The sequence below is a fragment of the Stegostoma tigrinum genome, chromosome 4, assembly GCF_030684315.1.
Source record: "Stegostoma tigrinum isolate sSteTig4 chromosome 4, sSteTig4.hap1, whole genome shotgun sequence".
Lineage (NCBI taxonomy): Eukaryota > Metazoa > Chordata > Chondrichthyes > Orectolobiformes > Stegostomatidae > Stegostoma > Stegostoma tigrinum.
In genome coordinates, this window is record NC_081357.1 from 42,787,601 (window position 1) to 43,041,016 (window position 253,416).

The 253,416-nt window shown below is 41.5% G+C and overlaps 1 protein-coding gene across 5 annotated transcripts; it reads right to left on the bottom strand.

Moving 5' to 3' along the window:
* Positions 1-26,788: 26,788 nt before the first annotated feature.
* sgk1 (serum/glucocorticoid regulated kinase 1) lies at positions 26,789-127,170 on the bottom strand. Of its 5 annotated transcripts, XM_048531261.2 has the most exons (16): positions 126,634-127,170; positions 116,931-117,134; positions 79,753-79,953; positions 55,911-55,983; positions 31,912-31,990; positions 31,485-31,557; positions 31,342-31,391; positions 31,166-31,223; positions 30,976-31,059; positions 30,665-30,796; positions 30,261-30,373; positions 29,931-30,054; positions 28,891-28,986; positions 28,628-28,783; positions 28,136-28,225; positions 26,789-27,977 (listed from the first exon to the last, which is right to left on the bottom strand). In XM_048531261.2, exons 1-16 carry the CDS (start codon positions 126,700-126,702, stop codon positions 27,810-27,812), a joined length of 1,770 nt encoding a protein of 589 aa, XP_048387218.1. In that variant the 5' UTR covers positions 126,703-127,170; the 3' UTR covers positions 26,789-27,809. The 5 variants fall into 5 exon arrangements, with proteins under 5 accessions (XP_048387218.1, XP_048387220.1, XP_048387219.1 ...); XM_048531263.2 differs by lacking the exon at positions 116,931-117,134 and having other exon boundaries at positions 126,634-127,168; XM_048531262.2 differs by lacking the exon at positions 79,753-79,953 and having other exon boundaries at positions 126,634-127,168.
* Positions 127,171-253,416: the final 126,246 nt, after the last annotated feature.

Below are 253,416 nucleotides of genomic sequence, written 5' to 3' on the forward strand. Positions count from 1 at the left end.
GGCCAATTCATTTCAATTCTAAATGCAGCAGGGAAAAGCTGAAGCATGGGTCAGGGTAGCACAACTTTAACTGCGCAGAAAATAGGACTCCACTTCGAGAGACTCCATTGTGCCCTTTGGAGGTATGCCATCACCCAAGATCATAGCAACCTCACCCCCCTCCCAACCCACGCAGCACCCAAACCACCTCCAAACCCAGCACAGTTATTAGGGACTGCCAGCTATGTCTGTCCAAAATTTCAGACTTAGCGTTAAGTCTAGGGTCCTTCAGGGACTGCACGTGTTGTCGGCAGTGACCATTTTTCAAACCTGCCACAGCTAGCATGGGTGTCCAACACACTTGGCCAATAGATTATGGAGCACGGTGACATCAGAGTGGGTTGACTTGAGGGAATATTTGCTGCTGAAACTTTAAGAGAAGGGGTATTTGGCTCTGCTCCTTTCAGAACAGCTGGCCAGGAAGAGTGCATAAAGAAATACTACACAATATAAGAATCAAAGCAAGAAATTATGGAGCAATGAGTGCCCCAGCAGGAGATGATGTGCAGTGTAACAGCTTGGTGTTGGAAAATCCAGGACAGTTGATACCTTGGCATTAGTATCAATATGATTCAATTAAAGCTGCTCCTAGTATGATTTTGCTGTGTAACAGTTAAGGCTTGTGTGTCAGGGCAGCTGACAGGCTTTACGATTAGGGAGCAGGGAATATAACATCTCACAAAGTCCAGGCCATCGTTTGTGCAAATGTGGATCAAAGTAGACAGATGTACAGAAAAATTTAATGTAACTATTATAAAAGCACAAAGGCATTGCCTCAAAGATAAGTGCATAAAATTGAGGAAGGAAGGGCTGGAGGTAGAATGAGGCCAACTATTTGTAAAATTAGGATAGAAATGATGGAATGTGTGCTTTTATCGAGTCATAGTCATAGAGTTGTACAGCATGGAAATAGACCCTTCAGTCCAACTTGTCATTGCCAACTAGATAGCCGAAATATATCCAGTCCCATTTGCCAACATTTGTCCCATATCACACATGCCTTTTAATTGTTGTAATTGTACTAGCCTGCACCACTTCCTCTGGCAGCTGATTCCATACACACACCACCTTCTGCGAGAAAATATTGCCCCTTAATTCCCTTTTAAATTTTTCCCCTCTCACCGTAAACCTATGCCCCCTAGTTTTGGCCTCCTCTACCCTGGGGAAAAGACCTTGGCTATTCACTCCATCCATGCACCCCATGATTTTATAAGTCCCTATAAGCTTACCTCTCAGCCTCGGATGCTCTAAGGAAAATAGTCCCAACATATTCAGCCTCTTCCTTTAGCTCAACTCATCCAACCATGTAAATCTTTCCTGAACCCTTCCAAGTTTCACAACATCCTTCCTAAATCAGAGAGACCAGAATTAAAAGCAATATTCTAAAATTAGCCTAACCAATGTTCTGTAAAGCCAAAACATGATCTCTCAACTCCTTTTCTCAATGCACTGAACAATAAAAGCAAGCATACCAAATGTCTTCTTCACTATCCTATCTATCTGTGACTCCACTTTCAAGGAATCATGAACCTGCACTCCAAGTTCTCTTTGGTCAGCATTGCTCCCCAGGACCTTGCCATTAAGCATACAAGTCCTGCCCTGATTTGCCTTCCTGAAATGCAACACCTCGCATTTATCTAAATTAAACTCCATCTGCCACTCCTTGGCCCACTGTCCATCTGATCAAGATCCCATTGTATACTGAAGTAACTTTCTTGACCGTCCTATTTATTTACAATCATCACTAATTGCTTAACAACCCTGGAGAAGGTGGCGGTGCTTTCATGAACTGCTATAGCCCATGTGGTATAAGTATACCTACTGTGCTGTTAGAAAGGGAGTTCAGCGTTTTTCAATTCCCAACAGAGAAGGACCAACAATGGCATTCCAAGTACAAGAAAATTTTCTGTTCAGTATGGGAATATACCTACTATTGAAGGTGCAAATTTTGCCCCACTCTTGGGAAATAAGGCAGGCCAGGTGACTGAGATGTCAGTGGGAGAGTGACCATAATTCTGTTGGTTCCAAAATGGTGATGGAAAAAGATAGACCGGATCCAAAAGTCAAAGTTCTAAACTGGAAGAAAGCCAATTTTGATGGTATTAGGCAAGAACTTTCAAAAGTTGACTGGAGATGGATGATTACAGTCAAAGGTACAGTTGGAAAATGGGAAGCCTTCAAAAATGAGATAACTAGAGTCCAGAGACAGCATGTTCCTGTTAGGGTGAAGGGCAGGGTTGGTAGGAGTAGAGAATGCTGGATGACTAGACAAATTGAGATTTAGGTCAAGAAAAAGAAGGAAGTGTATGTCAGGTGTCGACAACAGAGATTGAGTGAATCCCTAGAAGTGTATAAATGCAGTAGGAATATACTTGAGAGGGGAATCAGGAGGGCAAAAAGCGACATGAGATAGCTTTGCCAAATAGGGTTAAGGAGAATTCAAAGGCATTCTACAAATACGTTAAGGACAAAATGGTAACTAGGGAAAGAATACGGCCCTTTAGAGATCAACAATACCACCTATGTATGTATCTCCAGGAGATGGGGGAGATATTAAACAACTATTTTCCATCAGTATTTATTGTGGAGAAGGATATGGAAGATAGAGATCATGGGGTAATAAATGGTGCGTGTACGGAAAGAGCTGCCATTTGAAGTGGTACAGCCTGGTACAATTACAACTTTAAAAAGGAATCTGGATGGTTATATGAATAAGAAAGATTCAGAGGGATGTGGCCAAATGCTGGCAAATAAAACTAGATTTATTTAAAATGTCTGGTCAGCATGGATAAGTTACATCAAAGAGTCTGTTTCTGTGCTGTATACTTCTAAGACTAATTCTGGATGATGTTTGACTGGGAGGGATCTTAAAGGTTGTGATATTCCCATGCATCTGCTGCCATTGTCCATCCAGATCGTAGAGGTCATTGGATTAGAAGGTGCTTTGGAAGGAAACTTGTTGAATTATTCCAGTAAATCTTGATTACAGTACATGCTAATACAACTGTGTATTGATGTTGGAGACTGTGAATATTGAAGGTGTTAGATAGAAGGAAAATCAAGCAGACTGCTTTGTATTTAATGCTGCTAAATGTCTTAAGTATTACTCTAGCTGCACTACTCCAAGTGTGTGTCCTTTTCACATTTATTCATTCGTGTGACAGTCATGGCTGGCTGCGCAGCATATATTGCCTACACCTAGTTGCCCTTGAGAAGTGGGTGGGGAGGTGCCTTCTTGACCTGCTACATTCCATATGCAGTAGGTTGACAGATAATGCCATTAGGGAGGGAATTCCAGGGTTTTGACGCAGCTAAAGTGAAGGAACAGCGATATATTTCAAAGTCGCGATGGTGAGTGACTTGGAGGGGAACTTGTAGTTGTGGTGTTCCCTTGTATATGTTGTCCTTTCCATCAACATGTATATGGTCATGGGCTTGGAAGGCGCTGGGAAAGTCTAAGGATTTTTGGTGAATTTCTGCAATGCATCTTTTGATAGTATGTGCTGCTGCTATTCAGCATCCTTGGTGGAGGCAGTGCTTATTTGTGGATAGAGTGCCAATTAAGTGGGCTGCTTTGCTGTGGATGGTGTCAAGCTTTATGAGTGTTGTTGGATCTGCACCTATCTCGGCAAGTGGGGAGTATTCCATTACAGGGTCACCGGGCCCAAAATGTTAATTCTGTTTTCTCCTTCATAGATGCTGCTAGACCTGCTGAGCTTTTCCAGCAAATTTGTTTTTGTTAGTATTCCATTGCACCCCAACTTGTGCCTGTAAATGACAGTCGGGCTTTTGAGGAGTCAGGAAGTGAATTAATCACTGCAGTTTTTCTAGCCTCTTACCTGCTCTTGTAGCCAAAGTGTTTAAACGGTGAATAAAAACCGAAATAACTTTTTCCTCAACCAAGGAATCCCCAGCTCCATTGTCGACAGGGCCCTCACTCGGGTCTGACCCATCTCCTGCACTTCTGCCCTCACCCCTTCTCTTCCCTCCCACAAAAGTGATAAGGTTCCCCTTGTCCTCACCTACCATCCCACCAGCATCCACATCCAGAAGATCATCAGACGCCACTTCCACCCCTCTAGCAAGATGCCACCACCAGACACATATTCCCCTCCCCTCCCTTGTCCGCCTTCCACAGGGACCATTCCCTCCGAGGCATCCTGGTCCACACTTCCTTCACCCCCAACACCTCCCCACAGCCCTGTAACCGGTGAAGGTGCACAACCTACCCATTTACCTCCTCCCTCCGCACTATCCAAGGACCCAAATATACCTTCCAGGTGAAGCAACACTTCACCTGTATTTCCCAGAATCTAGTCGACTGCATTCGCTGCTCACAATGTGGTCTCCTCTTCACTGGGGGAAAAGAAGTGTAGACTTGGCGACTGCTTTGCAGAGCATTTGTGCTCTGCTCACAAAAAAGACACTGAAATACGTGTTGCCTGCCACTTCAACTCACAACCCTGCTCTCTGATCAACATCTCTGTCTCTGCCTTGCTGCAGTGTTTCATTGAAGCCCACCACAAGCTGGAGGAACAACACCTCATTTTCCACTTGGGGACCCTACAGCCCTCTGGACTCAATATTGAGTTCAATAATTTTAGGGCCTAAACTCTCCCATGTCCCAGCCCCCCACCACACACACTAAACCTTGTTACCGCATGGCCTGCCACTGCACACTCCCTGTTGTTAGTCACTAACATCCCCATTAACAACTATTCACCCTCCCAGCCTGATTATTAGCAACTCCTTTGTCTGTCCAACTGACTTTCTCTCTCTTTGGGCTCTATCCTATCGTTTACTCCCTACTCCACCCACCTCCCTACTTTCTGCATATAAACAGATGTTTTCCCAGCCACCATCAGTTCTGAGGAAGGGTCACTGGACCCAAAACGTTACCTCTGTTTTCTCCTCCACAGATACTGCCAGACTTGCTGAACTTTTCCAGCAACTTTGTTTTTGTTCCATGTTTAAATGGTGAGTCCAGTTAAGTTACTAGTTAATGGTAACCCCAAGGATTATGATAATGGGGGGTTTGGTGATGATAACACTATTGAAAGTCAAGGAGACAATGGTAAGATTATCCCTTATTGGAGATGGTCATTGTCTGGTATTTGTGTGGCGTGAATGTCATTTGCCACTTGTCAGCCCAAGCCTGGACATTGTCCAGACCTTGTTGCATTTGAGCTTCTTCCATTGTTATAAGTATGACACCCACCAATGGACAGTTTTCCCCCAATTCCCACTGACTTCAGTTTCGCTCGGGTTCCTTGGTGTCACCCTCGGTCGTAAGCTACCTTGATGTCTTGGGCAGTCTGTCTTAATCATCTCTGGAATTCAATTCCTTTGTCCGTGTTTGAACCAAGGCCAGAATGAAGTCTGGAGCTGAATGGGCTTTGGTGAAACTCAAACTCCGAGTGCCAGTGAGAAAGTCACTGCTGAGCAAGTGAAACTTGACAACACTGTCATTCATCCCTTCGATCACTTTGCTGAGAATCTTATGTCTAATATTTTAGAACAGGGCAAACCTGGGCAATTTTTTGCACTATTGGATATGTACTGCTTGGCCAGAGGTATGGCCAGTTCTGAAACATTAATCTTCAATGCTAGCACCAGAATGTTTTAGGTCCCATTGTCTTGGTTGTTTCCTATGCCTTTAGCTATTTCTTGCTTTCATGTGGGTAAATTGAAGACTGGCATCTGTAATGTTGAGGACCTCACAAAGAGGCCAAGATGAATTATCCACGACCTGAGCATTGAGGATTGATATATTTGTGGATCATTTTGCATTTGTTAATTGTTTAATTGTCCTCCACCATTCATAGGTATCTATGAAAGAATGACAGAACTTAGATCTGATCGATCTTTTGAGGAAGTAATGAGCAAGTACAGGGAAAGGAGAGCTGTCGATGTGATCTATTTGGATTTCCAAGCCTTTCACAAAATGCTGCACAGGAAGCTGCGAAATAATATAAGAGCCCATGGTGTTAGAGGCAAGTTACTGGCACAGAGAGAAGATTGGCTGATTGGCAGAAGATCAAAATTGGGGATAAAGGGGTCTTTTTCAGGATGGCAGCTGATAACTAGTAGAGTTCCGCAAGGGTCAGTGTTGGGACCACAACTATTCAAGTTATACATTAACGTTCTAGATGAAGGAACTAAGTGCATAGTCATTAAGTTCACAGATGACACAACGATAAGTGGAAGGACAGATAATGTTGTGGAACTGGGGAGGCTGCAGAAAGACTTCAACATGCTAGGAGAGTGGGTGAAGAAGTAGCAGATGGAATACAATGAGAGCCTGACAGATTTAGAGAAAGACTTCAATCCTCACTAAAGGTCCATGAAGAAGAAGTACAACAACTTCAATCAGCTAACAAAATGCTACCAAAGGGGAAAGAGATTTTTAAGTCCAAGATGGGTCATTTTGCAATTCAATGTTTTGAAACTGTTCATGAGCAAAGCTGGCAGCAAGACAGGTCAATCAGCAAGTCATGGAAACCTGAAAGAGGTTTACACAAGATCACTCGACTGAGCTCGTGGAGACATAGATTGCCTTCACTAAAATTAAAACTGAATGTCAGAACCTTCAGTAACTCAAAATAAATTGGCAGCCTAACTAGGTCAGAGAAACTACCAAACTAAAATTCCAGTTGTTTACACTGAGTCCAATCTCGTAGGCTGACAAGAAAAGCTTGTAGAACATTTCCAAAAATCTGGCTCTCAGACTCCCAATTCACACAACAGAGAGGTAATTTGATGGTCCAAAATGGTTCTTTATTCCAGAGATATTCAGCACTCCAAGTAGGAAAAATTCCTTTCCTCGAAGTAACGAAGAAATCTTTCACTCTTGCCTGTTGCATAATCATCAAATGCTTATTGTTGTTTGTCTCACATATTACAATTATTCCTACATCAGCAAACAAAACAGGTTGAAAGGAGTGTTAGAACTTCACTTCCTTATCTTCCTTTCCAAGAGGCTACGATCGCATAAATCCTGGTGTCTTCCCCTGTGGATCAGTTTTTCCATGATCGGCCTTCAGTTGCTACATTTAAGGCTTCATTCAATCACAACTCAAAGACAAAACGTCGCCAGAAACTGTCATTCCACTTCATTAAAGTGTTAGCCCTTCCAGAAAACAAGAGGAGAGCACATACATCCCACACATCTTCTGGGACAGCAGGGAATGCTATTGGAGATTTGTCCCTCAAACATAAAACGCGTGTGGGAGTTTGGGAAGAGAAGTAAAAGTGTTGATTGTTCCTGGTTAATTGTCAGTGCAAAAAGTGATAATATGAAAGAATCTGGTTGCAGATGTCCCGTAAAGAAAACAGTATTTGTATTCTAGGTATAGCTACTGATCAAGTGTAAAAGGAGCTCTGCCATGATGACATTAGAAGTGAAACTAGACCCAACTGTAAAGGACTCCAGATAATATGTTCTCTGTGCATTGTTATACTCAATAAAGCCTGTGGCTGTCCACTTACAAGAGTAGAGATCTCACATTACTAATTCGTTGCTTGCAGGGCAAATTTACTCATCGATAAAGTAAATTAGCCTGCGAGGAGAGTCCAGGAACCTTAGGTCACTAAATTGATTACGAATTATTGAGTGATTGTAGAAAAGGTGAAATCAAACTTCCAATCCAATCCAAAACCTTTACTTTCTTTCCTTGTTCATTCATTCACAATGTGCAAGCCTGCTACTGGGCTGAATTAGGCAGGGCACCATAATTCGACAACCCAGACTAACCCAGTTAAAAGCAAGGTGATGGACGCCTTGTGTTTTAAGGGGTTGTCTCCTATTTTAAATAACAAGGTGTAGAGCTGGATGAACACAGCAGGCCAAGCAGCATCAGAGGAGCAGGAAGGCTGACGTTTCGGGCCTAGACCCTAGCCTTCCTGCTCCTCTGATGCTGCTTGGCCTGCTGTGTTCATCCAGCGCTGCACCTTGTTATCTCAGATTTTCCAGCATCTGCAGTTCCTACTATCTCTGTCTCTTATTATGATTGTTTATCCTGCATTCATTACAACTCTCCTTTCGTCCGCAAGTTCAAGGTCAGCCTGTCAGTGACTAATAGTGGATGCCCCAGCTGAATGAGTTGAACGAGACTGAAGTTTGTGGGTCAGCCAGCAGAGATGTGATGGGCTGAACATTACATGCCCCCAACTGTGTGTGAGGAGTATGTAATGGGTGGATGGGTCACTAACCCATGGCCACCCCATCAGCCCTAAACAAAGCTCAGCAGCATAATGCAGTGTGTGGGAGGCGCTGAAACTGGCAGCCCATAAACCGTATGGAAATCAATAGTTAAGGGTCAATTCAGCTAGTCTAGACCATAAAATAGATGAGAACGGCGGGGGTGTAAGATTGGGATCCTGGTTTTAAAATGCGGAAAAAGCAACAGGTACAAAAGAGGCTACTATCTTGAGGCAATAGGTGCCACCAGTCCGTCTATGGCTGGCATTGGGACTACGAGAAGTGCCCGGGTCAGTGAGGGTTCTGTATCTCACAGAAGCAAAGGTAGTGAGGTCTGGTGGGAAAGAGTAGGGAGGGATGGGTGTGGAGTATTACCGAGAGATACGTAAGATGTAGTAGAGAGCAGCCAGGGGGAATAGACTTTGGTTGGGGTTTGGGGGTTTGGGTTGTGCATCTGATGTGGAATGGTAGATATCATGAGAAGTTGTCCAAGCCACTCCCTCCTTCCCAGCTGAGGTCTGAGCTATCTGACCTTTGAGGCATTCACCCCTGCCCCTGAAATCCTACTTGGTGTGAGGCTCTGTTTTCTTAACGGAATGATACCAATTACACAGCAGCGCACTGGTAAACCAAATCTAGGTTCAGTTTTTTTGAGGACTTCAAGCTGATATACTATAAAAGGGCACTTGTGACTGTCACACCAAAGCATGCCTGCAACTGCCGCAAACTATGTGATGCAAGCTGGACTGTGCAACGGTGGCAGATCATATGCTCTAGGCTGTCATTATATGCTCATTAGCATGGTGCCTCTTAATCACATCACCCTCCAGCCACAAAACCAAGGCAAGGTGACCCTTAAGTGGCTAACGATTAGTCCTTGCCCAAAAAGGTGGCCACTTATGGGCTTCAATCGTGAACAGGTTGCGTGCAGTGGAAGGGAAGCAGGAATGCCACCCAGGAACCTTATGGGCCACCCCATCTGCAAACCCACCAACATGGTGTTGTGAAATTCTTCCCAAGGATAGTTACAGTGATTTTCTGCTTCCAGAAAGAAAGGTTCACATTTTGGGAGTAAAACTGGAGCCCCAAACCATGTTCTCTGAGCAGCTTATTATTGGATGCACTGGAAATTGGATTTACTCCTTAATGTATTGAAATGTAGGCTTGGTTTGAATCAATGCACTTTAATTTGTGCAGACAACTCACAAACCCCTGACAAAAGTCAGTCTAATACAAAAGGATTAATCAGCTCACAGTCTTTCATGTCACATAACAGCCATTTAACAATTACTAAAGGTGTTAAGCAGTGCCTATTTCATTTCAACCACTTAATAGTATATTTTAAAGCTGGAATTGAATCTTAATATAATTCTGGTTTCTTTTTTTTATTTTGCCATAGTTCATCTTGAAGCTGCTTCAGGATCTGAAGGTAATTATTTTTTATAAATATTTCAGAATGTCTCACTCCTAAGAGAATGGAGATTTCACAGTTATACTCGTGCATGAGATATCTAACTCCTCCAAGCTAATCCTTCAATCTAATCTTCCAAATTCACTAGAGATAATGGGAGCTGCAGATGCTGGAGAATTCCAAGATAATAAAATGTGAGGCTGGATGAACACAGCAGGCCAAGCAGCATCTCAGGAGCACAAAAGCTGACGTTTCGGGCCTAGACCCTTCATCAGAGAGGGTCTCTCTGATGAAGGGTCTAGGCCTGAAACGTCAGCTTTTGTGCTCCTGAGATGCTGCTTGGCCTGCTGTGTTCATCCAGCCTCACATTTTATTATCTTCCAAATTCACTATTTTGTTTTCCATGCTCACCATATTTTATCTAAATGCATGCATTGTTAACTAAATAACATACAGCAGCTATCAGAGATAATGGGAACTGCAGATGCTGGAGAATCCAAGATAATAAAGTGTGAAGCTGGATGAACACAGCAGGCCAAGCAGCATCTCAGGAGCACAAAAGCTTGAAGCTGGATGTTGTGCTCCTGAGATGCTGCTTGGCCTGCTGTGTTCATCCAGCTTCAGATTTTGTTATCTTACAGCAGCTATTCCTGCCTCTTTGAAATGCAGAAAATGTCATTGATCAGCTAATGGGAAAAAATAGTTGGAGGAAAGGACTTTTATGTCGCACCATTTTTTGGGGCATCAGAAAATCATATAAGTCTGAAAACCATTTCGTCCTTTTGCTTATGTTGGCTCTTTGTAAAAAGTGATCTTGCACTCCTCTGCATACTTATTTCCCCAGTGATCTATGTAAGGAGACTAACTACAACATTATCTTCGTGAAGCCACATTGACATTGCTTGATCAAATTTAGGTTTTCTTAATGCTTTGCTAAAAATCTCTTCTTATCTCAATAGGCTAAAGGTCCTTTTTCCGTATTATAGACCTCTATGCCTCTATGATAGCCTCTAGTATTTTCCAATTGACAGATGTTTAACTAACTAGCCTATTTTCTTGTCACCTTTCCTTTTTGAATGAAGGTGTTTCATAGAAAAACATTAAATTAAATGGCACCAATACAGACATTTAGCTAATAATTGAGATAAGTGCACTTAGTTTATCCTTGTAAAGACAGCAGGCCCAGGCACCGCCAGGCAGCTCAGTGCACCTAAAGATTGATTTCAGAAATCTATCGTATCCTTAATGAGTAATCATACAATTCCCTAATAGCCTGAACAAACACTGTGCATTGTCAGCATTTATCAGAATTTTAATAAGTATGATGCAGTGAGGTAGCAAGTCTGTAATGAGATGATAAGGTGCTGCCGTTGCCATATTACTGAAGAACTATAGAACATACCCACACCCATGCGCACAACAACATACAACGTGCCAGAAGGTTTTTTAAAAGGTACTTTTCTATCCTTGATGTGGGAATTTCTGGCGTCCCTAATTGCCCTTGAGGCTTTGGTGAGTTTCCTTGGAAATCCACGTAGTTTAGGGACACCCATTGTGCTCTTAGGAAAGGCATGTTCCAGGGTTTGGACGCAGCAGCAATGAAACAATGGAGATGTACTCCCCAGTCAGGATGGACTGTAGCCTTGAGGGGAACTAGCAACTGCTTTCTTTCTTGTGTTCATCCATTCCCAGTCTACTTGTCCTCTTTTCCAAATCATCTTTGTTATTTAATTTCTCCCACCCTTGATCTTCTCCCAAACTTCCATTTTGTTCTTCCTCGTCCCCTTCCATAAACTGTAACTTCTACTTTCTTTCGATTCTGAAGAGTCATAACCAACATAAAACCTGATCACAGTTCCATTATTTTCAGACGTTGCCAGACCTGTTCGGGATTTTCAGAACTTTCTGGATTTTTTTTTTCCTATTTTATGCTCCCAGCATCCACAGAATTTTGTTTTAACATAAATGCCTCAGCCAGAAAATAGGAGCAGAATCTTACAGAAGACCGATTAAATGTGGGCTATTGTGAAAACATGTGGCAGAATCAAATGAGATGTCTGGCGAGGCCCAGATAAATGATGGGAGCATTTCACTGTGTCTTTTATGTTGCTGTTTTAGTGGTGTAGTGAGCTTTTTATTAGTTGTGCCTTGGTAATTAAGGGGAATTATTACTTGTTACACATCTTGTTGGCAGCTCAATTCACCCTATTAATGTTCAGATTCCTATTTTTCTGAACGCACAAAGCAAGCTAGAAATCACGGAATCTCTACAGTGTGGAAGCAGACCATTCAGCCCACCAAGTCTTCCAAACAACATTCCACACAGAACCACTCCATTCCTGTAAGCCTGCAATTCCCATGGCCAATCCACCTAATCTGGACGCTATGGATAATTTAGGATGGCCAATCCAACTAATCCGCACGTCTTTAGATTGCGGGAGGAAACTGGAGCAGAAAGACATTCAGACACGGGGAGAATGTACAAACTCCACATAGACAGCTGCCGGAGGGTGGAATCGATCCCGGGACCCTGTTGCTATGAGGTGGCAGTGCTATCCACTGTGACATGGAAATCAGAGCATGTGTCTGGTGACTTCAGAGGACTTCCATGTTTCTTAGGACCAAATTGGGCCTCAGAATACAATACATGGGGACCAGCCCCTCATCCATGGACACTGGCATTCAGCATTTGCCAGCTCCTCATGATCATCCTGACATCTCTCCAATATATTAGAAGACTGCTCAGGAAGCGCAGACTTGCATTGCAGATACACCAGCTACCAATGTTCCCTCCAGTGTGCCCAGCTACTACGAGGGCGTGTGCACAGCCGAAGCTTTTTTCCACATTGACTTCTGGGTCTGTAAATATGTATTGCAGAGGTACATCTGGTGAGATGAGTGAATGGTAGGAATGAGGAGTTGTTAAGGACTCTTGGTCTGTACATGACGAAGTTTACAAAGATGAGGGGGTGTCTGGTGGTAACTGTAAGCTATGAGAGAGAAGTTGTCATGGCCAATGGATAGAAGAGATGTGCAATGAATGACACTGATGGCAGGGTTACTATGAGAGTTACAGCAGAATGAAGAGAGATGCATTTACCGATTTGATGGAATGTGGATCTGCAGGAATAGCCCCTATCTTCTCCTGCGAGGGCTAGGATTCTCTCCTCCAAGGGGCTAGGGAGCCTAATGTCACACACCCCTCCACTCATAAATGCTCTGTCTGCAATGTTTTTGGCTGTTTTCTCCCCTAATTAGAGAAAAAGAGGGGCTGAGTGAGGTGAAATTGGGTGACACAGTACAGCGATGAAATTTCTGAGGGAATGAGGAGACATCCCAGAGAGAAAGTGGGGTAAGTGATGTCATCTTTCCCTTATCAGATATCTTCAGAAAATGTCCTTGACCAAGCAGGGGAGCTTCAAAATGCCAGTGCAACTTTTGATATACAGTGGTCTTAAAGAAGATATGGGTGCAGACTTTCTGGGGATTTTTTTGGGAGATATTGACTAAGTGGTCAGTTGTTCTGGGAATGGCGTTGAATAAAATGAGAATAGAATTGGGTAAGATGGATGCCACAGAAGTGGGGTATGTAGATAATGAGGAACATTTGGTAAGACATAACAAGACCTCTTCCAAAAACTCAACACAAACAGTACTTAGGCAAACAAACGTAAGATTCAATCTAGGATATTTGAGGCAAGTGAATCAATTGTTGACTCTTCGAATGCCCTCACTCTGTACATGGTCGTGGGTGTACTGCAACACCAGTCAAGATCCAGGACACCACCCTAGACAGAAAATATCACATGTGATCGGCTAATCCCTTCCAACAATGTACTTTGGATGCAGTGTTTAATTACAGGATGCAATGTAGCAATTCCCAAAGGCTTCTTCTGTAACACCTTTATAACTGGTGACATTCTCCACTTCGGATACAAGGGGAGCAATTGCTTGAGAACATCATCAGTTCCAAATCCACGCACCACTGAGGCCTGTAAACATATTGATAGTTGGCTAAGACTGTGAACCCAAGCAATTTAAATGCTGGAATAATTGTTCAATCTCATATGTGTTCTTACTTTCTAACTGTAATGATTGGAACAAGGTTAGCCTGGTGGATCTCATTGAGTATGAGTTCCTTGATTGGGGCTGGTAACCTGGGCCAATCAGGGAGCCCTGGCTGACAGATAAGAATGGGCATCTCAGAGATTCCACTGACTCTAGGGACTGGCTCATCAGAGGCATGTGTAGAACATAGAACATAGAAAAGTACAGCACAGTACAGACCCTTTGGCCCACAATGTTGTGCCGTGGAATAATCCTAATCCAAAAATAAAATAATCTAACCTACATTCCCCTCAATTCACTGCTGTCCATGTGCATGTCCAGCAGTCGCTTAAATGTCATTAATGAGTCCGCTTCCACGACTACCACGGGTAAACTATTCCATGCGCTCACAACTCTCTGGGTGAAGAACCTCCCTCTGACGTCTCCTCTATACCTTCCTCCTAACACCTTAAAACTATGACCCCTCGTGGCAGTCAATCCAGCCCTGGGGAAAAGTCTTTGGCTATCGACTCTATCCGTGCCTCTCATTACCTTGTACACCTCGATAAGGTCACCTATCTTCCTCCTTCTCTCCAGAGAGAAAAGTCCGAGCTCAGTCAACCTCTGCTCGTAAGACAAGCCCTCCAGTCCAGGCAACATCCTGGTAAACCTCCTTTGCACCCTCTCCAAAGCCTCCACATCTTTCCTATAATAAGGCGACCAGAACTGGGCACAATATTCCAAGTGTGGCCTCGCCAGGGTTTTGTAAAGCTGCAGCATAACCTCGCGGCTCTTAAACTTGATCCCCCTCTTAATAAAAGCCAAAAAACCATATGCTTTCTTAACAACCTTATCCACCTGGGTGGCAACTTTGAGGGAGCTATGCACTTGCATACCAAAATCCCGCTGTTCCTCCACACTGCCGAGAATCCTGCCTTTAATCCTATATTCAGCATTTAAGTTTGACCTTCCAAAATGCATCACTTCACATTTATCCAGGTTGAACTCCATCTGCCATTTCTCAGCCCAGCTTTGCATTCTGTCAATGTCTCGCTGAAGCCTGCAATAGTCCTCGATACTATCAACAGCACCTCCAACTTTTGTGTCATCAGCAAACATACTAACCCACCCCTCAACCTCCTTATCCAAGTCATTTATAAAAGCTACAAGGAGAAAAGGCCCAAGAACAGAGCCCTGCAGGACACCACTCAGCACTGACCTCCAGGCAGAATACTTACCATCTACAACCACTCTCTGCCTCCTGTCAGCCAACCAATTCTGAATCCAGGCAGCCAAATCACCTTGTATCCCGTACCTCCTGACTTTATGAATGAGTCTGCCGTGGGGAACCTTATCAAATGCCTTGCTGAAGTCCATGTACACCACATCCAATGCTCCACCCTCGTCAACCTGTCTCATGACTTCCTCAAAGAACTCAATAAGATTTGTAAGGCATGACCTGCCCCTCGCAAAGCCATGCTGACTCCCTTTAATCACGCTATACTTTTCCAAATAGTCATAAATCCTATTCATCAGAATTCTTTCCAAAACCTTGTTGACTACAGACGTAAGACTGACTGGTCTGTAATTTCCAGGGATTTCCCTATTCCCTTTCTTGAAAAGAGGAACAACATTTGCCTCCCTCCAATCCTCCAGTACGACTCCCGTGGAGAGTGAGGAAGCAAAGATCTTCGCCAGCGGCTTAGCAACCTCCTTTCTCGCTTCCCGGAGCAATCTGGTCTAGCCCTGGGGACTAATCAATCTTAATGTTTTCCAAAATTTCCAGCACATCAACTTCCTCAATCTTGATCTGTTCAAGCCTGTTTCCCTGCTCCTCAAAGCTCTCATTCACAACAAGGTCCCTTTCCTTCGTGAAAACCGAAGGAAAAAACTCATTTAGGGCTTCCCCTATCTGCTCAGACTTCACGCACAAGTTCCCTACGCTATCCCTGATCGGCCCTACCTTCTCCCTGATCATTCTCTTATTCCTCGCGTATGAGTAAAATGCCTTCAGGTTCTCCCTAATCCTTCCTGCCAACCCTTTATCGTGCCCCGTCCTGGCCCTCCTCAGTCCACTTTTGAGCTCCTTCTGAGCAAGCCTGTAATCCTCTAAAGCTGTGCTAGACCCTTGCTTCCTCCACCTTACGTACGCTGCCTTTTTCTTTTTGACAAGCAGAACCTCAGTACCCGTCATCTAAGGTTCTTTAATCTTACCCCTTCTTACCTGTCTCAGAGGAACAAATTTATACATCACTCGCAACAACTGCTCCCTAAACAGCCTCCACATGCCTGCTGTGCCCTTTCTGTGGAACAATTGCTCCCAACCTGTACTTCCCAACTCCTGCCTGATAGCGTCATAGTTTCCTTTTCCCCAGTTAAATATCTTCCCCTGGTAACTGCTCCTTTCCCTTTTCATGGCTATGGTAAATGTGAGGCTGTTGTGGTCACTGTCGCCAAAGTGTTCTCCCACCACGAGATCTGACGCCTGTCCTGGCTCATTGCCGAGCACCAAATCCAAAATGGCCTCTCCCCTCGTCGGCCTGTCCACATACTGAGTAAGGAAACCGTCCTGAACACACCTGACAAAAACGCCTCCATCCAAACCATCTGCACTAAGTAGGTTCCAATCAATATTGGGAAAGTTGAAGTCACCCATAACAACAGCCCCGCTACGTTTGAACTTTTCGACAATGTGTACATGTAAATAAATGGTGACTTGGTGATGGGATATCAGCCTCTGTGGAGTTATTTCACTTCTAGCTTCCTCAAAATCAAGAAATTTAAGTGACTTTCAAATCTTAGTTCTTTCATAGTGGAGAACAGAACACATGCTTTATCCAGGACAGAGATAATGGGAACTGCAGATGCTGGAGATTCCAAGATAATAAAATGTGAGGCTGGATGAACACAGCAGGCCAAGCAGCATCTCAGGAGCACAAAAGCTGACGTTTCGGGCCTAGACCCTTCATGAAGGGTCTAGGCCCGAAATGTCAGCTTTTGTGCTCCTGAGATGCTGCTTGGCCTGCTTTATCCAGGACACCCTATGCATTGATTGAAATGATATAATACTATTGCATTCAGCTTTACTTTTAAACAGAAATTTCAGATTTACAGAAGCCATGAATACAGTTATTACTTATAAACATCCAACAGTTGAGTAACTGTTGAAAGAGATCTTTCCCTGTGAACTAGTAGCATTCATGCTGATACTTGTAAGTGCATTTTTAACTATGCCCAGCCCTGCTATAAAATCACAATGTCAGAACAATGCTTCTGCTGTCAATTTAATGAAAGGAATTAAATAATGAAAACTCAGATGATGACATGAATTCCAATGTCTGCTTGGTTCCTGACAAACTCAAGTTCCGTGCCATACATTTTAAGAAACTGTGGTCCAATAATTCAAGTCAGCAAATTGAAAGGACAATTAGAATCAGTGCAGAAATAGACAGTTCTAGGATATCAGTAGACATTCAGCTGGAACTGCCTCCAGCGCCAGCAAAGGTATAATGGCCTTCATCACCCTGGCAAGGAGAATGCAAGGCCAGATCCCGGTGATAGGACTCTGGGTATTCAACCTCCAGCAAACACACCAGCCAAGGAGCCTGAGCACTGGTCATATTTCAAAAGAGGGGAGCAATGTATGCCCCAGGTAATTACTGAACTCTTTGCAAGTTTCAGAGTCCGGATGCAGCTAAGGACCTGGTGGAAGTGATTCATGCAATGCTCTAAGACAACAAGCCTATGGAATTGGCCCTACAGACCAGCTATGCCTTATCTCCCATTTGTCTTTTCAGACAAGAGGACCAATAACTCCCAAGAATTGGCACTTCCTGCTATGGAGATTGTAGCCATGGAGATTGCCAGAGTAACACCTAGAAGCCACTCAGTTAATGTGAGATGGACATCCCCCGTGGAGAGGGTGAAAATATATTACAATCTGAAAAAATAATCCACAAGGGACTGCAGTATTCTCCTCCCACAAGTGCACCAACAGCTGACCTGCATTGTGAAGCCTCTGCATTACCAAAGCCTCTGCTCAAAATCTGCGACTTTGCCTTTCCCACAAGTTTGGATGAGGATTGAGAAGACTGTGTCTGATTCTACCACTGTTTTCCAAGTGCTCTGTTATACAATCCCTGATAAAGGACTCTGGCATCCATCCAACCCCTGGTGTAAACTTCCCTGTTTTCTCTCTATCTTCCTTTTCTTTTAAATAGTGGGGTTACATTAGCTACCCTGAAATCTATAGGAACTGTTCTAGACTCTAAGGAATCTTGAAAAGTGACCGCCAATGCATCCATTATTTCTAGGGCTATTTCTTTAAGTACTCCGGCATGTAAATTATCAGGCCCTGGATAGTTAACAGCCTTCAATCTCATCAATTTCCCCAATACCATTTTCCTACTAATACAGATATGCGTCAGTTCCTCCCTCTCACTAAACCCTGCGTTTCCCATCATTTCTGCTGTGTTATTTGTGTCCTTCTTTGTGAAGACAGAAGCAGGGTGTGAATTTAGTTCATCAGCTATGACTTGCCTCCCTATTATGAATTCCCCCATTTCTGATTGTAACGCACCTGCATTAATTTTCACCAGCATTTTTCTCTTTGTATACCGGTAGAAGCCTTTCAGTTCTTATATTCCCTGTAAGCTTACCCTCAAATTTCTTCCCCCTTCATAACTAATCTCTTGGTCCTCCTTTACTGACTTTGAGACAGTTCCCTACTGTCAGGTCTATTGTTTTATCCTACCGATTTGTTTGCCCCTTTTTCTAACTTCCCTCATACATCAGGGCTTGTCCACTGTTCCCTTTATGCTCTTGCACCAGACAGATGTAAAAATAAATGTAGTTCATCCATTTGTTCTTTAAATGTTTGCCATTGCCTATCCACTGTCATACCTTTCAGTAACATTTCCCATTTTTGTGAAGTCCCCCCCATTCTACAAATAACTACCTTATACAGTCCCCTCACTGTTCACTGTCTAAACCCAACAACCTAGTTAAATCTATGAAATTCTGTGCATTTTCAGATATTTACCAATATGTTTATCATATCACATCAACTTTAAAGCAGTGCAGGATAGAAGCACATTCAGAACATGTTAATGCTGAAATAGTTTTCAACCAGCAGAGGGATCTGCTGACCTTACACAAACCATTCATTGCATCCCCTAGTGGAGGGATCCAGAAGCTCAATTTAAAGAGCAAAAAGCCTTAGAAGCTCATGGTTTGCCAAACATTAGACGAGATAATGGATATTAGGCATCATCAAGACTACTATTTTGTTGCACTGCACACATCTGACAAATTGACACCCAGAGGCAACCTCAGTGTGCTGAAGGTGAAACCCTTCATCTGTAAGAGAGCCAGCTAAGAGAGCTGCTAACATTGAAATACTCACTCTAAAGGGAATTGATACATATCACTTGACTTGAAAGTTGCACTTAGTCATTGTTTGTCAACAATACAGCAGGGACCAGCTTAAGATGGCAATAGATGATTCTTCAACAACTGAGCCTGTAAGGTTGGGCCAAGTTAATTTTGAAACATTGTGATGAGTTGTCATTTTGCAGTCTGTGCCAATTGTTCTACACTGTCCACATTGAGATAAAAATACAATCATAAACAAATGATATCAAGCGCCAAAGTGAAGTTCTGGACTCAGAGACAGCAATTTAACAGTGTTCTGTCACTATCTCATGTAATTGTTATTGATAAGCGACAAGAGATTGACCCTACTAAATAATGCATCCATGACCTTCTGGATAAACCTATCGGCAGCAAGCAAGCTGGCATTACAAAATTCCTCAATGCTAATGTATAAGGAGCCTGATTAAAATAATTAGGATCATTGACTTTGATGCCAGTCCTCTTGAGATATTTTTATTCTTTCAGAGAATGAGGTCATTGCTGGCTTGGCTAGCATTTGCTGCAGATCCTCTGCGTAATCTGTGACCTTCCTGAAAATGATGGCATGCCTTTCTACAGTCATCACCCAGGTATCTTTACTACTACAGTAGTTTTGATCTGTAGTAGGCTTCAGGATTTGACAATATAACCGATTAAACAGTCAGCTCTTTCCTGTTCTGCCACTTTTGGAGCTAGTAAGTCACCAATTGCACAAAAAATATGAGATCTGATAAGAATCATAGAATCACTACAGTGTGGAAGCAGGCTATACAGCCCATTGAGTCCATACCAACCCTCCCACCCAGACCTACACCATCCCCACATTTTCCATGGCCAATCCACCTAGCCTGCAAATCTTTGGACTACAGGAGGAAACCAGAGCATCTGGAGGAAACCCACGCAGATACAGGGACAATATACAAACTCCACAGGGACAGTCACTCAATGGTGAAATCAAACCCAAGTCCCTGGTGCTGTGAGACAACAGTGCTAACCACTGAGCCACTTGCCGTCCCACGAAAATTTGTAGCAATTCACCTTTAAATGAAAAAAACCACTATCCTCACTTTGGTCTCTCTGTTAATGAGCAACTAAGAGAAATAATTGCATTACACATGATTTTTATTATTCCAGGGCACAAGATTATTAAATGCCTCATATGCCAATTAATTGTTTTACTGCACATATCAACGTTCAAAAATAAAAATATTCATCTTATGTTGGTGCTTATCAAGTGTGATAGTTGACTTTTGTAATTTCAAAAGTATGCTTTATTCATTAAAACATCCTTATATGCACACATAGAGTGGTTTGATTCTATACGCAGTCTTAATATGCAGAACAAGCAGACCCAAGGCACTTCTTACCTATATGATATTGTATTTACATACATTTGAGGTGTTGGGAGGGTTGGATAACTGAATGGATCCCACTGTACTTTAGCAGAAAGACCTTAGAAAATTGTCTTTCGCCACAGCGCTTTGGCAACGCTCAGTCGAAGTCAACTCCTTGCTCTGGAAGGCCAACAAGTTACAAGCATATCAAAGAGCATCTTCAACAAGTTGATAGTCCTCCAGCTATTGTCTTGTTGTGAGTCCCAGGGAACTGCCCAGAAAGCACAGAGCCCTGTGTCATGGAGCTGCTCGACAAAAACCAGTGCACCTCTCTCCAGGCGTCCTTTGCAAGGCACATTCCGGAAGGAGATGTGTGACAGTCTCTGCACCCCACTGCCAACAGCCACTTCAAAGGCAATGTGCCATGGCATAGAGCATCTGGGCATATATGAACGATCTCACAAGTATTGCCCTTCTCACCACCAGCCAAAATAATGTCTGGTGCATGTTGGAAAGTTCCAGTGATGAAAGTTCTGGTCATTTCTGCTAAATGACTTTGACAGTCTGCAGAGGGAACCACCTGACAAGATCTACCCTCTCCTTTTCCCTCAGGGCCTCAAGGACACGACATGCTGACCACTTCCGGATGGGCTTGTGGTCAAAATTGTTTTTCTTTGCAAATTTCTGTACGATGGACAGGTGTTACAGAGCAGCCCGACTACTCAGAGCCTTCTGCAGTGCCGAAGCTAGTCCCATCCTTTACGAAACCTGGGATAGGTAGAAACTCAGTACCTAGTGACTCTTAGCCTTTGTGTACTGAGGGTCTATGCACACCTTGATGCTGCCATGTACAAAGGTGGCGTCAGGATAAGGTTCAGTACATTCTTCATCCCCTTACTTAGTCTTTGTGTGCCGTTGCAGATATAGTCCATCTTAGACCTCCAGGTGAAGTGGAATATGGCCCGGATGACTACAACGGTGCAGGTTCTGGGAATGGGCCAGATCTGCTCCACAGGCAATAAGAGAGAGAGTACCTCACACCTGATGATCAGGTTTTTAGTTGTAACAGGGAGGGAGCAGTGCTCCTAAAAGGCCACTTGCTGCCTCACCTTGGTGAAGCACTTGTCCCAACTTTGCTCGCATGCCCCAACCCTTCTGAACCGTATTCCCAGCATCTCCAAGTAACTTGTCCTGGTGGTGAAGGGGGTAAACAATAAGTTGGCCAAGTTCCCAAAAACCATGGCCTTGCTCTTGCCTTGATTTACTTTGGCTCTCTGGGCCAAACTAGTCACAGAGATCATGAATCTGCATACTGACAGTGGATCTGAACAGAAAATGGTGATGACATCCATCCACGAGAAGACTTTGACCTGCATGCCTCCACTGCCAGGAATAGACACCCCTCTCAGGCTCACATCCTTCTTGGTGGACTCAGCACAAGGCCCTGTACAACAGACAAACAAGGCAGGAGAGAGTGGACAGCCCTGCCTGACTTTGGATCTGATCCAGAAGCTTTCTGATTCCCTCCCATTGATTAAGACTGCACTAATGATGTTGGTGTAGAGCAGTTGGATCCTATTACAGAGTCGCTTCCCAAAGCCCATTTTGGACAGCAGGCCGCACATGTAAGTGTGCTATATTGTGTCAAAGGCCTCCTCCTGGTCCAGGCTGATGAGGTCAGTGTCCAGCCATCTGTCCTGCGCATAGACGATCATATCCCTGAGGAACGCAATGTTCTCAGAGATCATCCTGCCTGGTATGGCACAGGTTTGGTTGGGATAAATCAACAATGCTAGAGCAGACTTGACTCGGTTAGCAATGACCATAGAGAGGCTTTTGTAATGTACATTCGGCAGTGAAATTGGTCGCCAAATTCTAGCATCCTCCCTCTCTCCCTTCTGCTTGTGATGGTGCCTTTCCTCATGGATTTGCACATGTTACTTGCAAGAAACATACTTTTGCACGCCTCCAGCAGTCCTGGCCAACAAGTTCCACAGAACATAACACAATTTGGCCAGTACGCCATCACTCCAGGAGTTTTCAGAGATAATGGGAACTGCAGATGCTGGAGAATCCAAGATAACAAAGATAAAAAGACCCAAGGGTCTAGGCCTGAAATGTCAGCTTTTGTGCTCCTAAGATGCTGCTTGGCATGCTGTGTTCATCCAGCTCCACACTTTGTTATTTCAGGAGTTTTATTCTTTTCTAAGGACTTAAGGGCCGTGTTCAGCTCATCTAGAGATACAGCAGGTTCAGCCTCTCAGCTTGTCTAAGCCCTACATGATAGAGGGCAGGAACGATTGGGAGGCCATACTGGCTTCATGTCATATGGTCTGGCATAAAAGGATTTGCTGATCCCCAGGGTGTCAGACTGGGATGACAGTACTGAGCCAGCTTCTTCCTCTAGGCTGCTGATCATAGAGCTCTCCCTGTGCACCTTTTGGAAGAAGAAATGTAAGCATGTCGCATCCTGCTCTACGGTGCAGACCCTGGACTGGAAAATTATCTTGGGGGCCTCCGAGGTGAGGAACGAGGCTTGTTGCATGTTCAGCTCATGGGGATCCTCCGTGACATCAAATGCCATCATCTGCAGCAGGAATAGGTTCTGCATTCTTTTCTTCCATTTGGACAGATGTCACCATCTCTCTCACTTGCTTCTGCACACCTTTGGAGATGAAGAACCTGTTGATGTTGGCTTGACTGTTTCCCACCAGTCTGCTGGACATCCAAAGAGGAGCTTATGGTTCTCCAACCTGTGTAATTCCTTTTGAGTTCCTCAATGTTTTCTGGGGTTAACAGTTTCACATGCAGCTTCCACATCTCCTTGCTGGCCCACTGGTCATCCTGCATGTGACAGTTGGCCAGCAGGAGGCAGTGGCCAGAGAAAAACATTGGCTTGATGTTGGTGGTTCTGACTGAAAATGTTCAGAACACACAGGAAGTCTATCCTTGAGTGGATAGACATACCTGCCTGTGACCAGGTATATCTATGCTACATTCTGACTGCAAGGGTGCTAAGAATGCCATGCAGCTTGGTGACTTTAACTATTTTCAGGTAGCTGGCATTGCTAGTCACTGCCACAATCTTACTACTGGTGTTCAACTTAATAACATCAGTGAAGCTCTAAATCAGCTTTTCAAGTCCACTGCAAACTACATAGGGCTACTTTTGGTTAATTCAGTTGGCTGGATTGCTAGTTTGAAATGTAGAATAATACCACAGCACAGGTTCGCTTCCCACAAAGGCTGGGTTTACCAGGAAGACGTCTCCTTCTCAACCTCTCTCCTTACCTGAGGCGTGGTCTCTCTCTCTAATGAGAGCATGGGACTATGGTGGCTTTACCTTACTTACTTTGATTGATGTTTTATGGTACAAAAACAGTTAGCCACAGGGTGGCACCAATACCACAGCAAACGTACTATTTGTTACTAACTAACACGCAATCTGCCTTTACCCAGTTTATAATTACAAAGGGAAAATGCTTATCGAACATTTGTACACTTTTAATTTTAAGAATTATTTCCAGGACCTTATAATTAGTTTAAAGTTATAATAAGTTCGTAATGATAATATTTACAGTGGAGTTTATGAACTCTAATCAAAGGACAACCTTCAAATCCCTAATCATATATGTGAATACGTCTGAATCAGAGAACTCAGGGCCATTGTCCAAAGATAAGAGGTCAGCCATTTAGGACTGAACTGGAAAGAAATGTCTTTACTCAGACATGTGAATCTTTGGCATTCTCTAAGGGGCTGTAAGTGCTCAGGCTCTGAGATTATGCAAGTATGATTGATAAAATTTGTGGACAATATGGAAATCAAGGGCTATTGAGATAGAAAAGTGCAGCTGAGTGGAATATCAGCCTTTGTGAAGAAGGGAGCAGGTTCAGCATTGAACTACTCCTGCTTTCTTTTCTTCTGTTCCTGTTATAATGTCAATGATTAGCTCAGCAGTCCAACCTTGCATTCTTACATCTCCACACTAATTGCAAAGGAAAGAGACTATCTGTTGCCTGATTGGCTGACTGAATGACTGCCAGTCTGGTCTTCATTACTATTATCAATGTATTGTTAATACCTTAATAATTTTTACTCAGACTTGTGTCTAAGTCATTAATTCTTTTATTTCTGAAGGATCCAGGACAGCCCTGGAGTGGAGGCAACCCATCTGCTGTGGGAGGTAAGTTTCTTGGAATCTGGTCTTTCCTCTGCCTCACACGTCCTCATTCTGCCTCACATGTCCTCATTCTGCCTCACACAGCCTCACTCTGCCTTTTGTCATCAATGGTTGGGGTACTTTTCCCATTGCGTGTTCAGTCACTTGGCTCGATGGCTGGTTTATGATGGACGGTGACATCAGCAAAGGTCAATTGCTACCCTGGTTGAGGTTACCGTGAGACACCCATGGTCTCCTCCTTAACCTTGCCCCTCACCTGAAGCATGGTAACTCTCAGGTTAACCAGCAATCTCTTGCATGTGTTCATATGCTACTTGTATTTTTAGTTGATACTTTTTATTTAATGTGTTTGTTAAAATGTATTATTAAAATATACAAACGAATCATTATACTAAATATCTATATAAAAATTAATATAATCAAATGCATATTTTAGAGGCATCCATATACATGTTCCCAGAATTACATTATATAACAGTCCATTCGGGCCAACAGTGATTATGCTCCACATGAGACTCATCTCACCTTATTTTCTCTCACCCTATTAGCATATCCTTCTATTTCTTTCTCATTCACACATTTACTCGATTCCCCTTAAACGTAACCACACTGTTCGCCTCAAGCTCTCAACTGGACAATGATATATATGTTGCACATTTGTAGCTTTCAGTGTGCACATGTATTCACTGAGCATGCATGTGTTGTAGATTTGAATACTTAATTATATAGCAGCAAATGCAGCTATTTTATCCTTTTTAAAAACTGGGTACCAGTCATTATATGGACATTTATGAGTATGATTAGCTATTCCAATGAACTAGACAATATACTTGAGTGGAGAACCCATAATAGATGTTATAAGAGGTTTTGCATAAGCCAGTTCAATAATTTAAGTGAGGCTATATTAGTAGAAGTAAAAAAGAAAAATGGGCAACACACCATTCAGTACATACAATGGGCTGCCAAAAAGTCAGGGAGAGATGGTGGATCAAATTTCAGAGAAATGTTAAAATAATAAAGCACTAATCATAATTTTACCTACTCAAATATCACTTGGGATAATTTTAATCTGCAAAATAGGTAAAGTTCTTTAACTGCATCCAAAAGAACTTATGTTGAGCCAGTCACTAGAAAACCCAATGAAGAATAGGGCAGTTTTGCACCTTACATTCAGAAATGAAACTGGGCAGCTGGAAGACATAACAGTAGGGCAGCATTTTGGAGATAGTGACCATAACTCAATTAGATTTAATTTTTTAATGGAAAAGGTTAAGGATGGTCTGGAAACAATAAGTGTAAACTGGGCAAAGGCTAATTTTATTAAGAGATGATTTGGCCCAAGTGAGTTGGGTGAAGCTTTTTCTTGAGTCAGAGGAATGGGAGGCATCTAAACAGGAGCTAGCAGAAGTACATGACAAATACTTTCCCATAAATGATGGGGCGAAGACTGAAAAACCCTGAATGTTAAGTGACATAAATATTAGGATTAAGATAATATCAGGATTAAGACCCTCATGACAGACATCAAGGAGCAGAGTCTCTAGAGGAATATAAAAAGTGCAGGGGAGATCGTTAAAAAAAGTTAAGAAAGCAAGCAAGCACTTTCTGTTAGAAAAAAATCCAAAGAGTTTTTAAAATATAAATATATGAAGAGCAAGAGAATAACTACAGAAAGAGTAAAGCCCATTAGAGATCATTCTATGTGTGGATCCAGAAGACATGGGCACAGTCCTTAATGAATAGTTTTGTGTTGGTCTTCGCAACTTAAGTGGACAACGCAGGTGTAGGCTTCAGGATGATGAACGGTGAAATATTGGATTTCAAGAGCAGGGAGAGAGAAATGGTATTTACTTCTCACTGGAAGCCACAGAGCCTATAAGCACTAGTAGTTCATTAAGAGACGTGAAAAAAAAGGGAGGAAAAGTGACACTCAGAAATCATGGGACTCTATTTTCTAGAAATTCAAGGAAAATTGAGAAGTACCTTTGAAAGGTTTGGTGTTTAACAGCCTCTTCTGTTGACCCAGGAGCAAATGTAAATTTATTGTTTGAGAGCATGTCCAATGAATGTGCTATTGATGACGTGTTTAATGCAAGATTGCTTCCTCAATGAAATTTGAAACTGTGGTGGATCAGTTTAACTTAGTACGAAATTGTGTAAAATGTATTTTTAAAATAGTTTCACATTTATTGCAAACTCAACTTTAGTTCAGGAATGTGTACATTTCAAAACAAATTAAAAGTACAATCTATTTTACAGAAAAATCATTTACATTACTGGTAATGTCTTAAATATACACATTAAAACTAGTGCAGCAACAAATCACAATGTATAGATTTCCTTACATATGCACAGTTGAAATTGAATAACCACTAAAATCTGGAATGTTAGAGACAAAAATGAAGTTACTTTGCACATACAGGATTACTAGCACATAGAAGCCAGTTGGAAGTTTTAAGACAGACAACACAATGGGGCATTTTGGTCCTAGAAACAAATTATAGTTCTACCTATAGCAGCAATGCTTCAAGCATATTTTAGTAAACTATTTTAGAGATTAATTGTTTGTATTTGTGTGGGAGGAGAAGTGTTAAATTATATAGAGACAGCATTGTGATACATCATTTCATCTTCCGGGTTTGGATGTGATGAATATACACCAATGTTCAGGATTTGCTGCAATGATGAAAATATCTCAAGTCAATGTTTAAACCATAGAAATCATTAGGGCCATGGCCCAGACTGAACTACACTTGCACCATTGTTCACATTTCTATATACTGTGACACAACCCTTGAACATGACCACTCCAATGCCTTCAAACTTGCTGAGCTCTAAAGGCACATGTACTGAAACAGTCTTCAGGCAATCATTGTTTTCAAGTCAGGTTTAAATAAAAAGATCTTGAAATGATAGATGGGTGACAAAGTTCTTTCTCTATCCCATTGATTAATGGACTTTTTTCCAGTGTGTAGCCACGCAGCATGTTGCAGCCATCTTCCAAGACCCACACGGCAACAAGTGCTCGTTGAACATTTCAGAATCATCTCAGAAATGGAATAAAAGGCCAGGCAGCTGCCAATGAGATGCATAACTTTCCTTCCAAGCTAAGTCCCATTTCTTGGTAACTGAACTTAGAGCTCAGTTAAGGTGAACCCCATCAGACAATTCAGTGTGATGATTCACTACAGGAAGGAGTCGGGCGGTGGAGCATATGAAAATCCCAGGAAAGCTTCAGATGCTTCCTTAACACTGGCAGTAATCAGAGCATTATCAGGTGATCTACCAATGGAGTTTGGAACAGGTTCCTCTGTGAACTCTGGATCAAAGTGTTGCAGGTCAGAAGGTCCGCTCTGGAATAGTTGAAAAGAGAATTATTATTGCAGGTTATTTTATTACTGTAATTTTAGATGTGATTCATCAATTTAAGTGAACAATCAAATTTGAGTTGCTTTCTTTGTATTCATCACACATCTACAATAGTGAAGCAATTCTGTAAATAATTACTTACCACATTAGGATTAAATGGAGGTATTAGCTTCTTGGCATTTAAATCAACCCAGTTTATTGGAGAAAAGAAAATGTGAGCCTTGATATCCAGCTGTAGAGAGAGAACATATCACTTAAATGAAGAAAAAAAAATCTTTAACAGAAAATAGATTGATTTTGTAAATTAACTTAGTTGGCTCCTCAGTTAGGTTTCAAAACAAAGGAGCACATAATTGACTAGGTTTATGTAGCCCGTACACTCTTTTAAAAGAACATGCTTTATTCAAATGGCTCACTGCATTTACTCAGATAGTGACAGAATGTGACAGATCAGGTAACTCTGAATAGATAGAACTTTTTCAAAGCATTCAAGATCTCAGAAACCACACTTCAGAAATACAAAGTGCAAGCTTTATAGGTTTTTTTTTAAAAGAACACTAAACAGGTAGCTTCTTTATAAAGTCAAAAAGAATAAGGAAATAGTTTAATCAAAAGAAACTAAGTATTTACTTACAAAGTCTGCCTTTGCACCCAGGCGTTTTGTTCGCTCTTTTTGCAGCAAGCCCTCTAGCAGGTCTCTAGCAGCATTGGAAATATTCGGTTTCAAAAGTAGTGGCTTGTTCAGAATATTATCATACATCTCAGCTGTGTTTCTGCTATAGAATGGCGGCTATATCAAAACATACAGAAAGGATGGATAATTTACAATATACTCTAATGTTGTGAATTAAAGAAACATCTTGACCCAATGCGTAGTGATGCATAGATGATGCTTACCAAGCCATACAACATCTCGTAGAGAACTGCACCTAGGCACCACCAGTCAACTGTTCGGTCGTAGGGTTGCTTGTGTAAAACCTCAGGGGCCAAGTACTGTAATAGAAAAAAATCAAAAGGCTATTCAAACCAATTTGTTTTTCATAAAATTCTGCTACAATACAGACAGAACAGATAAGATCCATTACAGAGATTTGTTATTAATACCTTTACAATCCATTAAAAAGTGCAGCTTCATGTTGCACATATATAGCTAGAGTTGATTCTAAAGGTTTTGTGCTGGTTATACTACTGGGCATGTTCTACAGCACAAACAGAACAAAACCAACTATTATCTCCACTCAGAATTACATAAATGCAGCTGTTGAGTGTTTACCAGATCTTTACCATTGGTTGGTACCTGGTTTCATAAGCATTGGCTTGTTCAGAATATTACTACTGTACATGGCAGTAATAGGAAAAGCACATTGCTAACTTGATCAAGATTCCCTACAGTGTGGAAACAGGCCCTTTGGCCCAACAAGTCCACACCACCCCTTGAAGCATCCCACCCAGACCCATCCCCCTATAACCCACACACTCCTGAACACCACGGGCAATTTAGCATGGCCAATCCACCTAGCCTCCACATCTTTGGACTGTGGGAGGAAACCGGAGCACCTGGAGGAAATGCACCAAGCCTGGGGAGAATGTGCAAACTCAGCACAGACAGTTACCTGAGGCTGGAATTGAACCTGGGTCCCTAGCACTGTGAGGCTGCAGTGCAAACCACTGAGCCACCGTGCTGCCCCAAAGGCAGACTTAACAGTCCCTGCTGCTTCAAGAAGCACTGAGGGGAAAGAATAGTTCTTCCTTAGTGTATCTTTGTGTCTCCAAGGGTGTTAACATCTTCTGATTTACCTTACAGTACATGCATGCTGTATGCATTATTGGTTTAAAACCTTTTCTAAAGGAGATAATAGTTGGACGAGCAATGGGATACACATAGGAACAGTTTACACAATGGCCTCTGAGACCCACAGGATACATGTGTTATTTACCTCAGGTGTGCCACAGAAAGTGCATGTTGTGCCATTTGATTCAATGTTCTCTTTGCATAGGCCAAAATCAGTCAAAACAATGTGTCCTTGGCGATCAAGTAGGATATTCTCAGGCTTTAAATCTCTACAAGATATAAAGGAGAAGAAAGCTACTTTCAATTTACTCAAGTGCACATTCAACACAACAGCAAACGGCAGTGGTTTGGTGACTTGAATAATGTGTGGGACAATTAGCAAATTTGCAGTTCAGTTTCATTCCTTCAAGATATTAACATAGCATTTTACAATTTAATCAGAAGTTTGCTTTTTTTTCCACTCAAATCCACTAACCTGTAAACAATGTTAAGAGAATGGAGGTAGCCCAGAGCACTTGCAATCTCAGCAGCATAAAACCTGGCTCGTGGTTCCAGGAAGCATCGCTCACGTTGGAGGTGATAAAACAACTGCAGAAGAAAACAAACCAACATAAAAATTAAAATTCAAAAAATGATCAGATTGGGTACAATTTAGACTGCAACAGTAGAGGAAAGTGGCCTGTTATAGCCCATCATCAAACCAATTCACCTTCCCCCTTCCCACCACCACGTTATAGTTCCCACTCAGCAGCTAATTACAATCCCAAGGACTGCCTTTTACATCCACTGCTAAATTTTCCCTTTAAAAATAAACGTCTTTCACATGCTTGCCATTTGGGACAGGGAATCTCATCCTGCAGTTAGTCTCCCGTGGCTCACCTCGCCTCCATTTATGTAGTCCAGGACAAAGTAGAGTTTATCAGTTGTCTGGAATGAATAGTATAGTCCCACCAAGAAGGGGTGTTTCACATTCTTCAGCAAAACATTGCGCTCTGACATAATGTGCTTCTCCTAAGTGGAAAAGCAAGAGAAGTTAGTCACAAACTCAAGTAAATAGCTGCTCACTTTTGGTTTCTTTAAAATGGCAAGCTTGACAGTTTGTGGCTGAGAACTCCCCCTACAGGAGGAGAAAATCCTTTTCAACATCCCCATTTCAGTAAGAATAGTTAAATAGGGTCAATTATTTGTACCTCTTTCTTCTTCAAAATGGCCTTTTTCTGCAAGACTTTCACAGCATAGAACTGATCATCAGACTTGTGTTTTGCTAGGAGGACCTGTTATTTAAAAAAAGCCATATAGTTATTGAGAGAAATAAGTAATAAAAAAGATCATTTTTACACTGTCTGCACTTAATGGCATTTTACAAGAAGTGTTACAAACCTTTCCAAAGCTTCCTTTTCCAATCACCTTTAGAAAGTTGAAGTCACTTGGCTTTGCTCTGAAGGAGAGAGAATACAGAACATCATGAAAAGTTGCATCCAACAGTGAAATCTAATTCACAGAAAAACAGAAATAATTGTTTCAACCGTAACGAGACTAGGTCTATTGATACTCACTGGGGGTTAGAGGAAGGACCGAGGTTGATCTGGGCTGATGTTGGGCTGGGCTGCAGGAGAAGTCACAGAGAAAGCAAGTTAACACGGTTGGCGAGGAGTTCACAGAAAGAACAAGCAAATCCTTAGAAGATCTTCATACTCACCGGAGGAGACTCGCTGTCCCCATTCGCTTCGGTTTCTTTAGGACTGACGTGCAACATAGCTGGCACTTCTGTGCTGTTTAAAGATACAATTTACAAACCCCCGTTAGACACCGATTCAGGACCTCAGCATGGTTTCAGAGCCTGTCCACAAACCGGCACTCCCGTATGAATCAGTGTGATCTTCATGAGCACAAAGCTTCATTTGAACGGGTGAAAACTAGCCAGCGACATCTCGGTGCAGACAGGGACACTATTGTACACAGGGTTAGCCAAGGCAGCAGACTCTTGGGCAAATTACTCCCACCCCCTCTCCACAATCCCCTCAAAACTCTCACATCCAGCTGACGTTACTGACAGCTCCTGTCTATACTGGGGTCCAGGGCCCATCCAACAAGTACTCAATGATAGGAAGACACGGCATACTTACTGTTTACAGGCGTAGGACTGCGAGGCTGCTATTTTCTGGATGAGATCGTTCAGTCCCATTCGCCTTTGTTTCATAAAAGCTGTAAATAAAACAATACAGTGGCTTACAATGGGAAGCTCAAGAAATAAAGGGAGATCGGTGCAGTCCAATCATGTCAGTCTTTCTTTGCTGCTGCTTTGTATGCAGATTTAAAATGCCATTTGTCATCTGCACTTAAGGGATCTCCCAAAAAACATTTTAAAAATTCATAATTTGGGAATACTAAAATACAAATATACACAATTGCAACATGCAATCATTTAATATATTAACAAATTAAAATCTTGTGACAGAAAAAAACAAAATTACCAGTTAGCATTGCGACCACCTCTCTCATTTTGGAATAAGTGAGAGTAGATCCCGAGGAGCTGGATTTAACAGTCATGGTTACAAGCTGATGGCCTTATTGGGGAAGTTTGTGCCTGATAGTATTCCCAGTACGATCCGTGCCCAGGAAGAGTTAGCAGATTGTGAGAAGTGGCGAGCGCGTTCTGGGTTTGGATATATATACACGGTGCACACAGGAGACGAGCGTGGGGGCGGTGGTATGTGAGCAATGTAGCGGAGCCGGGCGGTCCTGACCTCTCTCTCTCTCTCTCTGAGTCAGCCTGTCACTATCACTCCTACTACGCTTCCTCCCGGAACGCGAGCGTCACACACCAGCCAGCAAAAAAATTCGCAATTTTTCCAGAACTGTCACTAACGGCCGTGAACATTCCCCTCTGCTCCATCGCCACCTGCTTTCTATCAGCTCAGCTCTCACCACCCAAATAACAGCGCAAACTTTCACTTGCTTGAGGAGAACAGCCCCGCGGGTCATGTTTGTGGGAAATTTGTAGAGTGTACGTGCACACGCGCGAACTGTACAACAGCATTAGCCGTAGAATCAAAGTTTGCTGGGTCATTTTTCTCTCTCTGCGCTTTCAGAGATTAGTTCAATCTTCTTAACGTCGACAGAATGAAGCAGAACTTGGCGGGGGGGGGGGGGTGTTGGTGGGAGGTGTGAATTTGTCATCATATGGCCAGTAATGATGGAGGAATGCTCAATTTCACAAGAGGAAACAATTCTGCCTTTCAACCAACTTGTAACGTTACAATTGCTGGCTAATTCGGGTCCTCCCAGAATCTGTGAGGGACGCTTCACAAGCTGGAATTGCAGTTTGGACTGAACAGCATCATACAAAACCACTGGCCTCAGAAATTAATTCACAAGGCAGGCAGATTGGCAGATACAGCAGTCTTTTTTATAATGGGTGTACACTTCAGAGGCAGAGAGAACCTCTGCATGGAATCTGTCTCGTAAAACAGGTAAAGGCCGGGTTATGTTTGCAGTTCAGATCAAATTGAAAAAAGATCAATTCGGCCTGTCAAACATTTACAAATCACAGATTCCAAGCAGGCGTTTCCTTCCACAACGTTTAGATTTCGCCCCAGCTGACTTTCGACGTGGCAAATCTGGAAGCTTTACTATCCATCCCTCTCTCGCAGCCTCTTCCCCCCGCCCCCCCGCGGAACCACCACTAGCGGCTCGACAGCACTGGGCCGGGTTTGTGGTGGGGGATCGGGATCGCATCCAGCTAGGGGAGAGAGTTTACGGGCGGCCGGGGTGGGGGCGGTGGCAAACAACTGGAAAAATGGGTCAGGATGTACAACGCGAGACTTTCTCCCCTTTCCTATCGACCGTCGGCACCACGCCTGGGCACCGTTAACTACAGTCAAACTCACCCCCAGCTGGGAAAGAAACATCTAACCTGCGAAAGAAATCTTCTCTGTTAAAGTTTTCATGCTTGTCCCGGCTGCTTAAGGCTCCCCACACAATCCAATGGTAATTGAAGGCAAGCTGGCTGGCAGAGGGCGGTTTAATATAGAGGCGAGGTGCCTACAATTAAATTTTCATTTACATAGATAACTTATCACGGTGCTTGGCTTTTAAATTCCACAACGTGAGGCTTGATTGCTTTGCAAATGATTAAGTATGACAAGCACTGGACTTTTGGCGATTTTTGGAACACTGCATTTGGGTAGCTTCAGCGCTGTTCGCAGACCGTGTTTTCACTCCGATTCGGTTTTACATTGAAGCGGGGAGGGTGGCTGGCATATGAACTAAATTCTGATTGAGGTGTATTTGCGGCACTGGGGTGTCACCAGCAGTCAGTACAGACAGGGGGCCGTGGTGGCGCCAATGCTCTCTCCACTCCCAGGACATTGGGCACCGTGGCAGTTGTGTGGAAGGGACTTGTTGAGACTGCTTCCTATGGACCGGATACCTTTAGGGTGGAGGAGGCGCCCCCTGCTAATTCCTGGCATCCACCGCAGGTTTCCTTCAAGGAAAACCGTGGGACAGAGCGACCGTTTTGTGATTTGCAGTAATCTTGTCTCTGGTGCCCCTTCTTAGGGCTAAGGGTCCTTTTGATTTAAACGAACGCAGTCTTTTCCTGTAATTAATTGCCCTGTGCAAAAGAACGTGAATTATACATGCGGGTTCTTCATTGTGCCACAGCAGTTAATCACAGGAAATACTTTAACTCTGCATGACAGTATAACATGTATTAGTCAACCGGTTCGTCAGTAATAACGTGGAAATAATTTCTTGATCACTTTGCAGCAGAAAGATCACCTCTCCTGTAAACATCAGCACTTACAGTTGACCTTACTCCTAACATGAAATAAAATCTTCATACAAAATTAAATATACTTATAAAATAAAGAGATGATAACTTTAGAGATAGCAATCTGTCCTCCAGCAAACAAACAAAATTAAAATATAAATTATCTGGGTTAGAGTTCAGGATTTGTTAAAATCATGTGAGTCCATGGGGCAATTACCTTGTAATTACTTGTGGATTTCTGCCTTCTGCACTTTTGTGGAAAACCTCCACTAATACATTTCCTGAACAACATTTCATTCAAATAGTTAAATGTGGAAATGAACAGTAAAATTTGAGGGTGAAGGATCCTAATGCCTTTAAGTTTTTCTTTCAGTGCTCATGTAGAATCCATCCTTTGAGGATTAACATGTGGGAACTTTGGAATAGACCATTTAGCCTCTTGGAAATTGCTACATTATTAAATGAGGTTGGTATTGCCAGCCAATCTGACTCAAATTTATATGCCTGCCTTTGCCTCGTTTCACGTAACATATTTGGTTAACAAATATCTATCAAGCTCAGTTTTAAGATTAACAATTCAGCATCAGCCTTTGCCTGAAGAAGCTTTCAAATTTCTATGACCATTCGTATCAAGTTGTTCACTGACTTCACGCCTGAAAGGCATGATACTCATTTTTAGTCAATGCCCTACGGCCCCTACACCTCCCAACCACTGTAAATTGTTACTATCTATCTTACTTATTCCCAAATCTGTTCAAAATTTCAATCAAATCATCCCTTAAACTTCTAAATTCCAGTGAAGCCCTTATTTAATATTCTCTCCTTGTAATTCAAATCCTGGAGTCCAAGTGTCATTCTGGTAACTCCATGCTCCTGTGCCTCCAAGGCCAATTCATGATTCCTAAACAGTGAGATGCAGAACGGTTCACAATATTCCAGGTGTTTTCTAACCAGGGCTTTGTGGAACTGATACATGACTTCCACTGACTTGTATTTTAATTCCTTAAATACAATGGCCAGTGTTCCCTGAATCTTTTTGATTAATGTTTGCACCTGTTCAAGAAATTTTAATAATCTAAGTACTTAGCTCTTCAATTGTCTTTAAACTTCTACAGTTTTAGCCTTTCACTCTATTGTATTCTGCACGTTTGTACAAATGTTTGATTGATTTTAGTCACACCACAGAAACTGAATCTCCTCAATAGAATGTTTTGTATTTTTGCATGCAAGATATTTTGGACAGTGTTCTCTTGCTACATACATGCACAGTTTCATTTTGATACTGGAATTGGTTGGAAATATAAAAGATGTTACATTGCTGTAATGTATCACAGGGTGGTGATGTTCTTATAACCAGGAAACATTTGAGTAATTCATTTACCCAGTGATGTGTTGCAACATTGAAAGACATTCTCTTCTGCATTACTTGTTGTGATTCTATAGAAGGAGTGAGTAGGAAGGGGAAGTTATTCACAGCAATGCATTTCTTCCATTTTCAGCAGATCATATTGTCAGCAACCGATGTCCTTCAGTGATTTCACAATGAAGTAATGTGAATTTTGCATTGTCACTTGAATTGATATGTTTTATTTTGCTGTGTTTCACAACGAAATTATAGACCTTGGTTCCATTGTTGTCATAACAAGAATAAGGCTGCCTAAAATTGGGGAGGCAATGGCCTAGTGGTGTTATTGCTGGACTGTTAATCCAGAAACCAAGATAACATTATGCGTTTGAATCCTGCCAGGGCAGATGGTGCAGAGATAATGAGAACTGCAGATGCTGGAGAATCCAAGATAACAAGGTGTAGAGCTGGATGAACACAGCAGGCCAAGCAGCATCTTAGAAGGAGGAAAGCTGACATTTTGGGCCTAGACCCTTCATCTATACCCGAAATGTCAGCTTTCCTGCTCCTAAGATGCTGCTTAGTCTGCTATGTTCATCCAGCTCCACACCTTGTTATCTTTTTTAGTGGTGTTGAGTCGAGGAAACCATTGGTTTTCACCAGGGAGAACTTGTTTTTGCTCTCCTTCAATAGTGCTATGGGATCTTTTACCTTGTCCACCTGAGCTGGCAGAAAAGATTTTAGATTCATGTTTTTGATCTGAAAGGCAGCATGCTCCACAATGTCATGCTTATCATGGGAGTGTCAAATTGGATCATGTAGTTCAGTCCATAATACATTTAAACCAACACCTCTGGGTCAGAAGTAAGACTGTGCTAACTGAGTCAAACTGAGACTCCATGACTTAAACCATTTAGATTGAAAAGGTTGATTTGTGCTGAGTTAGCTAACTTCAGCTGGACCTGTAGGGTGGGCACTACAATTGGCTGGAGCAGGGCAGCATTGTGGCTCAGTGGTTAGCACTGCTGCCTCACAGCGCTAGGGACCTGGGTTCGATTCCACCCTCGGGCAACTGTCTATGTGGAGTTTGCACATTCTCCCTGTGTCTGTATGCATTTCCTCCCATAGTGCAAAATGGCACATGTTAGGTGGATTGGCCACGCTAAATTGCCCATAGTGTCCAGGGATATGAAGGCTAGATGGGTTAGCCATGGGATATGTGGCGTTAGAGGGATAAAGTATGGGGTTGGGTCTGGATGACATACTCTTTGGAGGGTCAGTGTGGACTAGATGGGCTGAATGGTCTGTTTCCACTCTGTAGGGATTGTATGATTCTGGGCATGGGCAGAGAAAATAATCCAGATATTGGTGATGGGGAATAATGTTCAAGTCCATTATACAAGATGCGATAGGAGAACACTTGGAAAATAGTGACAGGATTATACAGAGCCAGCAAAGATTTATAAAAGGGACGTGGTACTTAACAAATCTGTGACAATTTTTTGGCAATAGACTAATAGAATAGATAAGAGGAAACCAATAGCTGTGGTTTAATTGGATTTTACCAGGCTTTTGCTAAGGTTCCACGTAAGAGATTAGCATGTAAAGTTCAAGTGCATGGGCTTGGAGGCCAAATACTGAAATGGACTGAGAATTGGTTGGCGGAGAGGATGCAAAGATTATGAATAAACAAGTATTTTTTCTGAGTAGCAGGCCATGATTAGTGGGGTACTGCAAGGATCAGTGCTTGAACCCCAGCTATTCTCAATATGTATTAATGGTTTAGATGAGGCAATCAGGGCTATATCTCCAAGGCTGCAGAAGAAACAAAGCTGGGTGAAGTTATGCTGTGAGGAGGATGCAGAGAAGCTTCTCTGTGATTTGGACAAGTTAAGTAAGTGGGCAAATAGGTGGCAGGTGCAGCATAATGTGGACAGATGTGAGATTATCTATATTGGTAGCAAATACAGGCAAGCAGATTATTATCTGAGCGGTGACAAACTGGGGAAGGGGAAGGTGCAAAGAGACTGAGGCATCTTTGTGCTCCACTCATCGAAAATAAGCAGGCAGGTGCAGCAGGCAGTGAGAAAGGCAAGTGAGAAAGCCAAATGATATGTTGGCCTTCATAGCAAGAGGCTTCAAGTACAGGGATAGCGATGTCTTGCTGCAACTGGCAGGGCATTGCTTAGACCACACCTGAATTATAGTATCCAGCTTTGGCCTCTTTGTCTGATGAATGATGTTCTGGCTATTGAGTGAGAGCAAAGTGGGTTTACCAGACTGATTCCTGGGATGGTAGCACTGCCAAGTGGGGAGGACTGGATCACTATAGTTTAGACGTCTGAGGAGCAATCTCTTAGAAACCCTGTAAAATTGTAGAAAGACTGGACAGGGTAGATGTAAGAATGATGTTCTCGGTGACTGGGAAGTCTGGAACCAGGGGTCACAGTCAAAGGATAAGGGGTAGGCTTTTTAGGTCAGAGATGAGGAGAAATTTCTTTACCCAGCAAGTGGGGAGCCTGTGGAAATCTCTGCTACAGAAAACTGTTGAGGCCAAAACATGGAAGATTTTCAAGACATTCTTAGGATTGAAGGGTTCAGAAGATGTGGGGAGATAACATGAACAGGATATTGAATTAAATGATCAGATATGATCATATTGAATGGTGATCTGGCTCTAAGTGCCAAATAGCCTACTCCTGTTCCTATATTCTGTGTCTTTATATCTTTGTTCTTGATCATGATCCTGCGGTTTGGTGTTGGAACTAAAGGCACGTAGATTTAGAGTGGGAACAAGATCGAACCTGTTTTTGACAACTGACAATGTTCATTTTCCACACTGTAAAAAGAAGGGCCATTTAATGAAGCTGTGGCATGGGTTTTGCTTTACCAAAACTTTACCCGAAGGTGAACTATCATTTTCAGGAGAAAAAGCAAGAGGAGAAAAGATACCGAGAAATTTGAAGAAAAGAAAGATAATCTCTGAAACCCAAAATGAAATTACAACTTTGTAACATCTCATTTAGTAGTTAATCTTTTTACAATATATGCCATGGCATGTTTGATTTATTTACACTAGCATTGGGTGCCATGGGTACAGACTGTCATACTATTCCATGTAATTGATGTGTGCTGACATTGACTATCCCCCGAAGGTTCATTGTCTACTCTTCACTAAATTGTGATGCACGCAAAGAAAATACAGAGCAGAAACTTTTATTATGAAATGCTATTTCATTCAAGAAACTCTTTTGAATTTCTCTATATGATGGAGATGTCTATCTGCTAGTAAATCAAGATTAATTTCCAGAAAATAGCTCAGTACTAATCTTTCTAGTAACATTTTGTGGATTTTTCATTATCATCGTTAAGATCTCGACTACTGAGTTTTTGTTTCAAACTTGTTTTGTCCTCATTTTGATTTTAGCTTTTCACCAATTATTCTGTGCAAAATCTTTTGCTCCAATTTCAATTTTCTTGCATCAGATTCCAGCAACAGAAATCTCTTTGGATGACTATTGATAATTCTTTATAATAATTCTTTACCTGTTCTGACATGTTTCCTTTAAAACAACTTTTATTAGGGAATGACAATAAATGCCAATGATGCTCACATCCCCAGAGCATTTATATATTATATATAGTTTTTTTTTAAATGTCACATAATAAGCACATTAGAGAAAAGTAGTCATTAAAAATGAAACAAACTGCCCCTGATAAACTTCTCGGTTTTCCCTATGCACTAAAAGTATAATGCACCTACAACTGCTCCCTTTATTTTATTGTGTAACAGTCCAAACTGAAACAAGCTAATACAGTAATGAATTAAAATAATTTTCTTTGAGAATTATCAAATTATACAGCATAGACTGACACCATAAATAGCCAACATATGTTTAACTGCTAAATACTGTTTTTATTGTCCATCATCACTGAGTGGAATCCAAACTCACCTGTATTTATCATACAGTGCTCACCTGCCTAGTTGCAATTCTACATTCAACAGTTTTCTGTGAAGTGTCCTTCATATAATACAGATTCTGCAACGTTTATATAGTTTCTTACTCTACATGCCAGATGTCCCTAGTAAGGATGCAACAAAATGACTCTGGGGTACTTGCTGTGTTTTATTAACAGTTCAGGATAAATTGAACTTTTTTAAAAAATGAACTAAACCCAGGAGAGGCTGTGGGCACAATTCTCTGGTCTACAACAAAAAAAAAGTGTATTTAGATAGCACCTTTTGCATTAAAAAATTCCTGGCATGCTGCAGGGTTATAATTTTAAAAAGGTGCTATTCTGCCAATGTGTCATACCATCAGAAAATATTTCTGGAATAGCCTTGAAGGACGACCCCTGTTGACCCCCTGTAAACCCAGTTCATATAGGTGAACTCAGGGTGAACTAATCCATCAGTGAGGGCCTTAAACCATAGTTAGGTTCCTATTTGTGAGAGTATAGAGTGTGTTACTTATTTTGGGCATAGGCACTGGATACCAGTCTTCTTGCTTTCTTTAACGTGGTGGAGGGAGGACCTCTGGCATATCCACTAATGTGGAAACTTAGAGTGTGATCCAGAAATGGACATTATAAGAGAGGATGAGAGATAATGGGAACTGCAGATGCTGGAGAATTCCAAGATAATAAAATGTGAGGCTGGATGAACACAGCAGGCCAAGCAGCATCTCAGGAGCACAAAAGCTGACGTTTCGGGCCTAGACCCTTCATCAGAGAGGGGGATGGGGAGAACCCTCACCCCATCCCCCTCTCTGATGAAGGGTCTAGGCCTGAAACGTCGGCTTTTGTGCTCCTGAGATGCTGCTTGGCCTGCTGTGTTCATCCAGCTCCACACTTTGTTATCTTACATTATAAGAGAGGATTACTGGATGCAAAAGTTTGGGGTTTTTTTTGGTAGAAACTTATCTTCCAGTCCACTTCTGCATCTTATGACCAGCTGCTATAATTCCTGACATTTTTAATTAACCCCTACTGGCAGGAAGTTAAACATGAGAACTCAAACTGTAAACTAACTCCTTGGTCTACCTACCTTATCCTCCAGTTGTAATTTGGAATTACTATATTTGTATCCAGATAACAGGGAAGATGTGACTTGGCCACAAATAGTAATGGCTTAGCTGATGTACTTGCCTTGTTTTGTGCATAATAACGTCCATTCTTTTAGGGCACCTGATTTAGTACATAACCTACATTGACCCTTCAGTGCAGTTCTGAGAGAGTGCTGCTTAATTGAAGGTGCTGACTTTTGAATGAGATGTAAAACTGAGACCCCTGTCCATCCTTTCAGAGGTTCTAAATCCCAGGGCTTGATCACAGCAGAGTTAAGAGTTCTCCATGGTGGCCAGGATAACATTCTTCCCCCAACTAACACTGAAAAAGAGTAATTAAAAGAGATTTTGGGTCATTGACTTCATTGTTATTTGTGGGAGCTTGCCGTGCACAATGTAAGCTGCCATGTTTCCAAAATTACAGCTTGTACGGAAGTACAAAATTACAGAACCTCTTCAAAAACTACTCCATTGTCTGCAAAGATCTTGGACATATCCTGCAATTCTGAAAAACACTCTGTAAATAACTTTTTCTCTCTCTAATTCAGTAAACAGAGGAGAACATCAGGAAATTTATACAGGAGGGAGAAGGAAATAGATAATGTTTATTGACTGCAAATTTATTTTCGTTTTGAACTTAGATATGCAACGAAATATATCCCTGGCTCAGAGGGAATTCCATTATCTTGGCTGAGTCCATGTGGAGAAGGGATACTGGGATTTGCTTCCAGTGGGGAATGTTACTTAGGGGGACACCCCAATCCACTTAGCTGCTGCTTTCATAACTTGCCCCAAATATTGAGTTCTGTGGATGAACACATCTTTATACATGCCTCTGGAACTTTGAAAACCAACATTGGGCCAGGGTTGTTAATGTGGCATTTCTGGGCTGATTTAGCAACTGTGAGATGCCTGAATAACTTGCTTGGGGCTAAAACACATGTGAGCTCTGTTGTAAGTCTAGTTAAAATTCAAAAAACTAATAAACTGATCTTCAATCCTCTGATAAATTCCTTTATTGCCTTGAAGTGGTATCATAACTGACAAGGGCGTCTTTTTCTTCAACACTATCTGGGTGTCCATTGCCTTTCAGGAGGTTCAGGAGTGGCTAAACTATCCACCTCCTCAGTTAAAGTAATCAGCCCTGTTACGCGGTTACAAGGACCAAGATTTAAATCTAATATTCTGATAACCCTATCCCTAGGGTTTGAGATGACCAGCTGTAAGTCAAAGCTACAGATGGAAGTCATGCCCACGGCTTCTCTTCAACCCTTTCAAGAGAGACAAAATTTTACCCTGAAGTATTTAAGTGACCAATATGTCGGCATGATCCAATTTCTTCAGCAATCTTATATGAGCTTATGATATAATGAGAACAATTTTATCAGGCGCATATCCATTTGATATGGGAAAGTTTTAATGTGTCCATCAGACGTGAGAAAGTTTCTGACCTGTCCAGAAAGTGTGGGAAAGTGACGTATTGGTGAAGTGTGAGAAACTGTCCAACAAAACTAGGAGGTGTGGGAAAGTAATTGTGTGACGTCTGTGTTGACTACAAAGCATGCTGGCTGATTCAAATTTCACATTCTCAATAAGACAACTAGCCAAGCTCACCAACTGGAAACAAAAAGCTATCATCTCCTAATTTGCGAAAACAAGAAAACAAGGCCTAGCATTAAGACCACCAATCAGATATCTAAAAAGAAATTCAAATTCCTTTGAACAGGAACGCTGTTTTACCATTCTTCACGCTAAAGTTTGCAATGATATCAATATATTTAATACATAAAATATTCAGCAGGTAAATGTAATCATTTAAAGCATTTGCAAAATGAGCCTCTAAATTACCTGGTTCTTTTTTTTCAATATGTCCCGTGTCTTCCTCTGAGGTATGCCTCCCTTTTCTGAATGGATCAGTTTTAGCTGAAGCACTGATTCTGGAACTGGGCTTTTGTTCCCAATGTTCTTTGTGTTTCAATCTCAGTGTCACATTTGTTCAAACTTTTCGAGGTGAACCCTAGCTCTCCTGGGCATCCTGTCATCATTTTCATACACATTCTCTCCATTACCAGAATGACCACCATCACCCTGTGGAATGGCTCATTCTCCTGTTTGTTTAACAACCTTCTCTCATGTCAGAGTAGCTACATAATCCATTGTCCTGAAAAGATGCTAATAGTAAAGGAGCTATAATATCCATGTAAAATGTTGATTTCTAGCCAGTCTGTCTCTATATTGCTCACTCTAGCTAAATGTTCTCTTTCCCTACACCAATGCTCATGCACTCCAATAACCTCTGTTCCCAATTTCAGCTCCCCTAGTTATCCCATTGCGCCAAATGTTTATAGATTCCAGTCACCCACATATTTGTAAGCAGCAGTTCCCTCCATTTCACAGACTCTGACCTTGTTTATGCAAAATAACCCAAGCCATTTCTTCAGTCTACCAAATCACAAATAACAACAAAAGGTGCTTGAGAAGTGCTCGTTCTGGCAGCACATGTGGAGGGAGAAGGAGAATTAATGTTTTGAGTCCATATATAATTTTTCTTGGGGCTTTAAAAAGGGGCTTGAAAAGCAATGGTTGTTATGCTGTTGATAATGGGACAGATCTGGACAGATCCTAAGCTATGGAATTTTCATATCCAACATCAACGTTCTCAACCCTTCCCCTGAATAATTAGTGATTTCACATTCCAAAAACTCAGTCTAGCGATTTAGGGATATGGGTTCAAATCCCAGCACAACAGCCAGTAGAATTTACTTTCTGGTTTACTAATCTGCAATATAAAGCTAGTCTCAGTAACTGTCATCGTGACAACTATCATCAATTGCCAAAAAGAAAACATTTGGCTCATTAATATCTTTTAAAAAATGACATCTACTGTCCTTGGAGATAGTGAGAACTGCCGATGCTAGAGTCAGAGATAACCCAGTGTGGAGCTGGAGGAACACAGCGGGCCAGTCAGCATCAGAGGAGCAGGAAAGCTGATGTTTCAGGTCAGAACCCATTTCTAAAGAAGGGTCCCGACCCAAAAGGTCAACTGATCTACAGCCCTTGCTTGGTCTGGCCTACATGAAACTGCAGCTCCAGAGAGATGTGGTTGATTTTTAATTGCCCCCTGAATGGCCCTAGCAAGCTACTCAGTTCAAGGGAAATTAGGAATAAGCAACCTATGCAATATCTGTAAACTAGAAAGTAATCAGGGAAATAAAATGTTTTCCCTCCCCAATATCTCATGACTGCTTTCTCCACCCTTCCCAGTGCTGAAGCTGAGATTTGTCATGCGCTTCCAAATGTCAGAGCCCAGTTTTCCCTGACTCCACCTCTTCCATGAGTCTGTCAAATTCCCAAGTCTGCACAGAGATTGCATTAGAACCACCCTACATGTCATCCTATGTCTCATCTTCCTGATTTTCGAGCAGCAGCTGCATCCCCAACTCAATCGCAACTCTGCCTTCGTTTTGTATCTCAGCTTCACCTCCACCGGTGCCAAAATCCCATTCCCCACACAATATTCCTACCAGCTGTGAATACTTCTAACTTTCTCAGACATGCTGCTATTACAGATTTCCAAGGGCAGGTGAGACTCAAATCTTCCAGCCTGGAGGTAGAGACACCACCACTGAACCACAAGGTCCCCTTTCCAAACAGGTGTTGACCTCTATCTTGTACCAATTGCTGAGCTTTCAAGAGAAAGGCAAGAAATAGTTAAACAGCTGGAATTAGAGATGATGAGATATGTGGAATGGTGCGGACTCATAGGAAATGACAGGCCTAGATAAAGCGTGGAATAAAGAATGCATAATAAATAGGGAGATAGATACATACACAATGTGTGACAATGCCAGCAGAAAGACAAAAGAATGGAAAATAAACACTGAACCTATTTAAAAACCAGAGTGAAAAGATAAACAAAAGTCTTCCTCCTTGGCTGCAAGCAGAAGTATAAATGATCCAATTTTCCTGTTGCAATGTTTGCATTTTTTTCAGGATCTAGTTAAAAAATCATTCACTTGATGGGCATTGTTGTTTGCATGCTACAATGCTGCATATATTGTCCATCATAGTGGTGGGCCTTCTTGACTAACCAGCATAAAGTACAGTGGCAGACTGGTCATATTACTGGACTAGTCATCCAGAGATCGAAATAATGCTTATCAAAATGGATCAATGGTTCAATTAAAATAAACTCTGGAATAAAAGTGTAGCAATAGGTAACCATGAAATTATAGGACTGCCTTTACAACCTATCTGGTTCACTGATGTCCGTTTAGCAAAGTAAATCAGACATAGATGATATGTGACTCATGATACTTAGGAGAAAGGCCCTAGGAATGGATGTTACATTCAAATGGCTACACCAACTGGTGGCACAATATTATGTGCAATTCTGCCCCTGCACTGGTGAGAACATTGCACCCCGGGTTAGCAACTTTCTTTGCTAAAGGACACAAATGACCAAGTTGATTCTATACTGCGCCCCTGTTTTGCAACACACTTCATGGTCCTTTTTACTGATACCAGAATTTTGTAAACTGAATGCAAACTGCCATGGTACGTTCTGAACATATGCCATCCACCCCAACAGTCCAAGCAGTTGGCAGTGTTGCAGCAGAAGCTGTGTTTTCTTCTTGCAGACACCTGGGCAGGGAACACAACTCAAATCAGATAAGGTGGGTGTTTCCCTTAAATATTAATGTGGGCAGTGCCTGGGCAAGGGTTGAAGATTAGGGGCAGCTGGTGGGTCCTGAACACAGTGGCAATCCAAGTTAAAGCACTTCCATTTGAAATGAGGGTCCGAGGTTTCTATGCTGAAAAACGTGTAATGGAAATCACAGAAATAATGCAGCAACTTAAAGGTAAGTTTACTTTCGTCATTTCTGAACTTTATTTTCACCTTCATATCATGTGAACCTTTGTGCTAGCTGTTACACGTTATTTATTTTACCCCGCAGCACAGTTTCTCGCACCAATGGGTTTCCCAGTGTTTGGAAGAAGTAGAGTATGGAATCGTGCCAGACATGTTTGGCTGCACAACAGATACCCTCTCTGCCTGCTGGCACCCACAGCTCCCATTACCAGACACTGAGTGCAGGCAGAGAGTCCTTTGCTCAAATCCCTGGCACATCAAACATAATGACGTCACTAAGATATGTGATATCAAGCTAGACACAATAGTAGATACTTGCTGACAAGCACCAAAACACTGTTTTCCACTGCTTCACGGACAATGTCTTGCCAGGGTACTTATGGACTAACACAGCTCGACTAGCCACACCCACCACAGTGCCAGCAGCCTGCGGAAATTGTGCATCTACTTGACAGGAGCTGCAGATTTATGCCATCTGCTGTAAAGTCCCCTGTAGCTACCATCTAACAAAGGAATTGGTACATCCAATAAAAGCAGCCATCTGCAGCAATCTCTTGCTTGCCCTCACTTTCTTCCAGGCAAGCTTCCTGCTAACTTTTAAACCAAGCGGAGGCTCGGGGACCACTTTGCAGAACATCTCCGCTCGGTTCGCAATAAACAACTGCACCTCCCAGTCGCAAACCATTTCCACTCCCCCTCCCATTCTTTAGATGACATGTCCATCATGGGCCTCCTGCACTGCCACAATGATGCCACCCGAAGGTTGCAGGAACAGCAACTCATATTCCGCCTGGGAACCCTGCAGCCCAATAGTATCAATGTGGACTTCACCAGCTTCACAATCTCCCCTTCCTCCACCGCATCCCAAAACCAGCCCAGTTCGCCCCCTGCCCCCACTGCACCACACAACCAGCCCAGCTCTTCCCCTCCACCCACTGCATCCCATAACCAGTCCAACCTGTCTATGCCTCCCTAACCTGTTCTTCCTCTCACTCATCCCTTCCTCCCACCCCAAGCCGCACCTTGACCTGTCCGTCTTCCCTGGACTGACCTATCCCCTCCCTACCTCCCCACCTATACTCTCCTCTCCACCTATCTTCTTTTCTCTCCATCTTCGGTCCGCCTCCCCCTCTCTCCCTATTTATTCCAGAACCCTCACCCCATCCCCCTCTCTGATGAAGGGTCTAGGCCCGAAACGTCAGCTTTTGTGCTCCTGAGATGCTGCTGGGCCTGCTGTGTTCATCCAGCCTCACATTTCATTATCTTGGATTCTCCAGCATCTGCAGTTCCCATTATCACTGCTAACTTTTAAAGATGGCTCCATGTAGAGGTATAGGGAACTATTCAAGGCCATCTTTGAAGCATCGCCTAGACATCAGCAGCTAACAAGACAGGATGGCAGGTATTCAACAGCATCATTGCTTGCTTGCAGATTTGTCCTGTGCATTAGATTTCTCCTGATTTTTGATTTTTTATCGTTGCCAGTCACTTCAACCTCAGCATTGATTGTTAATGTAAATCTTTACAGTTTCTCCCAAGTCTTTGAACACGTTTATTATCATATTGCAACATTCTTTAAAGCTTGTTTATAAACTCTTTCTCTGACACTTCAGTGGTTCCTACCCCTTTCGGGCACTGCACCTGACCAGAACGCAGGTAGTAGAATGACTTAAACAAACATGGCTCAAAGTAAATCCAAATGGGAAGAACGAAAGTTTTCTGTGTAAATTGGCATGGTTAAATGGGATGGATAGTATTATCGAAGTTTCTGTTGTGCATCAGACTGTATCACAACGTGTCTAATTGACAAATTGGAATTCTCACTTAGAGAGGCCAAGGGTTGGCGTTGAAGGAATGACATCATAATCTCAGGTCAGTATGATATATAATTTAAAAGGGAATTTGCAGGTGGTGGTGTTTCCTGGCATCTAGTGCTGTTGTCCTTTCAAGTGGAAAAAAGTCCCAATTTTACTGTTGAAGGTGCTATTGAAGAAGCATTAGCAAGATCCTGCAACACATGACAGGGAAAGTGAATCAGTGATGGAGGAAGTGACGTTAAAAGTAATGGATGGTATGTTGACCAATGGACTAATGTGGTTAGGTAGCACCAGCAAGATCATGGGGCTGACTCGGAAAAAGGACAGTGGAAAAGAGAAACACATGTGTAAAGAAACATTGGAGCCACCAAGCAGCTTTACTCTGAGGATTCAAAAATTAGACACTTATCTACAGGATGATGGTGTAGGTGGTAAAAAGGCTTTGGGGTGTAAGGAGGAGTCACTGCCAGCAATGACTGCTTTTTTCTCCATCACCAGCAACTTACTAAATTTCTTTTGACAGCACCTTCCAAATCCATGGCCACTACCACCTAGAAAGACAAGGTTGGTAGATGCAAGGGAACACCATACCTGCAAGTTCCCCACCAAGTCATATGCCACCTGGACTTGAAAATGTACCATTTGTCCAATGTCATTGATCAATGTCCGTGAATTCTCTTCCAATCACCATTGAGGGTGTCCTTGTATCATGTGGAGAGCATCAATTCAAGATGATAACTCACTACCAGCATCTTAGGTGAAATTAGGGATAAGTGATAAATGTTATCTGGCCAGTAACTTCCATTTCCTAAGAAGGAGTAAAGTAAAACATGTGTGTGGTACAAATGTTTCTTGCCACCTAAGAGCCCGAGCCTGAATATTGTCAAGGTCTTGTTGCATGAGGCCATATTTAGCCATTCCTGAATTCATGCCAGGTCAAAATCCTGAAACTCACTTGCCAGCTGAATTTCACCACAGGCAATGAAGTGGCTTAGGACTCACTGCCACCTACTCAAGAGTAGTTAGGGATGAGCAATACAGGCTGGCCTTGCCAGCAATGCCCACATCCTATGAATGAGTAAAAAAAAGTAAACAAACACTGTAACTGGATTAAACATGCATCTGTGGCAGTTTGGGCAAGTTCCCTTTCCCTGGAACTGCATTTCAGTTCAAATCAGAGAAAATTGGAATTAGCAGAGATAAACGGGATTACTCACATCTTTTCAGAGGTTTCTTTTCTGCACAGCTCTAGTGTTCAAAACAAAATCATCTCAGTATGTGACAGGCATGAGTAACAGTCATGATCATTTACTAAGAGCCTGTTATTAAATTCACACCCACTAATTTACCAATAAAGGAAGAAAAGTACCTCGTTTTAGCATGACAAATATTAAATCCAGCTGTACAAACTACAGAGATCTTTGATACAGATTGTCCTACTTTGCTGTCTCCAACCTGATGTTTACGATTGCGAATACATGTGATCTTTCAGATAAAATTATGTAATTGTGAGCCGGATAACTGCGCTACCATAGCAACTAACAAGCTGGTAAACAAGCTTGCTGAAAATCATATAAGTATCATTATATAACGCAATCAATGAATTATAAAACGGATCCAATTTCATAAATGTTAGCAGAATATATGAGCATGCTACATCAAAACTGCAGGGTTTTTTTCTATCAATTGTGCTCACCTGTGGATTTTCTTTTCTGAACTACACCCCTAAATAACTGAGTATGTTTCAAACTGTCTGGAAATTTATTAGTGGTCACACTAGGAAGAAATTTATGGTTCAATCAGTGGAAACAGGTCATTTCAAAAGTCATGAGATAACAAAATGTAGAGTTGGATGAACACAGCAGGCCAAACAGCATCAGAGGAGCAGGAAAGTTAATGTTTCTGGTCTGGACCCTTCTTCAGAAATGGGACCATTCAGAAATGTGGATTTGGAAGGATCTCAATGTCTGAATGTAGACATTGTCATGGTTTGGGCCAAATTGGGAAGGATGGCCCATTTCTGAAGAAGGGTCCAGGCCTGAAATGTCAGCTTTTCTGCTCCTCTGATGCTGCTTGGCCTGCTGTGTTCATCCAGCTCTACACTGTGTTATCTCAGATTCTCCAGCATTGGTAGTTCCTACTATCTCTGAATCCATTTCAAAAGTCATGACTGGGGAACCAAAACAGGGAGAAGATGCCTTGCATAACATCAGGATATCTTAAAGCACATCACAACCAATGAAGGACTTTTGAAGGAGAGTTACGATTTTCCACTGCTTTCTAATCATGCCTGTAACATCAAACTTGTGAAGTAATTCATTTTGGTGAGAACAACATGTAAGTAATATAAAAATAAAGCAGTCAGCAAGAGCTGTGGGACCTGGTTGTATATCTGCAGATACAATGTGTTTATGAGGCAGTTAATAATGTATATGGTATGCTGGGCTTTGCTAATAGAGGCACAGAATTCATGAACAAGTTTATGTAAAACTTGTCAAGGATGGTAGTCCTGCTTCAGTTGCAGTATTGCATCACATTCTGGATGCTGCATTTCAGGAAGGATGTGAAGGCACTGAAGAGAAGGTAGAATAGATAAATGAAAATGCTTCCAAGGATGAGAAATTTCAGTTAACAAGATAGTTTGGAGAAGTTAGCACTGTTTTCCTTGAAGCCAGTGAGATTTGATGGAGTTATTCAAAACTATGAGACATCTGGCTACGGTGATGAAGGAGAAGTCAGAAGGAAAGGTTCGGAGTGGCTCTCAGCAGAACTTTCACATTCGCACTGCCAGGCCCTTTGATCAGGGACTGAATTATTTTGAACAAAGGACGCCACTAGAAGCCTGCAAGCAAGCTTGACATGGTTTGCTAGTAAGACTTTCTGCATGGAGACTCTCCAGCACCAAAAGAATGAAGAACCTAAGTATTATTAATTGACTGCTTAAAGTCTTCAATTAGGGTTAGAGTGGAAGGGCATTCACTTCAGTGGGTAGAGCCAGGAAGGAGGCCAGATTGCCATTTCATGCCCTGATAGCCGACTAAATGCCCTTGCCTCCAAATCCATCCCAGGGAACCATTAAATTCCACACAAGGGTTTTAAATAGCATCTGGGCAAGAAAGCAATCCACAAACATTTGCTCTGGCTTAATCTTTGAGTCATGAATTCCAGTTTCTTTCTTGACTCATTGAAAAATATTCTTGCCAACCAAGTTGTATATGAGTCAAAAGAGGTGTATTTTCTAAGTTCCTTCTCTATGAGTTACCTGAATCAGAACAGAAAATCTCTCCTAACACGCGCATGTACATGAAGAAAGAACTGATGTGCATTGTACCAGCCTTTGTGCCTAAAATGGTGCAAAGCATTCCAATTTGTGGTCCTGCCTTTGGAATCAATCTACATGCCTTGACCTGAATGGCCATCAATATACCTGAATTAATGAAGGGATAAAGATCAGAGTTCCAGCTAGTTATCATGTGACTTTTATTGAAGTGCATGTGTGTGTTTGTCAGGTGTAGCCCAATTTGTGAAACCTTTAGTCAAATAGCTTGCAAAGAAGCAGTGCCTTGGCTCTGGTGTGAGGTACAATTGAGTAGCTGAACCACCAAAACCATGTACCATCGCAAGGAAGAAAGAGGGGAGGTTAACTGGAGAGAAGTGAAAAGAACATAATCATGTATATAAAAATGTGTATACATGCATACTAACGCTTTGATGTTCGAGCTGGTGGGGTTGGTTGCATTGACTTGGTTCGCTGGCTCGGTGAGCATGTCTACAACCCCATCCACAACCCAAGCTACAAATCATCTCGAAAACTTTATACTATTCCTTTAAAAATTTAGTTTAGCTTGGATCAGATTCATCACACGTATTCAATAGCAATATAATTTGTTGAACTGACATAATCTTTGAGCCTCCTCAAGCTGCGTAAAGCTGTGCAGCAGCTTTTAACCTTTGGACTCTGAGTAGAATGGAAACAGGTAGAATGCGTCATTGTATGATTAGGAGGCTAATCTGTCACTAACCAATTCATCATCAAAGCACAGGATCTAATAAGTGAAGGTTGTTCACAAACTTGGTAAATATGATGAGTGCTAACTTACGGAGGGCACAATGTGGACCATGTCTTATTAACATATTACACAAAGAATACCAGCAAAACATTTTTTTTGGCACATTGCTGTACATAAAATGTCTGGAATGTCACAGTGGCTCTGTCACAAATACATTAGTTCTGAAGAATCATGGGATTAGAAAATTGCTGCAAACATTAAACTAAATTAATTGATTAAAATCAAAAATGAGCACAGTGATTGTAATATTAATTAATTTACACTGTTGTGCCCGATAGGGATAATGTGGCAGCGTCGTTCGGTTTTAGACTTAAGAAGGGGTGGCGAGGGGTTTCTTGACAAAATCATGAGTAACCAGTTAAAGCTGACATGCACTATTAAAGCTAGATTGCACCTCTTAGATGGAAGGTGCATTGTGACTATATCAGTGATCACTGCAGCTCTCATTATAATGTGGAAAAACTGCAATACTGATAATAATTGTACCTAATATTTATTGTGCTTAATTATAAAAAGTGATGGGCACTAAGTGGGAATCACTTGTGCCTGTTGATAAGTTTAAACTGCGGTTGTTGAGCAAGGAGGTGACATGCTTATCATATGTAACTTCAAATATAGGCTTGTAAAAGTGTGTACAGCTTGGCTGAAGTTATACTCTTGAGGCAACAGAGTCCAGGATTTTCAATGCCACGCTGAGGGTGTTGATTCAGGAGATGAAGTAGGGAAAAGATGTGCCCTCTCTGCAGGAGGCCAGCATTCCTCCATACAAGCCCTTAGAGGGAGTACAGCCAGGCAATCATGGTGACCAAAGCCTTCGAACTCCAAGGATCCACACGCAGTGCTGCAGAAAGTTTAATGACCTCAAATGCATTGCAATCCCATTGACCCATTTGTTGGCATCAACATGATTCAAAATCTAATGTCTCAGCTTCAATGGAAGCCACAAAAAGTCAATTTTCTGCCAGGTACACTCAAACTACCAGCATCATGGTTACAGATAGCAATGTTCAAAGGGGTTTGCAGGCTGTTATCACAGTCCAAACATCTTTTATCTATCAGATTCCTGGGATTCTGATGCACTGTCTTGGGAGAGTGACTGTGCTTTGGTGGAACATTAGCCTGATGTTCACTCTCAGGATGACAGAATTTGTCCTCCCACATCTATCACTTCCCAGTGACTTTGCGACTGTTGGAAGAGATAGTAGTTCTGAATGGGTTAATGTTCATCTACCACTAATCAACAGAGGAGCCAAAGATAAAGAGAAGACAAAGCAGGAATGGTAGCAATGACTACCTCAAGCAACTGTTACATAGTACCACATACTGGTAGGTGGCAAATACCACGAGTAACTCAGGTTGGCCATCTGAAAGCATGACAGTTGTTGGCTACCAGTCAGCCATCTCGGACTGGCACATTCCATGCTGAGATGATGCAGTATGAAGACTAGTCCTCCAAGGCCATCTGCAGTCTCCTCCACTGAAAGGCAGTAACCTTCCAGCAGCCATACAGCAACCACAGGAGCATTAGCACAGGCAAAAGCACATGGCAAATAGGCACTTCAAAGAAATGCATAAAGATGACAAGTTGACAATATGGGAAACTTCAATTCATAAATTTAACTTTTCATGATTATTTTGCATTGATTTGTTTTGGTCCTGCAGCAAAGTAGATCTTGTGATGGTTAGTAACAGAAGAAACGGAAGGCTTGGGAGATGACATTTGTGTTCACTGGCACCGCGGTCTGATTAGCTATCCATAAGCAGCCCATTCCTCTCATGCAATTGCTCTGTAATTAGTGACAATGTCTGTGACTTTATAATGGCGCAGTTGTGCTGCATGCAGTGGACCATCATGAATCTTTCCACTCTCAGTTGAATACATCAGGGCTCCTCAAAACAGTTCAGGCAGAGAAAGCTTCGTTGTGGCATACTGATAGTCCTCTGTATAACATCTTGTATGGCAGCTTTGTTTCCAATGTTTACATTTTGCCAGATGTATAAATATTATGGATTAGAATTATGCCATCTACGAGTAGTCTGTATCACTCAATCACCACCCTTTGGTTTGCCATGGTTAGTTCATTTGCCAATGGCACAGTCAATTTCCATTGAATAAAGACATTGTGACTGCAGCCAGATTCTGCCAAGTGAGTGGCATCTGATGAAACATTCATTTGTGGATCATAGGTGAAGACATTATTGGGATTAGCTGGAAGCTGTCATCTCAGATCAAACGACCTCCTGGCACTCACAATCCCAGTGCACCCATGAAGAAATCACTTGAATGGGGTGTCTATTACGAGACAATTTTCAGTAGGAGTATGTGCAGATGGATGAAAAATTATGAACAAAAAGAAGCATTTTTTATTTCAGTTGTACTGACATTCAAGTAGAACTGAAGGAAAGAGTAATGTGTAATATATTTATTAGTTTGGATGATTCATGGAAACACTTTCACTAAACTATTAGTCACATTATTGGTTCTGTGTATCTTCTTATTGCTTAACCATGCCTTAGATTATTGGATTTTCAGCAGGTCTGAATCCTACCAGGAATAAATTATTCAGGGTCTTACTCTAAACAAAAAGAATAACAATTGAGGGGTGGTGGAAAGAGGAAGGGGGTGCAGCAGTGAACAAAAGGAATAGAAAGATTGTTGAACAGCCAAAGGCCTGACAAGACCAGTAATGAGGTAAGAGGTTTCAGTGTGTGTAGCTGTTGTGAAAGAATAAGCTACCTCAAGATACTTACACAATCTCTCACTGCAAAGATTGATGGGACATAATGCTCTGAGTTTACAGTTGTTTTGACAAGTTACTCAATGTTAACTTGTTTACAATGGCTGGGCAACCATCAAAGGAAGTTGTATTTTTTTCAAAAGGGAATTATTTTAGCATTTCCATTCTGGCTGAAGTAAGAGAAGGAAGAAGATGAGCTAATGCAGTTTTAGCTTCTGGATGACCAACTAAAAGGAGCCGAGCTTACAAGAATCCTTACCATCTATAAGCAAATCACAAGCACTCTCTGAGGAGCAGTGTAAAAGAAGGCTACATTTCTTTCAGAAACAAGTCACAAGTTAATAGTCTCTGCTGCACCATTTCCACCATATTGGAATGACTTCTTGACAATCTAACACATCTAGCAATTGGTGGTGTGTAAAAAATACTTTCCTTTGCAGGATAGATCCCTCACATCGGAAGCTGTTCTCAACAGCAAGTCAGAGGCTGAAGGCTAATTTCAGGAAGATACCATATCAAGCATCTTGTGCTATTTATGTTGGAGCACACCGTGGCAGAGCTGCTTAAAGCTGGAATGGCACACAAAGAGTAAAAAGCAGATGTCAAACCATCCAAGATAACATATACCTTGTATGCATATGCCATATACATCAGTATACCCGATTGGGGCTACCAACAGAAGGACAAAAGAAGTCTGTGTACTCACAAAGGACTGGAGCTTTATTTACATCTAACTCTGGGCTTCATCTTCCAGGAACTGACTCTCACTCCTTATGATGTTAAATCTATTTCTGTCACCTGGAGGTAGACATGTGGGACACAATATCTTCCACAGATACGTTCATCTTTTGCACTAGTTCTTCAAAAGCCACATTGTTTGAAAAAACTGGGTTTTTTTGTGTGCGTTTAAGCATATGTTCCCTGGAACTAAAGTGTAAGGATGGAAATTGCATGGCGTTGTGCTTTAAAAAAGTATGAGATGCACTTAATGTACCATCACACTAATTCTCTGTCACTTACTTACATCCAGCAAGTCTTTCTGCTTCTCCCCCTGTGCAAACTTTTAATACATGTAAATGGACTTTTTTGACAATCTTTTAGACCCTCTTCGACCCTCCTCATACTCATATGGCTTCAACAAAAATCTGGATTCATTTCTAAAAATGTTTTTGGCTTAGTTCATAATTCTTGCTCTGTTTGAATTTTGGATCTGCCTTTTCAACATCCCTTATTTTGTTAACTTGAGTTGTCTCTTGGTTTTCTTTACCATCCCATTCTTTCTTGTTAAAATATTAACAATATCGATAATAATTAATGCTTTGGCTGGAGGTAATGAACCAAGTGTTAAAGTAAAACAATCCTTCAGTGACATTGATTTTTTAAAAAATACTTGTTGATTCCAGGTTTGAGAGGAGGTCTATATATTTTCAGTCAAATAGTACCTGGATTACAGTTGCTTGTGTAGAATTTCTCTGAGGGATGTTTCTGAAGTTCATCTGGACACTGCTTCTTTGTCTGTTGAAATATTAAAATTAATATCATTAGTTCTTGTTTTCTGCCATTTACCCTTCCAGTTCATGTGACATTGTAAGCTATCAAGCAAACAGTTAAGAGCGCCTCCTTACAGTTTACTACTTCCCTGCTCAGGGCACATGTCCCACAATCGATTGTTTATTTCACACTCCTGTTTGAAAGGGCTGATAAATGATAGGCATATGAGCCCTTTTGAAATATGTAACAAAGACCATTAAAGAATACGCAGAGTCACAAAGACATTAGAAATAGACAAGGTGGCTCATTCCCTTTAAATCAGGGTGACGTTCGACCTAATTCAGACATTGTAACCCATTAAATGAATTACTTGGCAATGACCAGTATCTGTACAATGATACCTTAGAATATATTAAACAGTTTCATGAGACGAAAGGGGAGAAAAAAATTAGTGATGTAAAACACCTTCACAGATTTGGTTCTCATGCAGTCACTTTCTCTCACATGGAGAGGAATGCAGAAATTTATCACAGTTCGCCTACCATCCACCTTCAGGATGTTACGATCTGGCCCCAGATTTTTATGAGGACTCAGGAAAATCCGACCCACGCATCTTTCAAAACGCTTGCCCATCTTCATGTGTGATTTTGCCCAGCACTTGTGTGTGAGGAGTGTGGATGCATAGTGACTCAGTCAGAAGTCACATCTCATATAATCCAACAGAATAACAGAGCTCCTAACATTACTTAGAGTCCCTGAAACCTCACAGCTCACTGAAATTAAGTCCCTTCATGCTTGCACTGTCACTATTGATAATGACCTAGTAACAGACATGGAACATGCCAAGAGGGAAATCCAAAAAAGCTAAACCATGACAGTTGCTTGTGGACTCTGGGGAGGTTGGGTGGATGGGGAATTGGGGTGGGGGCTCGGGGCCTAAGGGGCTTATTCAAGGCACTCAGCGCACCTCACAGAGGATCTGCCATCTGCCGCCTTGCACTTGCTGCCAATCTCTGACTGACTGTCAGCTTTCAAGGGACCTGGGAATGGGAAGGCCCACCATTACCCAAATGCCTTGTTGTTGCCGACATTAAAAACTGCCCATGGATATATTCTTGTATGGCACTCCGCAGGTATCTATTAAAAATTCATATGTCCCAATATACTGACTATATGAACACTATACAAATTATTATGCATTTGACGGTAGGTATTGTCTGAATATGCCAAATGATATGTGCCTCTGGCATCACTTTGTGCATAGTCAGGTGCACAGATCTATAAAAGAAATAGGAGATATTATTTCAAAGAACCATGAAGCTAAACAGATCTATTTAAGCAGGTGCTTCCTGCACTGAAAGACCTGATTTGACCCAGGTTTGTCCCTGCGTTCTATTTAGCTGACGCATAGCTCTGGGATATAATACCACAGAAATCAAAAATAATCACTCTGGTACTTCTATCAAATAGATTGTGTGTTCTCTGGTAGTCCAGAGATAACTGATTACATTCTGCAGACTGTTCCCTCATTAGATACATTAAGTAACAACCTCCTCTACCTGCAGTTATGGCTAGAAACTTATCACTTTTCAACACCTCAATTTGCAGACTCTTGTTATTTGTCTTATGATGAAAATGTCCTGATCTAGCAATATAGATAACATTGAGGATTAGACAAATACCTATATGTGTGCATACATATTTTATTGAAACATGGTAACAGAGATAATACTGGAGCTGAGATTTGTAAATATATTACTTTATGCTGTCCTGCCTTCATTGTACAACCTTAACAGCTAAATGAAGGCAATAAACTATGTATATACAACCACTAATGTCAATAATATAGTTGATTGGCTGTAAAGAACTTGAGTATTGCTGAAAAATGACACATTTTATTCAAATAACACAGTGTGGAGCTGGAGGAACACAGCAGGCCTGGCAGCATCAGAGGATCAGGAAAGCTGACGTTTTAGGATAGGATCCTTCTTCAAAAGGGGCCATTTTCTGAAGAAGGGTGCCAACCTGAAATGTCAGCTTTTCTGATCCTCTGATGCAGCCTGGGCTGCTATGTTCCTCCAGCTCCACACTGTGTTATCTCAGACTCCAGCATCAGCAGTTCCTACTAAACCCACATTTTATTGAAGCTATTCGTCTTGCATTCATTCGGACAATTTTCAAGAATAACAATTCAAAGACAAAATAAAAATTAACACTTGCATGTGATGGAAGATTGGTTGGGAAGTAGACTCTGGTCGGGCCATTTCCATAAATAATGCACAAATTAGTAATGAGTGATAATTAACTTTCAGGCTTTGTTTACATTTTAAACAGGGAGGGTGATACTGGCAATTAACTGCCAGTTATCATTAATTGGTGCATGAAATGGTTTCTTGGCAACACCTCTACCAATTAGCACTTTCTGTTCATGTAGCGAAAATGCTGGCTTTCTCTTCGAATTGTTATTCTTGTGAACCATCCTGATGAGTTCAGGATGAAAAATTTTGACAATATGCTCTTTTTTTAAGGAACATTACTAATATGTTAAGCTTTAAGTACTATACTTCTATTTCTGGAGACTGTGCCCAGCCTAGAATGAGGGATAGAAGTAAATTCTGATCGATGATGAAGCCAGAATTTGTGAGTAATGGTGGGTGGCTTGAATACAGAATTATTCCTGACACATGCTAATTCCCAATCGCTATTCTGGTATGTTTCAGCTCAGAATTCATACAGATGTACTTAAGGAAGTGTTGCCGATTGTAAGCCTTCCCTAGTGTGTCAATTTATTGAATTGTACAGACTAACGGGAATGCAGAAACTGTGTGTCATTGCAATACAATGTCCACGTGATGCCATCAGATGCTTCTAAATTAGTCTGGAAACTTTATATAGCCTGCATTTTAAGGTTTGACATCTAAATCTTTGAATAAATGTTTAACTTGGCAAAATCAACTTTGTGATTGGAAGTCTCAATATGTTACAGACAAAGATAACCAGAAACAATGTGGTTTCTGCACTTCTTTTTCCTGGAAACAAGCAAATGTATAAAATGAGTTATGAAGCAGCTTCATGAACCATCGCCGTTACAATTTGCAGTTCCTTTTCAGGAACAGACAATGCGAGCAGAGCTGTAACCTTCCCAGAATTCAGTGGTGGTGCTCTCAAAACAGCCCAGTGATCACATGTGATCCAGGGTGACCTCTACATCAAGTGTGGCCCTCAGCAATTTTGCTTTTATTTGCACCAGCAGGCCTCAATTCACTTCTGAAGGAATAAAAAGATATATCGGACTCTCTCCACAGATTTTGTCAGACCTGCTGAGTTTCTGTTTTTATTTGAGGCCTTCATTTGGATCTTGCTCGACTGTCAGATGGTGGCTAAGTTGAAACTCAGTATTGTTCTCTTGACTTCAGTTGATCACCAGCAAGACTAAAGAACATTATTAGAAGGCAGATTTATTCTAGTTTTCATATACCATGTGAAATTAAAATATTTAACCCTGTACTTGTCAGCTAATGTGTGTTTACCGCCAGAGTTCCACAAGAAGTGTTCGTCCTCCATCATTTTTCTCGTAACTATTTTGGTCATGTCTGACCTCTCGTTCTTTTAACCTCTGTTCTCACAATAATTTTTACAATTATTTCAGGGTCAGCTTAACCTCAAGCACAAATCTGTCTATGTATTGTATAATAAAAGTACTGGGCTCTTAGCGCAATATATTTTGAGTGTGTCTTCTCGAAAGTTCCCAAGTATATAGTTCTCTGATTACCATAACAGTGTGAAAAATAAACAGTTTGCCTGATTTCAATCATTTTGACTTTTAGTGAAACTGAAAAAATTCAGAAATATAGTTTTTAGACTGAGGCAATCTACTTTCAGGCGATTAAAGATTGCTTTGTGTTACTCTTCTTTTAATCACAGTGTAATTCTAACTGTCCAGATCCATGAAATAATGCTATCATCAATCTTAATTGCTTCAGTGTATTGTAATTTTCCAAACAAATTCTGCTACCAGTGTAACTTTTCTCCTTACATGGTCTAGAAACCTTCTACATCTCTCCATTGTTGTGTATTCATGCCTCTGACCTGAAAGACAATATAATTCAGAAAGTCAAACAAAATCTCTCAGAACAATCACAATTCCCGGTACACAGACATGTATAACTACTTAGACCATAAGCTGAACTATCCTTCTTATAAAGCCAGATCATGCATTCAGTGTGGTTTTAAATCCAAGGGGTGTGAGGCAATCGCCCTCAAAAAGTCAAACCATGTCCCTGACTTCAGGAGCATCAGAACAACAGTCAAGTGCCAGCCTGGCTGAAAAAGATTGAAATTATTTTACCTACATTTTGGAAGTATTTGATAAACAAACTGGCTAGTGTCTTGCATTGTTCATGCTGCTCTGCGGGAAATGGTAAAGGACAATGACATTTTTTTGAACATTTGCTTACTGAAAATTTGCCAACTGGTAGCAACAAATGTGTGTCGTGAATGGACCCTGGGTAAAAATGTTACTGGTTGACAGTGACGAAGGATCTAGGCCTGAAACGTCGGCTTTTGTTCTCCAAAGAGGCTGCTTGGCCTGCTGTGTTCATCCAGCCCCGCACTTTGTTATCTCTGGTTGATGGTTATTTGCATGTGGGAGCAATTATGCTTTCTGCTGCCTCACTGTGCAACACTGTGCGAGTGCTGAGCAGTATGTCAGGTACGCACTGGTGGGTGGAGGGCACGGTTTTAACCTGACCTGTTGAGTGTAAGATACTGCAATAGAGTGATACACTGCTTTAAGTCCTGTACAATGTTAACCCTCTGGCTAACTATGAGAAGAATTAAAGAAGGCTGGGTTTAAAAAAAGAGAGGCATTTTTCCTAGCAATATCCTGAAGGGATATGTTAGATTTTTCCACCATGATTCTACTGCTGCCTGATGCAACGTCTCATCTTGAATGATCATTGGCCCCATATTTTCATGACCCAGCCCTTGACCTGTGCAAGAGCTTCTGACCAAATTGGATAGTTTCTCAGAATCCGCAGTAGTTTATCTCTAACAAGACATGGGGCAGTGTAATATCACAAAGGTCATTTAGCATTTTGCACAGAAAAGATTGGAAACAGTCACTAACATCAATTATAATAAGATTCAGAGGTATGTGCTCCAGTCCCTACGTCAGTGAAAGCAGCACATTGCAAAGGTTCACCATTTAAGCTCAGGCTGTGGGCTGCAGCTCATTTCAATAATATTAATCTTTAAGTTTGAAACATGGAGTACAGCTGGGACAAGAGGATGTGAGGGCCATTAGGCCAGCAGACATTTATTGGCTGAAATAAACAAAAACATTGATATATTTTTCTAAACAAAATCCACCACTTGTAGTAAACAACTGGCTGGAGTTCTGCATCACGCATTACTCTTCCAAAGCTGTTCATGACAGGTCACGCTACTTTCAATTTAAAAATAATTGAGACACAGGCACTTTCATTACAAAATTGCATTGACGCTAAATAGTTAGCTACTATCAACAGACACAGAAATTGCAATGTGTAGCTATATTATGTCCATTCAGTTTACTATAGACAACAAGCCAAATACCATTACCTTGTACAGCTGCAAAGCTCAGCTAGTGCCATCTTTATTATTAAACAGCTAGAAGTGTCAGAAAGTGATCAATATGGTGAGTGTTTAATCTAGTCTCCCTTTATTAAAGCCAGTCTTCTAGTTTAAGGGGTGGGGGGGTGCATGTGGTTATTTGTAAGAGCTGGCTAAGTAATCCTCAGTTCACAAACTGAAATTGATATATTAAAGGAGAGGGTGGGCTTCAATTCTTTTGAATGCTGCACTGGAACCCTGGGTGGAGGAGATGGAGAGGAGAAACTATTCAGCCACAAGCTCGGAAGACAGGGGGGAAACACAGCTTATCAGTCACTTTACCGAATGCTGCAGGGCTTGTCCAGAGTAATGCAGATAGCAGAAGTATTATTTCATCTTGTCAATGGCAATTGTAGCACATTTTGCAGGGCAACAGGGGATTTCATTATCAGTCCCCTACACGTGATCACGTAAGTAGAGCCAGGAGCCACATGGTCAGCAGAGAGCCATGATGACCAAGGGCCACAGCATTGATTTGTTGAGGTGATTTGAATGCACCATGCACAACAGACTGCCAATGAATGAATATCTTGGGCATTGCCCTGCACAAGTCTCTGCCTCTGTTTACTCACTACGTGGCTGTTGAGGAAGTGGATCCCAATCATGGTCAGAGTTGGAATGCAGAGCTGGCAAAGCCTCCCAATTGCAATCGATGGATGCTTGCAACCTGGGCACACCACGATCCCCACAGCTCCATGTTCACGCTGCCTGATTCTTTCTCTCCACATGTGAAATGTTGTTGGCCCTCATTGAGTTGAGAGGATCTGTGCCTACCCTGCTAGAACAGTGGTTGGTGATATGCTGCAATTACCAGTTACTGAGGGTAACCTTCACAATCACTGGTAATGTGGCCACTGCCCTGTTCTGAGATGCAGTTATGGCTGCACTGGGGGATAGATTTCAGTGAAGATGCTCTTCCTGAAGTGCAGAAAATGCAGACAATGTTCCTTACTAATGTCCAGGGCTGTGAATTGCATCATGAACACACTGGGCAGAGATAGCCCCCTGCCAAGAGCCATCCTCTCTCCCTCTCACTCACATTTCTCTTTCTTTTCTCACTTCCAACGGCTTGACCTATTTCACATGCCCATCTGTTCAATATCCAGCTTTTCCTGCACTCTGAGAGGAATGCTGAATAGTCTGCCCATTGGATTGAGAGCAATTGGTCTTTGCCGAAGCATTGAAACAGTGAAAAACTCCTTTAATGTCTCCCACTGTGCTTTCACAACTTTCAAGCGTTAGAGGCACCAGATGGTTGTTGGATCAAAGCAGCACCCAGTAGAATTTAAGCAGCAAATGGCTTGTATTTGGTTAATTCTCATTCTCAGTTGCACTAGTGAGGAGTGTTTTTCAGCTATCTGTTGCTGCACTCATTGGACTACTGAGCTTCAAAATGGCATTGCTCCTGTCAAATCAGAGTTCTGCTTTATAGGATTGCTATCATGGTCCACCAGCTCTGCGATCCAGGCAGTGGCTGCATCAAAATGCTTGCCTATCAGCTCCCAGGGAAACACATCCCAAAGGTGGGCATTTGCATCACTGATGCCACTTTGGGCGCCAAACTGCACCAGTAACACTCAAACAATGGCTGCGATCGATGTGATGTTGCATCCTTGATAAGAGCCTTACAATCAGCATCACGTGGACTGACGGAATAAAATCACTGGGGAATGGGAAAGACAAGTGTGAAGGAAGTTGCTCTACTGGAATCTAACTTGTAAGTGAAATCCAAAGTCTGCTCAGACCAGGTCATCTGGATTTAATTTATAAAGTCACATTATTGCTAGTGGAGAAAAAAGACTTGGCATTCAAAAGGCATATTTGAAAGGTTCATGGACTGGGTCTGTCAAGCTCTTAAATAACATATAGAGTAATTTATATAAGCTTCATCATCAATGTATGTGTTTAAAATAAAACCTCAAAACCTGCCATCTCCTAACTGTCTTGCCAACAAATATATCCAATGATATTGCATTTTTCTTCCATTCACAATTCCTCGATAATAAAAACCTTAGTCATTGTTGAGGGACAATGGTGGAGCTTAATGGCAGAGAAGACAGATTAATGACTGCAGTGGTAAAAGCCAAAATTAAACATCTGTCAAGTACACGTACAGTACTAAACCTTTTATCGGGCCTTTACAGCAACATGAAATATTGGCCATGTTTTAGAACAGACTTTATTAATACCTCTGCTATTGCCAAATTCCAATGTAAATGTTTCCGTCTGATTTAGAAACTAACTTGCATCTGCTTTGTACAAAGGCAAATGTCTCTTTTTTTAACCCTTTATTTTAAACACTGGGTACCCTACCTTCTGCCACTCCCGAAAATGAAAAGTCAACAAGAAAGACAAGCCAGCAAAGAAAGCTGTTCCTGTGTTATTTAACAGCAAATTAGTCATTAATGGGATGGAGGTGAGATTTTTGCCCCTCTGGGATAGAAAAGCCAGTTTCAGAGAGCTGCCATCCAATTTTAATACGTCCAGCAATACCAACTGAGAGCAATGGCAACCGTTGGGACTACAGGTTGTTCCCTAATGGGGATTGTCACTGAAGCTAGGCACCAAGGTAAGTAAGGAGGAAATTTCCCTCCAGTCAGGCTGTCACAGGGTGAAGAGGGGTTAGGGGTTGAGGTTTAACTGATAGAGAGCAATGTAAAAGAAGAAGTTTGAGCTTGGCAGCACAAGAGACCTACAAAGGAGGTGCCACCACTTTTGCCCATCATCAGCCTGCACAGCTATGTCTAACAGCCAGCATTTGGTAAGGTCAGCTAAAATAGTGCATGGAGCAGAAAGACCCACTGAAAGGCCCCAGAAGGCACAAGGGCAGGTGAGACACCTGAAATCTATCCTGTCCTCAACAAATCTCTGACAGGAGGGGTCTAGGGACTGGCAGGTTTGTAATGGGACAGCCAGCCCTCCAAATCTGCTGGTACTGGACTGTAGGTCCAGCTGAGTTACAATGCCATGCATGATATCCAAAAACACAAACCTTTTCATTACTTCCATATTTGACATCATCTCAAACACATGCTCTCGCCGGTGTAACAGGTATATATCCAATTAAACAAGTTGGCTTTTGGATATTAATTCCTAAATGTTAAACATAATGCACAATTTAAAATATGTTTCTTCACCCAGATTGCAAGTTTCTTCCTTCCTATCCTGTAGGTTAGTGCTTTCCTGCACTCCACCAGATGGGCGTTTGTAACATGCCAAGGTAGACAGCAGATTATTTGACCGTACCTGCCTTTATATCCAAGACTTAGTTACTCTCCATACTTTCCACCATGGATCACTGAATTGTGATGATGTGGAGGAATTTGAGCTGGTATATTGCCAGACAGAGCATGGTCCAAGACATGAAAGAACTCTACCAATTCAAACCAAACCCAGCCAGTTTAATACAGAATCATGAATGCAACGAGAGAAGCCAGGAAAAGGCTACATGTCAAAATGTTAAACACAGACAACAGCAGTTTTCAGCAGTCCCAGCATTAGGGGAGTACCATGGCAGGATGAAATCTTCCTGGGGAATAAGATAGGCCCACAGCAAGAATTCAACTTCCTTGATTGCACAGACCCACAGGACAGATTTTAGAGAAATTGAAGCAAATGACAGAGAGAGTAATCTCAAATTAAATACCAGAGTGAATGGTAAATGTAAATTCTCCTTTTGGATTTTCATGACCATGCATTATAACCACACATGTATATAAAAGCGTCATATTGGATATTTTTAATAAAATGACAATAGCCAAGCATTGGCAGTAGATATAAATTCCATGACTGCCTAAAGCGAGAGATAGTCTGCGATATCACAACTGGCAAGGAGTCAATGAACCTTCAAAGGGAGAAAATTCAATCAGAACTGAACTGGGATTATCTCAGATTATAAACACTACGGTAAAAAAATGACAGTAGTCTAGGCAAGCGACATATTTGTCCTTTCCCCCTTTCAAGAATACAGAGAGACAGGGATTAAATATAAGTTTCAACTCTGGTTGTGTCCTAAATATGTGGACCAGTGTGCTGTGAGCGTTACTGGTTTGAGAATAGCCAGTTAAACACCCCAGCACTGCAGGTAAAACTTTTCCACTCTGAGTGCTGTCAGTCAGTACTGCTAAGAGGAATCAGGACAACAGTGTTTTAGCCAATCTACTAAAATAAAAATCTCAAAACTAGACACTCAACTATCAGTGTCAACATTACCAGTGACATCCATTGTAATAACCATAATGTTCAACCATCTGCTGTTCCATTTTTTAAACTTTTATCTTTTTAGATCCTCATCATTGCTAAGTCATGTGTATGTGTGTTGCATTATTATTTCTTCTTGGATTTAGTGGTTAGTCAACTAACTTTGTTCTTTCAAAAAGGCCTGGCTAAACTGGCTACTTTTAAAACAACAGTTCATTTGGATTTGGGAGAAAAGTATCCACAAGATAAATGGATATCCACTTAAAATTAACTTTGTTGTAACCAAGCAAGGGGGAGGTGAATAGTCAAGGGGAGCTGGCTTATCTCTCCACTCTTGGGAGATTAACACTTTAAGGTATCTCCTCTGGAACTGTGGCAAATTAGGAAGCCGCACCCAGGGCCAAGTCATAACAGAGTGTTAGCAAGGTTAAGGTCACTAATCCTAAAACTGCAGTCCATTCAACTTTGGGACTGAGGAAATACAAGAATCAAAGTTAGACACCAGGTGAATGCTATACTTTGTTGCAAAAGGAAGAGATTAAATAGCCTAAAGATATTTGCGTCCAAACTGTGCAAGAGGGTGGAATATTTTACATTTTCAAAAATAAACCAGTGCATTCATCATTCATTTATCCCAGAAACTTCAATATTTTTTCTGAACAATTGGATTCAGGGCACCACTGTCCAAAAACCCTGATGTCCCTTGAGAAGAAATCAAAGAGATAAAATTGTTGACATATTGCACAGAGCCTTTCAAGATGACACAGTGACAGTGATGGTTGGATGAAGAAATCCTTTTACAATAGAAGGCCAGACCACTAGTAAGAAGCAAGGAAGTAATCTGATCCTTTATTCATTTATTCATTCATGGGATAAGGGTGTCCCTGGCAAGGCAGCATTTATTTCCCATCCTGAACTGCCCAGAGGCCAGTTCAGAGTCATATAGATTGTCATATATTATCATAATTGCTAACGAAAGCAAGTAAAGTTTTTTTTTAATTCTCCAGCCAGAAAAGTGACTGTAAACTCTGAGAAATGACATAATGGAGTTAGAAAGAGATCTTCAGTCATACAAGGAAAGCCTGCAAGAACTTCAAAATAAATGCAAGACCATTGAAGCTTCAGTCAGCAGAAGTTAGTGCATCTGTGGGGGCAAACTTCAATTGGATGAAATTAATATTTAAAATCATGCAGAGAGAATGTCAATATAAGTCGGAGAAACTCAGCAAGTCTGGCAGCATATGTGGAGAGAAGACAGAACTGAAGAGGATTATTGGACTCAAAATATTAACTTTGTTTTCTCTCCACAGATACTGCCAGACTAGCTGGGTTTCTCCAACAATTGCGGGTTTTGTTTGTTTCAGATCTCCAGCATCAGCACTTCTTCATTTTATGTAAATGTGAGTTTGATATTTTCAGAGAAAAGTAACTTCAATCCTCAGCAAAGGCTTATTTGAAGAAGTGCAATGTTTGTTCAGATGAAATATGAGCAGAAATGGCCTATTCAGCACTTTGAACCTAATCCAGCATTCAGCAAGATCATGGTTGATCTTCATGTGCTTTGAACTCCACATTTCTAATTTTCCCCAATGATCCTTGATTCCTCTGCCTAAGAAGAATCTATTTACTACTGCCTTAAAAATATTAAATGACCATGCCTCCATCCCCTTCTGAAACAGGGAATTCTAAAGTCACACATCCTCCGAGACAAAACAAATTCTCCTCCTCTCTGCCATGAAAGGATAAACTCCAATGTTAAAATAGTGTCCCCAGCCTGGATTCACTCACAAGAACAAACATACTTTCAATGTTCACCTTGTCAAGACCATTCAGGATCTTACACACTAAAATCAAGTTACCACTCACTTTTTTAAACTCCGGCTTGTCCAAACTATCCTTGTAAGACAAGCCACTCATTACAGATATCAGTCTAATAAACCACTTTGAACTACCTCCAAAGCACTTACATCCTGCCTTAAAAAGGAGACCAAAATGGACACGGTTTTTTTGAGATATGGACTCAACAAGCTTGGCATTTACTTTTCTGTTCAATTCCTTTCAGAATAAAGGACAGAATCACGTTAGCATTCTGATTTCATTGTGTACATGCATACTAACTTCAAAGTAACTCACCTTCAACAACATCCAAATCCCCTTTGTATCTTAGGATTCCACTATCATTCTCTGCTGAAGTGATACTCTTTTTTTTTATTTTTCCTGCTGAAGTGAATGACTTCACATTTTCCCACTTTATACTCTGCCAGATTTTAGCCCATTCACTCAACCCATCTAATTCCATCTTTAACTTACTTATGTCTTCTTAACAACTCACTTTCCTCAGTATGTTGATGTTGTCAGTGGATTTAGCTACCATATCTTTGCTCCCCTCATCTAAGTAATTGATGTGAATTGTGAAAAATTGAGTCTCCAGACCAGCTCACTGCAGGACTCCAACATCACGACCTGCCAATCAGATGAAAACCCATTTATGTATACTCTCTGAGATAGTAGGAACTGCAGGTGCTGGAGAATCTGAGATAACAGGGTGTAGAGCTGGATGAGCACAGCAGGCCAAGCAGCATCAGCGGAGCAGGAAGGCTGATGTTTCGAGCCTAGACCCTTCTCCTGAAATGGTTCTGCCTTCCTACTCCTCTGATTCTGCTTGGCCTGCTGTGTTCATCTAGCTCGACACCTTGTTATCTATGTATACTCTCTGTTTTCTGCCAGTTAGACAATCTTCTATGCAGGCCAGTATGTTAGTCATGACACTGTGCACTTTTAATTTTCGTAAAAACCTTTGATGCAGCTCTTTATCAAATACCACATTTATATCAAAGCATGGTACATCTACAGGCTCTCTTTTATTCATAGCTTGTGTTACTCTTTTAAAGAGGTCCACTAAAATGATTAACCCATTGACAAAACTGTGCTGACTCTGTCCAATTAATTCTAAATGTACTGTTGTAATCTCCTTTCTTGATTGGTTCTAACACCTTTTAATGACAGAAAGCTAACTAGTCTTTACTTTATAATTCTAATTCTAAATTCTAAACTAAGAGTCCAGCTGATCGCAGTCAGAAAACACAATCAAGCCTTAAAGGTGAGAATTAGATTTCAACATGAAACTGTCCTGGTCTTTGTAGCATGGTGTTTACTAGCTGAGCCTCTTTTCATTTGTGATTTAATTATCTCTTTCATGTACTATTTACAATGAACGTTAACAAAATTTTGTTCCTAAATCTGGGGTTTAGATAGAGAGTATTTTACTCTAAGAGAAATGTTCAAATTTGGGGCAGGAATCAGCCATTTAATTCTTTGAGCCTATGTTGTCATTAATTAAGGTTGTGGCTGATACGATTTTACTCTCAAATGCACGTTCCCGTCTATCCCTGATAACCTTGCATCCCTTTGCTTATCGAAGGTCTATCAGCCTCTGTCTTAAAAAAAATTCAAGATCTCCTGCCCTTTTGAGGAAGAGAATTCCAAAGATGCATAATTCTCTGTGAGAAATAATTTTTCCTTATCTTAAATAAACTGTCTCTTATTTTTAATCAATGACTCCTAGTTCTTGATTGTCTCACCTTTCCATGTCCACCCTGCTAAGATCCTGAGGATCTTGCATTTTAATCAAATCACCTCTCACTCTTCTAACCATAAGCAGATACAAGCTGAGCCTGTCCAACCTTTCCTCAGTAGACAACCTGCCTATTCCAGGTATTAACCTTTGAAGCTTTTCTGAACTGCCAGTAACACATCTAGGTACCTATTTAAATAGAGGGGTCATATACCATACTCCAGATGCAGTGTCCCTAATGCCTTGTATAACTAAAATAACAACATTGTATTAGTTTTCATAATCTCTTGCTATACTTGCATACTAGACTTTTGCAATTCATACACTTGGACACCCAAATCTCTTTGCATCTCAGAGTTCTGCAATCTTTCATCAGACAGATTTTTTTGACTAATTGTTCCAGTCAAAAAGGACAAATTTTATCACATTGTATCCTATTTGCCATGTCTTTGGCTATTTATAATCTTTTGCATTCTTGTGTTCTCTTCAAAACTTAGTTATTGCAAACTTATACTTAGTGATTTAAACCTACCCTCCCAATTGTCTAGCTTTAGTACTTGTTTTCTCATTTGTTTCCCTCTAAAAGGAATAAAAGTGCATTCATTCACTACCACCACAGTCAAATCGGATGGAAAATAAATACTAGCCTTGCTGAATAGAAACATCTATATCCAGAGAAAGAATGAAAAAAAAAATTCTGAGATCAGATAGCTTAGCAAAGATTTAGATTTCAACATGAAACTGTCCTGGTCTTTGTAGCATGGTGTTTACTAGCTGAGCCTGTTTTCATTTGTGATTTAATTATCTCTTTCATGTACTATTTACAATGAATGTTAACAAAATTTTGTTCCTGCTGAAAATTAGGATGTGCCTTCTTAGACGATGCATGGCCTCCAAGCTACTGCACATGAAGTGTTTGCATTCAGTAAGGATCTGGAGCTCATAGCATTGTGATTTTAAAACCACTTGATGCTTCTCAATCCTAATTAAGCATGCAACATCAATCATTTTAGAAATTAAGTTACTTAACATTTCTTTTAACCTTATGGCTCTCTTCTGAAACCAGCTAATGAACTTCAAACAGAAAGGAAGCTCTCTTTCAACAACTCAAAGTGAAGCTTCCTTTCTACTGCTTTGTTTGAAGTCATGTTCCCTGTAACAATAAATGTTCAGTTGATGTACTGTGTGATTTTTGTTAAATTAATACAAATTCTGTGTACATCATGTTGTCATACAAAACTGAGAAATTGAATCAGCTAAATGTTTTAAAGCTTCAGACACAGCTCAGAATAAATGAGAAGATTTTTTTTTAAAGAAGTTACAGGTGTAAAATAAGAACAGATAATTAAGTATTCATTACTTCTGGAATTATTTAGAGATTCTCAAATGACTGTAGATATCGGTCCCTCTAACAGCACCTTTTCCTTGCCTATTAGTCCAAAATAGTCCTTTCTTTGACTGGTTTGTGGAGGAAGTTTTCTGTCCCATGGCTCTTTTGTGGTATTATCCATTTCACAGTCTGATTTAATTAAGTGTATACTAAAATAACTCCAAACATTAGTTAGACAGCTTAAATTTAAAATGATGCACTTGAATGTACATTTTTCACACATATTGAATATTGTTATGTCTGCTTATCAAAAACTACAAATAGAACAGCGTACTGACACAAAATTGGTTCACCTTGCTCACAGAGAAAGAACTTTGAGCTTTATTCGCTGGTCCTGAGCTAATTTAACTGATTTTTGGAAGACTGGTTGAGTGAAATGGCTCTAGATCATGAACAACCAAATTCAGCCCTGGTTTGATCTGTATCACCACTTGTATGTGTCCCCATTGGACTGCTAGGGTTGGCACTATGGAATTATCAAGGAATAACCCCATTCATGACCTTATTTTGGAAAGCAGGGCATTGATGAATTAATGGAAGATCTTGAAGGATCTATGCAGCAATGATTTGGGGCTGCAATGATGTATAGTTCCAACAATCCCAGTGTCCTTACAATATGAGCTGGACAATGGACCCGTATTTGACATCCATCAATGTTAGTTTTGCTAGGGTTTCTACTAGTGTTGTACTTACTTCAATACTGCATTGATATTGAAGCTATTATCTCTCCTGTCGCATTCAGCTCCTGTATCCATCTCTGGATCAAGGCTGTGATTTAGTCTGGAACCAGCTGCTGAACTGAGCATCATTGAGCAAATTATCGTTGAGTACGATCTGTTTGATGACACATTTAAAATTCCTTTTCCTGCCATTTTATTGGAGCCTTCAACCTGTTTAAAATAAATAAGTTATCACCTCAGTTAAAGCAGCAGTTGAAGGAATTTGAGAAGAACCCTTTGAGTTTTTATATGTTGATGTTAACAGAATATAAGTTTTGATTTTTAATGTCCCTCCACCCAATAATGTAGATTGTACTTGGGGAATTTAAATTCCTTGGAGGATAGAAGTTTTCAGTTCAAAGATACCAGGTTTTGTATTATTTTTGAAGGGTGAATATTTCATTTGCACCTTAAAGAAAGAGTTTTACATTTATTAATTCCATGCTGTTCTACTTCAGAACCAAGAGTGTGCAGTTACCCTACTTGATGTGAATGCATGCTCATAATTCAAGTGTTTCCTTTTATCTCTTTGTATTAATACCATTTTTATTGGTTAGTTTAGAAAAACAACTCACAAACTGAGCTGGGTAACTTTACAAATATTTCACTTTCTAATGTTGGCTCAGTTTGTCTTCTTTGTTTGCCTCACAACTAACCCCAGTCTATTAAACTCAGAGCTGAACAAAGTGTTCCAGGACTGACAGCATAAGTAACTAAACTGACCCAAGACCTTAAAACTCAGGCCCTGTTGTAAATTATGCGTTTTATTACAGCAGGAGTCAACTTTAATCAGGGCTGAGCTCCAAGTGTTCTTCTTACTTTGACACTGGCCCAACATGAAGCTGAGGAACTGAATTCACAGGTTATGGGAATGGGCAGTCTAGGGGCAGATGCAATTTCGTGCAGAGAAGCACTAGAAAGAATGTGGTTGAAAGAATGAGGAGAGACAATATGAATTACATTTGAAGGGGGTTAGGGAGAGCAAGGACACTAAGACCAGTGGTACATGTGCACAAATCACTGAAGGTAGCAAAGCAGGCTGAAGGTATGGTTTAAGAGGCTTGCAGGATCCTGAGTTTTATAAAAAGGGGCATAGACTGCAAAAACAAGGAGGCTATGATTAACATTTACAAAACACCAGCTTCTCTTGAAGTACTTTGTCCAATTCTGGGGATAGCACCGCAGGAAGAATGACTGTACTGTCGGTTTAGAGAGTGTAGAAGATATTTCTTTTCTATTCAGCCATGGTGTGTGGGTGTCAGCTTAATATTGGTTCAGAGTCAAAGTAAGAAGAACACTTGGAGCTCAGCCATGATTAAAGTTGACTCCTGCTGTAATAAAGCACATAATTTACAACAGGGACTGAGTGTAGAAGGCATTTCTTTCCTATTGAGTCACGGAGTGTGGATATCGCTAGCTGGGCCGGCATTTATTGCTGATCCCTAGTTGACAACATGAACTGTTCCAGGGATGAAGGGTTTCAGTTGCATAGATAGATCAGAGAAACTTTGGTTCATTGCTATAGGGGAAAGTGAAATTTGATAGAAACGTTCAAAGTCATGAAAGATTCAGATGGAGTATGTAGGGTGAAACTGTTCTCATGGAGACAAGAGTTATGAACCTGAGGACATTGAAATAATGTCATTGGTAAAAGAAGGAAAAATACATTTTTATGCAGTGAGTGCTGCGGATCTAGATTGCACTGCCCAAGAAGTTGGAGGGAGACTATGGCTTTTAGAAGGGAATCAATAAAAACTTAAAGGGACAGGCTGTGTAGTTTAGTTTCATGATGATTCATCAATTAGCATCAATATATGAGCTAGTTCCTAAACGACTGGTTTGCTGCCTCCTAAATATCCATCTTCTCTTAAGAGGCAATTACTGAGCAATAGGAGGATTGTGCAGTGACTGAGGTAAATTTTTAATGCCTGAACGGGCCTGCTGAGGGTTTATGCAAAATTGGGCCTTCGATTTCATTATCAAATAAAGAGGATAAAATCTGTGCTGTTCCCTTAGGGATTAGAGAGGGTTCCTGTCCATAAGAAAAGCAATTGTGCTGAATTGCACTTGTGGCAGTAATAGAGGGAGAATGGGCAATCTTCAATTTAATTCTTTCTAAACCTAATTTTCACTGGTTGGAGGGTGCTACATTTTAAATTCTTCCAATAATGATGATTTCATGTATCATTTCCCTCATTTCCAGATATTTTTCTTCTAACTATCCATTTACAAAAGAATAATATGATGCAGCAAAACCCATTGTAAGGATTGTGTACATTGTTTGTGAGGAACATCTGGAATAAGATGCAAATGAGGACAGATGAAATAAGAATGCCTCAGTGAGTTCTCATTCTGATATGACATTCTTCCATTCTATCTTGTCAACATTTTCATGCCTTACATGATGTTCAGACTTCTGTGAAATCCGATTTAATTAAATATATTCCAATTAAATTCAAGAATTAATGGCACACACTATATAGATATGTGATAATACCGGCTGTGGTGAATGGTATGTGAGAGTACAAGGCAACATCACCTTGTGCTGTGGAAAAAATAAGATGGGTAACATGATTATTGGGTCAGGAATAAAGCATGTTCCGGTGGAAGTTTCTGGCGCAACACATCCCTCACACCCCACCCCCGCCACAACCGCCCAAAGAGGATCCCCCTCATTCTCACATACCACCCCACCAACCTCCGGATACAACGCATCATCCTCCGACACTTCCGCCATTTACAATCCGACCCCACCACCCAAGACATTTTTCCATCCCCTCCCCTGTCTGCTTTCCGGAGAGACCACTCTCTCCGTGACTCCCTTGTTCGCTCCACACTGCCCTCCAACCCCACCACACCCGGCACCTTCCCCTGCAACCGCAGGAAATGCTACACTTGTCCCCACACCTCCTCCCTCACCCCCATCCCAGGCCCCAAGATGACATTCCACATCAAGCAGAGGTTCACCTGCACATCTGCCAATGTGGTATACTGCATCCACTGTACCCGGTGCGGCTTCCTCTACATTGGGGAAACCAAGCGGAGGCTTGGGGACCACTTTGCAGAACACCTCCGCTCAGTTCGCAAAAAACAACTGCACCTCCCAGTCGCAAACCATTTCCACTCCCCCTCCCATTCTCTTGATGACATGTCCATCATGGGCCTCCTGCACTGCCACAATGATGCCACCCGAAGGTTGCAGGAACAGCAACTCATATTCCGCCTGGGAACCCTGCAGCCATATGGTATCGATGTGGACTTCACCAGTTTCAAAATCTCCCCTTCCCCTACTGCATCCCTCAACCAGCCCAGTTCGTCCCCTCTCCCCACTGCACCACACAACCAGCCCAGCTCTTCCCCCCCACCCACTGCATCCCAAAACCAGTCCAACCTGTCTCTGCCTCCCTAACCGGTTCTTCCTCTCACCCATCCCTTCCTCCCACCCCAAGCCGCACCCCCTGCTACCTACTAACCTCATCCCACCTCCTTGACCTGTCCGTCTTCCCTGGACTGACCTATCCCCTCCCTACCTCCCCACCTATACTCTCTCCACCTATCTTCTTTACTCTCCATCTTCGGTCCGCCTCCCCCTCTCTCCCTATTTATTCCAGTTCCCTCCCCCCATCCCCCTCTCTGATGAAGGGTCTAGGCCCGAAACGTCAGCTTTTGTGCTCCTGAGATGCTGCTTGGCCTGCTGTGTTCGTCCAGCCTCACATTTTATTATCTTGGAATCTCCAGCATCTGCAGTTCCCATTATCTCTCATGCTGATATTGATGTTGCACTTGAGACGCCCTCTGTCTTTCCTCAAGTAGATTTATCAACTTATTCCCTGTATTCCCTTCTCCCTCATTAGCAGGTTAAGGGTGCCCTTAAATGTACCTATATCATCCACTTCAGTTGCTCACTGTTGGAGCAAGTTCCACACTTGCACCACTCTGTACCGCTCAGTTGGTAACACTCTCTCTCCTCACAAAGTTCTCGATTCAAGCCCTATTCCAATACTTGAACAGAAAGAGCAAGGCTGACATTTCTGTTGCGTTACTAAACCAAGGTCCCATCATAATGTAGAAGATCACATGGTACTGCTGAGAGGAAGATGAGGGAATTTGTCCTGGCCAATGCTGATGCCTCAATGAAAATAAAAAATGGACAATCAGCAGCAATTTTTCAAGGTCGGGTTTGCAGAGCAAGCAATTCACCTGTCTCTGTGTTCCTGCCCATGAGCACAAATCCAGGCAGATGCGTTTATAAATCTACAGTTTGGCATTCATCATGAATGGGAAGCAGAGGTACAAGCAGCTGTTCTTGAAGTGTCTCACCTTCAAATGGCCTCGTATTTCAACTGGTAGAACTCATATTTAGTGGAATAAGATGTGTGTCCACATTAAAGTTAAGCAAGAGCATCAACCTCCATGGATATTTTATAGGTAATTATGAAATTACTTGAATGTTGTAAATATTGAACTTAAGGAAGTTTCTTGACACCCAATCTGGCCTGAGCATAGAACAAGAAAGAAAGGCAATGAATATTGCCTTACTATGCACTGAACCCAATAAACAAAACAGAAAAAAACATATGCTAAGTAAATTGGGCCTGAATTCTCCAGTCAGTTAAACCAATCAAAGCATAAAGTATTATTGACTAGAAAACAATTGCAGTAAGGATTATCATTTTTAATTGTATCTACAGCTGCAATAATAGACGTTGATTGCAGTATATTCAAACTATTTATGTAACATTAGCAGATGTAAACAACAGTGAATGGGAATCAGAAACTTCAGAAAACTAATGTTTTTCCCTCATTTATCTGTTTCAGTTCTTTTCTATTTTAACTTAGCTTTCAACAGTACTGCTTGTATATGAAGTGAGTAGTTTATCTTTGTTTAAACTTTTGTTCAGGTATTGGTACAACTGTCAAAGTACATGGAAGCATTTGCTGCCATCATTAACAAACCTCAAGCAATATCCACTGTAGGATCCACTGCTGAATAAATTTGGAAATAACCTTCCCCCCTTTCCAAAATTTATTAACAGAGTTGCTTGGACATAAATTATTCATTATACCCAGGCTAACCCAGTATTTGAAATCATGGAAGTTTGTTTAAAACAAATGTCGTCATTCCTGAACAGCAAAATCCAAATTTATGTAATAGTTTGGGACATATTACACTGGTCCTAATGATGTGGATTACCAGATTAACTGGAATATCAGTTTAACACTTATGAAAGAACATATCCCGTCTGGGACAAGATTGCCTTTCTCCATTTTTCACAAGACAATCCCCGCTACAAGCAATAAATTTCCTGATGATAGACCAATGTAGTTGTTCCCATTGGTAGAAGGTGAATTATAATACTTTTCCAAATTGAAATAAATATGTAAGTTACTGTAAGTTTATATATTCAAGTGGCAATTCATTCTGTTAATCGTCTATAGCATTCTACTGAGTATTGCCTTATAAGGCTATCAAGTTGGTTTACGTCGACTGCCTTGAAATTACTTTAACTAAATATACATACATTCTTGTGGCACAGTGGTAATGCCCCTACCTCTGGGCAAATAAGTCCAGGTCCCAGTTCCACCTGCTTTCCACATGTGTTAGAACAATTGATTAGAATGACAGTACACATTTTCCCTTGACTATTATATTAGTTTGCTCAAATATTTTCAATACATACACACAAAATAAATGCTGTGCTCAACAATAACTCTTCAATAACCTGAAAGCAATGTTTGTAATTCTATCATTAATAGAGAAATTGTATAAACATTACTGTATTATATGCACAGAATAGCTCTCATAAGATGGCATAATATCAATAGTTCTGCACCCATGGCTTGATTTAACTAAACCAGAAACAGCTGATACAAAACCACAAATATTGGAACAGAGGAAATTATTTTAACACAAAAATGCTTGGATTACACTTCTTTGTTTGTTTCAAGATTGAATTAATGTTGTAGAGTAACACTCTGGCTCCTCAATCTGAAGGTTACAAGGTCTAGCATCTGTTTGGGATGTGATGAGGTAAGGGCTAAATTTCCATCAGGGTTCTTTGACTTGAAATGGAAGATCTTGGAAAATAGCATTTATAGAAAATCATCCCTGAAATCTGGGTTGCTACTGCAATGTCATTCTGTACATATCAGCCATATTTCTTTCAGTAGTTTCCCTGTCCCTAATGTTCTGGCACAAAATCAAGGTTGACAGCCCAATGCAGTGCAGTGTGGGGGAGTCTGGCATGGTCTTGAGGTGCCCTGTTTCCAAACTGTGGCCCCACTTGTCTGCTTTGGTGGATGCAAAGAGTCCCGGGGACTACTTGGAAGCAGAACAGGAAAGATTTAACCAGAATTCTGCCCATTGTTTAATCTTTATCAACATCACAAAAACAGATGGACGTGCTATTATCACATAGCGATTTGTGGGAATTTTGTGTACGTGAACTGACCGCTGCATTTCCTACTCTGTAATGGTGAGCTAGGTCATTAGCCACAAATTGCTTAGACGCAGCTGGTGGTTGTGCAAGGCACTATATGAAAACAAGTCTTTTCCTTTATCGGGGCAGTGCTTCATTTTTGGAATGCCACCTTTTAAGTGCAGCATTTCATTGACATTTTCTATGTTGTGAACTTACAGGACTTCAGGCTCTAATTGAAGAGCTCTAGGCCTTCTGACTTTAAGTGACAATATAAAACAGGGATTGGCTGATCATCTTCAATTTATATACTTCCCATGATTTTTGGGATAAATATATAACAGGCAACAAGATTGCCCTGACACAAAACTGTTTTACGGCATCCTGCTCGCATTCACCCTCAACCAATATAATGAAAATAGATGATTTGATCATCTAAACTGATCACTTACCTCATTTGGTTTAATGGAGAGTGCAGGAGGGCATGCCAGGAGCAACAGCGACAAATGGGGGAGTCAACCTGGTGAAGCTACAGAGCAGGACTATTTGCACACCAAACAGCTAAGCAGCAAGTAATGGACAGAGCTGAGCAATCCCACAACCAATGACTCAGATCTAAGCTCTGTAATCCTCCCACATCCAGTTATGAGTGGTAGTGGATGATTAAACAATTTACTGGAGCAGGAGGCTCCACAAGTATCCCCATCCTCAATGATGGAAATGCCCAACACATCAGTGCAAAAGATAAGGCTGAATCATTCACAGCAATCTTCAGACAAAAGTGCCAAGTGGCCTCCTCCTTTATAGATATCAGTCTTCAGCCAATTCAATTCATTCTACATGATATCAAGAAACGGTTAGATGCACTGGATACAAGTACTTTGGAGCCTGGTAACATTCCAGCAATAGCGCTGAAGGTTTTTGGAGTAGATCTGTAGCTCGGGCTGTGCACGTAGAGGTTGGTTGGCTCGCCAAGCTGGTTTGTTGTTCTGCAGACGTTTTGTTACCATGCATGGTAACATCCTCAGTGCAGCCTCTGATAAAGCCAATAGCGCTGAAGGCTTGTACTCCAGAACTTGTCACTCCCCTAAACAAGCTGTTCCAGTACAGTTACATTACTGGCATCTATCCAACAATGTGGAAAATTACCCAGGTATATCCTGTACATAAAAAGCAGGGCTAATTCAATCTCACCAATTGCTGCCCTATCAGCCTCCACTTGAACGTCAGTAAAGTGATGGAAGGTGTCATCAACAGCCAACAACTACTACCATCTGGAAGGACAAGGGCAACATGGGAACAGCAACACCTACACATTCCTCTCTAAGCCATTGAGCATCCTGATGTGGAACTATATCCCCATTACTTCAATGTTGCTGGGTCAAATTCCTGGAATTCCCTCCCTAATGGCATTATGGGACCACCAAAGCTCATGGTCTGCAACAGTCAAGAAGGCAGCTCGCCACCAGCTTTTCAAGGGCAACTAGGGTTGGGCAATAAATGTTGGTCTACCAGTGGTGCCCACTGCTCACAAATGATTAAAATATGTTGTAATTTATGAAGACCTGTGAATAAATTGTTTATTGTACTTCTCTATAAATCAGCAGCTCCTGCATTTCAAAGCTAACTGGTTGCTCACCTAAAGTAGAGATGAGCATATTTTTTAAAAATTGCTTGCAAACCTATGACACCTTGGTAACTGGCTGTGGGCCACATCATGGTATCAGTTGCAGGTAACATCAGGATGAAAATGTTGCACAGTCCACAAAAGAAAGTCTTACAATTTTGATAAAGACAGTTACTCTTTAAATTAGGTTTGTACAACTTTAGCTGCTATACCTTGGCGTTCTTTCTGGCTTGTGATGATCCGTCAGATTTATGAGTTATATTCGTTAGGCAACAATGGCATTCGATCATGGCTGACTGAGCTGCTAATTTAGGGACTTTGCCCATCTGAGATGCACAGGAATCTGATTTGTCTGTCTTTATTGGCAGCAATTCATCTGGGTTCAATCTGTCACTCTTCTTCCATCTTCTGACCTGTCCAAAAACAGCAACAATTTAATGTCCATTTGCAAGGCCACCCAATTCAGTCTATCTTTACTTCAGTCTGAAGAGGAAACAACAATAAAATTGCATCAGACTCAGAAAAGACGGGAAGAGAACACTCAACTCCCAGTTGTACTATGCAAACTTGTCATTGCAAATCAAAGTTAATTGGCAATTCTGGACACGCTACCTTATATACAACACAAAGTTTTCCTTTCGCTGTGAGCACAAGTCAAAATCTTTGGAAAAGACGCAGAATTGTAACCCATGGTTAATCGAATACTTTCAAGTAACATTAAGAAGCAATGAACACATGCAAGTCACGTGCATTTGACTACTGCAGAAAGGTTGTTATTAAACTGGAAAAGATGCAGAAAAGATTTACAAGGATGTCACCACGACAGTTTGAGTTATAGGGAGAGGCTGGACAGGCCAGGGCTGTTATTCCTGGAGTGTAGAACGCAAGGGGGTGACCTCACAGAGGCTTATAAAATCATGAGGAGCGTGGATAAGGTGAATAGCAATATCTTTTCCCCACAATAGGGGAGTCCAAAGTTAGGAGGGCATGGGTTCAAGGTGAGGGGAATGATTTAAAAGGGATCTGAAGGGCAACTATTTCTTACAGAGGGTGGTATGTAGCAAGTTACGAGAGGAAGTGGTGTACAATTACAAAATTTAACAGACATTTGACCAGGTGGATGAATAGGAAATGTTCAGAGGGTTGTAGACAAAATGCAGGCAAAAGAGACCAGTTCAGTTTGGGAAACCTGGTCGGCATGGGCGAGTTGGTCCAATGGATCTGTTTCTGTGCTGTAAGATTAAGACTCTATGCCCACTTAATCCTCATTGTATATTTTAAATTACACTAATTCACACCCTCTTGTATCGTAAGCACAAGTATATTATTCAAGTTATTATCAGGAGCAGTGATTTATCAGCACAGGGTTTTGCCTTGAGGCCTTGAAAAACATAGAACATAGAACACTACTGCACAGGAATAGGCCATGTTGCTATTCTAAACTAATCCAAGCTAATCTAAACTAATCCCACCTGCCTGCAAATGGTTCATGTCCCTCTATTCCCTTTCTGATCATATGTCTGACTAAATGCCTCTCAAACTTTGCTATCATATTTGCTTCTACCACTTTCCCTGGCAGTGTGTTTCAGAAACCTACCACCTTCCCTCACAAATCTCCGTTAAGCTTACCTCCTCTCACTTTAAGCCTATGCCCCCTAGTATTTGACATTTTCACCCTGGGGAACAGACTCAGACCTTTTGCTGCTTTTCATAATGTTATGTAATTCTATCTGGTCACTCTCCAGTGTCTGATGGTCTAGCAAAAACAATCAATATTTTGTACAACCTCTCCTTTTAGCTACTATACTTTAATCCAGGCAACATCTCAATAAATAGAGATAGTCAGAACTTCAGATGCTGTAGAATCGGAGATAACAAGGTGTAGAGCTAGATGAACATTTTTTCTGAAGAAGGGTCTAAGCCCGAAACATCAGCCTTCCTGCTCCTCTGATGCTGCTTAGCCTGCTGTGTCCATTCAGCCCTACACCTTGTTATCTCAACATCTCAGTAAATGTCTTCCACACCTTCTCCAAATCCTTCCCATTGTGTGCTAACCAGAACTGTACACAGTACTCTAAATGTGTCCTGAACAAAGTCTCACACAGTTGCAACATTACTTGCCAACTTTTATATATGGTGAGAAAAGGTTTCTGGTTAGATGCCACAGACACACATCTGGTATCCAGGAGCATTGTGGAGAAGGAATCTGAGAATCTTGAAGTTGGCAGAACGACCAAGAGTCGGTGGCAAAAGGAGATTATAGGGAGGGCTGAAAAAATGCTCCTGGAGCTGATATTTTACCAGAGATTTTTTAAATGGACAGAGAGGACCCAGATGCAAAAATTTCATCCCATTTCAAGTTGATACAAATTTTCCCTGTAGTGAAAAGGCAATAGGACATGAATCCATCAACTATGAAGTGCAATGCACTGAAAATAAATGCTGAATTAAAACAGACTTCATTTTTGTTATTTCAAGGAATTTAATCAGTGGTATGAGAGTCACAAATTTATGGAAGAGATGTAAACATACTTGAGGGGCAGTTAAGCCCTGGCCGATCTATTGTCTCCGCCTGGTCCTGCCCCACTGAACTCATCTCCACATATCTGGACTCCATTTTCTCCCCCTTGGTCCAGGAACTCCCCACCTACATCCGTGACACCACCCACGCTCTCAACCTCCTCCAGAACTTCCAATTCCCTGGCCCCCAACACCTCATTTTCACCATGGACGTCCAGTCCCTGGACACCTGCATTCCCCATGCAGATGGCCTCAAGGCTCTTCACTTCTTCCTGCCCCACAGGCCCGACCAGTCCCCCTCCACTGACACCCTCATCTGCCTAGCCGAACTCGTCCTCACCCTCAACAACTTCTCTTTCGATTCCTCCCACTTCCTACAGACAAATGGGGTGGCCATGGGCACCCGCATGGGCCCAAGCTATGCCTGCCTCTTTGTTGGTTACGTGGAACACTCCCTCTTCCGAGCCTACACCGGCCCCAAACCCTACCTCTTCCTCTGTTACATTGATGACAGTATCGGCGCCGCCTCTTGCTCCCAAGAGGAGCTCAAACAGTTCATCTACTTCACCAACACCTTCCACCCCAACCTCAAGTTCACCTGGGCCATCTCCAACACGTCCCTCACCTTCCTGGACCTCTCAGTCTCCATCTCAGGCAACCAGCTAGAAACTGATGCCCATTTCAAGCCCACCGACTCCCACAGCTACCTAGAATACACCTCCTCCCACCCACCCTCCTGCAAAAATTCCATCCCCTATTCCCAATTCCTCCGCCTCCACCACACATGCTCCCAGGATGAGGCATTCCACTCCCGCACATCCCAGATGTCCACATTCTTCAAGGACCTCAACTACCCCCCGCAGTGGTTGAGAATACCCTTGACCATGTCTCCCGCATTTCCCGCAAAACATCCCTCACACCCTGCCCCCGCAATAACCGCCCCAAGAGAATCCCCCTCGTCCTCACATACCACCCCACCAACCTCCGGATACAACGCATCATCCTCCGACACTTCTGTCATCTACAATCCGACCCCACCACCCAAGACATTTTTCTATCCCCACCCTTGTCTGCCTTCCAGAGAGACCACCCTCTCCGTGACTCCCTTGTTTGCTCCACACTCCCCTCCAACCCCACCTCACCCGGCACCTTCCCCTGCAACTGCAGGAAGTGCTACACCCGCCCCCACTCTTCCTCCCTCGCCCCCATCCCAGGCCCCAAGATGACTTTCCATATCAAGCAGATGTTCACCTGCACATCTGCCAATGTGGCATACTGTACTCACTGTACACGGTGTGGCTTCCTCTACATTGGGGAAACCAAGCGGAGGCTTGGGGACAACTTTGCAGGACACCTCCTCTCAGTTCACAATAAACAACTGCACCTCCCAGTCGTGAACCATTTTAACTCCCCCTCCCATTCCTTAGATGAAATGTCCATCATGGGCCTCCTGCAGTGCCATAATGATGCCACCCAAAGACTGAAGGAACAGCAACTCATATTCCGCTTGGGAACCCTGCAACCCAATGGTATCAATGTGGACCTCACAAGCTTCAAAATCTCCCCTCCCCCCACTGCATCCCAAAACCAGCCCAGCTCATCCCCGCCTCCCTAACCTGTTCTTCCTCTCACCTATCCCCTCCTCCCAACTCAAGCCGCATGTCCATTCCCTACCTACTAACCTCAACCTGCCCCCTTGACCTGTCTGTCCTCCCTGGACTGACCTATCCCTTCCCCACCTCCCCACCTCCTCTCCACCTATCTTCTCCTCTATCCATCTTTGGTCTGCCTCCCCTTCTCTCCCTATTTATTTCAGAACCCTCTCCCCATCCCCCTCTCTGATGAAGTGTCTAGGCCCGAAACATCAGCTTTTGTGCTCCTGAGATGCTGCTTGGCCAACTGTGTTCATCCAGCTTCACCCTTTGTTATCTATGAGGGGCAGTTAAGGTCTGTTTGTGTGCCATGGTCTAAAGTTATTTAAATTTCCAGTGCTTTATAATTGTAAATGTAGACTATAGCAGTTAATTAAAGTAAATTCACTGCTGAAATGCATTGTTGACAGTGCATATAGAACAGAAAAATATGACAGCATCTGTTCCCACAGCCTCAATGGATTTCATTATTGATATTTTCAAAGAGTTGTTATTACAGCTGAGCCGATTATGAATGTGCTGCTGAGTTTCAAAAGGTTCAGGAGGTGAGTGGAATTCAAATTTTGATTGACACCTATAAGGAGCTACCAGGTGATTTGCTGTCTTTCTGGTCATTCCTGAATGGAGGCTGGTTTCCTTTTCAAGCAGCTTGATAAGCTGAGGTAATTTAATTTATTTCTATGTTAACTATTTGTATGTGAGATTCCACCCAATTATCAGAATTTTCTTTTATGTCTCCACATGGTCCCAGAGGTTTACCCATAATGCACGTTGGGTGAGTGGTTATGGAGTTAACATGTATATGAGTTGTTTCAGAGGTGACATCTGTATATGAGGTGGTAATGAGGTAATATATGTATACGAGACTGCATGAGTGTGATGGGGTTTTAAAGTGGCACAGAGCAGTGGATTTGTGAGAGTTAGAGCTAGAGGAATAAACTTATAAAACTACATTGAAATGTCAGAGAACCAGGACAGGCTGATTTGGCACTTTCCAATTTCCAGAATCATCTCCAAACCGCCATTAGAGATGGCAGAGACATTTTGAAAATTACCTATCTCCCAAGAGTGAAAATTGTGCCTGATGGGACCCTTGATAAACAGCAGACCTGTGGTCTTGTGAAATTTTCCAACTCAAGATACCTGCCCAGCACCAAAAATTCTACTCCAAGGGTCTACGAGCAACCTGGCTGGGAGTACCAGAGAATTTCTGTGGATGGAAACTTCACGAATTAGCAGCTTCAGGATGGATTTCTGTTGATTGGAATCCTGGGGTTTTTAAATTGCATTATGAGCCAAGGCATGAATGAGTATTTGCTATGATTGACATGAGCAGCAGCCAATCAACCGGAGAAAAGATATTAATCTTCTAGCGAGAATGGAATCATGTGAATGGGTGAGCTGGGGTAACTAATATTCTCTCTAATGTGTTTACTCAGAAAAGTAAATCCAATGTCAATAAAATTGAATTTTGTTTTCTTTCAGAAAAACAAAGATATACAGATGTTAACGATCAGGCATATTTATCAACTGCCTTGGAGGTAACATTTGTCATGTTAATGACTGATTTAATAATCAATTTCTCATCAGGGATTAACTTCAGGGGATAGTTCATTTAAAACAGTAAAATGTATTATAAGTTATGAAGCAGGCATTAAAGCAGCCTAACTCTTTTTTTTTGTGAGTCGTGTGCAAGCCCACAGCAGATTAATTGGCAGGCAGTGTCACTACAGCATCATAGCTGCCATTTATTTTAGAGATAGCTATCTCAGGAGTGATTTGCAGCTCCTGCTTGTGTGCAGCATGCATCTTCACCTGCTTTTGCAGATGTGTCATTTTCTCTAGCACGGCTTTGAGTTAAAATTATTTTTCTGTATTGTTCCTGCTGAGCCCAATTTGTTTTATATGCATGTTGCTCCAGATCTTCCAGTAACCTGGCAATCAAAGCATTGGATTGATAATACAGATCTTGTAGTTCATCTCTTCTTCCTTTTTCAGCTCTTTGTTCATCTTTATGAGCAGAATAGGTATTCCCTAAAGATGTCATGATGTCATAGGTGTAATTCTCACATTTGGATTTCTCCTCAGCTAGTTATTAGCTTTTTCCTCTTAAATGTTCATTTATTTTCTTCACAGCAGGGAACTGAGATTTTAGTTCAGAAGAAAGTGTAATACTCCACTCTTCTTTCATATTCAGTTCCACAATTGATTCTTGGCCAACCTGCTACAATCTCTCTTTTGTCTCCAATGTATGCCTAATATGACTAGCATCAGGTTATGGTATGCTGGGAGACCAGCAGTTACTGGTCCAGCAGTATCTACAATACACAACATCTGCAAAATGCAGGCAAAATGTAATTGCCACCCCAGAACTACTGGTCCTGCACATGAAATTGGTGTTGTTTGCAGAAAAGCTTACTTTTGTAAGGGGGTGGCCATGGGCACCCGCATGGGCCCCAGCTATGCCTGCCTCTTTGTAGGTTACGTGGAACAGTCCATCTTCCGCACCTACACAGGCCCCAAACCCCACCTCTTCCTCCGGTACATTGATGACTGTATCGGCGCCGCCTCTTGCTCCCCAGAGGAGCTCGAACAGTTCATCCACTTCACCAACACCTTCCACCCCAACCTTCAGTTCACCTGGGCCATCTCCAGCACATCCCTCACCTTCCTGGACCTCTCAGTCTCCATCTCAGGCAACCAGCTTGTAACTGATGTCCATTTCAAGCCCACCGACTCCCACAGCTACCTAGAATACACCTCCTCCCACCCACCCTCCTGCAAAAATTCCATCCCCTATTCCCAATTCCTCCGCCTCCGCCGCATCTGCTCCCACGATAAGACATTCCACTCCCGCACATCCCAGATGTCCAAGTTCTTTAAGGACCGCAACTTTCCCCCCACAGTGATCGAGAACGCCCTTGACCGCGTCTCCCGCATTTCCCGCGACACATCCCTCACACCCCGCCCCCGCCACAACCGCCCCAAGAGGATCCCCCTCGTTCTCACACACCACCCTACCAACCTCCGGATACAACGCATTATCCTCCGACACTTCCGCCATTTACAATCCGACCCCACCACCCAAGACATTTTTCCATCCCCACCCCTGTCTGCTTTCCGGAGAGACCACTCTCTCCGTGACTCCCTTGTTCGCTCCACACTGCCCTCCAACCCCACCACACCCGGCACCTTCCCCTGCAACCGCAGGAAATGCTACACTTGTCCCCACACCTCCTCCCTCACCCCCATCCCAGGCCCCAAGATGACATTCCACATTAAGCAGAGGTTCACCTGCACATCTGCCAATGTGGTATACTGCATCCACTGTACCCGGTGCGGCTTTCTCTACATTGGGGAAACCAAGCGGAGGCTTGGGGACCACTTTGCAGAACACCTCCGCTCAGTTCGCAACAAACAACTGCACCTCCCAGTCGCGAACCATTTCCACTCCCCCTCCCATTCTCTTGATGACATGTCCATCATGGGCCTCCTGCACTGCCACAATGATGCCACCCGAAGGTTGCAGGAACAGCAACTCATATTCCGCCTGGGAACCCTGCAGCCATATGGTATCAATGTGGACTTCACCAGCTTCAAAATCTCCCCTTCCCCCACTGCATCCCTAAACCAGCCCAGTTCATCCCCTCCCCCCACTGCACCACACAACCAGCCCAGCTCTTCCCCCCCACCCACTGCATCCCAAAACCAGTCCAACCTGTCTCTGCCTCCCTAACCGGTTCTTCCTCTCACCCATCCCTTCCTCCCACCCCAAGCCGCACCCCCAGCTACCTACTAACCTCATCCCACCTCCTTGACCTGTCCGTCTTCCCTGGACTGACCTATCCCCTCCCTACCTCCCCACCTACACCCTCTCCACCTATCTTCTTTACTCTCCATCTTCGGTCCGCCTCCCCCTCTCTCCCTATTTATTCCAGTTCCCTCCCCCCATCCCCCTCTCTGATGAAGGGTCTAGGCCCGAAACGTCAGCTTTTGTGCTCCTGAGATGCTGCTTGGCCTGCTGTGTTCGTCCAGCCTCACATTTTATTATCTTGGAATCTCCAGCATCTGCAGTTCCCATTATCTCTTTTGTATGTTTCACCTTGGTCCCATGTCTGACAATGCACTTAACTTTGCCAATACCCTTTTCTGCCTCATACCTCAAACTTATTGAAAGTTTGTCATTATCTTGGTGCATGCACAAGGCCAGGAATTTCACGTCATGTTGTGTTTTGGTGTTCTATCAATTGTTTCAACTATCAGGTTTGTACTCAGGGCCTGTAGTCGTCATGCACTTGTAAGGACAGCTTTGTGCTTACATCCGTCCTTCTGTAGATCTTCGATGCGAAAATAAGTCTTCAGTAAGTTCAACAAATTCTTCTGGAAACTTTAAGGGTGTATGTAATCTCTAACTCAATAATTCTGTTTGCCAACACTCCATTTAAGAAAAAGAGACCTTTTCTCTGCATCTGCTCACGAAGTGGTCTATTTCTCTTCCATTTCTATCATGTAGGGCTCTGTCAAAATGAAATGAATTCTAATCAAAGTATATGAAAGCTTAATCTAACTCTGAACTGGTCTGAATTTTGTGATCTTTCAGTTCCTTAGCTTTTAATCCTGACAATGCTAAATATTCCCAATTACTAAACAAATCATGATCATTTTCTATTTTGCATCGGATACACCCAAATCTTAAGACCATGGCTCTAAATACTGTTCAAACAACTTAAACTTTGTTAGGAGGTTCTCAGTATCCCATCTTAAACTCGAAAATTTTGCTAACTTTCAAATAACATGTCTCTGAGCTTCCCATGCTTGCTATCAATCCAGCACACATCCTGATCACTTGCCTTTCTCAACTGAGTTTAAAAGGCCTCTTGACAGGAATTTGGCTCCTTACCAGCAAGCTGCATTTTTAGTGCTTTCCAACACTGTAACAAACAAAGACATTGAGGGCTGTCTTTTACCTTTAACATGATCTAATGTTGTCAGCCATGTGTTTCAGCTGTTCATTACCTTGATTGCTGAATACTCAAGATAATAGACGATTTCAGAACAATGTTTTCCACCCCTGTTGATCAAGTCCTGTTAATGATAATTGTTTCCTAAACAATCACATGTTAGGGATTGATCAACTCCATGGGTTGCTTTATTTAAAACAGTAAAACACATTGTCAGTAATGAAGCAGACATGACAGAAAATCAAATGATTTCTGAATGTATAGCTTATGATCCCATCACAAGATAACTGGCTGGCAAATGGATTTTTTAAAGGTGAACTCTCTGAAAGGCAAGGTACATTTTCAATAAATCGAGCTGTTATTAATTGAAAAAATAGGAGTAACTTATATGCTAAATGTGAAATGTGTTCATAGATGTAAACATCAATAACTTATATATATTGGAATACCAAAGCAAAATACAAAATTTCACAGCATGGGTCAGTTGCTGATGTGTGTTGGCACAGCTGAAAATGTATTTAGCACCAAAAATAATTTTTTTCCTGGAGTGTCCATCCTGCAATCTCTGAATAACCTGATTTAAAATCATTGGAAATGACTTTAAAAAGTGAACTGAATCATTTAATAGTTATATTGGTCTCCATTAATTAGTTTCCAAGTAAATCAAATAACCTTTCACATAAAAAAGACTTTTAAAACAGTCCTATTAGCACCCAGCTAGTGGTGTCAATGGGTAATTTCTCATTTCTAAATACATGTGGCTTCTGAATACAACTATCTTAGACTCAATGTGATGTCTACCAACCAGTATTAATCCAGTGGTGTATTCATTATCTGTGTTCAGAAATAAAAAGGCAATTGCTTGGATCACACATGAGTAGAGATTGCTACAGATGGAACTCTATAACTGTGTTGCAACATTCAGAAAACAGATATAGGGAGAAAATGAAATATGAAAAAAATATACTTGGGAATTCAACAGCAAGGTATTAAAGTGCCTTAAACTGTGGCATATAAGCCAGCACATGTAAAAAACAATGTTTTTTTTTCTAGCCCCAAAAGTCGTTTTCACATATCCTCAGTTGGGCTCACATAAGATTTTCACCCTCAGGTTTTCACTACATAAATGAAAATCTTACTCAGATTGTAACTGGGGGACAAGTGATCAAGCAGGCAATGTGAGCTGTGTTGCACAGATGTGTTGGAGTTTAGGAAGCATCCATTCTTTGTGTTTATATACCAATGGTGATTCAAAATGGTGACTGCACAAACCTACGTTAGCTGTTCACTTCACAGTCAGTGAATGAGTCAATCCCCATTTGTTGGAGAGATTCAAGCCTTCAGTGCTTGATTTATTTGTCAACTTTGAGCAGAAAGTTGTAGAAAAAAACATAAGTTAATATTTACTGAATATTTCATTCCCTGGCTTATGTATGATAGTTTTTACACAAACGTTGTTTACTCATTTGTATCTAATATGTTTCAAACAGAAATCAAGCTTTAATGAAATAAAGCTAAGTGAAATCACTTCAACTAATTGACTACTGAATGTTTAAAATTATAATAAAGGAGAAAGTCCAAGATGGAATGAGATAATCTTTACAAAGGGGCAGACTGTATCCCTGTTACAGTCAAAGCACCAAATAGTTTTAGAGTTCTGCACGCCCAGAACTTCAAGCAGATATCGGTATTGCCATGGTTACACTTCTAAATGTTTTCCCACACAAATTACATGCCACTGTATATTTTGAATGTATTGCTGGCACAGTGGTTATGTAACTGGATTAGTAATCCAGATGCCTGGAATCATAATCTGAGGACGTGCACGTTCAAACCACACCTCAACAGTTGAAGAAAATAAATTGAATAAAACAATAATAAAAAGTTAATATTGGTAATAGTCTTCAGGAATTGGCTAATAACCAAACTGGTTTACTTCTATCCTTGTTCAGTCTGGCTTATATGTGTTTCCAGATCCACAGCCATGTGGTTCACATCAAAATAGCTTTGGAAATAGGCTAGCAAGTTATTCAATGACAAAGTTTAGAAAGTGGCCCACTAGCAAATGCAGAACTTGCTCAATAATTTCGTGACAGTACAGCATTACAGCTCCTCATTTCTTAATCTCTCGTCAAAATATCTGACAGCAATCTTTCTGCACCACTCACCCCCTCCACTCCACACACTCCTTACTATTCTGATGCACAATTACGAATACACACTTACTGCTTCCTCACTGTCTTTATAGCAGCACCAATACAATTCCCCCTTTTTGTCAGTATTGTTTCATGAGTCTTCTTTCACACTCTGGGCCCATATTTTCCAGCTAACATCCCTACCTTGATTTCATGTTGCTTCTTCTCCCTCAGCTTGTGTACAGCAAGCAGAAGCTCAGTCATTGATGTTCTTCTCTGTAAGAAATGTTCACTAACTCTCACCATCCCTTGCTGCTGGACAGCACCATGCACCAATAGAGAGAGGAGTAAAATCTGATGAATTCTTCAATGTTGTGAAGTAAAGGAAGCATCAATTGCTTGCAGTTAATAGATCATTATGGACTGCCAGATGGACTTAGGAAGCTTCTCTACTCAATATCTGAATATTACCAGTATCTCTCCAAGAACATCTAGGGGATCTACTGGATTGTGAAAGTACCTCAGTGGAGGAGAATCCTCTCAAGAAGATGTCACCCAACACTCTAGACCTCACATACACCTGCACAGAAACTAGGGCCCTGTCTTGTTTCGAATTAAAGGAGTCTATATGTGGTGAAACTCTCAGCAGCAACAGGAGCTAGCAAAAGCAGAAAGCAAAGAGTAGGGGTAAATAGGTGTTTTTCTGGTTGGTGGTCAGTGGCTAGTGGTGTGCCTCAGGGATCAGTGTTGGGACCTCAATTGTTTACAATTTGCATAGATGATTTGGAGTTGGGGACTAAGTGCGGTGTGTCAAAATGTGCAGATGGCACTATGGTGATTGGTAGAGCAAAGTGTGCAGAAGACACTGAAAGCCTGCAGAGGGATATAGATAGTTTAAGTGAGTGGGCAAAGGCCTGGCAGATGGAGTACCATGTTGATAAGTGTGAGGTCAGCCATTTTGGTAGGAATAACTGCAAAAAGGGCTGTGTTTTAAATGGCAAAAAATTGCAGCACACTGCTGTGCAGAGGTACTTGGGTATCCTTGTGCATGAATTGCTAAAAGTAGGTTTGCAGGCGCAGCAGATAATTAAAAAGGTAAATGGAATTCTGTATGCCATTGTTAGAGGGATGGAGTTTAAAAACAGGGAAGCAATGCTGCAGCTGTAGAGGGTCCTGGTGAGGCCACACCTGGGTACTGTGTGCAGTTTTGGTCTCCTTACTTGAGAAGAGATACACTATCACTGGAGTGGTGCAGAGGAGGTTCACTTGATTGATTCCAGAGTTGAGAGGGTTGGATTATGAAGAGAGGCTGAGTAGACTGGGATTATACTCATTAGAATCCAGAAGAATTCGAAACATATAAGATTATGAAGGGAATAGATATGGTGGAGGCAGAGAAGTTGTTTCCGCTAGCAGGTGAAACTAGGACTAGAGGGCATCGCCTCAAAACAGAGGGAAGCAGATGTAGGACTGAGATCAGGAGGAATTTCTTCACCCAAAGGGCTGTGTATCCGTGGAATTCCCTGCCCAGTGAAGCAGTTGAAGCTACTTCGATGAATGTTTTTAAGGCAAGGCTAGATAAATTTTTGAGCAGTAAAGGAATTGAGGGTAATGGTGAGTGGGCGGGTAAGTGGAGTTAAGTCTCAAATAGATCAGCCATGATCTTATTAAGTGGTGGGGCAGGCTCGAGGGGCCAGATTGCCTACTCCTGCTCCTAGCTCTTATGTTCTTATGAACTGGTGAAAGGGACAGTCCAAGAGACAATTAGTTGGAGAGCAAGATCCTCTGCCAGCTATGCTGAGTAGGATAGTATTGTTGACTTTAGGATCCCAACAAGAAAATTGCTTGCTTATGAGAAATGATTATATGAGGCATTTAAAGGCCTGCCTGGTAATTTCTTCGCAATCTCTGAATGTGAGGAGAAGTTTACTTACAGCCAACATTTTGGCGTCTTTAATTACATCAACTCCCTGGATTCTAACTTTGAAGCGACAGCCACCTGCAGGAATGCTGCAGCTCGGGGATCACAAGATTTGATGATCAACCTTTATCATTATTTTGAGTTTTAATTTAGGTTGTCCGTGGTTGTGATCGACAGACACTGCGGGAGGATAACCTATTGGTAAAACTTACCAGTGATATAATATTGTCTTCTAACTATAACAGGTTAGACAGGACAATAACTAGACAGGATAAAGCTTAGCACAAGGCTTCATGCTGAAATAATTCCCCATAGAGACTGGTATCATGTGATCTTAGATAACTGATGATTTACACTGTTTATTCACATATTTAAGATGAACCCTTTACACTAAATTTGCAGTTTCAATTTCAGTGATCATTTAAATTTCTGCCAGAGATCAACCCTGTGCTTCTTGAACTGATCCACTTCTCCTTGAACACTCTGGTGGAACAAATGAATGGAAACTTTTATCTTCTGAAATTACTGGAAATGCTGAGTCACAGCCTCAGAGGATCTATAGTCATGAATTCATCTTTCTCTCTCTCACTTGCTCATTCGCTTTCAGTATTTCTGCTTTCATATCAGCTCTTGGTAAAACCAAACTTTCCACTCCAGGCCCTCTGAGGCTCTGGTTAGTCTGGATTTCAGTGGCCACAAGCATTTTGAGGGTTACCCTTTGGAGAAAAAACGGCTTTAAACTGCTGTTTTTAGTCGATGGCACCCATAATGATGTTGATAGTGGTGGATTCAGTGATAGTAATGCCATTAAATGCCATGTTCATTCATGCCAATAGTTTTCTGGCTTTCTTTCTTTCCAGAGTGGGGTTCTGATAATTCTTCAGAATTCCAACAAAAACATCCATTTTCCTAACACCTGCTTGTTCTCCCCACCCCTCAATTAAATGTATTCATGAGGCACCCTACCCAGTTTCTCGCCAGTTGCCTCTGACCTGAGTCAGTTCTACAGATATAGTATTGCTCAGCATCTTTACTGGGCACAGAAGTGTAAGAAAGGTCTAGGCCTGAAACGTCAGCCTTCCTGCTCCTCTGATGCTGCTTGGCCTGCTGTGTTCATCCAGCTCCACACCTTGTTATCTCAGTAAAGATTTTAGTTACTTTACACTGGGGAATTTTTAGTAGCTTTTGTAAGAGTTTGTATCAATTGTAAAGGAATCGATTATAAAGTTTGGATAATTAAACATGTCACATTTTCAGATGTTACCAGCAGCAACGCCAGCGTATGGTATTCTGGTTTGGATAGTTTGCATTCCTCCTTTCTGTGTGCTGTGTCTGGAGTCTTTTAGTTATCAATGCTAGAAGATAGGTGACTGGTGCCTCCAAACTGAAGAGGCACGTGTATTCAATAATAAGATAGATTTATTGCAATAGGTACATTTCACATCTATTTGCTGGACATAATTACTGAGAGATTTCAGGGCTTGTACAGAATATGTCAACTTGCTTTGGGTACTTGTGCAGAGCTCAACTATCCCCATCAAAAGCTGTGTGACATTATCAGATTGGGTGGGACTCAATATAATATCGATATTAATTCCTTCTGAATTGTCACCACATAAAATGTTTGGGTGACACGATGGCCCTAACTTGGAAGCGTTACCACCAAAAAGGAAATTGAAATACAGGGGCCATGATGCAGGCAAGAACAGAAAGACCAAGACAAGAGAGGAACTGAAAGTTGAAAAAGTTCCAGAATGAAATGGAGATATTGTGTAGAAGTTCATATTGTCAGACACTGTTTATAAAGATGCTGCTGGCAGAGAATTGACCAAGATCTTCAAGCAAAGGGACTGGGATTCTGTTTGGAAGAGCTGTAGAGATGAAACTAGCATCATACAGGAGGAATAGACTAATGTACAAAGTCCATGAGACCATCTTTGTGTTATCCACTTTTCCATATGTAGTATGTTGTTTGCACTGACTGATTTGCCTATTAACCCTCAATAAATTTGCATCAATTCTGATTTGCATTAAAGTTTCAAAAAGTGAAATCTCCTCTTTTATTTTTATTTCATTTGAATGTTATTGGGAAAGGTGGCTATTTTGATTTCGAGATCTCCCTGGGGATCACCAGGCATTCATGATGTGCCTTGTTTATCCATGTTTGTACTTTGCTCTTTAGAAGGCCTGACTCATGTTAGGGCGTGGCTGTGTACTGTATATCAGCTGAGTTGCCATGCTTCAAGCACGTGAATGATAGCAGTCCATCGAGCAAGGGCTGGACTCCGTTCTACTCTCATCTGATATCCACATAAAGGCAACTTAACAACAATATTCACTGAGTAATTATCGAGACAATAAACTCCAGGTGATTTCTCCTTTAGTCAAGAGAACACAACACCCAGGCCCAATGTACTTCAATGTCACACCTAAATGTACTTAACACGTTAACATAAATAGATAAGGGCTGACCAAAGGGTAAGTTTGATCAGTGGATTGTCAAGTTCTGACATTTCTCCAGAATGGCAAAGCATGTCGGAGGTACAGAAACTGATTTAAAGTTATATAATCGAGCAGATTTTCCCATCCTAATTATACCAGAGCTTTTGAATTGATTTACTGTGGGACAAGCCAAAATATACTGGTAAGTTAACCGGCTAAGAGATAGGAACAGGCAGATGAAGTGAGAAAGTAGAGGTTTTGCTGCTAGGGATGTCCTTGGCTACTGCGGGGATCCTCAGTGGACCACAGAATGCTCAATGGGGAAAATCGTACTAAGTGCCTCAGAACTTCAACAAGTTGAAAGTCAGGTGTGTGCATGATGCAGTTTGGAGGATGGAGCTCACGCCCTAGTTTAGCCCATTCTGATTTGAACGCCCAGCCGCGATGAAGGACAGAGACCCACACAAGGTAAAGAGTGTGCATTATGGAAAAGAGGAGGGAACACTGTGAGGCCAAAGGGAGGCAACATGGCCAGGAGGAGAACAACAAGTAAGGTCGACCATATGGAGGACATACCAGGATATGACAGAAATCTACTCCAGAAGGAAGCACAAGTTAGCTTGGAAATTGTTCAGATATATATGCCGTGGTACAATAACTCTCCAGCCTACTAATCTAGAGGACCAGGCTAATGCTTTGCCAATATCATGATAGCTAGTTGAATTTACATTCAGTTAGTGAATGTTGAATATGAAGTCTCTAAGGTAGTGCCATGATGACCATCATTTGTTCTAAAAGAATGTATTTGCTGACATCAAAGCATGTAAGCTCAGCATCAATTTAAATGCTGTGTGCACATACAATCAGCTTGGGGGGAGTGCCCTAGGGGAGCATGGAGAGAGGTCAGGACTTAGGGGAATGCATGGGGGAGAGGAGTGAATCAAGACCAAGGAGGTTGGGGGAGGGATCAGGATGGGGGACCCCTGTCCAATTTCTCCATCTTGCCCCACCCTCTCAGCTATCACTTCTCCTTTCACCAGCCCCGTTTATTCCTTTTCTCTCCCCTCCTCTGCCTCATTCTTTCTCTGTTGCTTTTGCCCACCCCTCCTTGTTTATTCTCCACCCCCACCCTGAGCCCTGTTCACTCCCCAGCCCCATCTGATTCCCATTTCAACGTGGTATCTTTCTGTACACATACACAGTGGGGACTTTGCACATGCCACAGTGCCATAGAAGATCTGGAATGGTGTGCTTGCATATTCTGAATGATTATCTGTATGTAGTTACAGCTTAAGCAGCAGACACTGCCATTCTAAACACCCACTTGGGTCATTAAGGTGTTTAGGCAAAGGAAACCTACCATGTTTATGTAATCTGCCTACGGTAGCTCAGTGGTCAGAACTGCTGCCTCACAGCACCAGGAAACTGGCTTCAATCTACCCTCAGCCAACTGTCTGTGTGGAGTTTGCATGTTCTCCCCGAGTCTGCGTATGTTTCCTCTGGGTGCTCTGGTTTCCTCCAACAGTCCAAAGATGTGCAGGTTAGGTGGATTGGCCATCGGAAATGATGTGTTACAGCGATAGGGTGGGGATTGGGGCTGGGGATGGTTGGGACTCGATGGGCTGAATGGCCTGCTTCCACAGTGTAGGGATTTTATGATTGTGCTTGTGACTCCCAAAATCATAGCAATATGATTTACTCTTAACAGTCATCTGAAAAAGCCTAGCAAGCCCCTCAGATCAAGTGCAACTAGGGTTGTGAAACAAATTCTGGCTTTGCCATGCATCATCAAAAAATGCACACATATTTACGTAAGGATATATATCTGTGACCACAGTCTGCTGATCTGCATTCTCTGCTCACACTGGCTCTATATTTTTATGTTGTTGACTCGTTTTGACGCTCACTTGGAGATCTGTGGGGCATCTCACAAATAACAACGCACCATTACTTGTAGGCAGTCCCAGATGTCTTCTTTGGTTGAGTGGGCGTGCACATACATGTTTCATGTCACAGATTCAGCGAGCAGGGGCTCTGCTAAATAAGTTAAACTAGCAGACTTCCCTCACTACAGGGACCATTGACGACATCCACATTGCTATAAAGAGTGATTGAGTGAGGTGGGGTTGATTGACTTCCCTGCTCTCACTTCAAGCATCTTTTACCTCCCATCAAGATGGTGAAAAAGGTGCCAGGATGGAGGAATAATTGCAAGTTCTAGTCCTGGTGAAATAGTCGTCTACTCCTTGCCACATGAACAATTAAACACTGGGTGAGAAAATCCAGCACAACAATAACTCAGGCCTTCATGTATCAATGCTGAGCCCCTTGAGGGCTTCACTAATCACACCCGCCACCAACCCAAGTAACCTGCCCTCCCACAAAGCAAGAAAACTGGCTGTCATCCTGATTGGAAAACAGTTGCACTCCTGACAACCTGGGGAGTTAGAGGATGGGGTCCTGAAAGGGCAAATGTTTTTGGCTGGTTTCCTAATAAATGAGGATTGGAATGCAAGGATATGATCTGTGAAAGCCAACTTTACCCTTGCCTCCATTTCCCCTTATCAGTCTCTCCCAGTGGCCCCAGGAAAGAGCTATTGACTGGATCTCAACCAACAATGTTTATAAGGGGCCGGCCTCTGATTGGTCAGCAATCTCCCATATTTTGGAGGTTGGCAATTGGCTGAGCAGCTCGATGTCCTGCTCTTAACAATCCAATTGGTTTCTGATAAGGGTGGATCTCTCAGAGGTCACCGTTGACCTCACTCACCCTCACAAGTTACTGTTTGGAGAATCACAGCCCTTCACTTGTTTGACTGCAACGGGTTTCTCATTTTAAAAGTATTTTTTTTAATTGATTCATAAGGGTATCACTGACTGAGACAGCATTCACTGCCTATGTCTGGTAATCCTTGAGCAGGTGGTAGTAAGCTGCCTTCTTGTACCACTGCTGCCCATTTGGTGCCATCATACCAGCAACATCACTAGGAAGGGCATTCCAGGATTTTGACCCACAATGCTGAAGCCACAGCAAATATAGTTCCCAAGTAAGGATGGAGAATGACTTGATGGAGAACTTGCAGGTAATGGTGCTTCCATGTATGTGCTGCCTTTGTCGTTCTGATAGCAGTGATCGTGGCTTCGGAAGGTGCTGTCTAAGGAACACACTGCTGTTAATGACAATTGGTGGTGGAGGGAGTGAATGTTTGTGGAACAAATGCACTGCATTGTCCTCGACGGTTTCAAGCTTCTTGAGTGTTGTTGGAGGTACATCCATTCAGGCAAGTATTACATCACATTCTTGACTTAGGGCTTATAGTTGGTGAAGAGGCTTTGGGGAAATCAGGATGTGAGTTACCACCAACGTTAATTGTCACTTGTCAGTCTTAAACATTTATATGCTGTAAACATCAAGAGGACCCGTCAGGATTTCTTGAGTTAAACAATTAAAGATGTTGGGCTGTTATACTTGACTCAATTTTTTAAAAAATGAAGTCTGCATGGACTTTTGTACACAAAAGCACAGATCGCGTATGACACAAGTGAGCAGATTACAGAGTAGGGATGAATATATTAACCAAATTAGAGCCCATAAACAAGTAGGAAAGTTTACAGTCAGTGGGAAATGACTTAGTTGATTCTATCTGGTGGTTTTCTGCTTTAACCATTGAAGTAGAATCGAGACTAAAGCTTTAACATCTGAGGAGAACATGAAAGATGAGGAACAGGCAAATCTTGTCCGTCCTCATATTCTGACACAATGGAGAAGCGGAGCCAATGGAAGCCCACTGGAGTGACAAGGGAAAACATAAAGCCATAGCAGATCCTTCTCAGGCAGAAAATCTGTTCATTCAGAGTCAATTCCCCTCAGCTCTTAAAACATCACCAATTACATCAGCTTGATCACTATTGAGCATCTTACACATATTAAACTGTTAGCATAGAAAGTCAAGAATAATGACAGTATTGATGTGAGATGGCCATGAGAGGGATATCAGCTGAATATTTTGTTGAATCACGCCATGCCAAAAAGCAGTTTGGTCTGGTCAAGTTGGTGGATAATAAATAGTTTGTGTCAGTTAAAAGGATAACTGCAGAAGATCTCATCAAGTAGACATAATTTGTCAAATAAACTCCAGCAGATGCTACAAAATCATGACTTTCACAGACCTATGTGAAGGGGCTCCAAATGGCGATACAAAAATAAAACTCTCAAAAATTATGTCAAGTGTCTATAATAACAGCAGACACGTGCTGAGAGAACACATTACTCTGAAAGCCAATACAATGACAAGAATGAATATCTCGAGTTCCAGATCACAGACAGAATCCAAAAGCCACCTCACTCAGCTGGAGCAAATCTGAACCTGAGACTCATAACCTTTAATGTGTCAAGAGATTAACATGTCACAGAGCATTCAGCCAATGACCGCAGTAGAGATCTTGGACAATACAGCAATGTTTTTACAAGATTTGAATACCTTACTGGAGACTATCATCTCAAAGTAATTTTATTCCAAATGCAAAGGAAAATTCTTTACAACGCTGAATATGAAGGATAGTTACTGACAAGTGAAGCTTAATGAAAATAGCAGTTTTCAAATTATATTTTAGATTATGTTTGGGGCATACAGATAGTTGCACATGTTGTTGGCATCTCCATGGGCTCCAGAGAAATATCAACACAGATTATGTAAGATAGTTTGTTATCTGCCTAAAATGAAAACTATAGTGGGCAGATTGTGTATGTAGAGACACAATGAAAGAAACTATTGCTGACCACGATCAAATAGCTAGTGAGACTGTTGGACAGGGCTCACCAGATGGTCCTGAAGCTGAACAGGAAGAAATTGTATTTAAGGTGACCAAAGTCAAGAACATTGCTCAGGTTCTGGAAGCAAAATGTCTCAATCCTGCCTGTGTGAAAGATGTAGCAGCTGTGCAGCAACAAACTAATGTAAAAACAGTGTAATGCTTTATTGTTCTTCTTTAATTACTTAGAAAATGTCTTTCCCAATTTGTTATCAGAGGGTGTATAATTACACCAATTCACTGCCACGGATGGATACTGATATTGGGACATGGAACAAGAAGCAGCGATTACTAACATTAAGCAACTAATAATAACAATGCCAAAGCTGAAATGCTATGCTGAGATGATGATGTTAACCCGTAATGTCACAGCAGCAAGACAGAACTTGTAACAACACAAACGGCAGTTAGCAAACCAGTTGCATTTGGATCCAGAACTTTAATACAAACAGAATAATGTTATGATCAGATCAAAAAGAGTTCCTGGTCATCATCTTCATGGACCTTTTTGTCACTATCAATTCAGGAGAGACAAAGTGACAGTTAAGTCTGACTATTAGCCACTGAATGCATTTTCCATAAGGTTTCAGCTCCAAAGTGCCTGCAAAGAATGTTACTCCACTTACAGAGATACTATTTGGACATGACATGCAGATGCACATCACTGGCCTATCCTGAAGAGTAATATGCCCTATGAAGAAAGGGAGGATGCCACAAAAGTGTGTAAAATCTTCCAAATCCAACAAGAAGCATCAGTTTAACATTCAAGTCTCGATCCAACAAAGACGATCAAGCTTAGAGACAAACATCTTGCTCAGATCAAGCAAACTACCCAACTAGTTGCAACTTTACAAATGTTGGGAGAAGTGGTGATGAAAGATGGCCTGTAAGTATCATGGACTCTACTTGACCACAAGAGCACAAGGAGATGAATTTATACCCCATGGTGGTGTGTTGTACAAAAGAAATAATGTCATTATCACAAAGGGGTTGAGAGGAGAGATGCAAAAGTGCATTCCTTCAAGCTACCAAGGAACTGAGTCAGCTCTGACATGTTCTACAGATCACATCAAGGAGCGCATCAGCCATGATGATGTGAACAAGTTGATATTGTCAGATGCCCATATCTGTTGCTCTGGATGTACAGCCTATGTTGTTCAGGTTCTGTATATTAAATGTCCTCTGTGTGTAATGAGTGTACAAAGACTGACAAGAATAACAAACTGCTCTTTCATGAAATTAGGCGTGTGCACAAGAGGTAGCTTTGTTAACTCAAAATATAAATGGTGTATGGAAAGGGAGATATTTGAAATAAAAATGAAATAATGTACCAATTTGTTTCTGGCTTGCCACACTTATATGACCTTTACCATGAGTGGTACATAAATTGAGGGTATGCATTTTGTAACCAGTTAAATAAAGACATAGTGTAGGCTATGGTGTCTTGGTTTGAACATATAACTTATGAACTACATTTTGCAATGAAAGGTCCATGATGGGACATCACTTGTACTTTTGTTAACCAGATTAACAACTATAACTGCTAATTCTCACCTGGCTTTTTGTTTATGTCTCCTTTCAAGAGCAGAGACATCTCCATTCAGCTCAAACCCAAACTGAGTCACTGTAACCCTCACTGGAGCAGTCTCAACATGTCCACTACTTCTGGCTTTGGTGGGCCCAATTCCAGCGCAACCTGCCCCAATACCCCTCTTCTGAAGTGAAAATCCAACTGTTTGGGCATTCGAGGTTGGGTCTGTGCAATTGCCTTGGGAGCAAAAATTCAGGACCACGTCTGGCAACTGCTTCCCTGTCGCTTTCTCAATCCTCATACCTACATGCCCATTGTCCTGCTGTACTACAAATTAAAGTGGGTTTTGATAGCCTTTGTAAGCCTTCGAATGCTTGCTACAGTCAAAAAAATCTTTAAAAATGGCTTCCAATTTTAAGTGATTAGAACATCCAAAGTTAAAAATTGTATGTCATTGGGAATTGCCATTTTCTGCATTTGCTAAGAAAGGGTATTCCAAAAACATGGAAATGTTAAGTCAATATCCACACCCAATTAAAAAAAAGTTACCTGCTACTTTGGATAGTATTTTGCAATATTGTGATAAAGGTCTGTTTTTAAGATCAGTTCACCAAGTAATAAAAACTTATGGAGCTGATTCAACAGTGCATGAAAACTATACTGAGCATTTTTATCTTTATAATGCTGATGCACTATAATCTTTGGAAAAAGACAAGATAAAAAGAATGAACAATACTATTGTGATCTAATTAAGGATCGATTGTCTTTGTCTCAGTTCAAATAGTTTACTGCATAGGAGCAGGCCATTTGGGCCAACAGGACGATTCTGCTTCCTATGGTCCAAATGAACAAGCCCCACCCCAAACCTGCTTCATTCAACCCCAACAACCCTAGCCAATGCATTTGAGCTGTTCACTTCCACTACACACTTAATAATTGTTAGAATGATGTATATAATTTTTAAATAGTTGTGTTAACCTTCTCTGTAAATAAATTTAATTTCATATTTTGGAGATTTTTTATGGATTTGTTCACAAAAGTTTAAAAACTGAGCTGTTCTTTGCCTATTTGCTCTCAATCAGCTTGCAATTGAGATCCCTACATTTTCATTGAGTTTGCTTTCCCAATCCAGCTTAACATTCACATTCTCACATGATAAAAGGCACATGTGCTCATAATCTACATATTGGAAAAAGGATCACATAAACCATAGAAGTGTGCTACCATTAACAACTCCTACCATTTGGGAAAAAGACTACTGTTGGCTGACTGGGATTTACCATTCCATACTGGCCTCAAAGTTGTTTGGCGGCTATTTCTACTGGTCCACGAAAGCTGTTTCATCCTTCTGGGGTAGTAGGTTTTATGACACTTGCCTGGGTATGGTGGACAGTGGGCCAGCAGAACCATGGGAAATACAACACAGATATCAGAGCAGAATAGGTCTTTAATTGTTGTCACCAGGGAAGGGGATTGGCAATCCCTTGTAACCTATCCTAAAATCTAGAAGCCTTCAATTAAAATTTCCCTCACGTGACAATAATGCAAACAAAAAATCCTTTCCAAATCTGCAGCCTGACGAATTTATCACAGGATAAGCCAAGAAGTGAGAAACAAACATGTAAATAAGTGTGTGCTTGAAAGGCCTGGATTGAGATGGAAGTTGCTGTTTAGCTGGGAGGCGTCGGTATAGTGGTAATGTCACTAGCCTAGTAATACACAACGCTAGGCCATGGCAGATGGTAACATCTGAATTCAATAAAAATCTGGAACTTAAAAGCACTGTATAATTGTGTAAAAATGCCCCTTAGGGAAAGAAATCTGCCATCATTACCTCTTGGCCTATATGTCTTTGACCTCACTAGCAATACCATATCCTATGAATAAAAGAAAAATGCACTCTTGGCCCAGGATAAATAACTAATGGCTCCAGCATCTCATCACCAAAGGCTTTGTTACCCAGGATGCACATTAAGCACATTAACTAGCCATGATAACTAAAATGTGAATTAAAATAGCTTCTTTATTTATTCAGTTTTCTGTCTTTATATTCTATGATTTGGTTATTTTTCTGTGTTTTAAGATGGTGCTGGAGACTGGTGACACTATATATTTTATAACATTATATGCGTGACAATAAATCAAATCAAATCAAAATTAATAATCAGACCTTCTTCCCACAAAATGTGATAATGTGGCAGACAAATACTAGGACACGGTACACATTATCATTTTAATGAACTTAATTTCTGAGCCTGGCACTAATGAAACAGAAATCAGATAAATTGGGAAGTAAGAAGAACGGCCTTGTGAAGACCTACATCATTCAAACTCCATAAATCTTCTCAGAGAGTAATCTTCTAAGTGTTAGTACTCTATGGAATTAAATATGCTTTCAGCAGTGTTTTGTAGGAGTTTGGTCGAATACAGAATATGCTACTTAATCACTATTAATCAAAAGCCTGGCTTAAAGATCTAGAGGTGCGTGTTCAAATTTCACTCTGAGAACAGGAGAACTTGAATACAATTAATTAAATCAAATCTGAAATAAAATGTTAGCACCAGTAAAGATGCCCAGTAAAAATGACCGGATTATTATGAAAAGGTGCATGGTAAACCAATGGCTTTTAGGGAAAGAAAACTCTATCCTTTGTCAATATAACAATATGCAAATGGAGGTGGGCAATAAATGTCTTGCCAGTAAAATTCACAAAACACGAAGGACAGCTTTACAATATTCTCAAAAACAGTGACTGTTTTTGAACAGATACCATGGTAGCTTCTGATGTGCGCACTCAAAAGCAGTCTTTCAAATTGCCCAGAATCAGCTTTGGAAGTTTCCAAATGTCACTATGCTTGTCAGAAGTGAAATGAAAAAGAAAATTACTTCCTAATGTCATCATTATCTTTCTGAGGTGTACTGAAGTGAGAAACTCCACTTTATGGATTTACTCAGCCATTACAGAATGAACTTTTTGCACTCCCTCAACAGAATGGAAAGGTTAACAGAGAGAGTGGTTCTATAGTATACTGCAGTGGAAATGGGAAAAGAGAAGTGAAGCTGAGAAAACCAATTCCCACATTTTTCATACAGGCACCAGAAGAGCACACTTGACCTTATCAAGCCTCAGCACTCTACTGACCATTGTACAATCACACCATCAAAGTCCCATTATATTTCTGGCAGGAGGGATACAACACGACAAGAATTGAGCATTCTCTTCCTGTTTTTACCTTTTACATTCCCCATTCTTGCTGGATGCAAACAGTTAAAAGCAGGACTTGAGAGTTTTTTGCTCAGGTGATCTGGGCCTGACGTATGGTGGGATGCAGATTCCAGAGGTCATTGGGTTTGGGAAGTAGAAATAGTTGGAGATTATATCCCGCTTCTCTTGACATTCTGTTGTTTCCTACTCTAATTATCAGGAAGGCATGCCACAAGGCCCTCACGTAACTCACCTTGCCCCCTTATTGGGATAAGAAGGTGAAATTATGGAAGGATGAAAAATGTGCACAAGACATAATTCTCAGGGCTACCACAACATGGCAGTGAATTCAGTCTCAGCCAATTGTTCCTTCGGAGGACCAACATTGACATTATGGGCTAAATGTCCTCATTCGGTTCTACAACCATTCTATTCTTCATAGACTCAATTTACAATTCACTTAGCTGTAACAATCTAAACATAGACAAATGCTTACTACAGATTTCTTTTTTATTCTTTAATGGGATGTAGGAATCACTGGCAAGACCAGAATTTGTTAACCATCCCTCACTGTCCTGAAAAAAGATAGCTATGAGCAACCTTCTTGAACCCTTACAGTACATGTGATACAGGAACACCCACAATACTGTTATAGAGGGAATTCCAGGATGGTGACCCAATGGCAGTGAAGTCATGGCAATATAGTTCTAGTTCTGGATGGCATATGGCTCAGATTCAAACTTGCAAGTGATAGTGTTCTTATATGATTTCTAACCTTGTTCTTCTGGGTGATAGAGGTCACAAGTTTGGAAGGTCCTGATGAAAGAGTTTTAGCAAGTTATTGAAGTGCATCATAAAGATGGTACACACTTCTGCCACTATACATTGGTGGTGAAGAGAGTGAGTGACTAAAATCTATGGCAGTGAAGTGACCTGCTTTGTTCTGAATGTGTTGCTGGAGCCATACCCATGCAGATAATGGAAAGTTTTTCATTGCACTCTTGAATTGGGGAGTGATCGAGGAGACAGGAGGTGAGCTACTCTTTGCAGGATTCCTAGTCTCTGTTCCTAGTTTTCGAGACACCATGTTTATATGACTAGTCCAGTTCAATTTCTGGCTAGTGGTAATACCCAGAATGTTAACAGTGGGGAATTCAGCATGGTCCATTCTTGTTGGAGATGGTTGTTATATGACACACACAAGGCACAGATGTTATTTTACCAATTATTAGTCCAAACTTGGATGTCTGGAACATTGTCTATAACGGATGATTCATGGAGACTAATTACATCAGGCTGTAACCTGACTTGTCTGTGGGTTAGCTCTCCAAATGTTGGCACATGTTAGTAAGGAAGAGTTTGTAGGGTTGACAGGGCTAAAGTTATCACAGATGAAGTTGGATGAAGTTATATAATTTTTAAAATGACCTTATTTAGTGGAGGTGTTTGGGGGTGGTGTCATGGAGCCAGGGAAGCTCTGGGGGTGTGGGGTGAAACCCTATTGAATCTCAGCCCCTTAAGTGCTGATTAAATACAAATCCTTGTGTAATGTTAAAGCTAAAGCATCTGAGCGATGAGCTGTGTGTAAATTAGTAACACTAGTCTTTTGGTAGTGGTTAAAAAAGTATCCAGAAGCATGAAATGGCATTTCTAAATAGTACAAAAAAGAGAGAGTGAAGCTATGTGCAAGGTAAATCAACCTTGGACTAGGAAAAGATGATTGAAAGAAGCAGCCAATGACCCTGAACAATGGTTTGCTAGAATATTGTGGAGGAAAATGAGCATTGTAGAGGAAGACCGAAAAGCTGAATATGACATGAGATAACCTAGGAAGAAGAACGCATACCTCATTTCTCTATTATAGAGGAATAGATATGGGCTGTAATTATGCCTTGTGCAATAACATAACCTTGCCATGCTACTAATTATATTAAACAAAACCAGTGTTAATAAATGCATAGTTTCACCCAACCTCATCTGAGATAAATCCAACATACAGGAGTCAAATTTAAGATATCACGGTGCAAAGCTGGATGAACACAGCAGGCCAAGCAACATTAGAGGAGCAGGAGGGCTTGACATTTCGTTAGTGTGAGCCAGAATGTATGTTAAGTTGGCACTTTTGTCAACTTTTTCACTTGCGTAGATGACTTGTTCAAGACTGACAAGACTGGAATTTACGAAATGGTATTTTCTCAAAAAACTCACAACGTCTTTTCATTTCCACAATTTTTTATTTAGATAAACAATTAGTGCTGCTTCTGGCATTTCTGGACTGAAGGTTTCCTTTGTCTTCTATTTTGCACTGACCTTATAAGGTTCTTATGCATTAACTTGTTTGTAACTTCATCCCAATTGTTGTAGTACTGACTTGGCAATTGCATTAGACTTTGGAAACAGGACCATATTATATGGCTGAGTTTACCCTGCTACCAGTAAAACACCTACAGAGCACACACTTCAGTCGTCAACCAATTTCCTAGTTGGAAGCAAACTTTTGAAGCTTATTTACTGTCAGCTACTGTGCTCTGGAGATGAATGTGACCAGAAAGAACTCAATATAATGTTGCTGTCTCTTGAACACCCAACTGCAGCCTAATTCCAAAAAAGTTTGATCTCAGGTTAGAAAAAAGAAATTGTAAGCGAGCAGTTCTCAGGTTGAAACAAACCTGACAAAATCCATGAATCTACATCTGGAAATTGCCAGCAAATACTGTGTATCACTTGCAGCAATATCATTAGGAAAAATGGACAGCTAAGGCACAGTTACTCTGTTATCCGTTGTTTTGATTGCATTGCCCTGCAACAATATGAGAATCTCAGTTTGAGTGCATGCCCATTGGTTATGCATAATGTAGGTCACATGACTTGGATGTATTTGGAAGCTGGAATAGTTTGAGTTGGTCGTTGTTATTGGCAATGAATAATAGTCAAAAATCACATGAAACCAGATTATAATCCAACAGGTTTATTTGAAAACATCAGTTTTCAGAGTCTCACTCCTTCTTCAGATGTTAGTGAGATAGGTAGCAGCAGATGCGGAATTCATAAACACAAGATCACCTCTTTCAAGAAGAACCGAAGAAGGGGCGAGACTTTGAAAGTCTGTGTTTTCAAATCAGTCCATTGGTGTCGTGGTGATTTTTGACATTGTCCACGCCAGTCTAACACCAGCACCTCCATGTCATGACAATGAATAATAACCTTAATAAGACCATAAAACATAGGAGCAGAAATTAGGCCATTTGACCCAATGAGTCTGCTCCACCGTTCAATCATGGCTGATAAATTCCTCAACCCCATTCTCCCACTTTCTCCCCGTAACCCTTGATCCCCTTGATAATCAAGAGTCTGTCTATCTCAGTCTTAAATGTGCTCAATGACCTGGCCTCCACAGCCTTCTGTGGCAGTGAATTCCATAAATTCACCACTCTCTGACTGAAGAAGTTTCTCCTTATCTCTGTTCTAAAAGGTCTTCCCTTTACTCTAAAGCTGTGCCTTTGGGTCCTAGTCTCTCCTACCAATGGAAACATCTTCCCAACATCCTCTCTGTCCAGGCCATTTGGTATTCTGTAAGTTTCAAGTAGATACCCCCTTATCCTTCTAAACTCCAATGAGTATAGTCCCAGAGTGCTCAAGCTTTGCTCATATGTTAAGCTTTCCATTCCTGGGACCATTCTCATGAACCTCCTCTGAACACGCTCCAGGGCCAGTATATCCTTCCTGAGATATGGGGCCCAGAACTGCACACAGTACTCCAACTGTGGCCTGACCAGAGTCTTATAAAGTCTCAGGAGTACATCTCTGCTTTTAAATTCCAGTCGTCTTAAAATAAATGCCAACATTTGGGGCGGCATGGTGGCTCAGTGGTTAGCACTGCAGCCTCACAGCACCAGGGACCCGGGTTCAATTCCAGCCTCGGGTAACTGTTTGTGCGGAGTTTGTACAGTCTCCCCTGTCTGCGTGGGTTTCCTCTGAGTGCTCCGGTTTCCGCCCACAGTCCAAAGATGTGTAGGCTAGGTGGCTCGGCCATGCTAAATTGCCCGTAGTATTCAGGGGTGTGTGGGTTATAGAGGGATGCGTCTGGGTGGGATATATCAATGGGCGGTGTGGGCCGAAGGGCCTGTTTCCACGCTGTAGGGAATCTAATCTAATCTTCCAGAGCATTGCATTTGCCTACCTGACTACTGACTCAACCTGCAAGTTTACCTTGAGAAAATCCAAGAATAGAACTCTCAAGTCTCTTTGCACTTCACCCTACTTCTATAAGGTAAAAACCTTATACAGTGTGTTGGGAGGCAATTGATTCTAAAAGCTCAGACATAAGTTATTCCAACAAGAGAAATGAACAAAGAGGATATAAAAGGTGGGGGGAAAGATCCAAGTTAATGTTGTAGATAGTCTTTTTAGTCTAATTAGGAGTGAACTTAAAACTTAGGTACAGAAAGAATAAGACGTTTATTGAATTGCTGCAAACTACATTCAAGTTATATTATTTCCAACAATGCTGCTACTCACATTTTCCATGAAGCCTTCTATGTCTCTCCACTGACTACCTATCTCTGTGTAACATCATCTCAGTGGGTGATGTGAATCAGACTCTCTCCCGATTTTATGATCCCTTTCAGACCCTGATGAAATAGTTGGCTGCCAAGTTTTGTATTGACCGTGGAGACCACCTGCTTTACAAACAGGAGCTGTGAATTATGCAAGTTTATAACCAGATACTGGAAAAGAATGTAGATTCATAGTTGAGTCATTTGTTTTACAAAAGCTAAATGGGTCACTAATGTGAGGAAACAGCAAATTTATTATTTGTAATTTGGCATTCCTTGAAGTATGAGCCCAAGCATGATTCTTGATCCATATATTCACCTATTATAAAATAAAGCATTCTCACATATGACCTTGCTTTCCTGCCTGTTTTCTCAGCCCACCTTTGAAGAAAATGGTGGGACACATGAGCAAAGGACTATTCAGATCACATACTCTTCCATCTTACACACTAGAGCTAGAATGGCTGCTGGACATCTGGAATAAAAACAAAGTGCTGGAGAAACTCAACAGATCAGTCACATTGGACTCCAAGCATAAACTCGATTTCAATCTCCACAGATGTTGCCAGACCTGCTGAGCCCCTGAAGAGTGATTCACCTCTCTCTTTCGGTTGATGTCAACAATTTTATTGCATCCCCAGCAAAGTCTTGCTCCAAAAAGTGAAAATTGGAAATCAGCACCAGCAGCTGTTGGAGCTGCTTCTTATCTTGGAGCCCTCTTACTGCAGCTTGGAAACAGCAGTCAGGAGGCAAGCAGGCCTGAAACTCCTTCCATGGGGACAGTAATAGAAAATAAGACATTCTCTTCTCAGGCTTCCCCGAGAGGAGACCAAGCAGACATCAAATGGTAATTTCTTGAGGTGGTACTTAACATATGTTCCTTTTAAAGGAAAATGAGGTAGAAGGGATGTGTGCACCTTCTTACACTTAATTTTAATCACTAATCTAAACTTGTTAGACGTAAAATCCCAAACCTGACCTAGTTATGACACCCCATACATTTCAAAGCAATAAAATGGGATGACAAGTCAATGTAGTATGTCTCCACTTCATGTTTATGTCTGTAGCATGAGGAAACTTATAAAGTTTAGGCTCACTATAGAAAAAGTGAAGGAGCAATTTGGAGTAACATTACTTCGAGGAAGGCCAATTTCAATAGGGTAAGAGCTCTCCTTGGACAAGCTTGTCTTCATACTGGACATTCAATCTAAAATTCACACATCAGAGTCTCACCTTATTAAATTATTCATTATGAAACTTGCAATGAAAGCAAAGTATGAAAGCAAAAATTATAATTTTTTTGAATATTATTTTGTGGATGCACAATAGAGAGTATCCCAAGTGGGTGTATTGTGTTATGAGCAGTGCACAGGCAGGGACTCCTCGGTGGAGATCAGTGCAGGGGACACAGTCCTGGTACTTACCTTGGAGCAGCTAAGTACAGATATGGAGCAGTCTGTGGCTAGGATCAGAGCAGGGACAGCGGTTGGCCTGGGATCTGTGCAGGCATTCGGACCATGGTGGAGGCCCTGCATTGAGCTCTGCATTAAAATGTCAGAGGCAGGTTCTTTACTCAGAGAGTGGTAAGGGCGTGGAAAAATGCAGTTAACTCAGCCACATTAGGGGCGTTTAAACAGTTCTTGGATAAGCAGATGGATGATGACGGGATAGTGTAGAGGAAGGGACATAGATAGATCACAGCTCGACACAACATCAAGGACCGAAGGTCCTGTTCTGTGCTGTATTGTTTTATGCTCTATGTTTTATGTTCTATGAGCTACTGCATTTTAATGTCTATTTGAAATTTCCTACCTTGCTGCAATGTCAACCCTTTAATTATGTCCTTTATTTAAATTATCTTTCAACTCTGTAAGTAGTGCAACCACTTTTATTCCTCTACTGTATCCAAAATTGTATCTAGGTATGTGTACCTTTGATGTCCCCATATCAAGGCAGATGTTATAAAAGCTTTTCACTGTACTCCTCCAATGGAGTACACATGACATGAAAAGTATGCTTTAGATTCTTCTATTCTGTTGAAGAATATTATCAACAACTAGTGGTGATAGCAAAGATGTGATACTGGATTGGCTGTCCACTTAAGCCTCTGTCTGTTACACATCCTGCCTATGTTAAACCCTTGGCCATTGCACAATCACATGTCCTTCACCCACACTTCCACTGTTCACTGTACACTCAGCCAATTGCACTCAGCGAATATATGTATGTTATACACCTTGCCCATTGTATTTGTTCTCCAATTTTCCTTTCTTTCGGAGTTGAAAGTTAAAATTTCTGCTATCTATTTGGTTCTGATCATTTTGTTGCACTAGTGATTATAGAAAATGTCAGTATTATCATGTGAGCAAATTTTCGCTCCTGTACACAGGAAGGCACAACTCCTATGTTTTGATAATGAAAGTGAAGAAAGGCATAAGATAGTGACATGTTTATAAAGCATTGGAGCGTTAATATATCATGCCACGACGTTAACGGACGTAGTCATATTTTAAAATGTGCTTCTTAGTGAGCTGGTGGACCTCAGTAGATGGTGCTAAACAGAGACAGACCCTTTCTCACAGAAAAGAAGATTAGACAGAAATTTTTGGTCAGATCACACCTTATCAATCTACTCAGGGCCAATTCCTGGCTGAATAATATTGCATGGTGTAGGACACAGAAGGGTAAGAAATAAAAAAGTATTTGAAAAGGTTGCTGAGTTGCCGTGTCAAGCAAAGAAAGGGGAAGAAGGGAAGGAGTGAAAAGCTGGTTCCCATTATAGTGTGTCAGACAGTCTTCAATTCTTTCATAAGAGGCCAGATTTTTCAGCTGTGTCCTAGTTCTGGCCTTTGAATCGATTCCCCAGCTGGAACAGAACTGATTTCTGACTTAGTTCCAATAAAATTTCAGCAATAGGAATAGGTCAGGAAAATCTTACCCTACAAAATATATTCCATATGCCCTTCAGTTTCAGAAACACTTGCTACTAACTGAGTCAAAGTAATGCTATTGTGCTTTTATTACTCATTTTCACTTCAAGGAATAAAATGTGTTGCCTGTTTTTAACTATTGCATATAAGGCGACTGAGAGCATTGGACAGAAACTTGTCTTGGGGCATAATGTAAAACAGCTGTCACACTGAAGCAAATGGAACTGAAAGCTAAACAGCAGGTAGAACATAAAACTGGTGGCATAAGCAAGCCCTAAACAGTGCAGTAACTTAAGAAAAAGCAAGAAAAATATTCATCTCAGGAAATAGAATATTCATTCTATTTCATATCACTCAGAAAACATTTGAAGCAAATCAAACACGGGGGCACAAAGAATGTCGATGATTTTTTTTTCTTAAGTACTTCTATTCATAAATGACATGACTTTAGTATTCAGTCCCATAATTTTACATTGGGGAACATTTAAGAGGACATGGTAGCTTTTCTCCGCATACAAAGAAGTGGCCGTCAACCCTTGAATATGCTATAGCATCTGCTACCATTTCCAGTAGCCATATCCCTCCCACTCTATCTAATCAGTTCAAAGGCAAGGAATAAATTACATGCAAAACTTTATAGTTAAATGCATGTATAATCTGATTTTTGTTTAAGCCAATAGATAACAAAGTAAACCAAATTTAATGAATGTAGCCTAAGTGTTGAACAGTGAATTGAATGATAATGTCTCGAAATATTTATGGTTACAATGCTGCCATTTAATTAAATAACAACCTTCATCAATCTTTTTATGTTTCTATTTGCAAAGTTTATGGATTTACTTCTTCCAGCTCCCTTCTGGTGTCTGCATTCTTTCACTTCTGGGCCCTGGCACCTACCCAGTTTTAGTTGTCCCACTATTGGTATCAATTCCCTCAGCTGCTGGATCCTAAGATCTGGAAGTTCCTCTTTAAATCTCTTTGCCTTTCTACCTCAATTTTCTCTATGAAGAAATGCGGTAAAACTATTCTCATATCTCCCCGTATGGTTCAGCATTAAAATTTATTGATAATATTCTTAACATACTAACAAATTTCCATGTTAAAGGCGTTAAACAAGTCGGTGCAGTTGTACTAATGTATTCAAACATGGAAATACCAAACTGCACCAAAACAAGAAAGTTTAATAACTTTTCAGTTATGTTTTGAACCTGAGGTTGGAGAACATGTGTAACTGACTTCCTGAATATTATTATATTTTAGTTTTGATAAAATATGTGCTGTATTGTGAGTGCTTTTTAACTTTGCAGCTACCTTTGTACTGGTGATGTCTGTTAATATACGGTTTTCGCTTGATTTGTGATGGTATGAAGGATGGTAATGCCTGTGGCATTGACTAAAGGTTGTTAATGAGATCTATTTTTCTAGGGATTACAATGAGTTAATACTCGTCACTCTCTACGGAACAATTAAATAGACAGTGCAATAAATTATTTAAAAAGGTCTGAGTCAGAACAAAAAATTCTGTGGGCATTTTTAACTTATAATTCCAAAATGTGTATTTTAAAAGAGGGCTGATACAACTGAAAGTGACTATAGACGTACAGTAAGTAGCTGTCTGGAGAGAGGCACTGATGGAATGTAACTGTATCAAAGATACTTGAAATGGACTGGATTGTGATCTTTCGTCTCTACAAAAACAACGACGGGCTGATGACTCCTTGCTCCTCAGCAACTCACTCTCCTGCGGATAATATAAACTACAGACACAGGCTGTGTCTTTCCCTTTGAAGCAAGTGCAAGGACATTAATTTATAAAGTCACTTCCAACTCTGCTGGTGTGTGTTGGTGAGGCAGTGCATTCCCATGTGAATCAGACTGGCTTGGACCTTTGTATGCTGTAGACGTTACAAAGAAGTATTGCCTGTCACACTTGTGTTGCAGGATAAGGAAATGTGTCTTTGTCTCTGAGTGCTGCAAACCGGTATATAGGAAATAGGATGGCTGAAGGTTCTCTAGGCCTGAAAGTAGGAATTCCATCACGGTCAAAAGCCATCTGAATGATAGAATCTCAACCAATCTGCAAAACTAAGGATCATGAAGCAGACTGTTCAACTACACTAACGTTAACACTACCAGTAACCTTTACTAAATGATTGTAATCATTCAACTGCATACTCTTCACCAACAGTTCCAAGACTGATATTTCAGTTTTAACTTTTGTCTTTTTGGACTCCCCTCTAATTTCTAATCCACATGTATGTTAGCTGTTTTAATATTCCTTCCCGAATGTAATAATTGATAAACTCACTCTTGTTAAAGCAAAAATGCTTCCTTTCTAAAACATAATTTCATTTGGATCTGGGAGAATGGATGGAAGGGATTCTTTCAAAATTCACCTGGTTGCAACCAGTTGAGGGGAGGGGCGAATAAAGAAATTCATTTATCCTCAGCTGGGAACTTAACGGTTTGGGGAAATCCAGTGTGCAATTACAATAAATTGGGGAACATCCCCTGGTGCCTAGTCATAATGTTTTACAATGATTTCATAAATGTCTTTTAGTTATTGTCTTCCTCCAATGGATATATAGAATTTAATGGAAACTGGTAAGGTGGGCAAGTTGATAGGGGTCAATGGGAGAATTGGGTACGAGACCCAATGACACTTCCTGATAGCTGGGAAACTGTCCCATATTTAATGGAGGGGTTGGGATAGTCTATTGCAGAAATCCCACCTGCTTGTACTGTGTTAACAATTGGGTTCAATGAGTATTTGAGAGCAATAATCCCCAAGCACGCTGGGCTTAATGGTGGGCCACAGATTTAATGGGACTTGCACAAGTCTCCCTTGACATCCAACAGCCAGTCATCAGATCCAGCTGGGATTTACCTGCAGCCCTGGAGATGGAGTCACTCATCGAAAGACATTCAGGGCCCAGCAATGAAACTAGGGATTGTGGAGTGGGGTGGAAAAGTGAACTGAAAGCCACATTGCCTCTGCCCTTGCATTTGACCACCGACATTTTCCTGTGGGAAACATCCTGTACATGACCCCAAGACACTCCAGTGACTGTTTCCAGGGATCCAGCTGATCTCGGGCACTGCCATGTAATAACATACTGGAACTTTTCGAGGATAGATTTCAGTCTGACTGACTGAAGATTTGATTGAATCAGAATCCGCCTCAACAAGGTGCTTCATTTAAATTGCATCAGGCTTCTATTGAAAAAGAAACCTGTTCCCATCAGCCTTCCAACTGATGTGCAGCACCTCTATCATCCCAAATTCCACCCAATGTCTGCGAAAAAAATAAGCATATATGGTTTAAAATGTACGCCAGGCTTGGGTTTAATATTACGGTGAAGAAGTTGCAATGCCAAACACGTTCAACTTCAGAGCTTCATGTAAGAAGTATTCTCCAAAGTGTTGCAGTTCTTTTTGAAATAGAAACATAAAAACCGAGAGCAGGAGTTAACAATTCAGACCCTCAAGTCTGCTCCGCCATTCAAACAATCACAGCTGGTCTCATCTTGGCCTCAACTGCACTTTCCTGCCTGCTGCCCACAACCCTTTTCTCCATCACTAATTAGAAATCTGTCTACCTTCTCCTTAGATTTACTGAAATTCCTAGCTCCTCACTCTGAGGTCACGAATTCCACCGAATCACAACCTGTTTGAAAGATGCTGTTCCTCCTCATTGCTGTTTTAAATCGGCCAGCCGCTAGTCAAAAACAATGGCCTAGTGTTCTAGAGTTACTGATGCAGACGGGAACTCACTGCCTGCAACAGTGGCAGTAGCATGAACCATCACAATGTTTTAGAAATATTTAGTTAATCTCTTGAATCACCATGACACACAAGGATACAGACCAAGTGCTGGTAAGTGGGACTGGAATAGATAGGTGTTTGTTGACTGGCACAGACACAATGGGTCAGAGGTCCCCTCTCTATGCTGTAAAATGGTATGACTTTATAATTTGTTTCAGAGATAGTAGGAACTGCAGATGCTGGAGAATCTGAGGAAACAAGGCGTAGAGCTGGATGAACACAGCAGGCCAAGCATCATCAGAGGAGCAGGAAGGCTGACGTTTCAGATGTAGACCCTTCTTCAGAAATGGGGGAGGGGAAGGGGTTCTGAAATAACTAGGGAGAGAGGGGGAGGCGGATAGAGGATGGATAGAGGAGAAGATAGGTGGAGAGGAGACAGACAGGTCAAAGAGGCGGGGATGGAGCATGTAGAGGTGAGTGTAGGTGGGGAGGTAGGTACTTTATAGCATGTCATCCATCACTATCACAGAGACAGTGACTCATTGTGGTCAAAGAGGCTCACCTCTTCAGATTCAAATGGTTTAATCAGTTGGCTTTCAGTACTACTGTACATCATTGGCATTAAAAATTGAAAGCAGCAAATCAGATTACTGAAGACCTGTCAGCTTTGGTTATTGGAGATAAACCTGAAATGCCTAGTGCTGGAGGATAATAAAGGTAAAATTGTTACAAAACAAAGAACTGTAATGAGGAAAATCTAAAATAAGAACAGAAAGTGCAGGAGAAAGTCAGCAGGTCTGGCAATACCTGTGGACAGAAAGCCAAGTTAATGTTTTGGGTCGAATTTTGAAGAAAGGTCACTAAATCCAAAACGTTAAATCTACTTTCTCTCCATAGATTAAACTGTTAGTGGTAACTGTGTTAGTAAAACATTAAATGATTCTAATTGACTGGCTTACTTTGAAGTTTCTGCTATTTGCCCGAGTTCCAACCTTGATGGCCATTACTTGAGAGGAATGGCATTCTTGACTTGTAGACTGACATCTTAACTGTGGGTCTGCATCTTTTTGCGGTGTAGCCTTCACAAAGGCATCAGATTGGTTCAAATGTGTGTGCTGATGCTTGTCCACATTGACCTTTGCGCTCCTGATCCATTTCCTCACCTGTATGTGGCAATCACAGTCTCAGATATCATGTAGAATTAAAACAGTTACAGAAATGATACTATAAATACCAGGGTTTATTAGACAAACGGCATTGTTACACTGCCAATTTAGTTGGCAAATTATTATTCTCTGATATCCAATTGCAGGATATGAGCAGAAGTAAAACACATGAAGAAATGACTGTGAAATCCATTTCACTTCTTTTCATGCTTTTGTTCTTTATGTTGAGGATTTTTTTCAATTCACTTTAATATTTTAGCGACAAATACACATCTGTTACTAAACTAACAAACTATTTACTTCCTTTGTAAATAAGAGTGGGCACTGTGACTTTCACCAATTCTGTATAAACAAGATCCCATTACAAAATACTTCTTACTCGATGTTTCTTGGAGGATTTAAACTTTGAATGATTGTGAAAACACTACTTATTTCAAGCTTTGATATCTGGAGTGATTTCTTTAAATGAGGCCATTGTCGACATTTGAAGTTATTTTTCACAAAACTTCCTAATGAATAGTGATAACTGCCTGTTTTACTGTAGTTTCCTGCCATGGCTATTTGATCAGTGACTAGGTGGAAAATATGTTATGGCATCTAGAATTAGCGGAGGAGCAAAAAGCTTATGTAGAAAGGCTACCTGAGTAACCTCCTCTATTCCTCTAATAAATCCAGTTGTTGATTTCTAGATGAAACATCTTTGTTTTTCTGAAATAGTGATTTGAAGGAAATTCTCAATTTTGTATTTCGTGAGCAAGATGCATCTGCAAAGACTCCAGTGACAACTGTGCACGATTAACTATTTGCTGTGATATTCTGACATACGTGGTCAACAGACATTGGAAAACTTTATGCCTCATCTTTTTTTGCCTTCAGGAATAACTAATTGCCAGAAGGTATTCTTTCTTAAAAAAGAAATGGAATCTGCAAAAGTGAAAAACATTCTTTATTCCTGAGATAACAAGGTGTAGAGCTGGAAGAACACAGCGGGTCAAGCAGTATCAGAGACGTTCCTGGTCCTATGATGCTGCTTGGCTTACTGTGTTCATCCAGATCTACACCTTGTTATCTCAGATTCTCCAGCATCTGCAGTTCCTACTATCTCTGAAACATTTTTGATTTCTTCCTGAGTCATGTGCATCTGTTTGAGGGGATAAACATTTATATTTCCATATTACCTCATGTATGTTGACGAATTACTGCATTTTTATTTAATAAATTTTAAGAAACCAATAGTTTTGTGTTTATTTTAAAAAAGTCTGGATGATAGAGTTCTCTTTATTTAAAATTTGATACAAAATATCATATGTTGGCCATCTCAGTAACTGAGAACACTATTTTCTCACTGAGACCTGTGGAATAGTGGCAATAGTGTGCCCCTGCACCCCAGTCCCAACATATCACATTCACTGCCTATTACAAGTTTTCGTGCTTCATTGCTCCCTTCACAAATTTTAGCTTTCTCAAAGGATTAGCACTCCTCAATGAAAAGGGAAACTGATGGCCTGCAATGATACCTTTTAAATCGCTGCTGTCAGTAACATAATTAGGAGGTGCATTCAGTGACCCAAAAGAAAGAAAAGTCTTGTATTTGTATAATGCCTTTCGCAGCTCATGAAATCCAGAAACACTACCATCAACAAGGTACTTTATAAGTGCACAGTGTAGAACTGGATGAACACAGCAGGCCAAGCAGCATCAGAGGAGCAGGGAAGCTGATGTTTTGGGTTGAGACCCTGCTCCTGAAGAAGGGGCTCAACTCGAAAAATCAACTTTCCTGCTCCTCTGATGCTGCTTGGCCTGCTGTGCTCATCCAGCCCTACACTATGTTATCTCAGATTCTCCAGTATCAGCAGTTCCTACTATCTGTGTAACGACTTTGTAAGTGCAGTTGCTATTGTCACTTCAGAAGCATGGTTACAAATTTACACCAAGCAAAACCCCACCAAAAACAGTGAGCCGATATGGAATAATCTTAAAATCTGTTTTCAGGAGAAAGCTATTTTCCAGAAAACTGCTATTGATCAAAACAGTGCTAACGGCTCCCTTGTACCCAGGTGGACTTAAATAAAAATTGAATTCCTTTCCTTCATCTCCGTGGGGAAGTGCCTGGCCTGCACCTGGGGTTTCTCAAACCTGCCTGTACAACTGAAAACAGGAACTTGTTATGTAGAAGCAGCAAGGGTGCCCCTTGAGATCCTTACACTATATGGCTTTGTACACTGCAGCATTGCATGTTGCTTCCTACATCCAAATACATGGAGCAGAAGGAACGAATTGAATGGATTGGAGGTTCAAATTGAAATTGGTGGTTCCGAGATATAGATATTACTGAAGCATTGCTGAAGAATAATCAGTAATAAGGACTATACATATAAGAACATAAGAACGTAAGAACTAGGAGCAGGAGTAGGCCATCTGGGCCCTTGATCCTGCCCCGCCATTTAATAAGATCATGGCTGATCTTTTTGAAACTCAGCTCCACTTACCCGCCCACTCACCATAACCCTTAATTCCTTTACTGTTCAAACATTTATCTAGTCTTACCTTAAAAACATTCAGCAAGGTAGCTTCAACCGTTTCACTGGGCAGGGAATTCCACAGATTCACAACCCTTTGGGTGAAGAAGTCCCTCCTGACCTCAGTCCTACATCTGCTTCCCTTTATTTTGAGGCAGTGCCCTCTAGCCCTAGTTTCACCTGCTAACAGAAACAACATCACTGCCTCCACCTTATCAAATCCCTTCATAAACTTATATGTTTCAAAAAGATCTCCCCTCATTCTTCTGAATGCCAATGAGTATAATCGCAGTCTACTCAGTCTCTCCTCATAATCCAACCCTCTCAACTCTGGAATCAACCGAGTGAATCTCCTCTGCACCCCCTCCAGTGCTAGTGTATCTCTTCTCAAGGAAGGAGACCAAAACTGCACAAGGGACTCCAGGTGTGGCCTCACCAGGACCCTATACAGCTGCAGCATTGCTCCCCTGTTTTTAAACTCCATCTCTGTAGCAATGAAAGACAAAATTCCATTTGCCTTTTTAATTACCTGCTGCACCTGCAATCCTACTTTCAGCGATTCATGCACAAGTCACCCAAGACCCTCCGCACAGCAGGGTGCTGCATTTTTTTACCATTTAAATCATAGTACATTTTGCTGTTATTCTTACCAAATGGATGGCCTCACACTTAACAACATTGTACTCCATATATATCGGTTCGTATATATATTGGTTATAAAGCCTACAAGTTAGGTGAGGAAAATGGGAGAGGAACAGGGGGAGTGTCAGTCATTTAAGGGCAAAATCACTTAAATGAAACGAGAGGATAATAGAAGATGAACAGTGGTGATTCTGTGTTTGTTTCATATTTTCAGAATTTTGCTTTTAAACCGTGGAGGCCATATGGGTAGAATTTGTAATTGGAAAAGGATTTGAGACTTTACATGGAAGTTGTATATCAATTCCCTGATATCAGCTGTGAAGTTATACATTGTTTACCTAGAACGGGGTAAATGCAGGAAGGATGTCCCCAATGTCTGGGGAGTCCAAAACGAGGAGTCACTATTTAAACAGACCAGGGAAGGAAATTTAGGACTGGGGTGAGGAGAAATTTCTTCACCCAGAGAATTGACGGCCCTGTGAAATTCCCTGCCTTTGAAAGTGGTAGAAGCCAAAACATTGAATGTTTTCAAGAAGCAGTTGAAATTAACTCTTGGGGCTAAAGGATCAAAGGTTATGGGAAGAAAACAGGAGCAAGGCATTGAGATGGATGATCATCCGTGATCTATTGAATGATGGAACATCTTGAAGGGCTAAATGACATACTCCTATTTTCTAGAGTGCTAATGATTGGATTGTGTTCCACTAACGTGATGATACGAAATCCTGGGTAGAGAATCGAGGATTCTAGTTCTAGATCCTGATTGGAGATCACATCCCTGACTCCTGGTCGTGCCGCGTGTGGTGGGGTTGGAGGGCAGTGTGGAGCGAACAAGGGAGTCACGGAGAGAGTGGTCTCTCCGGAAAGCAGACAGGGGTGGGGATGGAAAAATGTCTTGGGTGGTGGGGTCGGATTGTAGATGGCGGAAGTGTCGGAGGATGATGCGTTGTATCCTCCGACACTTCCGCCATCTACAATCCGACCCCACCACCCAAGACATTTTTCCATCCCCACCCCTGTCTGCTTTGCGGAGAGACCACTCTCTCCGTGACTCCCTTGTTCGCTCCACACTGCCCTCCAACCCCACCACACCTGGCACCTTCCCCTGCAACCGCTGGAAATGTTACACTTGTCCCCACACCTCCTCCCTCACCCCTATCCCAGGCCCCAAGATGACTTTCCACATTAAGCAGAGGTTCACCTGCACATCTGCCAATGTGGTATACTGCATCCACTGTACCCGGTGTGGCTTCCTCTACATTGGGGAAACCAAGCGGAGGCTTGGGGACCGCTTTGCAGAACACCTCCGCTCGGTTTGCAATAAACAACTGCACCTCCCAGTCACAAACCATTTCCACTCCCCCTCCCATTCTTTAGATGGCATGTCCATCATGGGCCTCCTGCACTGCCACAATGATGCCACCCGAAGGCTGCAGGAACAGCAACTCATATTCCGCTTGGGAACCCTGCAGCCCAATGGTATCAATGTGGACTTCACCAGCTTCAAAATCTCCCCTTCCCCCACCGCATCCCAAAACCAGCCCAGTTCATCCCCTCCCCCCACTGCACCACACAACCAGCCCAGCTCTTCCCCTCCACCCACTGTATCCCAAAACCAGTCCAACCTGTCTCTGCCTCCCCAACCTGTTCTTCCTCTCACCCATCCCTTCCTCCCACCCCAAGCCGCACCTCCATCTCCTACCTACCAACCTCATCCCACCTCCTTGACCTGTCCGTCTTCCCTGGACTGACCTATCCCCTCCCTACCTCCCCACCTATACTCCCCTCTCCACCTATCTTCTTTTCTCTCCATCTTCGGTCCGCCTCCCCCCTCTCCCTATTTATTCTGGAACCCTCACCCCATCCCCCTGTCTGATGAAGGGTCTAGGCCCGAAACGTCAGCTTTTATGCTCCTGAGATGCTGCTGGGCCTGCTGTGTTCATCCAGCCTCACATTTTATTATCTTGGATTCTCCAGCATCTGCAGTTTCCATTATCACTTGTCTATATGCAGTTTACTGGGAAGACTGTGAATAGGCTAAAGAAAACCCCACCAATTTAATGTGATACATAACCAATTTAAAATTCTAAGGGACAAGAGCTATGTATGAAAATAAATGCCAAGGATGACTAATAATGTAAGAGGCAGCATAAAACAAATTATACAAAAATGCAGAAATGATCACAGGTCCTGGTTAAAGGAAGAGATTCAAAGAACCACAAAGGCTGACAAAATAGATTGTAAAGACTGAAAAAAAAGGACAATGAAAATAAATTGAATGTTATCAAAAATGTTCACAATTGCATTAGGAAGAATGCAGTAACCAGGAGCTAGAGCAAAATATTGCAGATACTGGAAGTCTGGAATTAAAGCAGAAAATTCTGGACATGTACTGCTGATCAGGCAACATCAGGACTATTGCAATCAGGAGTAATGTGAATACCTTGATGTTACCAGCATTCAATTTTCAAAGAAAATAAGTAAGTGACAGAAATGTTGATTTAATTACTTTGATAGGATACTTATAGTAGATGGAGAGGTTAGTATGCCTGACATTCCAAGGAAACAAACATTAAATCAGAAGCAAGAATTCCCCAAAATTAATGTAAACAAGACAACAGTAATCAGGGGAATAATGGCATCAGAGAATGACAAATCCTTAGAACCAGATAGTTTGCAATTTTAAAGAAAAAATGTCAGAATATTGCAAATTCCAGAACAATTCTAAACTTTTCTCAATTTGAGAACTCTTGATTTTCATTGGAAATTTTTGCATGGCTCTCAGCTGCTTAAGGTAAGTGAGGAAGGAATAACAGGGAGTTATAGGTTTCTTGGCACGAGAATGGTTGTCGGAAAATTACTAGAGTCAAGAATGAAGAATCACATGGCTGAAGAATTAGCAATATTATATTTCCATCATTTATATAGAAATAGTGAATGAGTAAAAACGTGAGAGATGAACTTCAATGTAGACAATGTAGAGAAATGTGATGTGGGGGAGAATCGAGGACCAGAGAGCATTATCTAGGAATAAGGGGCTGCCCATTTAAGACAAGATGAAGAGGAACTTCTTCTCTTGTGGGATATTGAATCTGTGGAATTCTCTACCGCAGAAAGCTGTTGAGGATGGGTCATTGTGTGTACTTATGGTGAGATAAGACAGATTTTTAATCAATAAGGCACTTGGCAGTAAACAGGAGAAAAGGTGGGAAAGTGGAGTTGAGGATTATCAGATCAACCATGATGTCATTGAATAGTAGAGCATACTCGATGGGCTGAATGATCTAGACTATTCCAATATTTTATGGTCTTATAGATTTATAAAGGATAGAACTAAATATTTTCTAAATAGTGAATGTATAGAAATATGTACAGTTCCTGAGAGACATGGGAGTCCAGGTAAATGAATTGTTAAATGTTATGAACAAGTGCAGAAAATAATAAAAAGCCTCATGGAATTGTGGCCATTGAATCTACAGAACAAGATACAAGGTGTTACAAATTTATACTACAGCTATCCAAAACCCCAGTTAGAAAGCACATGGAATACTATGGTAATTCTGAACTCTATACAACCATAATGGCGCACTAATCTATGTGGGATTACAGACTTGCCACAATATCTAGATTTCAAGGTTAAAGCATGAGATGGCATTGCATAAATTGGCGTTGTATTTCCTGACCTTCATAAGCTTGAGGCTTGTTTGAAGTTTTCAAGAGATCAAAGGGAACAGAGGTTAATGACTGTTATCATAGAATCCCTATAGTGTGGAACAGGCCCTTCAGCCCAACAAGTCCAACACCGAACCTCACAGCATCCCACCCAGACCCATCATCCTATAACCCACCTAATCTACATATCCCTGAACACTACTGGCAATTTAGCATGGCTAATCCACCTAACCTTCACATGTTTGGACTGTGGGAGAAAACCGGAGCACCCGGAGGAAACCCACGTAGACACGGGGAGAATGTGCAAACTCCACACAGACAATCTATCGAGGCTGGAATCAAACCCAGGTCCTTGATGCTGTCAGGTGGTGGTGCTAGCCATTGTGTCACCGTGCCGCATAGAGAGAAAATATTACTGCTGATTGGGGAATGTGGAGCTAGAGGTATGGTCCAAAAGTTAGATCTCCCTTTTAAAGATTAAAATTAGGAAGAGGAATCAGGTTCTGGAACTCTCTTGCGATTGCCACATTGATGTCAGTTCAATTGTAGGTTTTAAATCTGAGGCTGACAGATTTTTGATAACTATCGTTATAAAAGGATATGGAGTAAAAACAGTATGTGGACTTGGGTTGCAGATCAACTACAACCTTGCTAAGTAGTGGAAGGAGAACAAGGGACTAATCATGAGCATCTGCTCTAATTTTTCTAACTTTCTAGTCTTTGATAGTTTCTAACCTTGATTGCAAGTGATAGGTCCCTGGGAGATTACTCTCGTTTATTTTTCTTTCCAAGATTTAACATGCCGTTGAGCTCCTACTTTAACAGCACAGTCACTGCTTTTGAGAGTTTAAGTAATGAAAAAGTACTGAGAATCATAGAACCTTACAGAACCTTCATAGAACCTTAATTACTGATAGAGACCATTTGACCTATTGAGTCTGCACCAACCTTCTGAAGAGCATTTCCCTCCCCCCATCTTGTCCCCATAACCTTGCATTTACTATTGCTAACCCATTGAGCCTGCACAACCTTACACACTACAGAGCAATTTAGCATGGCCAGTCCCCCGAACCTGCATATCTTTGGACTGTAGCCAAGCCTCATGATTCTTGAATTTTACTTCTTATACTTAAGCAATGAATGCATTGCATTGAATCCTTAAGTTCAAAGGAATGCTTTTCCATCAGGAGCATCATACCACTGGGGTGTTCTTTGTAGGTGCTGCCCACCAGTTTAGGTTGTTTAGAAAATACTGTTGGAGCCATGGGAGCCAAACATAGTGAGGGTGATATAGTAGGCATTATGTACAATACTTCCACTGCAAACTGCTACAGTATAAGTTGGAAAATATTTTTGTAATGTGGAATTTTTTTATAAAATCAATACAATAGCATGCTTTTATGAAAAGAATGGGGTATTACTTAGATTGCTACTTCTCACTGAATGTATAGAGTACTGTGACAATAAGTCTAATTCAATTTGATTCAGTTGTTAGGGATGTTTATAAAAGTTGCAATGCCAACTAAAATATGATGTTAAGTAAAAGAGTCCTCATCTCCTTTCTTGCTCTTAAATGCTCATACCAATATTGAAAAACACGTCTGTTAATATGCATGAGTCTATTATCACTGGTGCAGAACAACACTGGTTGATTTATTGATTATACACTGGACTGATTTATCTCCATAGAGCTGGTGTTATTTGATGCCAGATTGAGGGTTTAAGTCCAAGACAGCAAGAAAGACATATAGTGACTAAATATAATTGTGTTGGATATTATATTAATAAGTCTTTACAACATTCATTCATTGAAACAGGTGCAAGTGCTCTCATCTGAAATATAAGTCAGTACACTAGCAATGACATGCATGTTTTGCCTTTAGGACAAGCCATTGGGATATTTAATTCATAGGTTTAAGTGCAACTTCTTCATAGATCATAAAAATGAAGAGATGTTGCGAGACATCCAATACATATTCATGCTTTGGCTTATAAAAACAATTACAAATTCCATTCTCACAATATATCCCACATTCATCTGAAACTCAATCACATGAACCTCAAAAATTATTGAATGTGTATAATCATAAAGAAGGGTAGGCAGAAATAGACTATAGTGAATGCAACAGTATTAAGAAGAAATCTTTTGTACAAGTCATCAGTCAGATAATGTTCTATTTTGATGCTATATATGTTTAAATTATGTACTAATGTAAGTTACATTACAATGGTCAATCAGAGAAATTAAAATAGTTATTTGTCATTTTTGGTGCAATGAACAGAGACATCTAGGTTTGAACTTATCACTCAAGCTGAAACTTAATTGTAATCTTAAAGTCATAATAAATAAATTATGCAAAATGGTATTTTGAATATTCAGAAGTTGCAATATGGCAGATCATTTTGACAAATCAAGTTGGATTTAAAATACTTCAAAACATTACTGCATACTGTTGTGCGGGGTCATTTTAAAGAAAATCTTAATTTTAACTGACACCTGAGACTATTGGATTTTATAAGTCTATCCCTTGACATTTATATTAAACCCAGTTATTCTGATCCAATGTCTCAGCTGTCAGATTAAAGCTGTGACATTGAGATAATTGCTCCTTCAGAAGAACTGCAATACAATAAACATGAATGGAAACAGCAGTAAATCTTACCCGATTTTTCAAAAACTGAAATGCAGAACATTTGGTGACAGAAAAGCCAGCTATTGTCCTGTTTTTCATCTTCAGAATCCTGCAATGAAGCAGCACTCCAGGTCCAGCAGCTTGCTAAATCTGCTTAGTCAGTACATCTGTTTTTCTCCATTCTCCACACTAGCAGTGATTTGTGAAATGAAGAGAAAGTGCTCAGCAGTTGATAACGGTGGAACTCCCTGAAGCCCAGGTGATGTTTTTGTCTCTTCTCAGCTGTATTGCATCAGTCTCTCATTCCACTCTTCAGTCCCAATGTGACAACCTGTTAAGTCGCAGCACAGAGTTCATTTATGAAATAAAAAAATCACTATGCACTTGGGTATGTGCCAGATAAGTGGTTTTAATTGCCTCAGTTTTAGCAGTCTGTGCAAATGACGGCAGTTCAGACTTTCTTGACAGCACTACAGCATTGCTTATCTCATTGTGCTGTGCTCATACTGATGATACAGCTCCTCTGTCTCCCTCAGAGGCATCCTGTGAGCCTCAGAGGTGAATGGAAGCAAAAACAACAATGAGCTAGCAAAGAAGCAGCATAACAAGAGCATCATTAGTGGAAAATTCTGGCAAATGGTATCAGATTCGGTCAAACAGTGTTTGTAATCTGTCAGGGGTGTTTTCTAATGGCCCTTTCATTGAGCAGTCTCCCTATTGTTCCTTTGAGAAATGTAGTGCCGGCATATGCTTATCATGTCTTTGAGCAGCAGGATAGTTTTAGCTGGATGTATCATAAATAGCCTGCCTCTTCTTATTACAAACATGTGATGACCAGGTATATTTTGTCTTTATTAAAGCCACAACTCTATTTCATGCATTGTGTGTTTACACATTCACAGCACCAAATCTTACATTTCTAAAAGAGGAAATGATTTTCAGACAATTATTATAATACTGCAGTAATTATTAGCTCTGCTTCAGTGAAATTAGTTGTTTTGAAAAGATGTATACAATAATTATCAAATAGAGTTTAAAATTAAGCGTGTGCAATTTTTGGGATAGTGTGCATTTTTATTGGAAACGAAATATGTTTTGTCTTAAAATAAAAGCCTCGATTAACTGAATATCACTAGTTAGGGCATGATTCAGTCTGTTCACAACTAAACCACTACTGTAAGGTTCAGGCTTGGGCATGAGATTCCTGAGCCAGCTCATCCTGGCTGTCCATGAGAAGTGGGTATCTGTCACAAGGCCTAAATTAATCGTCCATCCCCAACTGCCTTGGAGTGTCCAGAAATTTGACCCAGTAACAATGAGAGGACAGTAATTTGTTCCCAACTCAGATCAATGTGTGACTTGGAAGAGATTTGCGGTGATGGTGTTCCCCTGCTGCTGTTGGCTTCCTAGATGATGGAGGTTGTCCATTTGGAAGGTGCTGATGAAGAAGCATTGGTGAGCTTCTTCATCTTGTGGGTGCAAAACACAATTGCCAGTGTGCATTGGTGTGAAAGGCTGTGAATGTTGAAGCAGATGGTTGGGTGTCAACCAGGCTGTTTAGTCCTAAGCATTGAGCATTGTTGGAGCTGTAGTTATCCAGGCAAATGGACAGTATTCAATTAAAGCTTTTGTGCTCCTGAGATGCTGCTTGGCCTGCTGTGTTCATCCAGCTTCACACTTTATTATCTTGGATTCTCCAGCATCTGCAGTTCCCATTTTCACAGTATTCAATTAAACTGTTGATTTGTGCCTTTGTAGATGGTAGACAGACGTTAGAAATTAGAATAAAAACCAAAAGAACTGCAGATGCTGTAAATCAGGAACAAAAACAAAGTTGCTGGTAAAGCTCAGCAGGTGTGGCAGCATCTGTCAAGGAAAATACAGAATTAACATTTCTGGTCTGGTTCTGAGGAAGGGTCACCCGAAACATTAACTCCGTTTTCTCCTTCACAGAAGCTGCCAGGCCTACTGAGCTTTTCCAGCAATTTTGTTTTTGTTTGGAAATTAGAAAACGAGTTGCTCTCTGAAGAATTCCCAGCTTTTGATCTGCTCTTATAAGTCACAATATCTGTGGATGGTCCAGATAAGTTTCAGATTATTGGTAATACACATATTGCTTGTGGGGTATTCAGTGATGGCAATGCCACTAAATGTCATGGAGAGGTGCATAGATATACCTTTTCTTTGCATTTGGTTATTGATGGCACTTGTGTAGCACAGTTGTCACATATCATGTTTCAGCTTAAACTGCACATTGTTCACGTCTTGTTGCATTTAGACATCGACTCTTTTAACATCTGAGGAGTTGTTAATGGTGCTGGACGCTGCGCAATAGTTCGTAAACATGCCTACTTCTGACAGAGGCAATATAACTGAAGCAACTGAAGATGATTGGGCCTGGAACACCATTTTGAGGAGCTCCTGCAATCATGTTCTGGTACTGAAATGAATGGCCTTCAATAACCACAACCTTTCTATTATAAATGATTCCAAATAGCAAAAAGGTTCTCCCTCTGATTCCCATTGACTTCAATTTTCTAAGACATTTGGGATTCCATCTTTGGTCAAATGCAGCCTTGATGTCAGGGGCAATCACTTTTAGCTTACCTACGGAGTTCAACTCCTTTTATCCATGTTTGGATCAAAACTATAGTGAGACCTGTAAGTTAGCTGTGCATGGCTGAATTAAGCAACAGTGAAAAAGGCTACTGCTAAGCAAGAACTGCTTAATAGCACAGTTGATGACAGAGGTTATCCAATCCATAATTCACTGGACTGAATATGCCCTGCTTTTTGCATGGAGAATGCATAGCTGGGCAATTTTCCACATTGAAAGTGTTGTCACTGTATTGGAACGGCATGTTCAGCGACATGGCTATTTATGGATCACATGCCCTCAGCATTTGTAGACACTTGCTGTATCAGTGTCCTCAGCTTTTTTTTGATGTATCATGTGGGACAAATTGAGTTGGTTGATATTTGACCGCTGGGATACTGGATGCCGAGACAGGCCATCAGCTCAACACTACTGGCTGAGTTTGGCCGTGAACCGTTCGTACTTGTCTTTTGCACTGATGCGCTGAACTCTTTCATCAATGAGAATGGGGAAATTGTGGAGTGGCCTCAACCACTGTGTTGTTTAATTGTACACCACCATTCATGAATGGATCAAGTGGGTAAACGTAAAGACACATGACCATGAAGATGTTATTTGTTTGATTGTAAAAGACTCTCCTGAATGCAAGAATGTCAAAATTGGCCTTCTGCATTTTCCTGGACAACCATTTTGAGAACCTTCTGGTCCTATCTTAGCCTTCAGCTGAAGACAAATTCAGTCCTACTTCGATATCTTTCCATTGTGCCTAAAAAAGCTGCATAGATTCACTGCGTGAACAGAAATACTCTTGCACTCTGGAAGTTTACTTGCTTCTCTGCATACAATAAGATGAATTAGGTGCAGGATTAGGCTGATAGGCCTTCCCAATTTGTTTGTGTTTCAATTTCCACATTGTCATCTTCTCTCAATTTGACCTTAGATTCTTATAAGGCAATAATAAGACAATGCAATCAATTACCCTATTTCCATTGCCATCTAAAACAGAAAGTTTCAAAATCTCTCAAACCTCAGAGATAAAAGAAGTTCTTCTCATCGTTATTCTAAAAGGGTGACCGCTGATTTATAAACAGTGTCCCCTAGTTCTGGAATCATGCTCAGGTCACCCCACTTGGAACAATGATGTCACCCCTCACTCATCAAAACTACAATAAAAACATGCCCATTTTGGCCAATGTTGCCTCATTAAGCAACCCACCCAGTCTGGATATCAATCAAGTAAACCTCCCCTCAATCACCACTGCAACATTTCTGTCCTTGTTTAAAAAAGGAGACCAAAATGCACACTGCTTTTAAGCTGTGATCTTACCAATGTTAGTCCAAATGAAATTCTTCATTTGTCCCTAGCCCTACCTCAATTTTAGATTGCCAAACAATTTCTTCCCACACAGCTTGAAACCATTTTAAGTTTGTGGCCTTCTGCTATAAAGAAGGCTATCCTCCTTTGAAGGCTCCCCTTATCATGATTTCCAATACACCATGAGAACATTAAGGATACACGACAGGAATAGATAATTCAGTTCATTTGACCTGTGACAAAGTACAAAACAGAAATTACAGTGTATCCCTCAAATGATTTTCTAACAAATAACTGTTTAACATTTTGAAATTACTTATGTTATCAACCTTGACCATCTCTTCAGCAAGGCAGCTCCAAATATTTATAATCCTACACATGAAGTATTTATATCTAATTTGATTCTCCACCTCTTCTAAGCTTCGTCCCAAGCTGCCTTCTCATTGCCCTTTGTCATGAATGCTGGAGTGTTTCCAGTGACCATCATCTCAAAGTGGCAGTGTCTTGAAGATCTAAATGCATCCATAATTTCTTTCTTTCTCATTTTTAAAAAGAAACGCATAATCAAAGATTTATTTTGTCTCATAGTCAGCAGAACTGACAAACTGAGTCCTAATGCTGTGGGCTTATGACTGATGCACAAGAGTGATCATTCAAATAAGGTAGTGTCAAAGTCTTCTTCTACACTCTTTGGGTGTGCAGAATTCAAAATGTCTTGGATTTGTAAGGTGAGAGAGGGGAGTATAGTGTGGGGTGAGGGAAGAAGACATATTTTCCAATTCCATGGAAGAAATGTATGTTCTGTGAGGAACTAGCATTCTATTTTGTGTATATTTTTCTTCTCTGCACAGTAGATGGTTGTTCACTGTCTCAGACAGCTCCATTAGCAAATTTCCTATAGTGAAGTCAAACAGAACATTAGGCAGACCAGCGTAATTATAATAGTTCCCATGAAGCCTCGTAAAAATCAAGGAAGTGAAGTGCAAGAATAAAGTAGATTGATTAATGGGCTTCAGATTGGTATGACAGGTCGGCACAACATCGAGGGCCGAAGGGCCTGTACTGTGCTGTAATGTTCTATGTTCTTAAAGCACATCTTTTTCTTTCAGACAAGCACCAAGTCCATATTTTAATTCCCTAAAGTCGTCTTCCACATGCAGTCATGAGTATATTTTCTGTTCCTTTTTTTTTCATTTTTTGATGTAGTTTCTGAAGACATGTAGTTAATATTTTCAGTCTTACTATTTTTTAAATCCCGGGTTTATGAGTGTTTTTCTGGGTATGGAAGACAGACTATAGAGATTATAACTGCCAGCACATCACACCCTTACCTAAGAATTTTTGTTTGCAGTTTATCTGAGAATGTAGGTTAAACTTGATACCCAGTGAATCCAGACATGGAACTCAATGGCTGTGTTTTCTCTTAGTAGCTTAAAGCAGTTCCTCAAACACAGCTTATCAACACAAACATCAATAATAACTAAACATCTTTAAAGTATTCTAATCGGTGTTCCATCTGTTGCTGGGAGCAAACAGAGGTTTGAACTTTCATATCCACTATCAGCTGCAGGGAATCAGAGCTGAAGGGAGCTTAATCAACCTCAGATATTAGAATCATCAGTAGCTGCACAGAATTTGTTATATATGTGTAACATATCAATTCACGACAAACATTCTCTTAATGTCACCTATCAACAGGAAGAAAAAGGCAGTCAAATACAGTGTAACATTGTGTCAGCTTCTGGGCTGATGCAGTCTTCCATACACAGATATATACCCATGGAAACAATCTTATCAGGCAATTCCACCACCACACCCTGTTCTCCACTCTCTCTCCTTACCCCCATCCTCACCTAACTCGTAACAATAAGTCGATTTTAGTGCATGCTGAAGCAGACTGCACCAACAGAGTAGATTGCTTTCCAGCAACATTCAATATGTGATTATATAGGCAGTTGCAAGGTGGGTATCAATAGTGCTGTAAGATTTATATTATACAGAAAATCCATCGTAAGCACAGAGCAGGCTTCGTGGAACCCAGCAGAAGCCAGAATGCCCAATTGGTGAAGGCTACTTCAACTATTTATTGATTCTTCCTCGTTATTAACTGCACCAATGCATTTTTTCTAACAGAGCTACTGTGAGAGTACTCAGATGAAACCAAAATAGACACATGCTTCATTGGAGTTAGTAAAGGTATAGTCAGCACACTCTCACCGGACCATAGAGCTATTCTCCATTAGAGAGAGACGACTGTGGTGTAATTAATCTGAGGATCACTGCATCTTAAGGGGAGAGGCTGGGCAGGAGGGTCCTTCGTGGTAATCTCAGTCAGTGCAGGATTTGAATTCTTGCTGTTGGTATCGCTCTGCAACACAAACTGGCCATCCAACCAACTGAGCTAGCTGACCCCCCCACCAAATCATAGAACTTATAGGCTCTCAAGAGAGGTGCACAGTTTATGTCGGTTGAGGTAATACATTGGGGAAGGCTGATGTACAAAAGGACCTGGGTGAACCTTGTACACTCATCACTAAAAGCAAACATCCAGGTGAAGCATGTAGTAAGGAAAGCGAATAATACATTGGCTTTCATTGAAAGACGGTTGGAGCACAGGAATAAGCCAATTGTACTACCGTCTTGGAGCACTGTGTGCAGTTTTAGATCCTTAGGTAAGGAAAGATCTATGTGCCATAGAGGGAGTGCAGTGAAGTTTCACTAGACTAGTTCAAATTAGCCCAATGTAAGAGAGGTTAAAGTTGAATGGGACTATATTCACCCATAGATGAATAGGAGGGGATCTGATTGAAACACATACAAAACTGACAGGGCTGGACAGACTGAATGCAGCGCTGATGTATTCCTTGTCGAGGAGATCTAGAACAAAGTGTCAAAGTCTCAGCATCTGGGGTCGGCCATTTCAGGCTGAGATGAGCTGAAATTTTTTCACTCGTAGGATGATGAATCTATGAAATTCTTTATCGCAGAAGGGCTTGGAGGCCAAATCACTGAATATATTTAAGAAGGAAATAGAGGTCTAGAGGCTAAAGATGTGAAAGGGTATGGTGAGAAAGTTGGGCAATGACAAGGATCAGCCAAGATTACGTTGAATGGTGGAACAGATGAAATGGGCCAAATTGCCTCATCCTTTTACTATATTTCTATGTTCCCAGAGAGCTGAACAGAGGAGAACATAAGTGGGGAATAACTGAGAGGAGAGCAAATAAGGACCAAGGTCACCAGCTGCATTATTAGGCTCCAGGATCTCTGGCAAAGGTTCATCTTCATTGGTACAGTGCAGGGTTTCTGCTGGCTCAGATTGTCTCAGCAGATGGTCCCAGATATCTGCAGTCTCCTTCAAAAATGTGGGTGTCGCTAGCTGGGCCAGCATTTATTGTCCATTCCTAGTTTCCCTTGAGAAGGTGATGGGGAGCTGCCCTCTTGAACCACTATGGTCTATTTAGTGTAGGTAAATCCACTTGCCATTACAAAGGGAGTTCCAGGATTTTGACCTGGTGACACTGAAGGAACAATGGTATATTTCCAAGTCAGGACGGTGAGTAGCTTGAAGGGAAATGTACAGGTGGTGATGTGTCTGCTGTCCTTGTTCTGATGGTAATGGTCATGGGTTTGGAAGGTGATGCCTAAGAATGTTTGGCGAATTTTTGCCATGCCACTTGTAAGTTGCACTTGTAGTCATGTCTCCTACTCAGCTTTGATGCTGGGGAGACTGTATGTTTATAGATATGATGGCAATGAAGTGGCCTGCTTTGTTCTGGACAGCGTCAAGCTTCCTGTATGTTGTTGGAGCTGCACTCAACCGGATAACACAGGGAGTATTCAATCACACTTCTGGAGTTGCGAACAGTACTGAAATTTGTTCAGTGAGCACCCGATTTCTGACATAATGATGGACGGAAGGTCATTGTAGAAGCAGCTGAAGATAGGGCCACTGGAGAAATTCTGCAGAAATGTCCTGCGTCTGGAATACCTGATCCCCAACAACCCCAATCATTTTCCTTTGTGCTAGATGTGATTCCAACCAGTGGAGCTTTTTCTCCTGAATCTCATTGACTCCAGTTTTGGCAGATCTACTTGTTGCCAAACTCACTGAAATGTGGCCTTGAAATGAAGTTACATGCATGTCCACTCTACTTCTATACAAGTTGGATTGCTCCATCATGCCCACTATTGTGGCCAGGGTCTATGGTATTCTTGTTACCACTTGGCTAAGTCACTCATGTATCCCTATCTTTCTGCTGTCCTGCAATAACCCCTGATCTCTCAGCGCGTGTGCAACTGAGCAGACTCGCATGAAGATTGCACTCCCAATATGAACTCTCCACAACTGCCCCTGCCTTTTCCGCTTGGGTACCCTGCAGTCCAATGGTATCGATGTGGATTTCACAAGCTTCAAAATCTCCCCTCCCCTACCGTATCCCAAAACCAGCCCAGCTCGTTCCCCCCTCCCTAACCTGTTCTTCCTCTCACCTATCCCCTCCTCCCACCTCAAGCCGCACCTCCATTTCCTACTTCCTAACCTCATCCCGACCCCTTCTCCTGTCCGTCCTCCCCGGACTGACCTACCCCCTCTCTACCTCCCCCAACCCCCATACTCTCCTCTCCACCTATCTTCTCCTCTATCCGTCTTCGGTCCACCTCCCCCTCTCTCCCTATTTATTCCAGAACCCTTACCCCATCCCCCTTTTCTGATGAAGGGTCTAGGCCCAAAACGTCAGCTTTTGTGCTCCTAAGATGCTGTTTGGCCTGCTGTGTTCATCCAGCTCCACACTTTATTATCTAGGTAAGGGTGGCAGTTTCCTTCCCTAAAGGACATTAGTGAACCAGAAGGGTTTTCCCCGACAATCAACAATGTATCCACAGTCACCATTAGATTCTTAATTCAAGATAATTTATTGAATTCAAATTCTACCATCTGTCATGGCAGGATTCAAACCTGGGTCCCCAGAATGTTATCCATGTCTCTGGATTAGCATTCCAGCGATAATATCACTAAGTCATTGCTTTTCCCTAAAAATCATACACTCTGAAATCATAACATCCACCAACTGGAAGGACAATGGTAACAGATGTGTGGGAACACCAACACTGTAAGTTCCCCTCCAAGCCACACACCCATCCTTAATTGTAAATATAACACTCCTTTCATTGTCAGGGTCATAATTCTGAAACTCCCTTCCTCACAGCACAATGGGTTTCCCAACACCCCAAGGACTGCAGTGGTTCAGGAAGGGAGCTCACCAACACTTTCTCAAGGGTAGGGATGAGCATTAAATTCTGGCCTCGCCAGTGGTATCCATAATTTGCTAACTGGTTATAATGAAAGGTGAAAACCTCATGGATGCAACATGTTCAGTGAAATAACAGTCAGATAGATAGGTCTCAGTATGTTGACGGGCTGTTGTGCTAGTGTGGTCTACTCAGCTATGAAGGTCCAAATTTGATAACAACAATTAGATACATTTATATTACAGGTAAAGAGGGACTCTTTTCTACTCTGAGTGCTAGAGACCAGGAAATCCAACAAAATCTGTCGAAAGGAAAGCAAGGCGAAAGCTTTGGTTAATTTGCAGACACAAGAATCACAAAAACAACTGCTTAAATATTTACTTCAGCACTGCTCGCCTCATCTAACTTAACAGATCTAATGTGCCGCCATCAACTTTTCATAGAAGCTAGGGATTGATTTTTATGTCTTTTCAGCTGCTATCATTTTAGTTCCTTTCTGATCTGTCTCTGGATGTGTAATATTTAATTATCTTTTCATGTGTTTCATGGCTGGTAAGTTCACCCTTATTTTAATTGAGGAACGCCTAGTTAATTTGATTCCTTTTAGAGCATAACACATTTGGATTGGGAAAAGCTATCCATGAGGGAGCCCATCCTTTTCCAATTAACCTCAATGCGACCAAGTGAGTTAAATTAAGAAGGGGAGCCAGGTCAACCCTGCTCACCCAGAAGAAAGCCCATTTGTGTTTTCATGTGCAGAATCATAGGAAATTGGGCTCACTTGCCCAAGGAACAATTGTAATACTCTCTTCCCCAGAGTGCAGTGGAGGCAGGGTCATTAAATATTTTGAAGGTGATTCTTCATTAATAAGAGAGTCAAAGATTACTGGGGTTAGGTAGAAAGTGAGATTGAAGTTACAATTAGATCATCCATAATCTTATTAAATGGTAGAGTCGGCCTAAAATAGCTGGGTAGCCTCTTCCTGCTTCTGATTCCTGCATTCTTAAGACATTTTTAAGAATTGGTTGGTGCTCGTGGCAGAAATATAATAACCATAGCCATGCCAATGAATAGTAATTTATGTTTATTGGATGAATTAAGGTGATTAGATGGAGATAGATCTGAATCCACTAAGTGAGAAAAACCCACTCCCTTTCAAATTCTAGGCAATCACACCAAGGATGTGCCTTCAGAATTGGAGCAGGCTTGGGCATTATTGCCCAGATACACAATCCCTCTGATGGGGCATGAAAAGATTTTGCTCTTATTGCTATGCTTGTCAGTTGATTTTAAGTGACGATTCATGGTTTTATAGAAGATGAGGGAATTCTGCTTAGAAGATCCAGCTGTCTCACTCACTAAATAGTTTGTTCCATAGTTTTAACTCAACAGAAATGAATCATTGATCTGTCTAATGTCTTGAATCTGATTGTAATTCTTGATTTTCGCAACCCTCTTATTCCTGGTGAAAGTGCTTATTGTCTATTTGCAGAGTTTTCTGGCATTGTATTCAACACTGTGTAATTGAATTGATGAAATGACTTCTGCTGAGATGTAATGAGAGAAACTTCATAAACTCAGAAGACAGATAGGAACATCAGAACAGAAGTAGGCCATTCAGCCCCTTTAGCCTTTTCCACCATTCAATAAGATCATGCTAGGGTTGTCAAGAAGGTGTAGGGTGTGTTAGATTTTATTGGTAGAGTGATTGAGTTTCGGAGACATGAGGCCATGTTGCAGCTGTACAAAACTCTGGTGTGACTGCACTTGGAATATTATGTGCAGTTCCAGCCGTCGCATTATAGGCAGGATGTGGAAGCATTGGAAAGGGTGCAGAGGAGATTTACCAGGATGTTGCTGGTATGGAGGGAACATCATATGAGGAAAGGCTGAGGGACTTGAGGCTCTTTTCATTAGAGAGAAGAAGGTTAGGAGGTGACTTAATAGAGACGTACAAGATCATCAGAGGATTAGAAAGGGTGGACAGTGACAGCCTTTTTCCTCGGATGGTAATGGCTAGCACGAGGGGCCATAGCTTTAAATTGAGGGGTGATAGACATAGGACAGATGTCAGCAGTAGGTTCTTTACTCAGAGTAGTAAGGACGTGGAATGCCCTGCCTGCAACAGTAGTAGACTCGCCAAATCTAAGGGCATTTAAATGGTTGTTGGATGAACATGAGGATGATAATGGAATAGTGTAGGTTAGATGGGCTTCAGATTGGTTTCACAGGTCGGTTCAACATCGAGGGCCAAAGGGCCTGTACTGCGCTGTAATATTCTATGATGCTCTATGTTCTATGATCTGTGGCCTAACGCCATAATAGCAGCCTTTGGCCCATGAACCTTAATATGTTTGCTCAATAAAAAATCATTTATCTCAGATTTTAAAGTAGCAACTGCTACCAAATTTGTTGTTATTTGCGGAAGAGAGTTCCAAATATCTACGATCCTTTGTGCATAGAAATGCTTTCTAACTCTCCTAAATGGTCTGGCCCTAATTCTCAAACTGTGCCTTCTGGGTCAACAATTACCAACTAGTGGAAACAGTTTGTCTTTATCATAGAATCCCTACAGTGCGGAAACAGAGCATACGGCCCAACAAGTCCACACCACCCCTTTGAATAGTATCCCACCCAAAACCATTATCTTACCCCTGATTTCCCATGTCTAACCCAACTAAACTAAACACCCCTGGGCAATATAACATGGCCAATTCACCTACCTTGCACGTCTTTGGACTGTGGGAGGAAACCGGAGCACCTGGAGGAAACCCACACAGACACAGGGAGAACATGCAGGCTCTATACAGATTGTTGCGATTGAACCTGGGTCCCTGATGCTGTGAGGCAGTAGTGCAAACCACTGAGCCACCCAATGTTCAACACTGTCTGACTTCTCCTTGTTCTTTATTCAACCACAACTTGGGTCAATTAGGAATCTACCTTCTGACTATGCTGTCTGAGGGAATTTGTATCAAAATGATGACTGAATACTCAGGAACACCACCTGTATCTTAACTGATGGCATCTGACTTTTTTTCGTGTTAATTAATTGTACTTTTGAGTATTGTTTTCAATTAGTTTCAGTTTCTTGAGTAGAAACACCATTTTGAAATCTTTCACGGTAGTGTTGTAACACAGGGGATGGAGGCTTACACTTGTGTTGTAGGCAGTAACTAAAAGAAACTTGGAGATCTGTAAAGAAACTTGGAGATCTGTAACAGTAGCATAGAATGATAAGATATGAAATTTTAATTACTGTTTCTATTAAACAATAGATTATTGACCTCAGTGGTAGCAAGGTTTTCCCCTATGCAGAGGATTGGAGGAAGGGTCAATCAAACAATGCCTACAATTAAGAACAAAATACAGATGCTAGAAATCTGAAATAAAAACAGAAAATGCTGGAGAAACTTGGCACGTTTGACAGCATCTATGGAGCAAGAAACAGAATTAAGGCCCTTCCAATTTCAAAATGGGTGACAGCAGTTACCGTCTTCCTCCAATGTTAACAATTCTGTCCTGGGCCTATTGTAGTATTCCATTGAAATTTAACACAAGCTGGAGTAACAGAAACTCTTTGACAACTTAGGCACCTTACAGCCTCTAAATATAAAAATTAAGTTTAACAACTTCAGAGCAGAACATTGGTCTTTCATTTTGATTACAATTCCTATCCCCCCCAACGTTGTTTGTATCTTGTTAGCTTTGATCTTTATCCTTTACACACCAATCATTCAAGCCTATTCTACATCTCAAACATTTCTTTACCACCATTAACACACCCTTTATCTTTTGTTCTGGGCACCCTCACCACCTGTACCACTACCTCTTCCTTTGTCAATGGCATAAAAACCGCATTTTCCATTTCCATCAATTCAAACAGGAGTGATATCAGATTCTGAAATATTGACTCTGTTTCTCTTTTCGGAGATGCTGCCAGGCTTGGTGAGTTTCTCCAGCAATTTCTTTTTTGATTTAAAACAATTTGTGTGTTCATTCTTAAATGAAAACAGAAGTCGCTGGAGGGGGTTGTCAGATCTGGTGGCATCTGTGGAGAGAGATCGGAGTTAACGTTTCATGTCCAGTGACCCTCCCTCAGAACCTGAGGTTTTGACTCTGATTTCTCTCCATGGAAGCTGCCAGACCTGTTGGCTTTTCTAGCCATTTCTGTTTTTGTTTCTGATTTCCAGCATCTGCAGCTCTTTCATTTTTTCGTGTGTTCACTCTGTTGCTAATTGTATACATTGGTCTACCATGAAATCAGCCAGCTTTAAAATGTATATATCTGTTCATTCTTTGCTTTGACCAGTGAATAGATGACATCAGATTTTGTATTATTAGATCTTGGGCTACGTGCTATCCTCTGTGTTTCTTCTAAGTGGTGTTCAGCATGGAGAAGCACTGATTCATTGTCAGTGGTGAGGGAAACGGGTGACAGTCGGTTGGAAGCTTCTTTGCCCTCATTTGACCTGATGCCATGAAACTACATGTGGCTTGAGTTAATGTTGACTCTCCTGACAGTGCTGGACTACATTTCTCCTATTTTCTCCAACCACTCTACAGGCTTCTATGGCCCACGTACAGCAGTGGCAGAGAACTGGAGCGAATGCATCAGAACACCAAGTGGCCCCTTGAAGCAGCGGCACTTCTTAGAGGGAGCATTCCTGCTGAGTCTGTCCTGCCAACTGGACAAAATATTAGCCAGGAATGGCACTGGAGAATCCTGGGGCATTGGATGTGAAGGATTGATTGATTGATTAATTGATTGATTGATTTATTGTTTCGTGTACTGAAATGCAGTGAAAAGCTTTGTTTACGAGTGGTACAGGCAGATCACAGCAAGCAAAGGATGTACAGACTTAGAGGCATACAGGTTACATTCCAGGTTACACTATTTGAGGCTAGACTCCATTCAACAGCCTGATAAGGGCCAGAAAGAAACTGTACCTGAATCTGCTTGGGCATGTGTTCAGGCTTCTATATTGGCTGCCTGACAGAAGAGGTTGTAGGAGGTCATTACCAGGGTGCGGTGGGTCTTTGATGATGTTGGCTGCCTCTGCGTAGCAGTGAGCCATGTAAATATATTCCATGGATGGAAGGTTGGCTTCCCTGATGGTCTGGGCTGTGCACACCACCTTCTTATTGTCCTGGGCAGAGCAGTTGCCAGACCAGGCTCTTAGGCACCTGGACAGCATGCGTACAATAGTACATCTGTGGACATTGATGAAGGACTTCATCGACATGCCAAATTTGCTTAGCCACTTGAGGATGAAGAAGCGTTGTTATGCCTTCTTGACTGTCACATTTACATGGGAAGCCCAGGACAAGTCATTGGTTATCATCAGTCCAAGGAACTGTATGGCCTTCTCTCTTGCAACCTCAGTTCCGTTGACGTAGATGGGGCATGTACTCCTCGCTAATTTCTGAAGTCAATGATTAGTTCTTTAGTTTTACTGACGTTGAGAGGCGGAATGTTTCTATTGCACCATGTCATCAAGACTCAATCTCTCTTCTGTATTTTGACTCATTGTTGTTAGATATCTATCCCACCAAGGTGGTGTCATCAGTAAACTTGTAGATGGCGTTCATTTGGAATTTGGCAACACAGTCGTGGGTACACAGGGAGTACAGTAGGCGGCTGAGGGCGCATCATTGGAGGCCTCCAGTGTTGAGTGTTATGGTGGAGGAGGTGCAGTTAGCTACCCTCACTGTGGCCTATGGGTCAGAAAGCTGAGGACCCAGTTGCAGAGGGCAGAGCTGAGTCAGAGGTCACGCAGTTTTGAGATCGGTCTGGAGGGGTTAATGGTGTTGAAGGCAGATCTGTAGGCAATGAATAGGAGTCTGACATAGGTGTCTTTGTTGTCCAAGTGATCCAGGGATGAGTGCAGGGCTAGGAAAATGGCATCCTCTGTGGGTCTGTTATGTTGGTGGGCAGATTGTAGGGGATTGAGGCAGGTTAGGAGACTGGTGTGGGCCAACCTGCCTTTTCGAGTTAATATTGTGAAGACTTTGATCAGATTACCCCTTAACCTTTGAAATTATCGAGAAAATAGGCCACATTTGTATAATCTCTCCTCATAACATGTCCTGAAGTCTGGGCATTGTTACATGTGCTGTTAGTCAGCATTAGTTTTATTTATTGCAATCATCCTGTGTTTGTGCAGTAATAAATCAATGATAATAATCTCTCATTACACGTGGTCCCTGCCATACCGAGTACCAAAACATCACCTGGCTTGTCTTATGACTAACTATAGGGCACTGAGAATCTTTGAATGTGGTAACACGATGAGTAGGAGATTTCTTGAGGATCGTGTGAAACTAAAGATAAATAAGATAAAACTTGGCCAGTGTTCAGCTGGGCTCTAGCCTTAAGCCCTTTTATAAAACAGGAAAAAGCATATAAATATGGTTTTGGGTATTAGTATTGGCAGGCTTTGAAATGATCAGGTACAATGTGATGATTACTGTGTTCCCAGATAAGAGGAAGGAAAAGCTGATCGAGAAGGCAAATTGTCAGTATTGGATAGTAGATCAGGTGAGGATGAATGCTAAATAAAAAGCAAAAGAATTGCAGATGTTGTAAATCAGAAACAAAAACAGAAATTGCCCCAAGAGCTCAACAAGTCTGGTAGGGTCTGTGGAGAAAAATCATAGTTAGCAGCATCCAGTGACCCTTCCTCAGAACTGAAGGATATTGTTGAGGATGAATGCTATCCTAGAGCTCTGATTTGTTAGGTTTTCAGCAGAATTTAAATAGTATTTTCCTTTAGGAGTATAAATAAGTGAGGAGATCCCCTAAAATACACTTGGGGATGGTAGGAGCAGGTTTTATGAGCTGAATGATTGTTTACAGATCCATGGAATCTATTTTCAAACTTAAGTCTTCAGACCTGGTCAGAATCTATGACGAGGATCTGCAAGATTATCATAAGTTGTTGATTTGAAGGTTTCTATTTGGGCAATCTGCAGTTTCTGTTTACTTCTATTTTGTCTGAATTTGTTGATTGCGGTGTTACTGCAACAAAAATATATTCTCAGACATTACAATTTGGAACTTAAGGCTACGAATCCATATAAAGAATAGTTTGAAGTATGGTTTTAACACCATTTTGCTGTCCCTAGGTGTGACTGCATGCAATGAAGCACAGCTGGCAATGCAAATCAACACTTGGAGAAAATATTTGTCACCTGAAGCAAACAATTGCATAATTTGAACTATGTACAATTTGTGATCCAGGGATGGAGAAGGGGTGAAAATGCCTCAGCAATCATAAAAAGAAGGAAGCCCAGACGCCAATAATATTGAAAAATACTTCGAGGAATATACACTCGGAAATTTAAGTGTCTTGTCTTGGAAGTATTCTGACTCCTGCTGAAGTCTGCCTTCATAAAAGATGGAGTTTGACAACCATCAGAAATAACGTAGATTAATGCAAAGATGAAAACAGTTTACACCCTGAGGGAGTAGATCCATTTATTTCAAATACTTGGGGAAAGCCTTCTGGGAGTGTAACGTGAGTCAGGTAACTGGTCTTTAAACAAAAATAAGACTGCACCTTGCGATTAAAAAACTGCACCCTGCTGACACATTGCAAACATACACCAAACAAAGTGAGCAGGTAAGTGATATATTCAGCCAAACTGCTGCAGAGCAAGTGGCTGGTCTCTTGCAAGTCAACAGCTGGTCAATTTTGGGCAAAATCTGAGACTTTGTTACCAGCAATGTGCAGTCTCATTGTATTATTAAATACTATCATTAATATTCATATTTGCTCACAATATCCTATTCACAAGCCTCAACAAGAGAAAATATGTATGGGAGACACAGAATTACCTTAAGACTGTAAGCATAGGACCAAAAATCAACCACTCAGCTCATTGTGTCTGTTCTCCACCATTTGTAAGATCCTCAGAATCAGCTGAAATCTCCGGTTAAGGTCATTTTGATTATGATCCAAGTACTAGTTGGAGTTTCAGTCTACTCCCGCATTCTTGATTATTTTGAGATAATTTCCCAGTACTTACTTCACTATTTTTACTGGTTGCTAGGGCTCATACTGTATCATTCAAGAAAGTATGCATATGCATATGCCATCAATTATTTGGTATGTTTTTGCAAAATTAAAATGAGGGTGTTGATTTCGTGATGGGACAACAAGTATAACTTCAAATCCTGGAAGGTGCTTTGTTCCTCATTAATAATACACCACGGCATGTTTTATAGACCATTTCTCACACACAGGGTGAAGGGGTGGAATTGTGAGATATTTTTGTGGGAGGGGTTGTGGTGTGTTCTTATGTCAACTGCAACCTGACTTTTTTGAAACTGCAAAATGCCTCAAAGCTGTATCATCTCCAGCACAGACATCTGCAGACATCTGGATCATGTTTTATTTCTGCTGCCCATATTACAATGACAAACCCAGTAAGGATTGAAAAAATCACATCCTTCCAAGCCACTCCAAGATGCACCTGACACATCAGATAGGCCACACTTAGTGAAAATGCTATATTTGCTCAGGGAGCCATTTTCTGGTCTTTTCTGATCAAAGCAATCCATCAGACAAACCGAATGGAGAATTTTCATTCATTACTCACTTTTAGCCTGGACCAGTTATGGGGTTGCAACCAACACCACTGAAGGATGCTCATGGGTCAGTTTCATTCTTATCCTTTAAGTGAATATCAATGGAGGGTGTTGACCTCTTGATAATGACAGTGGACTGGTAATCAGGACCACCAGGCTAATATTCTTAGCAGATGGTGAAATTTGAATTCAATAGCATCTGGAACTACAAAGAAAAGTGTGCATTTAACTATTGTGGCAGGAAGAATAAATAAAAGAAGAAGATTATCAAAATAGCGATTCAGAAGAAAAACGCAGTGAGACTTGCAAATGACACACATTGATCTGACTCATACACTGCAAATCAGAGCTCCAGTATGAATGGGTCTGTTCATTTCCATGTATAACTAGTTTTTCCCTGTGAGAAGCAGAGGGACCAGGCATCCTCGTCCATGTGCTGGAGATGATACAGCTTTGAGGCAATTTGCACAAAAGATTAGTCGGCAGGTACAGCAAGTAATTAGGAAAACTAATAGAATGTTATAAGTTATCTCAAGGGAAATCTAATACATAAGGAGGGAAGTTAGGTGTCAATTACACAGACCACTATTGAGGCTGCATCTGGGATAGTCTCCAGTATTGGTCATTTTTTTAAGGAATATTGTAAGTATGTTGGAGGCAGTTCAGGGAAGGTTACTAAACTAATTCCTGGAATGACCATAAAATATAAGAGCATAATTAGGCCATTCAGCCCTTTGAGTCTGCTACACCAATCGATCATGGCTGAGATGTTTCTCGAACTTCTCCCCGTAACCCTTGATCCCCTTATAAATCACAATGTTCAGCATCAGTCACCACTCCTCAGATACTGAAGCAGTCCATATCTAAATGGAGCAAGATCTGGGCAATATCCAATCTTGAGCTGAAATGTGACAAGTTCTATCTTGATGTGAACCTTTTGAATTCAATTTTTTTGACGATGTTTGAGGTCAGGAGCAGAGCGGCCTTTGCAGAACTCAATTTGGGATCAGTGAGCAGGCTTTTGCTGAATACGTTCCACTTAATAGCACTATTGAGGGAACCTTCCAACACTTTGCTAATATTTGAGAGTGGACTGATAGGGCGGAAATTCACCAGGTTAGATTTGTCATGCATTTGTCGATAGGACATACCTAGAAAGCAAAACAGTTTTCCGCATTCCTTGATAGCTGAAGGTTTAGTAGCTGTACTAAAATATCCTGGCTATGGGTATGGCCAGTTTTGGACCATCAGTCCTCTGTAATATTATCAGCACTCACAGCCTCTTTAGTATCCATTGCCTTCAGTCCTTGCTTAATATCTTTCGAAGTGAATTGTTTGAGGACTAGCATCTGTAATGCTGGGAACCTCTCAGAGCAGCCGAGATGGATCATAGATTCAACACTTCTGATTGAGGGTTGTTACAAGTGCTTCAGCCTTGTCTTTTGCACTGATCTGCTGGGCTCTCACATCATTAAGGATGGGGATATTCAAGGAGCCACCTGAACCTGCTAACTATTTAAATATCCATAACAATTCATGACTGGGTGTGACAGAACTTCAACGTTTTGACCTGATCAGCCTGCTGCAGGATTACTTAGATCTGTCCATTGCTTGCTGCTTCTGCTGTTTGGCACATTTACAATCCTGTAACGTAGCTTCACCAGGTTGACACCTCATTTTTAGATATGCCTGGTGCTGCTCCTGGTATGCCCTCTCACACTCTTAATTAAACTATGGTTGATCTCCTGGATGGATGGAAATGGTAGAATGGGAAACTGTATAGCCATGAGGTTACAGATTGTACTCAATACCTCTTAAACTTCGCATTCGTATCCGCTTCTGCCACCTCCCCGGCACTGCATTCCCACATATCATCCTCTACGTTAAAAAAAAATTGCCTCACACATCTCTTCAAACTTTCCTCCTCTCACTTTAAATTTATGTCCCTTAGCATTTAAGACTCCCATCCTGGGAAAAGACTCCAACTACCCATGTGTCCAATAATTTTATATTCACCGCTCAGCCTCCGATATTCTCGTTTCTAGTTAGCGAAAACAACCCAAGTTTGTCCAAACTCTCCCTATAACTAACATCCAATCCAGAAAACATCCTGGTAAATCTCTTTTGAACCCTCTCTGAAGTTTCCTCATTCTTCTTATAATGTGGCCACCAGGCTGCACACAATCCTGCAAATGTGTCCAAACTATAGATTGATACAGCTAATGTGGCCTAACAAGAGCTTTCTGTATTTTCAGATAAGCCATTAACAGAGGAGTTGTGGGGTGGGGGTGGGATGAGGTGTGGAGGTTGGTGTAGCTGATTGCTCCACTTGCATTCTGATACAATGTAAACTGGATGTTAAATGTGCTGCTGCGTGGTCTATGTTTGGGATGCCCAAATCAAACTGAAAGATATTTTCTTCCTTTCTTCAAACCTATATCTAGCTTACAGGATCATGTTCATCTGATAGGCCAACAAGTCATCCTGAACAGCAGTCATATCAACATCCAGAAATCTTCTTTATCTAAAGACAAACATTATCAAAGATGTTATTAGTTGACAAGTGCTTTGTACCCTCACAGGGGATTGGCTGCCCACTATCTTAAAGAATACATTAATCCCTTTTAAATAAGCAATACATTTTCAAAATCCAAGGATATAATGTTTTTGTACTATTTGAACTTCTCCAGATTTTCGCTCATGTGCCTGACACAAAAGTCATTAGCAAACTACATTCCTTATGAACGGAAATGAAATCTTTATACATAAATTAACCTGGGATATCATGCCTAGCATAAATCCATTCACAGGGGGTCCCAGACTTATGACCATCTGACGTGCAAATGCTCACATTTATGAATGCGATCCCATAAAGTGGTACAATTTCCTCCAGTTATGAATAGCTGCTTTACATCATACAGTATTGTGCTCCAACTTGCATATAAATCAACTTGTGAACAGATCCCAGAAAGGTGCAGGTTTATAACCTGGGGACTGCCTGTATTTCTTTGAATTTCTTCTTAAAGTTTTAACTTTGTACCTTTGTTTCAGGGGATGATTGATATCAGCTGTGTCAGATGCTTTTTTGTTTGAAGCAGTCTCAAATAGTTTGAGTCATTGAAAAAGCTATTCACTGCAACTGGCAATAAAAGGGAGCTGTTGACGATAGTACAAATAATAAGTTTAGAACAAGGACAAGAAAGAGCTGAAGGGAAAGATATTCAACTGACTTCTTCCAAATGCAAACTATCTTTGCAAATCTTTCAAATGAACAAGAAGCAAACATTTCTTGGAAAATAAAACACCTGGCATTTTCATTTAAAACATTTGTTTGCAAACGAGGGAAAAAATACAAACAGTGAACACAAAAACTCAAGACAGGAGTGTCACATACACCGTGAGACAGAGGTTGAGGATAAATTGTTCAGAAAAGACTGTTTTCAAACTTTCATAGTCAGGATCAATGGTGCAGCTGCACAGTGCAACAAGAGGATTCACAGGATAAGGTTGGTCCAGCAAATGTATTGTGTTGACCATACCACAGATATGGGATGCCTAATGTAGGGAATTCTGCATGCACTTTCAGACTTTATATCCATAGGACACGTAGGACAGGGTCTAACTAAATCATGCTGGGACCAGGGTCCTGGCGCATCACATAACTAGGGCTGCAGATAGGACTTTAAAATAAACAGTTGATTACTTCAGTTGCATGGAAACTTTAAAAATCAATGTAAAGGAGAAGGTAGCATTGCAGGTAGAAACAGGCTGACTAACTCCAGAAAATAAAAGGAAGGTGCAATGTCTTATTGCACCAAGGAACCAGAAAAGTATAGGGAAATCTGTTAATACAGCAAACTTAAAGGTTTTGTATCTGAATGCTTGACACATTCAGAATAAGGTAGACAAACTACAGTGAATTGAAGTAAATGAATATGATCTCACAGAAATTAGACACATGGTTGTAAGGAGATGAAAAATGGAAACCTAATATTCAGGAATATTTGTGCTTTTGGGGATACAGGAGGATTGGAAAAGTTGGTGGGGTGGCACTCTTAATAAAAGATTAAATGAAGACACTTGACAAAGATCTGGACTGGGAGGATGCAGACCTCATTTGGGAGATATAAAACACAGCAAGAGAAAGAAGACATAAGCAACAGTATTGAACACACCCCGGAAGAGCAGCCACCTTGTGGGAAAGGCAGCAGTTCACCAAAAAAGTACATAAAAAGAATAGAACAATAGTTATTGATGACTTTAATCTTCATGTTGATTGAGTTACTCAAATTGAAATGAGTAACTCATCAACAAATTGTCAGAGTGTATTAGGGATAGTTTTCTAGAGCAATATGTCTTGGGATCATCCAGGGAGCAAGTTACCTTGGATCTGGTAATATGTAATGAGGTGGGTAATAAATGACCTCAGCGTAAAAGATTCTATAGCATGTAGTGATTATAACATCGAATGAAATATTCAGTTTGAGAATATGAAACTTGGGTCGGGAACTAATGTGGTTAATTTAAATAAAGGGAATTACAATGAAATTAGGGTAGGGTTAACCCAAGTGAACAGAGTGTGTAGATTAACATGAATGACAGTAAACAAACAGTGACAGATGTTTAAGGAGGGAATTCATGACTCTCAGCAAAAATTCACCCCAGCGAGAAGGAAAGGTTCTAACAGAGGGATAAATCGTCCATTGTTAAGAAGTAAAGGAAAGTATTAAGTTGAAAGAAAAGGCATATAATACGGCCAAAGTCAGTGATAGCACTGAAGACTGGGATAACTTCAGAATCCAGCAGAGAATGAAAGAGATAATAAAGAGACAGAAAATACCTACAGAAGAAAACTAGTGAGGGATATGAAAAATGACAATAAGAGCTGCTTTAAATATACCAAAAGGAGGTCAATGTGAATATTATTCCCACTGAAAATAAATCTGGCGTGACAATTGTGGGGAACAAGGAAATGGCAGAGGAGTTAAAATGACATTTTCTTCAGTCATTAGAGCAGAAGATACTTTGAATATCCCATTAATACTAAAGACTTTGCTGGGGTGGTGAGTAGTGCAGGAATTAAATACCAACACCAACACAAAAGAAGTAGTAATAGACAAATTAATGGGGCTAATCGCGTCTGAGTCCCCTGGCCCTGATAGCTTATATCTGTGGGATTGTGTCAATAGCAGCTGAGACCAGTGAGTGGTGAAAATAATCTTTTTGTTGAGGATCCACAGGGGCACAGTTTGAGGCAGCGATGGAATCCAAAGAACAGTTTTACAGTAGAGATAACAAGAACTGCAGATGCTGGAGTCAGAGATAACACAGTGTGCAGCTGGAGGAACACAACAGGCCAGGCAGCATCAGAGGAGCAAGAAAGTTGACGTTTCAGGTCAGGACCCTTCTGAAACATCAACTTTCCTGCTCTTCTGACGCTGCCTAGCCTGTTGTGTTTCTCCAGCTCCACACTGTGTTATCTACAGTTTTACAGTAGCCTTTTTATACACATTTCTTACATTAATTAAAATTTTAGCTCTTATGGTTGTTACATAGTTGTATTCATTGTACACAAGTTTTTGTGGCATCTGTCCTGGGGAAGCAGGAGATGGTTTGAGCACTTGCTAAATGTTACTCCTGATGGGATTAGAATATCTGTCTGGTTTCAGTTTGTGTAATTAAGAGGTGTTAGTCTTTTGTCTTTAAAGCTAGTAATATTAATAAAAATGCCAGGCCTATTTGATTTAAATAAGTGAGGAAGTATATGTGGTCAGAATAAAAGTATAAAGGATATTAAACTGATCTCCCGCAGCTGGGTTGTGAGATTTCATCTACTATTGTCAAGTTCTTCCACATGCATTCATGCAGTTTCATGGAAATGTTGTTTTGATAGTAAGCTTCTTAAAGGGTGTAGCAGCCCTATTTAATGTATATTTAAAAAGCATAAATCTATGTTTGTACAATATGGTAATCCTAAACAAAAGTTAGAAATAGTGCAGTGTTATAGAAATAGGTAGTGTGTAACGAAATTTCAAAGAGATAAAAAGCAGCAGGCTGTAGGGACGTGCTAGTGGAGGAAATTGCTTGATGTCTTGCAGGTTATTCAGATCCTGAGAGATGGTTACTTGGGGCTAATTAATGTTATAATCTTTCCATAGTTTCAAGTGAGCTATGGAGACACAATTGTGTGAATGATATTGTTCTGAATAGGTTATAGCATTAATATATATTCAGGAGTATCCTTTGATGCAGAAACAGGTCTAAATGCTGCTTGTCGCATGGGACTGATAAGAATTAAAAGGTGTAAAGAAACAGTAATGGGTTGGAAATCTAGAAAAGGATGTTTAATTTAGTTTATCTTATGAGAGTAAAATGTAAGATAAAAAGGCTATTTTATGAATGAATAAATAAAAACATGGTATAGAAAATATCGAGTGCTTGTGTATGAGTTAGTATGGAGAATCCTAATACAATATTTCACACATTCCAGGATCCTAAAAAAAGTAGGTACAGAAATAGTAGATGTGTTGGTTGTAATTTTCTAATTATCGCTGGTTGTGGAGAAGTACCAGAAGATTGGAAAACTGCTAATGTGTCACCCTTATTCAAAGAGGGAGGGAGGCAGAAATTGGATAATGATAAGCGGAATAGCCTAATGTCTATTCTTGGATAAAAATTGCAATCAATCATGAAAGAAGCTAATGCATAACATTTGGAAAATAACAACCAAAAGAATTGTAGATGCTGTAAATCAGGAACAGGAACAAAGTTGCTGGAAAAGCTCAGCAAGTCTGACAGCATCTGTGAAGAAAAATTCAGAGTTAATGTTTCAGGTCTGGTAACCCTTCCTCAGAACTGATGGTGGCTGGGAGAATGTCAGCTTATATTTAGAAAATAGGGAGGTAGGTGAGGTAGGGAGTTTACGATAGGATAGAGCCTAATGAAAGAGAAGAACACTTGGGCAGACAAAGTATAACGATCAGGCTGGGAGGGTGAGTAGTTGTTAATGGGGACCATTAGTGATTAAAAACAGGGGATGTGTAATGGCAGACTATATGGTAACAAGAGCTGGTTCATTGCAAAGTTTAAGCCCAAAATTATTGAACTCAACACTGACTCTGAAGGGCTGTAGGGGCCCCAAGTGGAAAATGAGGTGTTGTTCTTCCAGCTTGCATTGAGCTTCACTGGAACACTGTAGCAAACCAGAGACAGAGGTGTTGTCCAGGGAACAGGGTGGTCCGTTAAAGTGGCCGGCAACAGGTAGCTCAGGGTCTTTTTTGCGAGCAGAATGTAGATGTTCTGTGAAATGGGCACTCAGTCTACCCTTCATTTCCCTGATGTAGAGGAGACTAAATTATGAGCAGCGAATGCAGTGGACTAGATTCTGGGAAGTGCAGGTGAAGTTTTGCTTCACCTGGATGATACGTTTGGGCCCTTGGATAGTGGGGAGGGAGGACGTAAATGGGCAGATGTTGCACCTTCACCGGTTACAGGGGAAGGTGCCGTGGGGCTGTGGGGGGGTGTTGGGGGTGAAGGAAGTGTGGACCAGGGTATCCTGAAGGGAACGGTCCCTGCAGAACGCAGACAAAGGAGTGGTGGTGGCATCTTGCTGGAGGTGGTAGAAGTGGCATCTGTGATCTTCTGGATGTGAATGATGGTGGGATGTTAAGTAAAGTAACAATGTGATCAAGCAGAACCAACATGGCTTTACGAAAGGAAAATCATGTCTGTCTAATTTATTAGAGTTTTTTGTGGAGGTCTCAACCAGAGTGATTAGAGAGGAATAGTAAATGTGTTGTTTTTGGACTTTCAGAAGGTGTTAGACATGGTAACTCACAAAACATTAAGCCTTAGAATCTTAAAATCCCTACAGTGTGGAAACAGGCCATTCAGCCAACAAGTCCACACCAACCATCAGAGCATCCCACCCAGATCCGACCACCTGTATCCCGCCTAATCTACACAAACCTGGACACTATGGGGGATTTGCCTTGACCAATCCACCAAACCTATATATCTTTGAACTGTGGGAAGAAACTGGAGCACCCGGAGGAAATCCATGCAGACATGGAGAGAACGTGCCAACTCCACAGTTGCCCAAAGGTGGATTCGATCTATCAATGGCTTTGAGGAAGCAGCTGAATTACTGACCCCAGATTTGCAGATGGAGTGACTGTAACAAGGCCAGCCATCTGGACATTATAGAATGTGTATGTCCTTATTAGGGCTGTTAATTTGGTCCAATCAGGGAGACCCGGCTAACATAAAAGGGTGAATGTCAGGGATATTGAGCCCTGAATGCCTGAATCAGTGAGAGCCAGAGCTATAGCCAAGGGCTGTGCATTTGTAAATAAAATGTAATTGGAGATGGGATACTGGACTCTGAAGAGTTAATTTAGTTGATGAGACCAAAATTGGTGGTAAACCAGGTTGTGAGAGGGATACAAATACTTTACATTGAAATATTGATAGGTTAAGTAAGTGGGAAAAAGCTGGAAAATGGAGTATAACGTGGAAAATGTGAAGTTGTTCATTTTGGAAGGGAGAACAAAATTCCAGTTTAATATTTGAATGGAGAGAAACAACAGAAAGCTGCAACATAAAGGGCCTTGGGGGTACTAGTGCACAAAACACAGAAAGCCAGCACACAGGTATTAGGAAGGTTAATGGAACGTTGACTTTTATTTCAAGGGGACGAATGCAGGAGCAAGGAAGCCTTACTGCACCTGTACAAGGAGCAGATGAGACCACATCTGGAGTACTATGAGCAATTTTGGTCCCCTTATTTTAGAAAAGATATCATTTCAATGGAGATAATAGGAACTGCTGATGCTGGAGAGTCTGGGATAACAAGGTATAGAGCTGGATGAACCCAGCAGGCCAGGCAGCATCAGAGGAGCAGGAAAGCAGAATTTCTGAAGAAAGGTCCAGACCCGAAACATCAGCTTTCCTGCTCCTCACTACTGCTTGTCCTGCTGTGTTCATCCAGCTCTACACCTTCTTATCTCATTTCAATGGAGGTGGCTTATAGAAGCTTCACTGAGATAATCCCTGTCATAGAGAAATGGTCTTATGAGCAAACGTTAAACTGATTGGGACTCTACTCACTGGAGTTTAGAAGAATGAGAGGTGATTTCACTCAATCATATAGGATTCTTAAAGGGATTAACAGGTTAAATGCTGAGAGGATGCTTTCACTCATGAGAGAGTTTAGGATCAGAGGCACAAACTCAGGATAAAGGGGCACTAGTTTAAGACTGAGATGGGAAGGAATTTCTTCTCTCTGAGGGTTGTGAGTTTTTAGAACTTGTTGCCACAGAGAGCTGTGGGGATAGAATCCTCATGTATATTAAAGGCTGAGATAAGTCCTTGTTCAGTTAAGGAATCAAGGTTTATTGAGGTTGGTTGGTTCTCCGAGCTGGTTTGTTGTTTCGCAGACATTTCATTACCATGCTTGGTAACATCCTCAGTGCAGCCTCCGATGAAGCGTCGGTATGTTTTCCCGCCTGGATTTTAAACTCTGGGGTCCGTTGACGTGAATTTCCTCACTTACAGTTTTCCTTCATAGTGGAATGTATATGGGGTTGAGTTCAATGTGTTTATTAATAGCATGCTTCGTGGAGTGGGTAGTCAGGCATGCGTCCAAAGGGCTATGGCGAAAACAGAGGAATGTAGAATTGAGGAATGTCAGATCAGCTGTGATCCTATTGAGTGGTGGAGCAGAATTGAAGGACCAAATGGTCAGCTCCTACTCCTTTTTCTTACAGTCTTAACTGTCAGTGGAGAGTGCTGTGAACACAGCTGCATCATTATAACAGCAGCCACTGAACCACAGCCACAGTTTAAATTACACAGCTCAACTCTATGGCACATATACTTTCTGTAATTTACATGATTATATTCGATCTCTGTCAACAGCTCTTCAGGAAATTAGTTTAATACAATTACCTTGTTTCCCTTATCTTAAAGAAGTTTAACTGCTAAACTGGCCCTCTCTACCCTGCAAACCTCATGAATAGCATTGCTGTGGAGGACAATTTCTGTCCAAAATTCTGCCTTAGGGTTATGTGACATTCTGCATTGGGCCCTGCAGTCTAGTATGTACTGTCCTTTGCTGATAGGACAGCAGGTTGTATTGTGTAACTATTTGATCATCTCATGCTGTAGCATATTGTTTTACTGTACAGTTTGTTCTGCTTTGAACTGCCATGCCAATTCCAAGTACAGAACCTCTTGTATGTTGGACTGGTCTGTGAATGAATCTGACATGATCATTGAAGCAATACTTTAGTTTTCCCATGAACTGCAAGTTCAATGGACTGTACTAATTGCTCCCATGTCCATATCAATGCAAAACTTCCAGCTGATCTCTATGTTTGTTGTTATTCAATATTCCGATCTCTCTTCACTTCTCACTAACCCAACTCACATTAGCCCAATGTGAGACCAGTTGTGATTGGGTAAGGAGGTGCCTTGTAAAGCTGACATTCTGCTTTGTTATTCACTTATTGAGGTTGTTCCTGAAGCCCTATACATCACCTAAATGATAAATATTTGTTCATGCCCAACAATGGAGTTTTTATTAGCTTATTCGGCGATGACATCATATCTGAGAACAATGTTGGCCTTGTGAGCAACACAAATCAGGCAGAAGCAGACCATGTTTTGAATGTGAATATAGGAGCTATGGTTAGCAAGTTTGCAGATAACACCAAAATTGGTGATGTAGTGAACAGTGAAGAAGGTTATTTCAGAGTACAATGGAACCTTGATCTGAAGGGTCAATGTGCCAAGGAGTTGGTAGATGCAGTTTAATTTAGATAAATGTGAGGTGTTGCATTTTACTTAATGGTAAGATCCTGGACAGTGTTGCCAAACAAAGAGACTTTAGAATAGAATCCCTATACTGTGGAAACAGGCCCTATGGCCTATACCGACATTCAGACCATCCCACCTGGACCCATCACCCTATAAACCACCTAACCTACACAACCCTGAACACTATGGACAATTCAGCATGGCCAATCCACCCAGCCTACACATCCTTGAACTGTGGAAAGAAACTGGAGCACCCAGAGAAACCCCACACAGACACAGGGAGAATGTGCAAACTCCACACAGACAAGTGTCCAAGGTTGGAATCGAACCCTGGTCCCTGGCACTGTGAGGTAGCAGTGCTAACCACTGAGCCACCTGCAGCTCTACTGAGTACTGGTTATGTCAAATTTGGAATGCTTTGTTCAGCTGCGTTCTCACTGCTATAGCAAAGATGTTGTGAAATGTGAAAGATTTCAGAAAAGATTTACAAGGATGTTGCCAGGGTTGGAGGATTTGAATTATAGGGAGAGGTTGAATAGGCTGGGGCTATTTTCTCTGGAGAGTTGGAGGCTGCATAGTGGCCTTCGAGGGATTTATAAAATCATGAGGGGCATGGATAGGGTGAATAACCAAGGTGTTTTTCCCAGGGTAGGGGAGTCCATAGGTTAAAGGTGAGAGGGGAAAGATATAAAAGGGAACTAAGGGGAAATATTTTCATGCAGAGGGTGGTGTGTATATGGAATGAGCTGCCGAAGGATGTGGTGGAGCCTGGTACAATTACAACAATTAAGACGTATCTGGATGGGTCCATGAAAAGGAAGGGTTAGAGAGATATGGACCAGATTAATTTAGGATACATGGTTGGCATGGACAAGTTGGGCCGATGGGTCTCCTTTTGTGCTGTACATCTCTGTAACTCTGTGCTCATAGGCAGGAATCTCAACGAGATGATCAGTAACTGAATCAAGGGTACTGTGGTAAACAGACCTGCTGAGTTTCTCCTACATCCTGTGTGCTTGTCATTTCTAGTTTGTGATATTATAAGGCTTATTACACAAGGAGTAGCACTCGCACGAAATGCTTCATGAGAAATATTGGGGCCATGTCCTGTGATTTTTCCAACAATTAGCTATAATGGGAGGCTCTTCACGGGCCATGTGTCTGTGAGGTTCTATTTGGGACTTCCTGCACACATTGTCACCATCCCCTTCACTTCTATTTTTAAAGTACATTTCAAGATTGCCCATGAAAGGAATCTATTTTGTGCAGTGATAGTAAAAACGGTGTTACGAATGTTTAAGCAATGTTACACTGAAGGGTTAGTAGGGTTAGATTACTGATTCTGAGTATGAGGGTGAAGCTTAAATCATTCACTAATTTCATTTGAGCCAGAAGCACCTTAGCAATGCATCACAGTCAAAGTTATTCCTTACACATCATCAGACTTTGCCCTACTAGATAGTTTCTCGACATTCACAAACAGCATTGCCATCACTTTCTTTTAACTGCATAGATATTAAGTTTAATTTATGCCACAGGGAGACATTCTGACAATATTAAACTGTTCACTAGGAACTGTAGATTACAACAATTTTTCCAGGGTAGAGAAGATGAAGTCAATGATTTGTTGAGGTCTTAAAGATTTTGAGGGGTTTAAGATTCATGAGTTACTATCGGATTCTTAAGAGACAAAAATTAAATTGTGCGCTGTGTGCAATTCAAACTTTTTCAAGATTCATCCCTCAGGATCATAGTGACCATGTAAAGAATAATTTAACATTCCTTATCTTGTCATAGTAAAAGTAAAAGCATTCCTTCTTTATTTGATTTTAATTTTACTTGATTTTGATTTTATTATCACGTGTACTATAGTACGAAAGTACAGAAGTACAGTGGAAAGTGCATGATATTGCCATCCAAGGTGCCGTTTTAGGTACAAGTACTGAGTCATTGTAGGAACAGTCTCTCAGGCAAACCATTAGGTGCCCAGTAGGATTTATTTAAGGACACCCTGCAATGATACAAATAAACATTGGCATTACAGACTCTTGAAAAAATGCTAACTGGCCCATGTTGAGGATAACACAGACATTCCTTTCAGTGTGGTTCCTAGACCACCCATTCCAATCTCTCAATATTCACTGTGCCCAGAGAAAAGCCTGCAGCGGTACAGGAACCCACAAGAAGGAGAAATATACTTGACCTCATCCTAACCTACATCTGTCCATGACAGTGTTGGTAAGAGTGACCCCACTGTACAGTACCTGTGGAGACAAAGTCTGACGTTAAAACTGTGCCACGCAACGTGATGGAAGGTATTCACAACCACAGTGCTAAATGGAATAGACTTCAAACAGAGCTAATGACTTAAGGTCAGGCATCATTGACGCATATGATCCATTAGTTGGAGCAGCAGCTGAACTACAATCTGCTACCTCCAGGCCCGACATATCCGCAACTCCACCATGATCATCAAGCTAGTGATCAATTCTCTCTCAATAAAGGGTGCAGGAGGGCATGGCTTGAACAACAGCAGGCATACCTCACAATGGGTGATCAAATGAAACCACAAAACAGGGCTACTTGCAAGCCAAACAACACAAGTAGCTAAATGATTAATGGACCAATGAATCAGTTCTAAGCTGTTCAGTTCTACTGCATCCAGTCGTGAAAGATGGTGGACAATTAAACAACTGACTGAAGCAGGAGGCTCCATTAGTATTCTCAGCTGTGGCAAAATCCAGTTCAAAAGATATGACTGAAGCATTCTCAACAATCTTCAGACAGAATTGCCAAGGTAGTGAACCATTTTGGCCTCCTCCAGAGGTTTCCAGCATCACAGGTGCCCAGTTTTCAACTAATTTAATTCACTCCACATTGATATCAAGAACCAGTAAAGGCAACGGATGCTGAAGATGTTATGAGACTCGACAAAATTATGGAAATATTTTTACTAAAGACCTGTGTATCAGAACTTACCACTACTCTATCTAAACTGTTCCAGTGCAGCTACAAACTGGCATCCACCCAAAAAAGTAGAAAATTGCTCACATATGTCCTGTACACAAAAAGCAGGCAAACTCCAGATGGGCCAATTACTGACCCATCAATTTACTCTCAGTCATTGATAAAGTACTGGAAGCTGTCATCAGCAGCACTGCCAAACAGCAGGTGATTAGTTATAACTGTTCACTGACACCCAGTTTGGGTTCCACATGGATCACTCAGCTCCTGACCTCATCAGAGCCTTGCTTCAAACATAGACAAATGAGCTGAATTCCAGAGGTGAGGTGAGAGGGACTGCCCTTGACACCTTCACTGTATGGGATCAAGGAGTGCTGGTAAAGTTATAATCAAGGCCATTCAGGAAAACTCTATCCTGGTTGAAGTCACGTTGGGCACATAGAAAAATAGTTGTGGTTGTCAGAAGTTGATCACCTCAGCTCCAGGACACCTCCACAGGAGTTCTTCAGGGTAGTGTCCTAGGCCCAAACATTTTCAGCTGCTTCATCAATGATCTTCTGTCCATTATATAGTCAGAAATGGGGATGTTCATTGTGCAATCATCAACATTCAGCCTCATTTGCAACTCTTCAGATACTAAAGCCACCCACGTCCCAACGCAACGAGACTTGGACAATACCCATGATGGGTTCATAAGTGACAAGCAACACAGGCACCCCAAATTTGCCAGGCACAAACCATCTCCAACAAGAGAGACTATATCCAACGTATCTTGAAATTCAATAGCCTTACGATCACTGAATACCCCATTATCAATCTACTGGGGATTTCCATTGAACAGAAACTGAATAAGATCAGCCATTTATGTAGAGAGGCTAGGAATCCTGCAGCAAGTAATTCACCATCTCACCCTCCAAAACCTGTTCACCATCTTTAAGGCACAAGTGAGGAGTGTAATGGAAACCTCATTTGCCTGGATGAACACCCTTCCAGCAACACCTAAGAAGCTTGATGGCATCTAAGACACAGCAGCCTGTTTTACGGGCACCATATCCACAAATATTCACACACTTTAACTCTGAAACTCAGCAGCAGTGTATCACTGACAAGTTGCACTGCAGATATTTACCCAAACTCCTTAGGCAGCACCTTCCAAAAATGTGCATTTTCCTCTCCAAGCCGTGCATCATCATAATTTAGAAATATATTGTCTTTACTCCGATGTTGCTGGCTCAAAATCCTCAACCCATTGCCTGATATATTTGTGGGTGTATCAATGCCAAATGGATGACAGTAATTTGTGACGATAGCTCACCACCACGTTCTCAAGGGCAATTAGGGATGACCAATGAATGCTGGCTCAGCCACTGTTATCCAAACCCCATGAATGACTGAGAGAAAAACCAACCTCTGGTATGGGATTTTATCACTGATCAATCTCTTGTAAATTTGAATCGCTTAAAGGGAGAATATGTTAGTATCTATTTTTTGATCTTGATTTTGAAGTGTTTTGTTTCATGCTTCTATAGGATCCTATACAATTATGGCGATTTCCCTTCTCTCTGACAATACATTCTCATGCTGATACTTAAATGGTGAGGCTGGTAATTCCTTTGAGAACATTGACAGCATTCTGTGAATTAGGTAAGAAAGACCCCATTTCAAGATGGAACAAGAAACATGAAGATTTCCCCAACATTTGCCACTAAATCAGTATGCAGGAATATAGATTCTTGAGTGTACAATGAGATGTTAGAGAACAATCCTTCCACTTTCCAGGAATGATAGCCACAGAGAAAACTGCTATAACAAGGACAGTTCTTCCCAGAGAAGAACTTTTGAATATTTTACACCAACAGTCTCACTACAGGAAACATTGAGTGTCCACTGATTTCATATTTAGCCAGAAAGTAAGTGCAATGTTTGCTAGCGATAACATATGATATGCATTCGGAGATTGATCTCCGCTGTGTGCAGATGGCACCAGAACTCCACTGTCTACAAGAACATCAAAAGAGCCAACACTTCAATGAATGTTCAGATGGTATCTGAGCACAAAATCAGCCGATATGACCCTTGAAGGCTGCACCCCACGCATTAACTGAGTTTTTCCAGCAATTTCCGATTTTGTTTCTTCATCATAAAGTCATTATTTATTTGGAAAAAGATAATTATTACCAGAAAGCACACAGAACCACAAAAGATCTGAAATTAAATGTGTTTGTGGTGCAGTTTAAAAATCTTTTCGTTTATATCTGAACATTGTGACAATGCTCTGATATTGGGATTCCAAATGGCTGTAAGTGAATGTAAATCGCAGATCACTCGTCCATCCCAGCAGTTTTGGGTTAGTTCTAGGTCCCTTCTCCAGTACATGCTTTCGGGTCAAACTTTTTCAAGGTTTCTTCCAATTGTCTGACTGTATCATCTGACTATACCAATGCTTCAGGAATTTTGCTGATTTTCCACTGAAATTGACTCAAACAGCCATTGTACATGAATTCTGAAGCCATACTATTGAGGTTCACACAAAGCAAACAGGATGATGTATTGAAGGCTGTCTCTCGCACTTCCTCTCCTTCGTAGATCACAGAATCCCTACAGTGTGGAAACAGGCCCACACTGACCCTCAGAGCATCCCACCCAGACCCATTCCTCTATAACCAAACTAATCTACACACCCCTGAACACAATGGACAATTTAGCATGGCCAATCCACCTAACCCACACATCTTTGGACTGTGGAAAGAAACTGGAGCACGTGGAGGAAATCTATGCAGACACGGGGAGAATGTGCAAACTCCACACAGACACTCATCCAAGGGTCGGATTAAACCCAGGTCCCTGGTGCTGTGAGGCAGCAGTGCTAACCAATGAGCCACCATTCTCTTTTCATGAAACTAGGTGGTATCAGCTGGATAGACCTGGTATTCTTTCTGTCTCCAAATTGTCTTGGGTGTATTGTGTCATGTAACTGATATTATAATTGTACAGTAACTGTTATAATCTGTGGTGTCTTTACATTGTCCAATATCGTCTGGCACCTCGTTGAAAAAATTGTCTGTGATGAAAGGGTTTTTTAAAAATTCTGATAACCAAATTCAGTAACTGCAAAGGAATACAAGGCCTGGAGTAAATAATAAAATAGCTATTTTCGCTATACGGAACAAAAGCACTGAAAAGCCAATCTTATCTGTGACCTTGTTAAGATTCGTTCCCATTGTCAAGAGGAAACTGGCAGCAGTTCACTTTTAACAGCTGCACTGATTAGGCTGAAATTCCTTCACAGCAGGTTATAAATTTTCTGACAATAGGCAACTTGCAGGAAATCAGTACTGGATACTGTATTTACCAAAGCAATGCTTTCTGGGCTTCAATAACCTGTAAATTCTGTCAGGCAGAGTGGTACAGATCACATCATAGAAGTGTGCAAGGTCAGAGTTATCACTCGGTAGCTCCTGACGTTGTGTAATGTAGATCAGTGCAAAGTTGACAGTGCAGAAACCTTGTTCAAACAGAGCTCTGCATGTGGCAAAGTTGGCCATTTCAATTCTGTCATTATGTATACCCTCAATTTTCATTAACACACCAGTAAGACGGGACAATGCTAATTGCTTCTTAAGACTTGCTCTGTACCCAGACCATGAAAGTCTTTCAGATATAATTTTCCTTTCAACTGGGCAAGTTTTATCTGAAATTTTTCGATGTTTACAAGCTGACATGGAGGAAGTGGTTTGGTAAAGGGCTGATGTTTGTAGAAAGAAACCAAAGTTGTAGATTGTGGGAATGCTTTGACCTCTGATACAACAAAGAGATTGTTAATAATGTGTCTTGTATTTGCATAACGTAATTGAAACATTATGTGGGAGAAATCATTTGTGCATGAAATTACAAGGTCATTTCGAACTTAAAGATGGTATATGTTATGACTAAATGCCAGACGAAATTGCCTAATTCATTACAGTTCCAGATGGAATACCTCAAATTTTTGCACCCTCAGATGCGTAGGAATGAATTGAAGTCTCTGCTTTATTCCCCCATCTCATCAATTGGTTGCAACCATAAGGTTACTTAAAAAGGACCCCTTCACTTGTGGCTACCTTTTTCCCAGATCAAATTAATCAAGTTAAAGATGTACAGGCCAGTTTGTGGTGCTTGTGAAAAGTAGATAGTAGAGTATTGCAGCAATCTTAAGAACCAAAAGAACTGCGGATGCCATAAACCAGGAACAAAAACAAAGTTGCTAGAAAAGCTCAGCAGGCCTGGCAACATCTGTGGAGGAGAAAACAGAGTTAACATTTTGGGTCTGGTGACCCTTCCTCAGAACTACCAAGAACCTGAGGAAGGGTCACTGGACCCGAAACGTTAACTTGGTTTTCTCCTCCACAGATGCTGCCAGACCCGCTGAGCTTTTCTATCAACTTTGTTTTTGTTATTGCAGCAATTTTGTTGGGTGATAGAGTTAGAGTTGATATTGGTAGCTGAGTAGATTTGTCTTTGCATGTGAGCTAAAATTCTTTGCAACTCTCTTTTTTTCTTCTTTTTACCTTCAGTGCAAGGGTGTTTCATGGCTGTTTAGTGGCCTTCACAGCACATTAAACCACACTAGCATGCTGGTCTACCACACTCAGGTGTGTGTATAGTTAATTTTTAATCCTTGTTTTGAATATTCTTGAAAAGATGAAACATAAACATGTATTTTGACTGATGTCCCCAGTCTGGAATGTAACCCACAGGGGAAGATTTCCTGCTGAGGAGGTAATTAGATTGCCTTGTACATCTGCCTTTTGAAGTATCTCTCTTAAAAGTTTCCTTGCTATCCCATGAGGTGTGATATTCCAGGGATCCTCACAGGGAATCTTTTTCAGCAGTCAATGAATGCCATGCTTAGAGTTACATTATTAGCCAAACTTGGCTTCCATTCTTTGCTTTTAAAAAGTTCAATATTTGGAGTTCTGATCCAGTATCATGACACATATTAGAGTTCGATAGAAGTACACTTTCCATTGCCCATGCATATCTCTGGCTGCAGCTCTACCAAGTTCTCAGCTGCCTGTGAAACTCCCACAATCTGGATTAATGCTTAATTTTCACTTTGACATTGCAAACCGTCAGTCAACAGACTGCATTTTTCCACCTCTGCATCATTTTCTATTTGCATCCCCATGTCTGTCATGCTGTCAAAAGCCTAATCTACACCAGTGATTATTTTCTTTTCACTTATTCAATTCGTAAGGGGACTTAGAACTCTGCTTCTCCAGCTCTTGATTGTTGCTTATCCAGATCTCCCCATTCTTCCAACTCTGGGTCTCCAGACAACTTCTCCTGCCAGAGCTTTATTACATTATCTTACAAGACAAACATTGTATCAGAGTGGCCTTCTTCTGCACTGTAAGCTTTTTTCCCACACAGCCTATCTTCCTGAAGAGAAGCAATGTGCCGGGATGTGGAGAAATGATTAGGAGATGACATTGCATGGATTTCTCCTGTACAATGACCAGCACATACACAAGGGATAAAATGGCCTTCATCTGAAGCTGTAATGAGTCTGTGATATGTGATAGCTAACCTTTGGAGCTGGATACTCGATACATGCGTTAGAACCAGAGGCTGACTTACATGTAATTGCCAAATGTGATCAGAATATACAGAAAATTCAAAGCTGTGCATTATCACAAGCCCCTTCATATAAAAAAGTGAAGTACTATTGGCAATCTGTCCAATTCCCCAGTACAAATTCAAAGTAAGGTTTCCAAGTCCAAAAGAATATGAGTTCTCCAAAGTTTCAGTCCATCAGAGTCATTTAGTCTCAAAGACTGGACAAACCTGGTTCCTGATTGAGTCAATGAAGTATCACACATTGGACATCCTTTTCTTAAAGGAGCCTATTGCATAATGAACTGGGATGGTACTGCTGCCTATACAAATAGTTGACTGTAACTGGAGGTCTCCCATGAATAGGTGAAAAACTTTGAGTATAGAACTCAGCTGAGCCTACACCTTATCCATCACACCTAGGTACCTGACCATCATGGATCCCCCACATGGGGTAACTTGTACTGCAAATGGTGTTTAGTATCTTCTACACCTTTTTGGCCACCTGCTTATACCCATCCTGTGCTGAGGTGCACCTGGTAATGTTTGATCCTTCTGGCCTGTTCACCAGAAAACACCTATGTCCTGTTTCATGCTGTTAGGTGTAATTACAGTCTGAAATCCTGACCATTGTTTCATTTATTAAAACCGGATCTAAACTGAAATCCATGAGGTCTCACTTTTTTTTACCAAATTCTATTTCCCACCTTGACATAACTTTGCACACATTATGCATGATTAATCTTAACAAGGTTTTATTAAGTCAAAACTGTTATGATTAAACATTATTTCCTTCTATTCAGATCACAGCGATCTGAGTGTTGATCTAAAAGCAGCAATTACATTTTGCACTAGATCTTTTTCACAATTTTTAATTCTATCTACATTTTAAAATAATACTTATTCAAGAAAAAGCTGTGACCTTTGTTGGTGAAGACATAAATGATACATTGGAAATTATTGCCATTATCTTGCGACTGAATTCAAATTTGTTTCAGTGAAATGGTTTTGATTGCATTGAGTGTTTTTAATAACATTTTATGGTATTTGAAATCCACAAGCTATTTGAAGATCAGTTATTGGAGTAAGACTAAGTTTAATATATTGCATCAAGGAAGGAAAGCAAGGCATGGTCATTTTATAAGAAATGAAACAGAATCACTATTCGCTACTCCACCTTCTCAAGGACCAACTAGGGTCAGACGATAAATGTTGACCAGTCAATAACACACATGTCCCATGTCCCACAAATTTAAAACAATCTGTAAGGGGAACTATGTTTGCTGATTCTATTGGCGTTCTTTGAATAGGTAAAATGTGTTGTTGATTCAGGTGAACTAGTCAATGCACTGCATTTAGATTTCCTCAAGGCATTTCGTAAAGTATCATTTCAAAGATCTTGTAGCAAATAAAATTACGATGCAGGGGTTAGAAAATTGGTATAGATTGAGGATTAGTTGACTAACAGAAAGCATGATCCCAAACAGAACTAGTCCCACTTGCCTGAGTCTCATCCCACATCCCTCCAAACCTTTCCTGTTCGTGTACTTATCCAAATGTCTTTAAATTTTGCGAGAGTCGTATCTCTTCAGTAACAATATGTGCTCATGCAATGATTGCAAGTCATTAAAGTTTTATGCTTGCACTCCCTATGCAGTTAACTGTTAGAGTAATATTGGTACCTACAGAAATGCCTGGAACAGGTGTAATTACAGCAAGTGGTCTGTTAAATACCAGAAAATGGAAGGTGAGATGCCTTTCACTGACCATGCACTGCTGTGTTATATTAATCTTTGACTGAACTCACAAAATCAAATCTTCCAAGGTCACATTGTGCTCAGTACATACTGACAATTTATTTTCAAAATATTGTTGTTGCCATAATACAAGTCTCAAGAAAAGTGTACATTGTGCATTGGAAATGATTTTTGCCTCGAGACATATTTCAAGATGGTCCCTTGACATCAATTGTCTTTTTAAGCTGTAACAATTAAAACATGACTTTGACTTTTCTCTTGCTTCCTGTCTGTTTAAAGGGCGTGCGATCAGTTTCAATGAAATATTGTTTTACAGAGAAAAACGTGTCTTGGTTTTAAAAAAAAGGACATGAAATAAATATAAATGAACTAATTGGAAAAGAAATTACAAAATGCCCAACAACAAAGGAAACAAAAAGGCCAAGAATATGGAGACAGTCAATATAAAGGGAAAGAACAAAGGTATTTTCCAGGTAAAGAGGAGGAGAGAAAGGCCACATTGCAATTAGAAATGAAAAACTGGTTTACCAACAATTTCACCTTAATTTTGAAAAGAATAAATAATGTAATAAAAGAATTGAATAAAACAGACATTAAATTAATCATCCTCTATCTTTTTCAGTTACATAAGGGATGTTCGGAGAGCAGAAGCAGTAAACAGAGATTTCCACAACAAAAAAAGGAATTTTGCCAAAAGATTGTAGGCTGAAAATTGTTACGTCAAGTCCAAGGAAGCAGGAAAGTAAAAAGGGATAAAACAGAAAATTTTTATACCATGTATTCTCACTTTAGTTGTACCCAAAATTTTAAAGGCACTTTTGCTGAAGTTTCTTTTCCAAGTGGAAGACTCACCGCAAACCAAAATGTTTCATGCAATTGGCCCTGTGTTCCAAAGCCTTGATCCGTGTTTTGAAAACGTTGTTGTTTTGTAATGTAGGGAGTTGTGCTGCAGAGCTAGCAGAGCCTCATTTAAAGCTGAAGGGAATGGGGAAGATGTGCAAATGCTCAAGGCATGTATCCAAACCAGTCATTACCTCAGAGGTTCCATTTATGTGCCCTGTTGTAACTACTTGTACTTTGCAGCAAATTAAATCTTTGCTGTGTCCTGTGTCAGCTTCAGACTGATCGGCAGACAACATAGGAACAGCTTGTCTGAGAGTAATACATGTGCCAAGCCGAAAGCATTCCTATTATTACCACTTTTTCTGGTGCTATCGTGAAGAATGACTGATGGTTCATCCATGTCTGAGAGTAACTTGTTTATACTGAAGCCTTGAAGTCAGCAAAAGCTTCTCAAACAGCTATTGCACTACTCTGTGTAGGTCTTTGGACTTGAAGCAACAATGGAAAGCATGAAACACCAAAACAACAGCCAAAAGAAAACAACCTGTAATCACTGTTGATCCTATAAGTAGAACTGATGGGTTGAGTTTCTTGCTACTGGATGTGTGCTAGCTGTGTGAGGTTAAAAGAAGGTTTAATTGGAACAATGAGCTTCAAAGCAGCATCATGTGTGTCAAATTATCACTTGCATTAATGTCTTTGATAATATGGTGTCTAATGTACTCACCTCAAAAAGTGTGCACATATTCTGCTGATCAGAAATGCATGTCAATATGATTCAATGTTTAATGTCTTTTTAACATCTTAAATTGGAATAATATAGTTGAAGGATTAGTCGAGTGGAATAATTAAGTTTTGTGATGCACAAGCAAATGGAATTAGTACTAAGCACTGAAATGATCTCATTCAAAACACCCAGATCAGTGACTATTTTCTACCTCATAATGATATTCTCACTCGGGTGGGCTGGCGGGACGGAGAAATTCGTATGTGCCGAAGATGTAGGAAAATTGCAAGTTCTTTCATGTAAATTCATAGAAGAAAGCTTTTGAACATCTTATAGTCCCCTGTGGCAAATATTTCCCCATAGTGCTGTCATTGACTCCTGGCACGCTATGTCAAGCCACCAGCCACAGAATTAGAGCTTTTGTAAAGCAGTTATTGTACTCATTGAAGATGTTATTAAACATGTGTGACTATTAGTCTGCTGAGAAAAAAATTAAAAAGTAATGTTAAGTTAGAAATGCAATAAGTGACTTAAATAAGAACGGCTCGTGAACACAGCATGATATATAGTATGTAAGATCATATTTGTACCACATCCAGGATTCCTTATGTGAAGAGATTGTGATTTTGGCCAAGTTAAGTGCTCAGAATCTAGACACGAGGTACTGTACTTCCTGAGACAGATGACAGAAAAATCTGACTTGTACCTTGTCGTTAGCATTAAACCCAATTGTCTTTTCACTTTATCCACTCAAGCCTAAGGCATGGCACCTGCACATGAAGCAATGTGTGAAAGTATCATGTAATGCATCTAAGGAAGACTAATTTCCTGTTCAACTGCAAAAAGAATTCAACTTTCAATCTTGGCTTTTACTCAGTTACACATTGAGCTGAGAAGCTGGGAACATATGATGTGCTTAATCAACTGTTTATTACAACTAATAATTCTATGCTGACATTGAACAGATTAGGAAACAACTTCCTCCAAATGCCACGTATAGCAAAACTGTCCATCGTTTTCCTTATGAACAAGGTGATGACTCACACAGATTATCCTCCCCACAGTCAGCTCACTATATGCTCATCTGCTTTATGTCACATTGAACAGAAATAATTGGGGTGAAACTGTGCCAGGCAGAAACATATAAACAAATCTAACATTTGGGCAGAATGTCCTGTGGATTGGGTTTTTTCAGGAGTCAGGAACATTTCTGGATTGCAACCCCACATGATCTGCAGTGTATCCTCCTGCATGGCCTTCCTGATTGGCTGCCTCTGTGTCCACTGTGTATTCGAGGTTTTTGGGCAAGTCTCTAACACTGCATTGTCAATCAGATTTTTTTTAATATAACATAGTGCTGCTGAAGAGGTCAATGTTCATGTCATAATGGTTCTTCCCAATCTATTAATGCGACACTCAGCCTGTGGGCAGAGACAAGGTATTTTATGCTGGCTGGAGAGATTATTTAATTTGTAACAAGTTGAGAGGTTATGGTGAGCAGGAGGGAAAGGGGAGTTGACACCAAGATGAGATCACCTTTGAGTGGTGGACCAGGTTCAAGGGGTTGAATTACCTGCTCTTAGTTCTCCTGTTCTTATGTTGCAGAGTGAGAATATGCTTCTGCTCCAGCTTTTAACATCCTAGTAACTTGGCCTGTCCAAATCTAGTTTTACTTATGTCTATTGTATAATAAACCTACTTGTGCTCTGTCAATAGACAGCAGTGTATACCCTACCATTATCAGTAGATAGGTCCAAGACAAAGGAAGTTTAGTAGTAGTGAACACTTACCCAGCCCTCATAACAAATTAACAGCAGTGGTCATTTGGGAAAATAGTACAGATAGCACACAGCAATGCCAAGCTGCTATTTATTCTGTGGGTACTGCTGAAATAAACAGGAGAATGGAAGATACCCTCAGAAACAGTTCCAAAGATAAAGAGGCCCGATGCTGGTGTTGCTATTGGAGTGGAGGGGAAACTCTTTTGGAGGAATTGTACTGCCTGGAAGTATACTGCTTCACCCCTCCACCACACTGCCCCACCACTCCCACAGCCCTGTCACAAGGTCATGAAATCTCCAACTCGAATCAACAGCTGGCCCACTTATGGGAAGCTGCTGCATTCCTAAAGCTACTGAGCTGTGCAATCAGCAGGGCTCGGTTCCATCTTTGGGAAGTTCCGGACAGAATTCCCATTGTTGCTCCCATTCAGTACTTGATTATCCTAAGCAAATGCACACTGCTTCTTGGCAAATAGCCACTGTCTCCATTTACTCGCCGACAGCACTATTGCCCAGACACAGGAGTGCATCATGGTGACTTTCCTCCTGGTTCCAGCTTTAAACATGCCTCTGTGGGACTGGCAAGGTTTCACACATCGGGTCTAGTGCACTGTGTCAATTAGTTCTTTCAAAGTGGAAGGGTATCTGTGTATTGCATCAGCAAAGATTTATAATGGCAAAGCAAGGTTACAGCAATAATCATAGAATTCGTATTCAATGCCTGAAATTGTTTAACTGTTTCATTTTAAGACACATATCCAAAATATTTGACCTTTTTTTAAATTGCTACCTCCTCCCACAACTCCTCAACCCTGTGCCTGTACATGCACTTGATTGAATCAGAACTGCAGCATGTGAGCTTTTGGAACTCAAGCCAAAATTATTGGGGATTTTTCCACTCCAGCAGTACAGGAAATGGCACTGCATAGTTATTCAGCTATTAAAATTAATGAGTGACCAACTGTGGGATAAACAACTTGTTGCTCAGTACTTGACTCGAGTGATAAATTGCCCCTTTGAGCTAAAAGTGCCTAACTGTAGAAACTGCACTTTAATATCTTCCATCAGTTTAAATGCCCCCACCCGTCCCCCAAAAATCTTAATACTTCAGTGTTTGTGTAAGAAACTGACAGGAAGGACGTTCTTCAGGGAGTAGAACATTTGGGACATGATGCACGGTGGTTGCAGTGTTTACTGTCTATAACATCCACTGCAGTAACTCACCAAGGCTTTTCTTTACAAATCTGTTACCTTTACTATCTAGAAGAACAAGAGCAGCAGGTACTCATGAGCATCACCATCTGCAAGTTCCCCTCCTAGACACTCACAGTCATGACTTGGAAATACATCAACATTCCTTTCAACCGCTGGGTCAAAGTTCTGGATCTTCCTTCCTGAAAACATTGTGGGTATTCCTATACCACTTGGTCTGCACCAGCTTAGGAAGGCAGCTTACCACCACCCTTCCAGAATTAGGGAATTAATGCTGACCAAGCCACAAGCGCACATCTTTTAAAAATGTCTGCTGGGACATCGCTATGACTGATAAATGTTCCCAACGGATATGAAAGCCCCATAACTTACATAGAAGTAACTAACTATCCACATCACTGAAGAGATACCTAGGGACATGTCACCCCACGGTGGAACATCAAAACTGTCCTTACTGGGCATCTCACCCAATTTTCCAAATGCTCTTCCCATGAACCATGTTGTTCAAAGACTGGGATGGTTCTGACCTGTAGAATTATCCATGACAATGTCACTCCTGTGCTTATGATTGGAAATAGTCAGCAAGGTTTTTTAACTTTAGTGATTAGTTCCTCGAGTGATGACCATCTTCCTCTCTGTCGGCTAATACCAATCAATGAAGGATTTGTCCAACGATCCCTGTTGCTCTCAACGTTGTGAGGTAAAATATAGCCAATCAATGTGTAAATGTAAGAGCAGATACTCTCACCCCTCCTCTTGCATTCAAGCACAATTTCCTGGTCAAGACTGTGACTGGGTCAGAGAATGAATGGTTCTGTCAGAATTCAAACTGAGAATTGAAACCATGAATCCTTGCGTTGTAATACCCTTGAGATGATGGCTTCAACTCCTGATTGTGATCCAGCAATCCTGCTGCAAGTTTGTATACGTGAGCATTTGGATTTAACACTTGGTTGAATCTTATGCTGATATTTGCTATCCAGACTCAGGGATGAAAAATAAGTCAGTCTTTGTGTAAAATGCCAAGAAATCTCTCAATTATACAATCATATTTCAGTGTGAACTACCGCTATCAGGAAATAATAGTGAAAAAGGAGACAACATTGGAGGAGGAAAGAAAGGAAAGGAAATGATAGGCTGTAAAAGAAATGATGAAATGTCAAAATATGTAATAAAAAAATTAAGAAGTAAGGATAATGATGAATACATTCCATGTGAAACAGATGGTAAAATACATTAGATTTGTGCCATGGCTCTGCTCGCAGCAAATAACATCATGGCCCCTTTATTCATTTCAGTAACTGAGGACCAATATTTAATACGTCAAAAATCTAAGTAAATGATTTGAAAAGTCAAGCTTGTTATGAATTTGTGATCATACTTTTGTGCATTTTTGTTAACGTTCTTTTTAATTAACAGTTTTAGCATTTGTTAGTTAATTCTCCGTTGTATACATGAGTGGCAGATGGCACATAATAATTAATGTTTGTGCAGACGCAATTTTGTTTTGCCATGTTGCACATCAAGGAAATACATCTACAAACAATAACAACTAGCATACACAAGAAGCAAAAGTGATTCCCTTAACAAAGCTTTAGTATTTAAAGATGTAAAAATAGGCTGTTTTGTCGGCTTGCTGCTTTGTGTACACCTGTGCTGTGTTCTACAATCCTAGTTCATGGCCTTTTATACTTGAGAAGTAAGCTGCACTCTCACACTGCAATTTTCAGCAAGGGTTTAATAATTGAGAGGGTCAGCCAATTAAACTGGATCAAGACGCCAACAATTTTGTTTCATATCTTGAGAGCTTTCACTCCCCGATTAACGTTGTGGGGTGGATAAAATGTACTTCATCGACTGGTTTTGGAAGGACAAAGATTGTTAGAAAAGTATTTCCCACTGGATTGACTCAGACTCAGCTACCTGGAGCTGTTGCTAGCTGGGATTGCTTTTCATCTGATATTCTGTAGCTGTAGTGACTTTTTAGCAATGTAAACATATTGCCCAAAATAACATTTCATACCTACTGGAGACTGAGTTTCATGGAGAACCTTTCTTTATCAATGGAATTTAAATTTCATTTCAAGACAGGCAAAACACTGATCCATCCCATGTCTGCACACCCGAGCTCAACGCATTGCCTAAATATTAGGGCATTAAGTTACCTGCGTTGGATAGTGATGGGCAGTCAGTGAAGAAAGAGAGATGATTGAATGAAACGGCTGCCATCGTACTGCAAAACAAGATCACGTGATTGGTCACATTAGGAAGACTTTAACTTTTAAAATTTCCCTGTATTTGAACAGCAGACATGCTGACATTCTACAATCTCATCTTTTATCTATTTCAATGTTTTTAGGACACAAATGATAAGAGACATGTCAGGTACCGTCACATTTTTGGTGTAATTCAGTTCTAAATTGGTTTGCCAACCATTAAGACCTCTCTGACTCTCAGATGCCAATAGGATTCAATATTCCAGCTTGAGCTCATTTTCATGGCCATTGTACAATTGCAAAAATAGTTTCAAGTGCCTCCATAATTCAGATGTTCTTCTATTCGATTTTGCTCCCTTCAATGTTCTCTTTAATAAGTACTTTGCACAGCATGATGTTATGTTTGTTGAGATCCCTGATAACAAAGGATGAGTATTCCCAATCGCATTCATTACAGGTGTCACAATGAAGCAGAGTGTTGCGTGACTTGAACATCCTTCAACTAAAATTAGAATAATCTTGTCAACTTGGTGTCCTCAGCAGCTTTCCAAAATTCAAACCTCGTTTTATTTTTCCACAACTTCATACATGTGCTTATGTTTCAAAAGTACTTGTGCATACTGTGGAGAGGATGAGAGAGTTGGTAAATAAGGCCTGTTGACATGGTCGTGCATACACTGGGGAAAATGAATATCTTGTGTTTGAGGCGATGTGCAGTTCCATCTCAGTGGGTTTGATTAGATTTGGGAAAAGGGAGGTAAGAAAGAAAAAAGGTCTCCCCTGAGTTAGGCTAAACCCTGTTAACTGGAGGTCTTTCTAGCTGCAGCTCCTGATTATTCAGTGAATTGTATTGTTTGGTTGAATTGAAGTGGTGTGAAGGTAACAGTTTGAAAGAAATTAAAGGAATTTTGTTGCACTCTATGATGCTCATTTTTGCCTAATGGCACATATTCTGAGCATGAAGCAAATACCACTTAGTTTATTGAATTGAAAGCAATTCGTACAATGTACATTCCTGGAATGAAGTGTTTAAATACATGTTAGTTCTGGTCATATTTCATTACTCTTCTTTCTTTGCATATATCAAGAAGGTTTTCGAATTGATATATCTAATATTTTGGCTAAATGGACTAGATAATAAACAATTTGTCAGTAAGTCACCTTTATGATCAGAGCATTCTTTTTACGATATTCACTACCTATGTGAAGCTTGGGACTCATCAGCCTGGAATTTAAAATTGAAAATCAGTGCACAGGTGTCAGAATGTACTTCATAAAGGCAAAGTTTTACTCATATTTAAAGTTCTTACTGAGATTGCAAGAGGTTCTATAGCTAAATTAAGAGTAAAAGCGTGGCTGGGGAGAGAATAGGTCCCTTTAAAGATCAGCATGGCCGTCTATGTGTGAAACCAAGGAGACGGGAGAGATTTGTAATGAATATTTCTCCTCAGTGTTACTCCCCAGTGTTAATCATTGATGCTAATGAAATAAGGGAAACATGTGGGAATGTTTTGGACCACGTTCAAATTACCAGAGAGGAGGTGTTTGCAGCCTTAGATCACATGAAGGGCCTGATCAAGTCAATCCTCAGATGTTGTGGGAGGCTAAGGAAGAAATTGAAGAGGCCCTTGCGGAGGCTTTTGCGTAATCTTTAGCAACTGGTTAAGTTCCTGAAGACCGGAGGGTGGCCAATGTTGTTCCATTGTTTAAGAAAGGTAGCAAAGACAAGCCAGGGAACTACAGGCCAGTGAGCCTGACATCAGTGGTAGACAAGTTATTGGAGAAGATGCTGAGGCACAGAATCAACCAACGTTTGGATAGTCAAGGTCTGATTAGGGATAGTCAGCGTTGATTCATGCATGGGTGGTCATGTCTGACAAATCTCTTAGAGTTTTTCAAAGATGTAATCAAGAGGACAGATGACGGGAGGGCAGTGTATGTTGTCTACGTGGACTTTAGTAAGGCCTTTGACAAGATCCCGCACAGCAGGCTAATCATGAAGGTTCGGTTAGATGGGATCTAGGGAAACCAAGCCAATTGGATTCAAAATTGGCTCAGTGGTAGGAAGCAGAGGATGATGGTTGAAGACTGTTTCTTGGACTGGTAGCTTGTGACAAGTGGTATGCCACAGGGGTCAGAGCTGGGACCTTTGTTATTTGTGATTTACGTAAATGATCTGAATGTGGATGTTCAAAGCATGATTAGTAAGTTTGCAGATGATTCAAAATTAGGAAGTATCATTGACAGAGAGGAAGGTTCTCGAAAATTACAGAGGGATCTTGATCCAATGGGGAATAGGGCTGAGGATTGAGAATTACAATTCAATACAGATAACTCTGAGGTGTTGCACTTTGGAAAGTCAAACCAAGGTAGGGCTTATACAGTAAATGGTAAGGTCCTGAGGAGTGTTGTGGAACAGAGGGACCTAGGAGTACAAGTACATAGTTCAGTGAAAGCAGTGTCACAGGTGGACAGGGTGGTGAAGGAGGCATTTAACATGCTGGTCTTCATTGGTCGAGGCATTGAGTATAGGAGTTGGGACGTTAATGTTACAGTTGTATAGGTCATTCGTGAGGCTGCTTGTAGAGTATTGTGATCAGAGATAGTGGGGACTGCAGATGCTGGAGAATCCGAGATAACAAAGTGTGGAGCTGGATGAACACAGCAGGCCAAGCAGCATCTTAGGAGCACAAAAGCTGATATTTCGGCCTAGATTGAAGGGTCTAGGCCTGAAACATCAGCTTTTGTGCTCCTAAGATGCTGCTTGGCCGGCTGTGTTCATTCAGCTTTACACTTTGTTATCCCTGTAGAGTATTGTGTACAGTTTTGGTCACCCTATTATAGGAAAAATATAGTTAAACTGGAAAGTGTGCGAAGAAGATTTACGAGGATGTTGCCAAACAAGTAGGCTTGAGATAAAGGGAGAAGTTGGTCAGGTTAGGACTGTACTCCTTGGAATGTAGGAGAATGAGAATGTCCTTATTGAGATGTATACAATCATGAGGGGCATAGATAGGATAAATGCATACACTCTCTTTCCCAGGGATGGGGAATTGAAAACTAGAGAGCATAGGTTTAAGGTGATAGGGGCAAGATTTAAGAAGAACCTGAGGAGCAACTTCTTCAGTCAGAGAGTGGTGCGTATATGGAATGGGCTGCCAGGGAAAGTAAGATAACACGGTGTGGAGCTGGATGAACATCAGAGGAGCAGGAACGCCGACGTTTCGGGTCTGGACACTTCATCAGAAATGGGAGAGGGGAAGGGGACTCTGGAGTAAACAGAGAGGGAGAGAGGTGATGATGGAAGGTGGATCGAGGAGCAGATAGGTGGAGGGGAGATGGACAGGTCAAGAAGACAGGGATGGCACCAGTAAAGGTGAGTGCAGGTAAGGATTTGGGATGGGGGGTGGTCCATTGAGGGAAGACAGACAGGACAAGGAGGCGGGGATGAGGTTGGTAGGTAGGAGGTGGGTATGGCGTTGGTCAGTGAGGTGGGATGAGCGGATAGGTGGGGGAAAAGATGGACAGGTCAAGGAGGCAGCAATGAGCTAGACTGATTTTGGGATGAGGTTGCCGCTTCTTTGACTTGTCTATCATTTTTCCCTCTTATCCGCTCCTCCTGCCTCACTGACCAACCCTCACCCCCACCTGTCACTAAAGCAGAATTTATTAAACAGCAAGGTACAAAAATATATGCTTTCAAACAAAAATTGTGGTTTATCCATCCATCATGATATTCAACAGTTTCTCAAGATGATCAGATGTAGTGCTCGGGAATAGTCACAGAATGCACTGTTAAGTAAATAGCTGTTCTCTTTTTCTGGAATGATACCTGGAAAACAAATTATACACATACATAAATTTCTATGTATTTCAAGGTGCCTGAAACATTGTACGTTTTGGTCTGTATCAACGAGTTGGTAGAATTTTCTGCTATCAACATTATTCACATACAAACTCAGTTCAGTTTCATGGGCCTAAAAAAGTGCAAAAACTCAAAGTGGCCTGTGCCTCAGGGCCTAGAGGAATTGAGCTCTAGGTGAGCTTGTGGATTCATGCATAGAATTTGCAGAACAGGAACCAGACGTTTGCATCAACTCTGCTGGCAAACATGCACAAAACCTCACACACTCTGACTATCTTTTGCCCCATCCTGTGCTGAATGCCTTTCTCTCTCAACGATGCACAAAGGCTCCTTTTACATAAATCAATGCTATCTGCCCTGATAAATAAGGTATTGAGTAACAAAGGGATCCAGTTTACTTCGGAGGATCCACATTGCCTCAGACAGAAGCATAATGAAATGCTGTTACAGTAGGAATGGTAAGTCATTCTTCATCGTCTCCAAGTGTGACCAGCTATTTCCACCATCACAGATTCAAACTCAACCCAGACAATTAAAGTTCCTTTATTGCTAACCAATTGCCTGCAAACTGATATTCACACCTAAGGTCCAGGCAGTGAAATGTACAATTTTCATGAGCGGCTACCAGAGGCACTCTGCCTATGAATTAACAAACCAGTTCCGAATGTAAATATGCACTTAAAATGTGTTTGTGAGGCTTTTTTATTTTACTTGGCTTGTTATACCTATCTCAGATATTCAAACCATGGAGGAACATTTATTTGACAATGATTACCTTCGTAACTAAAAGTTTTTTCTCCAGTTGTGCCTCTGCCTCTGCTCTTGAGGTCATCTGGAACGGCTTTAAATATATCAGGGTATCTCTTGTTGACTGAGTAAAGAATGAGTCAGATCTGAATGAAGAAAAGGACTTGCAATCCTTGAGATCTTCAATCATGAAACTATGATAAGCTAACTGTACTAGCTAATGAGCTTACCATGTCTAGGAAATGAATAAATTAACTCAACCAGAACATAATCAATGCAGTAGGAACTGCAGATGCTGAGAGAGAGATAATGGGAACTGCAGATGCTGGAGACTCTGAGACAACAAGGTGTAGAGCTGGATGAACACAGCAGGCCAAGCAGCATCAGAGGAGCAGGAAAGCTGACATTTCAGACCTAGACCCTTCTTCAGAAATGGGCCCCACCTCGTTATCTCACACAATCAATATGTCGGGTAACATCTGTGGAGAGATACATTTGCCTCAATGATCTTTCACAGAATGTTAACTTTGTTTTTGTTTTCAAACATGCTGAATATTTCCAGAATTTTCTGTTTTAATTTCAGATTTTTAAAATCCACTGTGCTTTACTATTTGAGGATCTGAGTCAATTGGATCCATGGCACAAATATCTCACAAAAAGAGATCAAATTCTTTCCTGGTTTCAGGTATTTCCTGGAGCAAAGACCTGAACCATCCCTACCCACCACCACCCTCCTCCGCTTGTCAGAGTTTGTCCTCAACTTCAACAACTTCTCTTTCAACTCCTCTCATTTTCTTCAGGTAAGACGGGTTGCCATGGGGACCCACATGGGCCCTATTTATGCCTGTCTCTTCGTGGGGTACATGGAACATTCCTTATTCCAGTCCTATTCCGGCCCCCACCCATAACTCTTTCTCCGATACATCAATGGTAACATCAATGCTGCGTCCCTCTCTCATCCAGAATTGGAAAACTTCATCAATTTCACATCCATTTTCCACCCTGCCCTCACTTTCACTTGGTCCATCTCTGGCTCCTCCTTTCCCTTCCTCAACATTTTTCTTTCCATTTCTGGGGATAGACTGGCCACTAATATCCATTAAAAACCCACCAACTCCCATAGCTACCTGGACTATACAACCTCACACCCCACTTCCTGGAGTTCATCCCTCTCTCTCAGCTCCTCCGTCTCTGTTGCATTTGTTGAGATGAGGCCAACTTTGACAAGGGAGCCTCCGAAATGTCCATCTTCTTCCTCAACCATGGATTTCCCACCTCCGTTGTTGACAGGGCCCTCAATCAGGTCTGACCCATCTCCCACACTTCTGCCCTCATCCCTTCTCTTCCCTCTCGCAATAGCAATAGGGTTCCCTGTACTCTCGCCGACTGTCCTACCAGCATCCACATCCAGAAGATCAAGAGATGCCATTTCCACCATCTCCAGCGAGATGCCATCACCAGGCACATGTTCACCTCCCCTCCCTTGTCCACTTTCTGCAGGGACCATTCCCTCCGGGACACCCTGGTCTACACTTTCTTCACCCCCAAAACTTCCCACAGCCATATGGCACCTTCCCCATAACTGGCGACGGTGCAACACCTGCCCATTTACCTTCTCCCTCCCCACTATCCAAGGGCCCAAACATACCTTCCAGGTGAAGCAACACTTCACCTGCACTTCCTAGAATCTAGTCTACTGTATTCGCTGCTCACAATATGGTCTCCTCTACATTGGGGAAACGAAGCATAGACTTGGCGATCACTTCGCAGAACACCTACACTCTGCTTGCAAAAAAGACCCTGAACTACCTGTTGCCTACCACTTCAATGCACCACCTTGCTCCCTGGCCAACGTCTCTGATTCTGGCTTGCTACAGTGTTCCACTGAAGCCCAACACAAGCTGGAGGAGCAACACCTCATTTTCCACTTGTTTCAAGTCCAAATGTTTCAAGTTCAATGTGACTTCTTCAGAAATGAAGTTTGTGTCAATTGGACACGGCAGTTCGTAATGATGTCCACTCACACTTCACAGTATCTCCTACTGCCTTATCGATCCAACAGAGGATCCCTCAAAAGGCACCACCTAAAATGAAGGCCAGAAAGCTGGCTACAATATTGGAGTGGGTACGTTAGTTTTCTAAGCGTATTCAGAAAATATTAGATTTTCCTCACTTGAATCATGACAGATGATTCTCACACACTTGCCTTTTTACATTGGTTATGGCCCTAACACTAATCCGAAACTGATTGCATTGCAGCAGATGTGAGCCCCTGAAGAGCAATTAGTTTCATTTCAGCCATGTCGGAGTCAGCGGCTGCCCATCCACTTGGAGGAAACTCCAAAGTCAAAATATCCAGATGGAAAGTCAGCTCTGAGAGGAATAAAAAGAAATACTAGGTTTTGAGTCACCTGAGACGTAAGAAGTCTTTAAAACTACTTAATCTTTTAAAAAGTAACGTTCTTACTTGAAAGTACTTTGGGATCATGCTTGACCTAGAGGTGTGTTTCTGACTGCATTGATATAGCACACAGACTAACAATTTCCATCCATCCGTCTATCCAACTGTTTGATCTCACCCCTGTCTTAGCTCATCTGCTCCTATATCCCTTGTTCTGGTTCTTATTACTATTTGTATTCCAATATTCTCCTAGCAGGTCTCCCACATTCACCTCTCCAGAAATTTGAGGTAATTCAAAACCTTGCTTCCCTGTAATTCACAGCATGCCCCATTCCTTTATTGCCCTGTTCTTTTTGACCTTCCAGCAAATTAAGCAATGTCCTGAGTTTAAAATTCTCATTGGACGGAATCTTACAAAGCCCTGGTGACAAATTTGGTGTCTCTCAACTTCAGGAGCAATAAGTTACATTTTCCAACAGCATTCCAGGCTTTGAGCAGTGGTTTTTGGTAATGAGAAGTGTGATGGTTATTAACGAGGATTATTGCTTGTTGTTATCCTCACTAACATTGAACCTCAACTGATTAATATGCAGGTTCCTACTCTAACATGCCAGGTAGAAACCAGATGCCAAGAATTCCCAGCACGTAAGTCCGAGCAAGCACTTGGTGATTCCAACTGGTCACTTGCTCCTCTGGACTGCCATCTTTGCACAGAGATACTCTCCCTCCAAGTCAGATGACTGTGTTTGTGGTTTTACTGCTGGGCTTAAGTGCACAGTCCAGGTTAGCACTTTAAGGACATGCCAAAGAAGGATTGCATCATCAGGACAGTAGTCTTTCAGTGAAATTTTTCTACTTTTCTTGTTGCTGTGTCAAATATTCCAGGGTACCATTCAAGTGGAATTGAAGCTTTTCACTGTACCTTGACCAACCTGTATTCCTCAACACTTCCACTAAAACATAATAACTGCATTCTTTCTTTGATATTTATAAAATTTAGCTCTCTGAAAATTGGCTTCTGTTATTGTCCACACTCACTATATTTGAAGTCACCCTATAATAGGGAATTCCTTTGAAACATTTAAAGAGGTAAGAGTTTACTTAATTCTAGGTTCTTTATTCTCAGTAATTTCTCCCAGTTCTTTCAATGTTTCCTTATTTCCTTAAAATTCTTTTAAGAGAAATTTCAGAGTTTCATCTGTTTTTATACAAATATTTAGTACCTGTGACCCTCAAATTCTCAGAATAATTGAAGGGACAGAGAAAAAATTTAACAACACTTCACCTGGGAGCAGTAATGTATGGAAAATGTTTAATTTCCTTAAAATGTCTATTGAATCTAAATATTTTTACGAAGGTATGTAAAGGATTTTCAAGGGTTGGCATCAATTGTAAAAAGAACAATTGTAATTTTCAAGGTAATAGGAAGTATAGTCCATTCGGCCTGACAATGCTTGACCTTTTTAGGTATTCAAGTTTGCCCAACTCATTTGCCTTTTCAGATAACACAGAAAAGAGAATTTGGAAGCCCACAATATTTTTGCATTTTGTTCAGACATTTTCGTACTTTGAAGATTAGGTTTGATGCTGTTATAAAGGTGGCCTTTTATTCACCACTTTTACAGACACCAGAGTTCTTTGTACTTTAAAGCAACAGACAGGAATGACTCTGATGTGTACTTATGACACAAGGCTTTATCATCAAACCCTATTGTTTCCTCTGCCAACAGATTTCTCTTGCTTCTTATGACAAATATAGCAAAATCTCATTTTTACACAGAGCAGACAAAACAGACATGTGCCAGGACCAGCAATTTTAGCAGAAACCCTATTCACTGCTTTGTGATATTATTAAAAACTATCACTGTTGTGAATGACAGGGATGACTCATGCATTTTTTTTACATGCAGAGACCCATATCATGTTCTATGAGATTACAACAGGCTGTGACATCAAAACAGAATCGCACTACCTAAAAGATTAAACTGCTTACAGCCTTTGACAGGTCATGCAAAGTGTCTCCTTTCTGTTTATTATAATTAGTTTCACACTTGAAGTCATATACTGCTGTACAATGAGACTATTTTAAACTTAACCAATGGAAAATTATTTATTAATCACATTGCCTTCTTCTGCTTGTAACTGCCCTGACTGGAGAACTGCTCTCATAGTGAGCCATGCTCATCTGTATCAGACCATCTGTACACATCCACCGTAGCTCACCACAGAGTCTCTGTGATACAATTCAACCACATTGAGGTCAACTCTTCTTTCTTTTATTTACTATTCTTCGGTTGTGAGCTTTCCTGACTGGCCCTGCTTATATTGCCCAACGCTCCTTGCCCTTGAGGAGATGCTGTTGCATTGCTTTCTCAGTACATTTATTGTAAATGCACTCACACAATTGTTAGGGTGGGTGTTCTAGGAATTTGACTGAGCAAACAATGAAGGAATGGTGATATATTTTCAAATCAGGATGATGAGTGGCTTGGGGGGGAACTTGCAGGTGGTGGTGTTCCCATGTATCTGCTGTCTTTGTTCTTGTAGATGGAAGTGTTTGTGGCTTTGGAAGGTGAAATCTTGATGAATTTCTTCATTTGTTTACATTTGTCTGATGCATGTCACTTGTCACCCCAGGCCTGGATATTGTCCAGATCTTGTTGCATTTGAATAAGGACTGCTTCAATGTCTGAGGAGTTGCAAATCATGCTGAACATTGTTCAATCATCAACAAACATCCTCAAATCTGGTAGGAAGGCCTACAATGCTACCCTGAGGAATACCTGCAGGGATGTCCTGAAGCTGAGATGACTGAACTCCATCAGTCATGACCATCTTCCGAGCTGCTAGGTATGTCTTCAACCAGCTGAGAGTTTTCCTGCTGATTCCCATTGGTTTCAAATAAGAATGGAAAAACTTAAGAAACAGAAGCAGGAATAGGAAATTGGGCTTCTCATACCTGGTCTGCCATTCAACACATTCATGGCTGATCTGCCCGAGACCTCAAGTCTTTTTTTTCATTTCAGCTCAGTGCAGCAGTCAGTTCCCTGATTTTCGAAAATCTATCTACCGTCTCCCTAAAAACATTAAGTGATCCAGCCTCCATTAGTCTCTGGTGTAGATAATTACAGACAAAACTACCCTCTGGAATGATAAATTCTGACAAATCTCAGTTTTAAATGTATGGCCTCTTATTTTGTAACTGTTCCCTTTAGTTTGAGACTCTCCCATAATTGGAAATGTCTTGTCAACATCCACCTTGTTAAGCCTTCTCTGGGAACACCTACAGGAATAGTGCCAGATGACTGGAAGATAGCAAATGTGGTTCCCCGTTCAAGAAGGGGAGTAGAGACAACCCTGGTAATTATAGACCAATGAGCCTTACCTCAGTTGTTGGTAAAGTGTTGGAAAAGGTTATAAGGGATAGGATTTATAATCATCTAGAAAAGAATAAATTGATTAGGGATAGTCAGCATGGTTTTGTGAAGGGAAGGTCGTGCCTCACAAACCTTACTGAGTTCTTTGAGAAGGTGACCAAACAGGTAGATGAGAGTAAACCGGTTGATGTGGTGTATATGGATTTCAGCAAGGCGTTCGATAAGGTTCCCCACAATAGGCTATTGTACAAAATGCAGAGGAATGGGATTGTGGGAGATATAGCAGTTTGGATCGGAAATTGGTTTGCTGAAAGAAGACAGAGGGTGGTAGTTGATAGGAAATGTTCATCCTGGAGACCAGTTACTAGTGGTGTACCGCAAGGGTCGGTATTGGGTCCACTGCTGTTTGTCATTTTTATAAATGACCTGGATGAGGGTGTAGAAGGATGGGTTAGTAAATTTGCAGACGACACTAAGGTCGGTGGAGTTGTTGATGGTGACGAAGGATGCTGTAGGTTGCAGAGAGACATAGAGAAGCGGCAGAGCTGGGCTGAGAGGTGGCAAATGGAGTTTAATGCAGACAAGTGTGAGGTGATGCACTTTGGTAGGAGTAACCAGAAGGCAAAGTACTGGGCTGATGGTAAGATTCTTAGTAGTGTAGATGAGCAGAGAGATCTCGGTGTCCATGTACACAGACCCTTGAAAGTTGCCACCCAGGTTGACAGGGCTGTTAAGATGGCATACAATGTTTTAGCTTTTATTGATAGAGGGATCAAGTTCCGGAACCAAGAGGTTATGCTGCAGCTGTACAAAACTTTGGTGTGGCCGCACTTGGAGTATTGTGTACAGTTCTGGTCACCGCATTATAAGAAGGATGTGGAAGCTTTGGAAAGGGTGCAGAGGAGATTTACTAGGATGTTGCCTGGTATGGAGGGAAGGTCTTACGAGGAAAGGCTGAGGGACTTGAGGCTGTTTTCATTAGAGAGAAGAAGGTTGAGAGGTGACTTAATTGAAACATATAAAATAATCAGAGGGTTAGATAGAGTGGACAGGGAGAGCCTTTTTCCTAGGATGGTGACGGCGAGCACGAGGGGGCATAGCTTTAAATTGAGGGGTGAAAGATGTAGGACAGATGTCAGAGGTAGTTTCTTTACTCAGAGAGTAGTAAGGGAATGGAATACTTTGCCTGCAATGGTAGTAGATTCGCCAACTTTAGGTACATTTGAGTCATCATTGGATAAGCACATGAATAGTGTAGGTTAGATGGGCTTGAGATCGGTATGACAGGTCGGCACAACATCAAGGGCCTGCACTGTGCTGTAATGTTCTATGTTCTATGTTCTATCTCCTGCCTCTAAACTCTAGAATTTTTTTTGGATTTACCTTGATGCCATACTTGGTTAAATGTGACCTTGATCTCAAGAGCAATTATCCCCATTTTACCTCTGGAATTCAGCTCTTTTGTCCATGTTCAAACCAAGTCTATAATGAGGTTAGGAGCCGAGTGGTCCCGGCAGAACCCAAACTGGGCATCACTGAGCAGGTTAGTGCTGAGCAGGTGATAGCACAGTTGATGACACCTTCCATCACTTTACTGATGATCGAGAGGAGACTGATGGAGCAGTAATTGGCCGGGTTAGATTTGCCCTATTTTCTATGTACAGGACATACCTGAACAATTCTTCACATTGCTGGGCAGATGCCGATGTTGTAACTAGACTAGAACAGTTTGGCTAGGGGTACGGCACAAGTGTCCAGTGTTATTGCAGGAATGTTGTCAGGCACTATAACTTTTGCAGCATTCACTCCTACCAACTGTTTCTTGATATCACATACTGTAAATTGAATTGGTTGATGACTGGTATCAATGATGCTGGGAATTTCTGGAAAGGGCAAAATGGGTCATCTACTTCTTGATCAAGGTTTCTGCAAATGTTTCAGTCTTATCTTATACACTGATGAGCTAACTCCCTCATTACTAAGTACTTTTCAACTGCAATCATGCTGCTTAGCCTGCTGTGTTCATCCAGCTTCACACTTTGTTATCTTGGATTCTCCAGCATCTGCAGTTCCCATTATCACCTCTACAGAACTGTTCAGTTACCCACGGCCACTCACAGCAAGGTGTGGCAGAACTGCAGAGCTTACTTTTCATTCATTGATTGTGGGCTAGATTACCTGTGTCAATCACTTGCTGTTTATGCCTCTGGCACACAAGCAGTCCTATGTTGTAGCTTCAAGATAATAAAATGTGAGGCTGGATGAACACAGCAGGCCAAGCAGCATCTCAGGTGCTCCTGAGATGCTGCTTGGCCTGCTGTGTTCATCCAGCCTCACATTTTATTATCTTGGAATTCTCCAGCATCTGCAGTTCCCATTATCTCTGATACTATGTTGTAGCTTCACTGGGTTGACACCTCATTTTCAGGTTGCCTGTTGCTGTTCTCGACATCTTTTCCCATACTTTCCATGAGGGTTCAGGTTGTGTTGGAGTATGGTTCTTCTACTGCTGATAGCCCACAGCACCTTATGGGCACTCAGTTTTATATTGCTAGCTCCATTCAAAGCCTGTCCCATTTCGTACAGTGATTGGAGGGTATCCTCGGTATTTCCACTGTTCTCCAATTTACCCTCTGGAAGAGGTCTTTGTGGCTCGACATATGGCTGAAGTACTGATGTTTTCTTTTATGAAAGTCATTTTTTGACTTATTTTGCTTTTGCAATTTCAAGAATATCTTCATTTGCTTCATGGTCATTTTTATTTAGTATTCTTTATATGTGTCTTTGCATTTGCATTTCATAGGCTTTTGTTTTCTCTCACAAATATTCTGTTTATTTTCCAGGTTTCTTAGGCATATGGGACATTTTATTGTTGGATAGAATGTTACATCTAATGAGCTTTTCATCTGTTACAGTCTATGTTTCTTTGTTGTTAATACATTCACCATCTGCTTTGAATTACTTCTGGCTGTCTCTATCTTTATTCTATCTTTGGCATTACACTACTATCTTCTGTTATAATTTTTCCCTAAACTGTCTACATGTTCCAGTGTGAGACACCATTCACTTCAATCTACATCCTTTCTGCTAATGTTTCTCTCAATTCTGGCTACCATATTTTTGCCTTTTCAGTGTTCGTGCTATCATGTCCATGGATCATAACCCCGATCAGTTATGGGCATATCAAACTTTAATTCCAAAAAGTATATTTTAAATGAGGTCTGATGTATCCAAAAAGACATTGGGTGTAAATTCAGCAGCCTTCTGGAGAGAGACTTGGAATTTCACACCTGTTGTAGAATCAAGGAGGCTTCAAAGGGATGGGCGTACAAGGGGAAATGCTCTACCAACTGAATTGTAATTTCATGGGCGTTATCTCAGACTGTGAACATGATGACAGAAAAAAAACAATAGTTTGGGAAGATATTACGTTTTCGTCTTTGCCTTTCAAAAATACACAACAGGAGTTAAAAACAAGTTCAACCGTGGTCTGTGTGTGTTAATGGAAGGGAGTGTGCTCATATCTGAAGCACTCATGTGTTCATGTGTCAATTCAAGTGTTAGTGTGCTGACAAGATCAAAGTTAAAGGAAGTTTAACTAGTCACCCCTATATTGCAGTTAGAGGAATGTCTTACTCTGTATGCTAAAAGTAAGCCTGCCAGCCAGTCAAATGGAAACGGGCAAAAGAAAAATCTTGTTCAGAGTGCTGCCAGCTAACTATCGCTGAGGGAAATGGAAGGAAAGAATTTCAAATAACTGGGAGAGACACAAATCTCAAAATCACCTCTTCATCCAATAATGATGTCATCAGTTACAGACCGTAATGTTCTTCTGCTAACTTTTCACAAATGACTTAGTGCCCAACCTGTATCCCTTTTCAATTTTTATCCTATTTTTGGACTCACTAGTTATTCCTAATCTGCATGTTATGTTATTTCTGCTATTGCTTCTTCCCATACTTTGTCATTAATAAGCTCAGTCATTTTTGTTAATTCAAGAAAACCTAATAACATTTGGCTCCTTTTAAAACACATTAATTAGATCTGGGAGAAAGTCATCAACTGGGAAAGGCATCCTTTATAAATAGCCTCAAGGGAGTAGATGAGTGAAGAATGGGAGCCACTTAATTCTTCCTCGCTGTGCTGTCCTAACTGGAACCATAATAACTTGGGGAACTTACCTGGGATTTAGTTGTAACAATGTGACATTTGTCGTCTAATGTTCTAGATATTACGTGATCAATAATAGCTTGTGGGCTTCTGCAGTCAGCACTCTGCCAACAGCACCACACACATTTGTAATATTCCTGCTTCCAACTTTTACCCCGGCAAGTACATCTGACTCTCCAAATATTTGTTCAGTGCACAGATTGAATAATTATGCTGACAGTACACAGTGCTGTTATTCTCCTTGCTCCAAAATAAACATATCTGATTGTTCATGTTCCAGCTTGATGCTGACTGCTCGTATAGGGTCTAGATAAATCTCATATCTTTACTGTCAATGTCACATTTCAGCAGCAAATCTTGGTAGTTAACCTTAAAAGATAAACCTAATTTTCATAATCTATGAAGCAAGTGTAAACGGTGTACTTTACTTCAAGATATTTATCAAAGATTGTCCGTAAGTCAAATATTGCCACTCTTTTGTTCCTCTACTCCAGATTGCATTTCACCAATTTTGTTTCATATGTGTTATTATTCCTTTATTCTATGACTTTCAAGGTTGCACAAATATCTCATTAGGGTTTATAGCTCTAAAATGATTGCACTCCAAGCTTTCTTGGTAGCTGAATGAATAATGAATGCCTTAAATCACATGGAATGCATCCTGGAGTATATGTTTGGTCAGAAATTTCTATTATTACTTCTATTTCTGTATCGCTGGGGGATTTATGATGTCCGCTTGTCACCTCATCTATGCCCAAAGGTTTTCTTGTCCTCATCAATTTCTAAGATTCTTTAACTCTGTTGGAATGTTTAGCTCATTGTTTGTCTCCGTATCTCGAGGATTCCCACGTTGCTCTTTTAAAAATAAATCACAGAATGATTATATAATCGGCAAGGAGAACTTGAACCTACTTGAAGGTGTCAGAATTATATTCGAAAAGGGGAAAAGAATTTCCATGATTTTGATCCAGCAACAGTGAAGGAATGGCAATATATTTCCAAGTCAGGATGGTGAATGGTTTGAATACAAAATTGCAGATGGTGGTGTTTCCATGTATCTACCACCTTTGTCCTTCTAGTTGGGAGTGATTGTGGGTTTGGAAGGTGCTGTCTAAGGGGACTTGGTGAATTCTGCAGTGCACGCTGTAGAAGGTACACATTGCTGCTACTGAGCATTTGTGGCAGAGGGTGTGGATACGGTGCCAATCAAGCAGACGGCTTTGATCTGAATGTTGTCAAGCTTCTCAAGTGTTGTTAGATCTGCTGTCATCCAGGCAAGTGGGAAGGATTCCTTCACACTCCTGATTTGAGGTGGACAGGCTCTGGGGACTCAGGAGGTGAATTACTCACTTCAGGGTCCCTAGCTTCTGACCTCCTGATGTAGTTGTTGTGTTTTTACGGCTAGTCCAGTTCGGTTGCTGATCAATGGTAAGCCTAAGGATGTTGATAATGGGAGAATATCAATAATATCAAGAGATGATGGTTAGATTCCCTCTTGTTGGAGATGATCATTGCCTGGCATTTTTTTATTATAAGTGTTCCTTGGCACTTTTCGTCCAAGTCTGGATATTGTTCAAATCTTATTGCTTTAGGACATGGATAGATTCAGCATCTGACGAGTTATGAATGATGCAGACGAGCTTCCTTTAAACATTTTCGAACCTGTTAGCAAGCTCACCAGTCCTAAATGAAGTTCTGACTTTGAATGTTTCTCTTAACAACAATTAGACTTTGTAGTCTTAAAATGGCAGTTATCAACACAAGTAGAACAGCTAATATGACAATGTGCTGGCTGCTGGGGAACTGGGGGCATTGGTGAGTGCAGCATACAATTGGGTTGATACTACATCTTTTGGTCACGGTTCTTAAAGAGTTGATGGCATTGTTGGGACAGTACTCATCTGCTGCTGGCTTTTTGTTTCATGTTGTGTTACAGAACTAAAATCATAATTAGCAACGGAATAAGACTGTGTGTCATTTCTTACCCTTATAAAGCTTACCTACTTACTGTAGGAGACAATATAAGTGCCATTGCATTATTTTTGGTGGGCTTTGTGTATGATTTGATTAATTAGAAAACAGGTGATTTGTTGATGATGGATAGTAGAGGGAAAGTACTTTGGATGATTTGGTGTTGGTCCTTTGGTGGTATGAGATAACACTTTCAGGCGTAGTAGGGAAAACAAAATAAATTAAACAAGGGTTCTCTCTCTAACCCTCCCTCACCTTTTGTGTAATTGCATTGCCCTTCATAGGCTCTGCAAGTAAATTGAACAATTGGAAACATGGGTGGTTTAATGATGCTGAGTAATAGGTGAAAATTGCCTCAGGTGATTTGGTGGTGGGTAAAGCTGTTTGGTTGTATGTGACAGTACATCAGGATATATAACATATATTACAGAGATATGTGAAGAAAAATGAAACAAGGCAATCAGGCCTATTCCATTCAATATACCACGTACCTGATGGTTGCCTACATCATGCTTTTCACTACACTTCAAAATTATTTCACTGCCTGAAAATGGCTCTCGGATGTTCTGAGGATGCCTCCTCCTATTCTCTACATTTCATTTGTGGGTGAATGACTGAGAGATTCCACACAGGTCCCTCGGAGGACCCAGTCACATTGAAGTTGAGAGCAGCTGTCACCTGCACAGTCTCTGGGAGAAAATGGCCTCCCACTCCTGCAGCCCTCAGGCCCCACTCCAGCATCCACAGAAGTTCTCTCAAAGTGCTGTGTCAGCACTGCACTTCACCCAGCTCCAGGAAATGTAGTTTGGGGTCAGAATACTCTGGTCCTCCTTCAATCCCCATGTATCTTGAGGGGGACCCGTGGTAACGCGCTCTCCCTCAGCTGGGTGCTCTTCATCCTCCGGGCAGGCTTGCTGCTGCTCCTGGGCTTGCGGTTGGTCCTCATCCTCCTGCTTCTGCCTTTGCCTTCTGAGGAGGGCAGCCACAGTGAGCAACTTGCCACCAGTAGCTGGGCCCATCAATCTTACTGTAAAGGACTGAGCTTAGGCACAGAAGAGCAAAAGACTTTCTTAAATTTGATAACAATCATCACTGGTGGTAATGAAGGCTGATCACACTTCACCACACTGTGATGTCTGCTCGATGTGGGTGACAGGAGATATGCCTGCAATGGACAGCTGCCTTCAGACTGAGTGACCTGCAAGAGGGAACAAAAAAAGGGCCTGGCTGCAGCTTGTAAGTACCCTCCACACACTGAAGCTCACAGCGGATTCAGCCCCCATAGCCTTGACACTTTCAAGGCAAACGAGCGCTTGAACTTGTGTGTCTCACACAGGACCTTTGGATGTTGTGCAAATAGGGGTTTGCCTCAGACAGCACTGGCGTTTTATCCCGTCACTGCTGATAACTTTGACATTACTGACATACCCTGATTGAATTTGTGAGCATTAATGATTGGTTATTGAATTACCTTTAACCAATATCTGACCCTCAGCAGCCTCAGACTGAATGCAAATGTAATTGGTGATGTAGTGCTTACAATTCAAATGAACTTGTGCAATTCAAATGGCCGCTTCGTGTTTCGGTTGACACAATGTCGTGACATCCAGCAAATATGACCACACTTTCGATCAGCAAACTGACACTGACTCCCCTCCCCCAGGTGCTGCTTCAGCCACCATGTGTGGTCCCTGTGGCAGGGTGTCAGAGGCTGGAGGGGTGACCTTATAGACGTATGTAAGGTCATGAGGGGCATGGATAGGGTAAAATAGACAAGGTCTTTTACCCAGGGTGGGGGAGTCTGAAATTAGAGAGCATAGGCTTAAGGTGAGAGAGGAAAATTATATAAGGGACCTCAGGGTCAACTTTTTCATGCAATGGACGGTGTGTATGGAGTGAGCTGCCAGAGGAAGTGATAGTGGAGGCTCGTAAAATTACATTTAAAAGGCGTGGTGGATGGGTATATAAATAGGAAGGGTTTAGAGGGATATGGGCCAAATGCTGGCAAATGGATCTAGATTTCTGTAGGATATCTGAGCAGCATGGACAAGTTGGACCGAAGTGTGTGTTTCATGCTGTGTATCTCTATAACTCGAAGACCAGATGCTGAGGGCAGCCAGGAGGGAGACAATCGCAACTCTGTACCCACTGTTGAACGATGGCACGTCCCAGCTGAACTATCTGTAGATGTTGGAGAGGGAATGCCCCCGATTCCTGAGGGGAGCGGTGAGCATCATCGACCGAACTGCTTGTTATCTTCAGGATGACCTGTGACCCATTGGACTGGGAGGGAACCCATTGTCAGTAGGTTTAAAAATCACTGCAGCTTTACTCTCCTAAGGCAGCAGCTCCTTCTAGAGGACTTGGTCCACAGGAAAATGCATTGCATCTTCCAGGCAGCTGCACATTTGCTGCATCAAAGTGACAAATGCCCTCTTTTAAAATGCCAGCAGCATGGTTTACCTCAGAAAGGCAAGTGTTCCATAGACCCGTGGCCAGTGCAGGCTATCCACTAATATATGGGGTTACTGACTGTATTGACGTGGTAGTCAGGGATCATCAGAAGTAGATATTCAGGTATTCCCAGGTGCCATAGTAATGGGAAGACCCTGCACATCAGCAGGGACAATGTCTAATTGACAGGGCCTATTCCCTCAACACTGGTTGATGATACTAGCCAGAGTCCCTAAAACCCCAGCTGAGGAGAGCCTCATGCTTGCAAAATCATGACCATTGAGCAAAGAATCAGGTTGTTGTAAGTGACATGCCCGAACACATGGATTGGATGGACTCCTGTCACTTGCACATGTCTACACAATTCCTCGGGAGATTCCTCCCACTGTTCCCCTTGCCTGCCTCAGCAGCTTCAGTGGATTTTGTATCATCACAACTAGAGACCCATCCTAATCCTGGAGCTTGCCCATCATGGACCTGGTCCGTAAGCTGGTCTTCCTGGCTGTCAAGGCCCTCAGTTGGCTCAGCTCTGTTTGCTGCCCGATCTTGTCCTTGATGTGCTCACAAGATTGTGAACCCCCATCTCATTCCAGGTGCCCATCGAAGTAGCTGTGTCTGCATTTGTGGAGGGAGCAAGGGAATGTGACTCTGCGTTCTTTGGAGGCTTCAACACCCTCCTCAAGAGGAGTGAACTGTGGGCTGACAGATGTTGGCACAGAACATGCCCAGTGAATGCAAGGCCTGAATTAGAGAGAACAAAAAATGAGGCTCACATAATTCACAATCTCTCTCCCATCCCTCACTCCATTAATGGTCACAATTTTGCCCAGTTTGGCACTAAGCTCAAGGCCACCTCACTCTCTGCACGTCACTCCCCATGATTACTCAGCAGCTCCACTTTCCTGCCATTTCCATTACCTGTTCCACTTCAGGGGTGATCATCCTAATGCTTGACATTCCACGGCACCACCCCTCCCCCCCACCCTTTTGGCATATTCTTTTGAGTTAGGACGATATTCTCCAGCACACAGAAGGTGAGAATACATTTCAGCCATAATGGTATCTGTACCACGTATACGCAAACATTCCTCCCAGTTAATGAGGCCTCTGAGGTAATCTGTTCACACACCTACCCACTCATCGTTTGAACCATGATGGGAACCATTGGCTGGAAAATTTAGGCCCAGAAATATTTGCAGACCCTTCAATACATCTGCATTTTTACTTTGCACCTCATTCACCCTCTTGCCTGCTGCTTTCCATTCCTGAGCTACATTGCTTGCCGGGTGGGCCTAGTGAGTGCCACAATGATATTATGTCGCAACAGAGGTATATAGGAGGTTCTTAACCCTCTTCCTGCATTAGATGCCAGTGTGCCTATGGACTCTGTGGCAGAGAACCTCAGCTGCATTCTTCACCCAGGTTTCCTTGGTCAGGCAGAAGGGTCTCCTGATGCTGTCAGTGGGGAGGAATATCTGGCACCTTTTCCAGGATGGCCTGGTGGAGAAACTAGAAGAAACGTCACTGAACTATGACCTCCTATCTATTTACAAACTGTAGATGACGTGTCAGTGATGTCTCAGCAGGAATATTTTGTACACATGTGGGTACCACATTATAGGAAAGGTGTGAATACATTGGAGTGAAAGCAAAAGCCAATGACTAGAATGATTCCAGGTATGAGAATCTTCAACTATTGTTGAAGAAGTTGGGACTGTTTTCCCTGGAGAGCAGAAGGCAGATCTGATTGAAGTTGCTGAAATCATGAGTAGGCTATATAGATCAGAGAGGAAGATGCAGTTTCTGTTTGTAAAAGAAACAAGAACAAGAGGGGGTGGATTTAAATTTATATGCAAACAAAGCAAAGATAACATAAGGAAAAATGTTTTTCTCACAGCAAGTAGTTATGGCATGGAATGCATTGCATAGAAATGTGGTAGAGGCACGTTCGAGTGAGATGTTCAAAGGGGCAATGGCTGGTTATTTGAATTGCAATGGTATGCAAGGATATGGGAAAAAGGCAGGAGATTGGACTAGATAATAGAGCCAGTGAGGGCATGATGGGCCTAATGGCCGCCTTTTGTATTAATTCTGTGATTCCGAGGTTAGGCAGATGATCCTGGTCTTCTTTGTAAGACTCTGCAGAACAGATGCTGTTGGCTTGGAGGCAGCAGATGCATATTGAGTGCTGCTTTGGGATGTTGCCTGGGCTTCCAGCCCTGTTAGCTGAAGGAGGGTTTCAGTGACTTCCCACCTGCCCATGCTGCATAATTGGCTTCCATGCAGCTCCACTTCTTATTGGCCAGCTTCAGCAATAACCACAATCATTCTCACCACAAGCAGAGGTCTGTCCACTTCAGAGTCTTTCCTCAGGGCCCACACTGGTTTCAGCCTTTTTTAATTGAGTCATCTGTTCAGCATGGCATGATGAAACATTTCCTGCAGGTATTTTGTACGAATGAACAATGAAACTGTTCTTTTTTGAGAATAATAAACACCAGGGTTTCCAGGGATTAGAGGACGCCTGTGCTTGCTTTAAAATTATCTGCAATAAATCTGAGTTTGTTTAAATGAAGCCTTAACTGATGTTGCCTTCAGTATTTTCTCCGGCAATTTGCAATGAAATTTAACATGAGCTGCCTTTTTTATGTGACAAGACAAAATGTAAACATTTCACTGTACTTATCTCCTCAAATATTTGCTCAGTTTCATCACCATTTATTGAACAAAAAAAAACTGCTGCGCATGGAAAAAGGCTAAGTATGTTTCTAAAGTATATCTATCATGTGAAAGTTGCTTATCTCCTGTTGGAAGTACCTTAGGCCAAGTGCTGGGTGTAATAGCTTTGAGAATGAATGTTTGTCTGGTTGGCACATACGCTTAAACATTGCATTGAATGACTAAAAGCAAGGTGATAGAAATTGATATTTAATGTATTTAGGTAATGTGCCCTAACACACGAAGACCAGGAAAGTACAAAGTTTCATCGCTGATCCATGCTAATTTAGCCAATACCAACTTGCACTAAAAGCGCAGAGCTGTTATTCGATTGGCACCCTTGGACTGAGGGAAATAAAGGCAGCCCGAGTACTTGTCAAAAAAGCCTCTCGTATAAAGTGCTTAATTTTATCTTAACATGTGATTGGTCTGAGCAATAATGCTTTCACAAGGCTTGGCCATCAATATCCATTGATTAGATGCAAGAAGGCAGAATAATAGAATAACATAAATGGCAGAACAGATTCCAGGGGCTGAATTGCCTACCCCTGCTCTTAGTCCTTCTTACAATCAGGGCTGATCTCATCTTGGCCTCAATTCCACTCTCTTGCTGTTATCCCCAACTCTTTAACTCAATACAAGCTACAAATCTATCTCCTCCTCAAATTTATTCTTTGTCTGGGTATCTTCCATGCTCTGGGATAGTGGATTCCATAGCTCCGTGATCCGTTGAGTGAAGTGATTTCTCTTCATTTCAGATTTAAGATTGCCAACCCATATCCTAAAACTATGATCACTCGGTTTAGATTGCCACACAAGGAAAAAATATTTGCTCTCTGCCTACTTTGTCAATCCCCTGTAGCATCTTATATGCTTCAATTAGATTTCTCCTCATTCTATTTAACTCTAGCAAGTATCAGCCTAAACCATTCAATCTCTCCTCATAAGACAAGCCTTCCATCTCTGCATGGCCATTTAGGCAAGGTCTCATGGAATCACCCAGGCTCTTCCTTCACATGAGTGCTCCATTTGTAAGAGCGATATTGCCTCCCGCGAAGCAGCATGTAGCATATCTCCCTACGACAGCGCCACTCTGCTGTTAGGATTGCTCATGTACCTTACTATTAGGTGAGCAGGCACTTGATCAATGCTGTTTTTTCCCAGAGGAGCTAATGACTACAGGTTGTCCCTGGGCGCTGCATGTTTTATTAGAGCAAGCCTAAGACTGGGCTTTACAGAAATGAGTTTGCATGAGGCATTTTCATTTGTCCTAACTCCATTTCCAACCACAGTGAGTTAAATGGTTGTTGCTTTCCTGTGGGCTGTATCTGTTATTTTTAATATGTCTAATTATTCCCCAGATATTTTTAAAATATGTTCCATCAAATGGTTCTTTAAAAATGATGCTGGCAATTACAGATCCATTTTTATCTCTACATCTCATATCACATGATATACCATAGATGCCAATGCCACAAGAACAAGGCTATATTTACTGCACTGAATGAAATGCCTGCTCCTCATGAGTGTGCAGTAAGAATGTCAGATGTTTGCACTACAATGGGGAGAATGGCTTCCTTCTGTGCTGTATCATTCTATGAAACACAACTCTTAAATTAGTGATGTAAGAGCTTAGAACTTTCTCTTTGAGTTATTTTATCAATCCCCAACTATTTGGAATCATTGAGCTAGGTTTCTCCTAGGAGAAAGGTACCATGGAAGTTGAATAGGAAATCCTCACACCATTGTTCAGTCACCTGGCCAAGATCCAAGGTATTTGCTCACAGTTTGAATCATGATGCAACCAAATAGTGAAGGAAACAAAATTAGCATACTCATCGAGGACAATATGTTGATTCTTGGGTACTGTTACGTTGTTCTCATGACCACTGGCATTCTAATCTAAAGAATTAACTTTTGGAGTGTCACCTTCAAATCCTTCCAGGGTATCTTCTTTATTTATGAATGCCTACATTTTCCATGCTTTCTACTCTAACCTATCCTTTGTCACCGTATCCATCCTATTCCTTCTGCTCAACCAGTGGGCTGATCCTTTAACACATTCCACTGCAGCCTAGTTGGAACTCAATCTGCTAGAACCTCAATTTTCACTTCCGCTGAGAAATGGAAAAGATTCTCAAAGTCTCATCTTCTTACCTAGCCAGCAGTCACGCAGCATTCTGAGTATCCGGGTTGTGTATTCAGGTTCTAGCGTATAATCTAGATTGACCCTTCTGTGCAGTAGGGTAGGACTGCAGCGGCAATAGAAGAATTGATATCCTTCAGCTGAGAAGTTAAACCAAGACCTTGTCTGGCTTTTCGAGCGGACATCAAGGACTCCATTTCAAAGAAGCTCTGATGTACAGACTATTTCAATTATGTCCAGTACAGGCACAAAGACATTAAACCCTACATTTCTAAAAATAAACATGCAAGTTTTTTAAGATGACAGGCAGTATGCCCTGTAATTTTGGCAAATTCAATTCTTGGAAATCCTGTAACTCAATTAAATATGTAACTATACATGCAATCACAGTGAGATTTATACAACCCTTTGTTTAGGGGTAAGCCATCAATGTGGAGGACGAATGCATCATAACACAATATAGAATTCAAAAATAGATTGTGGTAAATGATCAGCTATGAACTAAAATGGTAACATAGTCTTGAGTAGCTGAATAACCTATTCTTCCTATGTTTCAAAGTTATATTGGTTTATAAGTATATGAGTGAATAAGTGTGTAATGTGTGTGATGAGTTCCCATACCAGTAAATCCATCTTTCTGCATCATATACAGCAGTGTTAATGAAACTCAAATATATTATAAACAACTCTAAAATGGATTATATTCACCCTTCATTATCCTGTGGTCATCCCAAACGTAAAGACCTTGACTGTTGAGACTCCTGGCTGTGAAAAACCACAACACAAGATGTTTACCAATCCAACGCTCTACCTTACTTGGAAAAATATTTTGATCTTCTCACAGGAAGGCACACTATGTTTGTTACTTGTGGCTACATTTGCTGTCAAACACAACCGCAGGTGGCTTTGTGTCCTGATTTCAATTGGCGCCATAGAGACTAAACATACAATTATTAAATCATTCATCCTGTACAAAAATACACAGGGAATTACATAGCAATGAGTCTCACATCAGTATTAGAGAAACTACTGGTGAAAATTCTGAAGGAGAGAATTAATCTCCACAGGGAGAAGCAAGGTTTGATCGGCGATAGTCAGTATAGCTTTGCAAGATGGAGGTCATGTCTAATAAATTTAACTGGATTTTTCAAGGGGGTGACCAGGTGTATAGAAGAGGGTTGTGCAGTTGTTGTAGTTTGTATGTATTTCAGAAAAGTTTTTGATAAGTTCCCAAATGGGAGACTGATAAAGAAAGTAAAAGCAAGTGGTGATCCAGGGTCACTTGGCAAATTGAATCCAAAATCGGCCTAGTGGTAGGTGATAGAGGTTGGTGGTAGAAGGCTGTTAGTGTAACTGGAGGCAGGAGTCCAGTGACGTACCACGAGGATCAACTCTGGGTCCCTTGTGATATATATATGATATTGATGAGCATATGGGGGGAGGGGAATAACAATTAAGCTTTCATATGACACAATAATAAGTTTTCAAGCGATTAGGGTTTATGATCCATAATCCTGACATTATCTAAGATACTGTAAGCACTAGTAGACCTCTAATATGGACATTGCATTTTCATTTTCATATCATTGTCTGGTATTTCATCTACATTTTATAAGTCATAACTTCTACACCGGCCATGCATAAGTCCAGCTCTCTATTGGCAATTTACAGACATTCAATACTCACTACATGTCTTAAAAACCTTTTTCGAATATTCACAAATCTCTGGAAAAGGATATACCACCTAACAACAAAGGTAGCCCTCCACTTTCATAACCTTGGTTTTCATCAATCTACTGAATTGAAAAATCGATCAATGTCATTCTGAAATTGATTCAGTTTATTTGAAGGCTTTCTGCATAATTAACATATTAAAACTAGGACTCATTTCTGTAGCCCTCCTCTGAACCTTTTCTATAGCTTTTGTATCAGAGACCATGTAAGGGAACCGAAACTGCATAACATACTCTCAATACGATGGGGAACCCTAAATCTTGTAAAAGGACAAGACAATGGGATGTTTAATATTTTGTAGGCAGTCCCAAGGTTGCAAACTCGTTCTGTTCTTGACCCCCTTCTCAAGTCAATTTGTACACACCGTGGTGTGCAACTGTGAGGAAAAATTCATTTTTAATTTTAATATTAATATTTATACACCCTTGTATGGGATCGCATTTGTAAGTCGAGGGCCCTTAGTACACTGTTTGGTTTCAGGATGATTTAGTGGCATTAAACTTGAGCCTTTAATGAATTAGCAACCACAATACCAAGGAAATTTTGCTGGAAAAGGTCAGCAGGTCTGGCAGCATCCGTGAAGAAAAAATCAGAGTTATCGTTTCAGAATTGGGACACCGGACCCGAAACGTTAACTCTGATTTTTTTCTTCACAGATGCTGCCAGACCTGCTGAGCTTCTCCAGCAACTTTGTTTTTGTTTCTGATTGATAGCAACTGCAGCTCTTTCAGTGCCTACCAAGGAAAACTTCTGTCCCATCCGAATTCCATTCTGTTTCATGTAAAATATGAATATATTTTTTTTCACACTCATAGCATAGCTTTTGTTTCAATGAAACACAATTTTCCTGAGTTTGGCCATTGTACCAGAAAACCTCTATTAATCCTTCACCGTTCTTGCACTCATCCACATTTTTGCATGAAACACAAGTCCGCGGATTATTCTCCAAACATTATTTGGTCTTTTGTGAAAAATAGTAAAATCCAGATTTCTATACTTAAAAAATTTAAGAAAAACTAGTAATTGATTTCCAAGAAGGTCACCAGTGATTAATAATGATTTTCTCCCCCAAGGAAAGTGACTTCATCCGAAGGTATAACTAAACTACAGAGAGAAGATAAAAGTAGAAATCTACAGTTACAAAAAGGGACTTCAGAAAATAGATAACAAAGTGTGGAGCTGGATGAACACAGCAGGCCAAGCAGCGTCTCAGGAGCACAAAAGCTGGCATTTCGGGCCTAGACCCTTCATCAGAGAGGGGGATGGGGAGAGGGTTCTGGAATAAATAGGGAGAGAGGGGGAGGCAGACTGAAGACGGAGAGAAAAGAAGATAGGTGGAGAGGAGAGTATAGGTGGGGAGGTAGGGAGGGGATAGGTCAGTCCAGGGAAGATGGACAGGTCAAGAAGGCGGAACGAGGTAGTAGGTAGGAAATGGAGGTGCGGCTTGAGGTGGGAGGAAGGGATGGGTGAGAGGAAGAATACGTTGGGGAGGCAGAGACAGGCTGGGCTGGTTTTGGGATGCAGTGGGGGAAGGAGAGATTTTGAAGCTTGTGAAGTCCACATTGATGCCATTGGGCTGTAGGGTTCCCAAGCGGAATTTGAGTTGCTGTTCCTGAAACCTTCACGTGGCATCATTGTGGCACTGCAGGAGGCCCATGATGGGCATGTCGTCTGAGGAATGGGAGGGGGAGTTAAAATGGTTCGCCACTGGGAGGTGCAGTTGTTTATTGCGAACTGAGCGGAGGTGTTCTACAAAGCAGTCCCCAAGCCTCCGCTTGGTTTCCCCAATGTACAGGCAGCCACACCAGGTACAATGGATACAGTATACCACATTGGCAGATATGCAGGTGAACATCTCCTTAATATGTAAAGTCATCTTGGGGCCTGGGATGGGGGTGAGGGAGGAGGTGTGGGGGCAAGTGTAGCACTTCCTGCAGTTGCAGGGGAAGGTGCCGAGTGTGGTGGGGTTGGAGGGGAGTGTGGAGCGGACAAGGGAGTCACGGAGAGAGTGGTCTCTCCGGAAGGCAGACAAGGGTGGGGATGGAAAATTGTCTTGGGTGGTGGGGTCGGATTGTAGATGGCGGAAGTGTCGGAGGATGATGCGTTGTATCTGGAGTTTGGTGGGGTGGTGTGTGAGAACGAGGGGGATCCTCTTGGGGCTGTTGTGGCGTGGGCAGGGTGTGAGGGATGTGTTGCGGGAAGTGCGGGAGACGCGGTCAAGGGCGTTCTCGACCACTGCGGGGGGAAAGTTGCGGCCCTTGAAGAACGTGGACATCTAGGATGTGCGGGAGTGGAATGCCTCATCCTGGGAGCAGATGCGGTGGAGGCAGAGGAATTGGGAATAGGGGATAGAATTTTTGCAGGAGGGTGGGTAGGAGGAGGTGTATTGTAGGTAGCTGTAGGAGTCAGTGGGCTTGAAATGGACATCAGTTTCTGGCTTTTTTTTTCATTTATTCCAGAACCCTCTTCCCATCCCCCTCTCTGATGAAGGGTCTGGGCCCGAAACGTCAGCTTTTGTGCTCCTGAGATGCTGCTTGGCCTGCTGTGTTCATCCAGCTTCACACTTTGTTATCTTGGATTCTCCAGCATCTGCAGTTCCCATTATCACTTCAGAAAATAGGGTTACTTCACTGAAGCAGGGAGACTGAGAGGTTTAATAAAATCATGAAAGTTAAAAATTCTGAACTTTTTTAAAAAATAGGGTGACTGGAGAAAGCCAGTTTTCTCTAATTAGTGATTCAACAATGAGGGGTCTGTCACTGGCAGTAAAGAACAAAGTTGGAGGAAATTTTCATATCTAAGTAATCGTTAGAGTAATCAACACTTTGACAAATAAAATAGTTAAGGCCTAGATCATTGTTTTCTTTCGGGACAAAGTAAATAAACATATGAAGAAAAAAGTTATTTTGTAGCTCCAGGAGGCGTGGGTCATTTGTTGTCCATTACTAAGTGTCCTTAGCTGAGTGGCTTCATGGGCTATTTCAGAGACCAATTAAGAATCAACCACATTATTATGGGTCTGATGTGACATGTTGTCTAGACCAGGCCAGGATGACTACATTTCCTTCCCTAAGTAATATTAATGAGCCTAGTGGAATTTTTACAGCAATAAATGAGTTTCAATACATACTTGAGAAAGGATGTACTGGCACTGGAGAGGATTAGAAGAGGTTCACTCGGTTGATTCCTGAGTAGAACCAGTTGGCTCATGAGGAGAGATTGAGTAGACTGGGACTGTACTCCTTGGAATTTAGAAGAATGAGGGGGAATCTAATAGAAACATATAAAATTATGAAGGAAATAGGTAAGATCGAAACAGGGAGGTTGTTTCCACTGGCAGGTGAAACTAGACCTAGGGGAGCATAGCCTTAAAATGACGGGGAGCAGATTCAGGGCTGAGTTGAGCAGAAACATCTTCTCCCAAAGAATTGTCAATCTGTGGAATACCTTGCCCAGTGAAGCAGTTCAGGATATTTCAATGAATGTTTTTAAGGAAAAGATAGACTTTTGACGCGTGAAGGAATTAAAGGTTATGGTGAGTGGGTGGGTTAAGTGAAGCTGAATCCACAAAAAAATCAGCCATGATCTTATTGAACAGCAGAGCAGGCTTGGGTTGGGGGGTGGGGGGTGCGCATGGTGATGGCGGTGGTGGTGGAGGAGGGCAGATGGCTTACTCCTACATCTATTTCTTATTTTCTTTTTCTTATTTGAATTTGAAGTACTATAGAGTATTGTTCGCCTTATTTGAGAAAGGATGTCAATGCTTTAGAAGCAGTTCAGAGAATGTCTACCAGAATAAAATCTGGAATGACAGCTTGCCTTATGTGGAACATTTGTCTGGCAGGGTTGAAAGAAAGAAGAGTAAGAGCATCTTGATTGAAACTTATAAAATGCCGAGGGGTCTTAACAGTGGAGATGTGGAAAAGAAGTTTCCTTTTTAAGAAAAATATAGAATTAGGAGCTGCTGTTAAAAATAAGGGTCATCCTTTCAAAACAGAGCAAAGGTCCAGACGCGAAACGTCAGCCTTCCTGCTCCTCTGATGCTGCTTGGCCTGCTGTGTTCATCCAGCTCCACACCTTGTTATCTCTTTATCAAAGATGAGATAATTTTTTTTTCTAGAGGGTTGACAGTCTTTGGAACTCACTTTCTCAAACAGCAGAAGAAAGAGTGCTTTGAATATTTTCAAGGCAGAGGTAAGTGGATTCTTGTTGAGGACGGTGGTGAAAGGATGTCAGAGAATATTCAGATTAGCCGAGATCTTACTGAAAGGCAGAAAAGACGTGAGGTACCTACTTGTAATTTATTTGTTCACGGTTAAATTCTCACAAGAGCTGTAATCACTTTGAAACTGTATCCTCTGCGCATTAGACAATGGTTACTGGTCCAGTATTCCCGTACTATTAAAACACCATTTGTCCTGAAGTTTGTCTCAATAGCTGAAGATACATGTGTAGGAGATGCAGAGCTTAGGTTGTAAGCAAAAGATCCTTGGGAGGGGTGGGGATAAAATGTCTTTGCAACTTGTGGTAGTGATCTGGACCTCACTGCTATTGAGGGTGGTGAAAGCAGAAATGATCGAGGGTTTTAAATGAAAATTGGATGAAAAATTACGGAAATATTTTTGGAGGGCTACAGGGGTAGAACAGGGTGAAGTGGATATACTGGATTATAACATAAGGACGTAAGAAGTAAGAGCAGGAGTAACCAATTCAGCCCCTTGAGTTTGGTCTGCCATTTGATACGATCATGGCTGATCTAAGCACAGAGAACAGAGGATAGGCACTTCCCATTAGAGAGCAGGTCAGAGAACAGAGTGGAATGAAGAATATCTTTCTCCTGCTATTTTGGTGGACAGGGCTCATTGGCAGATCATGGACTGCAGTGGTTTAAGAAGGCAGCTCACCACCACCTTTTCAAGGGTGACTATGGACAGGGCAATTAACACTGGCCCAGCCAATGATGCCCATTTTCCTGTGAGAACAAATAAAATTTACCACAATAAGCAAAATGTTTAGGCTGTGAGTCACAGAAATACTAACTCTAAATTGTTGAAGGAGAGAGCATGAGTAAAGAGAAAGCCACTGTCATTTGTAAGCAAAGGAACTACAAACACTATCGCTGTGCCCTATGCTCACAACAGAAACTTACTGCACACATTCACTGCAATGAAGTGGGTGTGGATCTCTCCTTCTCTGACAGTGATAGTGATACGGAGGGCACCAGGAGGGAGGAAAGCAGCCTAGCAGTAGCCTTGACCCCCAGATACAGCAACCCAGCTTTGGGAAGGGCACCTCCTGGGCACTGAGATCTGGGCAATGGGGCAAGAGCAACAGAGTAGCAATAGCCAAGGAGAACTACTGCACAGAACTAGCAGGGAACTCCACTTCATCAGTCCCAGCCTCAACCTCTGCCTTGGGCCCAGGGTCCTCAAGCCTCTTATCCTAAGCCTAGTCATGTCAGTGTAGCATGCACAGGGTCATCTCTATGGAGTGGTATCAGACACTCCTCCCATCAGACTGTCCTGGCCAGCTGACATCAGGAGCTGCATCTGAGCATCTGCTGGCACCACTTTAGCATCTGGGTAATCACTCTCAAGGATCATGGGGCAAAGGTAGGAAAGTGGAAATGAGGAATATCAGATCAGCTGTAATCTCATTCAAGGCAGAGCAGACTCAATGGGCTGAATGGCATACTTCTTTCCTAAATCTCATGGTCTATGGAATACTTCATTACAATGTCTGCTTTAAACAAAGTGAATTAAGCAGTGACTTTACATTGTGACAAATAGCACAGTGACACTTCTGTACCTAACTCCTTGTCAATACTACAGCAATATCAGCGTGAAAGTTACCCCCGAGCTCTCAATCCCTTACTGCAGCGACAAGTAGGCATTACAAGACCATCGTAGCTGCCGTAATGTTTCAAAGATCTGCAGCACTGTGAATACCAATGACCTAAACCTAGCATCTAGCATCAGACTTGCTGGAATCCGCCATGATAGCAACTCAAATGACTTTGTGTTCTATGTTTGACTAAATTTTCCTACATGTCATAAAGAAGTTTAACCTCATCACAGCTTCTCATCATCATTCACCAACAATGTATGGAAGTTGGTCCGACTATTCCTCGGCACAATTAGAAATGAACAAACTCATCAACATCCCATTCTCAAATTGCTGCAATTAAGATAGGATATAAATAAATTAAGAGGTCACAGAAATGTGTTAATGTATAAAGCAACAGTTCCATGCATTTGGTGATCATTTTACAGCATCCTTCTTTTTGTTTCCAGCAGTTCCAGAACTATTCAAGCAAATACTGCAGTTATCCGATAAACGTATTGCTGCAACATGCGGCAAATCAGTACACCACAAACAGCGTTGGTGAGTATTTCGGGCAGTGCAGAATTCACAGCTAGGTTTAATGTACAAATATTGACACAAACAGGTAGATCTTGACTTATCACGATCCTGTAAAATGGATATTAGAGAACAGCAGCCAATCACATCTCTGCCAGTTTGGAGAAGAAAGAAACTGCGTACTCACTGAGATAAGCTTTCCATTATTGCAAAGGGTCAAGATTTACTCCAAAGAGTTTATCCTCAATCTTTGTAACCAGTGTGATTTAGCAAAATATTCTTTGTCCAGGACTAGATCTAATGAGGTGATAATAGTGTTTGGCCTTTAGCAAGTGGAGGTTAGCAGTTGAGCAATATTTGAACAGAGAAGGATTCGAAGCTGTAGATTTTTTTTTGAAAAATGCAAAGCTTAAGACCACAATACAACTTGCCATGGAACTCTCAGTAATTCACTGTGCTTGTTTATTTATTTAGTAAGGAAGAAGTGAAATAAATGTGTTTAAGGATTTTCCAAAGATTTTAGGATAACATTGAGATGGAGGTAGAACTGGAATTATATCAAGGCAGTATATCACTGAATGACAAGATATATTTTTTTCAGAAATCAATCTGACCTTAATCACCATCCCTCATGCCCATGTGTATATCAGACAACTGTGGACAGAAAAAGACTCGTGTTTAGCCAGAATCTAATTGGGCAGTCCACTGGACCGAGCAAGGAAGCCAGTAAAATTTTGCTTTTTAAAGTAGTGAAAAATTAAAAACAATTTCATTTCAATTAATTATTATGAGAACCAAAGAATAAACCAGCACAAAGGATGGCCCATTCTGCCTGCGCCAGCAGTTTGGGTCAGCCAGCCAATAAATACCATTCCTCTGCTCTCCAGAGTCTTGAAAATGTTTCCCCTGCGAGTATTTACCCAATTATTTTTGAATGTTTCTATTGAATCTATTTCAGCCATTCTGTCAGGCAGCACACTCCAGGTACAGCAATTTGTGCTATAAAAATAGTTCTCCAAATGTTGCCTCTGGTTCTTTTGCCTTTCACCTTTGTATCCTCTGGCTATGAGCTTACTGCTACTTGAGCAGGTTCTCCTTATTTGCAGCAGCAAAATCATTCATGACGCTGAAACCTCTATCAAATCTCCTGTTAACATTTCCTGCTTCAAGGGGAAGAACCTTTGCTCCACAAGTCTCTCAACATAATTGAAGTCCCTCAGCTGGTAAAATGTTAATAAATCTCTTATACACCTTCTGCCAAGACCTTAGCTTCTTTCTTAAAGTGTAGCTCAGAGAACTGAATACAATACTCCAATTCAGGCCTTATTAGTTTTTATAAAAGTTTAATATAACTTCCATGCTTCTGCACTCCATTATTTTATTCATAAAGCCATATGCATTTTCTTTAAGTAGCCTTACTTTGTGCCACTTGTTTGAGTCATATTCCCTGAGCTAGTGCATTATTTTTAAATTATACCACTTTGTTAATATTGCTTCTCCTCTTTTCCTGCCACACTGAACAGCCACATACACCTTTATTAAGTTTCATCTGCTTACGTGTCTACCCACTCCTCTCTCTCACCTGCTGAAATCTGTGACTACTGTCCTCACTGTACACTACGTGTTCGAGTTTTATCTCATCTAGAAACTTGGCAGTTGTGCCCTATGCAGCCAAGTGCATGCCATTATTGTATATTAAAAGCACAACAGTCAGGTCATCAATACACAGGGGACACCATCACAGTTCCCTTCAATTTTAAATACAAACTTTCACAGGAACTCTCTGCCAAATTGATATCGATTAAACTGTTGACTGTTTAATCATGTTCAATTACAATCTGTCTATTATGTGATGTTTTATCAAAAGGTTTTGAAAATTCATACATGTAACATCAGTCACAGTTTCCACCATTCTTCGTCAAAAGCTCTTTGAACTCAGTCAAGCACAATTTGTCTTTCACTAATTTATATGGCTTTCACTTATCAACTCATTTTTACTAAGTGCCAATTAATTGTGTTGGGGATTAATGTCTCAAAGTTTCCCCTTCATTGACCTTTTGTTGACTTGTCTTTCATTACCAAATTTATTTCTTGAGTAACTACAATTGAATCTCTACAACATCTTTGATGTAACAAAATAAGCAGAGGCACTTCACAGGAACATCAACATTACACTAAAACACAACAAAAATTCTGATTTCTGAAGAAGAGTCAGGGGCCGGAACAGCTTTCCTGCTCCTCTGATGCCACTTGGCCTGCTGTGTTCATCCAGCTCTACACCTTGTTATCTTACAACAAACATTAGGCCTGATGATCAAAGGTTCGATCAAAGGTTTTAAGGATTGTCTTCAGGACAGAGGGAGAGGAAAATAGATGAAGATATTTGGGGATTGAATACCACAGCTTAATCCGCAGGCAGCTAAAGGAATGGCTATCAATGCTGGAGAAACTAAAATCAAAGATGGTCAAGTGGCCAGAACTGAAGAAGTGCACATGTCTTTGGAGCTAGAGGAGATTAGAGAGATAAGGGAGACACAATAGTGAGTGTAGGAGGGGTTGAAAACATGGATACAAATATAGTAACTGAGAAATAGTTGCTGAACCAGAAGAAGAGAAAAGAAACATTGTGCAGGCTTAAATATGGACAGCAGAGTTTGACACATTGAACAGTTTTTCCACTGCCTCTGACTCCACACTTACATCTTTAATTGCGAGACGAACCCTCCCTGTACTGACCCCTTCTCCCTCCTCCAACATACTCCATCCTCTTGGACACCACCCCAAGGCCTCCAACCCTCCCTCAACCTCTTCTTCTCTAGCTGCCATCGAGATATCAATCACCCCAACCTCTCTACCCCTCTCTCTCACTCCAACCTCTCCCCCACAGAACGTGCAGCCCTCTGCTCCCTCTGATCCAACCCCAATCTCACCATAAAACCCGCGGACAAGGGAGGCACAGTTGTAGTATGGCGTACTGACCTCTACAAGGACAGGCTCCAGCTCTCGGACACCTCCTCCCATCTACCCCTTGATCATGACCTCAACACCGACCACCTCCCAGATCATCCACGACCTCATCACTTCAAGTGACCTCCCACCCACAGCCTCCAACCTCATCGTGCCCCAACCCCGCACTGCCCGTTTTATCTCCTTCCCAAAATCCACAAACCTGACTACCCTGGTCAACCCATTGTCTCCGCCTGCTCCTGCCCCATGAAACTCATCTCCACTTATCTCAACTCCATTTTCTCCCTCCCCTGTCCAGGAACTGCCCACCTACATCCGTGACACCACTCTTACCCTCCAACTCCTCCAAAACTTCCAATTCCCTGGTCCCCAACATCTCATCTTCACCACAGACATCCAGTCTCTATACACCTGGATTCCCCATGCAGATGGCCTAAAGGCCCTCTGCTTCTTACTGTCCCGCAGGCCCAACCAGTCCCCCTCCACTGACACCCTTATCCGCTTAGCCAAACTCGTCCTCACCCTCAACAACGTCTCCGTAACTCCTTACACTTCCTACAGATGGAAGGGGTGGCCATGGGTACATGCATGGGCTCAAGCTATGCCTGCCTCTTTGTAGGTTATGTGGAACAATCCCTCTTCCATAGCTGCACTGGCCCCATCCCCCACCTCTTCCTCCGTTACCTTGATGCCTGTATCAGCGCCGCCTCGTGCGCCCACAAGGAGCTTGAACAGTTCATCCACTTTACTAACACCTCCCACCCCAACCTTAAGTTCACCTGGACCATCTCTGATACCTCTCTCTCCTTCCTGAACCTCTCTGTTTCCATCTCTGGCAACCATTTGGAAACTGATATCTATTTCAAGCCTACCAACTCCCACAGCTACCTAGAATACACCTCCTATCACCGACCTTCCTGCAAGAATGGCAATTCCTATTCCCAATTCCTTCGCCTCCACCACATCTGCTCCCAAGATGAGGCATTCCACTCCCTGACATCCCAGATGTCCTCGTTTTTCAAGGACCGCAATTTCCCCTCCACACTGGTTGAAAACACCCTCGACCACATCTCTCACATTTCCTGCAACTCATCTCTCACACCCACACCCTGCAGTAACAACAAAACAGAATCCCCCCTCATCCTCACGTACAACCCCACCAACATATGAATCCAACGGATCATTCTCTGCCACTTCCACCAACTGCAATCTGACCCCACTACCAAGGACATTTTTCCCTCCCCACCCTTATCTGTCTTACGGAGGGCCTGCTCTATCTGTAACTCCCTCATACGCTCCAAACTCCCCACTAGCCCCACCATCCCCGGCACTTTTCCCTGCAACCACAGGAAGTGCTACATCTGCCCCTAAATCTCCCCCCTCACCCCCATCCCAGGTCCCAAGAAAACCTTCCACATTAAACAGATGTTCACCTGCACATCTGCTAATGTGGTATATGGTATCCGCTGTTTCCGATGTGGCCTCCTATACATTGGGGAAACCAAACGGAGTCTTGGAGACCACATTGTAGAACACCTAAGCTCAGTTTGTGACAATCAACTTCACCTCCCAGTAACAAACCACTACAACTCCCCCTCCCACTCCTTGGACGACATGCCCATCCTCATCCGCTTCCAGTGCCACAACGATGCCACCCGAAGGCTGCAAGAACAGCACCTCATATTTTGCTTGGGAACCCTGCAGCACAATGGCCTCAATGTGGACTTCACATCTTCAAATTATCCCCATCCCCAACCTCATCACAAGACCAGACCAGCTCCTCCCTGCCTCCTTGACTTGTCTGTCTTTTCACCTACCTATCCATTCCTCCCAACTCACAGCCCATCCATCACCCCCACTTCCTACCTACTAGCCTCATCCCCACTTCTTTGACCTGTCCATCTTCCCTTAACTGACCAACCCCCATCCCACACCTTATTTACACTCACCTTTATTGGCTCCATCCCTGCTTCCTTGACCTGTCCATCTTCTCTCCACATAGCTGCTCTTTTATCCACCTTCCATCATCGCCTCCCCCATTCTCCATTTATTTCAGAGACCCCTTCCCCTCCCCTATTTCTGAAGAAGGTCCAGACCTGAAATATCAGCTTTCCTGTTCCTCTGATGCTGCCTGGCCTGCTGTGTTCATCCAGCTGTAAACATTGTTATCTCGGACTCCAGCATCAGCAGTTCCTGCTATCTCTGAGCAGAGTTTTGGATGACTTCAAGCTTTCATATCACATTTCCAATCTCTCCAATAGCATCATTTCCATAGCTAAAGATGATTAGAAGGAGGATCATCCTCAATTTCCACCCTTTTCATCCTTCCTCAGGTAACTAGGATGCTGCTGACTTGGACAGAAAGACTTTTCTTCTTTGAGTCTGTCAAACTTCAAAGTACTTTTTTCCTTATCCAATCTAATTTCTCTACACTCACGGATTTCCCTTTAATGCTGGCTGCATTTGCTTATAACCCGTTCATCTCTGTGTCAGTTCTCCCTTGTGCTTTGTCGTAATGAGCTTGGTTCTGTTCTGAATTACAACCCAACGATTATCATAGGTCGGAGATAATGGGAACTGCAGATGCTGGAGAATCCGAGATAACAAAGTGTGGGGCTGGATGAACACAGCAGGCCAAGCAGCATTTTAGGAGCACAGAAGCTGACGTTTTGGGCCTCGACCCTTTCCATTCTTCGTTTCATGATATCTTTTGTATTGGTAATGAGATTTCCAAGCAATTTTCTTGCATTATAATAGTCCTTCCTTGGTCGTGATCTTTCAGAATTTAAGCGCAGGCATGTGAAACTGCACTGGAAATCCATACAAACAAGAAAATTAATACTTATCAATGATGTGAATCACTATTTATGGAGCCATAGAGTCATGCAGTATGGAAATAGACACTTTGTCCAACTCACCCACACCAACCACACAAGTTATGTGAACTAAACTGGTCCCATGTGCCTGTGTTTGGTCCATATCACTCTAAACCTTTCCCATTCATGTACTTGTCAAAATGTACATGCATCTATTACATCCTGTGGCTGTTCATTCCCCATCAAACCATCCTTTGTGTGAAAAAGTTGCCTCTCAGATCCCTTTTAAATCTTTCTCTTTTCGCCTTAAAAATATGCCGCTAGTTATGAACTCCTACATCCTAGGGAAAAGATCTTTGCTATACACCCTATCTATGCCCTTCATGATTTAATAAGCCTCTATAAGGTCACCTCTCAACCTGTTACGCTCCAGTGAAAAAGGTCCCAGCCTATCCAACCTCTCTTTACAACTCAAATGCTCCATTCCCGGCAACATTCTAGTGAATCTTTTCTGAATCGTCTCCAATTTAATAATATCCTTCTGCCTTGAAATAGAATAATAAAAAAATGATTTAGTCAGTTAATAACCTAAATAAAGCCATAGTGCATACCAAGACACTGTTAAAAATTGAACGGTTAATTCAGTCCAACATACAGAGGACAGCTAGTGTTAACCTAATTTGAGGGCATGCCTGATGGAATTGAAGATTTGTTTGCACTTACAACTGGTACCCTCCTGACCTCTTGCTTCTGTTATTCAAATACACCAAATGTTGTAAAGAACACAACCATGTACATATTGTATAAATAGTATCAAAACTGCATGAAGGCCAAATTCATATTTTTCTGATCTTACTTTGTAGAACAGCTGTGACATCCGTCGAGAGTGGGTGTGCGTCAAAACTGTATTGTTTGATGTTGAGAGACTCATCTGCAGGTACAAATATTGCAAAATGTTAGATAGCGTGGTCATCTGAATAACGTATGCCGTTGGCTCAGTCATGCGGTATCTGAGATAATGTCGCAAATGGTCTTCATGAAACTGTTTTTCATTCATTTCAGTCAGGCTCAAAAGGAGAAAATTGAATTAACGCTGCTCAGAAGTCATAGGAAAGAATCCTAAAGTCACATGGTACAGAATAGGCCCTTCATCTCAATGAGCCTTTACTACCAAAAGTACAGTAAATCTACGCCAGTCACACTTTCCTGCACTAGGCGATAGCCTTCAATGTTGTGGCATTTCAAGTTAACATCCAAGTACTTCTTAAAGTTTGTGAGATTACTCTCCTCAACTACTCTCTCAGATGGTGCACCCCCACCAATCTTCTGGGTGAAAAAATGTTTCTCAAGTCCCTTCTAAGATAGCTGCCTTACACCTTAAAATTATACTTCCGGTTATTGACCCGTCAAATGAGAGGAACAGTTGCTTTCTATCTTCCCTGCCCAAGCCCCTCACAATCATGTATGCCTCTATCAGGCCCCCTCACAGCACTCACTGACCCAAACAACCCAAGTCTATCCAACCTCTCATCATATCTAAATTACATCTCATTCCAATCAACATCTTGATAAATCTCCTTTGCACCCCTTCCAGTGCAACCACATCTTTCCTTTAGTGCAGTGACCAGAACTGCACAAAGGGGCAGCACGGTGGCTCAGTGGTTAGCACTGCAGCCTCACAGCACCACGGACCCAGGTTTGATTCCAGTCTCAGGCAACTGTCTGTGCGGAGTTTGCACATTCTCCCCATGTCTCCGTGGGTTTCCTCCGAGTGCTCCGGGTTCCTCCCACAGTCCAAAGATGTGCAGGTTAGGTGGATTGGCCATGCTAAATTGCCCGTAGCGTTCAGGGATGTGTGAGTTATAGGGGGGGTGGGTCTGGGTGGGATGCTGCAAAAGGGCAGTGTGGACTTGTTGGGCCGAAGGGCCTGTTTCCTCACTGTAGGGAATCTAATCTAATAGGATGATTGTTTTGAGAGACTGAGTATCTTTGAGATTGTTGCATTCCAGCTGCGGTCTAACCAATATCTGTACAGCTCCAATATAACCTCCCTGCTCCTATAATCTTTCCCACCACTGAGAAAGGCCAGCATCCGGTATGCTTTCTTAATGATCCTAATGACTTGCCCTGCTGCCTTCAGGGTTATGTGGACAAGCCCTCCAAGATCCCTCAGTTTCTCTGAGCTTCCTACTCTCCTGCCATTCATTGAGTACTCCCTCAGATCTGTCAATCAGAATTGCAAAATGTCTACAAACATCAGTACTGTTACTCTTGGGTTCTCCTGTGAAACAGCTGGGGGATTAAATCACAGTAATGTACATTAGCATAGAAAAGCTTTAAAATCTTGACAAAAAAATTCATCTGAAGACCAGTTAAATGGAGATGATAACCCATTTATTTTAATAACATTATGATGGTGGTAAGCTATGGAGCTTGAATGGGCCTAGGACACTGCCCTGAGGAACATCTACAGCAATATCCTAAACTCGCAGTGAATGACTTCCAGCAAACATCTGTCTTGTGCATAATCCCTGTGCCTAAGAAAGCACATGCAGTGTGCCACTGCACTAAAGGAAAGATGTTGTTGCACTGGAAGGTGTGCAAAGGAGATTTATGCAGTGTGCCATAATGAACACTGCTCAGTGGCTCTGACCTCAATCATGAATAATCATAATCATGAAGTGCTTCGAGAGGCTGGTCATGGCCCACATCAAATCCAGTCTCCCAAACTGCCTCGATCCCCTACAATTTGCCAACCAACTTAATAGACCCACAGCGAATGCCCTAAGCAATATCCTGCACTCATCCCTAGAACATCTGGACAACAAAGACACTTACGTCAGACTCCTGCTCTTTGACTACAGCTCTGCCTTCAACACGATTAACCCCTCCAGACTGATCTCAAAACTCCTTGACCTTGGTCACGGTTCTACCGTCTGCAACTGGGAACCTTGGCTTTCTGACCCACAGACCACAATCAGTGACCGCAATCAGTGCACCTCCTCCTCAATAACACTCAACATTGAAGCTCCACAAGGATGCACCCTCAGATTCCTACTGTACTCCATGCACACACACAACTATGTTGCCAAATTTTGAATGAACGCCATCTACAAGTTTGCTGACGACACCACTATAGTAGGATGGATATCTAACAATGATGAGTCAGAATACAGAAGGGAGAAAGGGGGCTTCCTGACGTGTTGCAATGAGAACAACCTCTCTCTCAATGTCAGAAAAACTAAAGAAGTGATTTTTGACTTCAGATAGAAAGGAGAAGAACATGCCCCAACTCCAGCAACGGAATTGACGTTGCGAGGGTGAAGAGCATCAAGTTTCTCAGAGTGACAATAACTGCCAATTTGTCCTGGATTCCCATGTAGATGCAATGGCCAAGAAGGCACAACAATGCCTCTTCTTCTTCAGGGGGCTCAGGAAATTTAGCATGTCCATAAGGTCCCTTACCAACTTCTACAGATGCACCATTGAAAGCAAACTGTCATGGAGTTCGATGCCAGTCAAATGTGTTTTGTGTCCCAAAATTCTTCCTTGGAGATGTTTTAAAGAAGAGATTTTGAACTTTGTATGAACCCAGTTTCTCACTTCTGTAGATGCTGGGAGTCCTGCATAGTTACTCCAGATTATTCTGTCATTTTATTGAGGAGAATAAATCGCTACAGTAGTAAGAGTCAGGTTAGATTTGTCCTGCTTTTTTTAATGGGTAATTGGCAATTTTGCAGCTGTACTAGATTGAACACCTTGGCTAGGGCCACAGTTAGTTCTGGAGCACAGAATTCAGCATTGCAGCAGAAATGTAAATGAAGGTCACATTCTTTGCTATGTTTCTTACGCGCAACAGTTTAATGACTTCACATCAGTGGTTTAAATTGGTGAAAGAGAAAAAAGATAAATAGTTGCATTACAAATTCAGCTGTTACAATGAGAACTCCTAATTCTTTACAGTTCCAAATGGGATACCTCAAATTATCAAGATCCCAGTGAGGAGAGACAAATTGGCTCCCCTTCTTTATACACTTTCTCCCTCAGCTGAAGAATCCTTTCTCTTGTGTTTCATTTGAGGTTCTTAGTATTACAGGTTGACTGACATTTTATTTTGCCCTGGTTCCTTTTGACAGTGGTAACTGGCAGCACTCTAAGTGAGAAAGTAACTTTGCTCTTTGTTAACCTGCAGTGCAGGGGTATTTCATGACTGTTCTCAAACTGAAACCTTCACAGCACACTAGTCCACACACTCGGGTGTAAACCCACTAATAGAATTAGCTTAAGGTTGAAGCTCATTTATAACCTCGTTTTTTGTGTATCCCTGGAAGGGTAAAACTTTTTTGAAAAGCTTCAGGAAATGGCCTCCTACAGGAAAGGTTTGAGTAATGCCACAGCCTGGGCCTGAGAGAGCTCCCGCAAGATATTACAGTTCCAGATGGGACACCCTGAGTTGTCAAATTCCTGGGTGAGCAGGGATAAACTGGCTCCCCTTCTTTATTCACCAAACCCATTGATTGGTTGCAACATGCTCAACTGGCAAGGGGTACTCTCCTTAAAGGAAACCTCCTCCCAAACCAAATTAATCATATTTTAAAAGAAGCCTATTTTCTTCAGTTACCAAATGAGCGAGTTTATAAGTTACTAAACAGGAGAAGAAACAGTAACACCTCACACATGCACAAAGATTAGAACTGAGAAGTCCAAACAAAAACCATTTAAAGGTACATGGATCAATCTCTCTGGTAGTTCATAAAGACTAAATAGCAGATGTTGACAGTCAAGCAGTCAATTACTGGAGTCTTGGCTTTGGCAATCTAATTGAGTGAGGCTCCTTGGAGCGAGTGACCATAATTGAATAGAATTCTTCATCACAGCGGAAAGTGACGTAGTTGATTATGAGACTAGGATCCTGAATCTAAATAGAGGAACAATGATGGTGTGAGATGCTATTGTATTCTAAGAGCAGATGGGTGAGTTACAACAATTGTTCATTCTCGTCTGGTGCAAAAGTAAAACCGGAAAAGTCGTTGGATTAGAAAATGCTTCTATAACCTACAGTCCAAGCTGTCTATATTGAATGATTAGATTACAGCATGGAAACAGGCCCTTTGGCCCAACAAGTCCACAACGCCCCTTGGAGCATCCCATCCCCCTATAACCCACACACCCCAGAACACTACAGGCAATTTAGCATGGCCGATTCACCTAGCCTGCACATCTCTGGACTGTGGGAGGAAACCCATGCAGACACAGGGAGAACATGCAAACTCCACACAAACAGTTACCCAAGGCTGGAATCGAACCCGGGTCCCTGGCGCTGTGAGGCTGCTGTGCTAGCCACTGAGCCACCATGCCGCCCATTTATTTAGTGTCTTCTGTTTATCATAGGACAGTTTCAAGAGTTTTAGAGGTTCATAGCATCCCTACAGTGTGTAAATAGGCCGTTCGGTCCAACAAGTCCACACTGACCCTCCGAAGACCATCCCGCCCAGACTCTATCCACATAACACTGCAGTTCCCATGGCCAATCCACCTAAGCTGTGTATCTTTGGGCTGTAGGAGGAAACTTCTCCTACAGCACCTGGAGGATACGTACATAGATGCACAGGCAGTCACCTGAGGGTGAAATCGAATGTTGGTCGCTATTGCGGGGAAGCAGCTGTGTTAACTACTGAGCCATCATGCTGTGATCAAAAGTTTTCTGATGTTCAAGCTCCCACACTTGTGGATGAACATTGAAAATATAAACAAAACACAAGCACAGGTCATTTGTTCCATCAAAGTTGATGCTTCTAACTGTCTAACACATATTTTGATCTATCTATGGTGAGAAGTCTTGGTTCTGTCATTGTTCAGTAACTGTATTTATTTTGTTTCCAGGATAACTGCTGTCTGCCCAAACCATCAATTCTGGGTTCTTGGAGCTGTCCAATGATACAGTATTGTTGCTGACAACAAGACTATTACTAGTAACAGTGGTGTATAAATAAAAGAAGGGCATAGTGTAGATATTAATGTAAGTAATTATAGAAGCTAACCTCAGGCGCATGTTGTAATTGTATGGAAATTTGTTGGTGACTTCATTGCCGGAAAGATCCTACTAAACAAGGAATTGATAGAAGAACTGATCAATTTTAAACCTAATATGAATCATCATGAATTGTTCTGGTCTCATCCTTTCAGACATCACCTAGGTCCGTCAGTGATACTTCAAAACTATTAACATGATGCACATTCAGTGGAATGAAATGGACATTTGTTGTTTTTATTCATCCACAGGATGTGGATTTCACTAGCAGGCCCAGTATTTATTACCCAACTTAATTGTCCTTTTGAAAACGATAGTGAGCTGATGCCTTGAAGCCAGTGGAATGGCTGGCTAGGATATTTCAGGGGTTAGTGGAGAGTCCACCGGAACTCCTGGGAAATTGATTAGGATGAGTTCAGGTGAGGGCGAAAGATTCCCTTCCCTGAAGATATTTTTGAACCAATAAGCATTTCCAAGAATAGTTTCATGGTCAACATGCAGACACAGAGGCTGGGATTTTCCATTCTGAATTCAAACTGAGGAGCACGCACCATAATGTCCTGAAAGCCCCTCTACGCCACCACTCAGGCATTCCTATCAGGCATTTATGTGGTCATTCAGTGGGCTTCTCAGAGGCGAGTTTGGCGGTGTGGTATCCAGCGACCATTTCAGGGTCGTGAGGGTTTCTATTTTGCCCATTCATCAGAAGCACAGACAATAGAGGAGGTGGCATGAATGGGCCCTTAAATGGTCACAAATTAACCAGTTAGGGTCCTTAACTGATGGTAGATTAGGACGGTAGGCTTCCCACTCAGAGCACAGTTTCTGGCAGGAAGGCGGTGGTGTCTTTATAATATCAATGCACCCAATTATCCACCCTTTCTGCCACCTTCCCCGGGAACTTTCAGGAGGAGAAATGTTAGTTTAGGATTTTGTGCCAGATTCATTCAAATGAACATAAATTTCCCTGTTGCTGTGGTCGAATTAGACCTGATTTCTGCAAATCATTGGTCCAGGCTTTTGGTGCTTCTAGGCAAGTAACAACACTATTATAGAGCCATAACCAATTTTTGTGCTAGCGATACCTATTAATATCCATTTATTGTCCATTTGTTGCTTACTTATCATCATGGCAACTACTGGGGGCAACTTGGGGAAATAAATGCAACCTCAGCAACAAAGGTTCCGCTCTCCAGGAATCTAACAGGATTAATAAATTGCCTCCTGGTAAAGAGCCTTCAGGTGCCAGTGCTCACAGCATTTTAAGAATTCATGTTCAATTTGAAGGGGAGAAAAATGGGTTTAGAATGCCTGCTTTAAAATTGAATAAATGCACAAAAGCAAAGCAAACTACAGTGAAATGGGAAGCTAAGATGAAAAGAAGGACAGAAGAAATGCAGTGGCAAACTTTTCATGATATATTTATTCCATGGAGCAAGAAAGATTATTTGAGAAGAAGGCATCATCCTTGGTTAAATAAGGAAGTTAAAGATATTAGCAAATTTTAAAACAAACAGAATACAAATTTGAAAGATTAATGGCAAGCCGAAGATTGGTCAGATTTTGCGAGCCAGCAAAGGATTGTTAAAATCAAAAGGGAGGAAAATAGAATATGGGAAATGCTAACTAGTAACAAGAAAATATATTAAGAGTTTCTAGAAGCATTTAAATAGGAAATAAGTAACTAAAGATAGTATCAGAGATAATGGGAACTGCAGATGCTGGAGAATCCAAGATAATAAAATGTGAGGCTGGATGAACACAGCAGGCCAAGCAGCATCTCAGGAGCACAAAAGCTGACGTTTCGGGCCTAGACCCTTCATCAGAGAGGGGGATGGGGGGAGGGAACTGGAATAAATAGGGAGAGAGGGGGAGGCGGACCGAAGATGGAGAGTAAAGAAGATGGGTGGAGAGGGTGTAGGTGGGGAGGTAGGGAGGGGATAGGTCAGTCCAGGGAAGACGGACAGGTCAAGGAGGTGGGATGAGGTTAGTAGGTAGCTGGGGGTGCGGCTTGGGGTGGGAGGAAGGGATGGGTGAGAGGAAGAACCGGTTAGGGAGGCAGAGACAGGTTGGATAGTGTTAGTCTTCTGGAGATTGAGACTGGTGAATTGCTAATGGAAAGCAAAGAAATAGCAGAGTTGAGTTCGTCTTCACTAAGACAGATTTAAACCTTCCCAAAGATTATTGAAAATCAAGAGACCAGAAGAAGGGAGAAACATAAAATGATCATCAGAGAAAACGTCTGGGAAAACTATTAGAACTAAAGGATGACAACCCCCTAGGACCAGACAGCCAGCAACTGGAGGAAGGCAACGTTCTGTGGGTTATGTAGGATTAAAATCCCAACAAGGCAGCTGACAGAATCTGAGTTTAATTACAAAATCTAGGATACAAAGTTAGTCTGTGATGGTGACCACAAAGCTATCATTGATTGTGATAACAATCCATCTAGATCATTAATATTCTTCAGGGAAGGAAATCTACCATTCTTTTCCAATCTGACCAATACATGACTCCAGATCCTGTGGATGAGGTGTACTTGACTTTCCAAAAGGTATATGATGAGGTGCCACATCGAATATTATGATACAAAGTAAGATTTCATGGTGTAGGAGGTCACATATTAGAATAGGTAAATGATTAAACAGCTAACAGGAAGCAGAGAACAGAGATAAATAAGCATTTTTTGTGTTGGCAAGCTGCAACTGATGGAGTGCCATAGGGGTCTGAACTAATACAATCTTCATCAATTACCTGTTTGAATAGACCGAATGTATGGTGATTGCAATATTTGCTAGTGACAGCAGAATAATAGATTACATAACTGGGCAAGAAGGTGTAGCCAGTATGTAAAGGACTATAGGCAAGTTATGAGAGAGGGCAAAAAGTTGACAATTGAAGTATTTCATGAAAAAAGTGCTAATTTGACACTCTGGCATGAAGATTAGAAAAGCTTTATACTATTTAAATGGAGAAAGATTGCAGGAATTTTCAATACGTAGGGATCTGGCTGTTCCAGTAAATTAATCACAAGAAATTATTATGTTGGTACAACAAGTAATTGGAAAGGCAAATGGATTGTTGGTATGTAGTGTGGGAATCAAGGTTGAAGGTCAGAAAGTTTTAATTTTTTTAACAATTCATAGGGCTTGGAAGTCCTAGTTCAGGATTCTCTTAAGGTTAACACGTAGGTTCAGTTGGCGGCTCAGAAGGCATTCATTTCAAGGGGGCTACAATACAAGAGCAGGGGTTTACTGCTGAGGCTGTATAAGGCCTTGGTCAGTCAGCATTTGGAATATTGTGAGCAGGTTTGTGCCCCATATCTAAGGAAGGATGTGCTGGCAGTGGAGGCAGTCTAGAGGAGGTTTACAAAAAGGAAGGATGTAGGGCTTGTCATATGTGGAGCAGGTGAGAACTCTTGAGTCTGTACTCAATCTATTTTAGAGGGATGAGGGGACATCTCATTGAAACTTACAGAATACTGAAAGGCTGGGATAGGATGGACATGAAGAAGTTGGTTCAACTGGTAGGAGAGACTAGATCCCAAGTGTACAGCCTCAGAGTAAAGGGATGACACCTAAGAACAGAGATGAGAAGGAATTTCTTCAGCCAGATGATAGAGAATCAGTGGATTGCCGCAGAGAGCTGTGGAGGTTTAAGTCATTCTGTGTCTTTAGGAGAGAAGGAGTTGAGTTTTGATTTGTAAGGGGATCAAGGGTAACAGCAATAATGTAGGAGAATGGAGTTGAGAAGTATATCAAGCATGATCAAACATCAGAGCAGACTCAATTAGCCAAATGGCCGAATTCTGCTCCAATATTTTATAGTCTCATGAATGTGCGTGTTACTGGCTGGACCTGCTTTTATTGCCCATATTTAGTTATTCTTGAGAAGCTGTTAATAAGCTGCCTTCTCACACTGCTGCCGTCCATATGGTGTTGATTACATTGTCATTAGGGAGGGTGTTACAGGATTTTTACCAAACAACGTTGCATGTATGGCGATATATTTCCAAGTCAGAATGCTGAGTGGGGCTTGGCTTAGAGGGGAACTTGCAGGTTGTCGTTTTCCCAAGAATCTGTTCTTGTCCTTCTATAATCATAGTGATTGTGGTTTAGGAAGGTACTTGATTGACTGTAAAATACCTTGCTACGTCCTGAGGAAGGTCCAAATCTTTACATAAATTGCAGCCCTTTCTATTTCTCTTTGTCTTAAAAACCGTATTAACCCTCTACTTTAACTGGATTAATGCTTCCACTAAAATGTCACATCAATGCATTCGCCCTGATTTCACAGTCAATGCAAAGCAGTTTACTATCTCAATGGAGTCAAGTTAGGTAAAGGGGAAGCACAACGAGATCTAGGTGTTCTTGAACATCAGTCAATGAAAGCAAGCATGCAGGTACAGCAGGTAGTGAAGAAAGCTAATTAGCATGCTGGCCGTCATAACAAAAGGAATTGAGTATAAGAGCAAAGAGGTCCTTCTGCAGCTGTACAGGGCCCTGGTGAGACCGCACCTGGAGTATTGTGTGCAGTTTTGGTCTCCCAATTTGCGGAAGGACATTCTTGCTATTGAGGGAGTGCAGTGTAGGTTCACAAGGTCAATTCCCGGAATGGCGGGACTATCATATGTTGAAAGATTGGAGCAACTGGGCTTGTATACTCTTGAGTTTAGAAGAATGAGAGGGAATCCGACTAAGACGTATAAGATTATTAAGGGATTGGACACTGTGGAGGCAGGAAGCATGTTTCCGCTGATGGGTGAGTCCAGGACCAGAGGACACAGTTTAAAAATAAGGGGTAGGCCATTTAGAACAGAGTTGAGGAAAAACTTCTTCACTCAGAGAGTGGTGGACATATGGTATGCTCTGCCCCAGAAGGCAGTGGAGGCCAACTCTCTGGATGCTTTCAAGAAAGAGATAGACAGAGCTCTTAAAGATAGTGGAATCAAGGGTTATGGGGATAAGGCAGGAACAGGATACTGATTGTGGATGATCAGCCATGATCATAATGAATGGTGGTGCTGGCTCGAAGGGCCGAATGGCCTACTCCAGCACCTATTGTCTATTGTCTATTGTTTCTAAATTACAATATCTGCTGCTGAGAAAGACAAGAGTAAAGGCCAAAAGCAATACCATGTGCTCCAACATCACATCAAGTCAGCCAATACCCTAGCTCGGAACTGGCTAGCTGTTACATCATTGTCAGTGCAAGAACGTAGTATTAGGATAATTATGGATGGGAAATAAATTCTGACCTTGTCAACAATATCCCAGGGATAAATAAAAATATGCACTGATTATTATACGCTTTACACAAAGAGCAACATAAATGATTGGAACATACATAGGATTAGGTAGGAGCTGAAATATCATAAATATATTGGTAAAATAATTTTCGAAAGTATGTGAAATTCTTTTTCACCATAATGGAGTAATTGGGCCAGTGTAAAAATTAGGTCTGACAAGGCCAGAGATTTTCAACTACAGTTAAAGTCTTCCATCATCCTAAAAAAGAGTTGAAACCTCACTCAATAAGGTACAACTTTTTGAGATGATTTTGCTGCAAGATCAAAACTGCAAAGGGGCGATTTTTCATCAGATCAGTAATTTAATTTGATTGCAATCTTCAAGGACACGCCATGACAATGCATGAGAACCCTGAAGTACCTGTGACATATTGACATTTTAATTTCAACATGTGCTTACAAAAGAGAGAATTGCTGCAGCCAAAATATGACTCCAAGTGTAAAGTCAGTGACTTTCATGGCAGAATCCGGTGTGGACCTAAGGAATTCACCCTATACAGACTGAAGGAAACTTCAAACAGAAAGACTAAGAAGTGTGTGAAAAGCAAGAGGGTGACTATCCATTTCCTTCATTTTTGTGCGGACAGTGATATATAAAAAAAGGGCGTTAAAATTTAGTTGGTCTGCACATGTTAATGACCTGACATGCCAGCATGTGGTCTTGTATGAAACAAAGATCACAGCTTGAGGACAACTATTAAACACTCCTGCACTACAGGTAAAAGAAAAAAATGACCTACTTACACTCTGAGTGCTGCCAGCCAGTCACTAATGACAGCAACCAGGACAAAAGAATTTCAGTCAACCTGGAAAGAAGCCAAAGATCTCAAAATCAACTGTTTAACCACCAACATCAATGTTACTGGGACCATTGAATCTAACAGCTCTAACATTCTTCTATCTACTCTTCACAAATGACTTATCTGCACATTTTGTTAAAAAATAAATTGCATCTTTTTTAGGCTCTCTTCTTATTTATAATCTGTGCATATGTGGGTTGTATTATCATTTCTTCTCACATATTGTAACTAATAAAGCAATCACTTTGTTAAATTGAGAATGCAAGGTTAAATTGGCTCCTTTTAAAACATAACTTCATTGCTCTGGTGTAAAGGGAATCCACAAGGAAAAGAGATCCTTTTCAAACTTACTTGGACATGACAAATGTAGGTAGGAGATTAAGAAAAAAGAAGGCTAACCAATTCATCCTTCCCCATCTGGGAACTTAACAATTGGGGATATTTATCTGAAATTGGGACAAGATGCGAAACCCTGTCTACTGACTGGTCATAATAGACATCAATAGGCTGCCTTGAAGAAACTTCTGAATTTTCATGTTAACCTGTGCAGCCACAGCAATAAATGCTGTCAGATTTACTGGCATAATTGCTGCAAGAGTGGGTCATTGTGTTCACTCAGTGATGGTCACACTTTCTAAGTTTGTATTCTGAATGTTTACTCACCACACAGCCAAGTGGCTGCCATGTGTAGATCTGTACAGTGAATTTCAGCAAGTTATTCAACCATCATCCACACGCACCGAAGGTCACCCCTGTGAAGAGGCAGAATTATGAAACTATTCTGACCCATTGGTCTAGTTCCACAGCTCATTCCTGGTTGAGACATGAAGAGCTGAAACAATTCTTGAACAAATTAATGTAACAGCTGACATTTTATGGGCGATTAGATGATCCCATCGGAGGCAGGAAATGATATGGGAAGGCCTGATGCCTTCCTGTAGCTTTCCCATTCAGTCAAATATGGCAGGCTGTTCACCCACCCGGAATTTAACTGAGCTGCTTATGTGACCGTTTTAAGGGCCTCTTCCCACCTCCATCTGCTTCTCACCACCAGCAGGTGGAAAGTTTTTGACGTGTGAGAGACCACAGATTAACCCACTCCACCCCCTTAATTGTCTCCCAGCTTGTTGGAGCATGGCCTTCATTCATGGCATCTGTAAGAGTGAACCCCTCAACCAGGGACAAAGACTCAGGAGGCAGCAGATTCAGGCATGTGGTAGTTTATTCGAACAATTGCAGGGAGAGGCCAAAGACCAATCTGAACCTGGCCTCGACATGAGAGTTAAACTATACCCTCAACCTTTGACACAGATCGGAACGGAGGTAAATGACACTGACTTTCCCAATGGGATACAGTATTTTTATACATTTTCATGTTAACAATAATCAGATACAACCGGGTCATTGTGCCTTCCCCCTTAATCTATACATTCAACCCTGTGAAACATCTCATTAATGATGGATACTTTAATGGACAACCCTGGGTTCCCCATGATCTCATGATGTTTATCAGACATGGAAATCAGCAGGCCTTGGGTTCTTACAATGCATCCCATTAATTCACATTCCAAAATTAACGAACATACACTTTTGGACATGTCCCGGACTGCTTGAATTCTGTTAGTCATTTTATATTTCACATTGCCTTAATTACAGGAGATACAGAAGAAATTTGTTCTCACTAACTGCTATAAAATTCATAATATTAATTCTATTTTAAAGTTAGTTATATGTAAAGTGTTATGTATACCTCTACTGTTAGCATTCTTTAACTATTGAAGTGTGAGCAATTTATCTCTCATTGGGTGTACCAGGCACCTTTATCTTTACCCTGATCTCTCTCGTAATATGTACATCCCACTGTCTACTGGTCCCCTTTGCCTCTGATTTGTTTCCTCCCTTTAACAATAAGGGAGCTGCTTTACTATCTGAGACTAGTTAATTTTCATATTTTTATTTGATTCCTAATGCTTTTTGTGATTTTTGTACTTTGTATATATGTATATCTATAAATACTATAATCTGTCTCTCTGACTATTGGAAGAATCTTTGACTAGAACCTACTCTTAAAATTGTGAATAGTTCAAAAAATAACGAACTACTGAGAAATGCTGAACAAAAACAAAGTTGCTGGAAAAGCTCAGCAGGTCTGGCAGCATCTGTGAAGGAGAAAACAGAATTATTGTTTCGGGTCCGGTGACCCTTACTCAGAACCTTTGGATTTTACTGAGAAATGTTCTTATCTGAAATTTCTGCAGCTGCACCATGGCCCATGCTGGGATGAGATTTACTGCCTCTACCCTGCCTAACTCTTTTCACCTAATGGAGCAACATCTTTCTCATTGAGAGATAGCAAGAACTGTAGTCAGACACTTTCTGATTGATAAGTCTGAAGTTCAATCACTTTCACAACTCAATGAACTTGTTTGATCTTCTAAATTTTTATGAGCCGTAATCCCATTAATTCATCTTTGTCTGCTAATATGGGATCTTAATTTTCTCTTTAATTTTTCTTACCAATTCCAAGCTGTCCATTCTTAGACATTTATCAAACTGACTATAACAGACCTTTGCAGCTGCTTTTTGTGCAGAGCTTCCTATTACCCTGAGATAATTTCTTCTCAAAGTTGCCATAGTAATAACTCGTGACCTCACTTAACTGCTGAAACAGGCTTTTAATTCTGTCTGCTAATGTCCACAATGTTCTGCAGAACTTACCAGAGGCAGCTGTTGGCCATTTTGTGTCCTTTGGTCATGGGCAACGTTAACAGTATCTCTGATTCACAAAGGAGTGGTCCAGAAACAATTTCTTCTTCCCTCCAATCCCAGCATCAGTGTGCTTGCCCTCAGGAACATCCCCATCACCCCAGTCCTCTCTATCCTCACTAGAGCCTATCAGATTGGCCTTAGAGACCTTTAACCCCACCGATCAGTTTGTGAGGTGTATCAATGTGAACTTGTCCTACATGTGCATCCCAAGCACTGTCCGCCCTCTCACTGGAACAGCTGAGGTTACTGAGGGCCTTTGGATTATCTTGACATTGCTTGGAAACAGGCCACTGTTTTTAATTGGTTGGTGACCCTGGTGATGGGCAATTGGATGCCAGCTATAATATGTCACAGGTTCAGACGCCCTTGAAATGGGCCAGGTCTATTTTGCTTTTCAACTTGCCAGTCAGACCTCTGCCACCTGCAAAGCACCATGGCCAATGCCTCAAGCCTTCACCAACTTGAATATGTGATTGAAGATCGAAGATGAAATTATTAAAACCTCCTACTCTCTGGCCTCCTCCGTGTTTTTTTTTGAGTGAGCCTCAAAACAGGTTGCCACCTTCACATGACCCAACAAAAAAACTTCCTACCTGATTCTAAATATACCTTACTCTTATCTTGTTGCATGTTGACTTGGAACATTTTGTCATTCTACCCAATGCCTTCTCTACAATTGCTTCCCCTTCATACCCTATTCACATATTGATTTCCCACTTGCCTCCTCAAGGAGCATCTGGAGTTTTCATTTTTCACCTTTGTTCCAGGGCTGGAAGCTCAACACAACAATACAATCGGTGCCAACCGTAGAATTAGGAAAGGCCTTTTGCCATTGTACAGGTTGTGTTATTATTCTGCCAATTCTACCCACCACCTACTGTCACTTCAATATGTGCCCGTAAATGATTAGATGCCTTGCAGCTTTCCTCTACAGTTCCAAAAATTATGTTTGCCTCTTAAAACCTGAATTTTAGTTCCAGAACCAGGTTGAAGGCTATTTAATATAAATGACCTTCACTGAAGGACCACTGCAAGCTATATTAAGAAAACTGCATACAATGCTTCGATTTAAAAGCAGCAGGTAAGTCTTCCTAATATACCTTTTCTACGACATGCCTTGGTGAATTTTCTTGCGGTTGTTTCAGACAGTGAATAAAGGGGGAGCCAGTCCATCCTTCTACATCTAGGAGCATGATAAGTTGGGATATTCTGTCTGGAACTGTAACAAATTAGGGGAACTTGCCCTGGGGTCTCGGCTTAACATGACCACAGCAACCAATCAGAAGGGAGTTAGGCAAAATCACAGGGCTCTGGGCAAGCCATCAAGATCTCCCGTGAAAGCAGTTTCAAATGATGCTCGTTTGTTTACATTGATGGCAGGACAAATTGTACATTGTTGTCCAAAGACAGCACATCAAGTGGAATGTAATTGCTACATTTATCCAGATCTAAATCCCAAAACTTTTCTTTTTTTTTCACTGAACATGGGCAGGCAATTGTTAGGGATGAACAAATTGAAAATAAAGATGCTCTGTACACATTTAACACTTTAATGTGTTTTCATTTGGGAATCTTGATCAGGTGGGCCAATGAGCTGAGGAGAGACCGATGGAATCTAAATTAGATCACTGTGAGGTGCTGCATTTTGGAAAGGCAAAGCAGGACAGGGCTTGTACACTTAACGACAAAGTCCTGGGGAGTGTTGCTGAACAAAAAGACGTTGGAGTGCAGGTTCATAGTTCCCTGAAAGTAGATCCACAGCAAGACAGGATAGTGATGAAGGTGTTTGGCATGCTTGTCTTTTATTGTCAGTGCATTGAGTGCAGGAGTTGGCAGGCCGTGTTGTGGCCGTACAAGACATTGGCTAGGCCACTTTTGGAATACTGCAGCAGTCCTGCTCAATTATTCCATGTTGTGAAACTTGAAAGGGTTCAGAAAAGATTTACAAGGATGTTGCTAGCGGTGGAGGGTTTGACCTACAGGGAGAGGTTTAACTGGCTGAGGTTATTTTCCCTGGAGTGTCAGAGGCTGAGGGGTGACCATTCAAAGGTTTATTAAATCATGGGTGATGGAAGTCCAAAACTAGACAGCATACTGAAACCAGCTCAGCATGCTGACTGGCATACTCCTCTTCCTATGATGGAGATCAGCTTATTTTGCAGATATTAAACAGAGCTAGAAAATGTCTTGTTTGAGAGAAAAGCTAATCACTGACAAATAACGTTATCGATCAAGCCACCAGTGGCATGCTGCAATACTTGAAGTACTGCCTTTATATTGTATTGTTTGTATTACTGAATATCCAAAACTCTGAGCTGCTGCAGCAGAAACTCTCTCAAAACAGTTCAGTGTGTTGTCAAAACATGATCGCGTTGTTTTTGAACCAATAAGCTGAGGTGACAGACCAAACCGCTTTAACATGAGAACTGATTTTGAGGAGGGTGAAAGGAAAGACAAGTAAACAGAAAAATAGTGCCAGTGTGGAGAACGGAAAAAAGTGCTGCATTTTCAAACAAAGAAGAAAATGAATTGACATAAGAACGTAAGAATGTAAGAACGAGGAGCAGGAGTAGGCCATCTGGCTCCTCGAGCCTGCCTGCCATTTAATAAGATCATGGCTGATCTTTTTGAGACTCAGCTCCATTTACCCGCCCACTCACCATAACCCTTAATTCCTTTACAGCTTAAAAATTTATCTGGCCTTGCCTAAAAAACGTTCAGCGAAGTAGCTTCAACTGCTTCACTGGGCAGGGAATTCCACAGATTCACAACCCTTTGGGTGAAGAAGTCCCTCCTGACCTCAGTCCGACATCTGCTTCCCTTTATTTTGAGGCAATGCCCTCTAGCCCTAGTTTCACCTGCTCGCAGAAACAACCTCACTGCCTCCACCTTATCTATTCCCTTCATAATCTTACATGTTTCTATAAGTTCTCCCCTCATTCTGCTGAATTCCAATGAGTATAATCCCAGTCTACTCAGTCTCTCTTCATAATCCAACCCTCCCAACTGTGGAATCAACTGAGTGAATCTCCCCTGCACTCCCTCCAGTCCTAGTATATCTCTTTTCAAGCAAGGAGACCAAAACTGCACACAGTACTCCAGGTGTGGCCTCACCAGGACCCCATACAGCTGCAGCACAGCCTCCCTGTTTTTAAACTCCATCTCTGTAGCAATGAAAGACAAAATTCCATTTGCCTTTTTAATTACCTGCTGCACCTGCAATCCTACTTTTAGCAATTCATGCACAAGGACACCCAAGTTCCTCTGCACAGCAGCATGCTGCAATTTTTGACTATTTAAAACATTTTGCTGTTATTCCTACCAAAATGGATGACCTCACACTTATCAACATTGTACTCCATCTGCCAGACCTTTGCCCACTCACTTAGACTGTCTGTATCCCTCTGTAGACTTTCAGTGTCTTCTGCACGCTTTGCTCTACCACTCACCTTAGTGTTATCTGCAAATTTTGACACACCACACTTCGTTCCCAACTCCAAATCATCTACGTAAACTGTAAACAATTGCGGTCCCCACACTGATACCTGAGGCACACCATTAGCCACTGACCACCAACCAGAAAAACACCCATTTATCCTTACTCTTCGCTTTCTACTGGTCAACCAATCCTCTATCCATGCCAATACAGTACCTGTAATACTGTGCAACTTTATCTTATGTAGCAGCCTTTGGTGTGGCACCTTGTCAAATGCCATCTGCAAATCCAGATACACCACATTCACAGGTTCCCCATTGTCCACCATGCAAGTAATGTCCTCAAAGAATTCCACCAGTTTAGTTAAACATGACCTACCCTTCATGAACCCATGCTGGGTGTTCCCAATGGGACAATTTATATCCAGGTGTCTTGCTATTTCTTCCTTTATGATAGATTCAAGCATTTTCCCCATTACCGAAGTTAAGCTAACTGGCCTAAAGTTATCTGCTTTTTGTCTACTTCCTTTTTTAAACAATGGCATCACATTTGCTGTTTTCCAATCAGAGGGGAACACCCCAGAGTCCAGTGAATTTTGGTAAATAATTAATGGTGCATTTGTTACTTCCCCCATCACCTCTTAAACACCCTGGGATGTATTTCATCAGGGCCAGGAGACTTGTCTACCTTTAGCCCCATTAGCTTGCCCAGCACTGCCTTCTTAGTGATAATGATAGTTTCTAGGTCCTCACCTGCTGTAACCTTCTTGCCATTAGTTTTTGGCACGTTATTTATGTCTTCCACTGTGAAGACTGACACGAAATAACTGTTTAATGTCTTGGCTATTTCTTCATTCCCAGTTATTAAATTGGCCTTCTCATCCTCTAAAGGACCAATGTTTACCTTCACCACTCTTTTACAATTTACATATTTATAGAAACCTTTGCTGCCTGTTTTTATATTCTGAGCTATTTTACTCTCATAATCTATCTTACTTTCCTTTATAACTTTTTTTGTGGCTTTCTGTTGGCCTTTAAAGATTTCCCAGTCTACTAGTTTCCTACAACTCTGTGCTTTTTTGTATGTTGTTTTTTCAATCTGATACTTTCCTTTATTTCCTTAGACATCCATGGCTGGGTCTCTTTTTTCCTACAGTTCTTCCTTATCACTGGAATATATTTCTGCTGAGCACTGTGAAAAATTGTTTTGAAAGTCCTCCACTGTTCCTCAATTGACCCACCATAAAGTTTTTTCCCCCATTCTACCTTAGCTAACTCCCCCCTCATTCCTTCATAGTCTGCTTTGATTAAGCACAGGACATAGGTACTGGATTTAACCTTCTCACGCTCCATCTGTATTTTAAATTCAATCATACTGTGATCGCTCCTTCTGAGAGGATCCCTAACTGTGAGATCATTAATTATTCCTGTCTCATTACACAGGACTCTAGGATCTGGGATAGATCGAGGATAGCTTGTTCCCTCTTAGGTTCCATTACATATTGTTCAAGGAAATTATCGCGAATACATTCTATGACCCCCTCCTCAAGTCTGTCATGACCGAACTGGTTTGACCAATCGATATGTAGATTAAAATTCCCCATGATAATTGCTGCACCATTTTTACATGCATTAGCAATTTTTATGTTTACTGCTCACCCCACCACAATGTCATTATTTGGTGGCCTATAGACCACACCTATCAGTGAATTCTTCTTCCTGCTGTTCCTGATTTCCACCCAAATGGATTCAACGTTTTGTTCAGTAGAACCTATATCATCTCTCAATACCTCCCTGATGTCATCCTTAAAAATCAGAGCAACACCATCTCCCTTACCTTCCTGTCTGCCCTTCCGAACAGTTTGATACCGCTGCGCATTTAACTCCCAGTCATGACCATCCTGTAACCATGTCTCTGTAATGGCCACTAAATCATACCCATTTGCCATGATTTGCACCGTCAACTCATCCACCTTGTTTTGCATTCCAAAAGTATCCAAGTATTCAGATAAAGTGTTCTTATGCCAGTTTATGCACCTTTTTTTTGGATCCTGTTACCTCCATTAGTAACAACTCTTGAGTTCTCCTTTCCTTTCCCCACACAACTCACCTCCTGATTCCCCAAAATCCTGCTTCCTGTCTGTAAAGCACAAGTCATGCATGTGACAGAATATGCCCCACTTGCCTGGATTAGTGCAGCTCCAACAATACTCAAGGAGCTTAACACCATCCAGGAGAAAACAGCCTCCTTTATTGGCACCAAATAAACAAACATTCATTCCCTCCATCACCAACTCTCCGTAGCAGCAGTGTGTACTGTCTACAATATAGCCCTACAGAAATCCACCAATGCTCTAAGGCAGTACCTTCCAAACTCATGACCGCTGTGGTCCGGAAGAACAAGGGCAGCAAATACATGGAAACATGACCAACATCTTAAATTAGAAACCTAGCTTTGTTCCTTCAGTGGGGTGATGGGTCATAATCATGGAACTCCTCCTTTACAGGATTGTAGGGCTACCTACTCAAAATCAATTGCAGTAGTTCAAAAAGAAGCTCACCATCATTTTCTCAAGGGCAACTAGGAATGAGCAATAAATGCTGGCCCAGCCAGTGACACTCACATCCCACAACTGAATAAGAAAAAATATGCGGCATTGTTTGTGCCATTCCACAAGTTGACAAGAGATAAGTTACTGCGGGCCTAATAGTAGAGGTTGGCTGCACAAAGCGTCTGGCCTGTTCTGAATCTGTTCAGCAAGGATCACTCTCAAAACATTCATTCTAAACCCAGCATTCATCATGTGGAGTTCATCACAGGGAATTTATTTGTGACTTCCCAAATTATCGATTCTTTGATCTTTGGGACATCTGCTGTTCAATCTTGCTCAGAAACTATGTCTACACTGGGTGCTGAGATGGCAGACAGCAATAGGTTAGTTGAATGGATTAACATAGAACATACAACATTACAGCGCAGTACAGGCCCTTCGGCCCTTGTTGTGGCACCGACCTATGAAACCAATCTGAAGCCCATCTAACCTACACTATTCTGTTATCATCCATATGCTTATTCAATGATCATTTAAATGCCCTTAAACTTGGCGAATCTACTACAGTTGCAGGCAGGGCATTCCACGCCCTTACTAGTCTGAGTAAAGAATCTACCTCTGACATCTGTCCTATATATATCACCCCTCAATTTAAAGCTATGGCCCCTCGAGCTAGCCATCACCATCCGAGGAAAAAGGCTCTCACTGTCCACCCTATCTAATCCTCTGATCATCTTGTATGTCTCTATTAAGTCACCTCTTAGCTGGGGGTGCGGCTTGGGGTGGGAGGAAGGGATGGGTGAGAGGAAGAACCGGTTAGGGAGGCAGAGACAGGTTGGACTGGTTTTGGGATGCAGTGGGTAGGGGGGAAGAGCTGGGCTGGTTGTGTGGTGCAGTGGGGGGAGGGGACGAACTGGGCTGGTTTAGGGATGCAGTAGGGGAAGGGGAGATTTTGAAACTGGTGAAGTCCGCATTGATACCATATGGCTGCAGGGTTCCCAGGCGGAATATGAGTTGCTGTTCCTGCAACCTTCACGTGGCATCATTGTGGCAGTGCAGGAGGCCCATGATGGACATGTCATCTAGAGAATGGGAGGGGGAGTGGAAATGGTTTGCGACTGGGAGGTGCAGTTGTTTGTTGCGAACTGAGCGGAGGTGTTCTGCAAAGCAGTCCCCAAGCCTCCGCTTGGTTTCCCCAATGTAGAGGAAGCCGCACCGGGTACAGTGGATGCAGTATACCACATTGGCAGATGTGCAGGTGAACCTCTGCTTAATGTGGAATGTCATCTTGGGGCCTGGGATGGGGGTGAGGGAGGAGGTGTAGGGACAAGTGTAGCATTTCCTGCGGTTGCAGGGGAAGGTGCCGGGTGTGGTGGGGTTGGAGGGCAGTGTGGAGCGAACAAGGGAGTCACGGAGAGAGGTCTCTCCGGAAAGCAGACATGGGAGGGGATGGAAAAATGTCTTGGGTGGTGGGGTCGGATTGTAAATGGCAGAAGTGTCGGAGGATGATGCGTTTTATCCGGAGGTTGGTAGGGTGGTGTGTGAGAACGAGGGGGATCATCTTGGGGCGGTTGTGGCGGGGGCGGGGTGTGAGGGATGTGTAGCGGGGAATACTGGAGACGCGGTCAAGGGCGTTCTCGATCACTGTGGGGGGAAAGTTGCGGTCCTTAAAGAACTTGGACATCTGGGATGTGCGGGAGTGGAATGTCTTATCGTGGGAGCAGATGCGGTGGAGGCGGAGGAATTGGGAATAGGGGATGGAATTTTTGCAGGAGGGTGGGTGGGAGGAGGTGTATTCTAGGTAGCTGTGGGAGTCGGTGGGCTTGAAATGGACATCAGTTACAAGCTGGTTGCCTGAGATGGAGACTGAGAGGTCCAGGAAGGTGAGGGATGTGCTGGAGATGGCCCAGGTGAACTTGAGGTTGGGGTGCAAGGTGTTGGTGAAGTGGATGAACTGTTCGAGCTCCTCTGGGGAGCAAGAGGCGGCGCCGATACAGTCATCAAGGTACCGGAGGAAGAGGTGGGGTTTGGGGCCTGTGTAGGTGCGGAAGAGGGACTGTTCCACGTAACCTACAAAGAGATGTTGCTTGGCCTGCTGTGTTCATCCAGCCTCACATTTTATTATCTTGGAATTCTCCAGCATCTGCAGTTCCCATTATCTCTCAATTACTTAATAACTTGTTTTTGGTTTTGGTCTTTGCTATTTATTCAGATGTTCACAGAGGAGCAAATTCCCAAACTGAGTAACTCCCAAGTATGATGAATTAGGATCGTGGTTTAGCTTCTGGCCTTCCAGGTAAATATGCATTTCGTTTTAGACAATGCTGACAATAAAGAGGTGGAATACAAAGGGTTTGGTTTCAGAGGAATTCAAAACAGATTCCATGCGCTACAATGGCGCATCAAATTTGCAACAACTTCAAGAAGGATGGAGCTTTGGTGGCATAACAGATGTCATCAGCAGAGGTGAATCTGGAGAATATGATTGTTGACAGGTCACTTGTATAAATATTGAAACAGCATTGGAGCCAGCCCTGGGCACTGGTGTAATCCATTGGTTAGTCTTCTCCATGCACTTTTCACTCATCCATGGCAAAGATGTGTTTCAACAACCATTTTGGCTCAGGTTGGAAGCATTCTTGACTCTTAGGAGCAGGACAGTGTGTCACATATTCAAACATCTTAAAACACACAGAAAGCACTGAAATCAGTCAATAGCTGGCTGCCAGTGGGAGATCTCTGACATGGCAATGATTTTTGCCACACTCCATACTTTCTGGACTGTGTTTCAACTAATGATTCTTGTGTAGAACTGAGTCAGTCAGACATGAGAGTGGGGCCGACTGCTCCAAATGAATTGGTGTAATACTATCAGACCCTTTGCTTTGCCACATTTCAGGGCACCAAATGCTTTTATTTTATGATCTTTAAGGGCTTAGGACTCTCATGTCCTGCATATTGCTGGCATTTTCTTTTTCAGTTCATTGTCATTTTGTTTTCCATTAGGCCACCTTGCATGTGCAGGTAAAAAAAACCCTGATGACTGAGCATAAGTGAAGCAGGATATGGTACGAACACAGATACATTTTCCCCCATATCAATAATCCAATTATTGATAAATCTTTGCTTGTCTGCCACAGCAGCCTCAAGAGCTCAAAAAGTTGCTATAAATATTCTGGCATCATTCAATCTCGCCCCTGGCTCTGAAAATTCTCATGCACTATTCCCGCACCCTCTACCTGCTAGAGTGAGACAGTGATTACAAGTGACCCCCCCTCCTGTCAAACCATATACGAGTACTGGAAATTGTGAAATGGTGCAAAGACCACTTACAAATATTATTCACTTGATGCGTCTAGATTTTGATCCACTGTGGCTCATAGACCTGGCTGTAAATTCGGGATGATCTAAGAGTTACAGAAGTGGTGGGAGAGGGAGAAAGGCAATACAAAAATATGCCAATAATTAAAAAGGGTGTGCCACAATGAGAGGACATAGATTCAGAAATGTTTTCGAGAGCCTTAAAAGTATCGGTAGCCATCAGCAACCTTTTCTAAGACTGCAAAGGCATGAGCTTAAACAATGTCAGGCCAAAAAGAAGTAAAATAATAATCCCTAGGCATCGAAGTGGACAACAGACAAGTGAAAGCACAGTTCTCATGGAGTAATGTTGTGGTTGCATTGCATGAGGTATTTGCAAAGTGGGTCATACTGTGTGCTATGGCTCAGACCCTACACATCACTGCAATGAGGCCATGGGGGTGCATCGCCCACAGTCTGGACACAGTGAGTCATTCTTTTCCTTGTAATCTGACAGTGTTGTGCTGGTAGACCGAATGACAAATGGCGTGAGCCGTGACTAATGCTCTAAGGATAGCCCATGGTGATGGATAATTGTGCACATGGACCAACAGATAAGAAGGCTGGCAGCATCCTAGGAACTGCAGCCAATGAGGCAAAGCTGGCTTTCAGATTATTTTCAATCCCTTCTTTAAGGCAATATTTTAGAGGATATGATTTTTGGGATGCTTCCACAGAATAATCAAATTAGTTATGGTTTCAAATATTGTAACAAGATTATGTGGGGGTCTCCTTATACCATTTCCATTGGGAAGAGGAGTCTGTATAGAATATAGACTCTGTCATATGGAGGTAATTTCAACCCTCTCTCCAAATGAGGCGCTTATTTTGTCCTGTACTTGCAAGCCTGGGAGACCTAAGAGGTCAGGGCCATCTGGTATATATACCTTGGTGTCATGAAAATAAAGGCCAGGACCAAAGAGATTGTAATTGGATACCCTCAAAAAGAATTGAGAAAGTCAAATTTCCAACAAAGAAATAAATGGCATGACCAAAAAAAACACTTATCAATTAAATTTAGTGTTTCTGATTTGTTACCTCACACGTGAAGGTCATCAGGCTTTAGGTCTGCCACTGGATGAAGCAGAAGCTTGCGCTCCCTTTTTGCAATAAGGAGGCAGTGGGTGTTTCCAATGCTTGCCCCACACAGAGGCACAGAGCTAACCATGCCCGTAGCCATTTTATGGGCAAAAATCAGGCAGAATGGATTTCTACTTAATTGTGCAATCTAGTGCAGTCCAACTGTGAAAAAAAACGGGGGAAGACAATTTGTGTCAGCCTCTATAATACCACGCTCTGAACAATACAAAGAGAGGGAAGGCTCAGTGCCCTGGAACAGTGTTTCCTTGGAGGCATTTGATTAATCAATTCCCAAATAAGCACAACAGAGCATTTTGTGTTGGAGAAATTTGATGCAAAAATACAGCACTGAATGGGTTAAATGAATGGTATCAGGACGTGTTGACTTGGGCAGAGAGTCTGACGCAGAATTGCTTCGTCAGCAATGGCCGAGATAATGTAGCAGGTGCAGCGTTTTGAACTTGGCCACTGAAAAGTCAGCTGATCTATTAAACCCTGTGGTGCAGAATGTCAAAGCACCCTGCATACATGCTTCATCTGTCAATGCAAACAAGGGATGGAAAAGCAAATGAAATAAGGGTGAGGAGAAAACTGATTTGGAAAACATTTCCCAAGACTATGGCCGTGATTTTAATGTGGATTTGTGAGCCTGGTTTTATTTTAATTTGCACTATTGCCCTTTTAGTTCTTGCTGAATGCTGGCATCATTTAAAATAATCTGGAAAGCCATGAGATCTGTGATGCACTGTGGTATTCAGGGGGTGGGTTCAGGAAAGCCAATGATATCCCGATGTGAGTTGGCACCGGATATTTCATGCTGATGAGCCAACTGGACGGCCTTGACTTTCACTGATGAGGATGTCTGCAAACACAGGACCACAGTCTGTCCCCTGGAAATAGAACTTGCACTTTCAATTTCTTTGTTCTTCAAGCAAGAGAGAGCGATAAAGGATCACATTATCAAAATTGCCAGTGCAAAAGACAAAAAGGCTTCGTAAGATGGAATCCACCCAGGAGATATATACAAGGCTATACTTTAATCATATTCAACCACATCAAACAATCACGCCCACAAGCCAGGATTGAACAGCAGCAACACAACCTGGTCTATCCCCGAGAGCACATGGTCTTCAGTAGAGCTTAGAAAACCAGTTACTGCCACTGCCCTATTTAACCTTCTGACTGAAGTCTAAGCTTTTCACATGTGGGTAGCTCTGAACACAAACATTCCAGCTTACCTTTTTGCTCTTCATTTTTAAATCAGGAACCAATAGGATCCTCAAGTTGAAAGGCCAGGGGAGGCAATGGCCGAGTGCTATTATCACTGGGCTGTTAATCAAGAGACCCAAGTGATATTCTGGAGACCTGGGTTTGAATCCCAGCAGAGCGGATCGTGGAATTTGAATTCAATAAAAATTTGGAATTAAGAGTCCAATACTGACTACGTATCCAATGTTAATTCTTAGGAAAAACCCATCTGGTTTAATAATGCCCATTGAGGAAGGAAATCTGCCAAGCTTACCTGGTTGGCCTAAATGTGACTCCATATCTACAACAATGTGGTTAACTCTTGATTGCCCTCTGGGCAATTAGGGATGGGTAATAAATGCTGAACACTCTCATTAAATGGATAAAAAGCATTTGTAGGACAAAACACAGGAAATAGGAATAAACCAACTATTTGATGGTTCTTTCTCATTTACATCACTTTGTGAGCGCACAACGCTCCACTCCCACGATCTTTCGCTGACTGCCCTCCCCTCCCGTCAGCTATCATTCACTGACTCCCTCCGACTATCACACACTGACACCAGCCTCCCTAACTATCACTTACAGACACTTCCCATCCCCCCACTCTATCTCTCACTGGCTTTGATCTGGACCTATCTGGTTTGTAACAACATTCACATCTTTGAGTCACAAGGTTGTGGTTTAAGATCCAACTAGAGACTCCAATACATCCTAGACTAGCACCTGACTGCAGCATTTAGGAATGTCGCATTGTCAGAAGTGCTATCTTTAAAATAAAAATGGAAAATTGAAGCCAATGAGATTGTACGCAAAAACCCCAATGATCTATTCAAAGAAAAGCAGGAGTTTTCTGCCCAAGGTTCTTTGGTGCCCTGACCGACATTGATCCATCAATCCAATCTAATGTCAATCTAATCAATCAAGATGATGGCAGAGCCAGTCTCTCAATGCAGAGTTCGGCCACTCCATCCACTTTTTTCTTCTTTTTCCTCTTATCTTTTTTTCTTTTTATTTTATTTTGTCTCTATTTACTCCCATTTCCTGGATGGGCTTTATGGAGTCTGGGCTTCGAGGAAGCCCAGTGCAGATTCCCAGCCTTGAGATGGAGCCCAGCATGGACTCCTTGCTTTAGAAAGCCTGTAATGTTGAACTTTTATCTTTTTCTTTTATTTTTCAATTTTATACCTAGGTTTTGTACCTAGGTATCTTTGTACTTAAGCTGGCACTGGAAATGGTGACTTTGTACCCTTATATCCCTGTACTTGAGTACATGAAACAAGAAACCTAATGCTGATTCTAATATTCAAATCAGTGAAATAATAATCTTATCGGGTTTAGGTGACACTGATGTGAGCAAGTTAGTTGTTGCCCTTTCTACATTGTAACTCTGACCACATGCATTTGAAACATGTTAAAAAGATGTATGCAAGCCAATGTAAAGTCAACATATACACATGGATTTTAGATTGGAGACAGTTTCTGTGCAGGGAAGCTATAGTCAAAATAGCCAGAAAAATAAGTTGCTCAAATGTTTTGCAAAATTTTGTTGCATTTTCTTTCCCTGTGGTGTTTATGCCTACAGTTAGTGCACATTGACTAGTTTAGAGTCTTTTCACAAGGGAAACCTGGTAAAAAGGTCAAATTCACTCCCACAGCATGTAGGAGAGTGAAAGATGAATTAGTTCCACAGACACTGGTATCCCATCATCAATTCATCCTTTATTTACACATGCATAGCCCTTGACACTGGCCAGGCTCCCTCAGAGGCAGACCTCAGAGTGAACAGGATGACCTAATACTCCTGTTTATATCTGTCAGCCAGGGCTCCCTGATTGGGCCTGAATAACAGCCCCAATCAGTGAGCTCACATTCTAATGTCCACTTGGTTGAGTTTGTTACAATCATTACAAAAGAGAACAGTGTCCAGATTGACTTGAGGATGGGTGTTGCGATAGGAAAGCAGGTGACTTGGCAGCCTGGAACATCAAGGAGACCCAATCGTGTTGTGGAGGAGATGTTGATTGTGGATTATGGATTGGGTGTGGAGGGACCACTCCTGCTCCTCAAAGATTGCAAGTAGCCCTGGAAAGCACTACCTCAAGGATTCAGCCCTCCTCACATCCATTGAAGTACTTGATTTCCGCATGAGGTCTATGAAACTATGACTAAAAAGAGAAAGGTTTTAAAAAATGAAGGAAAGCAGCCCTATAATAATATTTGAATAGCCAATTCATTTTTAGGAAGCGGTTCAGCCCCTAAAATTGGGGGTGTGTTCGGTCCCAGTTCTACATTTCTTGCATTATAACTTCACCACAGTCCATCTGTTTTGGTAAGTTAAGGTGCATGATTTGTTACTTTTTTAAAAATAAATCACCAGAAAAGTTCCGGGTGCAGCTAGAGTCTGGTGTTTTCAAAGCATATAGTTCATTTTCATTTTTCACCTGTTATATTTTAATGCCAGGATTTTGAGATAGATCGTTTTAGAAATATCTTGCTTGAGTCCCAGCCTCTACTGCAAATCTTGACAGAGTAAAATGAATTAATAACTGCTAGCAGGAGCTGTCTTCAATTCTGATTCAAATAAGCTCTTTTCTCATCTTAATTGTTGCTGCATTGAAATGACTTTTATATTTGCATAATTGGGCCACCAAGTAGCCGTTATAGGAAAAGTTGCTGGTCTATCAGTTTGACGCACATGCTTTGGGTTTGCTATTACTATAATGTAACTGAGCAACACACAGTCCATGATCTTTTGTAATTTAAGACCTTATTGTTTCAATGGAATGAAGTGTTGTACTATGCATTTAAATTAAAGTTAGCACTCACCCTCTGTAATTATTTAAAAGCTAATATTAAAATTAAAATAAAAAATGCCTTTGCCAATTAAACAATATCTGGTGTTGAGTGTCTTTTTTCCTGTTCTTGATGCCACATATCGACTAGAATTCTGCTACGACTGGTCTATGTTTCCCACGGCATTACATTGCAGCACATGTGCTCTGATTGCGGCTGAAAGTAAATGTACCAGAGTGAGTTCCAGCCAACAAAAGCACAGACTGAAGATAATTTGATACCAAAATTACATAAAGTTGGAAATTCAACCCTTCCAGCTCTTGCTATCCTATTGCTCAATGAATAAATCGTCTGAGTGTCACGGCTTAAGTGACTATTTGATCTTTGCCGCACTTCCACAGGTATCACAAGATGAAAATAGCCATTGAAGGTAGCATTTGGGAAAGCAATGGTCTAGTGGCTAGGCTATCAATCTGGGGCCCTGGGTTCAATTTCCACCATGGCAGAATTTCAATTAAGCGCAGCATAGTGGCTTAGTAGTTAGCACTGCTGCTTCACCAATCTTCAGTGCTGACTCAACAGAGTTTATGTCTCGTGGTGAAAGGGCTGTAGATGTTTAAATTCAAGAATTTCTTATCTTCAAGGCAGCTCTTTCAGGACACATTTACACAGTTTCTTGTCTAATCAGGAAGAGAAGTGTGTTCTATGAGCCACCTAACATGCCATATTCTCACTGTTAAATTAAAAAACCATTCAATTCTGTCAACAGACTTAGAGAACTTTATTTAGGAGGTTAAAGACAGGAAGCTTACACAGAGTTGCTCATTCTCTAGGACCTGAAATATACAAGTTATGTTCACTTGAATACCAAAACCATTGCTCCCAGGACAATTCAGTGTTTCAATTGCATAATTCACACTGGAGACATCGTTGTGAACAGGACATGCAAATTCTACCTGAGGGATAGTAAGAACTGCTGATGCTGGAGCCTGAGATAACAAAGTGGAGAGCTGGATGAAGACAGCAGGCCAGGCAGCATCAGAGGAGCAGGAAGGCAGAATTTCTGAAGAATGATCCAGACCGGAAACATTAGCTTTCCTGTTCCTGTGATGCTGCCTGGCCTGCTGTGTCCCTCCAGCTCTACACCTTGTATGCAAATTCTATCTACCTTTTTATATTTTCTCCTCTTGCAGTGACAAATCATCTCATAAATGTAGCAAATGATTTATGGCCCCAAGGACCAACACTCCTTATTTCTGTTTGCAATTTTTATGTGCCCAATAGACATAGTAGAAGCCTGAATTTGGAATTACTTCGCCCTTTGGGAATTATTATGTCAAGTATTGTTCACAGCCATTGCTCCTATTCACAAATTCCTAACTTGTGCCAAAATGCTGCCAGATAACTTTCTTTTTTAAAGCAGCGGTAGCAGCCAAGGGAATGGGAACAGTAGCTGAGGGTAAGCTGTTATATTTCTCTGCTATTTGAGTGTTTCACAGTAGGGTTATCGTATGCAGAAGTGATCCTGTTATTCCACCAGCCATTTACTTATTGTTTCTTTACACTAAAATATTGCAGGAACTGGGCATTGCCTTACAGCGAGGGCCCCACAAAAATGAGCAGGAAATTGGAACTGAACTCATGATCAGCAATAATCATGTTGAATGGCAGTGCAAGCTTGGGAGGCCGTTTCATATAGTCCTGCTCCTACTTCGTTTATAAGACCAAACGCTGAGGCATTTGTTTATCTCAAATGAACTTCTGTTTGTTGTAACAGTTGGAATGAAAGCTATTCACCCTTTGGGTCTAGCATGTAGACGTGGCAGAATCTTCAGGATGGAAAATGTCAGATCAACCATGATCTAATTGATTGGCAGAGAAAGCTCCAGTAGCTGAAGGGCCTACTCCTGTTCTGATTTCTTGTGATCTTATGGTTCTAACAAAAACCAGTTGATTGCAGAACCAGATCAGCTCTGAGGAAGGGTCAAAACCAGACTCAAAATGTTAACTCTGATTTTTTTCTTCACAGATGCTGCCAGACCTACTGAGCTTTTCCAGCAACTTCTGTTTTTGTTCCAGTTGAATGCATGTTTGTAACTCTGTCTAACACCATAGAGGTATGTCTGACTCCATCCAGGTGCATGCGGTCTCCTTCCCATGTGATCATTAACATCATTGCACTGGGTGGTGTTACTCATACACTTCCAGACATCAACTCTTCCAAAGCCCCTTCAGACCTTTATGCCACACTCTTCCCTATCAAAATCATGCAGTGTGCTCAGAACTCCAAGCCCCCTTCTCTCTCCCCTCTTTCCCATTACCCAAGGGAATTACCTTCGTAAACAGTGGGACTTAATTACAAAATGCAGCACAGAATAATCAGAGCATTGGCAAGAAATAAACACAGGGCTATAAAAAAGTGGTGAACTATCCAGCATAGCCAATGGATGCCTGGAGCAAAATGAAATGCTTTAATAATGTCATAATGAATTACTCTGGTTAATTAAAAGAGTGGGTGCGTAATTTCCTAAACTGCGCTTTGCTATCTGGTTGTGCAGCAGAGAGTCAGAAAATTGATTGTGTTGAACTTTCTATGATGAAGAGCATGTAATTGCAAATATGAGTTTCAAGAGATAAGTTTTCTCTTTCAAACCATACATTATACGTATCTAAAGTATGTCAGATATCCAAAACAGAATCATGCTTTTTCAAGGAAAATAGTCACAAGCGTTCTGCATCCTGTGTCTTAGTGAGTAAGTGCACCACTGATACAATGCTGAATCAGATGTGTTAGGTTCCATTCTTGTTCAGTGCTGCATGAGCTGATTTCAGCTGTAAGTGCTGCACTTGCACTAATGGTCCAGTCTAAGTGGAGGGGGAGGTGGAGGAAGGGCAGGAGTCAACAGGGGAACTCCATCTCCTGGTAAATATTAAGACCTGGAACGTCCTGGGAAATACATGCCTTGGCAACAGTTGGGATTCAAATTAATAAAATGTGAGGCTGGATGAACACAGCAGGCCAAGCAGCATCTCAGGAGCACAAAAGCTGACGTTTCGGGCCTAGACCCTTCATCAGAGAGGACCCTTCATCCAGCATCTGCAGTTCCCATTATCCCCGGGATTCAAATTAATCTTGCCTGCACCGGTCCCCTATTATTGTTTCTTTTCCACGTGGAAGGTCACACATGAGTACAATTGTTTAAGTGCAGTGTTGGTGTGCTGTCAGTGCCAATGTAACTGCATCCCACAAAATGTCGCAGCCTTCACACGAGAAGTAAGAAATATGGAGAAATACAAAAGCATACGGTTTGTCTACATTCTTGCGACACTGATTTGAAGAGCGCACACTTTTTCTCATGAAGTCGAGGACTGAAGGAAAATAGATGAATCTCAACAGCAATTCTCCCTGGAGAACAATGTGATTATATAACAACATGAGGTCAATGTAATATCTTACTTACTACGCATAAGTCAACTGATCTCTGAGAAGTAATGCAATTGTCAAAGCTGTACTGTACAATCCATCTATTGCATACCCTCTCCCTGAGTTGTATTATTGAAAAAAGCATGCACTTAACTGGCTACAGGTTTAGGTAAATAGCCATAGTCCATAAAGGACTCTCAGTTTCTCACTGTATTAGAGAAAGACCATCAGTTATATAACTTGAGGAGCAGCACACCACATGAGACTGGAATGTGGCAAACAGGTAGATCTCCATGAGACAGGATTACTTTTGTGTTGTTAGCATATTCTCCACCAAACTCCAGCTACCTAGCAACCAGGGCAACCAGTCCCTTCAGCTGCCGGCTTAATGTAAAGCTGCAGTTGAAAACAAATAACACCGTCTTACTGGAGTTGCTTAGCTTAGAATTACGGTTTGTTGAGTGTAAAACAAATCCAGTCATAGATTAACAGAGAGCGTTTGATGATGACAGGGCACTAAGGATGTTTTCAACAACCTCCTCTCATTGACTAGTACTAATAGGCCTTTATGTTGCTACTGTTTCAAACACAAAATGCTGCAGGTTCTGGAAAATTGAAATAAAACTAAAAGTGCAGGTAATGCTTAGCAGGTCTGGAGGCATCTGTGAGAAAAGAAACAGAGTTAACATTTCTTCAGGTTTCATCAGTTTTGATGACAGTTTGTTAGCCTGGAACATTGGGCTGTATTTTCTCATGTCGTTGGTGCGGAGCTGTGAAGGTTGACAATATGTTGGGGAGTTCATCGGTCAAGGAGCTTGGCATCTTCTGACCAACAGGGTCTATTTCCAGTGATGGAAAGCCAAGTGACAAATGATTGAACCACTCAAGAGGCCATGTTCAATCATGTGAAGACACAGGATGGCATAACATTTGCAATCCTGAGTGAATACCTTTATTAACGTGCAGGACAGCAATTGATGTTGACTAACATATTCATAGGATTTTAAACAATTAGATTTATTTCACATTAATTTTAGAAATTGTTTTAACTATAATGTCTAAATGTTTGCATGTATAATGTTTTCCAACAAGTTTTCTGTATGCATGCAGCTTACATATGCGAATAGCTGTTAATTACTGTCTTGCAAACTTTACTATGTTTAATGTTTGAAATATTAATTGAAAAACTAAAATTAGCAATGACAAGTCCTGTAATTTGCTTAAGCACTACTTCAGTTTGATAACTCTATTTCTTATTATGATTTTTGGCTTAGTAATGAAAACACATTTGGCACCCTGTTACTTTGTTCAGAAGTTTTGAGGTTCGCATGACGTTTTGTGTCCCAGTTTATTCTTATATAAAAGCAGTATCTTCCTACTCTGAATGAGGAAATGCGACATTGGCTCTGCAGAACTTCAAGTGAACTATTTTGTATGCTTGTCTCAGTCAAAGTGACGACTGGTACTTCCTGAGCTTCGATCTCTGCTAGTGTAAGGTCTGTACATTTGCAGTCTCCTGACGTGTGTTTGAACAGGGCAACTTTAAGAATTTCCAGTTCTGGGTACTCAAAACAAAACAATAGCAGGCCAGGCGTCACATTGCATGGTACAATTACTTCATCACTTTAACAAAGATATTTCACGGATGGGTGAGGTAGGGCACAATTCAGGGTGCTTTAAAATGTAAGAACATTCAGATGCTGTTCATGCCACAGATAACATTTATTGTGCAGCTGAGAACAAAGGTAAAGTTATTTTTAGTTCACTTCACAGTTTAATTTTATGGTCTAGATGGCAGGTCACAAATCCACATAGCTAACCAGAGGTTTGACCTCAAAGCCGATTCAATGGAAAAATTCCTACATCAGGCATTTAAGGATTGGAACTTCAACTCTTCAGGGTGATTCATTTGGGTTGCACCTACCAAATTTGTACCAGCATGAATTCTCAAACTATTAAGAGTTGAAAACTAATCATACATCTGACAATCTTTCTCAAAATTGATCTTTTTGCAATCCATATAACTTTTGCTGATCCTAAGAAATTAAAATAGAGAGCTGGTGTTAGCTTTCATTTGAAAAGAAAATCTGCACCTTCCCCTGCAACCGCAGGAAATGCTACACTTGTCCCCACACCTCCTCCCTCACCCCCATCCCAGGCCCCAAGATGACATTCCACATTAAGCAGAGGTTCACCTGCACATCTGCCAATGTGATATACTGCATCCACTGTACCCGGTGCGGCTTTCTCTACATTGGGGAAACCAAGCGGAGGCTTGGGGACCGCTTTGCAGAACACCTCCGCTCAGTTCGCAACAAACAACTGCACCTCCCAGTCGCAAACCATTTCCACTCCCCCTCCCATTCTCTTGATGACATGTCCATCATGGGCCTCCTGCACTGCCACAATGATGCCACCCGAAGGTTGCAGGAACAGCAACTCATATTCCGCCTGGGAACCCTGCAGCCATATGGTATCAATGTGGACTTCACCAGTTTCAAAATCTCCCCTTCCCCTACTGCATCCCTAAACCAGCCCAGTTCATCCCCTCCCCCCACTGCACCACACAACCAGCCCAGCCCTTCCCCCCCACCCACTGCATCCCAAAACCAGTCCAACCTGTCTCTGCCTCCCTAACCGGTTCTTCCTCTCACCCATCCCTTCCTCCCACCCCAAGCCGCACCCCCAGCTACCTACTAACCTCATCCCACCTCCTTGACCTGTCCGTCTTCCCTGGACTGACCTATCCCCTCCCTACCTCCCCACCTACACCCTCTCCACCTATCTTCTTTACTCTCCATCTTCGGTCCGCCTCCCCCTCTCTCCCTATTTATTCCAGTTCCCTCCCCCCATCCCCCTCTCTGATGAAGGGTCTAGGCCCGAAACGTCAGCTTTTGTGCTCCTGAGATGCTGCTTGGCCTGCTGTGTTCATCCAGCCTCACATTTTATTATCTGCTTGAAATAGTGACTCTTTTTTTAAACAACTACTGTTTATCTCTTTTACTTATGCACAAATTTGTAAAACAAAAGATTTTACTGCTTCAGGAAATGCTCACAGCTTCTTCAAGGTTCATTTTATGTGAAATTCTAAGCTATCCATTACAATTCAGTTAAAAATGCTGAGTTCTTAGGACACAATGGGTCAATGCTTCAGAATGCTGCGCTGTCACCTTCAAGACTTCTGAGTTCAATCCACATTAAAATCCTTTATGTAATCAGCTCAGCCCGTCTCAGACAACCTCATCATTTTAATCCCTGCTTACAATTAAAAAATAAATGGTCTCACTGAATGAAATTGAGGAAAACAGAGGTTTAGGAGGACAATACTCTTAAAAATAATTTGGCACTGAATAGTTGCTTCCGTAATATAAACATCTATGCTTTTAAACTTTTATGCTTAGAAATGAAATATTCCACTCAAAGGCCATTCTGAAATTTTAGTGAAATCACATTCTTTGTCTAATACTGAGCTGTATAAATTAGGTTCATTTCCTTATCTGTGCTGGGAGGTTTCAAATTAGTTGTCAGCGTGTGAGTATCACTAACACCAGTATTTCTTGCATATCCTCTAATTACATCATAGGAATGACTATCAAACAAAATTTAGCACTTAGCTACATTAGAAAAGTTATGAGATTCGACCAAAAACAAATAGGGAGGCTTTACGGAGCATTTTAAAGAAGGAAAGATTATTTAAAAGAGGTTAAGCTAGTGAATCCCAGAGTTTAGGGACCTAGTAGATGATGATATCACTGGCAATGGTGGAGTGATGAAAATTGCAGATTCTCAAGAAACCAAAATTGGAACAGTGCTGATATCTCAAAAGGATTTTAGGCCTGCAGGAGGTCACAGAGAGGTCTCAAAATAAGAATGAGATTTTTAAATCAAGGTGTCACCTGAAAAATCATCAATGTAGGTCAGTAAGCACAGGGGTAATGGATGAATGGGACTTGGTGTAAGTGGGAGTCAGACAGTAGAATGTTGGATGAATTCAAATGCAACGGAGCTGGAATCAAACACAGGCCAGTGGATGAGATCACACAAGGTCGCAGTCCATTTTCCTACCTTTCTGTCGTTTCAACTATTGCACTGCCATTGCTGGGCAGCGTTTGCTCATTGTTACATGTTTTAATTGAATAACTGGGTGATTTATTGGTGGGTCTCTTTGGTAAAATAAGGAGAACTCTTGAGGATTAATTAGTTTAGAAGAATCAACAAGCTTCATGGTCAAATATTTATTAATGCCTGATTTTATTTCCAGATTATTTTTAGAACTGTCCAGAAATTTTGGGATGTAAAGCCTTGTTCCTTACCATATAATCCATGCAACTGAAATATGTATCCAGTGATATAGCCATTGCAATATCATAATCAGTCCACTGAAATTGTACCAGTCCTACTTATAAACATGCCTGAAATTTAGTAAGCTTCTTGTACAGAGGAAATCTTGCCCAATCTACTGAGACCTGACCTCAACAGGTTTAATTCTGAATGGCAAAATTTAATATTTCGGAAACTAAAACCGTGCGTCATATTTTAAGGATTACCTGCTGGGTGACACTTCACTAGTTCTATAAATGTGCCACCAGACACAACAAGCACCTAAACACTGGTCAGTGCATTTCATTCCAATTGAAAGTATAATACAGGACAATAGAAACAGCCATTTGACAAATCATAATTTTTAATATATGGCAACTCGTATCTTAATTTCTCATGTGTTCAATTCTCCTCATTTTATGGGAAAATAACCTTATTGAAAAGGATTCCATTAACAGTTCAAAATTCCAATTATTGCAATCTAAACCAAGTGTCAAGGTTCATCGAATAAGGCTGTAATACTGACAACGTAGAAAACACGTGTGTGCTAACTTTAGCAACCATAAAACAGATTGCCTTGGCAGTGAAAAGAGCTTGGAGTCAGCAATAGAAAAGCACATTTAGAAATCCAGCACATGTACTCTGGATAGTGCTTTAGAAATAGAATTTATTTTATGTTTAGTAAGTCATCTCTTGTTCCTTTCCCTAGTCTCTGCACAGTACCCGTGCAGCAGAACGAAGGTGGCATTTCTTTCGGATTTATCTTTGTATACTTAAAATATTCAAAATGGTGGATGATCACAATAATAGTCGAAGCTTTTCACTGTGTTTTACTGTGTTGTTCTTTAGACTACAAGTGACAATAAATCATCACTCATAACTATATGCCATAGCAGAACTCCAAGATTAGAGATGCTAGCTTCTCCTAAATGCCTTCCTGTTTTGCATAGAGACCAACATGGTCAAGTGTATTTGCTTTGATGTGAGCTCCCAGCTGACTGTCGTCAGGCTTTTGCCCAGGCAATGAAATGGTCAAGAACTTGGTACATTGGTAAAGCAAAGGAAATAAGCTGCAAGTCAATGGAATGATAAACACTGATGCAAAGAATGACACAGGGAAAATTAGAAGCTGAAGGCTATTCTTTTGCTGTATCATTCTATATTTCCATGAAATAGAAAGAACAAGGGAGGCAGTTCCAGGAAATATAACTTTTTTAAAGCTTATCCTCATGAACAATTCTGGGGATATCAATCAACAATCTGATAAAACTGTTAAGTCATTGAAACTCACAGTAACATTGACATTCAATATATTTTCACTGAAATTGCTGATATATCACAGAGTCTGTCACAGAGTCAGAGACATTGTGATGTGTAGCATGGAAATAGGCCCTTCAGTCCAGACCATTCATACTAACCTTTTCTATAATCAATCATTCTACATTGATCTTGTGCCATTTGCCAGCATTTAGTCCATATCCCTCTAAATCCTTCCTATTCATTTAACCATCCAGATACCTTTTAAATGTTGTAATGATACCAGCCTCCACCACCTCCTCTGGTAGCTCATTCCATACATGCACTACCGTCTGCATGAAAATGTTGCCCCTTAGGTCCCTTTTAAATCTTTCTCCTCTCATCTTAAACCTATACCCTATAGTTTTGGACTCCCCAAGCCTGGGGAATATACATTGGGTATTCACATATCCCTGCCCTTCATGATTTTATAAACCTCTTTAAGATCAGCCCTCATCCACCGAAGTTCCAGGGAAGGAAAGACTCAGTCTATTCAACCTCTCCCTATAGCTCAAACCGTCCAACACTGGCAACATCCTTTTAAATGTTTTCTGAACCCTTTCAAGTTTCACAACATATAATAATTGCCAAGACCTCTTTTTCTTCTCAAATGTGGCATTACCAGTTAATGATATATCAGATAGTGGGCACACAATAGATCCCTGGGGACAGTTGAATTGTGTTTGCAGTAGATGATAGCAGTTAGAAAAGAGGCAAATGAAATTCAACCTGAAGCTTGAAGTGTGAAATAATGCCATTGGGAGGAATAACAGTGCAAAGAAATACACACTATGACCCAGACTGGGTCCTTAACATTGAAAGGTATCTGACATTTAGGAAGAACAGGAGGCTAGAAAAAGGTAGAGGATTGGATCTGTTTATTATTGATGATATTCGCACAATAGAGAGAGGTGATTTAAATTCAAGAAACCAGGATATAGAAGTAATGGATAGGGATGAGGAATAATAAGTTAAGGGGTCACTTGTGGGAATTGTATACAGGCCCCCAAAAAGTAACCACATGGCAGGACAGGACATCAAAGAAGAAATAATGGGAGCTTGTCAAAAGTGTGCAGCATTTTTCATGTGAGAGTTTAACCTATGTATAGAGTGGGGAAAATCAGTTGGGGAAAAAAGTAGTCTAGATGGGGAAGTCAAAGGGAATTTCTTACACCAACATGTTATGACATCAACCAAAGAGCAGTATACTGGATCAATGAGATAAGATTAATTACTAACCTCATAGTAAAAGTGCCCCTGGGTAGTAGTGACAATAATATGATTAAAGTTTACACACAGTTTCAGGGGAAGAAGTGCGGTTCGAAGACTACTATTTTGAATTTTAACAAGGGCAATTATGAGGGCATTAAAGCAGAGTTAGTGAAAGTTAATTGGCATTTAAGGTTAAGAGACAGGTCAATGGAGATTCAGTGGCAAGTATTTAAGGGGATATTCCAGAAAGCACAGAATATGTATGATCCAAAAAAATCGAATAAGCCTAAGGGATGGACCCGCCATCTGCAGTTAACTAAAAGGTCAAAGATAATATTGAACAGAAAGTAAAAACATACAATTGTATAAAGAGAGGTGGCAGATCAGAAGATTGGACAGAATATAGGAAAGAAAAGAATTATTTAAAGATTAATAAAGAGAGAAAAATTAGAGTATGAGAGAAAGTTAGCCAAAAATATAAAAACACACGGGAAACATTGTGTCAGATATTTTTTAAAAAGAGTTAACAAAGTAAGTGTTGATCTTGTAGAAAATGAGTCTGGGGAATGAGTAATGGGAGATAAAGTGCTGGCAGATGAATTGAACAAATATCTTGTAACAGTATTCACTAGAAAGGATACAAGGAGCATCCTGGAGGAAGCTGTAAGTCAGGAATTGAAGGGGAAGGAGAAACGCAAGAAAATTAAAATTATCAGAGGAGTAGTAATGAGCGTTGGAACTTCAAGTTAACAGATCTTCAGGTCCTGTTGGATTTCATTTTAGGTTTTTAAAAGAAGTAGTGAGGAAATTGATGCACTCATTTTAATTTCCCAAAACTGATTCTATTTGTGGGAAGTTCCTTTAAATTGGAGAAAAGCTAACGTAATTTCTTTGTTACAAAGGGAGGGAGGAAGAAGCCAGAAAACTTCTGGCCAGTTAGTTTAACATCCGTCATAAGGAGAATGTTACGTGCTACCATTTAAAATGGTATAAAATGGGATTTGGATAAGCTCAAGGTAATCTGGTAAAGTCAACATGGTTTTTTTTGAAGGAAAATCACTTTCAGCTAATGCATTGGAGTTATCTGAATAATTAAGTTGTGCCATCGATAAAGGGAAGTCAGTGGATACATTGTTGTTAGATTTTAGACGGCATTTGATAAGGTGCCACATCAAAGGCTATTGTGGAAAATAAAAGCCCCTAGAATAGAGGGTAGCATATTGGCAAAGTTAGAAGATTGGCTGGCTAACAGGAAACAAATAGGAACAAATGGATCTTTTTTAAGGCTGGAAGGATGTCACATGTTGTGTGCCATTGGGGTCAGCACTGGGGCCTCAACTCTTTACAACTTATATAAATGATTTAAATGAAGGAACCAAAGGTCTAGTTGCAAAATTTGCCGATGCCACAAAGATAGGTAGGAAAAAAGCGAGTTTTGAAGAGCACATGAGGAGCCCAGAAAGGGATAGGATAAGTTGGCTGAAAAAGATCTGGCAATGTGGAAAAGTCTGAAACTGCCCATTTGGCAGAAAAAAATTAAAAAGAAGCATGTTATCTAAATAGTGAGAGACCCAAGTGCCCTAGTGCATGAATCACAGGTAGATCAAGTAACCAGAAAAGCGAATAGAATGTTCACCGATCCCTAAGGTGTGGAAACAAGCTTTTTGGCCCAAAAGGTCCACACCAACCCACTGAAGAGCGTCTCACCCAGACCCAATCCCCTCCCTATCCCTGTAACCCTGCATTCCCCATGGCTAGCCCATTTAGCCTGCGCATCTCCAAACACCATGGGCAATTTAACATGGCCAATCCATCTAACTTGCACATCTTTGGGCTATGGAAGGAAACCAGAACACCCAGAGGGAACCTGCACAGACGCAGGGAGAATGTGCAAACTCCACACAGACAGTCGCCAAAAGGTGGAATTGAATCCAGGTCCCTGGTGTTGTGGGACAGCAGGTCCACCATTGAGCCACCATGCTGTGTATTGTGAGGGAAATTGAATGTAAGAGTAGGGAAGTTATACTTCAGTTATGCAAGGCATTAGAGAGACTGGAGCTGTAGAACTGTGTGCAGTAACGGTCACAGTACTTAAGAAAGGATGTTAACATGTTGGGAGCAGGTTAAAGAAAGTTACCAGGCTAATCCCTAGAATGAGTAGACTGTCTTCTGAGGAAAGGTTAAACAGGCTAAAGCTGTATCCTCTGGAGGTTGGAAGAGTCAGAGGGGACCTAATTGAATCATATGTGATTCTGAAAGGATTTGACCTGTATATATTGAAGGCATTTTCCTCTTGTGGGAGAATCTAGAACTAGGTCATAGTTTAAAAATAAGGGAGCAACCATTTAAAACTGAAATGAGGAAACTTATTTTTCTCTCAGAAGATCCTGAGACTTTGAAATTGCCTTCATCACAAAACAGTGGATGTACAATCCTTACAATGTTCTTTTTTTAAGGCAGAGATATTCTTGATTACCAACAAGATGAAAGATTAACAGGAATACGTAACAATGTAGAGCAGAGATTAAAATCAAATCAGAGATAATGGGAACTGCAGATGCTGGAGATTCCAAGATAATAAAATGTGAGGCTGGATGAACACAGCAGGCCAAGCAGCATCTCAGGAGCACAAAAGCTGACGTTTCGGGCCTAGACCCTTCATCAGAGAGGGGGATGGGGGGAGGGAACTGGAATAAATAGGGAGAGAGGGGGAGGCGGACCGAAGATGGAGAGTAAAGAAGATAGGTGGAGAGGGTGTAGGTGGGGAGGTAGGGAGGGGATAGGTCAGTCCAGGGAAGACGGATAGGTCAAGGAGGTGGGATGAGGTTAGTAGGTAGCTGGGGGTGCGGCTTGGGGTGGGAGGAAGGGATGGGTGAGAGGAAGAACCGGTTAGGGAGGCAGAGACAGGTTGGACTGGTTTTGGGATGCAGGTTGGACTGGTGGTTAGGGAGGCAGAGACCCACTGCATCCCAAAACCAGTCCAACCTGTCTCTGCCTCCCTAACCGGTTCTTCCTCTCACCCATCCCTTCCTCCCACCCCAAGCCGCACCCCCAGCTACCTACTAACCTCATCCCACCTCCTTGACCTGTCCGTCTTCCCTGGACTGACCTATCCCCTCCCTACCTCCCCACCTACACCCTCTCCACCTATCTTCTTTACTCTCCATCTTCGGTCCGCCTCCCCCTCTCTCCCTATTTATTCCAGTTCCCTCCCCCCATCCCCCTCTCTGATGAAGGGTCTAGGCCCGAAACGTCAGCTTTTGTGCTCCTGAGATGCTGCTTGGCCTGCTGTGTTCATCCAGCCTCACATTTTATTATATTAAAATCAAATCAACTGTGATCTCATTGGATGGCAGAACAGGCTTGAAGGCTGAGTGGCCAGTTCTTGTTCCTTATTTGTATGTATTTTAAAAAATGAGATTATTTAGATGTGTAGAGAAACAGAGGGATTTTGGAGTGCATGCCCAGGGATCCCTGAAGGTACCAGAGCAAGTAGAAAAGAAGTGTTACGTCCCAATAAGATACTATACCATAAATCAATCCTCAAACATCCCAGAGTCATACCAAATGCTAAAGTTGACTTTTTAAGTTAGACATAGTATCCTAAATAGCCTGACTTTCAGACCAATGTTGACAGAAAGCATGAAGCAGGATTGTGTATGAAACAAGAATATGTTATAAGCAATTACACTTTAGCTATAAGTAACCAGATACAAACCATTGGTATATAATACTTCTAACCAACTCTCTAACCCCCTTACAAACCACGCACACACGCACACACTCAC

What these genes read in the sequence shown, in the direction of transcription:
- sgk1 (XM_048531261.2), bottom strand. Translation starts at nt 126,702, where the DNA reads ATGAAAAACAGGACAATAGCTGGCTTTTCTGTCACCAAATGTTCTGCA. An exon ending in GAAAAGGAAGCTTTGGAAAG is followed by an intron (nt 31,060 to 31,165) that starts GTTTGTAACACT and finishes TTTAAATAACAG; the next exon opens with GTCCTCCTAGCAAAACACAA. An exon ending in CTCCATTTAATCCTAATGTG is followed by an intron (nt 27,978 to 28,135) that starts GTAAGTAATTAT and finishes CAACTATTCCAG; the next exon opens with AGCGGACCTTCTGACCTGCA.